The 248,918-nt window shown below is 37.9% G+C and overlaps 4 protein-coding genes across 8 annotated transcripts; 2 read left to right on the top strand and 2 right to left on the bottom strand.

Moving 5' to 3' along the window:
• The first annotated feature begins 6,766 nt into the window (after nt 1–6,766).
• Nucleotides 6,767–24,113, top strand: LOC132322505 (long-chain fatty acid transport protein 6-like). The gene is made up of 10 exons (XM_059836997.1): nt 6,767–7,256; nt 8,239–8,451; nt 9,243–9,401; nt 11,040–11,164; nt 14,557–14,751; nt 16,107–16,179; nt 18,541–18,739; nt 19,085–19,182; nt 21,007–21,137; nt 23,393–24,113. Exons 1-10 carry the CDS (start codon nt 6,779–6,781, stop codon nt 23,567–23,569), a joined length of 1,848 nt encoding a protein of 615 aa, XP_059692980.1. The 5' UTR covers nt 6,767–6,778; the 3' UTR covers nt 23,570–24,113.
• A 9,134-nt stretch (nt 24,114–33,247) lies between these two features.
• On the bottom strand, nt 33,248–39,928 carry RFK (riboflavin kinase). Its single transcript, XM_059873666.1, has 4 exons — nt 39,661–39,928; nt 37,882–38,033; nt 36,338–36,440; nt 33,248–35,856 (listed from the first exon to the last, which is right to left on the bottom strand). Exons 1-4 carry the CDS (start codon nt 39,740–39,742, stop codon nt 35,726–35,728), a joined length of 468 nt encoding a protein of 155 aa, XP_059729649.1. The 5' UTR covers nt 39,743–39,928; the 3' UTR covers nt 33,248–35,725.
• Nucleotides 39,929–58,166: 18,238 nt separating this feature from the next.
• Nucleotides 58,167–68,096, top strand: GCNT1 (glucosaminyl (N-acetyl) transferase 1). Of its 4 annotated transcripts, none has more exons than XM_059873379.1 (3): nt 58,167–58,304; nt 65,245–65,377; nt 65,769–68,096. In XM_059873379.1, exon 3 carries the CDS (start codon nt 65,904–65,906, stop codon nt 67,182–67,184), a length of 1,281 nt encoding a protein of 426 aa, XP_059729362.1. In that variant the 5' UTR covers nt 58,167–58,304; nt 65,245–65,377; nt 65,769–65,903; the 3' UTR covers nt 67,185–68,096. The 4 variants fall into 4 exon arrangements, with proteins under 4 accessions (XP_059729362.1, XP_059729361.1, XP_059729360.1 ...); XM_059873378.1 differs by having other exon boundaries at nt 58,233–58,372; XM_059873377.1 differs by lacking the exon at nt 58,167–58,304 and adding an exon at nt 58,538–58,686.
• Nucleotides 68,097–95,414: 27,318 nt separating this feature from the next.
• PRUNE2 (prune homolog 2 with BCH domain) lies at nt 95,415–225,606 on the bottom strand. 2 transcript variants are annotated; one of them, XM_059873953.1, is made up of 19 exons: nt 225,501–225,606; nt 198,222–198,326; nt 197,562–197,764; nt 196,135–196,298; nt 189,878–190,030; nt 187,253–187,347; nt 150,024–150,182; nt 142,496–148,991; nt 140,787–141,582; nt 119,789–119,868; nt 118,683–118,883; nt 114,266–114,442; nt 109,979–110,081; nt 106,438–106,569; nt 106,197–106,283; nt 104,534–104,632; nt 102,704–102,739; nt 100,593–100,640; nt 95,415–98,414 (listed from the first exon to the last, which is right to left on the bottom strand). In XM_059873953.1, the coding sequence occupies exons 1-19, from the start codon at nt 225,534–225,536 to the stop codon at nt 98,393–98,395; spliced, it is 9,192 nt and encodes a 3,063-aa protein (XP_059729936.1). In that variant the 5' UTR covers nt 225,537–225,606; the 3' UTR covers nt 95,415–98,392. The 2 variants fall into 2 exon arrangements, with proteins under 2 accessions (XP_059729936.1, XP_059729937.1); XM_059873954.1 differs by lacking the exons at nt 100,593–100,640; nt 102,704–102,739.
• Between the last annotated feature and the right edge of the window lie 23,312 nt (nt 225,607–248,918).

The raw sequence follows: 248,918 nt of genomic DNA, 5'->3' as shown, positions 1-248,918 counted from the left end.
GCTTGGGTCCTCAGATAGAGAAGCAATAATTTTGTCTACCTACTCTGTGAAGAGAGCTGACTATCCCCTAATATGAAGCCTAGACTTACACACTAAAGCAGAACAGAATCTGAAAAATATAAAAGCTCAAACCTGAGGCATCATAGCAGCAACCAGATCCCTCCTACACAGAATTATAACTTCTCCCTTCATTCTTCCCAGAGCCATACTCTGCCAGGCCGGGAGCCCAATACATTCAGCAAGGGGGCAGCACAAAGTCCTGCCCCTGAGGACAGACCTCTCCAGGCAGGTTCAGCTATCCAGCAGGACACCCAGCTTTGCATACAAAGCCCTGGATGTCGTGCCAGGCACCAAGCAGATCATAAGCCAGCAATGTGCCCCTGTTACTGATGGTGTTCTGGACGGCTTTAGGAGTTTTGCCAGCAGGACGAAGATGCTGATCCTTTGCACTGTGTTTGGTTCTGAGCTCCCCAGTACAAGAGAGCTGTGCTTGCTGGACAGAGTCCAGCAAAGTGCCATCAGGGGACTGAGGCATCTCTCCTTAGAGGATAGGCTGAGCAACCTGGGATGGTTGAGCCTGGAGAATAGAAGGCTTGGAGAGGATCTGATCAATCTGCAAAAAGGCCTGAACCTAAAAGGTCCTAAAAAGGATGCTGCAAAGAAGATGGAGCCAGGGTCTTTCCAGCAGTGTCTTGGGACAGGAGAAAGAATATTGAAGAGCAGATTGGACATGATTCTTAGTAAGTGTCTCTAGCTGTCTCTGCTGTACCAGAAAACAAGATGACATCCAGACATCCCTTCCAAGCTCAACCTTTGAAATTCTGTGAAAGAATTTAAGTTATGTAAAGAACCTAGTCTAATAATTTCATTTTGGAGAGATTAAATAGGAAAGTAAGGAAGGTAGTACAATTCTGCTTTACTTATGCTTGTTAGTCATCTGGAGGACACATACTAGAATGTATGATACAAGTCCAGTTTCTGCTACTAGGCAAATGACTGAAATCTAGGACTGCTAGGAAAGACTCATAGCCACTATGCTATGGAATAAAGGCTTTCTTTCTCTTCTGCTGATTCTTTTTCAGCTGAAACTCTTTTGTCTTCTTGACCTTACTTTTTACTTCCCAATGTTGTCCTTGTTTTCAATTATAAAAACCACCACCTTTAAAATAATTTCTTCACAAGGAAATGAAAATAGTAACAAAATCACAAAACACTGTTTCTATTATGAGAAAGAAGCCAAATCTTCCCTTTGCTTGACCCTTCCTCCCAGCTATTTTCTTCATGTTCTTCCTCTCTAACAGATGAGTCATGTTTTCAGGCTATCTGCTCCATAGTAATCTTCTTCCCCTTACAGTGTCTTTAATCTTTTTCTTCAGTTGGATGATAGTCCAATCTTTCCATAAAATGCCAGGGTACTGCATGACCAGCTCAAAATTATGTCCTCCAAATGGAGTAAACAAAATAAAATACGTATGTAGTATGCAAATGAAACTAAACCCATAACCTTATCGAATGCATTCTAATCTAATTAAATAATGTGAGCTATTATGCATTTAAAAAAAAGAGAGAGAAAAAGTAATGGCCTATAGATTTTCTCATAACTGAATGCCATAATTATGCTTCATACTTATGTCAGTACTCATACATATATAAAAGATATGTCTTATAAAAATTTTAAAATACACAAACAGGAATCAGGCAATCCACATGTATTCAACAACCTTTTTAAAAGCTGTTTAGCTTGTACTTTTGAGATTCAAAAATTAGGAGGTTGGTCCACATGATTTAAACTGGTAGTTAACAGTGTGCATGTTTTCATTAATGTAACCTTCCCTACTTCCTCAACCAAGTGCACTGCCAGTGACATATAATATAGAGTCCTTTTCCAGCATTTAAATTGTATCATAAGAATGGAAATAGATTTTTGTATATTTGTATGACTAAACTTAAAAAATGTGTTAATCATAAAAGGCTTTTCTTCCTGTAGCACAGACTACGTGACAATGTCAGGTAAGTGTTACAGATGTGTTAGCTGTGTACTGTATATACTGTATTTAGGAGCATCTGGAAACATCACTAAGTTGCTTCTATTGCACTGAAACAGTAATTTCAACAGATTAGTCCTTTCCCTTTGTACAACCCTATGTCTTGCTGCTTATCATCCTTTAACCAGCAGTACATAATTGACATCTTCATCCTTCAACAATTAACTCTCAATACAGACAGCAAATACACTTTGTTCCAAAATGCAGTGTCCAGTTCCCTTTCACTCACTTCAAGACAGCTCATGCTTCAAGGCAGCTGCAAAGCAAGGAGCTACAGAGCTGGGGCCCTGTGATATCCAGGGGTCAGAAAGGAGTCTGTACCTGTATGTCTAGGCACGCAGTCACCAGTAACACATCCAAGGTGTGGAGCTTCAAGAGAACATCTGCTCTGACAAAACAAAAGTTTTCAGACAGCCCATGCAACCTTCCTGCAAGGGATACATGGGGGCAGAAATGATCTAATTGCATACAGGACATTAACCAGCATACACAGAAAAAAAAGGTTGGTAAGCAAATGCTTTCCTTTATCATTCAGATGCTGGAAAAAGAACTGGATATAAAATCAGCTGAATTATAATGTCAGCCTTTCTTTTATAGATAATTTCTTATTTTACATAAAACAACGTTCACTGCATGCATCAGAAGTCAATTTAGAGATATCTTTTTGTTTGTTTGCATTAAAATTTTCTGAAGCTCTGCTTCAATCAGAGAAACATCTCAGACTATTCCTACTAATTATATGGTGAGCTTCAAAACTCAGATTTTGCTGCATATTGGTTAAATTTCTTTTAGGAAAGGTAGCATGTTGTTTCACTGAAAAAGCTGATGGATTACTTGCAAGATAGAATTCTTACCATAATTTTTGGTAAATATTTGGGCTTCCTATATTTAGAAACCTTCCCTGTTTGCCATTTTTCATGTGGTTGCCAGAAAATAATGAAAAATAGTCCATTGTGTATTTTGATACCACTGACTACTTCCTTTTGAATTTTATTTCATTTTCTAAAGAGATATTTAAGAATACTTAAAAGATACTTTAAAATATCAGTTCTCATTTAAAGGAAATGTTCTTAATCCTTGAGCTTGCAGAGGAACAGGAAAAGAAAAAAAAAAGGACAACAAACCAGAGAGAGTAAGTAAACAAAACCCTGCTTTTCCCTGCTTTCTGACTTTATGGAACAAAAAAGCCATGACAAAGCAAGTCTAGTGAATTTGGTGACCAAGTAAGTAATTAATTAAACTGAGACTTCCTGCTTGCAAATTTCAAAGCAGAGGTTATGTGACAATTGCTCAAAACACTAAGTCTTTTAAAATATTATTTCCACCCGACAAAGCTCATATGAAAGAAAGTTTGTAAGCACTTTTAAGGTCATTGTAACATTAACTATGAGGGCAGTTATAGAAAGTCTTTGTTTCTCAGGTATTTCAGAGACATCTCAGATGGCTTAGAGAGCTAGGACATGAAGGCATAGAGGCCAACACATAGGGCTGTTTACATTCCCCTGGGACTGGAGAACGTGTCTGGATAGTCTTGCTGGATCTTTAAACGACTGAATGATTTTTGTGCTACTGCTCTCTCCAGTACATGCCTTGTCTCCCAGAGTTACCCTTCTTGTGCAAGCAGAGCTGCAGACATGTTGTAGCCTGTGTCTCAGGTGGCAGCTCTATTGTCCTGTTTTCCTTTACTCCAACAGAATAATGCCAAATCAGAACCAGGCAAAGAAAAAGGGAGTTCCAGCTGAGAAGAGCTAGCAGTCAGTTTTCATTGGAATAATGCTTCTTTGGCGTAGAATGCTCTCAACAGATTAACAGATTAAGACTAAGAACTGGAAATAAACTGCACATTAATTAAAATCAGGCTAAAGGAATTACTCGGTTATTTTAAGACAATTGTTCAAATGTACTTTCCAAGACTTCAGAGTAAATTTACCAAAGAAAACATGAGAAAACATCCTGGAGCATCCGAGGCTGGATGGAGCTCTGAGCAACCTGGTCCAGTGCGAGATGGTCCATGGCAGGGAGGCCAGAATTAGGTCATGTGTAAGGTCCCTTCCAACCCAAACCTTCTATGATTCTATAATTCTTTATGGACTTACTGGACTAAGTTTATTTCTGATCATGCTGAGATAAAAATCTCGATACACGTGCAAAAAAAATTTCACTTCAGGGAAACTTGGTGAAAATAATGCAAACAAGAGACAACACAATCAGATTTCATATTTTGACAGACAGCCTCTAAAAAAACCCAAACTGAACAAAACAACCAAACCATGCCAGAACTTGACAGTAACTTAGTATCTGATATTGTGAGAAGGATACAAAGGATTTGGTTGGACTGCAAATTAGGCATGTGTTTAATACCTCCTTGGAAACAACTGGTTGCATTTGCAGCAAAATCAAGACCTATCACAGTGTGTGAATTTTTTCCAAAGTGTTTTGAACTTGTCTAAATTTGAGAAAACATTTCATTGTTTTGAGCGGCCCCTTCATTTGGAGTGTAATTTTATTTCCTGTGCATGTACTTTTGAGAATGCTTCGGAGAAACCTTACAAGCAAGAATCAAATGCAAGCTAGATTGCATTGCCAGAATACTGCAGTCAAAAGCAAGCATCAGGCTTTTCTTTCGGGGCGTTCAGCAGGTGACAACAGTATGATTTCTGCCCTGCAGCTGGGTGAAGGACTGTAATCTCTCTCAGAGAGATGCATTGTCTTTCACAATAGTCACCTCTTTCACAACAGTCATCCTAAAATTCACTCTTTCTCTATATGTTGTATATTTTCCCTTTAATGTTCTTTTTTTTTTCTGCTCCATAAACAGTATTTGCTCACACAGTTCTAAAACAAGAATTTATGGGCCTTTCCAACCACATTCAAGTGTGGAAAGGGTGAACGAAAACTAATCCTGACACAGCTTTGAGGGCTGATTTTTTTCCCTGTAGACTGCTTATTTTTCCCTCTATTTCTTTTTTTACTTTGAGTTCTTACTTGTACACAATGGCTATTTTTGGCAATAGAAGTAATATAAGAATGTTAAAAGAAAACTAGGGTTGAAACCTAGTCTAACATCATCATCCCTTTTATTTATTTTCTCTTAAGATTATGTGTTTATCAGTTCAGTTTATGAAGTCAGCCAATTTAACTTTGCCTGGAGCTAAATTTACTGGTTGATTCATTTCAGTGAGTCTTGCATGTGGCAAAGAAAGCTGAGCAAAGGTTTCCAAGTCATAGGCAAGGCATGACATTCAGGAGGTCTTCGGTTTGTGCCCTTGGCCATCAAACAACAAGGTTCTGAGAAAGGCAGAAAGGCAGTAAAGGAGCCATGTGAGCTAAAACAGAGGGTCTTTGAAGGGCACATCTATTGTAAGTCTAAACTCTCAGCTTCAATTGTTTCTTAACATAGAAAGATAAGGCATTTGGCCAGATGGGTAATACAGTGTAATCAAGAAGAATTTACAGATTTCAAGGTAACTAAGAATGTCTCTTTACAAATTGAAGACTTCAGAAGCTGATGGGTTTAGAATTTTTTGTTTAGAACATTAAAGAATTGTGCCTCTCATGCTTTAACTCCATTTGAATGTTTATGTGCAATTAATGCCATGATGCTTTTTTAAGCATTTTTAAGCTGCTTTTACCAATACATTTCATATGCTTTATGGTACATACAAGATCTTAGTTTCTGCAAGAATTCCCCTGAATTTTACAAGTATATTCATTAAATATTGTTTAAAATGTAAACAGGCTTGAAGAATATAACAAAAGTACAGCTTTTCAGTAAGATATTTTAAACTACAGAGTGGAGGTCACCCCATTTAGAAAAGTCTCTCAGTCTGCTGAAGTGTTCCTGAATCCTAGATTCTCACATAAGACATTTCAAATGTTTGTAGTAATCGTGGCTGAAACTTTAAAAAGGAGACTGGTCAATGCCATTTATTTTACGCTCTAAGGATCTTGCATGATCTTCACAAGTTCTCTGCTATGACTGTTTGAAAATATGACAATTAATTTTTGCCTGAAATACTTCACAGAAGCTAATAATTGTTATGCTATAAAGGTTGTTTTCCAAACCTCTGTTTGTGTTTGTGCACAATTTTGTTTGACACTGCAGGATGGTATTGTAAATAATGTAAATAATATGAATATTGTTATTATTAAAGTTATTATTCACTGTTTATTGCAAATGCCAGAAAATCCTATGGTGAAAACTGGATACTTCAGAAGATGCAGAAGTTTCACAGTATGGTGCCTGCAATTTGTGTATGTTCAGTCTGTAGATCAGACTGTTCAAACTTTTGGTCTCAAGTGGTCTCAAATTCAATCAGACCAGAAAATACAACTCAGGCACCCAAGAACAACTTTTGGTGCATCTTACAGGTGCATGGTACATAACATACTTTCACATTATACATATGATAGTATATGCCTGGCCTGTTTATTTTCACCTTTTTTTAGGATTTGCCGTGGGACAGTAAAAAATCTAGACATAGTTTTGGTTACAAGTTAAAAATCCTGCACAATTCTTTATTTACTCTTAACTCCCTTCTTCTTTTTTGCACTCTTGTGGGTCTTTTTATTCTAGTAAATGCCAATATTTTTAACAGTTCTCAAATTAACTGCTGCAATTGTAATTAGCTTGTTAACTACCAGTCTATGTCTTAAAACTCAGTGTTAATTGCAATAATGTATGCGTTTTATATGTCTGAGATCACTAAATCTATTATTGCCCTGCTTCAAGCATGCTGTGCACGTGGATTTCAACAGTTGCTGGAGGAATAGTGGTGCTATGTGTCTCCCTGAAGATCTTTCTTCCCTATTTCTGGGCAGACCTGGTCTATTTCTTGAGATGGAAGAGGTCAAAGGCAAGGGTAAAAAAGTGGGCAAAAAATGGAATTCTCTCCATAACTGACCTTTTCAGGCAGACAGTGGAAAAAAATCCCCACAAGCCATTCCTTATCTATGAAGGGACAGTGTACACTTATCAGGATGTGGACAGGAGGAGCAACAGGGTAGCACAGGCCTTCCTGCACTATGGGAATCTGGAAGAAGGTGACACAGTGGCCCTGCTGATGGGTAATGGACCTGACTTCATCCATGTCTGGTTCGGGCTAGCCAAGCTGGGCTTCATCGTGGCCTTTCTCAACACCAATATCCGCTCGAGATCTCTCCTGCACTGCATTAACACATGCGCAGCAAAAGCACTGGTCATAGGAGAAGGTAAGCTCTGTGTTGTGTTTCACTTACTGCTCACTTTCCACTGTTTCCTGCTTTTATCAAACATAGAAAATCAGAGCCCTTCAGAGCTGCAAGCTCTCTATATAAACACACTTAAAAGAAGGGAAGAAAAGGAGGGGAAAAATAAGGAAAGAGATAGTGTGGTCTAAAAATGAGAGAAAAGAGATAATGTTTAAATTTCAAGAGTACAAGCACAAAATAAGCCCCATGCAAGTAATTAGTGGAATAAAAAGCTTAAATCTGAAACCCTCCAATTACTGGACAAGGTACCAGGAGCAATAATCATGCATCAGCAAGAAAACAGCCTTGGGAGATACTTTAGCATAATTTCATTTCCATTTATATTTATTCGTTTATGTGGCTTATATAAAACTTCACTGACTACAGGAAGACACAGATTCCCTTTGTAGTTGTGATTTCCTTCAGCTCAAAATACCCACGTAAAAATTTATGTTACTTTATAACTACTTTAAGTAGCAATCCCAAGGTAGCCTTGCTTGAAGCAAAGGTTACAGCACAACGAGCTGCAGTTTTGTCCCTGTTCACGGCATATTATGCAATACTAGGCAATTTATTTAACTTTCTACTCCTGTTTTCCCATCTTTTATACAGGTTGGCAGTACTACCAGAATTCCATATGAATCTGTGAGGGTTTGTTATTTGGCATATGCACCAAGTTTCCAAACAAATGTGATTTAATTAAATCCTACATACTAGCATCACCAACTAAGTTCATGGTGTTTTATCAATTACAACTAAAGCCACATGAGAAATATAGGGAGATTAAACATCATGATGATTTTTTCACTGTCCACTATGCAGATTAGCCCTCCTAAGGCTGTGGTAGGTTTATACAGTTGTATGGTGTATCATTTCAGTGCTAGTAATCAGCTCTGCAGTTGTATTTATTTTAATAACTACCATGGGGGTTTTGTTTGTTTGTTTGTTCATTTTAACTTGACAGATTGTTTAGGATCAATAGAGGAAGAACTTATTTTGAATCTCTTGGAAAATAATGTTGCTGTCTGGCTGATGAGCACCAGCTCTCCTTTCCAGCATGTTCACACCCTACCAGACAAACTAGACAAGGTGCCTGATAATCCTGTTCCATCTCATCTTAGAGCTGCCACTGACACAAGAAACACAGCTCTGCATATCTTCACATCCGGAAGTACAGGTGAGGATGTGTACTAACAAAGTACAGCTGCACCTCTGACAATTAAGGCAGTATAAATTAAGAAAAAAGACACAAAAAGAAGAACTTGAATTTCTAAATCAAGACAGGGAGGATTCATTTATTTAGAAGCACAGTACATTTTAAAATGGCTTTGCCATAGGTTAGCAAGAGTGTAATTTCAGTTGCTGAACTTTTACACAGATACTCCATGGTTGAAATTAATTTCTTGAATATAAAGCAAATAAAGTCAGTCTCTAAGAGTTGCTCAGAAAGGGAGAACAGTAGAACCTCTGCTTTTGATTCTGAAATAGCAGTTATTTTTAGAGGGGGAGACTGGGGAAATCCATCCACTAGTCAATCCAAACAACTTCGTAGAAGTCATTTCCATTGGAAGTAGAAGCTGAGTGACACAGTGACATTCCAGAAGTTTTCCCATTCTCACTTTCTTGCAAGGGAAACCAGTCTGTAGATTTGGACTGCCCACACCTGTGATGGGCATGGACTTTGTCCCCCAGATGAAACAGACATGACAGGGGGGTTGGGACTACATTATCTCACACTATCATTATCCCTTCCAACCCTAAGCATAATTCTATGATTGAATAGCTTTACAGGCAGAAAGAGTGAAGGAGCTGAGAGACTAAGAAAATATACTCATAGAACAGTGAAGCATAGGATGAAGACTCAGAAGGAGAGAATTCTCTCTGTACATTCCCAACGTAATTCTACTTGGAGCAAAATTATTAATGCATGCAGTACATTTATAGTTATTTGTTCTTTCCCTTTGACAGGTTTCCCAAAAGCTGCTATCATCACTCACCGCAGAACTCTGGCTGCCTCCTTAGCATTTACTCAGTGTGGTGCGGTCTCTCAGGATATTATATATGTCACTCTTCCCTTGTACCACATCAGTGCTTCTCTTCTTGGCATCTGTGGATGCATTCAGTTAGGTAATATTTACCTTCTAGTGAAGTTTCATTAACTTGGCAAGGCTATAACATGTTAGTATTATGTGAATAACTGCTTGGTAACTCCAATATGTTTACCAAAAACATTTTGTAATTTTATCATTTTTGTCACCTCCCCCATTTGCGGGCAATATCTAAGGTATGTGCATAGTTTTTGAAGCTTAGAACAGACACTAATAGTTGTATAAATCCAGCATAAAATGGCTTGAGGTCTGTGTATTGTTAGCACCACTGCGTAGGTTAACATGAAATCATATTTCTAACCTATGCCAAAAGTCTGTAAAGGCATTCACACAGGCTTGATTTTTATTGTCAGAAGGTATAAATGCCTTGTGGAAGCCCAACCTTGAGAATATGATTGACTAAATGTGTTGCAGAGCTTTTTCGGTCTCTTATTTGAATAAGACCTACAGAGTTAGATTCATCATATTAAAGTGAAAAACAGGAAGAAGGACAAAATCTCCTCTTCTAAGTTTGGTAATGGGAGTAATTTGTAGAGAGCTAGCAACCAGATATTTCCCAGGTACGTCCCTCTTTTCTGTTGTTAGAGTCTTGACTAGATGCTGGGTTTTGGCATGCTAAGTATGTAACTGGAGTGTTTTAAAAGATATTTCCGTGTTTTGCTTATTCAGGAACAAGGCAGGCAGGCATGCTGGCTTACAGTAACTGCTGGCAAGACTGCTTCTGCCTAACAAAAACATAAAGGGGATGGGAAAATGAGTGTATGAAGAGGTTTGAGGCTATGAATTTTCTTGGAACAGAAAATGTAGGGTAACATCTTAGGTGTTTAGATAGAGACCTGGGAGTCTGGGAGACCTGGGAGTCAGCTTTGAGGAGGGTGAGGCTGAAGATCTCTGAAAGATTTCAAGATCAGGGAGGAACAGGCAAGACAAGAAAAGTGGACTAGAAGGGATTAAAAATTTGGAAGGCCCTGGGAAACCTCACGGAGGACAAACAGGACTTGGGCAAAAAAAGGAATTTTTGAAAGGATAGAATCAGGGAAATTTGTAAATTCTTGACTGACAATACTTAGGAAGGGATGAAGTGGCAGATATGAGACGTGTAGAATGAAGTGGCTTTTGGAATGGAAAGCTCTAAAAGAACATCAGGGTCACAGAAAAAAACACAGGGTCACAGTGTTGATTCTCAGTTGTCAAGGAACAGAAAAAGAGGAATGAAATAGAAACAACAAAGACAGCCCATTTCCTTTCCACCACTTGTCACACAAATAGAGAAGCTGTGAGCTATCATTTCCCCCATTCCAAGATCTTCTTTTTTCGGAGTTAAACTAGTTCACGATCTTGACAGAAACAAAATGTTTAGGCTGTGACCTATTACTAGTAATGGGAGATCATTAAAAGCTTTGCTTCTTTTGCTTCTGTTACTCTAAGTTTTTAGTTACTACTCAGAAAAATAAGCAAGGCTTAATTGTGCAATTTTCATTTAACAGACAGGTCCTATTGGAAATAGCTTACAATTTATTTCATTAGCTCAATTTATCACTAACTGAATTAAGAGAATGACAACTTTTTGTTGTTGTTGTTGTTACAATATTGGTAGAAGACAAGAGGTTTATTTTAAAGGTTGTTTTGAAATGCCTTATCTGTTTTCATCACATAGGAGCGACCTGTGTTTTGAAGAAGAAATTTTCTGCGAGACAGTTTTGGAATGACTGTAGGAAATACAATGTTACCGTGTTTTTATACATAGGAGAACTCTGCCGCTATCTCTGCAATCAGCCCTGTGTAAGTTCTGTTTGCAAACGCAGCTTTAAGATATAGCAAATCTGAAAGTCAGATGGATTCACTTATTTCTGAATAGTATAGCATTTTCAATGTTTGATAGCCCTTTACAGTGAATACAGAATTTAGGTCTTGTGTTCCTTGTTATTACCCATAGCTTACACAATCAAGTTTACACAAGCAAATGAAGTGGTGACAAAGGAACAAACCTGGCAGGATAGGACACTTTCACCCTGACACTCACAGAAGTGCCTCTGCAAAGCCAAGCTTTTTGACCAGCAAGTTGCAGGTCAGCCGGGAAAATGTATAAGCTGTAAAAGCTTCAGTGTACACAATCACCAAACAAGAGTCTGAACCAGATTGAATGATTAAACAATTTCAGTGATCTGTTCCAGAGTAATTGTTTATCAAGAGAGGCCTATTATGTTCAGCATTTAATGGATGATAGTTAATTTTTAACTTTTAAATTTATGAATGAGTTTTTATTAGTTTAAATCTTTTTCTTAGAGGTCTTCCCAAGGCACATTATCTCCCATGCCTGTATATATGATGATGGAGATATCAGTATGAAGCTAAAGTACTAACAGTGTGGTGCAAAATCTTGGTGCCCCCTGAGATAACAGTCCTAAAGATCATGACAACTAAATCACGATCAGATTTGAAACAAAGTAAAGTGTCACCAAACAGTGACAAGTAAGTGTGAAAATACTTACTAAGTTGCAACTCTCATTCCTCAATGACAACTTGGTCAATTTTTTGGAAAAGCTTGGTTAATTTTTTTAATTTTATGCTCGGGAGTTAGGATATTACTGAACGGAGATGACAAGAAGTATTCCTACCTACCTCAGAAAGCCTCATGTACAAGCAGACAGTTCAAATGATCTCAAAGGTATCGGTCAGAGATTGATGCAAGGACTAGGAACAAGGAAATATCTGAAAGAATTCTCCAGCTGCTTTGAACAGAATCTTCTTAATGGGTGGTCTGGATGTAGGAGAGGAATCAAAGACAAAAAGTGCTAAAGGGTACAAGACAGGATAGCTGTTGGCCAGAACTCAAGCCTGTACAAACAAGCCTGAAACAGGACTCAAGGCTGGCCAACAGCTACTACTGTATCAGTAGTCCATGGATCAAGAATCCACAAAGGAATAATTAGCTAGGCCAAACAAGTTGTATGAAGGTTTCTCCTGCAGGAAAAAGCAACGAGAACTATCTTTTCTTGACTCAATAACAAAAATTGAACAGAGAAGAAATAGATAATTAACTGGCAGCTGGTAAGAGGGAAAAACAGAGATGGCCTGGGTGAGTTGAGGAAGGTGAGGTTGCTAGCAGGAGTCGATCAGGTACATCAGGAGCTCTGTCAACTTACGTCTTACTGGATCTTACTTACATGACCCTACTAGACTATGACCTCACATAACATATAACCAGATGTTATATCTGTACATAACATGTAACCTCTACTGTACCACGCAGGTTCATCTACACTGAAAGAAACCCATGCAGGGTAATAGGTCTGGTGTGGTTCAGGACTAGGACTGAACATGAGGAACCTGTTCGAGTATGCTCTACATCATACACAGGGTGTCTGTCCTTCCCTCCTTTCACTGAGCATGCCAGGTCTCACAATTTGAGAAAGAATGTGGATTTGGAAACTAGGATTTGGGCACTTGGGGATTTCTTCATGTGGCCAGAAACTCTGTGACTAATTACATCTGCTGCAAGATAACCAGCCTCACGTACCTATCAGAAGTAAATATTAAGCCCATAGAATGTAACAAAATACTGAGAAAGTATGTCAAAGAATGTTTTTAAAGGGAACCTTATAACTTTTAAATAAAGACATTTAAGATTCAAGGTAGTTCAGGGAAATGCTGCAAATTGCTGAACCAGGACTGAACTAAGGTAAGAATAACAGTTTCTCCTATTGCTTGTAATCTCTCAAACTCTTGAGTTTTACTTCAAGTCTTACAGTATCACAAAATACCTTGGGGGAAAAAAATCAAAACCCGTCATTTCATCCTGAAGACAAAGTTTTGAAGAAGGGACAAGATTACACATGAAAGAAGTCTCCCAGTCAGCCTCTCAGCTGGTTTAAAATTGAGTTGGATTGTATACATGTGATCAAAACATTTATTCCTTCAGAGTTACCATTAAAATTGCAAAAGAAAACACATCTGATTAGGCAGAAGCAGTGAATATCAAACTCTGGTTTGACTCTGTTTAACAGTGAGGTTTATTCTGGATTACTGTTCATCCTGTCATGGCAAATAATTAATCTGCCATAAAATGCAGGTCTGGATCAAATGAAGTTGTCTGCTAATAAATACATAGTTCACAAAACAATTTTATGTGAACGTTTCTGAAAGTCAAAAGTTTGAAACTCTGCTAAAATATTTCAGTGCAATTACAAGGCAAAGTTCTGTCTTTAAATCACCTCAATATTTTTTAGAAATCAAACATAATTTTACAGTTTTAAAGATTAGAATAACACTGCAACAAAACCAACAAAGCATTTATTTGATTGGAAGGAACCATTCCTGTTGACCTGAAATAAGTTTATTTTCTGCTGACATTTAGCCATAACAGTAACTTAATTACTCAATCCCAACTACACCTCCAAAGAAGTGAGGTCTTCTGAGAGTCTTGACCATAGTCCTATAAACGGGGGGGCTGAGCAGTCTGCTCCTATGCAGAAAGCACTTGTGTAAGTAAACTTTTGAATAGTTTACCACAATAATTGCATCACTAACATATAACAAAAGCACATTAGCAACTATGTTTTGACTGCAGATTTTATTACAATCTTTTGATGAATCTGGATTTAAGATTAAAGTTGAACCTAATAATGCAAGGTATTTTAAATAGCTTTGAGTTATTCTGCTGCTTTTTCAGGTTCCATAAGGAACATGGCAGATGTGCAAAATTTTCTGTCAAGTATCATAACAAAAAGAACCAGTCTTTGTGTATCACAAGTGTTTTCTAAGGCACAATTTTGTTGATACAAGGAAACTTCTCTTTTTGGTGGGAAAGGAACTTCTATTCTATGGGAAATGGCACTTCCTTAAAACCTATTTATTTACAGCTAAAATCTTTTAAACTTTGTAATATACTTCCTCTTTATAGAGTTCATAAGTGAAAATTCAAAGAATTACCGAAATAAAGTTTTTACCCTGCAAAAACCCCTCAACCTCAGATCAAGATTTCTTATGCTTTTCTGTTTTATTTTAAAAAACAACAACAGCAAAAAAACCTCTTTCTGTGAAGTATTTTAGTCAAGGTGGCAGTTCACAAATGAAAATTGATCTGTTGGAAACATTCTGTTCAGTTCAGTCAATTTTAGGTATTTAGATCCTCTTTTCCCAGCTACAGAAAGTTTCTTATTGTCTGTTCACAGAAAGAAGAGGACAGAGTTCATGAAGTGCGCATTGCCCTTGGAAATGGTATTAGACCTTCTGTATGGAAAGAATTTCTGATGAGGTTTGGCCCAGTTAAAATATTTGAATTCTATGGGTCCACAGAAGGAAGTCTTGGTTTCCTGAACTACACTAATAAAATAGGAGCTGTGGGCCGTGCTGGCATCTTCTCAAAGGTAAGAGTTATAAAATCAACCAACCAATTAACCATACAACAATTAAAAAAAAAAAAAAATGAAAAGGCATGGGAAAGGCGGAAATCATAAAGAACAGGAAGGAAGAAAATGCTTCCTTCTTTCCAGGTACAATAATAATTGGTTCATGAAAACATAAGTCTTATTCATAGCCACTTCCTTGACTCTATTCTCTGTACATATATTTTGAGGCCACAGTAAATATACACAATGAATACGTAGGAGCTTAGGTACCCAACTTTCCCCCCAGAATATATTAAAAAAACTCCAAACTGACTGTGTAGAAGTGACTACCCACAGGACTGGGTAATGATTTTTATTAAAGTTTACTTACCATACTGAAAACCCACATACAACAAATGATGAGGCCAGAAACTAGTTTTGATTTGAGTTTTGGTATGAATCAAGAGATAGATATTCCAAAGAAAACTTACGCAAATTTGTTCTTTTGCTGCATTAAAACTAGTGTCACACTTTCTCTAAAATAAGATTAGAAAAACAAAAAATTCTAAATTCTCAGCAAATAAAGGAGAAAAATATTAATCTCAAAATATCTAAGCTGTACATTTACATGTACAACCACTGTTGGAACTCTCCATGTTTCTACCATAAAAACACCCTGACAGTCTCAAATGCTTTTCCAATTTGTACAGTTTCTGTGAATCATGTATATTATACTACCATGAAATACTATTCAAACAATACTAAAGATTCAGATCAGTTAAGATCAAGACGACATTAATGACTTCCTAACGATTTCTATTTATATCTGAGATGCCAAAAATGCCTTGACATGATGATGACATCTCTGCAAGACTTTCAATCTTCCAGCAATCTTAACCACATGGATGGAGGATTGAAGCAGGGAAGTCTAATTAAGTCATTAAGTTGAAAGTTTCCATTTGCACCTGTCGGGTGTGATTTTTTAGATGCCTGTAAATTTATTTTAGATTTTTTTTTTTTGACAGAGAATCATCTTGATTTGCATTCCAGAGATATTAGAAATGGATGGCAGTTTTAAAGTAAATCTGACAATTTGATCAAATGCACTTTATCCTTGATATAAATTATTTGAATCTGACCTTACTCTTAGAAAATGGGCTTCTTTTTATCAATAAAGGAGATGAACACTTACCTGTATATGTTGCTTATCATGATATAAACACTTTCTGACACTTGCCACTTAGAATACTGCCAGTTTATTTCAGGCTGTCCCAAGTCTCCAAAAGTCAGTAGGGACTATTCATTGATTCAAAGCAATTTTATCAAAGCTAGAAAACTAGTAAGAAAGAGGTGGTTTTAAGTATGCATATGTGCTTTTTTATTTTTCTTTTTAGTTTCTACATTCTTTTGAGTTGTTGAAATATGATGTCTGTAAACAAGAACTTATAAAAGATGAAAATGGAAGGGGTAAGAAAGCACCCATAGGTAAGGAAAAATATTAGTCATCTATTAACTAACAGATAGCTCAATTTAGATGGTGATATTTCTGTGAGCAATAGATTTTTGACATATGCCTAGAACTTGAAAATACAAAAAATAGGAAAATTGATCCAAATAGAGATCTGCTGCTAATATATGCAATAATATATCCAAATATTTGTAAATTAGTCCAAAAGAAAAAATTACAATCATATAAGAACATTAATAATATTTGGGACCCATAATATTTTTATTCTCACTTGAGGAGAACTTGTTTCTATTCCTGGAAAAATCAGATTTTTTAATGTTTTTTATTTTTTAAAGAAAAAAAAGATGCAGTAATTCCCAGGTATGTTGTGCTCTGAGGCCAGATGTTTAAAGATGCTTTCTAAGTTTCAGATTTAAAATTCTGATGAAGAACAGAAAAATTTCAAATTGTGGATCATGTTTTTATAATTAGTGATGAGACCAGATTTATCATTCTAGAGTTGCACAGACTTTCCAAACTCCTACTTAAAATGGAATACTCTGCCTCAAAGAATTGAAGCTCTCAGACTAAAAATAAGGTAGCCTCCTAGCTGAGAATATCCTTGAGAAAAATCCTGAAAACTGAGTCTCAAAAAAGAGCACTGCATTTGTCAAAGCCACATCAAATATTCATGTGCCTGTGTACACACGCAGGAATCCATCTGTGTCAAAGTTATCAATTCTGGGGAAAAGGTCTTTAACATCACTAGTTTTAGTATGTATATTTAATTATCATAGAGATAAAAATCCTGAAGGTAGAAGAGAGGCTTGTACAGATGACCTAAATGATAACAGGTTCTGATAATATCAGATCTCAATGACACACAGCAGTACTGGACATTAAATCAACAATTATTATTGCTTATCTTTGAAAATATAACATAAAACTTAAAATTATGTTGCATATTATGTATTATATAATATTATATAATGTTATATCATATCATATAATACCATATAATTTATTTTATTTTATTTTATTTTATTTTATTTTATTTTATTTTATTTTATTTTAGTAGTACTGGAAAAAAAGTAGCAATCCTCTATTTTTTCTGATGAGATATTATTTGCTGACAATATCCAAATCAAGGAAAGTATTTATTTTTTTTCTTGAAAAGAGCTTGCTTCTTCACTACATCACATTAGAAACTGCACAAACAATTATTGGGTTCTCAGTGAAATTGATAAAATTCCCAGTTTGATGACACAACTAGAAAAATTTTGCAGGTTATTACACATATTTTTTAGACAACTCTGAATCTGTCACTTGATGCAATGTGAGATAGTAATGACCATAAATTCACAAACAGGACTATGGGATCCTCCTGTAAAACTGACTTGAGGTTAGAGCAAGTCCTTTTTTAAATTCAATATTTTTGTTAGGTTGTTCTTTTGTTATAAATTATGCATTGTATTTGCAGCAATGCCAGCTCCTCTTCTAAAAGGTAGTATGAGTTTTTATTCCATTTGCCATATTGAGTGTTCAAAAAAATGAAGAGGATTAAATTTAGGGTGCAGAAATACAGCTACAAAGAAAATTATTTGTTTGAAAATATCTCCTTACATCTGCTGAAGGAGTAAAATAAAAATTTTTCAAAGATGGAATTATCTTTTAACCTCAGGAGCACATTGAGAACAAAGCCAGTACTTCTCACAGATAAAGAATAGTAAAAGAAACAAGTTTAAAGGCCATTCTGAATCAGTTCTAGTGCAGTCAATAGAAATTTTGTCCTTCTTACAAAGAGGACTTAGGCTGCAAGAAGGAGTGGTGCTCAGTAGGGATATGCTTCAGATCCCAGAGACCCCCTGATGATCAGGGGTGCCCATTGCAAATTACTACTTGTTTTGTCACACCACCACACCAGTGCTAAGGCAGTAGCATCCCTATCCTCTGGAAAACCTCAAAGCCTTCAAAAATAGAAACAATACATGTAGAGGCAATATGTATAGTACCCTTAGGTACTATACATATTGCCTCTACATGTATTGTTTGACCACTATCACCCTTTTCAAATGACATAAAGATAAAGGATACATAAAGATAAATCATCTTTTCAATTGGTAAGTGCTTTTACCAGGTAAGTGATGTACCACACACTCCAAAAATCTCTTCCCTGTGGTCCAGATTATTGGAAAAGAAGGAAGCAAAATTATGTTCCCTTTTCCACTCACCCATTTCTTCTGTTCAGTAAAGAACTACGGTATTGTAGCAATAAGACACATAAAACCAATGTGGCTTTCCAAAGGATTTTTAATATGATAATTTACGCTCTTAATAGCTCACTCTATATATGTTTATTTCCCCCTTTTCATGACCTGCAGGTAAACCTGGTCTTCTAGTTTTTCAAGTTACTGAGGATGGCCCATTTTCTGGATATGCTGGAAACAAAGAAGCCTCAGAGAAGAAACTGCTGCGTAATGTGTTTGTGGAGGGAGATGTGTATCTTGACACAGGGGACCTCCTAGTGATGGATGAGGATGGGTTCCTCTACTTCACTGACCGCGTGGGAGACACTTTCAGGTATAGCACAAAGTTAAGAGTAAATCCAGGGAGCTTGGAAGAAATCACACAAACGCAGGCCTGGATGACACAGATCAGACTCAGACATGAGGAATGTCAACTTTGTTTAAACAAAACCACCAAGGATAGGAATCGAGTCCTACAAAGTTCACTCCAACATATTGGAATTTTTCGAATTTGGTAATTCTTGTATCACTGGGATCTCAAATAAGATGGCACTGAACCAGAAAATGATTCTTCAGTTAAGAATGTAGCCCACATTAAAAGCAGTCCTCTGTCACATATAGAATAAAACATGTATAAGCTAACATATTCATATATTAATATAAGAAATATTTTCCACAGGTGGAAAGGAGAAAATGTTGCCACTTTAGAAGTTGCAGAGATCATTGGTATGATGGATTTTGTCCAAGAAGTTAACGTTTATGGTGTAAGCGTAAAAAGTAAGACATTCCCTATATTTTAAGAACATAAAATGAAGATAGTAATTTCTTACTGTAACTTTTCTGTTCTTGCAACTGCATGCACAAGTACATGTAAGTATATAAGTGGTTTCAGCTTGGCATTTCAGGCTTTTGAAATTTCAGTGTTTTGAAATTTCAGTTTCAGCAAAATGCTGCATTTAATAAACATGACATGCTGAAATTTTGTAATGAAAGGAAGAAAAATTTGGATAAATTAAAAATTGTAACACAGAAGTGAGAAATATGAAGTGAGAAATATGAAGTGAGAAATATGAAGTGAGAAATACAAAGTTATGAACTACACAAGACTTCTCTTATGCTAAAGGCTTTCATGGTAAGATAAAGTCTATTAAATGATAATGTCTGAAACCGCTATCTTATGAGTACTGTCCAAGAACAAATATATTTTTTCATAATTGGAATGTTCTCAATCATATAAGATGCTTCAGAAAAATATACAATATCATGCTGAAAAGCTGTAGGAAACCAAATTACAAAATTTAAAAATTTCTCAACAGATGCAGCCATTGAAGAAACAGTTTGAGGAGGACAAACTTTTTGTGGTGCTGAGTAACTGTTCATCATTTCCTTTGGAGTCAAATAAAGTCTAGTATTAAAAGAAACTAGTCACATGAAGAAGAAGCTGTCAAGAGACAGCAGTGAGAGATGGGAAACACAATGGGTTCAAGGAAAAAGTATACATAAAAATAAAATTAAAAGGCCATCATCTGAATGGTTGATCAGCAGGTGGCAGTCATGCAGTGCATGCAAATAAAACTGTAGTCTAATATTCAAAGCATTTCTCATTATCATCTACAGCTGGAGCTCCTCGAAAGGGTTATTGCCACCTCAGGCAGTAAATAGCACATAAAAAATGCCTCATGATTCACATCAATTGTTGGTTGTAGTGTCAATAACATCTAGATAGCATGGTCTTTCGTATTTCTATATTGACCTGAGTCTCAAATATTGCCATAACAAACTTCACAGCATATCACCAGTTCAGTAACAGCAGATTCATTTTCAGGAAAAGGAGAACCCATATTTTTTCTTTCCAGTGCCTTTTGGCAGACCTCAAGGTTGCTCTTTTTTTCTGAACAGAATTAACTATGGCAGCTGATTTCTTCCAACACAGATATTTTCTCCACTTAAATTTTTTTCTTGTGTTTCAATAAATAGAATGCAGGAACTATGTCTGGTACATATTTTTGAAAAGGGTTTTGTTTCAGTTTGCATGTCAAACATAGTTTGGTGGCTGTAATTTACTAGGAATCACATTTTTTTGTCACAAATTTTTCTGTGGGACAGAGTGCAAAGCACTCAGCACTGCCTTTACAGTGTACAATAGGCATTTAACTTGATATAGAATAAGTACAGTCTCATACATCTATTACATTAGTCTTTATGTGGGTGCATTCAGGTTTTTTTTTTTAATTGATACTCCCTCAGATTTAATTAGGCCATTATGTTGCCAGTGTTCAGGTAGGAATAAAACCTAGCAGGCAGTTCCAGCTACAGAGAATTCCCAATAAAAAGACATCAGTGACATTTTTAAATTGAATAAACCCACTGAAAGTAACTTCTAAAGTTCTCCAATACCATGTATAAATAAAATAAGTAAATAAAATATAATATACCTTATAAATAAAATATCATATACTTTATACTCAGTGATGTCTGAGAAAACAGGATGGATATTTCACAATATCAATTTATTTTTTCTGAATATTACTAAATCCCCCCAAATGTTATAAAACATTCACATATACTCTTACTTGTCATACTATTTTTCAATTTTTTTAGATTATGAAGGAAGAACAGGGATGGCAGCTATTGTGCTTAAAGGTTACCACAACTTTAATGGAGAAAGGCTTTATAAGCATGTTGAGGACTTCCTTCCAAGTTATGCCCAACCACGCTTTGTGAGAATCATGGTAAGACAACCAGGTGTCTGCCACTTGTATTTATCTTCTGTCTGACTTGAAAATTGGTCACTTCAATCATGTAATGCAGAATGCATTTGAGTAACAGTTTAAATAGTTGAAAACAAAAGGAAATAGTAGCCTAAATTACTATTCCAATGATTGTTATTATGATGAATTTTAGCAAATATATGATAAATTAAACTTCAATTTTGTTTCATGGATCCATCTGTACCTAAGAATCCTGGTTGGGATTAATAACTTTGCTGTTGGATTTTGCTTCAAAGTTCTTTAACCAGTATCTTTTTCTAGTCAATAGAAGACTAAGCAAACGCATGTGTAGCCTTACTCATAAGAGTGTCTTCTTATAACAGGGTGACATGATCCATTTCAAACCTTTTCCTGTTGTGGCTGTTCTTGAAGTGATTATTACCCACTGTTACTGACAAGGCACCAAAGAAATACCAGGTTATTTACAACAGATAGTAAAAGTTTTATGGAGATTTCCTAATGTGAGAATTAAAATGCACTCACATGGTTTAAAGTACAAAAGCAGAACTGGGATTCAATTCTTTTTTAACGTCCACTTTAAAAGTACAAGGATTATACCCCTTGTGAACACCCCACAGGCTGATCTGCAACCAGGCAGGAGAGTATGAACTGCAAAAGGTAGGAAAAGACTCCACATTACATCTTCTGAAAGGTTGGGGCTCAGAGTTTGCTACTGTTAGGGATGCTGAGAGGCATTTGGCAGTTTTACTTTTCCTTAAATATTGATACATTGTCAAAAAGGTACAAATTGAAGAATTTAGAGGTTGAGAAAACCTTTTATTTCCACTAACAGATTCCTGCACTAAGTAAATGTACCTTCACATGCAGCAAGCACAGGTTGCACTATCTATGGTGCTTCAGGACATTAGCGGTGTCTTGCAGGAAAAGCTTTTGGAACAGATCTGTCTTTACAGTTCCACTAGACTGAGAAAATCTATACAGAGCTCTAAGGTTTATATATGTGGAACTAATTAAACTGATTTGCATTTATTTGTTCTCTGACTAAATCCTTTTTTGGGTAACTGAGGAGGAGCCAAATAAACAAAGTTACTAGCAGTACTAATTAACTAATATTTACACATGTGCAAGTTTTTATTAAAGGAAATAAATTCAATTTTATTTTTAAAAAATCAAAATGAGAAAAAATTGTTGTGGCTTTATAAAATGTCTTAGGGAAGTATAACAGGATGAATGCCAAACTCACAATTTTCTGTTCGGAAGAAAATTTATTCCCTCCTCTAGGTCCTGAGAAAGAGGTCACCCTAATCAAGACTGACAAAGAAATACTTGAAATTCTCAAGCAATATTGGATTAAAACCAAAATCATTCTTGAAAAATTTTCAGCAGTCAGTATGTAGTTTTTTTCCAATATGACTTGCAATTATAGTTGACTGGTTTTGTGCAAATCAGATAGATGGATTTTCTGTTCTCAGTATCTCCTACTTCATTCTGAAGAGATAACACAGACATGGGGACAAGGATGCAAAAAACCAGGGAACTCCAGGGCTCTGTTATGTCTTCCACCTGAGCTTTTTTAACTTCCTTCCAACAAGAACTAAAAAGTGGATATTTTCAGCTTGGGAACTAAAACAAAATTTTCCCTACACTGAAAACACCATATAAGTAATAACAATGATTGGGAACAGTCTGCTTTAAACTTTTCTCTTAATGTAAACAACACCCGAAAGGCAATTTATTTTTATACCACTTCTGCTCAAATACACCAACCATTGTGTGCAGAACAACTCGTTCATGAATTGGCATTTTTAGAATTGCTGTATAGAAAGTCCTCATACAGGCAAATAAGACAAGAAGGCACTTAACATTGTTGGGTTTAATGTTTTAAATTAAGTTTAGCAGTAGGAAATCAGAAGAGAGCCAATACCAAAAAATCAGGCAGCTCTTTTGCAGAGTGTCACCAAGTGTTCCATACTCTACTGATTTTGTGGTGGACTGCCCTAAGGAAAGTTAAAAGAAAATGCGTATGTTGAAACAGAAACTTGTCATCTTGTGTGTTGCTTTAGTAGGAAAATGAATAAGAAATAAAATATTCATTTAGATTTAGATTTCACTGTACTTGTGATTCTGATAATTGTTTAACTGATGAAATTCTACAGTAAATTGTATGATCTATTTTATTCAGTATGTACATCATAATTTCACTGATATAGACTGAAATGGAATATTGCACCTTACTTGAATTATTTCTTTTGTAGGATGTTATGCAAACTACTGCAACTTTCAAGCATCAGAAAATGCATCTGGCAAATGAAGGATTTAATCCGGAAATTATATCTGAACCTCTGTATTTCATGTATGAACCTGCATGTTCCTATATCCCTATGACAAGAGAGATATATCAGAAGGTGGTTTCTGGTGAAATACGTTTATAAAGCATAGAAATAAAATTACTCTATAATAAAGAAAATTTCATATATACTCCTGAAACCATTTCAGCAGGTGCCACTATGCAGTATTTGTTTTAAAAATTCAAGATATTAAAACTAATCTTATGGTATTAAAATCTGTCACTTCCAAAGATACAGACACAATAGTTATGTGCATTGTGTAGGCTGCACTGCATCTGCTCATATTATTTCCTCATACATGGGCTTACATATGCAAATTTTTATTTTACATTTCTCACTGATTCAAATTATTTTTGTCTGAGCCACCATTATCTTAACCTAGCTGAATATTTTACACACCTTCATTTTATTCTGACTCTGCTTTTAAAATTAATAAATAATTAGATCAATAATGTCCTAGGCTTTAATAAAGTGAGCCACCAGAAACTTAAGCAAAATACTGCTCAAGCACTGCATGTAAACCTTTGTTCAATGTTTGATAATTATACAATGTAATATTTAATTGCAGTATTTTATGTCATGCTCAACCTCAGACTTTTATGGAAAATAAACTTTCCGTGGTGAAATATACTTGTAGAATTTAGTGTATATTATTTTCCACAATTTACACCAGAACACAGATTATTTGCAAAAATTCATGCCTGATGGTACATTATCTCTTCTTTTAGTTACAAGTTGTCATATTCCTGAAGCTGAGTTCTCATGAAAATGGGACAAAATTTACTATCGTTTTTGCTGGAAGTGAGCACCTAGAAACTCATAAATGGAGCTAGAAAGTTTCAAAGGCAGAATCAGATCAGAGAATATAACAGCATACCTGCTGGATGTACTTTCCTTGAGTATACATATCTGGTTTCATTTAAAAATCAAACAAGTCTCCACTTATGTGAGTGAAAACCTCCCTAAGGTACAATTCCCTGAATTCATGTGACCTTTTGCCTGGATTAATAAAATAAATTATGCACTATAAAGCTAATGCTCATCCCAATTAGAGCCTTACAGACTTGCACGATTTCCCCAAGCATAAGACTTATTTTCTCTTGGTTTTCAGTATGTGCTCTTCCTACCACTGCTAACTCTGCTACTTCTGCCATAATGCAGAGACACAAGGTAACTGACCCAAACACCTTCGGGGCATTGTACAGCACAGGACACAAGCAGCCCCACACCACAAGAGCCATCATCTAAAGGAACAATTTAACTAAGAAAGAAACTCTGCTACGATGACAAAGGTCCAAACCCCTTGGTGATACCATGTATCTCTCTGCCATTCCACATCAGGAGAAGTGGGAGTGATAGAAGCAGATGCAGCTTGAGGTCTGGGAGGCAGTAAGGGTGTGCAGAACGGGACAGATGGCATCCAGCATAACAGATACACCCAGGGCACACCAACATCTCCTCTGAGACATAAGGTTTCTGAGCTTGGAGCGACGAAGCAGAACTGCAAATAAAAATCTTTACTTTCAAGAATTGTCCATTTGTGGACTAAGAGTACTGAACATATATAGGTTTGAGGAAGGCCCAAGGAATTTCAATGGTTTGAATACAGTATGGGACTTTATAGCATGCAATAAAAATCTCCTTTGACTGAGGCAATAAACTTGTTATGTCCTGCCCAGTTTCTGGGAATACTATTATCAAGAAAGGAAGGGATTGGTTATTCATGACTGAATATGGTGGTTTCTCCAACTTCTTCTACTGTGGTCTTCTAACACATTAGACAAGAGTGCTCACCTAGTACTCTTCTTATAAGCTGACATGTTATTTTCAGAATGTTAGTAATTTTCAAAACATGACATAATATTGAGACAGCTCTGAATTGGCTACTATAAATAAAATACTTGTATTTTTCCTACCATCTAAAGGTTTATATAACTACACATACCTATAACACTTAAACATGTAGAACATTAAACTTTATGAGGACTGTCCCTATATAACTGCTGTTACCAAAACACATTTACAACATTTACAAAGCTCCAAAAGACTCAGAAAAAAAGTGAAATTTTCTCCCTTTATGTGTTTTAAGGAGATGTACAACAAACCACTGTTTTAACTACCTGTTATTTCTTCTTTTCTCCTTCACCCTTTTACTCTCTACATTAATTCCTTCCTAACATTCATTCTTCAGAAAAGATTAAAATAGAGCACAAGACAACAATCACATTTACCAGGATCTAAGCAGGAGATGGCTGAGAAATGGGTCTCTTACACCACAAAATTACTGTGGTTTCAAGATCCAGAAGAAATACCCCACGCATGTGCAGGAAAGGGTGACTACCTATAACTCTTAATCATCTAAATCCTTTTCTCCCCGACTTGTTGTTATAAGTTGCTTTTTGGGCTTCCAGTGGAGTAGTTTCCTCTCTTCATTTCCACAGAGCAGAAGAAGGGGATGTGAGAAGAAAACTAAGAAAGTGAACAAGTATTTTCGCTACAGAATTTTAAAAAATTAAATAAACTCCTTTATTTAATATTTTAGACTATAACCCAGTTATGCCAGTTAATAATGTGGTCTTCCATACAGAAGACACAATTGGAGAAATCAATGTGAGGGAAGAAAAAGAGCAGCAGCATTGAAGGACATCTGTCTTTAATGCTGATCATGTACTCACAAGGCTCTCCAAGTTTACAACTCAATCCTATGAGTGGCTATTCCTCTCTGTAAGAGCAAACTTTTTAATGTTAAAATCCTGGATCAAATGTTGCACAAAGCAGAATGCAGATTATGCCTGCTAGTCTCCTAATGTTACTCTATTTTGAGCCAAGACACAGAAGTAAGTTTTTATATTTGACATCTATTAAAAAATAAATTGATATACTATTCCCTGCATACTATAATAAGAAGTATAATGTTATATATTTACTGTATGCTGTGTAACACAAAATTAAATAAATAGCTGATACTTCAAAATATATGATTTAAAAAAAAAAAAAAACGCAAACCACCAACAATCTCTTACATCTAAAATGCTTTATTTAAGACAAGTCCTTAATTTTCCCTCAAAAATTTGAAGTATTTAACTTCTCTGGTGCTTATGCTACTAAAAAAGCATTGTAGTTCCCTAAGGTATATTAGTCAGGTTCAGAGTTAATGCAAATATACATTACACATAATATTGTATTATCTGGATAATAAAAGGATTAATGTCTCAAACCCCCTTAAACTGAGGGGGGCTTGGGCTTTTTTTTACATTAACAAAGCATTTCAGTATTTGGTGCATGTTTCTTTGCCACAGTGAGATGTCATAGGGAAATTTTTCAGTTTTATCTAATCACATTTTTTAAAAAAAACTTAACTCTAACCAGAAGAGCTACAGACTGAACTTTTTAAACAGAGACTTACAGGCTCCTCAAGTAAAGCATGGAAGTAGACATTAGAGCAGAAAAAAGTACAACAAAACAGTTCAACAACAAGACATGAGTAAGCATTTGTCTTTACATAAGACTTGTTTTTATGCAAGGACCAGGTGCAGGAGGTGCAGAAAAGATGAAGTCTCCAAACTGGCAGTCTTCCCATGAAGGCAAGAAACTCTGTTATTAATTAATTAGTTCTCCTCCAGCATTTTTGCAACAATCTGTCATACTTTCCTGAGTAAAATTTTAACTGACATGTTAAAGATCTTTATATGACTAAAACCAGTCATTTGCGGTTTTCATTTAGAAGTGGTTCAAAGGCCAAGGATAAACATTTTACCTTTTTATGACTGATTTTCTTTGCAACTTTGTGAGGCTGTTTGGGCGGAACCTCTAGTTATATTACTAGAAGTAACACCCTGGACAGGTTTCAGTAGGAAAATCTTGTGTATCACAACTGCTCATTCTACGAAGCTTTATACATTAAAAAAATGTTTTAAATAAAAGGAAGTGTAATCCACTCCTTTTGCTGGCAAGAGAAGTGTACAAATTGAGGCATTTAAAAATTTTTATCTGATTGTAACATTATAGGCTGTCACTTGTGAAGCATATTAAGACCACCTGCTTGTGTACATTCCCCTCTGCAGGTGGCTGGCAACCATTACAGAAAACAAAAAAAGCTGTTAAAGGAGCAAATATTAAAGACAGGGAGCCTGTACTTTACCTTTAAAAAAATCTTTGGTTTTACTTGCAAGACTTTGGATGTTCTTGAAATTGTATTCTTCAGCAATAGTTAATCTATTCTCAATATAACAAGATAAGAAGTCTATTTTATTGCTATTTATTTTCTTTATATTACAACCGTTACCTTATCAGGACCAAGGTTAATTTTAACTGTAATTCAGCTATGCTTTTGGTTTAGTTCTTCACACTCATAACGAGGGTAAATTTTTAAAACTACACTGAAATTAAATGAAACGTAAGCCAGGGTAAAGTAGATGAATGCAAAGAAGAAAAATGAGAACTACTATATATTACATAGATTTTAGAAATCTCTGACAACAGAATGGAGGATGTCCAACTGCAGGTAGACAACAGAAAGAGATGGGTCTTTACTTCAGCTAAGGTTTTGGAGTAAAGTGAAACACATTCCTTAAAACTATATGGCTGTCCAATATACCATCAACTACTCAACAGTTTTTCAGAGCATGCCAAATGATCAGTGTCTAAAATGGGAAAAAAACTTTAGGATTTACAAAGCAGTGGGGATAGAAGAATGGAAAATGTGAGTACTGCTCAACTCAACAAAGTTAAGATCAAACATCTCGCTTTCTTAGACTATTCCTTATATTCTTAGAGATGACACCAAGTAGGATACTCTGTAAAGATTTGTTCAATAATAATAATGAAAAAATATGAAGCTAGAAAATTGTCTCTCAAAGTCTGGAGAAAGTGAATTTTTGCATCTCATGAGAGTGATAAGAGGTCATCAGCAAGTTGCTTTGACAGTTATGTGTATAAGCAAGGTAAAATGTTTGTGTGCTAGCACAGCTAGGTACATGTAGAGGCTTGAGAGAGGCTTGGACTACACTCTACCCCCAGGGACATTGAGACAGACTGGGCTGCTGCACGTTTTAATCTGTCATGTAGAAAAATGGATCTTCAGCAAGAAAGAAGAATGTCAGTGAGAGAAAGAAGTCAGCTAAACTCTTAGGACCTTGCCAGTGCACGAAGCCTTTCAAGACATCCACATCCTTCCACTGAAAACAGCTAAGGAAAGCAGAACAAAATTATCATTCTCCCCAAGAAGGATGAAACTTACAGGAAAATGGAAAAGGCATTTTAAAAAGCCTTTGTGTTTCTTATTCTTCACTCTGCTAGTAGAGTAGCTAGTGGTTGTACTAATCCATACCTAAATATTTAACTAATAAATAGATACAACAAAGAGGCTAGTCGAAGCTTTCTTCAAGAAATCATGGAGCACTGGAGTGGCCTCTGCAGCCCCTGGCAGCTGGAGATGAGGCACACCTCTCCACCTGCACTTGGCTGAAGTTCAGAGGGCAGAATGAGTTAGTGGGACAGACCATACTGAATAGTACAGACTTTTTGTTTCCCTAGGGTAGTCTGTGATAATTTTGCTAACACTCTGACTATAAAGATGCACTAATCTTGTATTTGCACTATCTCTGAAAAGGGAGACCTTGAAGCTGGTCAAGATACTGTGCATCTGTAGCCATTATTTTTCCTCCCCTGACTGGCTGGTATGGTCAGCTGAAAAGGATTTCAACACTTCAGAAAGGAGAAATAGAAAAAAAAAAAGGTGTAAGATTGAGGATGAGGTGTTGGGCTCCCATGTGCTGGATACTTGCCTTAACTGCAGCCCTTTCTAACAATCCTGATTTCTACCTCTCAGAAAAATTTGCCAGCAGCTCTTCAATCAGACATCCTCACCAACATCCAAGAAAATACGCTGCACCTGGACCCAGTGATTTAGATGACTGTTTCCTATCTCAGGGACCTGAATTACTGCTTTTCCTTCCTGCCCCACTACATCCTCCTGCTCAAGCTAGCGTCTTCTGGCTCATCTTGCTCTGCTATGTCTGCATTGAGGTGACTCCACGGCAGGTGACTCCAGAGTGGTGCAGTCCAGCTCCTGGATGCTCTTGTTGCTCACTAAAACTGACTTCAAGTTTTGAGCATCACAATCTGCTCTTCTTTTGCCTTTGACATCACCCTGAGAGGCAGACACCTGGTTTGCTTGCCCTTAAAGGTCCCCCCTTTTAACCACAGTTAGCTGTGGCTGCCAGGAGAAACCGGAGCTGACAAGAGCAAATAAGAAAGCTGGGCAATCAGCTTAGAGGAGAGAATGGCCAACAGTTTTTCACACTAAATGTCTATGTCAATTTATTTCCTTGAACAAAGTCAAAAAGTCAATGAAGCACATCAAATAGAAGCATTAAATGTGTTAAGTATAGCTTACTGACCAAGAGATTTATATCTGTCCATTGCTCACTCTTCCTTTCAGACCCTCAATTATGCAGCACTGGCTGTGACAGCTGACATTTTGCTGGTGTCGGCACTTCAGCCTGGGTTTCATGTCTCACATTTGCCATGACAGTTTGCATATTTCTTCTGTTATGTGCATTATATAACCCTGCCAGGACTTTGCAAATTCTCTGGGATCCCTCTTCAGAGCAGATGATAGAATGATGATAACATGGAAAAAGAAAAAAGGCAAAAGTCCATCACAAACCTTGCAGTTCATGAAGAGCTGTTTCATAAATTTCAAAACACCAACAAAATCTACTTTTTAGGTACACAGAGTTTCAAGATGAGGCTCAGCATTCAATTTTTTTTCAATTCTGACCTTCTCCTGCTAGAGATCTCACATGTGATTCTTTGTGAAAACAAACAAAAGAGCTCAATGCATATTTAAAGGGAAGTTAGATGATATTTTTTTGTGTTGTGATATTGTCTTTTTTTCTAGGAAAGAGAGCATTTGGGTGTGTACCTTGTGCATACAGATAAAGTTTACTGGGTGAAATGTGCAACTCGGGCTGTTTTGCAGAATACAAAGTCCAAGAGACACGAGGATAACAGGTGACCATTTGGAGGTATTTTCTCCTGTGATCCGTACACTGAACTTTTAACTATTGAACACAATGCGAACAATGGAGAATTTCCTGTAGGGATAGGTTGTCTTTTGATATTTCTCTTGTGTCCAGCTAACATGCCACTGTGCAGTGAAGAAGGCTGCTGCCCACCCTGCTGTGGTGACTTCAAACTGGCAGACAGCCCAGGTTGCTTTGATTATAGCAAAAATCCCAAGGTATGACCTGGCTGAAGAGCAGTACCAGCATTTAAGGGCTTTATGACTGGCTGTGCTGACATTTAAAAATGAAAAGCAGAAAAAAGCCAAAGTGTGAGGCTGAGCTGAAGGCACACAACATAATGCCTCTGCACCATCACCGGAACAGGCCAGGCTTACTGGAAGCTGATTCAAAACATGTCATCTTTCCTCCTACATTTTTAAACACATCCGTGCTTTTATAAAACACTTGACTAGAAAGTACCTATTTCAATGGATAGCTATCTGTATCATCATGCCAAAACTACCTCATTGGCTTTGAAACACCTATAGCATCTTGCACACAGATTTGTGGAGTGAAAAAAATGAATAAACCAAATGGATACAACTGGGAAAAGCAGGCTCAGGCCACACAACCACTCTTCAATTTTTTTCTAAACTCAAAAATGTTTGAGAGTTTTGTGTTTCTAGCCTAAGGTTAGAAGTGAGTTGTACTTGTGTCCCTGTTAGCTTCTCTGCCTCTGACTATTCTTAACCTAATAAAAAACTGCATAGTTGCCCTACCATCCCCCTTTTCTTTAGTCTTATATAACCACAGCTATGAGAATACCACTGTAGTATCAGAAGGGTAAGACAGTATCTCCAAAACATTAAAAATGGCACTCTAACCTACACTTTGTTTTAAATGACTTACCAGGTCATTTAAAACAAAGGCTCCTCCTACTCAACTTCACATAATTTCAGTTTTTAAAACTGCTGTTGTAAGATGACTGTGTACTATAATCCATTCTACCACCAGAGAGGAAAACCCAAATCACTTACTTCCTTACCAGCTGATTTGGCTTTCCTTTTACTTGGAACCACGGATCTGGAGAATAAAGCAAGGCAAAGCCACAGCTGTTAATGGAGGAGGGTATATGAGACTGCAAATCAATCCGAAGCCTTTCGTTCCCACATTAGCAACTACTACAAGAACATGAAGTGATTGAGACTGGAGATGAAGACATAGCATATATGGAATAGGATGGCCACAGTTCAGTTGCGTATTTCAAAATGGACTTCTGGGGGGCAAGGAAGATGTGTGTGAATAGGATGGAAATCAAGAGTTTTAGAGAAATTCTTACTACTTTATGGATTTTCTATGGTGTCTTTCTTACAGAATTACTGCACTGTATTTAACACTTTCCTAGCACACTGAGCTCGAGACTTTGGACAACAAAGATCATGACAAAGGCATGGTTCCTAAAATACGACAAGGGCAGTTTTTCTAAAGCCTTAACTGACTATTTTGCAGGCTTTCAGATGCACACTGCTTTAGGAAACTGTATTTCTGTCCACTCTTTAGAGAGCAAATCCTTTGCCGATATGCATGTGAATGCATTGTAACTACTACAACCATCCACTCACAGAGTGCCCTTGCACTTTTACCAAGAACCATGCCAATCACTACCAAAACACAGAGATAAACAAGAACTAAATAATGCCACTGGATGGGTGCCAATAGTTTACTATGATGGAATCATAGTTAGAAAGCAATTCATAATACACTAGCTCTTGTACCCAGACTTGTAGGTATCATCTGGTGCATCTGTGTTCCCCAAAGCTGATGGTTTTTGTCATAATCTTGTAGTATGTTTCCCAATGGAACTGCATTTATGACACGAGTTCTTCCACCAACTACCTCCACAGTATTCCTCATTTGTTTAAAAAATATCAGAAATATTCTATGTAACATCACCACCTAATTAATCTAATTCCAGTGGTTTAAATAGTGTTTAAACACAAACAGAGAGTTTGAATTTATTGCAAAGTGAAATATAGTCCAGAAGTACACTGGCAAAAAGGACTACTTCCGTCTTCTTTAGGATCTTCTTGGGCTACTGGGAACTGAAAAAGCAGAGAGCATTTACAACAGAAAATCTTCCACTTATCTTTTAAAGTGGTTCACTTTCAAACAATGCCAAGGGGAATAAATAGCACTCAGCAGGCAATCTACCTTAAAGGGACACAACAAAGCACTTTTTTAGCATTGCTGGATACATAATACTACAGAAGAAGATGCTCTTTATACCCCCTTGCTATGAAGAACAAAGTCTTCACACAGAAGTGCACAGAAGTGCTGTTATTTATTGTCAGTATGGTCCGATTGCTACCATGATAAACTGAGCCTTAAAACAGCTCCTTGACTGATAATAAACAGTTCTAGAGCTGTTAATCACTTAAGACTTATCTTTACAAATTAATTAATTTTGAGAAGGGCTAATTTTTAAGCCATAATTCTTGAGTGGATTTTTTTTTTTGGTGTTAGATACTCCTAAAGACCTCATGATCACCCTGTAACTTTGACATTGTTCTGTGGATTACATCATTGCACCTTCAGCAACAAAGGGGAATACAAAATCATGTGATTTTGTAGTTCAAAATCATGTGATCAGAAGTTCAAAATAAGGCAGTCACCCCCATAAAGCCTTGCCTAAAACTAAAACAACTAACATTGCTAGGAGTGGCAAAGGAAAGGAAATCCAAGACAAGAAGGATAACTTTGTCAATTACAATTTCTTTAGTAATAGTACAGTGCAACAACATCAACCAAAATACAGCTACTTGTACATAAGACAAAAATAAATTTTATACTGTGACAGAAATTATGTATTGAGCTTAAAGAGTGATATATAACATTTTCTCTTAAATAATATGGTCAGGTACACTCAGCCAAACGGATGTACTAATACACTCTCTTTGAAGACAAACACATAAAGACCAGTTTCTTAGTTCAGTGTATCCATATATCATACCTCAGCTAGGATTTGAGAGCAAGCTAAGTCTTTCAAGTTTTCCCTTTGTTACTGTTCTTTATGCATAGCACAGCAGTTCTACAATCAAATGGAGAGTTGAATTTTTGATAGTGGCATGTATTAGCAGATACAGAAAAGTCTTATTCAGAACAGGCTAAGGCACCATAGTTTCCACAACAGACCCAAGACATCACTGGCAAAATTCAATTTTAAAGGCAGCTATGAGAGTTTAGCTACAGTACCATGATGAACAACAATCTCATGTTGACAACATTTTCTGTTGACTAGAGTGGCTTCTGTTTATTCTCTACGAGGAGTAGTAAAAGATATGATTTTAATGTTACTACAATCTGAAGAATGCATTAATTCTTAGTAAAGAAAATTTCTCCTTTTATCTCTCCTTTTTAAAATTCCAATCATCGATCTTGCAAGACTATTCTTTTACAGACTTTTTAAAAATACAGTTTCCAACACATTATATAGTAAAAAGCCCACTAAATTATTTCTCTTTTCCTTTAAAAGAAAATATATTGTCCCATGTCCCTCTTTCCCAAATGTGTTGTATCTGCCTCTTCTATCAACACCACTGATGAACAATTCATTTAAGGAAAATCAAGTTTTCTCCTGAAGTCCTAAAGAGCAAACATGAACCCTTGATTTCCTCAAGACCTCTTTCCTCAAAATAGCCCATGATACTGGCTAGAATTTAAAGCAGTATGAAGTGAAACTATCATCTTGACAGCACCTGCCACAAAGACCGAAACAGCTACCTTGCTAAAACTCTTTTAAATTATAGAGTGAAAAGTAGGATTAGAATAGGACAAGGAGGAAATTCATCAAACTTCACTACAGAAATTGTGCGTTCCATATTGAACATCATAGCTCAGACAGAGAATCACAGCTGAGACATATTTAAGGAAGTACTTTTTCAAAGTACTATTTTTCAAATTACCATCAACTCTCACCATACTCCTTCCACTACTCTATCACAGAATAGTTAGGGTTGTAAAGGGCCTTCAGAGATCATCTAGTCCAACTCTCACTTGTATCCCCATATTTCAGAGTAGGACTGTCTGCAACTAGTTTTAAAAAATAACCAATATTCTTTATAGTGTTGATACATTATGTAATAAATCCCCAAAGGTTTTCATTCGTGTATTTATCTACTTAATCTGGCAAAACCTTGGCTCTTACCTGCACTTGGTGCAGAGTGTTGATGAGATTTTTGTGTGCCTTACAATAAGGCAACCTTGAAGTCAGACATTTTATTGCCAGTGCAGTATAACTTGAATAACCTCAAGATTTTCCTATCAAAAATACCAGCAGCACATAAAATGCAAATCTGTGTCTCACTACCTATTTTCCTTTAAGGTGCAATAAGCAGAAGTCTTGTTATATTGTTTCTGCATCTTTTCTGCCTGAACCTTAAAGTTTATCAGCTTTCACACTTTTACTCATTTTTTTGAAATTAAGTGAAACACCTCTTCAGAATTAAACTACACAATCATGTAGTTATCATATGTTCAGTCAAGTGTGAAGAAATATAGTTCAGATTCTAGCAACACAATGAGCAACAGCAATTTCTTCCATTTCAAATAAACTTAAAATAAATAATTTCAATTAAAGTAACAGCTTCAACCATAACAGCTGTGTAGCGTCTAAAAAAGCAAGAACTATAGGGAATTAATCTTGCTATTGCTATCTAATCAAATCTAACCACAGGAATTTTCTGAGTCAATCAACACCAACATTTTCTAAGCTAAAACTCAGATCTAAGAATGACATAGAAAATGGGTTAAGAAGATTATGTTAAGAACAGACATTCCTCATTAAATGAGCTAACCACATCTCACGATTACAATTAACTTCGGTCAAGTTCTAAATGTGCTCAGATCTCCAAAGACCTGTGGTCATGTTCTAAATGTGCTCAGATCTCCAAAGACCTGGTAACATCAGGATACCTTGTACATTGTTTATCTATAACCAGGTTGTACAGCCTCCTAGCTCTTTTGTATGACTGCGCTAGTGATGACTTAACCAAAGAAAACTGAAGTCGTCTTGTATGGTTGGTTCTGATCTCAGTCACTTAACACACATATGACACAAAAGTATCTACGAGTGCAGTGCAAATACAAAAGCTCCATGACAGGGGAAAAAATAAGATAAAAAAGACATTTAATAATTAAAAAAAAAAAAAGAAAAAGGGCTGTTTGGTTTTTCTCAGCGATTGTTTCCTATTTTGCCTTCTGGCAGATGAAAAAAGTTATCTTCTTTGAGTTTAAGATGTTCTGGTAGATCTAGCTGTCTTTTTGCTTCTTCAATGTCTTCCTGAATTGCTGAAATGAGTGCATCTGAAAAAGGTAAGAATAGGGATATTTTAAAATTGTTTTGTATTCTGAACACAATAACAAGTGTAAATAAGGCACCACAAAATAGCAAACAACAATCACAGAAGTAGAATGTAACTATGAGGTCTGAAAGGCAGAATTCTCTGCTTTTAAAATGTTTTTTCTAACATGCTAAATACCTGTTACCAGCACTATCCTCTTTGTTTGCCAAAAGACACATTAGCAGCTCTGTTTCAATACTAACAAAACTGCATTTTAAGAAGAGTTTAGTACACTTGACTTTTACGACAAGCCCATGATTTTAATGTTACTCCTCAGAGAAGCGAAAGAAAAGAGCAGGTTTTTAAATTACAAAAACATTTTACTGACATTTAAAGGTTAACCGATAAAACATCTCAGGATGGAAGGAGGTAGAGTGAAGACACAGAACTTGCATGAGTAAGGCAAAAAAGAAACTAGTCTGAGGGAGACCTTCAATACTGACCTAAGGAATCAAAGTTTTTTTCCGGTCGAATGTATCCAGTTATGACTATACTAAGAATTTCTCCATAAAAGTCTTCTTTGAAGGTGTGGATAATGTGTGTTTCCTAAAGGAAGAGAAGTAAGTGGATAACTACTATGAACTTTAGAGTATATTTCTTTCTCTGTAAGCATGAAGGCCTAATATCCAATATTCAAATTCTCCTTAACAGACAAAAAATAAAAGGGACATGTATATACATAGTAGCATGTATAATCCAAAATTACAAGGCCAGGGCTATAGTTTGTATTAGGAAGCAGAACTGCATTCTGCATGGAATTAAAAAAATTACTTCCTAAAGACTAAAAAGTGTTTAAAGAGAAAAGGAATGAAAAAAAACCCAACAAAACCAAAAAGCCCCCAAACCAAACAAAAAGACCCAACAAACCAATTAAAAAAACGCCAAAACCCACACCTCCAGACATCAGGAGAAGTGCTTCAAAACTTCTCAGAGTTAAGATTTCCAAGGCAGGAAATGTTAGTGCTTCATCAAAAAGTGAATACATTAAAATAACTATGAAGATTTTGATAGAAGTAGTTGCTTTGAGGAGAGCTTTTACAACTATCTCCTAAGGGAACTGAATGATAAAATTAAAGAGCAAGTCCAGACTAAGACACAGACCTGACACTCAAAACTTTTTTATGCATATCTTGATCTCCAAAACAGGCCAACCCATCTACCAGCAGAGCTATCATTTGGGAAGCTTTTAACTACTTGCTCAGAAAAGCTGTCTGCAAAAAAATTTCAAAGTATAGATTTGCCGAAGACAAACACTTAGTAGTAGAGATTCATGAACAAATAAAATTGTTTTCAACAAATAAAAGAGAGCTTTGCAAGACTCAGGAGAAGCATCAGCACCTGTCAGCAAAAAACCCCACAGCTGTCAGCAAAAACCCCACAGCTGTCAGCAAAACACCCCTCCCCCCACCTGTCAGCAAAAAACCCCACAGCTCAGGATTTTAACTTCTCCATCCTTACATCCTTATATGCCTTCACGTATTTATTTGGTACATTAAGCTTCAGCATCTTATGTATCCATTTCATTATTTAAGAGAAGAGTTAATTAAAAGTTCATTACAAATTAAGTTGCCCCAACATCTCCTATATTAAATGCAGATACATTGCAGAGAACAATAGATTATTACTATGTTCCAGCTTATGCTAGATCCCATAACCAGGAAATTCAACGCATTTACCACTTTCATGCTTAATTTGCTATCAGGAAGTCAAGCAACCATCATTGCAAGTACTATTATATTTTAATTTTGGAAGTAGTTAAGAAATGGTGGAACAGAAGAAAGTAAAACTTTATTCAACTTCCTCTGCATACTCTCTGGTTACAGAGAGTACATTTTTTTCAGAATATAAATATTAAATAGATAACAAATGCATTTCTAATGGCACACAAATTCCTAGACACCATTCATCAATCAAATTCTGCGTATCTTGTTAAAATTCATCCAGTCTTTTATTACAATAAAAATCCCACAAAAAGCAAAATTCTTACCACTGATTTCTTAATATTCTTATAGAAGGGATTCCATCCTATGCTCAAAACCATTTTATGCACATCTCCATTTCCAACACAGGCCCATCCATAGTATATACCAGTAGGGATATCAGATGGAAAGCTTTCAACTACTTGCTCAGAAAAGTTAGCTGTAAAAATTTTACAAAGCGTGAGTGAATCTGTGTAAATCAAGTATACAACACGATCTTCAAATACTTAAAAGCCAAACTCTGCCTACATACTATTTACAAACATAACACTGGTGATGATAGGAATAATGAAACATACCACCAGCAAAGTATAAAACAGCTTCATAAAATTCAGTTACTGTGGCAATACCAGAGTTATTACATCTCCTACACACACACAATGTATTGTTTAGTTTTCTTTCTCTTCTGCAGTAACAATTAATAAATACGTCACACATACAGCCAGAACACATTTCATTCTTAACACAATTACCACAAATTTACCATGAGGAAAAATGAGAGGGGAAAAGTCAACTTTCTTCTACACTATAAAGCAGCATCTCCAAATTATTTATTAGTAAACTATTTACTGATGAAATAAACTATGTAGAAGAAAAGGTAATCATTGTTTAGTCATCTGTCAGTTTTGCACAAGTTCACTTTCAGAGGCACCTGTGGACTTGAGATTTCCTTTGAAAACTACGTAGTTACAATAAAATAAAATTTCCTTTTGACCGAATTGAATCTTCTCTCAAAATTACTATCCTACCTCTATTTCCAAGCTGAATTGATCTCTTTACACAAGACTGATACTAAACTGATTTGACAAGATACTAAACCGATTTGAAAGAATGGATGGTTACCAAATTTTTATCAAAGCTCACAGATAGTTACAGCTTCCTTTCCCTGTTCTCTAATACCAACACATTATTTGTAAACAACCAAGAGAAAAACGTGAAATATTCTCAGAAACAGATGTCAGAAACCCAGCACTACAAGAGTGGTCTTATAAAGTTTTATCTCTGTTAGATGTAGTGCAATATGACTACTGACTTCAGTGTCTGCTTGAGAACAGTCAAAATTCTCTTGCAGTATTCATCTGCCTGCTTTTAGACTTCTGAAGCAGAGATGGGCAATAAGAAAATATATTCTCTGTCGGCCAAGCCCACCTGCTCTGTTTCAAACTCTGCTTTACTCCGCTTAAACCTTCTTCCTTGCAGTGATTCCCAAAGCCTACTCCCTTTCCTATTACTATGGGAGATTTATGCGAAGGGATATTTTCCCAGGCTGCTACACCACTGCATCGAGAATGTGACACCACTCATCTACATCCTGTACATCATGACGATCACTAGATGAGAAAAGAAACAAACATCAAGATTCAGGAAAACCTCTTTACAGACTGGGTTGCAGGGAATAACACAAGGGAAGGCGCAAGACTCTAAGCACTGCAGGAGAGGAGGAAAAAAAGGCGTCAGCAAAACACTAAACACTATTAGGTAACAAGGCAGGACCGTTTTTGGAAACCACAAATCCTAGCAAAAGCGCAGCTGTTCAGGGCAGCTGGGCGGCCACCGAGGTCAGGCGAGCTTAGTCACAGAGCTGCCGCACCGCTGCCCGGCAGGAGCACGGCACGGCTCCGCGCGGGGGGCGCGACAGACACCGGCTGCAGAAGCCCCGGCCCAGCATGTCGCCGGCGGGAGCGCTCCCGGGACTCGGCGCGGACCCTCAGCCCCACGGCTGGGCCCAGCCCCGGAGACACCGCGCCGTGTTGTTCCGGGAAGATGTGCCCTCCGCGCCCGCTCACCGGTTGGGATGCCCAGCTCCTTCGAGCCCCTGCCGAAGCCCTTCACCACCTCCCCGCGGCAGAAGTATGGCAGCTGCCTCATGGCCCTGCGCGGCCGCAGAGGCACCGGCGCCCCGTGCCCGTCGCGCCGCTGCTCCGCTCACCACCGCCTCCCGCACGGGGCGCTACCAACGACAGGGGAGAAACCGCTCGAGCCTGCGAGCCACACAGCGCTCCCGCGGCTCCTGCCCACCCTCCAGAGTGGACGTGCCCGCGCCGCATGCCCAGTGTGCCCTCCCTGGCCGGGGACGGCCGTCCCGGCCGCTGCGGGGCGGAGCTGCACGGCGATCTGGCCGCGGCGCGGCGGGCGGTGCCTGCTGAGGGCTGTGAGCGCTGCCGTGCGCAGCGGGGTGCTGTCACTCATCAGGGCTGCCGCCGTGCCCTTTGCTCCTGCCTGCGGGTTTCGTCACACGCGGCTCTGCGGGGGCTGCTGCGTCTGGCCCGTCCTGCAGTTTCTTCGATGGAAAGTTCAGTGACAGCAGCGACTGCTGTGCTCCAGTTACCACATCCCGACCCTCTTACCCGAAAGGCTGCAGCTTGCACGCCGCGCCCACGCGTGTAGATAGGGATTGTTGCTCCCCATCTAGGTAGCCCTAGGTTTGCCTTTTCGCTCAGAAAAGACAAAACGCTTCAGTGCACAGCAGACATTCAGGAAAGCCACGAGAACAGGTCTTTTTGTGACATGCTCTAGCCAGCTGCAGTTCCTTGCTTAAAACAAAAACAATAATCCAAACAACCAAGCCCCAACAGCAAACTAAACTAAAACCAAACCAAAAACCCAAAGCATTTTTACCCAGCCTCTGCTTTTACCAACGTGCCCACATCTCCCCTGCTGCCATTACCCCTGATAGTGCAGGGGTCTCCTTTGGAAAAAAAGCACCAGGAGAGCAGTGCTCCTTCTGTGTTCGCTCAAAGGAAAATGAAGGGCTGGTTACATGAGCATTTCTCTTCCTTCATTTCCTGTCTCTTCATGTTGATAAAGCTTATTAATGTAATTAGATGATTAGCGCTCTTTTTTCTATTGCCCTGCCTGATCCAACTTCAATAAATTTGAGATGGCGTGAGCTCAAAATAGTATTATGTGAAAGACATCCATAATCTTGGTAAGTTACAGAACAGCCAGCCCACCAGCAGACAGTCTCTGTATCAGTAATACTATAGGCCATTTGAGTTCTGGAGTCTCATTCAGCACTGCTGTACTGCACATAAGCATATTTGTGTTTAAACACATAATTGTTATCCAGAAACACCATCCAGAAAATCCCCTGAGGTGAATTGGCACTTTCTTTTTTTCCCCTCCTTCTAGAACAGTTTCTAATTTCAGCAATTTGATATGAGCCATAAAAATATTTCAGGACTTACCTCTAATTTGGTTTGTTATTTTTTTAATGTGGAAAAGCAATGTGAACATCTATGGCTTGTGCTTGTATTTAACTGTGTTCCAAGTAAATAACTTTTTAAAATTGGAATTGTTTGGAGAAGCGGACTTATATATCACATTATGAAGCACTGACTGTTCATGGAAGCTGTGGGCACAAGCGGTTTTAGATAAGAAGGCAAAAAAAATTCTAAGTGATTTTGCCTCAAAGTTATCCTCTTCTTTCCTACTTTAACGTCTCTTAATTCTCTGTCATTCTTTTCATAATAACATTTAAATTCATTACTTCAGCTTGAGTAGCTTTGACTATCTTAGGGAATGACCATATGTGTAGCTGAAGCTTGCAACAGAGTGGTGATGGTATATATGTAAGAAAAAAAAAAGTGGAAGGTATCCTAAGTATGCTACTAGCAGGTCAATTCTGTTCTGCTGTCTCTGAGTGGGAAGAGAATTATGCTACAAAGGGTGTTTAAGGGTTTTGTAATGGTAATGTCTTGGATATGAAGTCTAAATCTTGTCGGTGCCTAGTGGCTTAACTAATGACAGACCATTATCATTTGACAGTGTGGCATCACAGCCATTAGCACTGCTAGTTTATTTTAACTGAGAAGCAAGAAACGAAAACAAAACCCCTCTGTTTTCTGGAATCAGTTTCCTCGCGATATTTGTATTCAAGGACATACATATTGGTGTTGTTCCCCGTCGTCCCCACGCCTTTTTTTTTTTTTTTTTTTTTTTTTTTTTTTTTTTTTTTTTTTTTTTTTTAAAACGAGTCCATCTTTTCAGAACTTGCTGTTCTTGTGAAATCCGCACGATGGCACGCAGGGACTTCTTTTTCAGACTGTAGGTTTGGGCAAAAGGTTTACAATCTCAATAACTGAGAAGACCTTGAAAATTACTAAACCAAGGAAGTATTTGTTTAAGGACCATGTGGTTAAGTAATTTCACAAAAGTCTTGCTGACGACTTCTATCTCATTGTCTCAAACAGTTGTAACATGAATAATTTTTATCAGTAATTATGATGGGCCGCTATGATCATATTAGCCATCCTTCATCCTTCATTAGCCATATGTCCTCATTTTTCTTTTGTTATTAAGTATACTAGTTCATATTGGAGGGGGGTGGACCTTAAGTAGAATTTAATTACTTCTACTGACGTGTCTATTAACTCTACTAAAATTTAGTAGAGTTAATAGACATGTTTCTTCCAAAAACATCATCAAATTTTAGTGATGAACATGTCTTTAAGCATTGTCAGTCAAATGAAGAACTATTTGAGAGTTTCTACCTCCAGTGAGAAAACTCAGGTGCTATTTCAGGCAGCTAGGGAAGAACTTCTGTTCCCTAATTATGCTACTTTAGCTACAGTAATTGTCAGTGAAAAGTATTTTTCTTTTTTTCTAGAGCCACAGAAACCAGAATAAAGAAAAGAGAGCATGTGTTATGTCACTTGTATAGGGCCCATGTCAGGTTACCTAACTGAACATAAGCTTTGAGGACTCATCGTACTAACCAACATTTAATGCAGAGTGGAACAGACTCTGTTCATCTTGTTTTGCAGTAAAACAAAAGATTTGTATCACATGACAAGCCTGTGCCAGAGTCCCTGTCTCTTACCACTATGCTGCAAAAGCCTGCATTCCTATGCAAAGCTTAAGGTGAGAGCAGGAATATCATGTTTCCTTCATGTGGTGTGGAAAAACAGCAGAACCGTATCTGCTGGATACTGGAATATTTTTGGGCTGTCCCAACCAAACTGGAAATTCTGGTTACACCAGGCTCAGTGAAATATTCAGGAGCTGACTCAGAAAAGAGTGACATGTAGTAAAACTAGTAGCATTTTAGCCAGTTCCTTGGAAGTTTCCATTCCCAGCATGACAAAACACTCATTGATTCAGGAGTTCAATTCAAGGACGCTCTGGCACTCCTTACTTTTAGTATGCTGAAACCAGGTGATGAAATCACAGATATGTACAAAATACTCTTGCTAGAATGTCTAATAAGTACCTGCTTTGAAAGGAATTTTTCTGTATTTTAGTCTGGAATAGAAAACCACAGCAGTTATTCTTTTACTTAAAAAAAAAAAAAAACAACTTTATTTTTAGTAGTCTGAAGTTTTGTTCTAGTTGAATAGACTACTTTCTTCTAGGAAAAATACCTGCACATTAGTATGATGGTACTGAGACTGTGTTAGATTACTGTGAAGCAACAGGTACTTTGAATGTCTGTTTAATAAGGCATAGCTGATATTATCTGCTCACCATCTGATAATTACATAAAATTCTAAAAACTACCATTTGTATTTTAGTAAACTGTGTGTGAAAGACAAAACTGATGCATTTCAGATATTACAGAAATATTACATGAAAGTGTAGAACTTGATGCTTTTTGAAAGTTTATGTCAATTCTCAATAATTCCTCCAGCTTTTGAATCCCTGTTTCTCTTTCTGGTGTAGTTTCTCCACACCAAATCCTCAGTTATCTCCTTGAAAAATATAAAGCGTTGCTTTCAGCTAGCATCCCATTTTCTCTACACATCATTGTTTTGTGCCCTGTGAACATGCTTCATGTTCAGTGCTCTAAAAAAAGCTTTTAAATGCATTTTAAGTCCTTCCCCCTTTGTCCATTTTCCTAAAATGGTTTAATAGGTGTCTCAGATTAAATATCTGTAATTAACTGATTAGGTTGGATTATATGATGTATTGTCACACCTTTTTTTTTGCAGCCACAGTTGACCCAGATCAAAATGTTTGTGACCAGTCTGTCCCTTATTATAAAAGCAACCTTCAGGTAATTGGTAAAATATTTAGGAGAATCTTACCTATAGAGACTTTGGCAGCACAAAGAAAGTAAATACAGGGCAAGGCAGCTCAGGCAGCTCACTACCTTGAAGATAACAAAATTAGATTCTTGTATGTTTGACAGATTCTGGTCCAAAGTATCTTGCATTTCTCAAACAATGAATACAAATTGCTCTCAGAAGCCTCACAATGGAATGTAGAAGAACAAGACTGGGAATCTAGGTGAGAGGTTAGGTGATGTTTACTGTATTGTCATGAGGTTTGCCCACGAATAGATGTTAGGTAACTTGGAGGTCAGTGTCAAGCTACTTCTGCAGAAATGGTGTGCAAGAAATGTAGGAAATGGCATGTAAGAAATGTGTTACAGGAAGTAACTGAGAAAGATGAGATCTATTAAGAAAGTAATAAACAATGGGACAAGCAATGGATTTTTCAGCTCAATAAATTTAATACCATGAATAGCTTAATTAGAGATTTTGGTGAATCTGCATAATATCTGCTTCTCATGAGTTGTAAAGCAAACAAAAATTAGATACCAAAATATCTTCTGACCTAGAATACGACTTGGCTCTTATTTTCTGCTTTTCATGGGGAAGAATAGAAGACAATGGTGCTAAAGGTTTACAGAAAAAGGCAATCACTCAGATGAAAAAGCCTGTTAGAAGGGCATAAGCTCAAATGGGAATGAGTATGGAGATAAAAGGAGCAGATATTTTATGTTCATGAAGCTTCTTAAGTTTGGGAACACTTTACAAAAGAAAGTAAATCAGTTTGTCAAATCAGTTTGTCTTTACTGCAGGAATTAGTTTCACCATAACATAAAGAATAAAAAGATTGAACCAGTGACCACTGAATTGATTCATGGAAATGCCATGAAGAACAGTACCCTCTCAAAACCACAGGAGATGTATTGCCTCAGTGGTAGATTTGCTTTTTTTATGTCCAGGAATACCGTGCTTAGGCACTGACCTCTGTTGTCTTTACAGAAGACATTTTGTTAGTTTTCAGCCTATGAGGGATAAAAGTATTTCACCTATGCAGTAACATCAGAAAGAGCAGAAAATGAAAATTCTTGTTGTAGTGACTGACATTGCAGGGGGGATGTAATGAAGGAAGTAGCTACAATGTTTTTCCTTGCATGCTAATTGTCATTTTTATGATCATTTACTTTCCTTCTCTGGGCTTGCTGTTCCAACCTGTATCACAGAGTAAGCAACAGGTGAGCAAACAAGAAAGATTCTGATGAAAATTTCTCATTGCTAAAAGGAACCTTAGTAGTTTGTAATACTCCTGCTGTCACCAATACATGAGCATGTTCCAGGCACACCTGCATTTGTGACAGCACTGCCATCCGTAGAAGGCAACCACTCCTGCAATAGCAATCTTCTTAATATTGCTTATTGAAAAAATAGCCCTAATCATCACTCATGTCTGCCACTACAAAGAAATCCTTCTCTCTTCAAATGTGCCATTTGCGTGCAAACTCATGTTTTCTAAACACAGGAAGTATTTGCACAAGAGAAAACGGAATAGTTTGCACAATAGAAACAGAAAAATGTTAGCCATAATTTTCTTGATTTTTGGGCTCCATCCCATTTGCCATGCACACAATCCCAGTAATCCTGCAAGCAGCCTGTGCAAGACACAACAGTGCTGAGGACAGAAGAGTAAGGCTGCATCAGTCTCCCAAAAATTGCCTCAGTATGGGCAGAGTGCCGTCACTTGTCCTTGCTAGTAAGCCTAGCTGGGTGCTGCTCTCTACTCATTTTTCTAATCACACCAAAGCTATGAATACAAAAGGCATGCACAAAGAAGAATCCCAGAAGTAATACACGGCTTGCTCTGAATAACAGAGCGAGTATGTTGCTAAATGAATTATTTTGTGGAAATATAATGCTGTGTGCTGCTTCTTCAATTTTCCCAGTTCAGCTGCATCCAAACGCAATGAAAATTACTTATTTTTCTCATTGGGCATTACAATTAAAATCATTCTTTCCCCCCACCCCGCCCCTAAAAAAAAAAAACACACACCAAAAAATGTACCAACAAAAAGCTTCCCATCCAAACAAAAAAACCCTAAAAAAACCCCAAAGCTCAGATGTTCTTGTTTTAAGACATCTCCTATTCCACTTGCTTTCTCAAGGGTATCCTAAGCTGCAGAGGTTCAAACAAGTTATCTAAATCAGTACTAGCTTCATGCGGAGATGTTCTAACCAGTTTTTCCACATTATTAATATCCCTGCCTTCTGCACATGGATCGCTCATTTTGCCCCACACTGTTTACCTTGGCAAAGAAATAGCAGTGAGAACCCTTAATTTATGCTACAAAACAGGTTGAGCAGAAAATTCAGTAGAGCCTGCTTTACATAACAGAAGTAATGACCCTCAAAACTAAGGTTTTTCATAGCTATCATCAATGTATTAGACACATTTAATAAAAAGATCAGTATAATCCTTCATTGCCTAAAAAATAAACCAGAGAGTCATGCATGCTGTCAACCCTATACTTGTACATGTCCTTGGCAACCAGAATGTACGAGCATGGAACAGATACTTTGAGATATTGCAAAACATTTACTAGTGAGTGAGAAAGGACACCATATCCTGGGTTGGTTTGAATGATCTTCTACTTCCTTCCTTGACAGAGAAGAAATAGTATTTTCTCACATCAGACAAGTGACTTCAACTATCATTAACTGTCTCTGTAGATAAGTAAGGAAGTGGAACAAAAGTACTCAAAATGTTTTATCTGATGCCAAGAACATTTAAAAAAACCAACACCAACTGAGCAAACTAACACCCTCTTCTTTTAAGGAGAAATCAAGCCATGGAAGAGAATCTGTATAATTATCTGTTTTGATCCACACATTTGTTTTTATGCCAAATATTTAATAAATGTTTATAGCCCATAGTAAGCCTATAAATAGAATAGGTTTCTGAATCTGTTGCCTTGTGAAAGAACATAGAATCATAAAATGTCTTGGGTTGAAAAGGACCTTTAAAATCCTCTAGTTCCAGCCTCCAACATGGGAGGGGACACTTTCCACTTGACCAGATTATTCAGAGCCCCATCCAATGTGGCATTAAATACTTACAGAAATGAAGCATTCAGAGCTTCTCTGGGCAACCTGTTTCAGCACCTCAGCAGCCTCACAGTAAAGAATTACTTCCTTATATCTAATATATATCAACAGTTTAAAGCCATCACTCCCCATCCTGTCACTAAATATTCCCGTTAAGTCACTCTCACCCTTTTTTATAAGTCTGCTTTAGGAATTGAAAGGCTGTTCTTAGGTCTCTCCAGAGTCTTTTCTTCTCCAGCCTGATTGACACCACCTCTCCCAGCCTGTCATTCACAGGAGAGGTGGTGCAGCCCTTTGATCATCTAAGTAGCCCCCCTTGCATTTGCTACAAAACGTCCTTATGTTGGGGACCCCAGAGCTAGATAAAGCACTCCAAGTGGGGTCTCATAAGAGCAGAGGTGGGGGGGCAGAATCCCCTGCCTTGCCCTGCTGGCCATGCTGCTTTTGTTGCAGCCCAGGATACAGTTGGCTTTCTGGGCTGCAAGCACATGTGGCTATGTCACTTTAAGTTTCTTGTCAGCCAACACACCCGATTTCTTCTCTGGGCTGCTGTCAATCCATTCTCCTCCCAGCCTGTATTTCTGTTTAGGATTGCCCTGATCCAAGTGCAGGACATAGTTCTTGGCCTTGTTAAACTTCATAAGGTTTGCACGGGCCCACCTCTCAAGCCTATCAAAGTCCCTCTGGATGGCATCCCTGCCTGCCATTGTGTTGATAACGCCACATAGCTTGGTGTTGTCAGCAGACTTGCTGACTTAATACCAAATGACCCAGAAGTTTGATACATTTTGAAAAATCTTTGAGAAGCTGTGAAATAACACGCAGCATCAGCAAATGCAGTTACACTTTTTCTAGTCTTCCAGTCCACCACTCTCCCCTGTTTCTGACGCCTCACTCTCCACATCACTCCTGAATCTTTACTGAAATCAAAAAAGATTGCATTGACTGACATAAGGACACTTAAAGATCAAGCTAATTCTGATTTCAGATACATAATCAGTATATTAGTTTAAATAATCAGTAGATTTTTTAAAAAATCAACTGAACAATAATTGTGTGAGTAAAAATAAATTACAGGAGTACCTCCCTTTGTACTTCACTACTTCACTTTTTCACTTTTCACTTTTTTCGTTTTAATGAAACCACATCAGTTTTGCTCCTCTGGGCTATTTGTCCATGTACATGTTTCCCAGGGATATGGATTTTCCAGTTTCAAACTGGTAAAAAAAACCTAAGTGATTGTTATTCATAAATTCCAAAGTTGAGGTAATTATTTCCTGTGCATTATTTGGTATTATATATCGTGATTTTTATTTAATCAACTTTTGATCCTGAACCAATTTCTGAAGAATTATGACTAATACAGAAAAGATCCTATAACATGTACTTGCTTTATTACCAAATCCTTAGTATGTTCAGCATGAACCATCTACTACTTCAATTTAGACTCTTCACAATTAGAACGTGCAATGCAATATTTTGCCGTGGGAGGAATGAGGATTTCTTAAAATCTTTTTTTCTTTGAACATAGCTCTTGCCATGGGTGTATACAAAAGGAGTAATAGGATGAATGATACATGCTTGTGTCTTTATTTTTGTGAGAGCACCAAACCAGTTTCCCAGAACAGTCTATCAATACACTACTTCATACAGAAACCAGCAGCAGTATGCCAAAGAAACAGAACTGTCAACATTGGATCTAGTTTTGAGATTTAAATTAATATTTCTATATTTTTTGTTCAGACCATAAATTGTCTTGATCATATTTTGAAATATTATTCAGGAAGTGGCTGCAAGAAGCAAAAGCTGCAAAAGACTTGGACACTAATGTCAATGACTGCAGCAATGCAGTCTCTACATCTCTGCAGAACATTTAATCAGTAAATCTAAAAGCACTTTCTGAAGAAATAACTTCCCTCTCTATTTAATTCAGAAACTACAGATACAAGAAAATCCATACATCAAGTCCTCTTTTGTCTTGGTTTGCATTAGAAACACATTTTTGCTATTTTTTTCAAAAGTTTCATTCTTTTGAGGTTTAACGATAACTGAACTGCTACTGAGGACTAAGTACAGCGTTGATAACAAGAAATTAAACACTTTCTTTCTGAAAAGGTTCTTACCTTAACTCATCTTCAAGAGATAAATACTTATTGCTTTATTTTTTTGTTATTTTCTTTTTTAAAATATTTACTTATACCACAAAACACCACCACTTATGCTTATCAGAGCACTACAGGATAAGGCTTAGAAATAAAAGGATCGATGGAAAAACCCAGAGAGATCCATCAGGAATTTTGTCCCTCAGGAAGGTTTACTAAAGCTGCCAGAAAAAAACCCCAAAATGCGAGAAGTCTGCTTTTTTTCCACACTGGCTTGCATGGCGCTGTGTTTTGGATTTGTGCTGGAAACAGTGTGGGCAGCTCAGGAGTGTTTTCATGAACAGCACTTACACAGTGTCAAGGTCTTTTCTGCTCCTCACCCCGCAGCAATTCAGCTGGGCAGGCACAAAGAATTGAAAGGGACACATCTGAGAGAGCTAACTCCAGCTGACCCAAGGGATGCCACAGCTCATATGGCATCATACTAAGGATATAAACCTAAGAGAAGAAGAATAAAGGGGCCAACGTTTGGAGAGATGGCATTTGATTTTCTGAAGACACTCTTATGAGTGACAGGGCCCTGCTTTCCTGGGAATGGCTGAACACCTGCCTGCCCATGGGAAGAGGGGAGCAAATTCTTGGTTTTGCTTTGCTTATCTGCAAAGTTTTTGCATTACCTATTAAACTGTCTTTATCTCAACCCATGTGTTTTCTCACTTGTACCCTTCTGATCTTCTCCCCTGTCATGCTGTAAGGAAGTAAGTGAGCAGTTAGATGGAGTTTTGTTCCAAGCTGGGGTTAAACTACAACATGAGGAAACTTGTTTTGTCATGAATATTGAAATTACATTACTAATTGATATATAAATGGAACTACATGTTCATCAGACTGTACTAAGGAAAAGTACTAAGTATTCTTGACTTAGAAAGTATGAAACTGTTAGAAGGTATCATGTGTGAAGGAGAAATTTAGGAAAATCTTACAAGAGACCTCAATTTTATAGGCAGTTTGAATATCTTAGGGAAGTTTTTGTTCAGCATCTGTCTGTGACAGACATGAGACAGGCAAACCTGAATAAAATATTTACATAAGACACAGATTTAAACTTAAGAAAACAAAAAAGAAAAGGAGTGGAGAATGTAAAATGACTAGTCTGTAATTAGGACCCCACATGTACCCTCCAGGGCAAAACAATAACCAAACCACTAACTCCTGGGAACATAAAGAAACAAGGCAGATTTGGAAACTGCAGTCTGGAAATTCAACAAGGACAAGTTTGGAAAGGGCCCTGTGAAAGACTGTATAAAGGTACAATAAAATACACATCCATCCTTTTGACAAAATTTCTCCATTTCCAAGAATTTACACCATCTTCAAAAGCCTGTGGACAACAATGAAATTCCTAATAAAAATGAAATTAGGCTCTTATGCTGCAGTACACCACTCTAGGAACTACTCAACAAGCAGCTGCATCCAGTTGTATGAATAAACTCATTATAATTTATGGTAATGTGCAGTTTATATGATTGTGTGATGAACTTACAGTTAAGTCCCAAAAAGGAAAAAACTGAATCACATACCAGGGAACAATTCTTATTATAGATTCAAGTTACTAAATATATAAGTGAAAGGCAGTCTTGTGTTGCAGGAATTATGCAGCTGCCACCAAGTTCATGTTAGGAATTTTGCAGATGCCACCTCAACAGGGCTCAGCCCTAGGTTCCTACCTGAAAGAGACAGGCCACCAATCTGCTGAGTAAATTACTTGTTTCTTTATCTGACATACAGAGGAGCTTGAGCTGTGTGGTCCAAGGAGGGATCCCCATTCCAGACCACACACCCCAGCTATACTTTGGTTGCTGGGCTGACATTGTCTGAAAAATTACCATGTTCCCTTAGAAATGTTTCCTTGGTTCCTAGCTTCATTCTGATTGCATCTGCCACTTTCATCTAGTTTGGTGGTTGCATCATTAGCTTTATCAAAATGTTTGCTCTCAGAGAGTTCTTGCAGCCTAAGGCCTCAAGTACTTTAGCTTCAAGTGCTATGCAAGGCCTTTAATCCTAACAATTCTCAACACCTGAAAAACACAGTTTGTTATTTCCTTAGGGAATGGAGCACCTAGTCCAGGGATGGAAAATATCAGACTATGAATTTTATCTACAATTGACATGATACAAAAGAATTGCCATGGGAGTACTGGAAAATTCATGTGTTCAGATTTCATCCTTCCATGCAGTCTCTCAAGAATCACATATATAGTACTTTTATGAACATGTTATATGGAGACTGACTGTCCAGAGGGTCAGAGAAGGCCATTCTGTTTCCTACACAACAAGTTTTAGTAAAAAAAAATCTTTAAAATTGAAATCTTGAAAAATTTTCAACTGATGCCAGTAGAGCAACCCTGCTAAAAAAAGGAACCCACAACAATAGATAAGACACAGTGAAAGTCTAACTGAAAAAAAAAAAAATCCAGAAATAACAAAAATACTGCATTTTTTCCAGAATTTACAAATAACATTTAAAGGAACTTTAGGTTTATGGTCCTAAGCTAACATTTATGTTTGGATATGCTAGAAAAAAGTGTTGATACAGAATTCCTTTTTTCTTCTGTCTACAAGTAGCAATACCAGACAATATAGCATGAAATCACATTAACCATAGATCTTAGACCAACAGTGAAGCAGCTGTGCCCCTGCAGCCCATGGATACCCATGGTGGAGCAAATACTCACCTACTGCCCATTGAGAATCCCACACCAGAGCATGTGGATGCCTGAGGGAGGCTGTGACCCTATGGATGGAAAGAAGCCCACACTGGAGCAGGTTGGCAGGACTTGGGACTCCACAGGCGACCCACAAAGGAGCAGTCTGTTCCTGAAGGACTGGGCTCTGTGGAAGGGACCTGTGCTGGGGCAGTTTGTAAAGAACTGCAGAGCATGGAAGAACTCACAGTGGAGAAGTTTATGGAGGACTGTCTCCCATGGCAGGGACCCCACACTGGAGCAGGGACAGACTGTGAGGAATCCCCCTCCTGAGGAGGAAGGAATGGCAGAAACAACACATGAACTGACCACAGCCTCCATTCTTTGTCCCCTGTCTCACTTGAGAGAGAAGATAGAGAAAATCAGGAGTGAATCTGATCATGGGAAGAAGGTAAGCGAAAAGGTGTTTTTTAGATTTTATTTCTCATTAACATGACATTACTCTGATTTGATCAGTAATAAACTTATTCCTCAAGTCGGGTGTGTTTTGCCTGTGACAGTAATTACTGAGTGATGTCTCCCTGCCCTTCTTCAAACCACAAGCTTTTTGTTATATTTTTTTCTCTCCGCTGTCCAGCTAAGGTAAGGGAGTGATGGAGCAGCTTTGGTGGGCACCTGGCATCCAGCCAAGATCAACCCACCATGCAGCTGTAACAACAGCTTTGATGCCTTGAGAGGCTGAACCTGGAACAGAGACTAGACAGACTTAAAGGAATAAAGTAGGTACTCATTAGGAGGCCTCAATGGATACACCTTGGACAGTACAAGAGCCTGACCAGGGCTACACCCAAGATGGACCCAGAATGGTCACAGAAATGGATGACTGGTCACTAGGTCTCACACCTTTTTTTTTGGCCCATTTGCATATTATAGTTAATTGTCCAATTACAGCTTCAGGTTATTAAGTTCCATCCTTCTTGTTCCTATCTTCAGTGCTCTGTTGTTTACAGAGGCCTTTTGGGCCTGAAAATTTTAATGGTTGTCTTTGGTCTCAAGCTGGAAAGGGATTGTTTTGTCTACCCACCTTGTGAAGAGGACTTACTAACACTTAATATGAAACTCAGAGCTACACACCTAGGCAGCACAGAAATTGAAAAATTTGAAAGCTAAAACCCAAGGCATTCGCTTCAATAAAGCAAAGAAGGAAAAATTAAACAAACTTCTCTGGGAAAGCTGACTTGTGAAACCCTCTATAGACAATGAAAGGAAAGGCTCGAGCAGACCACTGTGGATACACCGTCTGCAGTCCTTTCAGAAGTCTGCAGTTGGACCCCCTGTAAGCAATTGTGAGACCAAGCTCTGAAATTTATTAAATGTTTCAAAAGTCTAGAGAACGAGTGAAACCAATTCAAACATTAGTTCAGAATTCCTGACATACACATAGATATGTGTATGTCAGGAATTCTGAACTAATGTTTCTATACATACACACAGATCTGCATATATGTATGTACTTATTTATGGTTATATACATAATATCAGTACTGATTTATAATTACTTTGGGAGAGGGGACTTTCTAAGGCAAATTATAATTTTCATAAATAAAATTTGAAATTTTATTTCAAAGAGGGTTGAAGTTTTTCTCATTTTTTAGTGTCTTAGGAGGATCTTGACTGATTCTCCTTCTGCTCAAAATACTGTCTTTGTCAGGCAATACCAGACTGAGCTTTCACCACTCTTGCCAAAGCAGTCAGCAGGAAGAGATGTTCATTCCCCCAAACGACATGGTAGCATCAGGCTTGCTTCTCACCTTTTCAGTGAAATCAGCAAGTGATACTTCTTAACTGGATCAGAGTAACAAAAAATAATCTAAGTGGTTAAATTTGGTTTATTTGGCAAAATTGGTGGGATGAGGTGGGAAGCCTATGCGAGAACAGTTCAGGGGACACCACGTATGGGGCACAGCTTGTTCCAGACAGATCCAAGATGGACCCACTGCTGTCAGTGACACTGGTGGCACCTCTGTGATAATGTATTTCAAAAAGTGTAACAACCACTTTACAGTAGCTGAGAGAGATAAGAGTGAGAAAAATATGGAAAAAATAGCCCTATGGACACCAATGCCAGCAATGAATGAGGGGAGGGGAGGTGCTTCAGATGCTGGAGCAGAAGTTCCTCTGCAGGCCCTGGAGAAAAACATAATGGAGCAGGTTGTCCCCCTGCACCCCATGGATGACCACAGTTGAACAGATAACCACATGCAGCCCATGGAAGATCTCATAAGGAGCAGCTGGATGAGTGTTTTGAAGAAAGCTGTAGGCAGTAGAAAGCTCATTCAGGAGGAGGCTCCTGGCAGGAGGAGCTACCTGGGGCGGGAACCCCTGCTGGAGCAGTCTGTCCCTGAAGGTCAGCAGTGCATTGAAAGGACCCACACTAGAGCAGTTTGCGAAGGGTAAAACAGCACCAGGATGGAGGACTGGCAGAAAGGAGCAGTTACAGGCCAATGACATTGACAATCATCACTCTTCATGCCCCTGCAGCACTCAGGAGGGAAGAAGTAGGAAGAGTCAGAAATGAAGGTGTGAAGTTGAACTTGAGAAAAAGCCAGAGTGATTAATGGGAAGGTGTTTTTAGTTTTGTCCTTTTGTTTTCCTCTCACCATTGCACTCTATTTTTAATTGACAGTAAATTACTCTTTCCCAAGTTGAGTCTGTTTTGACCATGATGGTAACAGGTGAGTAATCTCTCTGGCTTTATTCCAATACATGAGCTTTTCCATCTTGTTTTCTCATGCTATTCTGTGAAGGAAGAAAAGTAAGAGAGCTGGGTAGGCATCTGGCAGCAAGCCAAGGTCAAACCCACCACAGTGGTAGGACAAGAGGCCCCTATTTTACCCAGTGTATGTTTTACAGTAATTTTGGCAACTCAGGGTTGCAATCCACTCCATATTATTTTTGATTCTATAATTAGTACTAACTGCCAGCTAGTGTCTTGGAAGAAATTTGTCCTAGCATGTCCTTGACCATGCAGTACTGACATAGTCTATTCATGTTAAACTTATTTTAAACTTACCTGAAAAATTTGCCTCTCAAACAGTATCAAAATTCTGTGTAAGCACACAAGTAAAGTGAAATAGTACTTTCAATATGTATTACACATAGTCTGAGGAAGAAAACATGACCTTCCCTAATGAATTTTAGGCATGAGCCACTCTTGTCCCTACAAATTAATACTGACCCACATCAGTAGACATTTTGTTCCAAAGAGAAGCACACTACAATGTGCTTTAGACATGCTTTTCTTTATTTTCAAAAATGGGTTGACTGTCTTCCTTCTGTCAGACAATATTTTGTGTTTAAATGGTTTTGGCAGCTGCAATCATCTTCTTTGGACCTTTTACTTCAGCACATGGTATTTGCATTTTTTGCACACTCCACCCCCACCCCCAATTTATGTGGAGGCTCAGCCTTCAAGAGTTCATCTGCAAATTGAGGATTACTTTTTTCCCCTACTAAGGTACAGAGCAAGCAGAATTGGGAATCTAGGACAAGAATATTAAGTCTCATAAACTTTACAACAAAGGTAAATGTTGCTAGGGACGTTTATTGAGAAGATAATAAAAACTTCTGGATTGGAGCAACTCTTTCCTTAGAGAAGGCTAATGCAGTAAGATCACAGTCTCTTTATGAAGAAACCTTCAAGCCCTAGCAGGATTCAAAACTGAGGTTAGGATCCTCTGTCTGTCTGAGGATAGATATTAGGACTTTGCATCTTTCTAATGTTAGGTATGAATTATGAGAAAAAATCGGTATTTGGGTTATACTTACATGACAGAAAAATTAAGACAAGTAATTTTTTACAAAGGTTAGTAGGGAAGGTCTTACTACAAAATGCTAGACCACTGTCTGACTTTTCAGAAAAAGAAAACTTTACTTCCTTAAAGCTAGTAAAATTACAAGAATTGGCAATAAATATGAGGTTTAAAAAATTCCCTACCACTTAAACTTTTTACATTGCATAAGAAATCTAAGATACTTAGAAACATTTTGTATACTTTATGTTTTCCAAGAAAAAGCCTAAAATCCTGGAAGCAGCTGTCAAATTACATATGAGATACTAATATCAAATTAGAAAGCATATCTGTGAGACAGCTGTCCTCCCTATTCAAAATACACTTAAGCTGTATTCTCCTGAACCATAACTGTGTAAGTTTAGCCATGCACAGCAAACTATTTTTAAAACTTTCTCAATGTTGTTTGCATGTACTTGTTCTCACTGGGTTGTTAGTCTTACCTCATCAATCAAATATTCATGTACAAACTGATTTCATCCAAACCAATCAAAATTCACAGCAAAATCACTGATGTATTTTAAATTTCCCATATTTGTAACTTGATTTTTGTTCACTTTTGTCTTTATTTTGCCTCTAAGTTCCACTTTTTCTATTATTTTATCTGTCAGTAATTCCAAAATTGTGAACAACATAGCTTTTTTCTTTTGTTTTACAGCTGTCATACAGTCACATCTGTCACTGGCCTGTCACATGGCAGAAAGTGCAACTTGTGGACCCTGTCTTCTTCATTTTCCAGACTCAAGGTTAGAAGAGTAAAAACCAGGCACAAACTCATTTAATCTATTTTTTTTTCAGGAACAGCTAACAAAAACTATCCAAGAACAGAAACGTAAGGGAAACACAGTCCTTGAAATGTCACAAAGCTGCACTAAAAACATGATGGGTCTCTGCCAGCATGGTCGGCCAAGGATCACAACCTCTGTAATTATATCAGTGTATAGAGAACTCCGTTTTTACTTGTGCCAAAAACAGAATAACAGACTTCTTAACTTCAATACTTACCTGAAATAACTACACACAGTAATGACTTTATTGCCTTTTTTTTTTTCTCTCCACAGGAAGCACTTGTTAGACAGTACTTTGTTAGTGCACCAATATATAGCAACTCTCATTGGTGCCTTTGCATCACACATCTTTGCATCTGTAGCTTTTTAAGTAATTAGGGCAGGGTGGATGGCAAACAGTGAGAGCAAACATCTGCCCCTAAAGCATACCCAGTTCATTCTCTTAAGAATACTGGTGTTCAGCTCTACTGCTTCCACTGCGATTGCAATACTGTGATCTTAAGCAGGAGGGTTTAGCAAGAGAACAAATACTTAAATTTATTTATGATTTATTTTTCTCATTTACGTGGAAGACAAACAAGACACAGTCCCTGTCTATAATCACAAATTATGAGTAATTATAAAGCATTACTATTCATGGGGAAAGCTAATAGGAAATCTTACCCACTCCCCCAGATTTCTGTCTCCTGCTATAAACTTCTCTTACTGGATTTACAGATAAAAGGCCTTTTTGGCATGGTGCTCCATGAACAATCAGAAGTGAACAAGAAGTTCAGGCCTATAAATAACAGACACACTAGAAAACCAGCTTTACCTCCCACATGTGTCAGGAAAAGGGGAAAAAGAAAGGGGAAAAAGGGAAAACTGCCAAGCTGGCTTGCAGTTACACATTAATTCTTTACCCAGCATACATTTATATATATATATATACATACACACATTGAACATTATCTTGACAACATGATGATGAAAATTTGAGATCTTGCAGTCCATTCCTAAAATAAGCTGTCTGATCCATGTGGATGGATCTGATGTGTGGACACAATTCCCTCGTCTGCTGGTAGTGTGTTACCATAAGAGCCTTGAAAGCTAATCTCATTTTCTTGTTAGCTTCCAGTCTCTTTATCAGTGCAGATGCGAGACGTCTCGATACAATCTCACGACTGCAATGAGAATTGGCCAGGAGACAATTCCATTAAGTGTGCCTCCAGCTGCCAAATCAAGCTGCACGCTAGACAATGCTGATGTGCAAGGATTTTTGGGGAATTCTGTAAGCACTGTTCAAGCTGCTGCAGGCTGCAGTACTTGGGGTTTTTAAATGAGGCACACTCTCTCTTTGAACTCCCTATTTCCTTGAAATTTAATTTTCTGTTTTCTTTCAAAGTACTTTGCTAAAATAATAAGGGGCTTTCCCCTAAGCTCCACCTTCATCTTTCACAGCTCTTCAAACCCTGAGGACTATGTTTATCATCCGACAGATATCTGAAGTGACAAAGCGGACAAGAAATCTCAGTCTTCACACTCTGCCTGGACACGTCTTACTCTTCACCGCGCAAACTTCGTGCAGCGCTTCCCAGCCATGTCTGCTCCCCTTCCACCCCACCCTCCCTTCCGTCTCTCCACGCTCCCTCACGGAGCTCTTCCAAGCCCACATGCAGCAGCAGGCGAGTCCCGGGCTGCGCGGTGCCGCCTCAGGAGCCCCGGCCCTGCCGGCTCCCGGCTCACCAAGGCGCAGCTGCTACCGCCACCCCGAGCCCGCCCAGCGCCTTCGCCCCCGGGGCACCCGGCCCCCGGCCCCGGTGGCTGCGCGGTCGTTTGGGGCTGGGAACCACGAGACAGCCCTTCGATCCCATGGGCCGCAGAGGAGTTGGTCCTGCGTGGGTTCCAACGTTACCGGTACTGCAGGAAGCGTTAAAGAAACCAACAAAAAGGACAAGCGCCGCCGAGGGCTCCGTGTGGCTGAGGTCGGGGCCGGGCGGAGAGGCAGGGGCGGGACGCTGGGCGCGGCCGCGGAGGGCCGGGTCGGCAGGACCCGCGCGTGGGCGCCGGGAGGGGCGCGGGGCCGGAGCCGGTGTCCGGCTCGGGGCCGCGCCCGCCGGGGAGGTGGCCGGGCTCCGTGCCTGCCCCTGGGCTGCTCCGCACCTGGCGCTGTGGGCGTACCGGGAGCGGCCCCGAAGGGGGTGGCCGCGCGGGCTGGTCTGGAGCATCGCTATTCCCGGGCGCCGTACCCTGCGGAGCCTCGCAGTGTTACTCCGGGAGCCGCCGTATCGTCGGGCAGGTGCTGCACTGGAGGGCAGGGAGACGCATCTGTTGTGCCTCTGCCCTTCCCCCCCCCCCCTTCCTTCCTTCTTTTTTCCCCCACCTCTTTTTTCTTTCCTTACCTCTTCCCCTCTCTCCCCCTCCTTCCCCTCTTTCCTCTCCTCTCACTCCCCCCGCCCCCACTTCCCCTTTCTCCTCTCCTTTTTGGTTCCACTTATGTCCTTTTTCTTTTCTTTCCTCTGTTCTTCTTACTTCCCTGTTCCCCTTCTTCCCCTGCTTTTTTTCTTTTTTCCTGTCACACCTTCTTTTTTCTTCGTTTGCTGTGTTTCCCCGCTTTCTGTCTGTCTGCCCTGGGACCCTCCGTTCGCCTTTTCCGCGGCAGGGCATGCAGGGAATCCCGGGCAGGCTGTTGGCTTGGTGGGGAATCTGCTGGGGTCTAGGGTTCATGATGCTCCTGAGGTGTTGCAGTATTTTGTGGTGCTTTTTCTCTTCTCTCTCTCTCTCTCTCTCTCCTTTTAACTCAGTGTAACTGGTAAAACCCTGAAAAAGGTTCTTTTTGGTCGGAATAAAAAAAATAAAAAAAGCTGTTTAGAAGGTTGTAAATAGATTTTTGTGGCCCAGGTTGGGTGAGAGGACTGAGAAAGAGGGCTGACAGGAGGCTCAGTTATGCTCTGGCGCTTTGCCTTCTTTCAGCTTTACTCAGAAAAGTGGACTTCTTTGTGGGAAAAAGGAGGTGTGGCAGCAGGAGGTAATTGCCATTTTGGAGTCTGCTATTTTAAATTTAATTTTTAATGGAATATGAAGTATTTGACCTCAGAGCTGGCAAGAATGAGAGTCAGAAATGGCAATAAGAGGAGAGGGGACAAATCTAGTTTTTCTGTCTTTCAGCTTGATACTCTTTGTGAAAAATAGTGCAGTATTTGTAGCTCAAGTTGGAGGTCACTTAGATTGCTTTTGAAAGTAGGTGTATACAAAAGAAAATATTTTCTCTCCTCAGTGATTAGCTATTCTGCCTATAGTGTATACCAGTTACCAGCATAATGCCTTTCCTACAAAATCTGAATTATGTGGAGTAATACTCCCTTCCTGAGGCCAAACGAGCCAAAAATTGCTAAAAAACCTGGTGAATACCTTTGCCAAGTCTGCCTTTATTTCTAACATAAACCAAATGCAAGGCAAACATACAAGCTAAAGATTTACAGTCTATTTGCTGAAAATACTATGTTTACTGAGCAAAATCCTGCTCTCCAATTTTGTTTCCACATTAGAAAACCCACTGCTTGTTTTATTAAAAGAGTTAATTTCGTTTTTTTAAAAAATCCCTCTTAGTTTTGCTTTGGATTTCAACATAATTCAAAAGTTCTCCCTTTACACTGGTTCATAAGCTCCTGAAAGTGGAAAACAGATATCAACATAGAATTCTGTCTTAGAAAAGGTGAAAAAATTTAGTGCCACAGAAATGTATCCTACCCAGTAGTACAAGTGAAGCAACTTTCAGTGTTAGGTTTACTTCCTAGCTCCAGAGACACCACTTTTTGCAATGTGCAGCGTTGTTATACATAGGATAATTGTGGTGCTGTTAGAGGAGCTTAATAAAACAAACAGAAACCTCATCTTGGAAAACTGTGATAGAGCATCTCGGGAAGTTCACTGATGATTCTTTAGCTCACTGATGTACTATAAGTGTAGGTATGGCTTTAAAATGCTGGCTTCTCCTTATGGCTAAAGAAAAACCTCAGAATATTTTCTATGTTGTGCTTGAAGAGGGATCCAAGTACTCAAAAATTTGACAGCTTCTAACTTCCGCCTTCCTTCAGGTTTTATAGATAACCTTTCCTGTCAGTGTATCCCGTTATGAAATACAGCAGTGTCACAAGGCAGCGATGAGCAAAACTTTTTATGTGGGCATGGGGAGTGCAGCAACTGCTCTTTCTGGTGATTATAGGTCCTAGTTTAGAATAATGTGAAGAAAATAGGTGCCTGTTTTACCTTGAAGCAGCCAAAGTGTACAAATTACCTTGAGGAACAACAGGCAGTTCTACCGCAGGTTAAATTGGCCAACATCAGTTGAATGATTTCATTATTTTTTGTTTTGTGATTTGTACTGTCAGTGTTAGTAACCTTAAGGTAAAACCTGTCTTTTTGCCCATATTAAGAGTCACAGGCTTCTTGAGGTAGGAACTGGTCCCTGAATGACTTTGCCATAACATCTTTACTCTCCTTAGCTGAAATTCCTTACTGTTAGCTCTGTCTGTGGGGCCTCTAAGGACAGACAGCATTGGAAATAGTAATAAGGCTTTGAACTGTTCTGCAGAAGGTTTACGTGATACAGTAGTATAGGAGAGTACTAGAAAGGCTAGTAAAACTGACTGCTTTTTCAATTTACTATCTACACAGAGTGTATGTTCATGTGAGTGTTACTCATTTTTTGAAACAGAAATGTTTTAGAGAGTAAGATTCCTAACAATTAAATATAATATCTTCAAATAACCTGGAGGTTTGAATTTATTTTCATCTTTTTTTTTTTAGCTCTGAAAAAACAGTTGTCTACTTTAGCTACTCTCAGTATGAATTTCTATGTAGTGGTGGATGTAGCAGTACTAGTCACTTGTGGAGTTTTCTTTAAAGCCATCTTCCAAGTTGACAAAGGACTATAAATGTGTTAGGGTTTTCTCTGTAAAAAGGGAGTGTATTTTCCCTTTTTTATTGTTTTCTTGAGCAACTCTGAGGGAAAAGCATCTACTCCTACAGAGTGTTGTAGGAGTTGCAGACAACTGTGCCCACATGAAACCCTGCTGCATATGATTTCAGAATTAAGGGTCCCATAAAGGCTTATAGTAAGCCAGCTACGTGGCTTATGGCCAGTTCTTGTTTTCGCTAAGACCCAAGACTCAATACTTCCTAACAGAACAAATATGAGTTCTTTGATTCATTGACAGGCCTATCTACTTTCAAGATTATGCTGCTTGGTGTTATGGAAAGCTGAGTAAAATGACTTCTGTGTCTAGCAGACCTTTGCAGATGACACTGCAGTCCACGCAGTTGCAGTCTCTCTTTGTGTTTATGCATGTTTGTGTTTATACAAGCTGCTTACTGCTTTGAAAATCAGTTCCTCATCAGAATGAATGCTCTGCATAACTGAATCTGAATGGAAACATGGTAATTGTAACTACAGGATGTGTGTGCTTTGAAGCATCCTGGATATGCCTTTGTAAAATGTTAGGACTTCCTAGAAAATCCATCTTTGTGGCTCCACTGGCTGGAGAGCTCCACAGAGGCCCTCTGGTTGAATCTGTTGCTGCACTTCTCCTGGCCCAATGTGTGGGTGCCAGAGATGGGAGTGGGGTTGCTCCTTGCACCAGCAGCACATCATCGTGCTGGAGCAGAGGTTGTGCTGTGCCGATGGCCAGAGGCTGCCGTCCTGCAATAGCGGTGCCCTGCTGGCTGTGCACCCTCACAAGCATCCTCATTGTAGGACCAGCAGCTCCAGTCCAGCCTGTCTGCACCAAACCTCCATGCCAGCTCTTGTCTCCCTCCAAGCTGTGGTATGCTATTGTAAAAGTGTTCTGTTTGGTGGGGGTTTTTTCCTTTGTTTTGGAGATTTTTGGTAGTTTCTGTTTTGAAGACAGGTTTCTTATGGAATATTGTGTTTTCTAGAAATCAAGCTGAAATTACCTTGGTTTTGTTTAGTCATACCATATCGTTTGTAGACAGCAATAAAGAATAATTTTGGCAGGAAAGAGGGAAGTGGGCTGCTAACTCAGCCTTTGTACCAACTCCCTCAGCTACCAGCAACGGCTGTAAGTTTCCCCTTTTAATGATGACTGCTTCAAAAATACCGATTTTGACTTGAGGAGAAAGTAGTAAAAAAAGGAAGTGGGTCACATATGTAAATTCTGCAACTGAACCTCAGTTGAGAGCAAAATGAAGGCTGCCAAATAGAGCATTTCCTCCATAGCCTTGCAAACCTTCCTCCACCTCTCCCATAGTGGAAAGTGCTGCCTCTGACAAGGTAATTCTCTAGTGTGCCCACGAAGGCTGTGCAGAGCTAAAGCTTTAGTGATGTTAAAAGCTTAACTGAATGCAGTCTGAAACTATATTAATGAGTGTTCTAGGCTCAGTAAGTGTATGAGATATATTATTAGATGAAAGACAACAAATCTTACCCTGTAAAGATCAGCTTTTGTGAATGGGATATGATCTAATTTTAGGTCTTTGAAATTGTGAGCATAAACAAATAGTAACTTACTATTAAAATTGGTCTGAGGAAGAAGCATGCCAGTGAGAGAAATTTACAGTTAAAAAAATTCCACATAAAGATAAGAGCCATGTTAATGTGTAAATGTTTGCATATCTCTCATTTTGGTATAATAAAAATGCTGGGTCTGATTATTCTGAGCTCTGAACCATAGAGAAATTGCACCCAGCTGGGTCTTTCTGAATGGGATTCTTTATCCTACACTTAACTAAGTTTTATTCTAAAGTGGGAGCAGGAAGGACTTCTTAGCAAGCCTTATTCTTTGAAAATTTTAGAAGGTGAAAACTGGCATGGTCACTTTCAATTAAGACCGTCTTCTTCCATTGGAACAGTGATGGGTTGGTAATCTTCTTGAGTGTGTGTTATTTCTCAATGCTAGTGCTCCTATATAAACTAAGAATAGGATAAAATAATAGTGCCAACAGCCTAAATAAAGGATTCCAATGTCTATCAGCTGAAGTATCACAAATAGAACTATTTGAAGTACACTTTAAGTTCTAGAAAAGTCTTAATCTTTAAGTTTGTAGGCAGAATACAGTAATTGAAGGTTAAGCAGTATCACAGGCTTCATCCTATGAAACTATATACCCAATGGACACTATCATATATTTAGTCTCCTTCCTCTGTTAATTTATTATGCAATGAATATTATTTTTGGAGGATTAGATTTACTAGTGAAAACAAGCAGGGCATCAAGTACAAAAGTTTGTGCTAAGTTACAAAGTATGTTAAAACATGTTCTAAATTATGTTGTTAGGTTCAATGTCACATTGCAAATTGAAAGAGAAATCTGGAATTTTCCTTTTAATTTTTTTTTTTAATTCAAAGTGCAAGACCTCATTGTTAAAATTTCCCTCTGTGTGCAACCTGCTGTAATTGCATGCTAGCTCACTGGGCTACTTTCCTTAAGTTTTAAGTTTTAAATTTTCTTCCACTTCACTGTACATGAAAAATACTCCATGAACAAATGTCTGCCTTCCTTAAAATAAATTAGAAATGCAGGATAAAATACTTACAGTTGTAATTCTGAAAACTAAGTACACCTCAGTGTAAATAAAACATTTATATGATGCTGTTAGTGACAAATTTGTGTCTAGTTTGTGGTCTCTGCCTGCTGTTGGCTTGAAACACAAAATATTTGACTATAGTACTTCCTGATTCTCATATCTGTGATAGACACTTATGCAGTGTTCCACACCTTCCTCCCCTGCTTCCCCCAGTCAATCTGCAGTGACATGGGCAAAGTGGTGGACCAATGTGTAGTGCGTCCTGGGCAGCATTACTAATGAAAAAATCTGTAATGCCATGCCTCGGTTTCTTAAATGCACCTGTTCTGAGATCTGCAAGTGGCAGCTTAAGAGCCACAGTTTAGGAATTAAAACTTAAAATGGTACTGGGGTAGCTTAAAGAAAATAGGGGGGAAAAGGAAATTCTTAACGCTGGACAGCCTATGGCAAAACAGAGCAGTGGACACAATACACACTTATTTTTCTTAAACAGAGTTTCTTACCAGTTTTTCTGAGTAGCTGTTATTCTTAGAGCTATTCAAAAAGTCATTCCGAGGCACTATCTTTTTTCTTGAAAGTAGTAAAAGTGTAAGAAGCCTTGTATCTCTCAAGTATTTTATATTTCATAAACTTACAGATTCACATTTTGGAAGACATTATCTGTAAACTGTGTGGGCTTTTGCAGTTAGAGGCTGGTTTGAAATCTAAACCTGCTCTAAATTATTTGGCATAGAATTTTTGATTAGAAGTGGCATCTGAGTAGCAATATAAGTTATTTAAGGATATCCTGTTCTTGATCAATTTGTCTGCATGAGATAGTACTTTAAAAAAAAAGAAAAAAAAGACATACAGTTCTGTGATACAGTTCTAGAGTGCAGTTTTCTCAACAGCTACAGCTGCAGCTGCTGCACAGCTGTAGTGATTCTGTTCACAGAGTACTGAAACAGGAAAAAAGATGCTTAAAGAGTAACAGAACCAACAAACAAAAATTATCTAATGCTTGTACAGTAAAGTAGAAAATAAAATTGGCTAGAAATCTTGTTGCAATCCAGCATTGCAGCATACCTCCACATAAAAGTAATTGCTGAATATTAAAAACAATTGTGTTTAAATGATGGTAATGCAATATTGCTGTGCACTTAGATTAGTGCACTTGCAGTGACTCGATACAAATCAGCTTGATATACAGGTCGTAAGTATTGCCTCTTACCTTATAAACCTATTTCAGCAATTCAGTAACAGTTTTTCTCACAACTCTGAAAACTGAGGGTGCCCTGCTGTAGTAACTTGTTTCCCTCATCCTTCTCATCAGCTCTTCCCTGGTGGTATTTCAAAGCTTAGATGAAGGATGTTGAAGAGACTGTCTCAAATAAAGATCTTGAAAGGCTGCAGGGACTTCTTTGCTATTGAGAGCTAAAGCATGACTGCCATCCAGGAAGTGAGTGGTAAGTCTTTATGATAAAGAAATCTATGTCAGCCCTAAAATGAGCATTAAACATTCTTGTCAAGCTCTGAAGCATTGAATTAACAAGAAATACTTGCTTCTCAATAGTATATCTGACTTCAACTTTGTTTTAAATGCAGCTGAATTAGCTCTATTTTCTTACTGACCTTTGGTTTCTAGTGTTAGTACTGTGGAAGTTTAATGAAAATGGTATGCTTCTCCCTGTGTTTTTCTATAAAAAATTTATTTGTTAATTTTTAATTTTCAACAGAATATTTTTGGCTGAACTATTCATCTTTTTCTATCACTAAATAAAAATAAATTTATTAATCACTAATTTTTAAAGAAACCTTTTAGTCTAAGAATGACTATCATATTCCATTTTGTTTTAGGATTTTTCCTTCCATTTCCCTGAAAACGTTGCCAAATTCCTGAAAAACAGAATTTTTTTCTGAGGTTGTTGAAGCTCATATGAACAGAGAAGAGGACATTTTCTTTTAGCCCTGCAAAGCTATCTGGTTTTTGAAATGCTGAAGAGGAAATTACGGTTTTGCTACAACTCACGCTTCAGGCTTTTCTTGGGTCTAACTCTCATTCTAGTAATAATTTCGGTTTTGAAAGTTAACCAGAAAGAAGACTTCCTAAATCGGAAACATCTGGAGCTAACAAAAGAAGATCCTGTTAGCAATGTTAACTGCACCAAGATTATTGAGGGGGATATAGAAGAAATACAAAAGGTACAGCTTGAGGCATTATCAGTGTCATTTAAGAAACGCCCCAGACTAACAACAGACGATTATATTAACATGACTGCAGACTGTGCCTCCTTCACCAAGACTAGGAAATACATTATGGAACCTCTCAGTAATGAAGAAGCAGAATTTCCAATTGCTTACTCAATAGTGGTTTATCACAAAATTGAGATGCTTGATAGACTTCTAAGGTCAATCTATGCTCCACAGAATTTTTACTGCATTCATGTAGACAAAAAGTCTCCAGAATCCTTTTTTGCTGCTGTGAAGGGAATAGTCTCATGTTTTGATAATGTCTTTATTTCCAGCCAGTTAGAGAGTGTGGTATATGCTTCATGGAGCAGAGTGCAGGCAGACATTAACTGCATGAAAGATCTCCACAGGAGAAGTTCAACCTGGAAATACCTAATAAACCTATGTGGTATGGACTTTCCTATAAAGACCAACAAGGAAATAGTAGAGAAATTAAAAGCCCTTAAGGGTGAAAACAGCTTGGAAACAGAAAAAATGCCTGTTTATAAAGAAGTAAGGTGGAAGAAGCACCATGAGATTATTGACGGTAAAATAAAGAACACAGGCATAGACAAACAACTACCACCTCTCAGTACTCCAGTTTTTTCTGGCAGTGCCTATTTTGTAGTTAGCAGGAGCTTTGTAGAATATGTACTAGAAAACAGCAAAATACTTAAGTTCATTGAGTGGGCGAAAGATACTTACAGCCCAGATGAGTACCTGTGGGCAACAATTCAGAGAATCCCTGAAGTCCCAGGTGCGTTTTCTTCCAGTGACAAGTACGACGTTTCTGACATGAATGCCCTGGCCAGGTTTGTCAAATGGCAGTACTTTGAAGGTGATGTGTCCAAAGGTGCACCCTACCCACCGTGCAGTGGAGTTCACATTCGCTCTGTCTGTGTTTTTGGAGCAGGAGACTTGAACTGGATGCTACGAAACCACCACTTATTTGCTAATAAGTTTGACACTGATGTCGACCCTTTTGCAGTGAAATGCTTGGAAGAGTATTTGCGACACAAAGCTCTGTATCTGCCAAAGAACTGAAATGTGTGCTCCTGTTAGGAAACATAAGTACAGATATTCTACTGCAATGTACTTTATCGTGTTACAGCAGTCATGATGATGCTGATAATGGGTATAATGACTCTCACCATGTTGGTGTGGTGCTGCTCCTGCCCTGCCCCGTATATGGACGAGAGGGAGAAAACATGTCTTGAGTATGCCTTGTGCACACTGAAGTTTGGAGCCTTAGGTACAACATCAGACAGCAGGAAAGCCAACTGTTTGGAATATGTATTATCTAGAAGGTATAATTAATGGACTTTCTTTGGCTAAACTGTTCTAAGGCATAGAAAATGCATGTTGTTCATAGTTATTCTCAATTTTTTTTTTCCCCATGAATGTAATGATAACTGGAAAGAGAAAGATGAAGGGGTGGGGTACAAAGCAGCTGGACTGCACTTCATACTGAATACTAAAAGGTCTCAGGAATATAACATTAGAAGTTATCTAAAAGCTATGCAAAAGGGGATATGCAAAGCCAGCTGTTACCATTTTACTTAGATCTGTTTGCTGCAGTTCTGTTACATGTAATTCTTAATCCTCCTGAAAATTTTGTCTTCAGCATGGAGTATTAAAGAATTCAAATCTTTTGTATTCTTAAAGCACCCTGATATTGTGATATAAAGTTAATACACTAGTTTGTAATTACATCTTCTCAGGGAAACTTCAGTTTTGTGCCTAATGAGATTTAGAATTGTATCTTTACATTTCTTACTGTATGGGGAGTTTTGCTTTTGTATCCAAAATCGATGAAGTTTCTCAAAAGAAAGAACTGCAGCAGCTTCTAAATATTACTGATGGAACTGCTGGTTTCTGCTTTCTGTCACACTCAGCTTGCATTCCAGATTATTTTAATACTAAGTCCAGAAAAAATAAAATTATTTTTTTAAAGGATATTGTCTCTTCCTACAATTGAAGTCCTCTCTGAAAATATCACAAATAATTCGTAATGATGAAGGCCGAAGATATTTTTGCTATAGTTTTCCATACATGACTGAAGATAAGCCCTACCTTACCTCCATATGGTCATTTGTTCATGTGTCTGTGCTTGTTTAGGTTTGACTTGTTCATCTGAATTTCAATTCCAGTAATTTAGCTGCTGCAGTGTGGCACAGAAGCTTGGTGATAAAAGAAGAGGACTGTGAGGGATAATATTATTTCCTTCTGTATCAATTCAGGTTTGTCATGCATAGTTACTGCCAGCTGTCTCAGTCCTGATATGGCAGTGGAATTCATTACAAGTATTAGCAAATGGCAAAACAGACTAAATTTTTTTATTTGTGACCTGTTGCTGTAATTGCAGCATGTGTTTCTTACAAAGGCAGTTTGTTCTGAAGCTTTTCTTACTTAGACATTAACATAAGGGACTGCTTGCTGTTGATCATGGAAACAGCTAGGGAGGCAAGCAGTTTAATCTGAAATGGAGCCTGTTTTTGCCAACCTCTGCCTTCAGAACCACCTGAACGTTGTTCAGGGAGTCGTCAGAGACTTTCATAATAACAGGTAATTAAAGCCTGTGAGCAAGGCAGTTGAGGGAAGTACCCCATCTGCCCCAGCCTCTGACTTTTCTACAAGAATGCTCTTGCCAACAGTTGTGCTTTACCACCTTTGCATAAGCTACAACAAACTTCACTGCATATAGTACTGGGAATTTTTAGGAAGTCTTTTTTAGCAGAAAGCAGTTTTTAAGAATTTAAATTCTTAAATTAATTTAAAAAGCATCTAAAAACAATGTACATCAGTATCTTTTATGATACCGGAACTGCTGACTCAGTTGCTTGAAATCTACTTGTCAGTCAGAGCATCTTTACCTTACCTCTTTCAGCCTGCTTTGTAGTCATTTGTGTAACACCCTGTCTGTATTTCTGTTGTTAATAGTACTACTGCTATAGGTGGCGAAGATGCTGCTTGATTAGATGCTTCAAATATTACTGTTTAAATGGAGTCAAGAGAAAATCTTCTGTACAGAGGGAAGAGAGCATAGCTGTTTAGGATACATTTGCCATAAGATAAGGAAGAATTTCTTCTGGGAAAAGTGAGCTACAAAAAAAAACCCCTCTATAACTGACAAGAGAACAGTCACCCTGCTCTGGTAGAATTTAAATGCCCAAGTCACATACCCAGCTTACACCAGCCTTCACACCATGATCCTATCATCCTGTGGGCAGCTAGGAGGGAAACTGGTTTGCATTCTGCCTACTGAATAACCCTTTTTTTTTTCTTTTATTTCTTTCTTTCAATTTTTTTTCTGTGATTTAAAGCTGGTTCAGTTTCTCAGTTCAGCTCACCACCATTGCTGGGAAGCAGTGAGTAGCCACTGAAATTGTTGCTGAAGTACCATGTATGCTACTCAAAGCCCTCTAATATCATTTAATTTTCCATAGCAGAGCTTTCTAAAAGAGCTCAGTGCATTGAAGACACTACATAAGGATTTTGAGTGGCATTAATAATAATAATAAGTATTTACTTGGTTTACTGATGATAACTTTGGTAACAAAGTATCCTGTAACATTAAGGTTCACCTGCTGAAAGCCTTTAGGATCAAAGGGTGATTTGATCCCAGAAACATAATACTTTAGCTTTTATCTCTTGCCTGCCTGAGGTTTGGTTTGACAAGGGAGCATGTGTTTGGCTCTTGCTCCTTCCTATTGAGCACAAGAAAAAATGACAGAAAACCTACAGCACTGCAGTTATAATCAAGGACCAGTCAGATCACCATTACTTGGTGCATTTTCAAGCGGTCTGACAATTAAAAATTGACCTAGGTCATAACATGAATGCAATACAAGATAAAAATGAAAGAAGAGGTCACCTGCTTCAACATACATATACTATGCTGAGCAGGAGGATTTAATCCCTCCAGATTCAGCAATGTTGCCAGTTCTGAATTGCTGCAGCAGTCATTAAAAGTAATAAACACGATTTAATATAACTTCTGCCGCAATACTTCACTTTTTAAATTTCTGTCTTCTTTTTTTGAAAATGATAGTGATGGTTTTCTTTCAGTCATAGAATAACTAGAAGAGCTAATATGGTAGGGAGTACCTCTTCAGTCAACTTAAATAAGGAAAATTTTGTAATGTAAAATGGTTTCCAAATTCCAGCTAGCAATACCATTCATTGTTAGCTTAATGTTTCAGTAATCTAGGTAAGTTTCCACAGTTTTCAAGTTATCTTCTTTTCAGTTGATCATTTAAGTGCATTTTAATGCCCTAGACTATAGTGTGATAAATTAACAGTAATCTGCTTTTGACAGACAACAGCCTTCCAGGTGCCTTAACAGACATGAAAAGCAATAACCTTTAGATTAGGGTTTTTTATTTGAAATCAAGCCAGCAGACTTTTTACAGATACACCTACTCAGTTTCTAAAAATCCAAATAATCTGATCTTTTAAGTTATTTCAAGAAAATACTATATCTTTTTGGAGTATGTATTCTAATTCTTCTGTTTTATAGCTGAAATGAGTTGGTTTTGCATACATTCTTGGCATACAGATACTAGTTTGGATATTTTTTCTTCTTGGCTCCCCCTTCCTCCCTCCCCCCCCTCTTTTTTTCTTTTCACCTGTTTTTTTACCCCCTTCCATTTTCTGGATGTGACAGTTCTTCCTACAGATGTCTGTGCTTGCATCACTGTCTGCCTTATTTGCTGTGTCTTATGTACAGCATCTTCAAAGTGGGAAATTCTCTGCTCAGTGTCCTCATTTAAATACTGTGCCTCTCAAACTGAGCTTTGCTGTTGGAGTCTTAAACATGGTTGCATTCTTCTAGGATCTGCCAGTAGTATTTGTTTTAGTTTGTCTGTTTTATGTATCTATAATAGAGCTTGACAAGAAGAAGTTAAGAACACAACCAAATCCTTGAACTAAAACAGTATATTTAAAAATACATTGTTTTCTTCAAAAAACATGAAGTTTTTGAAGTTGCTTAAGGAAATTACTAAGTTGTGTAAAAGATGAAAAAAATTCTGCTGAGGACATGTCAGGATGAGCCTTGGGCAGATGCCATCTTTTAAAATCCATATCACCTACTCCAAGACAGGATGCTAGAACTTTTCTCACAGATGCAAGTCCTTTGGACTTGGAAAAGTAGCCTTCTGGGAGATCTAGTCACATATAACTAACAGTGTTTTATTCTGTACCATGAAAACATATTAATCTTGCATATCTTAATTTTTTTTTAATTTTTCAGGGATATCCCCTTAATTCTCTCATTTAAACAAGTAATATTTCAGAAATCTTTTAGCAGAAAACAATTACAAAAGTCTTCAGTATCTTTGATGAAGGTAATTTGTCTACAATCAAAACCCTTTATCTCTTTTCCTTTCAGACAACTTGCCTTTGGTACACATGGGGGTAGGGAGCAGAAGTATTCATAAGGCTTCAAAAGAGCAGAAATATTCAAAAGGCTTTACTGACTGGTGTGTGATAGGAAAAGTGAAAACTGTGGCTTAGCATCAACAGTTATGACTGAGTCTTCAGTATATTTTGGAAAGAGCTGTGTGAATTGCATTGGTGATGCTGGAAATAGAGATTCCCCAGTGTTGATGTGAAATCGTGTTAGTATGGAAAATGTACTGGAAGAGTGCACATGACAGGTCTGCTGTCATGGTAATGCTCATAATCTCATTTAACAACAGACTGTTGTTAATTAAACGTGTTGCTTTCACTAGGCAGTTAAATTACCCCTTTGAACCACTAGATTACTAGGATGATTTTGTAATACCTCATCTACAATCAGGAGCTGAAATGCTGTTGACCTTAATTTTGAGTTAGTCCAAGCCACCCTTTAAGCCTTTTTACAAGTTCTGCAGAAATAGCAAACCTGTTCTTAACAACATACCAAGCAGTGATGTTACCCTCATGGCATGTCTTTGCTGGGCATGCAGAACAAGGAGGTGCTCTTAAGAGTTAAAGTATGAAAAGCCTTGTAAGCCTTGCATCCTGGCACCTTCAATTCCTGTTGCTACAGGGGCTTTGCTTTTACACCAGAGCAAACCCAGGTGAACCTAAACTGTGACAGTGAGACCAAAAGCGTTTATTCTTTCTGCTGTGCCTATGGGCACTGTAGCACTGAGCAACTGCTGCCTGTGAGATACATAAATCCTCAGCGACGAGACAGCAATGTGAGAGCAATGAAAAAATAAATATCCAGACTATACAATTAATTTATATCTTCTTCAAGCATTTCTAATAGAAGGCAAAATACAAGTACTGCACATATTCTTCCCTCCCTCTTCCTTCCTCTCCACTAAATTCAAATAGCTGCTATGCCAGGAAACCCTGCAAACAAAATATTTCACTGAGATAATGTCCCTGCTCCCTAGGGCAACGGACCTTTGGAGAGCTCTTGTTCTCTTCAAATGACCAAAATCAGAAGGGCCAAAGAGAAACTTCACTTTGTTTTCACAGCAATTACTCAAAGCATTTTCCTTTACTGGTTTTTAAACATTTCTGCCTGCTTGTGTAACTAAGGGCACAGAGAAGGAGTTCTGTTCCTCCAGTCTCAGTATCTCCAGTCTCATGGGCTTTCTCCTTCCTTAAAACACAAGACTTCTCCCACCTTTGCCTCCTTCAGAGTTTCCTACCTTCTTTTCTCCTCCTGCCATGATCTGTGAAGAGAGGACACGTGAAAGAAACACTAAGAGACCTTCTAAACATTGCTTCAGCTGGCCAAGGTACAAAGTGAAGTTTCAGGGAAACTAGTTTCAGATTAATTAGATCTAGCATGTGAGGGGTGACTCTGTTTCTCAACTAATTAGCTATTTTTAGCTTAATTTTTTAGTAAATTTGGCATCTCAAACCCTCTTAGAATAAGTGCTTTTGCATGTCTGCCTTTTATTTGGCAAACTACATTCTGCTAGAGTTTTATTTTTGAAGTCACATTGCTTTTACCTATTAATGTATCCAATATGCAGTCAATATATAGAGAACTTGACCTTTGAAGGTTGAATTTTTACTAGTAGCCTGAAGAATCTTCAGAAAATTCTATATCTGCCAGACTGGCAGTGCAGCCATGTAATTCATGTACTTCAGTTAATTTGGATGAAACTATGAGAACACAAACCTATTTCCATCAACTGAGCATCTTTCTAGCATTAAAATAGTCACACATAGCAATTTTTTAAATGTGGGAAATCCTCCACAAGGCTACTTTCACAATCCTAAGATGAATAACTTAGGATAATAAGACTGGAACAGTCTTTCAAAAAGTTGGAAGTATGCTAAGAGCAGAAAACACTGAAAAGAAAGTGACAGTCAGAGCGGAACAGAATGACAGTCAAAATATCAGAACACTTTACATAGCTCTTTCCAAGATGCTACAGTCACCAGTTGCTTTACAGCCAGTGGAGGTTAAAAAGCAAATTTGAACCAGCTGCTTGAGGGAGGGCAGTGATTTAGTGACAGATGATGAGGTACTTGGTGACTTTCAAGTGAGCTGTCAACCTACCCAGTTGGTCTGCAACCAAGGGTGCTGAGGATGCTGTCTGCTATCCTCAAAAGGCTGTTCTTCAGCTCTGATGAATCACAGAGACTGGAGAAGGCCCCAAATGGCCAAGGTAAAACAGATGTCAAGTGGAACAATCTAAAGAACTACAGGCTGATTGTCTCATTTTCAGCCCCTGGGGAAAGCATCTCTGAAGCAAAAACCCTTAGGCAAGTACAAGCACACCAGGCAGAAGATGGAGACTGACTAAATGATGCCTGATCTGATGATCATCTATGACAAAATGATGGGCTTTGTGGATGAGGCAAGCTCAGTAGATGATGCTGCCCTCGTTGTACTCGAGTAAGACTTCAGCAGACACTGTGAGGAAAGGCAGAAAGCTGGACTGAGGCAGCTTTGAGGTGTCCCCTCTGTCTACAGGGAGGTTACCGGGGGCTAGGATTTTTACAATAGTTGCCACAAGTAGAAACAGGAGTTTTCAGCTAGAGAAAGCAGGCCTCAAGAATTTCCATGGCAGGGTAATTAACACCGGGACAAGCTCCCTGGAGAGGCTGTACCATCTCTGTACTTCATGGACTTCAAACCCCAGTGAGACAAAGCCCTGAGCAACCATGTCTGACCCCACAGCTAAGCCTGTTTGTTGAGTTTGGAGACCTGCTGCACTCCACATGATTCCATGTAACTGTTTTCCTATATTCTTCCAGTAGTTATAGAGTTACAAAACCACTCTAGAAGAGTGAGAGCCGAAGAAAACTATTTCCAGAGTCAGATAACCTATTACTTATGAACCAAATGTTTTAAATAATATGTAATACCAGAGGTTTGCAGTAACTCATTTTTCCATGTTGCACATATCCACTTTGTCACCCCCCAAGTATCAGTCCCCACTAAGTCCCAGCAAATTGGTTTTCACCTGTTGTCTTATTTTTAACTCAGTATTCCTTTCACAAGAATACTGCCATATCTGTCTGGGGTTAAATTTGGTCAAATGATTGCTTACATGAATGACAGTTTCACTCAGAGAGGCCCAGGGTGCTTGCTACATGTAATGTGATGGTATCTCCCCATTACTGGCAGTCACATTTCAGAGGCTCACATAGATTGCCCAGCTGAAGCAGGGTTTTTTTTGAACAATGAAAACACATAGCACTTTCTGGTTCTGTTGTAACCACCATCTGGCTTTGCTCACACCACCAAATGAAGTCATGAACTAATCCATTTGTGGGATACAACAATGGGATGATAGGAAAAATTTCCTCACTCTTTCTTGGAGTGCAGTTAGAAGGAAAATGAGTCTGCACTTGTACAAATCTCACTTGGACATGAAGAGGAATCTGCACAAGCAAGTCAATCTTCTATATATGTCTCTAAGAAGGTATTTGGCTTTTGGCTACTTAAATATTGTTAGTAGCTAAAATGATGAAGTTGTTACTTCATCAAAGTAGCTGTGATAATGAACTGTAGGAAAGCAATTCTGTTTTGTGTAATTATTTTCTTGTGTACTCCATCTTGCTCCAGAAGGTTTGTATGTCTGGACTTGCACTTTTATAAACAACTGTAAGAAAGGCTAGATACTTGTTTGATTGTTGTATCTCTTTGGACAGAAGCTGATGCGTAAAATAGTTCAGCCTGAGAAACCACATTATAGAGACCTCTGATGGGAATTTACTATCTGATATATAGTCTAACAATCTCAAGGAAAATCTTGTCTTAAACTCTGTACATCAGAATACATCAGCGGTGGTATTATTATTTATATAAAGGCATTAGGGTTACAGTAGTATAAATGGCTTTTGGCAGAAGGCAGTATTTGGTTAATGTTTGTTAAGTGCTACTCTCTTTACTGCTGGGTAAAAAAAAAAAAGAAAAAAAGTTCTACCAAAATTATTTCCGTTTCTGCTGAGTGCTCTGTGTCATTTGTTGGCAAAGGACAACGGAAGGAAAAATATCAGCAACAAAAAGTGACCATGAAATGGTTTTTTAACATTAACAGCATTGGCTCAAATTTTCTTTCCCATATTTGGTGCTGCCAAAATGGTAGGAAAGGACTATGATACAATTCATACTTCATGCTGTTAGCCTAGGCCAATTCTTAAAAAGAAATGAAAGTACCTAATGTGGTACACTGAATAGTTACGTTCAAAATTACATCCATACCCCACCACACCTTGAGTTAGAGGCGTCATGTTTACATCACCATCTTATCTTTGATTTCTGATCCTTCACATGTGCATTTACACATCTCCCATCTGGCTCAGCCCATACTGCACAGCCCAGCAACTGATTAGTTTTAAAGTTTGCACAAAGACATATGCTGTAAGCACACTCAGGAGGCTTTCCTTTTCTTCCCCTCCCTGTGTGAGAACAGCACACACATTCATTTTTTGAAAGAATGCGAAATACATGTCGCTGTCTACACAAGAATTTGATCTCCAGTTCTCTGAAGAAGTCAGCAGTTCTGTAATTCCAAGTGGGTTAAAGACAAATCCTTTTCCATACTCTCTGCTGCCTTGGCCAGCCCCATGCGGTTGGTAATCTCCTGTCCTGCCTGTTCATGAGGTTTACATAGGTTTGTGTGTAATCTCAGATAGGGAATCAGGCACATAATGCCAACATCCCTTTGGGAAAACATTTTAAATGCAGCCCACTGTGTACATCTTCACTGATGTTTGCAGATCTTTGCAGATACTGCATTCTATTTACATTTTGTAACTGCTCAGGAGGAAGTGTCACTGTGCTCCTCTGATACCACATTCCTTTTATCTTTCTCTGAGGTTGTGGTACCATCCAATCAATACCAGAGGCCCACTGCTAAGCTGGAAGGGTGGCTCAGAGTGATGGCAAGTCTCAAGGACTGACATCTGAAGAATGCCAGGCAGGAGAAGTCAGGAAAACACAACAAAGCAATGCAAGTTACAGGAACCTGGACCCTGGATAGTTTCAGAAAGGAAAGTTTATCAGCCTCGAAAGGCTGAAGCAAATAAACCTCAGCTGGAGAAAAAAACCAGCTTTCAATACCCTCCCTTTTAAACATCTCTAGTTACCAGACAGAAGATCCTCTATCTTTATTTTTAAAATGGCAAAATAAAAATGGTAGAATAAATTTTCAGACTTGATGTTAAATTAAAATCTGCAAAAAAAGGATTAGGCTGTTGGATAAAACACTCTCAAATAACACTGAAGTATATGTCAAGAGGCCCTTGGCATTTTTCCTCACAGTATTTATTCCAATGCTGCAGTTCAATGTGTAAATCCTGGTTCAGAGCTACTCAGTCCGTATTATTACATTATTTCTGCCATAAGGGAGTCCAGCTGCTGGGCAGATTTGGGACTCTGCTGCCATCCAGTTCTACAGTGTATTTTATGAAGGTTCACACGGTACATTTTGTTTTGTTAGACAGAGAACATCAGCAGAGGCTTGCAAAACATAGTGACATCTAGGGAAATTGAAATTATCTACCTTAACTTAGAGACCAAAAATGTCTTAAAAATAAGCTTTGAAAAGCAGAACTAGTGATGAGACTCTGCTTAGCAGAGCAGCACTTGCTGCACTTGCTTTTTTCCACATAGGGAGACGGTAAGAAGGGACAGAGGATTCAGTGTTGGATATGAAGTAGTGAAGTGGCTAGGGAAGCCCATGAAAACCTTGGAAACACAAAAGTATAGAAAATAAAATGGCACAGATCCGTTCACTTTTTCTGGAGTCCTGGCAGCAGACCCACTGAGTGGACACATAGTGAGGGGAAAAAGAAGGAAAAAAAATCCTCAGTATGACTTTTTGCTGGAGTTAAATATTAACTTGTCCAGAGGAAGTAAAAGGCAGCAAAATAGCACACGGTTATTGATTTCAGCGTAACTTTATCCAAGCACCCTACTGTGGTTAGTGTAAAGTAAACAAATGGGAAGACAGACCACTTCCTCCAAAGAAACTACATCAAAAAAATCACAGGGCACTACACTAAAAGGCAAGGGACACAAAGAGTATATTTTGTTATACTGAGAAAAACAAGATAAGAAAATAATGTATAATAAAATCATAAATAGACTGGAACTAGAAAAATAGGAAAAAACCCAACAATCCCAAACCAGGAAAACAGGAAGGCTGACAAAAGGAGGAACAGAAAAAAATAGTAAGAAGCAAGAATAGTAAAATGGCAGGATGTGGTAGAAGACACTGTTCCAATGAAATTTTGACATTTTAAGAAGTTGTCTATTCTGTCTGTACCCATCCTGTCCACCACAGCAGTGGTGAAGCATTATAAATGACTTGATATTGTACTTGTGAGAAACTGCAAATTTTGACTGGAACACCACTGCTCATTTATGAGCAGTGATTCACACCACAGCTCTGCTGGGTGGGTGCTGCATGCCAGGCTGGTGGTCAGAGCCACTCTGTGCCATGTCACAGTGTGCCACACACCTTCCTCCACCACAGCCTTTGTGTGGTGCTGGAGGGGCCTGTGGGCAGCTCCCACTCAGCACTGTTGGTAGAGACCTGCCTTTAAACAGGGCACAAGAAATTCTGTGGAGAATTTAATTTCTTTTTTGACCGTAGAAATGATGAATAGAGTTGCTTTCTTGTTAGGAAATCCTGCAACAGCTTGAATGACTGTCAGGAGTGACTTGCTTGCTCTCCGTGTCATGAATAGGGTCTGTGGAGTGTCTTGCTAAGAAATACCATTTTGAATGATACCTTACAAGATCTCTGAGTGTTTTTTTCTTATGGGGATGGCAACAGACCTGCACCTCCAAGGCAAAACCAGAAGCTCTAAATGAAAATCACTCTAAGGAACTAAAATCAGCACTTAGTTAAAAAACTAAAATATAATAAAGCTAAAATCTTTCCACTAACCTCCCCAAAACAACTAACATCATCTCCTCTCACCTGCAAAGTAGTATGCATGCATTCAGTATAAATGACATCAGGCAGTGTAAAAAGATTTGGCAGTAAACTGAAATAAAATCTTTTTTACAGGCACCAGGGGCTTCTCCTCCCTGGAAATTTAAACTTCTAGCTTGCCTAAAATGGAACAACTGTTTGGGAAAATCTTTCCTTGTGGAAAATTAGTTCAATGTAAAAATGCCTTTGTACTTTTTAGAATCTAATTCTGAAACAAGCCCATCCACACTGACTTCTACTAAACAAACAAGTCTGAGATAGCTTCACAAACAGATTAATGCAGATCAGGATGCTCATCTCCATCTGACAGTTGAAAGAACAGGAAGTTAAGCATCACACATCAATCATCTTAAACAATGACATATCTCTTGCACAAAGTCCTATCCCAGTGTTTTCTCACAAATCAGGCATTATCTTGTTTAACCCATAACAGGAAGTCCTCTGGTATTTTTGTAGCACTCACTTGGTCTGATCTTTGGGCCTAAAAGTAAAATAAATTGAATTTTTGGTTTTACTACTACCAGACAGCTAAGAACGCTTTTTTTCATTTGGGAGAACATGTCCTGTTTACTACAGCGATTTATGAGATGCTGTAACCCAGACATTTCTGTCATGAGACACACAGTCACTATAACTAGCATTAGAAGAGATTCCAGATAGAATAGATTTACATGCAGTAAATGGAGATCAAACTACATTCTGTGTTTATACTGCAAGAAAACAATTTTATCCTCTGTAACCTCAGCACAAGGGTGATTTCAAGATGTCACTCCAAGAAGGTTAATGAGTACAATAATATATAATATTACAATAAGATATATAATATAAGAGTACAAACCAGCCCCAGCAAAGACTTGAATCAGTGCAAGAGATCTCAAAATTCCTTCCTATTGCATATAGATATGGAAATGCACGGTCATAGCAAAGCAGGACTGACAGAGACCAGGGCAACACTGCCCTAACCTTCCTGCTACTGCCAGCTCTGCAGATTCAGCCTCCAGCTTTGGGTGAGGCGACTGCTTCCCAGTACAATGCTCTCCTGGGGCTGCACACAAGTTTGATGGTGGCCAGTCAGGCACAGGGGGCACTGGAGAAACACAGAGCGGCCTTGTCCCCGGGGCCAGCCAGAGGGGAGAGTGAACAAGGATGAGGCAGGAGTGCCCCAGGCTGGGGAACGATGTGCTTTGTATTTTTTCTGCATTTTATTCTGAGTTACTCTTGGTGTGATGGTTAAGGTTGATTTCAGCTATCTCCACTCAAAAATGCACATACCTTGTTAGATTTAAAAATCAGAGAGTTCTAGATATCTTAACAACTAGTTTAAGTGTTAAAATACTTTTTGTTCAACAGAAAAGGAAAAGGTTGAGAGTAGAAATGGGTTACAGCCATCTAGTTGTGGCAAGCCAAACAACCAAACATATTTTAATTCGTGTATCACAGTGCTTTTCTCTGCTAGGCTGCAAATCTTTAACAGTAGCATTGCCACAAGGATTGCAGAGTTGTCCATTCTTGTAACCACAAGTAAAGATATGTTAAAACCCACTGAACATTTCTTTGGGGAGGGTGACTGACTGACTGACTTCAACAGAGCCAAATAAGATCTGTCTTATATACCAGAAAATTTTCAAACAGAAGTCTTTTAGCTAACAGGAACCAGGTGCCCTCATCTGACTATTCTTTCACCACTGAAATTTTCTCAAGTTCCTCCATTTTATCTTTATCCTAATTCTTCCAGCATCATGTAGCCTCACATGCAGATATCTGCACTTTTTGCAATGTCAGATTTTTATAAAACTTAAAAATTAGGCATTTAAAAATATAATAGTACATTATTTTCACCACATTCTTTAAAAAATTAATATAGTCTTATGCCTTCATTCAGCATAGACCTGCACAGCAATGTTTAGTTAGACACAAACCTGTGCAAACACATACACAAATTAAAGAACAGGCACAATGCCTTGGCAACAAAGAGAGGTTTCATGCACTGTATAATGCATAATTTTACAAATGCCAGAGAGGGTCACGCTATTGGTTAAGAAATCCTCAAAAGAACAAAATAAAAGGAAGAAGATAAAATCTTTCCCTAACGCCCACTGCACTGTTTATTATTTCACATGCAACATTTGATTTCACACACAAACAAGACTGACAGAAGAGTGCTGTGTGCCCAAGTTTCCCCCCCACACTTTCCAGGGAAGAGGACATATGAATTTAATGCTCAAAGCCTGAAAAGGACATTTGTAGGTGAATATGTGTTCACAGAGCAGACATTCAAGCTTGCATATTAAGGAAGCCAAGCTGTGAAGCAAAAGAAAGTCTCCTTTAGCCCTATCCATAGGAATTTACTTGTCTCACCTGTATCTGGATCCTCACTCAAGCAACAGATAAGTATTGAGCAGCTCAAAATCAGGTATTTTTGGGTAGCAACTGAGTAGCAGGTAGTATTTTTGAGGCCAGGTTGTAGGAACAAACGGATGGCAGTTAAGGGATCATCCAACAACAAGGTATCTGAATCTTGCTTTACCTATGTACATCATTTAGTGGCTCTAATTCAAGGCTAAACTGACAGTCCTCAGAGGAAATACAATCCCAAACCCACAAACATGCCAAGCCCTTTTCACCAATCTTACTTTGAATCAGTATCTTCTAGTTCAAACATGTTTTCCTTTCACATTTCTTCAGTCATCTGTTTACCGGCCTTGTTCTGGACACAGGAAAAAGCTGTCTGGAACAAACTGGTCTCGGATACCATCTCATTTGTCACCTCATTTGGACTGCTGAGGCCACCTGTAGTGTATTTGTGGCTTCAAAAGTCATATTAGTTGGCTGTAGCATGACGCACAAGAGGACTTCAGGCTAGCCTAGATACCACAGGTTATTTTAGCTCCACTTACTTTAACTGGTCTTAAGCTTTGCATCTTCCTTTGTCTTTACATTCTAGCAGCCTCAGAGAACACTATGTAGCTTAATTTCATTCTTCATATTGTTGAACATTTGTTTATTTCCAGCTCCCTTTCTCTCCCCATCTGGTAATAAATAATGGGAAGTCCTGTCAGCAGTTGCAATACCTTTGGGAAGTTCGATGCCTATAATTTGTGTCATGTATATTACCCACTTGTAATTTGTTACGATGACTGATGACTCATTCAAAGACCTTCTAGGCTCAACTACTTGCACTCCAGCACTCTAACACTCACAGCAACAGGCTGAACAGAATAGGGATTCATCCTATCTCCTGTGCAGGTACATAAAATAATCCCAACTCTATTTATAAATCCAGGGTAAAGAAATATACCTGCAGATGTTTTCCACAGGGAATAAGATCAATAACTTGACTAACTCCATCTGGGTAGCAGTACTTTGAATTCATCAGGCTTTGTGACATTCATAAACTGAAAGAATTACTGTGCTGGTTTTGGCTGGGGTAGAGTTAATTTTCTTCCCAGCAGCCGATATGGCACTGTTTTGGATTTGTGCTGAACATGAGGTTGATAAAACAGAGGTGTTTTTGTTATTGCTGAGAAGGGCTTACACACAGCCAAGGCCTTTTCTGCTTTTTGTGCTCCAAGCTGGGGAAGGAAGCTGAGGAAGCTGGGGGTGTATGGCAGGCTGGGAGGAGACACAGCCAGGACAGGTGACCCAAACTGACCAAAGGGACATCGCAGATGATATGGCATCATGTTCAGAATATAAAGTGGGGGAAGGAAGGTGGAACTGGGGGATGTTGAGACTGAGGGTGTTGGTCCTCCAAGTCACATCTTCTAGGGATGGCTGAATACCTGCCTGCCCATGGGTGGGGCTGAATTAATTGTTTTGCCTTTACCTGTGTGTGTGACTTTAAACTCTTTTTATCTCAATACATGAGTTCTCTAGCTTTTACTCCTCTGATTCTCTCCCCAGTCCTGCTGGTGGGGGAATGAGCAAGTGGCTGTGTGGAGCTTGGCTGTTGACTGGGGTTAAACCATCACAATTACTCACACAGCAAAAGAAAAAACAAAATAAAACAAAACACAAAAAAAACCCCCACAAAAAACCCCAAGAGAAGACAGAACTTAACATGGCAGAAAATAAGTAATAATATTAAAGAATTAAGTAAATTTAAAAAAAATTCAAGGGCAACCACGAAAAAAGGTCATGTACTGGTAGGATAAGAAGTTGTGGCTTTAAACTGAAAGAGGATAGATACAGTTCAGGTATTAGGAAAAAACTCATCACTATGAGGGTGGTGAGGCACAGGAGCAAGTTGCCCAGAGAAGCTGTGGATGTCCCACCCCTGAAAGTGTTCAAGGCAAGGTTGGAAACACTGAGCAACCTGGTGAAGTGTCCCTGTGGGTAGGAAGTAGATGATCTTTAAGGTCTCTTATAACCCAAACCATTCTGTGATTCTATGATATGTCAACAAATCTGAGGTAAATAATTCTTGCTTTGTTCTTAGTTTTTCCATGACCTTGCATCTGGAATATCACCATCAGTAGACAGTAGACACCATCAGTTTCTTTATTTTATGAAAAAAGTCTTGATAAAGGAGTGGTCAAAAAGAGCTTTAAATTGCAAAATGTTGTTCACTTCCCATCAAGTTTTCCATGAAGCATCTGATTTATATATAGCACTTTACAGATTTGTCCCAGATCTGCCTCTATTGATATCAATCCCATGTTATTTTTCTTTTCATTGTGGTTTCACTGTAAATGGAATCTCCCTCTATAGCAGTACTTCTGTTGTACTTCCTGATGTCCATACAACGCTGGTTTCCCAGAAAAGGACCCTGTCCTGCATTTAACTTCGTTAATGAAAGCTGAGAAAAAACTGCTTTTCTTGGCTGAACATTTGGTTATCAGTTCAGTCCAGAAATCATTAGGCATGTTTGTTTAAGGCTCATAGGAGAGTACAGGTCAGAAAAAAAATTAATTTAAATTTTAAAAATGTTTAAAGTTTAGGCTAATTTTCATGACAGGGTTATGAAAAAGAAAGAAGAACTGTTTGGTAAGTTACAAACCAAGAGTTATCAGGAAATTCCAGATCCACAGATGTTCCACGAGTGCCGGAAGGGCCATTCTATTTTCTTTAACACCCTTTTAGCTTTAAAAGGGATGTAGTGGCTTTTTACATTTATTAACCAACATTTATGTTTCACTTTTTAAGCTGTGGGGAAATGCTAAAGAAATGTGTATACCTTCTTAAATATTTTATTGATCTAATTTTTTAGAGCACTCTATCTTTCTAAGGTAATTTTTTTCAGATATATATTTCTATGAACAATGAATTTATTTTAATGATAAACTTTATCTCAGTGCTAGCCATATGTAATAGATCATTTCACTCCTTCACTGTAACTTCACTGTAACTTCACTGGCTTCAGTCAGTGTTTCTGAATGCTGCTAAACATGCTGACTGCAGAAAAAAAAACAATAGACTATTTAGATTTTAGGTGTTAAATTTTAAGGCACTGTAAGTTATTTTATTGTCCTCATTACAAGCCAGTTCCTTTTCTGTACACAAAAACAAAGACAACTCCCACCCCAAATGTTCACTCAATAGTAGCACTTCAGCCACAACCCATCAAACTGGTGATAATCTTGGAAGTCTTTTCCAAGTGAAAGGATTCTGCGATCTGTGAAATGACCCCTGATTATCTAACCCTCTCCAGCTGTCCAGAAAGCTGCAGGGCCATGGCACAAACCTGCTTGCTCTGAGGTTCATCCCAGCACTTCTACTGCCACTGCCTCCACAGCTGCTGCCATTGCCACATCTCTTCCCTCTCCATTCTCAACACAACACCAGGCAAGGGCAGTAGCACTGGTGATGCCCACAACAAGAAGGAAATCATGGACAGCAGCAGAGCTGAGGATTGGAGCAGCAGCAGGATGCCCAGAGAGGAACGAAACTGAATGTAAATGTGAAATAAAATGCTATTTAAGTAAGCTTATAATCAGAACTTGCAAGCTGCGTATGGGCTTTAAAATTAATTGTGCATAACATAATATACTACAGTAGTGGTTTTAAATACACTTGTTTATAGCAAATGGCAACTATTTCTGTCACAGCTTTAGTAAACAAGAGGCAGTCATGGTGCCCTTCAAGAAGGGGAATGTGTCATGAACCATCCCAGTTCTCGTTTGCTCACTGACACACTGGGCTTTCTGAAGTTTTTGTACCCAAATGTGAAACTCTTCTTTCCTAGATTTTAAAAAAATTCGACCTGTGTTTCTGCAGAAGCTTTCCTGGATACTGGATTTTAATTCTAAGTTTAAGCCATAGGCTGCCCATTATTTTGTCAGGTCTATTCTCAATGAACTGTAACGGTCTGGAGGAAAAATACATGTTTATTATTCACTATTTCCCCTGTAAGGGATTAGTCATGGCAAAGATGGGTAGCAATTGTATCCTTTTTAATCATTTTGGCATTCCACCTGTCTATACTTACACACAGCGCCCTGTCATGCTAGGCTGTTCAGGGCACAGCATCACAAACATCTGCCACATGCTGTGATTGTGAACCCTTCAAGGAAAGGGTACTGTTTGGATGTGAGAAATAACACCCAACTTTCTGCTCTGGTTTTGGTCTTGGAATACAAGTTCTCCATGTCCAATCCCCACAGGATGAAAAAGAACCACTGACTTTAAAGCAAGTGGCCTGAATTAGCATGGGCAGCCCTCAAGAAATGCTTATCACATTGAGTGAATTCTCATTGTTTTTTGTCTGTTTTCATGGAGTAGATCAGTTTTTGCAACTCTCTTTTTAAATATGTTTAACATTTGTAAATACCTTGGCTCTCCCTAGTCTGAGACTCTAGCCCAGACAGCTCACTTCATCCATCCAAAGGGAATTCACTGATGTAAAGGGCGTCTCAACTAACTATGACATGATCCTAAAGTCACTTCTGTTCACTTCAATCTGGAAACGAGGATTCAAAGCAAAGCAATTATACAGGCCTGACTAAAATGACACAGACTTTCCTCCCGTCTAAATGAATGTGAACAAGAGTAAAACTGGAGAAAAATAACAGTTCTGTTGAAAAGCCCTGAGCACATGCCCATGGAAACTTTTAAGAGGCTAATAAATAAGACCATCTGAGTGAAAGAGGCTTTTATTCTCAGCTTGAGACTGCAGTGGGTGAAACTGATACCTAGCCAAATTAGTATCAGGCACTCTCAACAGAACTGAACTCTCTCATTTAGTAGTAGTTACTACTGTTCTGAAGTAAAAGCCTTAGCTAGTGTGTGATTAATACTGTATATTGACTTGGTGAGAGCACCAAATGAATGAAAAAGGACTTAAAAGGTAATTGTATCTGCCAGCTTGAAGAACTACTTTCCCCATTTGATGAACAGAACAGCAAAGAGAAGACAGGAAGTCTCTGAAGAGAAAGTCAGCTAACGTGTGGAAAAATGTATGCATACCAAGAATGTCTGGAGGCAGGTACTGAGATAAGTAAGCAAGCTGAGATTGCCTTTATGCTAGTGAGCAGCAGCAGTCAGTGGGCTCACCCTCCTGCCACAACCTCCAAGACAATAAACTCACCTTTTAAAATACTGCTGACTTTTAAAAACAAATTCAGAGTACATCACAATGCAAGGATATTGGCATTTTGCCAACATGTGACATCTTCTCTGCATGTCCCATCTTAAACTGGTTAGTACTTAGAAAAGAAATCATCTATGAATGTCAAGAAACAATCCAGAATGGATTATTTAATTCTATTTTCACACTACTGATGTCACCCCATTTACAGCAAAGAACAAAAATCCACATGTAACTTTTTAAAAATTATACACTAAAATCCATGCAGAGACATTTAACCTTTGAAAGATGATAGCTGACCACTCCATCATGACTGAAGTTATGTCCAGTTTGGCTAGAAATTAAATTTAATTAGTTATTTGGTCAAAGTCACAAAAACAAAAGAAGCAGAACTCTAGATTTAGTAAATTTAATACATGAAGCAAACTTTGTCCTAGCATTCATAGAAAGAGCTTCTGGTCACTAATATAAGTTCACAATTTAGGAAATGGGAGAGGTTAGCAGGTTGTTTTCAGCTGCACACAGTTGCACTGACTCATTCTGAAGAGTTTTTGTCAAGATGAGTATACCCATACTAACTTGTACTACTTACCAGGTACCTACCACCTACCAGTACTAGAAATGCTAGCAAAACACTTTAGAGCATGTTAGCTTTTCTATTAACAGTAATAACAGATGGCTCCTCCTGTCTTTGAAATAGAGGATTATTAATAAAAAGAATGACTAAATTGTTAGGGGACTGCAGTAGGACTAGATGAACACATTAAAATAACAATATGATTCACCTTTGAGCTAAAAGAGTCTGAGTTCACTGTTCCAGTTAAGCAATCTCTTCTTAAAAAATGTCAAAGTCTTCAGATTAGTAGGCAATTTGAAATACACTGTGTTTGTTTATCCAGACTACATTTAATCTGGTGCTAAACAAAGTGCTGAGTTACCTAATTCACCTTTGCTCATTGGAAGTGTAAGCAATGGAACATGGTGGTATGCTGGTGATCATCAAAGGCAGGTATGGCTGCTTATAAGTGCAGTAAAGCATATTGCTGACAAAAATTACAAGCTCTTTTATTCCATGACTTTACTTTTTACTTGAACTTTCTCTCCCACATTGTTAAAATGCTACCTTAAGGAAAAGAGGAAGAGGAATCCATCCTCCAGTCTGAGACGAAGGCAAGGGGAAATTTTGTAAAATTTTCACACAGTCACATTTTTAAGGTTTTGGCTTAAGCTGTGCTATCCCATTTGTTATGCCACTAGAATAGCTACAGACCTACTTATCACACAAAGATTTTTTTAAGAATAATAAGAATAATAATTTTATAAGAATAATACACCTAATGCTTATCAAACACTGAGGCCTTCACAGGCTGAAAACTGCTAGTGGGTTTGTATTTCCACAAACGTTCCTCTCCCCAGAAGAGAAGTAAAAAAATAAACATTAAAGGACACTTAATAGAAAGGGTAAGGAAGTAAAAGTGAAGGTAATACACAGAATAACTGGAAAACTATGTAGTCAGTATCAAGAGGTAAGACTTCTGAAACTGAAAAGTCTCACTGGGGAAGGGCAGAAAAACCTGCAACCAGACTTTTCCTGGGGGATTTATATATCTGCAGAAATTGAGCCAAACAGTTTGAATTCAACATTGTTGCCAGTAGCTACCACAGATTTGTTACTTATTGCAATTTCCCTAGCTCATAATGACCTGCTTGTCCCAGGTAGAAATACACTTCAGCAAAACTTCAAACTTACAGGAGCTCAGTTACTTTTATTAAAGCTATTTCCTGAGTTAAATTCAATTTTATAAATACTGGGTAATGTGAAATGAAGGTGTATAAGAAAGCATCATATATAAGTCTTGCAATAATATTTTTACTAGGTAGCAGACTATTTGTATCATCCAGACCAGTTCAGAACTAGTTCCTATCAAGTAGCAGTTTTCTCCCTAAGGAGCATTGCAATAATAGCTAAAACAGTCTTTCCCATGTTTCACTGCAGTTAGGATAGAGATTGCATTGTTAATAGAACAGCCAGAGAATGTAGGTGTGTAAGTGTACTGGCCCTGGGCTGTTATTCTGCTTATGCAAATAGTTACAACCTATTGCACACAGTCTCAGAAATGCAAGAACAGGAAGAAGTCTAATCCAGGAGGCCAGAGAGCTTGAGGGGGAGGGGTGAGCTGTGGGACAGCAGCAGCAGGACAGCAGGACAGCCACAGGCAGGAGTGAACCTGGCAGCTGGCAAAGAGCTGCTCAGATAAAGAGCTCACTCTAAACAACAGCCTCTCTGCAGGCTGTCTTGGGAAGCAGAAATTGCCCAAGCCTGGCGTACGTGAACTGATGGTGAGGGAAAGGCATTTGCTGCCATAACCTGAGAGCAGAGTAAATTAGGCTTCTGTCTTTCTGAGCCACTGCAGGGTCTTGAGGGAGAATTCCTAGGAACAGGGAAAAACACATTCCTTTAAATATGTATTTACTTTTAAACCATGATCTGGCTCTACAGGAAGAAGCCACCAAAAAACAGACACGGTCAGGTTTCCACTTTTCTTGTTAATATACTCAGAAAAATATCATCTTCTCAACCTGGATCTCGAAATGACTAATTTTTATTTTTGATTTCCCACCTGCAACCAGTTTCTAAATCAATCTGGCTGCTAATGACCGCAGCAGTTGATGACCACTACATTCAAAAACTTGTGTTTCCCAAGCAGAGGCACTGAACAGGCACCCTGTAACACCCGCCTGTTCAAAAATGATGTGCAGTCAAAGCTTGTTCAACTTCTTGGATAAAGCTTACTAAATATTAAAAAAAAAACCAGTGGAGACCCACAGAATTTCCAAGTTATCCATATAAATATTCATAGTAATATTGATGTTTCAAAAATCTGAAGTTTTGTAAATACATTAAAATGTTTTTAGGTTTGCCCCTTTTTTTAATGAAGCAATTAGACTTGTTTGCTCTCTTCTCCTGTTTCATCAGGTGTTGTCAGGGACACTTGTGTTGACTTCCTTGTGTTTCTTTAATCAAGACAGAATGTCCAGGCACCCAGCAAGCTCAGTAATTTACAAAAACAAAATCCTAGGTGAAAGCAGCACAACATAACTCGAGATTTTCTCTCACAAATGTTGCCTTAAGTTTTAGCCTTCATATTCTTCAGATTCTGTGCTGCCTAGGGCTGTAGCTCTTGCACATCTCTATGAGTCTTCACCAATAACTCTGAAAGGCTGTCACTCATCTGCTCCTCCATGCACGCTATGCCACGAGGGGATTAGTGGAAGGAGAAATCAAGCTGGTAAAACCAGGTGCCAGTATATGGGGAGGTTCCTTACAGCCTCCAGGACAAAGGACACCTAGCACAGGGAAAGCTCTGAGCACTTGCAGAAGCTACATGGCTTCCATGCTTCTTCTCCCAGGGGGAAAAGAGAAAAGGTGCTGAAGTGATATGGACTTCAGATCTGGATGCATGGAAGTGAAAAGAAACCAAAACAGGCAGACCCTCCAAAGGTATTTCTTCCCCATGAATTTAAAAAATCTTCCTACAGTTCACACTAAGAATGAAGGGGAAAAAAAAGGCAAATAGCAGGCAGATGGAGAATTATCACTGAAATAAAGTTAAAACTAAAAGAACCACAGACTCTGCATTTTTGCAGTGTACCTGAAGAAATTCACAATTTATTCTGCTGGGCACAAAAATGGCTGTATCCCTGGGACAGCAAACCTAACATCCAGCACACCATAAGGCAGCAGAGCAACAGATACAAATCTTTCAAAGCTTGAATGCAACATAAATACTTGAATGCAGTATAATCTTTCTCAACTCCGGCTTTGCTCATAAATTTATGCAGCTATACACATGCACATATATTTATTAATATGTGTATACTATAACACATCATAGCACACCTGTCTACCTAGGTGAGTTGTCACCACTCTGTTTCACAATCTTTGAGCTTCAGGTCACTAAAGATTTTGAGAAACCTTCTTGTGCTTCCTCAAGATTCCCACTGCACCACATATCTACTTCAAGAGAAGGCACTTTAAAAACGCGCTGTTTGAATCAGAAACATGGAAAAACTAAGCTGTTCATCCATAGTAATTATTCATTTGAAGTTGTCATAAAGTTAGGAAGCTTATAAATGGAAGAAGTGCTGGTGAATCGCAACAGGCAAGTTAAAACACCTAATATGGATTATTTTTAATAGTAGTAGTATTATTATTTTTACTAGTATATTAGTAGTAGTAGTAGTAGTAGTAGTAGTAATAATAATGATAATGATGATAATAAAGGTAAGAACAACTTAGTAGGCTAAGCAAACCAGAGAGGAAAAAAATCCAGAGTAAGCTATTGCGAATGAAAAGAGTGTCTCTTCTGGGTTCTATTCAGCATTCACAAAAAAAAGCCCACCTTTTTCCTAGGCTGTTCCTACTCACAGGAGAGGAAAACGGAGAACCAGCTTTGCAAAAAGTGCAGCAGCTGAAATCACAGTTGAAAATGAGAAAGATGTCTAGGCAGCATCAGAAGAGTAATTCTGAGGGGACTTTACCCCATTACCCCTCTTTGTCCCTCTCTGATTTGGCACAAGAGAGTGCTTTTCCCCCAGCACCCCACCACCACCACTGCCCCCAGGCACCTGCTAGATCGGGCAAGTAAATCAACAAAATTGGTGACAATATCGTTTCTGTGGGTTTACATCACTAGCCTGAAGCATTTTTACTCCCTTCATACTCTGGCAATTGAGAAAGTGCTCCACAGCAGGTACTGAACCTGTCTGACAAGCCTCCCACGAACTGAAAACCTCAGAACACCAACAGCATCTAGTGATCAGTGTCTAGCTGATCACTGCTCTGTTTATGGCACAACATTGTAAGCTAAACATGCCTGAATTCAGATTCAGCAGGCCAAAATTATGGTTATTAAGAGCAGCTTGGTTTTGAGCTGGTGTACCGGTTTTGGCTGGGATACAAGTTCACTTCATAGTAGTTTGTATGGTTCTGTTTTGGATTGGTGGCCAAAATGATGCTGATGGCAAATAAATCACAGAACCATAGAATGGTCTGAGTTGGAAGGGAATTTAAAGACCACCTAGTTCCAACCCACATGCCACGGATAGGCACACCTTCCACTAGAGCAGGGTGCTCAAACCCCCATCCAGTCTGGCCTTAACCAGAGGTGGGGCATCCACAACTTCTGTTCCAGTGCCTCACCAACCTCCCAGTAATGTTTTTAGTCACTGCTAAGCAGGCTTACACAGAGTCAAGCCACCTTCTGCTCCTCCACCCACCCCACTCACAACTGGGAGCGCACAAGGAGTCAGGAGGGGACACAGTTGGGACTGCTGAACCCAACTGATATCACAACCTGATATCAGGTAAAGGAATATCACAACCTGACCATAGGGCAACGTGCTCAGCATACAGAGCTGGGGAGAAAAAGAAGGAAGGGGTGTGTTCATACTTTTTCTCTCCATCTAATGAGAGCTGTCAACGAGAGACACTTTTCACAGTTATTGTGTGTCACAGCCTACAAGCGGAACAGAGATTCCAAGTCTCCAATTACTGAAAACTAAACAAAATTTTATTTTAAAGAAAATTTTTCCAAGGAAAATTGATTCCAGAGAAAACAGCAGCAGCCAGTACCTATGAATCTTTCCTCCTGGGAGTACAGTGACCACCTGGATAGTGTAACCTTATTGGTGGACCATGTTCTGGGTTCATCTGTCCAGTAAGTATGATCGTATCAGTGATGGAACTCCACCAAAACCAACTCTTCTACTTAAAGAGTATCAGACCAACTTTAGTGGATCAGCAAGGTCTCACTAATTTTGCTGCTTGATCTCAAAACCTGCAGTGTTCAATTCACTTCTTTCTCCATACTGATTTTCTTTCCTGCTCCAGTGGCAATGCAGTAGGAAGTGAGCCAGCAGATAACTTGAGGTCTTTTATTGCTGTATAAACCTATGCCATCATATACCACTGTGACACCCTTGGGAGATGGCAGCCTCTTATCTGAGCACTGTTACTGATCTATCAAGTAATAGAAGAATTCTCTCCTGAGGTGATAAGCTTTCTTTTTTTATTATTTCACATTGCATTTCTGGTCTCCATTTTTCCTCTTTGGCATAGTTCATCTTCTATTCTGTCATTTCTCTCCTGCAGCTATTTTCCACTATGAAACACCATGTTCCATATTCCCCTCTATTGCATCTTGCGCTTTCCTTTCTATATTTAATTTGTTTCCTAATTCACACTTATGACGTCTTCTGACTCATGCTTAATCTGTGCAAGTCACTAAGAAATGTGCAAAATTTAATTTTCTAAATTTGTGCAACATTTCCCATTTCTTCAGCTTTCTCGCCTGTGCTGTCTACACTGTCTGAGTGGGATTTATTCTAAACTGAATGAACACCAGATTAAGCCACTTATCTCCAGGTATTCCACTATTTCTTTAAATAAGGGGGGAAAATAACATTTGGAACAGAGCTCACTTGTGTTTCTTTTAAGCAACGGCTCCAGGCAAACAGATCTGCTCTGCTTCAGAAGCTCTCCCCAAGGACAATCAGAATTTGGAAGGAGACTGGAGCCTCAAGCAGAAAGATGTCTGTAGCCCTACCCTGCCCCAGTCATCTCCCTGACCTGTCCTTCCCTCCCCAGGTTTTACTTTCTCTGACTGATGATTTTAGCTGTGTTCCTTATTCTTACTTTTTACATCATAAAGGCCAAATTTCACATTAATATTCTGTGTGTTCTTTCGGCTGACTGTTTAAGACAACGTTACTCATACTTCAAAGGGATGAAGACAGATGAAATTTTATAGTCTTGATGGCTTAACATAGGTCTGTGCTAGAAAGCCAGCATTTCATTTTGGGAGTCACTCTCTCATGGAGAGAGTCTACTTTACATACCAGGCCTCAGGGAGCAGAATGGGAAGTACTCTGTGGATTATTTTCTTACAATTGCTGAAGGCTGCTTTGCTTGCTGCCTACTGAAATACATAGCAGAGATAAGAAGATAAAGTTTCGACATGGCATATTTGAATTCTCTTTTAACTCCTTATATTTTAGCAGTGAGTTTGGACTTACAAGCATCTAAACAGACAATACTGAGAAGTGAAATAAAGGAATAAATTTGATTCCTTTGAACTGTGGCTTGAAATGCTTAGAGTCTATCAGTTTTTCTGATAGACGAGACACTGTGTCAGAAACATTGCACTTTTTTTTTCTGCAGCAGCCCCCCCCTCCCCCCCCAAGGTCACAGCTGGTCAACTCAAACACAACAGTATTTGGAGTCAGTAAACTCCTAAGACTGTTCATAGGTCACTATTGTAGTGTTAAGACAGGGACATGGGTCTACTGGTATGACCCTCAAAGCATTTGAAAATAATTCAGAAACAGTGCTGTGCTGCATTTAAACCACTTGTTCATAATACATGATATTGGCTTGAAATGACATTTCTTCTGTCTTTACAATCCAAATATGATACTATAGTGGTGACAGTACAGTGCATTTTCACACTTAACATAATTCTGGTTTCAAGACCAAAATCTTCATGCTTTGAAGCCCACAAAGACCTTGCTAATAATGCTAACAAAGATGAACATACTAGCACACAAAATTGATTTCATTCTAATAATAATAGCATTAATTTAATTAAAAATAAAACAAGAAATTTTGCCTTTTGATTCCTGTTTTATATAAAAAACCAAGACACTGGATTTTCCAAAATGGAAAAAAAAAAAAAAAAAAGGAGATTGCAAGGGTACTTGTAAAATCAGTCATGTGTGGTTTTCTTTAAAACTAATAATTGCTGCAGAATCAACCAGCACAGATACATCAGAAAGCCTACAGCAGTCTGCACTTTTAAATGTACTACCATCTACCAAAAGTCTCGAGAGAGGTTCTGCCTTATTTCCACAAAGAAAAATTTCTTACATTTAAGAGGGTTATCGCAAATGTAGGAAAACAACCAGGAATAAAAAAAAAATGTGGCAAGCTTAGGCTGCAGTTCCTTTCAGATTCTCAAATTTAGCAGGGCAGAGCACAGCCCCGTCAATTCTACTGCTTGGGCTGAATGGACAAACCAGTCACTAAGACTGCTGACAGAATTCACAGTGTGAGCAGTAAGCGATCACTTCTTCTGAAATGGGTGAATGTTTCTAGGAAAAATAAGTGTAAGAACCAAGCACATAATTTTTGAAGAGACTTCAGTACCTTTGCCAAGCAATTATTACAGAACTGTAAATCATGACAGTGCAAACAGAAACAGCTGACATTTTAACTTCACAGTGCCATTCTCTGGTCTTCTGCTGAGCACAGGAGATAACTGCCTGCATGGCAGCTGCATTTTGCAATGGGAACAGCATGCCAGAGGGGTTCCATGACTGGAGGAAAGGGACAGTTAATGAGAAATTAAACTGCTGATCTCCTGACGCTTGCTCAATTGGCTTCATCTGTGCCAGGCAATACAGGGACATCCCTCTTGTTACTATAAAGAAATAAATTTGGCTGCACAGCCAACACAATCTGACCTGTCAGTTATTCCCACTAATAGGAAATTGAGAGTCACTTCTTACACTTAAACTGATAATTTGGTAAACATCTGATAAATCTCCAAACCTATCAGAAGTCAAGAAACCTATTTTCAACAAGTATGAAAGGTTTGTTTAATCCAACTTCTTTGACTCTGAAAAGGTGTAGGAGCACTCACAGAGCTGCTTTCAGGTGGCAATTAAGAAGCCACAGCTCATCCCCTTTAATCTTGTATGTGGTGCCTACTGGACAATGATCATGATAGCTCCAAAAATCAGCCAGGTTCACTTAGTGACAGTACAAATTGGCCCCTTTGACACAGATGTAGAGTGGCAACCAGTGTACCAGGCAGGTGAGAGGACTCCACGCCCACCAGCAGCTCTGACCCCTCCCTTCAGTGAAGTCTGTCAGGTTGTTAACCTGCTCAGGGTGGTTTCACAGTCAATCTCCTTCTGCCCCATAGCTTTTGACTTTCTGACATATAAGATGGTCTGTCTGTGGATTTGATTTTATATTATAGCACAGACACAAATTAGAAAGAAATTTAAAGAGCTCCTTCTCCTTTCTTTCAGAAACAATATTGCTAGTATCAACAAAGCCAGGATCCAGGATTTTAATACATGGAGATGGGGAATAATACCATGAGACACAAAATGGACTCCGTTTCAGTTTTTGGAAGGACAGACAGGGAATGCAAAATAAAACAAAATATTTCTATACTATAAAAAGAAGTCATCTAAACCAATAAAGTGTTTCCAGGCACCCAGGGAATGAAAACCCCTGCAATTTGAAGCTGAAAGGAAGTATGTCCAGTGGTGGGTTGCAATTCTTTATTTCTGATTCATAAGTATATATATTCATACAATGCTATTAGATATCCTTGTATTGCTTAATCTATAATTTAAGTCAGCATAGGTATTTTAACAAAAAAATTTGCAACTACTAATTTATATTTCATTTGAGCACTCTGATACACAGTAGAAAAAATCCATATATAAAAGCTTGTATCTGTGCAATTATACGTACTATATTTCTCTTTCAACAAACTACTGATTTAGTAATATTGATATGTTATTGTTAGTATAACATAGAATTGCCTTATCATAACATTAAAAAACTTTTCAAAATATATTAATAAGCCAAGATAACCACACTTTGATCCTGCAATCATTTTTTAACTATCACATCAATGCCCCATTTTGTTTTAATGTGCCATCTAGCTTAAACAAATTCCTTTCATCTCAGGCTGCCACCATTATTCTGCCCATAATAATAATATTAATTTGTAACTTTGCTGCTTGGTAACTTCACACAAACCAAGTAGAATTTAATTCAACTCTGAGCTGATGTCCACCATTAAAATCACAAATCTCTTATACCCCACATAAGTCCCAAAGAGTGAATGAAGATTTGTGCTGAACCTCTGCTTTGTGGTGAACTTCTCTTCTAGTGGAAACTTGCCTCATCTATTGCATTACACAGGTCATGTGGCTTTTCTTAAGAGGCTTCAACTACAGGTCTACAAATGATGCAACTTCATGCTACTAAATGCTTTTAATAGTTTAGATCTTAATGAAGCTTAATTAGCATCTGGAAGTCAATACAAATATTAATCTGTGCATAAAACATTATCCCCAATATACTAAGTGACAGCACTTTTATAAGGCAGACACAAGCCAGGATTCAAATATCTGAGAAAAGGTGGACACTACCAGACTCTAGTTTAGGACAAGGTTACAGAGCAGCAACAATGGTCAGTAAGATTAGGCCCTTCCTTTGTGAAAATTTACAGGAACTGACAGAAAAATGTGATACAGCAGACTAGCAAGTAGGACAGGGATACCAGCACTGAGCAGAGGGCACATATTTTGGTTTTCATGGCCAATAAGAAAGCACTCTTCTGCCCTTCTGACAATTTTCTCAGTCTTCATTACAGTGGCTGAACAACTATGCTCACAATGACAGACACTTGCTTCACTGCTTGCAGACTACCTTGCAAATACAAGACAGAAACTGACAGAGTTGGAAATGTGCAAAAAAAAAAAAAAAAAATCAAACTTTTAAATGAAGGACAGAATAGAACTTTCAGTTTAGATCCTGCTGAAAAAATGAAGGCTCATGCTCTACAGCCTCTGCTTAAACTTTATGCCCCAAGAAATACTTTGCTTGTTTGCTCTTTCATCAATAACTCTGAACTGAAAGCAGGACTAGACCACACTAATAAGGCGCAACTTACCTTGAATTGTTTTGTCTGAGGATTTCTTTACAAAGTAAAGAATCCACAGATGTAATTCTAGGGCATACAAGAATCTTGTGAAAAAAGAATAATATTTCACAGAGTAGGTAATAATAAGACTTCCATTCAGACTTCCCAAAAGGCAGGCGAGTCAGCAGGTTTGGAAAGTGCCTGTGTGTATTCACCAGGGTAAGAGAAAACATTGGTAATTTTCCTGACTCTCATCTTTTTAAAGCAGACAAACAGGAATCACTAGATAATTAATTTGCACACTCCTGTAAAAGCATTATCTGAGAAACTGAAGCTTGTATTTCCCAGTAAGGAGTAGGACTTACTGTAGTATCTTTTGTGCAAATAAATAGGACCCCAGCAAACAAAAGATGCTTAGGGTTTTTCCCTTTTTATGTTTTTACTGGTGTTTTTACTGGTGTTGTCTGTGACACAGACAACAAATACTATTTTAAGACTTTTTTTTTTATCTAATAGAAACACTTGGGGCAAGATTTTAACAAATATTCCTAACAAATGATTATGATTCCCAGCTTTCAGCTCCCAGTAGGAAAGAATATTTGATTAATATTCAGAGAATTAACAGCCTTTACAATTGGAGACAGGATGTCACTTGAAGACTCGTAACTTTAAAAAAAGTGTTCTGGAAGAAACAGACTCAGAAAGCAGCAATAAATTAATGCTCCAAGAATTTTAGAATATATGAAAGTAATTTACAGGATTAGCTGATTCTATGAAATTATGCCTAAAATAAATATACTAAACCAAATTATTAAAATAAAATAATTTCTGTTACTCATTCATCTTCTGGGAAGTCTAATGAGACTAATTATTATTTTTTAGTATATCACACTTTTCTCTGATCAAACACAAAAGTAATTTAAGGAAGATGGCAAGAATTTTCAGACCTGAAGAAATACAAATTCATAAAAGCATGAATACTTTGAGTGGGAAGGGCCCTTAGGAATCATCTAGCTCCAGCCCCTTTGCCTTGAGCAGGGGCTTGCACCCTTCACTACGACAGGCTACCCAAAGCCTGATCTAACAAAGCCTGTCAAATTCAAGAAAGTCCTGCATAATTTCTGAAGTTATTTTTGAACAGTAAAATTGCTGCTGCTCTGTGACACAAGCAAACTAACACTTATTGTAACAATAACTATTGCGTTCAGCTATGCATAAACATTAATATGCTGAAGACAAAAATTAAAAAATCCCCATCCTCATTGACCTATTCATGAGGCACAGTGTTGGTAAGATGGTATCCTTTTTAACAGAAATGGCACACACAGAGAAACCAATGCTAGATGATATAGCTTTCCTAATGAAAACTGTTTCTGAAAACAACAAAAATAACCAGGACCCAAAATTCTGCTATTTCCATGGCCATAGGACAAACCCTTTTGGTCTTCTTGAACTGCTGAATGACAGGGGAAACTTATAAACCAAATACAATTGATCAAATCACTTATTGTACAGCGTGGTTGTGATTGTCTGGGGGACGAAAATCCATGTGAACCCTCTTCTTCAAATGCCTGGCAGTGATGCTTCTTATTTCAAGGTCATGTCGATGCTATTTATAAAAGAAAAAAATACAAAGAACAACAAAAATTTAATGAGTGCTCTGAAAACACAGAGCTAAACCCTGAGCTCCCACAAAATGTTGAGTATCCTTATCTCTCATTTACTTAAATGCAGTAGTGTGAAATAACTGACATCCTATGTACATCTATGAAAGTACACATCTTAGTAATTAACTGAAAATAACAACTACTTTTTCAGCAATTCCAATCTGAAGTGTATCAAGTGTGGGTAGATCCACTGGTAGAATGACATAACAGTGTGGCAGGAATGGGTACACCTAAAAATGTTCCTAAGCATACAGTTTTGCTACTTAGTGCAAAGCACATGTCATCAAAACTTTAGAAGTATTCTTTAGAGTAAGAAGTTGTCTTCATAAATGTTGCCTCAATTCACAGTCTTTCTTAAAGAATACATAATTTAAAATTCCCTCAATATTTATGAACTGTTACACAATGGTTCTTCCACTATGAATTATTTCCCAATATTTCTTTTAAAGTCATGAAGAAGTGCAAGGAGTTGAACAAAATAGAACACAAGGGAGCATGACAATAGACAAAAGCCTTTGGAACAAAACGAAAGAGACAACAGAAGCAAACTAAGTGCTGGGCAGACTCCAGAGGTGTTTCAGCAGAAAGCATACAGAAAAAAAGTCTGTGTAAAACAGCTGTTCTTAGAGTGAAGGGATTTACATAGGATGCTATTTCCTGAAGAAATTACACAAGAAATAAGGAATATGATCACAGGAAAACTATTGCCACTTCTGAAGACAGATTCGTCTTTATGCAGAGAAAATAAATGCCATGAATTAACATTAATTTGGCCTTAACTATATTTATTTAACATAAATGTAAATTCTCTTCTCATATTGCTTTTTGCTGCCCAGCTTATTGTTTGAGAAAAACAGGAAAGCTGTTCAAGCCACAAAAGGTCAAAATCATACACAAACAGTCTTTAACATGTCATTTTTTGTTCTTCTGTCATCTTTTGTTCTTACTTTGAAAAACAGTTCTCATATTGACTCATTATAGAATAAAACAGTGGCTGAGAAAAAAAGAGATGAGGCATAACATCAGTTCAAGAATCAGGAATTTAGCTTATGGTTCTAACCTGTGCATAAGGTATGACAGAGTGATAGTTTACTAGAGCCCTGTTTTTTTTTTTAAGTGAAAACCAAAGCTTCAACTTATTTATGCAACTTTTTGCTACATACACTTCTAATCATTTGCCTGTTTATTAATACTCATGTAATTGGTGGAATCTTTAGCTGAGGATTCAGGTTCACTATATAGTATTTCCTGTACAGTGGGAGACAGTGTATTTCTGCATTTCTACAGACCATCAGATGGGCAGGGAGAGCAGAGGCCCCAATCCTTCTGCCCTGGTCACACTGGCCAGGACACACACTCCACTGCAGGGCTGCAGGGCTGGCTCTCCTGACACGCTGTTCCAGCAAGGAAGTGTCAGCGCTCCTGCCACACACTCCACCTACAAACACTCCCACTGATCAACAGGAAGAGCAGCACTGCAGGGTCCTCCATTTGGACACTACAGTTATGGTATCAGACAGAGCAATGGCACACCAAGGGACTGACATGTTCCCACTTCCAAGGGAACAAGTCCATCTTTGAAAGGAAAAGATGCAACGTTGCTTGAGATTAATCAGGAAAATAACTATGAAACAAGCTGAGAAGCAGAAAAGCAAAGAGAAGGCACATTTAAAGAGTATGGCCCAGAAATCAAAGTAAAAGATAAGACTTTTTAATCTCTGAATGAGAACAGCAAGTTTAAAATTTAGGATAACGCATGGAACCATCTTCACTGTGATCACGCTCCACTTTTTCTATCTGTTTTTAGTATCATTTAATCAGATATTCTAAGGCCAACAATTATATCTCTCTGTGCTTGGAAATGGTTAAGGACACTTCAAACACATTCCCAATGCAACACAAATATAACAAATTTTCAGTATATAACACATATATAAAGTATATAAAATACAACAAAGCTTCAGTGCTTCATCTGTTTGTACCACGTTGTTCCTGAATATTACCATAAAAGTATTTAGGTCTCAAAAAAACTTTAAGGAGTCTACCCAGCCTCAGATCCTAGCAGTATGGTTGCAAAGTAATGTTAAAATGTAATGACAGCATAAGGCACAAATTCTTACTCCTGCTCCACTGAAGCCATTTCTGGATCATTTGAGAGGCAGCTAGTTCTGGATACAAGGAAAAAGATGAGTAAACATTTTTTCTGTGTTGATTTCTTTCTCTTTTAAAATATACCAACAAATCTGGGGATGTAATAACTAACTGTAGTGAGTATCTTCAATAGCACAAACACACAAATGTTTTTTTTAGGAATGTAGGGATCCACAACACACATTAGTTTGAATAACAATTTTTTAAGCTATTTCTTTAAGCAGGGGAAGGGAAATGCACTACAGTGATCTCATACATCCAACAGTAACAATAATCAGTGATGCCTCATATGAATATTTCATTCCCCTTTCACTTGCTACACTGCTGCCTCTACTATTTTAAATGGAGTACCAAGAAAGCAGGTTTTTCAACAGAGTTCTCTGTGTCACATGCATTTGTTTATATGACAACATTTCATATACAATGCATTTGAAAATGTTTGAACAGGAGGGATAGAAGTTGCATTTCAAGGGTGGCCAGGCCTCTTAGTTTAACAAAATAGTCAGGTGGTATCAGATAACTACTTATGTGAATGTATTGCTTCTGAGGCAGTGTTAACTCCTAGAATCAAACAGCAGTGGCCAGTTTTTTAGGTATTTCTCTGTAGTTGTTTTAAAAATTAACCTCAGAAGAACTGAAGGAAAATGTGTGCTGCAAAAGAAGGAACTTTTGGAAAAATACAGCAAAGAAGAAGCTGTAAGTTGAAAATCCTGAAGTGCATAAGCAAAAGGAAAATGACTGGAAAGAAACTTCAAAACTCAAAATCTTTAGTTACAAAAACTGCAAGGGAGAATGTTATACTAGAACCAACAGACACAGACTCCTCCTCAGGAATTTGTGTACAAAACTCACAGGAGGAAAGTCCACTGTACACTTTCTAAAGCTCTGCTCAGTGAGTCATGGACTGTGCACTTCTTAAGGATTTCTTTGGTACTCCACACCATACTTCCACATCATGTTCAAGCCAAAGCACAAAGTTATAATTTTAAATTATCTGATCACCATGTGCCCCTGGTTTATTAAGTAACCATAGGCAATACAGTATTATATCAAGTATTAATTCCCCAGCCTATCCAGCTAACATTAGAAAGACAGAAGAATTTACATACCTATCTTAACTGAAATAGCTAACCCTGATTTAGTGAACTGTAAAAAAAAAAGTTATAGAAAGAACTACCTCTTAAAAATTGTATAAATCATCCAACATAAGAGGATAAGAGTAGAAAATGTTTAATGATCCATTTTAATGGAGTATGTGATATCAGTCATTTCCATGACTATAGAAACAATCATCAAAAAACAGCAAAAAAAATTTTTATAGTGTAAGGGTATGATTATTTATTACTGAGATTCAGCAGTACAAAAGCAAGTGAGAGGGGAAGTCAATTCTCAAATGGGGCAACTTACACAGTAACTGAAACTACAAGCTACCTGTTGTACCAAACACAATGTACTACTGCATTCAAGCTATTCCTGTGAAACAACATAATGCCAGGATTCAGCTGAAAGCTATCTTACTTAGCTGTTTCTGAAGCTTCCCTCAGCTCTTCATCCAGTCTGCATGAGTAAAAGTTATTGATATAAAGAAACAGAGAAGCAAGCAGAGCATAAGAGTGAAGCAGAGCAATAGCAGAGCAAAGAACAAATACAGTACATGCTTTTTTAATAGGCACCCAGTATGATTTAGGGCTAACCCTAAAACTCTTCAGTTCAGTATGATTCTATTTATCCCTGTGCTCAACCCACCTTAAATTTATAAGTCCTTATTTAGCTCACTTGGAGGCAGAGACAGAGAAGCAGCAGGGGTCTGAGGCATGCCCAGTGGACAGAGCTGAAAGCATTCAGTTGCTCTATCAGGTAATGTTAAACTAGCTGCAGCCTGGGCCAAGTCAAGGGCATTTACAGTTCAGTGAGTTTTATTTGCAGGGAGGCTGATCTCAACAGCTTGAAGGGGAAAGAAAGATGCCATGTCATTGCAAGTCCTCTCTCATTCAGCTGTTGAGGTCGCCTGCAGGTGAAAGGCTGTCACACAGATTCACTCTATTATGAGCAGCAGCATGGGCTAGAAAGCAAATTTTACCTCATTCTTCTCTTAATACACTTATCTTCATCATACCTTACAAGATAAGAATGGATGAAGGAAGAGAAAAGATGTACAAGTTCATATACAACAATCATATTGTATAGTGCTTCACTGAAAACCACATAACCCAAATTCTGGCATAACACTATGTACTTTCTAAAGGTGGGATTTTTCTTGCCCATAGGAGATATGCTATGGCACATGTTCTTGGCAATTGAGCAATATGAAGACAAAAGATGAGTTGCATTTTTCTATGGGAATCTCTCCAAATTTGAAGCAGAAGGGAAGCTATGAACTGAACACTGCTCTTCTCTCTGTGGTATGGGAATAGCCACTCACAGGTACCACCTGAATGCACACAGCCACTAAATCTTCTTATTACAACATCTTGAAATGCTTATCACCAATGGGTACAACTGTCATCTTTCCAGGTCTGTCTTTTTCAGCAAAATCACGATCTCTCATCTGGCTGCTGGTGACATGAAGTAGGCATTACCCTAAAACTCCCTAAGTACGAAAGTTTCTTTGGTACTACTGCTGTGATCATTTCACCTTTGGTCTTCACCTTTGGATGAATGGACTTTTTGAACATTCTTAAGTTTACAGGGAAGAAAACAGTCTGCAATGCAGATGTGTGTACTGCCACAGTGTAACAGTAAAACACAGGTAAGGTTTCTATCAAAGGTAAGGTTTGTATCACAGGAAACCATAAGAAACTAAAATGTTTACAGGAATCAAAAGAAAATTTGTTAGGGATGTTAGAACATTATGGACAACTCTTTGTCAGCTGACCCACACATTCTTATCATCACTCCACCTCTAAAGAAGTTACAGCAGCAGATGAACCTGAGTGAAAGTCTCTGTGACCCCTGATTTTGCAACAGTAATTTACTGTTTTCTCAACTGCTATTGCCAGACCTGAGCTTCCCACTTGCTCCCTGGAATTGCATCACCAGCCTGGCAAAGGAAACTGCTTTACAACTACTGCAAAACAGGTGTGAAAACTCCTGCCTGGGTTGAGGAGATCTATGACAACTTCAAAAGCTGTCACTGACTAGTCATAATGAAAATACAATCATACTTGCACATCTACTCTTTAAACTACTTTCTAGAATAGGCTATTCAAAAGGGACATTTGCTAAAGAGAACAATTAAAAAAAAATTCCTGAACAGAACATCTTTTTAATAATGTCTACATGAAAACCATGATTTTTTTCAGTTATGCTTTCAGTCTTGGTATACCACTTCTTTTTGTTGTTTTCAGGTCTGAAAAGAAGTCAGTTGAGGTGAGCACTGCCAATCAACTTCCTGCAATTTTTAACAGATATTTTCCTCTGGAAATGCCTGCATTTAAAAAACCTCTTCACATAAGCAGCAAGAACTAAGAAACTGTCTTTCAGCAGTTGTGAATTTAACCACAAGAACTGACAAGGCAAGGACCAGTAAACCTATAGATTTCACTGGTCTTCTATTGATTAGGCTGTTTTTTAATTAACGTTTCTGCTAAAAGCCCTGGATGACTGAAACTTGAAAACACTTCCACTTAAATAGAGGTAAAAGTTATGAAAAAATACAGCACAGATGATGGGAAAGGCCAAACAATTTTCCCACCCACCTAGAAGTAAATAGTTATTGTGTTTTGAGTTTCCCTTACACAGTGGTCTTCTGCCACTGAGTCTGACAGTGAAATGTTTGAGGAACAACATATAATCATTTTTAAAAACATCAGGAAAGTGCTTTCTGTTTTTCTTACAGTCTTTAACACTATTATCAGTTTGTGGAAATAGTTTCCATTGAAACAAGTACATGCTACTGTACATCACTTACTTGACAATACTGTCTGGTATATGCACATATTCCATTGGAATCATCTCACGAAGCTCTGCCAATGTGTTGACGTACTGTATCTTACTGCTGAACTTAGAGCTGAAACACAGGAAAAAAGGTATTAACTGACTTTGTCCCCCAATCTTTTACGACATGTGAAAACCAAATGAAGAAATGTATTAAATAATTAAGCATTTGGATATTCATATTTCAAATACAGACTGAGAGACTGGACTGTTAATGATTAATGACTCAAACAATCCACCTGCCACAGCTAAATAAGGCTGGTAAGAGGCAAGTCCTGTGAGGTGTGATAATACTTGTTATCATGCCAGTCCTCTCTTACATAATGGCTCAGGTGTGAAAACTTCCCTGTGGGGAAGAACCAGGACTTTCACACAGAGCCTGAAGGCATTCATCCCTGACATAACTGGTGGAAGATTCAGCTTCACTGATGTAAGAGGCAGCTCTAACATATTAAAGATGGTACCTTAAAGTCTACCTGGCTGAGGTGGTCTCTAGTGTGTCTTGTTCCACACTGCTAATCTGCTTTGCCAAACTATCTAGAGTGAATATTTTCTCCTGTTTCACAATGAAAAACCCCTAATCACTGCTGCTTAATATGGCTACTTTGGATAAATGACTAATGAATTGAAACAGACATGACTTTTAAAACAGACCAAACTCTCATTTCTGGGAGCAAATAGGATGGCAACAGAAATATCTCAGGTATGAAATGCAACTCACCAAATCCTCTTAACTACTGTTGATAATTCCAAATATTGTTTTGCTTCTACTCTGGTATTCTGAATAGTAACTTTCAGCTTGGTCTTTAAGATACCACAGGTAGGAAGGAGCTCCGCTATGACATTCTGCCTGCTGCACTTTGGTAGCAATGGGACATGTGCTTCCCCAACCCCATCACTCTATCAGGACAGAGCACCCTGGGACTGTGATCTCCACAGAGATCTCCAGTGTCTTCACCTGCAGACTGTGAGCAGAACTCCCCAAGATCTGTCATGACACAAGTCATTCTCTGTGTGGCTTTTGTAGATGAAGCTTTCTTCTCTTGCCTGAAGCAACTCTTTTTTATACCTGCCAATCTGCTCTCCCTGACTGCATACTTGCCTATCTTAGGCAGTAAATGTGAGGTCTTTGAAGATGTTAACTTTTTTTTTTTTAATTGTTTTATTAATCAAACCATTATTTTTGACAGCATTAAACATTTTTTGAATCCAAATGCATTCAAACACCTCACTGTGCAGGTATGCGCTATGAGGAGCAATGATATTTTAAAAACCCAGAACCCATAGCCTAATCTTGTTCCATAGCCAGGATTTTTAAAGTAAGGTGATTATAATTACATGCAGTCCCTTTTTCTATATGCCTTTTATCTGGATTCTGAACAAAGACTATTTTAAGGAACTGAATTCTCTGGACATACAGGTATAGAAAACCATGCCTATGACTTCCCCAACTACATACTCATATGAATCACTTTTTTTCGACTATTCACCTTTGGAAAGTGAAATTCAACTTCCAAAATCCCAATATGAGCTGTAAAATGGGCACTATTCAGTGAAAGATTAACAGCCATGTTTGATGATTTTGGGTGCTTATGTATTCTCAAGGACACAGAAAATCACAGGCATTTACTACATACCTTATAAAAGGTCGTGTTACAGCCAGAATTGTCCTGATAAACCACGATGGATGAACAATTATAAATGACTTCAAATTCTTCCGTAATCTAAGTAACAAAAGCAACAGTTTCTTAGAAAAACAGAAAAACCACAAAAGATAAAGAAAGATCATAAACAGTAAACCCTGGCATACAGAAGAGTTACAGAAATGGACACTATTTAAAATAATGGCTGTGGATCAGACAGGAAAACACTACTTACCGTCGATCAATCATCTGATAACATTTTTTCATCCAACCCAGTCCAGGCATCCTTCTTCTTGGTGTTGCTCCATTCAAGTAGACAATCATATAGTCTTCAGCTACCATCAGCTCTAAGGTACTGATTACATATCTGATAAAAGTACAGATGTCAGTGAGCATATACTGTACACTATCTGATTGATCCCAAACTAAATCAGGCTATTAGGAATAAATGAAGGCAGATTGAACACGTTATGACAAGACAGGCTTTTCTTTTCCTTTAAACAAGAGCAAACATTTAGCACTGATCACCATGGTACCTGTAGATACACAGCTAGAAAACCACAGTCTTAACTGTGTCTTCAAAAATATGTGGCTTCCTTACAATAACAGAGTTTTGTAGTGAGTTTTCAAGTATCATTGGTGAATTTGCTTTTTCTTAAAAAGTAATGACATCAGGAGATTTTGCAAGGGAGAACATCCTGTGAAGTCCTAGGAACTTCTGAAATTAACTCTTGAGAAACTTCTGTTCACTATGACAATCACCAATTTTGTTCAATTCAATAATAAAAGGTGTCAGAAGATACTTGTTTATACTTGTATATGCGATCCTTACGGTCCTGCTATTGAGTCTGTGACTGCAAAATACAAATCCTTTGACACTCAAGCCCAAGAAAACCTGTCCATCAACCTGACATCTGATGGAACAGAGCACTCCATGACATCACTTCATTTTGTGAGCAAAACACTCCCAGCACCCATTATCAGACAGTGCTCTTGGAGCCAAATGCATTCTACCTAGTGAGCACACTAGTCATTCACATAACAAGATGGTTTTAAATTCTTGTTTGGGACTATCTATGCAGATGATCCACTAAAGGTAGTTCTCCATTTGGGAGCTGGTCATCACAGGAATGTTCAAATTGTTCTCTCTATTATCCAGCCTCAAGGCATGCCTATGTAAAAACTAGACCGTAAAACCACAAGTCACACCTTAAAAACCTGAATGCCTGAGTGCACTCACTACAAAAGGCAGCTCTATCCCTAAGCATAATGGCCCCTTTCAGAGTTGGATGGGAATGCCGGCACAATCTAATCTGACCCTTAAATTCCTTAGGATGCAATGTCTTTAGAAGAATTAATTGTAGGAAATCTAGTTCTCACTAGAGAGTGGTATTTTACCTGGGCATAAAGCAGGCAACATTAACCAGACCAGTCCCATGCATTTGGTAAACCCCATCCAAATCACTACCCCCTCAATGCATTCCACCCCTCTTTCTTACCTTGCAGTTGTGCACTCCCTGCTTTTGTCCCACATTTGTGAAGGCTTACGTCTTACAGTGATATAGGAAAGCAATGGATTGCATGGACATTCCGATGCATAAAGCTTCATTTAATAGCTACTTCAACAAAGCCACTATCGGACAGGTTATAAGATTAGCCCTTCCCACACGGCAGAACATCTAGTGCTTTAAAGGCACTTAACACTGAAACATACACGTTTGTAAGTACAAGTGTGTAAGTATGTATTAAAATACAATAAGACTTTCAGTTATGGAACATGACAGTCTAAAAATGCCAAGAGAGCAAGAGCTCCCTTGCAAATTATACTTATCTAATAATTTTTTATAATTTTATAATAATGGCAATTTCTTCATTATTGAAAAGATGGACAGAAATTTACTCATTGACTAGAACAACTGAATCACTCAGAAAGCAAAGTGATGGTTTTGTTTTCAAAGGGTAGTTTTTCAAATTGAGATTATTTTTAAAAATTTAATCTGTGGACTGGCTTTAATCTGACTTCCAGGCAGCCACAAATTGAGCAGTAGATTTTTTAAATGTGGTTCTGCATTACCTACAAAAACTGCTGTAGAAGCTGTTCAAGCATTTTCACTCAAATTCAACCCTTCAAAGATAATGTTACAGAAATAGTCAATGTAAAAAACAGGAAGAAGATAACTGGAAATGTGAAAGGAATTCAGATGGGAAAGGAGCTATTGAGGACAGCTGTTAATCAGAAGCTAGAGGTAGCTTATATGCTACCAGAAACATGCTGTATAAAAAAAGAGATTGAGTGGTTTGCAGGTCTCTCCAGATCCCTATATAATTCAACAGTAAAGAATTACCAAATATTTAAAGATATCAGTTACTGTATATTAACAAACTGTTGTACTCTATTTCCATGCACACCTAGAATGGAAAGAAAGAGTTGAACTTAATTATTTTTCTTGTTTTCTTGGAGAGACCCAATGGCTACAAGCCTTAAAATAAGCTGCAAGTTCACAGCCAACATGAACTCACATTTATATTACTACTCCAGAAAAAGTGACTTACAAAATTGACTTTGGCAATATACTTAAGTGGAAAAGGCTCTTAAGGCTTTCTCTTCAAAGTTAATTCATCACCAGTTCTATCTGAACAAGGGTCTTGGGTGAAGACAAAGAACAACTATTGAATGTCAGTCATGGTTACAGTCACCTTTGTTCCTTACTTATCAAGTTAAAACCACTGAAATAATTCCTTCTTCTCTTCTAAATCACTGGGCATTGTGTGCATCAGTTACTGTAGATGACATTGAGTTCTTAGAGGCTTAACCAGGCAAATGACACCAGTTGTTCTGACCAGAAACTAAAACACTGAGTCTTGATTTTCACACACAGAGACAATGTTAAAGGCACTGGCTGCCAACAAGTGCATCTTCACAGGCTGGAATATTAAGGAGACCTGGGTCTGTGCTCTCAGTGGCTTGTAAGCTGCAAATGGCAAAGGCCAGGTCTCCTGCTGGCTTTAGATATTACTTACTGTATTTTAGCACAGAAAACATTGGAATGATTGATTTTTTAACAGCGGTAAGTGGACGTAGCTAAAGGCACTTCAGGAGAGAGTTGCCTTCAAAATTTTGGGCTATTGAAACAATTGCTATTAAGAATAATTTCCCTGTGATAGATTTGGGGTTAGGTGGCCAAATTTGTGTCCTGCCCAACTGGCCCCTGCCACTTCTAGCTGAATCAGAAGCAGTTGGAGTCAGGAAGCATATTTAGAGATGCTTGTGTCAGCAATTGCCATTTATCCTGTTTTTAAAAAACAAGTGTCAAAAAAAGGCCCAGTAACTCCCAAACCAAAGACAGCATACATTGAAAATATGTTCAGGGATTATCATAATAATAAATTTTATCATAATAATAAATAATAAATAATGAACAGTGAAAAACAGTCTCAGCCTCTGGTGATTGTTCTCAGCAAGACCTGGAAATCATTAGTGAAATAGTGTAAAGACTGTAGCCCCAACAAGGTGAAGATATCACACTCCTTGGCTTTTAGAGAGATACTAATAGTCAGATTTGGTCCTGACAAAGACACCTTAATTTGGGAAGGTGAGTAGGTAAAGGATACCAAAATAACACTCCACTGAGCAGTTTATCTAAAACTGCTATTTTCCTTGTCACTCCCCTTCTAATGGCCAAAATAACCTCTTAAGGTAAGACAGGTTACCTCTCATTGCATAATTCTGAGTACTAACTCAAAAGACTTTGTCACATTGCTCACATATCACTCACAGGAAGAGATTTTCCATGACATAGTTGTAATCAGTTCGACTGCTGTCTGGCAAGAAGCATGCTGCAAACACAATGATTGCATTCAGGCCATCACCATAGTATCCTGTGGAAAAAAAAACGAAAAAGCATTTTTATCTTTGTCAAAGGCTTTTAACAGGATAAATTTTTTTTTAATCCTGTAATAAAGCTACTATGTCTACTGCTGAAGCAATCTAGAATGCTTCATACTGAAAGTTTGAAAAAAAATGAACTATTATAAGGTGATAAAGAAGTCGGATAGTCAGCTAAGCTGAATCCTCAAAAACCACACATAGCAAACTACCAGCAAACTTTTTATAGTGACCAGCAAGAAAACCTTCTAAGGCTCCTACTTCTGGTTCATTGCTGCTCTATGGCAATCATGTACTGAATGTTCACCTCAGACTGAGAAATAAGGGGCTAAAGAAAATATCCTACATTTGTTGTCCTGCATAGTTTGAATTAAGTTTGCAATCCATTCTCAGTTGGCCTGTGCAGCTCCAATGGCTCTAGAACATTACAATTATGACAGCACTCCACTATCCCTTAAAAGCTCCTGGGGATCAGTTAAATCCTTTGCTGCAAGTTTTGTATAAATTACTTTTTAACCTTCAATACTCCAGTTGTTCAATACTGGCATTCTCTGGGCTGCATCACTGCCTAATGATAGCTATTAATCTTCAAAGCTGTAGCACTACCACTCCAGGGCCCAACACAGTAGCTTATTATCAAAAGAATATGTTTCTTTTTCAGGGTGGATCAATGTTGGTAATCTTCACCACAATCCTTTGCAGCTGCCATGGATTTTCTGTATTTATCATAAATAATAAATAAAAAACATTCCTGCATTTCAGTTGAAAGTTTTGCTTAAGGGATACATGCAATAAAGAGGGAATTTATAAAGATGCCGAAGGAATGGCTGTAGGTAGACAGCACTAGGGATGCAGAGACAGAAGACAGATATACTTAGAGAACACTCAAAAACCTTCTGAGTCTAGAAAAAACAGACACTAAGGGAGAGATCATAATATTTGTGAAGGAAACTTCAATTTCCCTCATGAAGATGTTTTTATGACAAAAATTAAAGGCCAATACTAGCAACAATAACAACCTGTGCAAAAGGAGATTCTAAGACTTTTACTCTAGAGAGCAATATCCAAACCTATCTAAAGTGCTTACAGAACTCGAGTCCTGTTTTCAGCACTTGTTATTATTCAGCTAGATTATTTGGAACTGTGCTGGTTTCAGCTGGCAGAGAGTTTGTTTTCTTCACAGTGGCAAATACGGGGCTGAATTTTTGATTAGCACTGAAATCACAGGGCTGATAATATAGAGATGTTTTTGTTATTGCTGTGTAGTAACACCAGAGCACCAAGGCCTTTTCTGCTTTTCATACTGCCCCCCACCACTCAGAGAGCAGGCTGAGGATCCACAAGAACTTGGAAGGGGAAGGGGACACTGCCAAGACAGCTGACCCCAAATGACCACAAGGATATTCCAGACCATATGGCTTCATGCTCAGGAGAGGAATAAGGAGGAAGTAGGGGGGGACATTTGGAGTGATGGCCTTTATCTTCCCAAGTGTTTTATGTGATGAGGACCTGCTCTCCTGGAGATGGCTGAATACCTGCCTGTCTTTGAGAAGTAGTGAATTAATTTCTTGTTTTGCTTTGCTTGTGTGCACAGGTTTTGTTTTATGTATTAAATTGTCCTTATCTCAACCCAAGACTTTACTCATTCTTACTCTTCTGATTCACCATGTGGGAGTGAGTAACTGACTGTGTGGGGTTTGGCTGCCAGCTGAGTTTCAACAACAACAGGAAAAAGCAATATTTCTCTCCCCCTCACGTTCACAAATAGGGAGGACATTTCCTTCTTTCCTTCCATAAATTTAATAAAATTTTAAAAGGCTTTATAATAAAGCAATCTGTCCAGCTGGCAGGCACAGGAATTTGGCAGTAAGAGCACATTATGGCAGGTGCATCCACTAAATTACACAGCACAGTTTGCAGTTCATGGAAAGCAAAACAATTATGTGCAGATGCTAACTAACAACACACAGAAGAAAAATCCACAGATAAATCAAAGCCACTTTTTCTCACACATGCTTGAAGAGAAGGAATGTTCACCCTAGGGACAAGTGTATTTAATTCATCACTAAAAGCCAATAAAAGCCATTTACCCAAAATCTCAGCTAGCCTAAGTAAAGAAAAAATCTCTAAAAAAATTCTCCATCAGGATATATTGAGGACAATCTCAAACCTAGGCTGCCAAATCTACTCTCCCCCTTCCTACTTTCTAGCTACCCCCAAGATTCTGTGTTTGCTGTTATCTGTCATTTGGTAGGGAGGAATGTTCAGTAGATCTCTGAATCATCAAGAAATGCTTGACTTGACTTTCTATTGACTAATTTTAGTCAGAAACTATTATTATTCTTGAGATTAAAGAAAAGACTCCTGGCCCTCTAACACCACTGAAGTACTGCCAAAGGGAACTTCATATGGAATGGGCCTTGCTGCCATAATGTAGAAACTGTTTGAGTTGTCCAAAGTTTTCCACATTAGATGCAACAATATGATTTTGTTTCCTTGTCTTCAATCTGCCAGTCCTTAAATGCAGAATTTAATTCAGTCCTTAATTTATTTTGATTTGCCTAGATATCAGGAAAAATTTCCAGTTTAGCCAGCAGCAGGCTGAAATTTATTGTTAGATCTTACACTGTTTGTTTTACAATGACTAATGCTATTGACTAATAGCAAAACAGCCTTCCAAAAGTAAAAAAACCTAAATGCTCTTTATCTTACATTTGAGTGATCTAACACAACATCAGACATGTAAAATTTGAATTCATATTATTTCATACTGTGAGAGTTGAGCTGAATTACCTAGTCTCCATTAAACACTGATTTTTCACAAAAGCTGATATAAACATAAACTTCAACATCTAGTAGAAAATATACAAGTTTTTACTGCAAATGCATATTGACTACAGTACACACACAAAAAAATAAACGAACAACAGTAGCAAGGCCCAAAAATATTTTGTGTTTGTTTCCTAAATTAAGTCACCTGGGTATGTTTGCTAAATTGTGTCTGAGGTGTCATCACATTCATAAATCTTTGATGGTAGTGTTGTAGTAGAAAAATACATGGAGCCCTAAACATCTTTATTAATTCTGGTTAAACCTTCTCTACACTGGCCACCACGAATACCTGTAGGCTAGCATTTACCTGCTTTTAATGTAAAAATTAACCATCGTTTATTTATGCAATTTTACCAGACAGAGGCTCAACACTGAAAACATTTCAACTTCAATATCTTAGTATCTTTAACTGATGCTGCAGATCAACAAGACTGTGAAAAAAGCAACCTCATATAAACTCATAAATCTTACCTCTGAGATGCTAGGCTGCCTGTCTCAGTTTTTGCAGGAATAAATCAACTCATCTTAACCTAATACCTTGCTTAACAGATAGCAAAGAGTGTCCCCCAAAAACATAGAATCCAAAGATAATCCAAATTTGAGATGCCAAGGAAAAGGCACTTAGAGTAATACTCATCCATTTGAATTAATTTATACGGAAGTGTACTAGTAACACTAAAACTATAATTCTCTGAGGAGTTCTCTGAGGAAGATGGGAAACAGATAAGCAAATGAGAAAATATAGCAAGCACACGGGGCCATTTTCCTACTTTAAATGTTTTCTTTGATATGTTATTTGATAGTTATTAACAAATTATGTAAAAAGTCCCATGAACCAGTTCCTGGTGAAATGTTGCTGACAACTATAAATGGCAGAAAAACAGCGTAAGGTGAGTAGCATATGAATGGAAGCCCCAGAGAAAGGATCTTTTCTCTTTTGCCACGCTACTTGTTTAGATCTGTGCAATCACATACATCATTCGCATTCGACATACTTCTTCACACAAAAGGTTTTGTCAAAACTCAATAAATTATGTTTTCAAAATTTTATTTTGCTGTAGGTCAAAAGCTTTTTTCCTTGTCTCAGACAGTTTTATCCGGCAATGACCAGATTGTTCCTGACACATATATGTCAGCATGCTGCTTCCAAAATAGCTTTGAATTTTAAATTCTTATTAGTCATTGCTCCATTGAATTTAAAGCCTGGTTGACTTCAGCCAAAGCTGAAAAATAAATTTTCTCTCCCCTTGTCAATATGATAATGGAACAAAAATAAAAATAAATCATGATCAATAAAGCATGATTTTTTTACATCAATTTAAAAAATGCTTATAGCTGCTCCTACCTCCATGTGAAATGACCTTTTTGTATGGTTCAATGACTTTCATATCAATTCTCTGTTCTTGTTCTCCAATAACCACCGTTCTCCATAACCTGTTGTCCTCTCGCTCCTCTTCAGCAGAGTACTCAGGGATTGATTCAGACTCCTCCTGGGAAGCATCCTTAGCAGCAGTCTGCACTTCTGAAAATGAGAACTGTATGTATTACCTCTTCCTGTTAAAGCTCTAAATATTTTTGCTGTTACATACATTTGAGATGGATAACTGAAATTGACTGCATTTTTACTGTATTGGTATAAATAAGAGCAGAATGACACATATTTGAAGTAAACTGTTCTTTCTAAAACATTATTCTGTCTCCGCAGTCATAAGAACAGAATTTGAATTGCAAGTCAGTGAGGTAACAGTAAAAAAAGACAGAGTGAGATACATAATGACATACAAAAGAGCAGGTAAAAACCTGCAGGCATTCTATTTGAAAATACTAATGAGATATATGAGAATTAAGAATAAACTCAAAGGAGCAATTTTAATCGACAAGAACCAAAAAACACAATGTTTCATAGGTGCCCTCAAATCCTTCTATGTGTTGGGTTATGTACGGATGTGCCTCTCTGATTAAGGCTTCTTCTTGAACTACTAAAACAAATTGAAGTATATGATCCTCAAAACACTCTAGTTTATCATAAGAATTACAAAAGCTATCTATGAAATCAGGAATATGATATTATACTGTGTGTATACCACATATATCTACACAGAAGCTACAGGCACATATACATACATGTACTATTACTTGGTAAAACTGAATTCTCCAAAAAATCCTACCAATAATTTCACCAGATCTGTTATAAACACCAAGTTTCTCTAAGCCCACAAAAAAAGCTTCTAAAAAAGAGAGGTTGAGCACATATTTATTGCTACAATAGGACTAAAAAAGTCTGAATTTCTACCGCTGCCTGTCTTGTTTTTTCTGTCCCTGATACAAAATATTATTACAGAATTACACTGGCAGAAGGTGCCCCCCTCTGAGGTAGATTCTCTCATCTGCAATGAAATCTGAGTCTATAAGCAGTTCTCTACTTTACTTAGTTCCTGCCTGATGAAATCCTGAAAGAAAGGAGGAATATTTCACCTCTCTCCTCAGTGGCCAATGAATTAAAAACATACTCAAATAAAATTGTATTAATGGTGGAAACAGGGATGGAAAATCAAGAAATATATACGTGCAAATACAGTGTAACTATGTAAGCCTTTTTTTCCTTAAGAACTCCAATTGAGTTTGAGGAGATCTAAGGTTGGAAAAAAGGACAGTCTGACAAAAAGTGGGGTTTTTCAAGTATAGTATTTCAAATTCGTTTAGCAGCTGTTGCTCAGCAGATTATATACTGAGGAACTGAAGAACATGTTCATGCCTTTCTCAGGGCACAATGCTCATGATGTTTAACAATAGCATTCAGCTTTGAAATTCCATATATTCTGTGACACTGGGAATAAGCTTACAAAACTTATAATCCCACAGCCTCCAAACCCAGGTATCTTAATGCAGTTTGCATGTTGTCAGTTTTGCAAAGGTACTGTTGGAAGTAGTGTGAAAATAACATGCATACAGTCAAGTTATGCAAACTTTGACAGGCCATTGCAGGGCAGCCCATTCCTGTATCCTGTATCCTTATACAGGGGCTCCAGAGGACACTATTATGCAACTCAGGTACATTTAGAATAGACAGATGAGATTATCAACACAGCCTACGAAGACTGTCTGCTCAGCTGACTCCTTGTGAAGTACAAAGAACATGACTGAGGCAGAGAAGTCCAGCTGGCAGGACAAACTTTAATAAAATAGGCTGGGCTATGTATGTGGCTGACCAATGTTGAAATTGTATCTAGGGTTTGATTTTTTTGTTTGTTTGGGTTTTTTTGTTTGGGTTTTTTTGGGGTCAGTTTTTTGTTGTTGTTGGGATTTTTTTTGTTAGGTGAAACTTAAGACAATACAAAATTACTAAAACCTTGATAAAACTGACAATGTTAAAATTGGATACATGAATTATTTTTTAATAGAAATGGTACTAGACTGCCTCTTCCTGCTGAAGTAGCTCTCCTTTACTGCCTGGAGTGTTGATTTTGCAGAAAAAGATGCACCAGTGTGAAATTCAGACAGGAAATAAATATCTGCAGAAAAAATAATAACCATTATTACTTTATAAACATGGTGATTGGAGAGAAGGCCTTCACTGATACTCACATATGATTTTCAGAAATGAAATTTTTATGTCATCTAAATCAATAAATCATAAAAAGCTCATTTCAGAAACTAGCATGGCTTGTAAAGGGAATGTTGGAATGTATGGTATTAGTGACTAGAAAGCCCCACCCCATGAAATTGATGACCAACCAATCTCTGAGTAAGTCAGGTGCTAGTTCAAGACAAGTACTTTAGTATTTCTGCTCACATCTTTCATGCATATTGCAGTTGTGATAATTGCTCTTCACCACTCATTTGACAAAATGGGTCTTAGTACTAACTTACAGTACAGAAACATTTTTCAGTGATAAGGTGAACTCCTGAACCATGGTAACAGCCTTGCTTCTCTCAGTTGTCTTTTGTAGTTCAAAGGGACCTTCAGCAGTCTGATCATGACAAAAGTCACTGCTCTTTCTGGTCTCAGCAGCTATGTTTTTCTCAGTATTTACTTTTCTGGGTTTGGCAGCAGTTAGAAACATTGAACTGTGGGAAATTGCTGGTAACATCATGGTGAATGCACACCAGCTAATAGTAGAGCACAGGAGTACAAAGATAACAAAGGCTGTTTACCATGCAAATAAGCCATTCTGCACTGGTTCTTATGACTATAATCTTAGCTATCAGATTAACATTACACATAGCCAACTTCTTTTATTGCATGCTTATTTTGATTAAATGTTGGGTTTGGTTTTTTTCTTTTTTTTTGGTCTTTTCTATTCTTTTCATAGCTCATCTCAGTGGAAGATATTTTTAGTTTTAGCTATCTAAAATAAAACTACACAACCGTATAAATGTCACCAAAACCAGAGGGACCCTGAGCTCTTCACTTAAGAGTTTGGGGAAATTGGTCTGACTTTAAGAACTGAACAAATCATCACATTTAGAAAGCAGAAAAAAAACAACAAACCAACACTGGGAGGAAATGCCATCAATACAATTGCTACCAAAATCACTGGAGTTAAATTTAATTACTTGAGGTTTTAAAGGAAACATCTGTTCTACTGCAGACAAGAGACTTTTTCTCTCACATGGTGGTGACAACAGCCAAAGCACGTGAGCCTGTGTGTGTGTGTTAGTTTTAACCTTCACTAAATAATCTTCTTACTATCAAGCAACTCATCACCACACTCTGCATCTGCCCATAAGGAAGTCAGCCTCCTCATGAGAAGTAACATTAGGATGCTAAAGCATGATTGAGTGCACAATAATGCCTCTTTGGCAATACCACTTCAAATAATGCAACTGTTCTTGTATGCTCCAGCAACCTCACTAGCATTAGTGAAAGTAAATGCATGGGAAAATTCTGTTTGAACTGATCAATTTTTAAAGTTTCTTTCTGCTCTCGGCTGTAAAATGTTCACACCTGTTTTCCCCTCAGATAGCCTGTGATCTGTTTGTATTTACATCAGCAATTACAATTCTTACATGTTTATGTTTTATAAGGTACTAGTAAGGAACAGGAAATGCCCTATTTTGAACATCATGAAAATAAGTAAACTGAGTAAAACTTCTACATCATATTTTTCCAAGAGAAAATCATTAATATGTGAAGAAAGAGTGAAGTTTCCATTGCACACTTCAGGGTGCTTCTATATTGCACAGCTAGCCCTGCTGAGAAAGGACATTAAAATTAGCGGAACAAGGAATTCTGTTCTTCCATCACCTGAGCTACTTTATTATGCCATCCATATACCTTCCATATCTCAGCTTTCCAATCATGGGAATCAAGAGCGGACCTTTCTTCCTAACAGAAGACCTCTCAGTACATTGTGTCTACCTTACTTATATACTGCAAGATCTTTGGTGCAGCCAACATATTTTGCACAAAGTTATACTCCTAAATATGACCAACATAACTATAACCTAGAGCTGGCCAGAGATGCAAGAAGCTGCAGTTAGCTACAGCTAGCTACAGCAACAGTCAGCTGCTCTCTCCTTCTTGAACAATTGTTTTCAGACAAGTCCTATGGTACTGGACAAAGACAGGACTTTGAATTTCGTTCTCCCTAGGTAGCTCTTACTTTATTAATTCAGCTGAACTATTTCTTTCTGCACTCTGAATAAACAGAAGGATAATACTTTACACAGGAGGAATAAAAGTTAAAAAAATAGCAGACACTAAGAATGCCTGGATGCCTAGCACTGATGAACCCTACATTTACAACCTGGAATATTACCTTGTCCAGTGTATTCAAAAGAGTCAGCTTCATCAGGAGTGTCAAGGTCATCTACATTAATGTCAATTTCATCGGGTGTATCCAAATTATCATCAGACAATATAGAGCCTTCACTCTGGTCCAATGAGAGATTGATGTTTGGAGCAGTGAGCTTTATCCTTCTGGGCTGGGAACCATTAAGATCAAGAGAATTCGGAGGTTCTGAATAAAAGAAAAAAAAACAAAAAAGAGAAAAGGAACTGTATCTACTCCACATGCAATTAATCTCCCAGGCACTTGAAAACTACCTTTAAACACACTAGGACAGATCAATTCTAGTAACACCATGACATTTAAGACCATCTAACACAAAACACAAATATTAGCACTAATGTTTAATGAAACGAAACAAAAATCTACAGGAGCAGCAAATGTAGTTCAGAGCTCTTAAATTATGTTAAATCCAAATTAACTTTTTTGCAATCATCAGAAAATGATTAAATATTTTAAATAAATAAAAATGATTAAATATTTGACAGTTTAAAGGGCAAATACAAATCCTTTGAGTTATGAATCAAGACACTGCTGAGTTCTGGGAAAATCTGTATGAGTTAAAAGCCATTGTAAATATTTATTTTCTTATGCATTCAGAGCTGATTTACAAATACTTATATCTTTAGCTTTAACTATATAATAACTTACTCAATACAGTAACAAATATAAAAATCTGAGTCTCTTAATCAGTCTTAAATAGAAGTAGTATTCAACAAGATGAGAGCTAGATACACCTCTGCTCCTTGCCTCCGCCCTGTATGGCACATCTCAAGTTGTTCTGTCTAACTCAGTTCACTTAGACAGAGGTCAATTATAAAATAAACAATACATTAAAAACTATTAAAACTTTACAAGGACCAAACAAGTGGTAACAATGCCCAAGAGAAAATGTCACACTGTAATTACAATTTCTCAAGTGAAGAAAAAAATTGACTTAATAAAGCAAACTCAATGCTTTTTTCTTTTTAACACTGAACTGATTCTTTATCAGCACAGAAATATCATTCTCACTGCATAATTAAATGCCACAGGAGTAAGATACAATTAAGAAAATGAGCAAGAGCTTCTCTCACCAGGTCTCATCTCTGTAGAAATGGGGCTTAGTACACCCTCAGCTAAGGGGATGTCCATTCCCACATCCTCTTGTACTAACCTGAAAGGTAAATACAAAGTAAGATCTTAAAGAGATGCACAGCTCATGATCTTATACAGAACTGAAATTTCCTCCAACATAGCCAATTCAGAAGTCTGATTACAAAACTGATGCTGCAAACAGCAATATTTCTCATTTTACACAAATGAAGTTGGTCTTCGGTTATCAAGCAAATGGGAGACATCATTGCAAGGAGCTGCAGCTACTCTTTGTAAAACAGTATATTCATGACTGTATACACTGTTACTGTAAAAATGAGTAGGTTTCCCCTTTTTTGGTATCATGTGTATCTTACAGCAATTCTGATCCAAACCAGTAGTACTGATGCAGGTAATCTGTCACAATGAAAAAGTTCAGAAAGTAAAAATGTGAGAACCAAAACTACATAACAGATTTTCAAAGACTAAATTGTTGCAAATATCTTACCTAGATCCCATTTTTAGGAAGATACTAAGAAATTATGTTTAACATACATACATACATGCATACATACCTACCTACACACATACATACATACATACGTGAGACAAGGAAAAGGCACTAAGTGGTGAAAATAGCAACAAAGATAGTTAAATGTTTAAATCAAGTTGACTTGAACCACTTTAATGCCTACTTGTTATTTAAACATTTTACTAAATACTTGCTAGAAGAACAGTTCAACCGCAAATAGGAAACAACATCCTAAATTTTCAGGACTCTTTTAGCAGCTACCAAACTATCTGCAAATGTATGACTTCAAGAGAGCTTTATTTACTTTATCATAATACTTGTAGCATTTTATTCTGCACTACTGTTCCAAAATCTGTTTTCTTTTTTTTTTCTCACAAAAGCTGAAGAACAGACCCTTCTCTGAACTTTGACCAACAGAACTGTGATGAGATCAAAGCTGGTAGTTTTCTCTGCAACAGCATCAGCTAGCTATGTTCTGAACGATTCAAGTGATTCAGCTGAACAGATCTGAATGGGTGTGGCTTATTGCTCGTGCAGTTTCTTCCTGCCCTCACCTTCCCAATGAGGAGGACTTCCCTCATTATTTGATTGTGTCCAGACAAGACCCTTCGGTCAATAACTGTATCAAAGCAGGAGTATAGTTGCTGTAATTTCTAGTCATTTCATATAAATTATATATAAATGTGCATGCTTAGGGCTGGCAAAGACTTCACTGTGCCTAAAGTTGAAAAAGATCTTTACCTCAAGACGCATGAGATCAAATTCCCAGTACAGACCAGCAAACTAGTGAACTCCCAATTTTCCATGAGACCATAGAGAACACAGTTTAAAGCTATGGTCAAACACATTTGTGCTGCTCAGCTTACAACCAAGACTTCTCCCTCAATAAAACTTTATTCAACTAATTTTGATTTTATCCCCACATACTATATGTCTTTCATAAACACAGAGATGAACAGCTTAACGATTTTTACAAAACATATCAGTTCTGGAATATGTTTAATTACTGTCAAAGAAGGCTTGAAACACTTCCTTTTAGGATACACAAGAAGAATAGTGAAGAAATGTGATCAAAGTATCCTGTTCATGAATAAAAGGAAGGCACAAATTGCTTGTAAGGTACCAGTTCTTTTTCCCCCCTACTCTGTACAAGTATCTGTATTCAGAAGTACTGAACACCACCACAGCGTATACAGATAATGCAAATAAATAGTTAGAGTATTTGGCTTTTTTTTCCTTTTTTTTTTTTTTTGTTTTTTTTTGTTTTTATACAATCCATAGTAAAATATATGTAATGAAGTCTGATACACTCATCTGAACTAACTAGAGAGAAATCCTAATTAAAAAGAAGTGCTGTAAGGCAAATAACTGTAGTGGAAAGGGTGGGGGGAGAATATGAATATTTCTAACCCATTTTAAATTCAGATTTGGATTTTATGTGGTGCTTTTTTAACCTTTTAAAAAATAAAACCATGAAGAGTTCTTCGATTAGCTCAGGATTAGTCAGATGATGACTTATGGGTACTCAAGGGTTTATATTTTGGTTGGAAATAACAGAATTTTGGTACTGTCATTCAAACAATTAATTTGTGATATTTCTTACTGCTTTATCAGACCAAATGGGAATTCCTTACCTGCCCAGCCTTTGGAAATTACTGGAGGAAATTATTTGAAAGGAAATATTCAAAGCTGTGTGAAGACTAAGGTAGAGCAGGACAGTGAAATTTCAGGCTTTCTGTATTAAAAAGAAACACTTTTCTCTGTATAAAACAAAAAAATTGCTTAAGAATGAAGATCATATTTTCTTCTGTATGAAAAGAGCATGACTGAGTTTTATATACTCTATGCCTACAGAAACAGTGACAATTATAACCTGAAAGAAAGCAATTTCCCACAAGTAATTAATTCACAAATTTAGAGCTGTGTAACATTTTTGCAATGCCCAGAACAGAATTATCCTAAATCATGATGTTTCTAGGATAACCTCAAGACTGCTTTTCTCCCTTTGGCATCTTCTTTTTACTTTTTTTTTCAACACATATGTACTTGAGTTGGTATTGTTGCTTTCTCTAGGGCCTCTTACACTTTCACAACAAAATTTTGAAGTATTTTTCTGCTTTCAATGGGACTGCTGCAGCTGAGTTAAACGAGAATTTTTTACCATATTTGTGAAGAACAGTACATTTCTAAGTATTAAAAGCTGCATGTGAAATGCTTGTTTGAATTTCTTGTAAAATTCAGCTACAAGCAGTATACTCAAAAAATATCCCTACTGGATTACAGTCAAACAGCATCAGAATTTGTTGGAGAATTTCTAACTTTATTTTGTTGACACAGTGTTTTTAATGTCAAAAATCTGTACTGTTCATATTGGGTTATTAAATTTGGAAAGTAAGACTCTGGTCCTACAAGAGCTGGGTCAAAGCAGGAATTTAAAAAGGTCCAGTTGCCAAAAGCATTGCTGATGCAAGGTTCTCCATTTTATCTTCAATCACATAAAATGCTACTGCCTTTCAGAAGCTTTTTAGCAGAGATTAGGTCCTGGGTTTTCATTTTCCTTTTTTTTTTTTTTTTTAATTGTGTCAGGTTCTTATGTACTGTCAAAACCAGTCAACAGGCTTTTTGGAGAAGAGAAAGTCTGCCTTGGGATCTAGTCTTATTTTTCCAAATACTTTTGCTTTACCCACAGACATTAAAGATTCCTTGCCAGACACACACATCTTAGGTTCAGTGAAAGTTCTTCATTTTCATATGCCACAGTCAATATTTCACTCATAAATTAATGGGCAATACAGGCATATTTAAAACCATATTTAAATGTCTGTGATATTGTGCCCCAACATATGGCTTCAGAATTGCTGTCACTAAGAGAATGAGGAGGATATGGGTGAAGATTGCTTTCTACAGACACGGCTTCACATTTTCTGATGGATTTTGAGAGGAACTCATGGGTTTATGCTGAGCAGCCCAGCACCTTGCAGAGTAATTTTTGGGTGTGCAGAAGCTCTCAACAGATCTCAGCAGGAACCCTAGCAATGTAAGTCAGACTCCAGAAACTTTAAAATAAGCAACTACCTCCTCTTCCTTTCCCACAGACTATTTCACATGCTTTTAAAATTCTGGCTTATAAAATTGCCATAAGGGTGCAGCTTGTAACATGGATGATGTGGACAAAAATATTAAAGAAAGATATTTTTTGATCCCCTTTTTATGAATGCTTCTATTGAAGAAATAAATTAAGTTACTTTAGAAAACCCATTCTAATCAGGTATGATTTACTGGATTGATAAAAAAAGGATCTTGGAACAGAGGTCAAAGTCAATTAAGGTTTTTTGTGTCATAAATGACTTCTTTTATGTTGTACACAGACCAGTCATTTAAGGATCAGCTGCACTGGGAATCAAGTTACTGATTATTTGCTCTGATATTCAGGTCTATGATTTTGTTCAGAAGCAGCTGAACCCCCCTCGTTTCTCAAAGGCAGATCAGAGAGAGATACCAAATTCATTTGAAAGGAGAAGCAGGAGGCTGAAATACTTCCCTTGCTCTTTTTTTTGGTTCAGACATTCTTACAGCTCAATAAATTAATGAGCTTTAAATAATTCTTAATGTCCTCTCAAATCAGTATTTCTCAAAATTAAAGTTATCCTTCCTGACTTGTCTAGGTACAGCAGCATTCTGCTATTTTGGAAAGAGCAGCTTTGAATATTCACAGCAATATGTCATAATCCCTATGGGCTGTGTTGCCTCACCCTTGTGTCATCTGTGATCTATCACCAGTTTCCCAAGTTGCTCTGCAGCTATTATTATCAAGAAGTTAATTTCTTTAGTCTAAAACAAGATACATTTCTAATGCAATGCTCTGAATAAATACCTACAACGTGCAAAAGAGATTAACATTAATCCAGTTGTGACTGTCACCATAATTTATTCACCAGCTGGACTTCAAAATATAAACATTTTCTCATTTTCTTTACTCATCACTCCAAGTGTTTCGTGTGCAGTGGACCCCACCACTGCCAGGCACTTTTCCTAGATAAGCAAATCATGCTTCCTCCATGCTGTTCCCTTTACATAGAGATATAATTTTATTCTTAGATTTTCACAAGATATTAAAAGTTTTTTTATAAAGTTTCAAAACATGATGAGTCAAAGAAATGACATGGATGAAATCACCTTGGGGCATGTTAATATATACTTGGTTTGGATACCAAATGTGAAGAGGGGAGATGAAGTGCAGTGGAAAAGTTATTCAGAGGCTAGACATTTAGGCTTTTTTCATCTTCTCAAATTCCCTACATTATGCAGGTATACCCTGGTTTTGGATGAAGTAAGAGTCCTGCTGATAGCCCAGCTTCTCACTAATTTTGCAGAAAAATTGAGCTGCATTGAAGAATAATGCAGGAAGTGAAATATTAGGTACAAAAGCAAGTAGGGGAACTTAAACTCGTTGAGTTACTTTTGCAGCACACAAGCAGCACAAAGTTCTTCTCCTTTGAACCCATCCCATCCCCACCCTGCAACACCACCCTTATGCAAGTACTGAGCCCAGGAAAACAGAAAGGAGAGCTTGAGGGACTGGATATGAGACTATTTTCCTTGGAAGGCATGAAAAAGCCCTTGGCATTTATCCAGTAATGCCTGTCTACTGAGTCTCAGCACAGCTCTGTCTGAAAGTGCCTTAGCATTATGGAGGGTTAAGTTTTTGCCAGAGCATGCAGTATCTTCTGTAAACCCATCTCTGATCTGCTTGATGGGTCTCACATTATTTTGATCACCACAACTGGAAGATGTCTAACTTCTTTCAGACAAAACAAGAATTCCTTCCTACTTGGAAGCAATTAAAAGCGTTAGAAGAACCTAAAACAATTGTTCAAACACTCCACAAACTGCAATTTATATCAAGGATGTGTTTACACAAGATGTTTTCTTAATTGATCCATTCCTCTTCAGTATGCAATTAAAGAAATGCATATACATTTAGAGCCAAAATATGCTACCAAATACATGATTTATGAGGGGTGTTTTGCTATCACCCATCACTGTAGCTACCTGTCATGGTTTAAGCTGAGCTGGCAACTAAGCATCTCACAGACACTCATTCATTTTTCCCCACCCCAGTGGGATGGGGTGGAGAACACAAAGTTAGACTTGGGGGTTCAGTGAGGAACAATACAATTGCTCAGCACTCACCCAGCCACGACAAACTCCATCCCCGAGCCACGATCAGTCCCCCCTTTGCTGGGTAGCTCCCCAGATCACACACCAGGCACGATGCTCTATGATCAGCCTGGGTCAGCAGTTCCAGCTATGCTTCCTCGCGGCTTCCTGTGCACCTGCTTGCTTGCAGGGCATGAGACACCAAAACTGTCCTTGACTTAGGGTAAGCATTACTTAGCAGCAACTAAAACATCAGTGTGTTATCTACATTATTCTCATACTGAATCCAAAACACAGCACTGTACCAGATGTGAAAAAATGAACTCTCTGCCAGTCAAAACCAGGACACTACTCCAACATTCATCTCACCTCATATAAAAGAACAGCAAAACCCTTTTTGTTAGCACAGTTAAACACTTCACACATTATTTCATTTTTAAATAAGAAACGGTTTTGCTGTTTCACATTTATATCCAATCAGCACATCTTTTGTGTTCTTTCATAGACTTCACACTTGTGGCTCGTAATTTCTGGGCCATTTCTGTTCAGAAAAGATATTACAGGTTTATAGACCATCACTACAACAGCATTTTTAAAAAGAAAGCAAATGTCTACTTCCTACTTTTACTACTTGGAGTGCTCAGAGAAGAAAGTCAGTCTGACCATCATCTTCCAGTTGTAGATTAACTCCATAAACTGTTATAACTGAGATGTGTTATTTCCAAGATCTTAAATGCTACTCGACTAACAACAAATCCTAATATAATCTACATGTATTTGAGTTTTGATGCTTGTCATTCCAGGTTACACAGGTAACAAAGTTCTGCAGTCAGAGAAATGTTGGACATACTTCAGTATCAACTGTGTCTACTACCAAAAGGAGATGCTTTAGGAAATACAGTGCTAATATATGAATTTCAGAAATAACAACTGACAAAATAATGGGCTTTAGTGTGAAGAAACTTTGATGAAAATACACAGGAAGAAATAGAGAAAGAAAGCAAGAATATTAGTCCCCAGAAGCCCAAAGGAATTGAGCACTAAGAGATAAAGAAACCCATCAGCATATGTACCCACTAAACCCAAAATTACTTCCTCTAACTAGTACCCTGCTACAAAACGTCCAGACAATAAACAAGAATTTATGCAGATACCTATTTGGAGATAAAAGAGACTGCAGTGTGTTTTTTTAGGTTCAGCAGAATTAATGATCCCTAAACTGTAGAAGAGTATGCAACAAATCAAAGTGACATACACTGTGCAAGATTTAGTCAGTATCAGTCAGAGATTATGCTTCAGCTCTATACACATACCAAGAAAATGAGCGTATTGGAAGGAATCCACTCCAGGATATCTGAGACTATAAAAAAGTAATTACTTTTACTCACAGCTGCATAAAATAATTATACTGTATACAGGTGACTTGTAAAAATGGATTAATTTTATAACCTCCTAAGACCTGAATTTAGCAACCATATGCTAGAAATTAGCGGTGTTTCTATTGCTATTTATTTTGTAGCTCTTAATCACAAATTAGTTTAGGAAAAATCTATAGATTGAGCACTATAATTTATGCATAGCATGAGACTTTTACTCCCACATCTGTATGAAAAGGAAAAGAAAATAAAAAAGCTGTGGTGGTTTGTTTGAGCTGAAAGGTTTATTAATCAACATCTGTGCAAATGCTAACTCATCATTGTCATACTGCTTACTGCCTAGTAGATTACATGCTTATAATCCTATTTTACAGAAATATATGTCTTTTTTGAAAGCCACAGAATAAGGCATTGCTAAATATTAGCAAAAATCATAAGTTCCTTGGTTTTTATACTTCAGTTTTCATGTGCTAACATTTTGCTCCATTTTCAGCGTGGGAGTTGAATGAAAAAGCTAGGCATAACAATAAGAGGCAATATTCTTTCTGTAGAAAACTCCTTATACAGCCACAAGATTTGAAAACATGTTAAAGTTCTCACTTAGAGCTACTGAATACATTTTTAATCATTCTTTATTAAAACATGTCCTAGTCTCCAATCAAATTAATTGTTTAGTGTCTGTTTATCTACCCATCTTTTTCCTTGTTCATCTTTTTTAACTTATACTGTAAGCCTCATTTTATTCCAAGAAGCCTGTCAAAGTGGTAGGCTTTCCTGGCTCCTTGCATCAGCTTAAGACTGCTAAAAAAAAAAAGTTGTGATTCTTAAGCATATGCTGCTGCTTTCACTGCTGCTAGGCAGGCACATGCTGTCTGTCCTGACCCTTTGCCAGCTCCCTCCCTGTGTCACAGCACAAGAGAAACAGGAAAAGCCATGGAGGGATGCTGAGAGCCATGAAGGGACAAATCAAAGTAACAGGGATAATAGATTTCACTAGGCTATTTCATTAACTTTATGAAGATGCCCATGGATTAGGAAGGCCTATGGAACAGATCCAGGGATCCAGCCTTCTTCAATTATATGTGACTTCCAGACACATGAAATAAAAATGCATCTTAATATAAAATGAGGGAAATTGGAAATTCCAAACCCAGATATCTTGCCGAAATGGGGACTTAGAAATGCAAGCCAGACTGATGCTGCCAGCAGCAGATCCCAGAGTCTCCAAAACCACATAACTTCACAGCATGAACATGGACAATTATGTAGGTGGTGCTTTTGGAAAGCATCCAAATAACCACACTGTCTCCAACTATACCTCTTACAGAGAAATGCAGAACCTGCTAGGTTCCTAGTATTACCATTTTAATAATATTCTCTTAAGACAATATTCTGTGTGCAACAGCAGAGAGTAACAAATCCTAAGGCAGAAGTAACATATCACTTTAACACCTATTTCTTTGCTTAGCATTGCACTTGTATACCACCACACAGTTTTGCCCTCAGAGCGGGGTTGTTCTCTGTTAGGTGCCTAGATCAATGCTCCTCAATCTTTACTGAAACAATGGAAAATCACCAGAATTAACAACACAAAGTTGGGGAGTTTATGTGGAGTTTATGGGTGCTCCTCCATCAACATTGAGAGATCACAAGGTCAGGAAGTATGCTGTGTAGGTTCAAAGCAGTATTAGCAATTAGAAAGCATATTTCTGATCTCTTAATAGATGTTGTTAGTATTCTACAGATAATATTTCACATATCTGGATGATCTGTTAATCAAAACCACTCTTGAAGAAACACTACAAATGCAACATGGTAATACCAGCAGAGAAAATAGAAATTAAATCAATCTGATTCAAAAGATCTGTAAGTATAACCTGAGAATACATTTTCTTTTTAAATTATATTTTTAAAATTTATTAGGATGCCAGGAATGAGATTCTTGCCTTCCACTCTCATTGAGTGATTAATTATTCCCTGAGAAAACTCACTTTTAGAACTCAGTTTTAGTTTTCCTAACTTTTAAACCAGTTTCTCTTCCAGAATGTGTGGCTCACTGTGACATTTTCCTGCCATACTGTGCTGTCAGGACCAACCATCAGAATACCTGCAGCTCCAAATGATGTAACTGGCATATCAAAAGCACTTGAAAAAGCAGGGTGCACCTTCTAGCCAGTGCAGCCATCTGCACTTTCAGGAAGTATGATAATGATTTGAGAGTACTTAACAGGGAAGAGGCTGCAGGATAAGAAGCCAAAAAATCTTTAGAAAGTTGTAAATTTTATACCCCACTGGACTTGTCTCTTCTCCACTGGACTGTGGAAAATCCCCTCCAACTATAACAATCTACACTGTATCAAGCACATTTGTTTCCAAATGAGAATATGCTAAAATGCCTCACACTGCTCTTAACCATTATCCATAACCATTAGTTCTGAAACTGAGCTAGTACCTGAACCTCAGTGGCTATTTCTCTTTACCACTTGGTTTTTCTGTAATATTGGCAATTTCTTGCATTGCTCACTGGACTTGTTTCTCTGCACGTCTGGATGATGACATGTACAGCACTGATGACACTTATTACCATCCTAAACTAGGCTGGAACAAAATGCTTCAACAAAGCATCTTACAACAGGTGAAGTATGTCTTGCTCACATGGCAAAATGTGATGATGACTTTTAGAGCTGCTAATTACAAGAATTCCCTTAACATCAAGATGTACAGATTTTTTTTTCATCCATCCATTAAAGCATTAGTACTTTTCTAATACTCTTCTGGTTTCAAGCTCAGATTTTGGACAATGTGTTGATAGATAGGAAAAGATACGTGGCAACGTTTTTTTAAATTATTGTTCAACTTCTATCTTTTTCTCCCCTCATACTGCTTTTCTCTGGTCCCATTTATCATCTCATTCTCTATTCTCAAAATATTTCTATTTCCTCAATACCTTAAATATTGTGAAATTCTTTGTCTTCTTTTCTCACATCTGTGTCACTGTACTGCCGAACATCTATCTTTCCATCTTTTCCACATTATTGTATCAATGATTTCACAACTTACAGTGTTGTGAAGTGTTATTATAATTTAGATTCCTAGCTGACCTACTACAAACTTAGGAAAAACCAACAGCTACATTTTCCCTGTCTTGGCTATGGATGACCTAAAGAAAAGGCTCTGAAAAGGTGTTAATGTCAAACTTAAGTGCCCCTTAAAGCTGCAGTTGGTGGTGATGCAATTAACAGCAGGGGAATTTAAGTGACATTGCAGAATATGGAGTGGGAATTTTCGCCAGAAAATTTAAATGGAAATATCCTGTTGGGTGTCTATTTGTGACTGAAATGAACTCCTATTCATACAGGGAAATTATCAGCTTGGGAAAACTAAGTAAGTCCCAAACATGAGCCAGGGAAGACTCCTAATCAGGGCACACAGGCTTTACAGAAGCAGTAAAACTGGAAAACATGCAAGCCTGCTCTGGCAAGAGGTTTTAGGAACAGGAAAGATTGTTAGACCCTGTAGCTGGCAGGCCTAAAAGGCATGTTCAAAGAAAGATGGGAGATGCAGAAAGCCACCAGTTATCTTCAGAAGCTGAACTCTGTCACTGAGTTGTCACTGAGTTGGAAGCGCCACAAGAAGCAGTAGGAAGATAAAAACCAGCCCAAGTGTGGGAAAGAGGAGCAATGTCAGCCATAGCAAGAATGCTGTGAAAGAGTCAGAGTGACAGGAAATGCCAGACTGAGTAAGAAATACTCAGAAGGAGAGAAAATGGGGCTCCTCCTTCCTCCACATGGCACTTACATATTACAGCTAGGGAAATATATGGGCAAGGTTAGCTATATGCTCTACTTTCAACAAGCAGGCAATGGTGTATTCTGCTGGGCTATTGCCCAGCAGACAGCTCTTTAGAGTCTGCTGCCAGTGTGTAGGACACAATCAGGTTTCATCTGTTAGCCTAGAATAAAAAAGTCCCATCTGCTGCTGTCATAGGTTTTTCACAGGTGCAAGGCTGTAGATAAGACCACAAACTACCAGATACACTAAGAACTAAGTTAATTCTTAAAATCCTGTAAACAGCAAAACCACTTCCCTCAATGTCCAAAGGAAAAACAAAGTAGATAAACTATTAAATGCGTCAAGCAACTGGAATGGCACTCCCACTTTCCCCTGCCTCAGTATTATTTGTTGTTGCAGTAGCACTGTCATTTTCTGGGTATTTATACAGGACATGATAGGAGTGTCTCCAATCCTGAAGACATTACAGTGATTAAAAAAAAAGCCTTATCAATACTCACAGGTGCTTTCAAAAACATATTCTCATCTACACGTTGTCTCTTATTAAGTCTGCAAGCTGCAACTTTTGCCCAAACAAAGACGGGGGCTTTAAGATGGTTTTTTTTCATCTGCCTTTTCCTACAGATATATTACAAGCTGTAAATAACACTGTTCTCCTATTATTGCTGAATTCTATGCAGAGATGCCACAAAACTGCAACAGACTGCCTGTAGCAGGATTGAAGTTTTTTAAGTAGTGAATGTATGCAAAAACGAGATTTGTCTCTAACTACATGAATTTTCTACTATCCAGATTTATGCAAAGCCAAATAAAAAAACAGACTAATCATAGCCAAGAAAGAAAAGGCTATTTTGGATCTTTGTACATCCCTACCCCACATAAGATATTGGTGAAGAGCGTTGCTGAGAGTGAAAGAATAAACATGGCAGCCCTGGAAGAAAGAAATGTTTGGCAGGGTAAGGAATGGTGTGCACTGTTCCCTGCTCTGACCTCCACAGTTATTTTAATGCCTCCTGATAGCGCTGCTAGAGCTGTGTGCATCCTCCCTTTCTCAAAACAGCTTTGCTTTCCAAGCAAATATACATAAATCGAGAAATTACATCTCTGCCTGCCCATCCTTCCCTTCCCCAGCCCCCTTAGAAGCATTCTGGCTGCAGAAAGAAACAAGCCGGCATACATTTCCTTTCAATGTTGCTTTAAGTGGTCAATATTTTTACACTCTATATATTTCAATGCCTCCTGCATATCACTATCATCACTATCATTTATGTGCTTACCATACTTGGAACTGAAGAATATTTTCATTCCTTCATCACAGAGAGAAAAGCAAGTAACCGAATGAGCTGAATCAAGCTCCTATAATTAAATTTAAAAAAATACTGCCTGCACAAACCAACTTTTGCAGTAATTGAATCTCTTACCACTGAGATTACTGCTGCATCCTTCATCAGTTAACCTTCAAAAATTTTAGGAGGACATTGAAAAAAAATTCAAAAATCATATGCTTCAGTTGACAGGGAAAAAAACCCCGAAACTATAATGCCAAGTAGCCTACAATGAGAGCTGTCAGAAACAGTGGAGCTACCAGTAATTAAGCACTTTTAAAAGCAAGATATATGCTGGCAATGCCCTTTCATCCCTTTTTGCCCATTGTATCCTCAGAGCTAGGCAAAAAAAGCTGAAAATAATCCAGCACATTAGGTGACTGTGCAGAGAAGTTTTGTTTCCTAATTATAAATACCATGCCTGTGCTCAGACAAAAGAAATCCTTCCGAACTGATGTAAGCTCCTCTCATAAAGAGCTGCAACAGAATTAAAATACAGCTGCCCTGTTTTCAGTAATGAGGTCCGGAGCGCTTTGCATCATGCTGACTAGCATTTATCCTTTTTCTGTCTAAAGTAACTGCAACAAAGAGCCGTTAATCAGAAAATCTCCTGCACATCTGCTGCTCGGAGCCAAGAGACGCTTACCTTCTGAAGACTTGAAAAGGCCTCTCTACTGCAAAAATAGTAAAGATGCTTCACTGGTGCACTTCAGCATCCCTCGTTCCCTAGCAGTTTACTAGGAATACAGATCCTCCACCATTTTCTTGTCACGTGAGCAGTGGTACTGCTAAATAAGGGTGATCACCTGCCTTCACACAGCCGGCTGTGTGAACCAGCAGCTACTGGGCTTTGGTTACAGGCGCACTTCAACAAATGCAGAGCTGTGCTTCGGCCGTGAAAATTACAATTCTTTTTCACGTTCCCTGTGGAGCTTCATCTTAGCATCATCAAACTTTGATGCAGCGAGCAGCGTGTGGCAGCAAAAAGCTCCCTGCTGCTTCATTTCACTGCCTGAGGAAAGCTTATGCTGTGATTGCATGACAAAAGTTCCTATGGATATAACTTATCTCAGCCCTCATTTCTGTCTGCATTGATGGCTATAGAGTACATGCACACTCAGACACGGTTTGCATAATTTTTTTCAGTTTGCAATTTAGCAATGGGAATGCAGGAGCAAATTTAAACAAAAAAACCAAAACACCAACAACCACCAGTTCAGAAGGAATAGTAGATTCTGAAAACACAAACTATGTGCAGCAGGAAGCAATGCCCACAGCCTGTGGTCCCAACTGTGCTTCTTAGGGAAAGAAAGGATACTTCTTCTCAGGCAGTGCAGTCTCACAGTCTCCTTTTATAAAAGTCTATTGCGAGTAGCGTCCCTGAAAAATCCAGGTTCCTTTCCAAATGCAAAACAGCTTCCAATCCTAATCCCCACAGCAAGGCAATAGACCCTAGGACAGCCTAACCCTCATCTGGCTTCTCTCTTCATATTGCACAGATCCTCCTGGAATATAATGAGAACTGGAGAAGCTTTCACGTCAGACTGCTTAGCCAGAAACAGTTAAAAACAAACAAAAGCCTAACCTCATTTTCTCTTTTCAGTACAGCTCCATGCACGGCTACAGCACAGTGTAAATTACAATTCAGTGACTCCCACCTTGTTCTTCATGGTATTAGTCATCCTACAGAGCAAGTGGTCATTATCTGCAACACATGTCCTGGTAAGTCAGTCCCAGATGCTATTTTAAAGGAAAACAGATAAATATGAAGCATTTCAAGAAATTTAAAAATCATCACTGATATGAAAATACACCTCCAAAGAGGACAGTGCCGCAGACCCGTCGTCTTTGATGTTTCTGTCACCTAGCTGTACATAAAATTTCCAGTGATGGTGATGTTTCTAGCACTTTTTCAACTGGCCAAGATTTATTTCATTTAAAATCAAAAGTCCATAAACCCAGTAAGCATGCACCCAGAAGTCTGCAATTCCCAGACTTCCTGTATCCAGGAAATAAAGATATGAAGCATTCATGTACAATCGAAGTCATTAGTAGCAAGATTACAGAAGCTGTGAATTCAGTAGTGTGGCAGAAAACAAGGTCTTAATTCTCCACGTGCAGACTACCATGGAATATTTTTGAGATTTTAGGATGCCATTGAGGAAGCTTCCCTCTCCGACCATCCACGAGCCATTCTGGCAGTCACACTCAGAGCACCTGAGCTGGGACTCCCCACTGATGCGGTCAGACCAGGTTTCCTTACCGGTGCAACCCCACTCTTCCCATAGCAGAGTCTCAACCCTTAAAGCAACCTAATCATGGTGCAACAACAAAAGAATAGCTTGAGCTGGGTGCCTCAGCACAGGAAACTCTGCGCTTTTATGCCCTCACAGTCTGTGCGTGCAAAATTCTGGGGGTCGTCCAGCAGAGCCATCAGCCCCTGCTGTGTCTTTCAGTGTCCAGTCACTTGCTGGCACAACATTTCCCCATGCCCTTCCCCATGCAAAAGCCAGAACCAGTTCATGGACTCCTTAACAGATGCTCTGCTGGGACCCCTTACCTCTCTGAGGCTCACTGCCAAACTCAGGTCTGTGTGAACAGGGTTAAAGTTTCAAAGCTTGTTAACACTTTAGGCTGCAACCTCTTGTCAATGATCACATTGATTGGAATATATAAGTAATTAGGTCAGAAAACAGTGGTGTTTTTAATAGCGAGGAATTTTTTCATTTAACTGCTAAACCATACTAAGAAAGTCCAGGTCTTCTTGCTTTAAGAAAGTGGCTCTATCAGGCCAATCTCACAATTTAATTAAAATTTCAGTGCAATTAGTAAATAATAGTAAGTTGTGGGGCTTTTTCCATTTTGAAGTTGTTTTTCAGTCAGTGAAGTGCTGTTCTTTTCTTCTTAAAAGATTTTTCTAAAGGTCTTGATATTTGCTGTGTAAATATTAAAGCTGTTTTTTACAAAAAATGAGATCATCAGGACCTTCCTACAGCAACCTTCTCAGTTGTTACTCCTTTACTTACATTTGGTTTTAACCTTTAAAGCATGGTCTTTGTGTTAAGTCAAATGTCATGCTTTGTGCTGCAAAGTGGGAGACCTAAGTTCAATTCCTATTTCAAGTCCATAATTTTGTAGTTCAGCAGGAGCTGGAAACAACTGAACCAGCATGCCTGGTCCACAGAGTGTCTGGAACTGCTTTCCAGTGGATCTGGCCAATTAATAAACAATTCTGACAGAAGTGAAAGATGGCAGCCCCACAGGTCTCCAAGGAAAAAAAGGAAACAGGTATCCAAAGGGAAGTAAATGTTACTTTATTTTTCTTACAATAGATTTTCAAGCCTTTAAGCATCTTATATATAGCATCCCTGCTTTACCCATTAAAGAAAAACGCAAACCTGGGATCTCTAACTCACTGCCTTATTCTAGCTTTGGGATGACAGAAGAGACATTTTTGAGAAAATATGTGGTGAAACCTTTGGTCACTTGAATCAATGTGAATTTCTTCCTGGGTTCCAGTCTGTCAGTATTTAATTTCAGTACTGGGCATTGATATTGACTCAAATAATTAATGGCGTTGAGATTTATTTGTATTTGGCTAAGTCACAGAGACAGCAGAGTCATCTCAGAATTCTTATTAATCTTGTAACAGTCACATATTTTTCTTTAATTAAATTAGATTATCTTTATTCACTGGCAAGCACAGGGGAACGTGATGAAAGCAGGCTTTCCTAATAATAAAACACTGGATTGCTTCCTCTACTGGGCAATTTTAATAGCCAGCAGTATAGTAGTGGTCAAAGAGGTATATTTCAGACAGAGGCAGTAGAAGAACTATCTTTTCCAAAACATCATTATGCATGTGAGCAGAAAATAATTATTCCTGTTACTTTGAGAAAAAGCTATCAGAAAGACAAACAAAGTTTTCTTTTGAAGTCTTGTTCTAGCAGGCTAAATACATTGTGGCAGTTCTTCAAAGGAAGTTGTCTTCTGCTCAGTTTTGCCTCCAGTTTTCTAAGCTATTCCCCAAACCTTCCAAATATCTCTGTTCTTATTTCTACTGTTCTCACTGCTTCTTGTTCCTCAAGTCAATACATCATTTAACAGTATTTTGTTCAGCTCTTTCTAACTCCTTCTAATAAGGAAAAGGTAAAAGGAAGAATGATATACACAGCCACTGGTATACACAGCCACTAAAATACTCTGACAAATATGCTGGGTAAAAACTGGCATAGCCATCTGCTGTGTTCTCCTTCTGCCTCCTGACCAATTCATCACCACCAGCCTTCATATAGCTCTGTAAGACAAGACACCTTCTATCAAGAACAAAATTACCTCCCATTTTTATAAATTTTACTGCTGGCACACCTCCAGTCAGCAGCAGCAAAGTACGTAATCCTGCCCACCTAACATGCTGTATAAAAAGCTGCTTTTTTTCAGAAAGACTGACCTTAGTAATGAGCTATCAAATCTTTTTGTACTCTTTTTAGGAGTCCAAAGAACCTCTAAGGTTTGTTACTTTTGGTGTTTGTGTATTTCTGAGACAAGCTGATGTCTTTTCTCCAGGGTTTTAATACTAATAAATATCCTTATTCTTCACTCCCTGCTGAAGCTTTTCCTTGCAGAAACAGAACAGGAGAGGATGGAAGAACTTCACCCCTAGCTAAAGACTTCCTTAAAACACCTTTTAGAGTTGTTATGTGTGACATTGGGATGAAGGGCAGTGATTAGCAAACATCAAGATTTTAAGGCACTTCTTCATTCTAGTTTTTGTTAAAATTTAATTAAAATTTCAAAACCTTAATTCCCTCTTTGTTGGAATACCAGGCTCTTTCTTTCTCCAAGGTCAGGGCGAATAAAACTCAGGAGAGATTGTTTTTGAAGTCTCACTCTGAAGTTTATTATCCTTATCTATTACAAACTCACGAGATGTGAGCTCTCTCTAACAAGTTGAGAGAGCGAGCTAAAATAGTTTCTATTTGAGGCTATTTAAGTCCCAGTTATCCAACAAACAGTTCACATCTACATTATTTATGCTTCTAATCCAATTATTATCACCCAAAACCCGCAACGCGGACATCTTTCACCCAATCAGAGAAACCCACCCAGATTTGTGAAGAAGAAGGAAAAAGGTGCAATAAAGACAACTAACCCACACCCAAAATTCTATCTTGTCTCCCATATATCACCATATCCTAAAATCCCAAATCCAAGTTTTTTCACCCAGTGAGATCACACAATACTATCCAAACTACACACACACAGTTTCTGTGCTATCACTCAATTTTTGAAGCCTTTTCCAAGGTCTCTGGTCAAACAAGGTGTTTACTCGGCACCCTTAAATCCAGAAAGCTCAAAGTTTTCAGCCATCAGAGTTCCAACATCTCTTCTGTGTAACAGGCAATTTTATCAGAAGAAGTGGCAGACATCTGCTGGATGAAAGCTGGAAACAATGCGAACTGCATCCTTCTTGGACCCTTACTCCACTACAAAAGGAACCTACTTCAGCACAGTACAAGTAGGAACTTTTTCTTTTTTTTTCCTAAACAGGGATATAAATATGGATATAAAAGGGATTACAAGACAGTTACTAATGAGTGCCTTCATAAACTAATTCAGCTGTTCATTGGTTGGGTTTGAGTTTGAATACAAATGATAAATTTATTTTTCTAAGATGCTGGAACCACAGAATTTGGATTGGAAGGGACCTCAAAGATCACCTGGTTCCAACCCACTTGACTGGGGAAGGGACATGTACCACTACATCAGGTTGCTCAGTGCCCCATCCAGCCTGGCTCTGCACACTTCCAAGGATGGAGCATTCACAGCTATTCCGGGCAACCTGTTCCAGTGCCTCATCACCCTCACACTAAAGAGTTTCTTTACATCTTACTTTGATGTAGATCTTTGGAAGACTCAAAGCCTGATGACTAGCACCATCAGTTACCTTCTGGAAATTGTATTGCAACAATCAGAAAAGTCTTAGTTTCTTCTCTCATGTGATGACACCAGTTTTTCTTCCCTAACCTCCCGTAGGCTGGCAGCTCTGCTGCATCACATTATTTTAAACTTCACTGGCCACGAAGAGCAGGTAATTTCAGACTAAAAAGGTCAAAAGCTGCATACTGAGTTATGTTTTAAGAAGGAACTTCTGTTTTTAAAACTGTAAATTAAATACATTAAGAAAGCATTTCTAATTACACACTTCTACCATGTCAGCTGCTAATTTTTCAGCTGTTTATGCAAGAGCTTTCTTTAAATGGGCATATCATCTAGAAGAAAATTATTCCTGTATGTGTTTCATCATAGTATTTTTTTTGTGTGTGTTTGATTTGGTTTCAAAGGAATCAAGGCCTCTGTGATCATGCTGTGGGCATGCACAGGGATGCATATGTCTCTTCTCCTAGGAAGTCTGAAGTCTTTACCTAACTGACCAAAGATATAAGCTTACTACAAGTTTACTGAATAACTACCAAGCAGAGTGGAAACTGAGGGGAAAACCACACCACAAAAGCAATCTCTACTACATACAAAATCTTCATAGAAGAGGATTAATTACTTTTAATAAAATTAATGCTGGAAGAATCTTCCATTAAAGTTTACAACTTACCAAGAAAAAATCTAACAAGAAAACTTCAACCCAAAGCAAAATAGATTTTACAGGTTCCATGCTCCCACAATTAATTGTTAATGTGGAAGCTGAGTAAGTTCCTTACTTTGCTTCTTTGGGCATCAGTATTAGAAGTGTAAAGGACAGAAAAAGCCAATGCTATTGACTAAAAAGACATTTAATATTAAACAACTTCTAAGTAAGATAAGAGAAAAGACTAAACTAGAAACTATAGAGAAACTATATTCTATACCAAGAATTATTTTATCTTTTTCTTGCAGGATGCACCACATTCCATCATGCATATAAATTTTTACTGAAAACACATGAACATTAACATGGTCCAGTTTTGGATTTTACTCTAAGTTTTGGATTTTTACTCTAATACACTAATTTCTAAGAATAATGAATGTACTGCATGCAAAATTCCAGTGTGAACTGTTGTTGAGTAATATTTCAGGATTTGCAAAAGTTCCTAAACAACAGCAGAGCTCTTCTCAAAACGGATATAGCAATTTATAGCAGTAAGATGTTAACACATCCCTGTTAATCTACGGCATAACAATGTTTTTTCTAGTACCAGTCTAAGTTCAAAAATCAGATTTTCTTCCTGAGGTGTCTAACTAAGAGTCTTACTGCATCAAAGTTATCTCAAGTTGAAAATGTGCTGGTTTACTTACAAATCATTCTAAATCAGATACCTAGAGTTTTCTTTTCCTCTCTACATCATGGGAATGTAAGTATGACAAGCCAAATCCCTAGGATGCTTCCTGCATGTAATTAATCAGTGTGACTTAGACTGGGGCAGCATCTGCCTGGTTTTAATTTAAAATGCTTTATGGGAGACAGAGGAAATGACAGACAATTTCTTCATGTCAGATTTGCAAGCCTGCAACTAGCCAGCATCTCTAAACAACTCTTCCTGTTTCCTGTCCCAGTCATTACTAGCTGTGAGCAGAACTGGTAGGCATTCCATGCTTCTAAGATTTTTGCATGGTTTATCAAAAAAGCATTGTTACTAATTGAAATTAGTTGTTTTTAAGGAACTCCCAGTGAAACCCTGCAGAGGTAACACCAGAGAATGGCTTCCAGGGCTAACAAAGCACCTCCAAGTCAAAGGAAACCTAGCTTTCCTAGATTTGCAGATTCTAAGCCACCCTTCCACACAACATGGATGCAAAACGGCTGCTTGGAAATTTTGCTTGTTTGGCTTCTCCCAGATTTCTCTTGAGTAGGAAATTTCAAAATTTCTACTTTTCGTTCTGGAATGGAATTTAGAAGCTGAGAGGATTGGGTGCAACAGAAATGCTGTGGCAGCCCACAATAATTTGGCTAGTTTCGAGGTCAAGCACTCGATAGTTGGTTTACTTCAGGCTGTACAGGTCTGATGAGTACTCATCTTCTGCTAAAACTTCTGAGGGTTTTCCTCTTCCTTGATGGCAGCCTGCCTTTTGCAAAGGAAGAGAGGTCAACAACAGAAGCACCCTTTCCAATACAGTACAGTAAATGGAGTCAGGAGTGCCACCCCTCACTCCATCTGATGACACAGCAGAGAGCCACTTGGCAGGAGGAATGCTGCCAGCACAGAGACTGCATGTCCACCCAAAACCAGGTAAACATGTACTCACTCAATCTGCTTCAATCGCCACTTCAATTCCAACAGTCATAAATGCTCCTCTGCTCTGACTAAAGCTTGAAAATAATCACAAAGACCACAACTTTCTTTCATGCTTTACTTTCCTCTACAAGCAGCATGTTTTTCTGACTCTGGGCCTTGACTTCCTCCTCTCTTCCTTCTCAGCAGTTTTGCACTGGGCAGATATAGCACTTCACTTCGATCTCTCCATAATCTCATCATATACTGGCAACATCATCAGTACCTGGCTTGGGCCTGTATGCCCTGGCCATATCTGTTTCAGATTTAAAGTAGGTCATACAATCAGCGGGACTTCACAGAAGTAAGATAGATTTAGTCCTGCAAGAAAGTAACCTTCAAATCAATTGCAAAACAACCCTAATTTGGCTCATATCAAGCAACGAAGAACCAACAATCTGTTTACAGAATGGAAGTAATACATTGATAAGTAAATAAGTACTTTGCATACTTCAGACTTGAAAGTCTGTTCATAATGGCACACGCCTCAATAGCATAAGTAACAAATGAACAGAAAACTTTTGAAAGAAAATAGGTTGATTTTTACTTACCGTGATTTTTGATTCAATTCTCTGTCACTATTGAGAAGAACTGTTTCCTCCTTCATTTCTTGTTCTGTTGCTACATTATTCCCAAGCCTCTGCTGAGAATTTGCTTCCCACGTACTATCACCACCAACTACCTGCAACTCTGATGTTCCTGCAGTGCCCGAACTCACATTCTCAGCAGCCAGGCCATCTGAAGGAGAACAGCTTTCATGTTCAAAAGATTTCTGAAGGGGAGTTTCTACCTGAAATTCTGTCCAAGTGTCAATCAATTCCTGTGCTACAATAGGTGGCAGCTCTTCACCAGAATGTTCGGACCCTGATCTTGGCATCTCTGTCTTGGCAGAAACTTCTTCAGGTGATATGTCACTTATTTCATTTTGTCCCAATATAATCCAGCCCTCGTCTTGCCCACAGCTTTCCTGTGATTTCCTTTCACCATTCAGCTTCTGAGGCACAGCAGAAGAATTTTTCTCTTCTAAGTGAACAGCGTCTCCAGTCCCACAAACAAAATGATCTTTGCTTTCATTTGAAATGGGTATTGCCTGAAAGGCACCCAAGGACCCTGGTGAAAAGCCCTCATGGGATTCTTGAAAAGCAAAATTAATTTTGCTTCTTTCAAGGGTATCATTTGTTACAGGTGTATTTTCTTCCTCAGTAACAAGGATGTAATCCATCTCCAGTGAAGCTGGGAGCACCTGCAGCCTCACATCTTCTTTACTGTCTGTACTTTCTAGTTCAGGGCTCTTATGGGAATTTGTCAGCTTTTCCTCCCTACCAAGTAGGAAGTCAGTGCCAGCTTCTAAAAGAACAAGCAAATAAAAACTCTTTTTAATTTCTGAATTACTGATTTAGTCACCATAGTATGTTTTAATCAGTACTGTGAGATAAAGCTCTTTTCAATTTGCTTTGCTCTGTTAATGTGTACTTGAATTTTATAACATCATCACCATCATCATTATTGTTAAAGGTTATACATTAACACGGCAATCATTCCCAAGGCACAAACAATTCAGTATCCCATAGGCTAGGCCCCGTACAAACAACAGAAATTATATTACTACTTCACTGTTTAAAAGCTTTAGATCTGTCTGTGATGCCTTAAGTTTTAGCTTTCATATTTTTCAGATTCTATACTGCATTAGTGTATAACTCTGAACTTCATATAAAGTGTTAGCAAGTTCTCCTCACAGTTTAGTCAGACAAAACAATCCTTTTCCAGCCCGAGAACCAAGGACACCATTGCAGCCTCAGGCCCAAAAAGTGTCAACAACAGCAAATTGAGGAGAGCAGTCAGGGAGAACGGGACTTCATAACCTGAAGCTGTAATTGGACAATTCATCCTAATATGTAAATGGACCAAAACTTATAAAAGTGTGAAAACTCATGACCAGCTGCCCATTTGGGTCCATCTTGGGTCCATCCCGGGTGTAGCCCTGGTCAGGCTCTTGTGCTGCCCAAGATGTATCCTTTGAAGACCTTTTAATAAATATCTACATTATTCCTTTAACTCTGTCTAAACTCTGTTCCAGGTAGCCTCTCAAGGCATCATCTGAAAGAGCCACACTAGAGTTCTTTCCACAATAAACGATCTGTATATCAGGGAGACACACCAACTCCACACTTCACTCAAAGCCTCCTCCTCACAGGCTTCATAGAAATACTTCCTCCTTTCTCTGTCCTATGTATTTGCCCTGGAAAGCAGATTTTCTTACCATCACACGATCTTCTATCTCCACCTGGTGGTGAGTCGGGATCGGCTGTTTCTGTTTCAGATTTTCCTGTTAAGAAATCCGAATCTGGGGGAGTTACTTCAGACGTGGAGAGCGAGGGTACTGAGGTGAAATTTTCCTCAAGACGCTCTGTGGAGGTCTCAGACACCTTATCTTCGGTCATTAGGATGCCCTCTGCACCTTCCAGAGGAGCTGGCAGCGGCAATGGTTTTTCCAAAGAAACACTGTCATAAAATGGCTGCTGTAACAAGAGCTCACCGTTTGCATTCTCTCTGCTGCCAGAGGGTTCAGCATCAAAAGATGCAGAGGATAGTGGAGTGCACACTGTTGGTGATTGGTCATTGGGTATTTCCTTAAACACAGGAACATTATTTTCAATTACAGCCTCATATTCTTTTGCTATGTCATCAAATAGTTGATTATTTGAATCAGACTCATCACCTTCATTACCACCAGGTAGAAAGGATTTGGGAAAGAGTGTCCGTTCATCTTCTGCTGCCTCACTGCCTAGCAACGCCAGTATGTTCATTCCACCACATGTGTCTGCCAGGACATTAGTCACTGAGGTGTCCCTGATACTATGTTCTATCCCTGTGTCAAAGTCATCCACACATTCTTCTGACCTATCTAGCCCAACACCAGGTATTGCTGTATGGTCAGTTTCAGAATATTTTACAGCTTCACCCAAGGCACTAATTTCTTTTAAGCTTCGTTCTTCCCTATCAGGCTGACTGAAATCCATGGGAAGCAAATGCATTTGAGAGGTCGTTATTTGAGCTCTATCAGTTGGTGCTCCTTGGTGGCTTGCATTAGTGAAACTTCCATGCAACATGTCTTTCACATCTAAGGATGTCACTTCTGTAACTTCACTGGCAATTTCAGTTGACTCAACAGGGTCAAAAACCAGCTTATTTTCTAGACTGTATTCTTCTGGAATTGGAAATTCAGGAAGCTCCTGAGAATTAGAAGAGATAAGCTGATAGAATTCACTGGTCTTTACTGGTTCATAGTCCTGTGGGCTACCATTTTCAGAGTGCATCTCATTCTGCATTACTAACTGACACTTTGAATCAAAATCTGCCTCTTTATTCACATTTGATCTTGTATGAATTGGCTGACTGTCTTTGTCTTCAGGCTCCACTGCAATCTGAGAAGATGGGATTGAGGCATGCTTAGCTCCATATTCCTGGCACACATCAGGACTACTTGATGACTCTGAACCATTGTCTTGGTCACAGTGACTTAAAATATCAGGATTTTCACCATCTGATTTCAAAGTGACAGTCTGCTCAGCATTAATCCACAGGTCAGGTTCCACTGAAAACTGCTGATTACTTCCTTGCGTGTTATCCTGTAAAATATCCGGGATAAGTGAAGTTTGGGGAACTAATATATTCCACTCTGGACTTGACTTTTCTGCCATTTCAAAAGATAAGTCTTCTACAGTGAAAGCACCTGGCATGGAGTTGTGCACTTCCACTCCTTCACAGGTGTCGTCCTGCTGTCTTTGAGGAGTGACTTTTGCATTTCCCTCATTGTCTTCTGGTAGATCCAGTACAGTGACTGCTTCAACTGCTGTATTTGGTATAGCTTGTTCGTCATCTGAAAAAGAGTTTTGTGGAGTCAGTTGATTTCCCTCATCTGTAGAAAACAACTGCTCTATCAACTCTCTTTCTTCTTTTTCCAGTGTGAAAGAATCAAACTGATTGAACTGTGAAGTGTCTTCATTAATCTGACCATCAGGACTATTGATAGAATGTACTAGTCTTTCATTTTCTTTTTCATCAGAGTACAGGGGGGCAGGTGGACTTCCATCATTACCTGTATCTGTGAAATGTGCTTCTCTTAGTTCTTCATCTTGTGAAGGGGAGCCAGAGGAGTACTCCTTACTATTTCCTAGCTGATTTGTTACAGAGTGACTTGAACCAGAATACTGATCTTCCAATTGCTTTTCTTCACAAGGCTGGAAACTCCACCATTCTGAACTGTTATCTAGAAAATCAGATGTTCCTGTTGTGGATTTTGGATTAGTTCTTGAATCAGCTTCCAGTGACATACTCCACCTATCTACAGCTTTTGAAGAATGCTCTTCTTTATCACCAGCAGCAGAAGGTGATGCAGGATCTTCATTCATTTGATTCAAATATGAGTCTTCCCCACTATCTGGTTTTTCATTGAAAATAGTCACCTGAGTTATTTCATCAAGTGTTTCACAGTGGCCTGTAGTAGATTGAGTAGTCTTATGATCAGTAAATGCAATAGTCCCATCCTCCTGCAATACCTTTTCAGCTTCAATTGTTTCAGAATTTTCACTGAAGGTGCTTATGAGGATGTCCTCTCCCACTTTGGTTTTTGCACCTAAACTCTCTTCATTTGCTTCAGGACTTGTTGCATTGGACTGATCATAATCCTCTTCATTTTCAGCTGCTTTGTGCTGCTTGTTTTCACACACTGAATCTTCATGAATCACTTCTGGACATGCCTCTGAATTCTCTGAATCCTCATTTATGTCAGGACTTGACAAAGAAGATACAGTATCATCATCTACATGGGCATTCCAAAAATCTAAGCTTTTAGGAACTTTGTTCTCTTCGCCACTTGTTTCAAATCCTTCTTCAGATTCATTCCCAAATTCCTGCTTTTTAAAGGAATCTGCAAGATTTTTATTATTTTTCATCTCCCACGCATCCCTGCTTCTTTCATGATGACTAGCTACTGGAAGGTCTCCCCACACATTCACAGATGTATCACTTAAGTCAGGACTTGTTCCACTTGAGTGTGTATAATAATTTATTGAATTACTCCACATATTATCTTCTTCCAAATAGCTTTTGATCTGTATATCTTTTGAAAGGCTGCTTGTGGTATTTGCTATTTCAAGGACTTCGCTTGCCTCAGGACTTGTTCCAGGAGACTGCAAATCTTCACGTGGTTGTGAATCCCAAGCAGTTTGAGGAAAATTGTCATTAGGCACTGCAAATGGCTCTCCACAAAGATTAGTAGCAGGTTCTACATTTTCAGAGTTTTCATTTCTCCCAGAAGCTATTTCAAGTGAAAATGAATTTTCCACCACAGACATATGTGTAATATCAGGAACACTAACAAAACCAGAAAGATTTTTCTTAAACTCATCTGTGAAAGGATTTTCATTGGTCTTCATCAGTTCTAAGCTATTTTTAAAAGATAGTAAATCAGAGTTACAAATGTCTGGATGGTTAGAAGTCACTTCATGTAAGCATTCTTGCCCTTCTCCCAGAGGTTCTTGTGGTTTATCCATCAAAGGAATTGATATGGCTTGGCCACAACCATTCCTTTCAGAGTCATTCCAGACACCTGAGCTTCCAGGTATTTTAGAAGAAATATTTTCAGGATTATCACTACCCTTATCAGAACTTTCAGAAATATTTTCCATCTTGGGACTTGTTGCATCCTCTGTCACAGCAGCCTCTCTTCCAGCTCCCTCCGAAAGCAGCTGTGACATTTCACTATAATTGTAATTTTTTGGTAAGGAGTCATCAAAAAATTCATAATCTCTGCCTCCTTCAGTAATACTTGAACATTTTAAACTGTTCTGCAACATGTCTTTTCTCTCTTCCTGACTAACTGGATTGCTTTGATTGGAAAATGACACATTCTCTGTGATTAATACTTCCAAACTAACACAATTTCTCAGTTTTTCTGGGGAGGTGGGAACTTCAGTTGTTGGCTCATTTTCTTCCAAATCTGTTTTACCTGAAGATTCACTGCCCTCTTGCACCGGTTTATTACAAATGTCATTAATTATCTGCTGCCCACTTGTCATATGTGTTCTCTTACATTCTTCTCCTTCCTCAGAGATGGCAGTGGCATTATCCCAGCCTTCCTCACACTCCTGCTCCCTCTGTGAACCCCACGAGTCCAGCTGGTGCACTGAATCCTGAATACCCAGCTCTTCTTCAATACCAACAGTGTTTTGTGCTGCATTCTTACTAAGTATCTCACTCCCTAAGTCACATATTTTCAGATCCAAACCATTCTCATTTTCTGAAGTTGGCGTAGAGATGTTCGTGCCTTCTACAGGAACGCTGCCCACTGCTTCTGCCTCGTCAGCTGCTCTCTGTCTAGTATTTAATTCATTCTGTGATGGTGATAAGTCATTCATTGTTTGATTATATGCCAGTATTACTCTTCTGCTTTCAGATACAGGAAAGTTATTTTCACTGCTACATGTTTCAGTTGAAAAACATTGATCAGCTGTTTGTTCTGAATTAAGGCAAGGTTTAGCAGAGGCAGAAAGAACTGGAATTTCAGAATTTCTTTTTCGTAACTGGGTGATGTTATTTAGGGGAGTGTTCCAGATATCTGTATTTCTAGTATTTGACAAAGGCACATTGTTAGGAGATAATGGTTCCTCACTTGATTTCTCAAGTACTTTTGACTCAGACAAGTTTGTGTTCATTAATTTACCATTAACTGTTCCTTCATCAAAATCCGTGTCCTCATTTTCTCTTTCATCTTCCACATATGTAGGTGATATATATGAATCAGATGTTGAATAATTGGTGTCTGGTGGAGAAACAACTAAATCTTCCGCTATATTTGAGGAATTAAGATCCGAGTTTTTATATAAGAAGGTATCCTCCCATGGCACCACTACTTCTGTTACTTCTTTTCTGATGTTTTTATCATACATACTCCAGGCATCTATATTTTCAAATTGTTTTGGTCTATGTTTAGGATCACCAAACAAAGTTTCTTTCCCTGTGTTCAGCTTGGAATTATTTTGCATATTGTTGAAAACAAAAGTTCTGTTCTCAGATTTTCCATGGTCTTCTATTGAATAGTACCTTCCTTTATCCCATTCTTCTGGATTTTCAATTTCATTGTCCACTGTGATTTCTGAAGAATCTGATAAAGCAGATTTTGGTAAGGCCCATTCCTCAGGAATATTCACAGATTTTAACTCTCCATCTAGTTTGGGCATGTTCCATACGTTTTCTGAGGGTTTACCAGCATTTCCTTCATCTAACTCGGTCCAGATTTTGTAAGAGTCTCCAGCTAGCTGGCTACCTTTTCCTTCACCACTACACCATGCATCTGACATCATAGGTGTGGGCTGGCTGACCTTCCACAGGTCTGTAAAGCTCTCCACTTCTTGCTTTGTCTCATCTAAAGAAGCCGTTTGCAAACATGAATGTTCACTGTTTTTCTCTTGATTTTCACGGTTCCAATTATCTTCTTTAAACTGATTGTCCCACAGACCTGCTTTCATATATTCCATTTGCTTCGGCTGTTTTTGGAGGAACACAGAATCTGAGGCTCTTCTATCAGTATGTTCTCGTAGCAAAGGACTTTCTTTAGAATCTTTCCATAAGACAGGACTCTGAAATACAGATTCCTGTTCACTTGAACTCCATGCATCAGCATTTCTGGAATCTAGGTCAAAGCCATCCCACCAGCTCCCATATCTAACACGAGACGGAGAGTAATTTGTGCCATCTATTTCATTAATTTTTTTTATGACATCTTGTGAGAAAATTAAAGGCTGCCCATTATCTAATGGTGAAGTATCTACAAGACTATTCATAGGAGTTGGTGGAATTCTTGAATCAGCAGATTTCAATGCTTCTGGGGAAGAAGAATCACCTTCAACTAAATCAATCAAACTTGAAGTTTTCTCACACATTTCTCCCGGATTCTCACCAAATTCTGCTAGACTGTCTTCCTCAATTTTTGTTGTAAGTAAGTCAGTTGAATACTTTCCTGAATCATTTTCTAATAGGTTTGTCTCATCAAGTTTTTTCTTCAGAGTGAGCTGATGCCCTTCTGATGAATCACTATTGAGAAAATAGTCATCTGCCAGGGAACAATGAACAGAACGAGAAGATGACTCAGAGGGAGCTGTAACCATGGGTGCTAGATCAAAATTGAAAAGATCAAAGTTATCGCTATTGCTTCCTGACTGAGACTTTTGCTCTTCAGCTATTGCTCCTTCAGGAATAGGGCTGTAGGAATCAAAGCCGGGCAGAAGACTGTGATGTGAAGCAGCACCTTCTGCAACAGGGCTATCATCACTAAGAAAAACAGAACTCTCCTTGGAAGACCGGCTGCTTCTAATTGTAGCCAAGCCACTGTCTGGACTCACAAGGTCTACATTAACATCAATGTGGGCTTGCATAGACCCGTTTAGATCTTGAGGATTTTCTATAAAATTGGCAGAACTGGGCTGTGGTTCTACATCAGAACCATATAACTCCATAATACCAGAAGATCCTTGTGAAAGTGGAGCACTTCCAGCAACAGCTTCAGTAGAAGAAGTTCTACTGTTTGATACCATTTCTGGTTGCCTTCTATTTATAACTTCCTTAATTAGAAGAAAAATTTGATCACAGGTCACCGAAGAATTTTCTTGATGATAAATGAGAATTTGGTCACATTCACATTCTAGAGGATCCAGCTCCAAACAAGGATTCTGACATTCTTCTAATTCACAGCAGATCTGTTGAAAAATGGGGTATTTCAGAAGTCACTGCAGTCACAGACATAAGGCATGTAATGACTACTTCATCATGTAATACAGCCATACCTGTCTCTTCCTATTAACCTACTGTTTGGCCATTTCACTGTAGCATCCTTATCATGGTCCCCAAATAGATGAGGTATTACAAAAGAGGATCAAGACAAAAGATTTGTTATATGATTGGTCAGAAATTATACTGGTCATTATACAGAAATTATATTGGTCAGAATTATCAGACTTTTCATTTCACATCTTGCTAGAAAATCCAAATAAAATGTTTGGTTGTTTCCTTAAGAAATCTGAGTAAAATTTATGAAATCTGAGTAAAATTAATTAATTTAGGAATGTATTTCTAGAATGAGGTAATTATATTAATAAAATAAATAAATGCATTTATATTGGCCTTGAAAACCATGAAGTCACTTAGCCTTCCAAAAATCAGAAGTTTTCAAGACTGAGAAAAAGGTTCAAAAAGTTGCCACTGAGATAGTCTCTTCCATCTGGGGAGAAATATAGTTTTAAAAAATGGAAAGCACCTAGTCTGGAAAAATGTACACAATAATAATAATTTGTTTTGGTTTCAGAGCTTAAATTCTTTAGGAATAACATATATATATATATATATATATATATGAGTTCTGGTCATTGCCACTTAAAAGGTGTTTGCTTATCACTCATTGCCACAGACACATCTGCATAACTCACAGTACAAACCCAGGTCAAAACTGGGGAAAAAAACATTTTAACTGAATTGAAAATTCTTGCCTCTTTCATTATTTCTCATAACCTTCTTCTACTAGCTTGGTCTGAAGCAATAATAAATAGTATAATCTTTCATTCTCTTACCATATAAATAATGCAGCCATTTCAAATAGCTGCTCAATTGCTGGTTCACTGTTGCTACATTTTGACCTTACTTTATTAATCAACAACTTGATTAATAGACTACTTAAAAAAAAGCTCAACATTTTTTTCCAGGAAAAACATCTGATTCTTTTTCCAGGTACTTACTTGATTGCCTAGCTCTACGTTTTCCGAGTATACTGCTATTTGTTGTTTTGTTTGCTTCTCATCTGTCAAACAGTTGGCCAAAATGACAAGTACATCAAACCCATATTTATCTATGAATGCTTTCAGATCACCAATGAGACTCCTGTGTAGTATGCAGTCCTGAAAAACATCAGAAAATTAAAAGAAATGCCAGCAACTTTTCTGGTTCTTTTCATCCAAATATGTTTTAAAATAGCTATTAATGTTAAAAAGCATCAGCAGGTCTAACAAGCAAGAAAATTCCATTTCACTTGTCAAAACAACAACCATTTACCTAATAAAAATAAAGAACCAGTCCCATAGCACAGTAATAGAAGAACACTAGAATACTAAATGCAGATTTTGCCTTCTTAATCTGCTGGTGAAACATAATTCTTACTTGTTCCTACTACCTGCTTTTGTAACATTGATTAAATGCATTCCAAGCTCTAGTGTATACCCATGATACAGAAACTGGGCAAAGGGAATAGGAGACTTGCATGGATGAGCATGGAACTTCCAGATAAACTCAAACTTAAGAAAGAAATATATGCAACGTGGAAGAAGGGACAGGCCATACAGGACTCTAGGAACACCGAATTGCACGGATACAATGAGGAAAGCCAAGACCCTATTGCAACTGAGTCTGGCAAGGGACGTCAAGGACAGCAAGAAGGGCTTCTACAATTTTATCAGCAGCAAAAGAAAGATTAGGCAAAATGCAGGGCCACTGCAGAATCAGATGGGTGTTCTGGTGATGGAAGACACAGAGAAGTTCAAATTACTGAATGCCTTCTTTGCTTTTCTTTACTGTTGAGACCAGCCCTCCTGAGTCCCAGACCCCAGCGGTAAGAGAGGAAGGCTGGAGAAAGGCAGGCTTCCCCTTGGCTGTCGAGGGTTGGGTTAGAGATCAGCTAGGCATAACACCTTAAATCATGGGATCCACCCCACAGGTGCTCAGAGAGCCAGCAGATGTTGTTGATCTGCTGCTTTCCATCACCTTTGAAAAATCATGGAGAATGGGAGAATTGCCTGATGATTCAAGGAAGGCCAATGTCACTCCTGTCTTCAAAAATGGCAAGGAGACCTGGGAAACTACCAGCCAGCCAGCCTCACCTCAGTTCCTGGAAAAGTGATGGAACAGATCATTCTGGAGATCATCAAAAAGCATATAGAAGACAAGGTGATCAGGCACACAGGAGTAGTAAGAATGGATTCACTGAAGGCAAATCAGATTGGACCAATGTGATAGACTTCTATGATGGCATAGCAAGATGGTCAACGAGGGGGGAGCAGTGGATGTTGCCTACCTCAGCTTCAGCAAGGCTTCTGATGCTGTCTGCCATAACATCCTTATAGGTCAGCTCAGGAAATGTGGGTTAGAGGAATGAATAGTGAGACCTGGCTGCAGGCAGAGCTCAGAGGGTCATGATCAGTGCAGCAGAGTCCAGCAGGAGGCCTGCAGACAGGGGTATTCCTAAAGGATCAGTACTGGGACAATCTTATTTATCAGAGGCCTGGAGGAAGGGATCAAATGCACCCTCAGCAAGTTTGCTGGTGACTCCAAACTGGGGGCAGTGGCTGATCCACCTGAAAGCTCTGCTGCCATTCAATGGGACCTTGATCAGCTGGAGGGTTGGGCAGAGAGAAACCTGGTGAGGCTCAACAAGGGCAAGTGCCAGGTCCTACACCTGGGGAGGAACAGCCCCAAGTGCCAGCACAGGCTGGGGCTGACCTCCTACAGAGCAGCTCTGTGGAAAAGGACCTGGGACTCCTGGTGGATCACAAGGTGTCTGTGAGCCATCAGTGCCCCCGTGGCCAGGAGGGCCAATGTCATCCTGGGGTGCATTGGCAGGAGTGTGGCCAGCAGGTCGAGGGAGGTGATCCTCCCCCTCTACTCAGCCCCAGTGAGGCCCTCCTGGAGTGCTGTGTCCAGCTCTGGGCTCCTCAGCACAAGGGAGACAAGGAGCTACTGGAGAGGGTCCAGAGGAGGGCCCCAAGGATGATCAGGGGTCTGGAGCTTCTCTCTCATGAAGAGAGACTCTGGGAGCTGGGACTGTTTGGTCTGGAGAAGAGAAGACTGAGAGGGGATCTCATCCATACATAGAAATATCTCAAAAGGAGTGTCAGGAGGATGCTGCCAGACTCTTTTCAGTGGTGCCAAGAAACAAGACAAGGAGCAATGGCCATAAACTGAAATACAGGAAGATTCACCTCAACAATAGGAAGAATTTCTTTACACTGAGGGTGGCAGAGCACTGGAACAGCTGCCTGGGGAGGCTGTGGAGTCTCCCTCTCCAGAGACTTTTAAATCCCCCCTGCACATGTTCCTGTGTCACCTGCTCTCAGTGACCCTACTTTGGCAGGGGGCTTGGACTGGGTGGTCTCCAGAGGTCCTTTCCAACCCTAGCAATTCTGTGATTCTGTAATACTGGTCTATTGCTATTTCTTGAATAAACAATGGGTTTTTGTCAGAAAAAGAAATACTTTATGAAATTTGTCATGCCAAAATTTATCTAAAAAAATAAATGATACAAAAATAGTACTGAGTAACAAAATCCACAAGCTAATTTAATTTGCAGCCCTTATACGTATCCATGATGATGTTACCCTATGGTAACACTCAACTACCACAGATTGATCCTAGAGATCCCCTTGTTCCTGCTCTCTGAATTGTGCAAATCTCAAAAAAAAAAAAAATACACACACACACAAGTAAGAACTGAGGCAAAGTATTTTTATACTCCTTGTATCAAAAAAGTTGTCTTCTTTCACACACACCCCACACTAAATACACAGGAGGTAAATTTTATGTTTCCTACTCTCATTAATGCTTGGACTAGCCCAGTTATGCAGAACTTGAAACATAAACCACACATCCACCTTTCTCAACTGGGAACATAATGCACAAAGTATAAATGTCTTTTTTCAGCCCTCACTTCTGATAATTACTAGTCAACAAAGACACAGAAATTTAGTTTTCTCCTTTACGTTTCTGCTGCTTGTATTAAAATAATTTTTTGTCATCTTCTAGCCAAGACTTCTTTTGATGCTGCCAAGCTACACTGGCCTTGAATAAACAGCAGTTCATCATGAACACAGCACAACTGTATGTACAGACTGGCATGTTATTCCCCTGCATCGGTCTCCTACCTAATAAATGACTGTTTTGGTTACAAATATATAAACACTATTTATTAATCTACTCAAATGTGTCCACAAAATGCATCACCCTCCCTCTAAGTTAAACTTTAAAAAAATAAAATCTTGTTTGTCAAATGCTTTGGAAGTAGATTCCTTTCTGCAAGTAGAGATGAAGTTTTCCCTTTGATGTTTGCATAGCACCTAAAAATGAGGTTTATGTGAAATTCACTCAGATTAATGCACAGTCAGCTGCCAGTTTATTGGTGGACACTCATATGTGAAATCTGAAGAGAGGCTTATGGTGAGGAATTATTCTGAAAAAGCTTTGAATATGCAAATCAGTAAAATCTTCTGAAGACACAAGAACTGGGTAGACTAGAAACAGTTCCAAAATGTCCTTGAGTATGGAGAAGTCCCTTCAGTTGTTCCCATTCCTAACTGCAATTGGAACAATTAAAATCTATTCAAATAAAAAATCTGAAATATAGCAGCCTCAAAACCATCTGAAAATTCCTGATAAGTCACCTGAACAACTTAAAGTTTATTCTTTTAAACTAGTACCAGCAACAAAATTCAGATACTCCCTTCACAGGCATTCAAACATTCAAGTAAATGACAGGTGCAAACAAGTCTTAAAAACTACCAAATAATATGTACTGAAAGACATGATAGATATATGGGCTCTCCCATGAATTTGATAACCTAAATTAACAAGCAGAACGTACTACAAATGCTTACAGAAAATGAAAAATTTGCTTCAGAAATGAAAAAATGCAAGTAATTTCAACAGTTAAGCTAGTACATCCCAAATTAATTACATGCATTTAAAATATGCTGTTGATGAATTAGTATAGCAGAAGATATACTGACACAGCTAAACAATTACAAAGGTCAGTTAACTGGTCATTTTTATACACTCCTTTTCTTTTACTAACAAGTGCTGGCTTGAGTATTAAGTAATATTTACACAGTATACAGCAGATAAACAGTGTATGCAAACATTATTAGTTGCTATAAGGGCCTCTAAGTAACTTATAAACAAGAAAATGACTTGTTAGCTACTTGAAATACATATACTTGAAATAAATAGAATCTAGTAGGACCTATATTTTGCGTAGTTAACAGCGGTATAACTACTGAAGTAATTTAGCGTCATAACATGCAAAAAAATTGTACTTTTGTCTAATGCATATAAATAGTTTCTGCTGTAACACAGCAATATAATGAACATTGTAAAATTTACAAATATTTTTTGTATCAGTTAGGCGAGCAGAATGAGAAAGTCGAAGAAATCCAAAGACTTTTGACGGAGTTTTGAACATGACCTGTTTAGTAATTATATATTTTTTTGTTGAGAAATACTATTTTATGTAAGTCCTATTTTGCTGGGAAATTTCTTTCTCAGAAACTCTATTTTCTTTCTTGATTCTCAAGAATTTCTTTTTAAGTTTAACAGATAATGTAACTAAAAACACGGATGATCCTTTTAAAGAGGCAAAATATCAAAGAAATATCTGAACAGAATCTCTAACTTCTCTGTCTCTTGCAACACTGATTCATGAAATCAACAGCCAATTACCCAAGTGATCACTGCAAGTGTACATTACACACATTTCTGACTCTTCTAAGCTAACTGTGTCAATATTAACCTGACCAAATTAAGAACAAACTGTCTCTTTTGTTCTTCACACTTCTCACATGGGGAGCACAATATGGCTTTTGTCAGAGGTGCTCCATCATTTTGGCTCAAGGAAACTGTCAGTACAGTTTGGGATTCGTTATTCATGGGCAGATACCCTGATGGGTCTAATGAAGCCTTTCTGCTGACAACTCATTTGCTAAAAATACCCAACCATCACAAAATATAAATGAGGAATATCGTATCCCATTACAATTTTCACAACTGATGCAATTATCACAATACAGAAATCATACATACTGCATTCTCTTAATATTTCATGGTTGGTACTTCTGCATTCCAGTTTATTTCTATGTGATCACTGATAAAACTTTATGACATACTTAAATTGCAATATAATAGGGTAAACACCAAAGAAACAGCACACATGCAGAGCTAACAGGCTGTGTGCCATTTGTTGTAAATCCAGCTAATTACTAGAAGGCCCTTCCTTTATTAAAAAAAAACAAATTAAAAAGAAAGGCAAAAGAGTGTAAAAAAATACTCAATTTTTTATAAAAACTTTTCAGGTAAAGGTCAGTAAAAATTTAAAGAACAGTGTAAAGTGTATGATGTTTACCAGACTCCAGAAACACAAACAAACGTATTTTTTGTTTTATCCCTTTTTTTCTTCTTTCAACACCACTGGTAAAAATGCTCTATTAGAAATCCCTACCTTCTCTACATTTTTCTATTGTGCATTTCGATGTACCAAATACAGCTCTTCTGCACTGATATTTATCACTCTTCTAGAAAGAACAAAAATAGCAGCAAAATCTGCTTTCCTTACGTCAACAGTTTCCAAAGACAAAAAAGGTATTAGGTCCTAAAATAAAGAGTAAAAGAATGGGCATCTTTGAACCTTGTTATCTTGCTCTATGACTACCCCAGTCACACATTTAACTTTAGGCATTCCAAACTTATGCTGAAATGAATTTGAACTGGAAATACTATGGCATTGTGGAAAGCTCATATTGAATAATGCAGTGAGTTCTTGCTGAGCACTCACACCTCTTAGTACTGATGATGGCTGTGTTTTTACAGTCTATTTCATTAAATGCAGAGTAACTAAAATAAAAAAAAAAGAAAAAAGAAAGCAAAGAAAAAATAGAGATTCCCCTTTAATTAAAAAAAAATATTTATGCTTTGTTCAATTAAAGCATGTTTAGATATGTTCATAATATGTCTTTTCTACAGCATGGGTGCATTTCATCTTAGTGTCCTAGCAATGATCCATTCTTTATGAATTCAAATTGAAGCTAAACAGGTTTTACTTGCATTTGATACAGGTACAAATTCTGTATATTCAAATTCAGGCTTGTCCGTTTTAACCTCTGTTTAAGTAGAACTTATAAAGATTCACATGGTTTTTTTGTATTTAGCACAGCACATGATTTCTGGGCAAGGCTGTGAAGTCTCAATTCATTCATAAAACCTGAGGTAGAAAAATTTTGCTCAGGTGTACTGCCAAACTGCAGTTTCATTATTCCCCATTTACAGAACCAGCTGAGACAGCTCTGAATTTAGTAGCTGGGGTACAGCATCTTCATGTGTCTTAGAAGACATGATATACAGGTAACATAAGGATATTATCATGGCCCATTTGGCTTATAACATTCTTCCTAGAGTTGGAATACCTACCTTCAGTGTCTATTACTGCCACCCACCTAAGGAAGATAATTTCTTATCCATAGGCAAGGCAGCCCCCCATGAGTGCTGAGGTGTACAACTAACTCTGAAATACAACAGTGAAAAATTCTCCCCAGTGTCAGTGGGATTTGTGTACTCAAAATATGGAGCAGTTCAGAAGGGCTGGAGATGAAGCCCTGTTAAGGCACTGCCACTACTGCACAACATAAACATTGAGTGCATAGCCTAAAGACATTAACAGACCATAGGTAAAGGTCTGCACGCTCCCGTGTATCTAATAACGATATTAGATTGCTGGGACGTCAATATCTAGAAGAAAAAAAGTTTTGCAGCAGTACAGGAGTCAGAGACTATCAAAGTACATCATGCAGTCTGGTATAGAGATGAAAGTACTCATTTATTTCCATCTCTAAGGGAAGAAATTCAAAGTGCTTGTAATTTGTCTCGTTGTTAGTGGATGTTTTCTGTAATAGGAAAACCGTGACTGATAAAGATAAAGCTTCCAGTTTTGAGCATTTCTGGTAGTTAAAGGGTAAATAGTTTTGAGTGGCTAAAAATGCAAAATAAATTAAAATATACAGAAGTAATTTTCAAGTTTAAAGGCTTAAATGACACCTCCCTTTTTAATCTGTCTTTAAAACTCTGCCTCTGTAAAATAAGTGAAGGGACCAAATAGAAAACTTGCAATCATAGAAGTACGACTTTTGCTCCGAGTAGAGAAGTACAGAAAAATGTAGTATGTTGAAATGCACTCCCTCCAGATAATTTTAAAGGCTGAGGTAAATATGAACTTCCTTTTTTTTTGGCAAAAGTACACGGAGAGGAAAGTTTTCTATTTTGAAATCACAAGTATACAAAGCCTAAAAGTAAAGGCAACTGCTTATGCACCATACTTATAAGCAAAGATCGCCCACAGAAAATTTGCATGAAATATGTAAAAAATTAAAATAAATATCTCCACACTGAAGTACAGCATCGTTTATACAATCTAATAATTATCTGCCTCAAAAATTTAGATAAGAAAAAGATGCATTATTTTTTACTAATCAATAGGCTATGTGGACTTAGCCTACAATACACTTTTTTATTCTCCTTTATATTACTCTGTTTTCTGATTCTAGGTTAAGAACTTGCATCTGATTTTTCCATTGCTTGTAAATCAATTAAAAAACACCAAAAAAGACACAACCTATCACTTCAGTTACAAGGTTCATTTAGTCACATACAATATTTGATTTCACTGTTGACTGATTAGCAAGTGGTAACAAGCAAAAGGCTGAATAGACAGAGTGATGAATTAAAACATAAGAAACATCACAACTATACATATACTGACCAGGAGCAGTCTCTTTTAGCCAGCTAAGTCTCAGGTGTAAGGTTATACATAATAATTCATACCTTACAAAATAATCCCCATGCAAACATGATAATGCAAAAACACATTTCTGGCTGTCAAGAAAATTTCTGGCGAAATTAATCAACCATTCATCCATTCAGGCTCTTTGCATATCCTTTTGTCAAAGAGGGAATACTAAGAGATTTCTTTCCTCTTTCACGCACTCATTGCAATGGTTTGTAAAATCCATCAAGCCTGAGTTGATTTATTGAACTGTCTCTTAGCTCAGCAGTGTAACTACAGCAAATGAACTGGTAACTTCTTAAAAAACAGCAGTGATTCAACAATATCTGGTTTATTTGATTCCTTCTAACTTCAGATTAGCAATTTCTTAAAGGCACTGACTTGCATTATTTAGTAGTTCTATCTGCAACTTTATAAGAGCACATTTTGTTTGTACTGCCCCAAAATTTTCAATATTACATTTTGACATTTGACAAAGGCATTTTTGATTTATAACTGATGTAATACTCTACCTAAATCTTCAAATCTTCATGCCAGCTAGTATGCTTCTACTGCTACTCAACAGAGCTTTCAAATTTAAATACAATACTGCTGTGTACTATTATGTGAGCCATCTCCCTCATTAGGCTATGAATACTGAAAACTAATTACCCCCACCTATTTCTTTAATTACACAGACAACTTTGCATGCATATTCCACTGTTTCTGTATTTATCTATTCCCATCACTAGTAATGAGAATTGTTATAAAAAGTAGTTAAGGCACAAAAGACAGAGATATTCCAAGCCATTTGAAGCACATGGATTTTATTGCTACGCATCGTCCATTGAACCCCATGAAGCACATTTATCACTCAACAGCTTTGCATTTTTCTTCATAAAGATATATGACCTTTGCCTATTAGATTTCATTAGCAGGGCACCATACAAGGCTCGTCTGCAGATGACAGGATAGAAAGCTAAACAACCTCGCCTGAAGGATTTGTGAGAACAAGCCCATCTTCAATCTTTGTCCCTGGGAGGCACTTCTAACACCTGCCAACCACAGCACTATCATCAGAAAAACATTTAGAGATTTATCTTCAGGCTGGTGATTATAAGAGATAATTTGTTTGGAGTATGGATAAAGTTGGTCTAGCATAAACAAACTACAAGCTCAAATTATACGACGAACCTCATTAACTATTGATTTAACCACTGCAAATCCATGAACAAATGTTGTATCAAAATGTTAATTCTTCATGAAAATATAATAAAAAACCAAAAATGCCAAGGCAGGATGGCAGGCTATTTTTAGTGCATTTTAAATGTTTGCAGTTTAAACTGGAAATGGAGACTTGCTTTTTTTGTAACATGGACAAGACTATACTATTGTGATTTTCTCTTAACATGGAGTTTTGTCTGGCAAGAAGTGCTAGTTTTTTCAGTTACTGCCACTATAGAGGGATGAAACAGTGTTTTCTCTCCTGCTCTTAGGAACACTCCTTTTGTTTCGAGGCAGCAAGACTAGATGTACCATAAAAAACGCTTTCAATAGCAAGAAGCTAGAATATATTCTTTGATACCTTCTATATTACAGATATCACACATATCCCATGTTCCATAACAGGAAAGAACTTTCTCCTAATCTGTGAAAATTACTTACACTCAAGCTAAAAATAAACTGTCAGTCTTAAGCCAACAGTATATTTAGAAATAATACAGCTGCATTACTCCTGAGGTCTATTTTTGAGGGGGAAAGGTGGGGGTTTTTTCCTTCTTTTCTAATACAGTGGCATTCAGGCCTGTCCCCTATCTGGTAATAGAGAGAAAAAATGTGCCAGACTTCCTGTTGTAATCCAAAGAGAAGAGCCACAAAATATTTCCACCTGATGTTGGTGGAATATGGCCTAGGAGAATTCCATTGCACCAGCTCTGACAGCAACACAATTTCTTAATACCCCTATCCTGAGAGCTCATTTGTGCATAGAAGGTAGAAGGAAACCCACAGATAGCTCCTACACTCCAGCAGTCTAAACAAATCATACAGTGTGACTTGCACTTAATAACAAAATATCAATGCTTTTAACACTATTATTACTGCAGAAAGAGCAAAAATCTTCTGGAAGGAACTCAAAAACTTTCAGGTAAAACATTCAAAAGGAGAAGAAATTGTGAAAATATTTTCAGGGGATTACACTATCTCTCATTACTAATCGCTTCTGGATGGGAATGGTATTGACTGTGAAATTATTAGTTTATCAATTTAAAAAAAAAAAAGGCAAAATGACAAAATCTGCTGGGGAAGACAATGTTCCTCACACAGCAACATAGCCATTCAAAGTTACATGGCAATTTTAGTTTTTCCTTTTACTTTTTACCTGTTTTTTTTCCCTGACAACTCACAATGTCACTTCTGGAATAAACCATAGTTATTTAATTATTAAAGCCATTTCACTCCATATATATATATATAGATATATATACACACACACAAGAAAATGATGTTGCAAGACAATTGACAGAAGATTTTTAAAAATCAGCTGATAATACATCTAAAGAGCCACTTCTGCAGGATTCAGTTATATCACTTCTAATACATTCTAAGTTGTTAGTATGTAATTTTTGGATTGTTTCATCAAATTTCAGTAGTTGGTGAAGCTTTTTCTTTCATCTAGCTACATCTGCCTTCTAAAGCAGCTGTTTGATTCTTCACAGTCTTTTGACTGCAAATAATTTTTCCCAAAAAATTTACTTCTTCCACTCATGCTCTTGACTCCAAAATACAATTTTCTCCTACAGGTTTTCTTCCTCCAGTTCTGAAAACTCCAGACTTACATAATTTTTACTTTTGCTATTACTTGTCATGAACACTCTCATTCCCACTTTCAACTTCTCATTCTCCTTCCTATCATCCCGAATCTCTCTACATGCAAAATACAGTTTCACACTGAGGCACAATGCTCTCTAATTACACGTCAGTCTTTTTTATACTTTTATCCTGTGGTTCACAACAAATGTTCCCTTTCTGCACCACAGATCCACGTTTTTAAAAAACTATATTCTAAACAGGTTCTCTTCATATGGGAAAATTCAAACCGTAATTATCACCTTTAGCTGTTCAATTTGCAAGCCTGAACAAAAAGGCCTATTCAGAATTCCACAAACTAAAAGTTAATGGAAATCCTCTGACTGACTTCACAGGATCTAGCACATGCCACTAATCTACACGTAAGAATTCTCCCAATCATATCCATGATGATATTCATGGTATTGCATAGCCACTCAAGTTTAGCAAAAGCCCTTCCTGGAAGTAAAAGTTCTCTGCTAAATATTTTAGTATTTTAGAAATGCATTTTCAATTATTTTGATTAAATCACTTTTGCACTGTATGCTAAATCACTGGCACTTTGGTTGACCACCCATAGTGCCTTGTAAATATGGAACAACTGTCTGGAATACAACTGAAGACAAAAGAGAATTAATTTTCTATTTATTCAATTTATCTCTCTGCTGTGGGAAGCTGAACACCTTCCTCCAAAATACATGAACAAACAAGGATCAATGTACTACCAATGCAACTGACTTTGGCCTCATCTGCAGTGAGACAAAACTAGGAACTAGAAATTGAACAGAGATGGTCAAGCGCTGTACACCAAAATTTTCCACCTAAAAAAATTCCCAGACAAATAAGAGTAGCAATTCAGTTTCTTGTAATTCATTTAAGCTTCCTATGGATTCTTCTAATAAGCACTTACCGTTATGCAAACAAAATGCCTTTAGCAACTCGTTTGTTAAACAGTCAGCTCTTTCAGAAGAGAGAACAGTCATTACCAACACAAGCAAAACAGGATAAAACAAAGTTTCTTGCAGATGCCTGCCAGGGGACTCACACTTGTTTACACCAGGCTGAGGTTAGCTGTGGCACCCTCGTCTCTGTTTTACTAACTAAGTAAAACTAGTAACTAAGAGAGCAGCTTTACTGAGATGGTTCTATTTCCTGAGAACCAAATACAAGCTTTCTGTAAGGCTGCTTTTGGACCTACAGGACCGAGTTCTCCAACATACATGCTTTCTTCAGGTTGTATCCTTCAGAAAGTTGTTCTTTGCCATCTCACTAGACAAACAGAAGTGAAAAATGAGATGCAAAGCAAAACTGTACCCTAAAATCTATTTGAAGTCAACCACTCTGAGACACAAGACTATTTTGGTGATACTGGCATGTAAATGCAGTTAAACAATCACCCAAAAGAACTGGAATACGTTTCATATTATTCTAGTTTTACTTGATACTAACACAAAATATTCAATGTTTAACAGAATTTATGACTAGGAGTTTGTCAAAAAATAAAGTTTTTTGCTGATAACACAGGGATTTTGTTGGGGTCAGTAAACAAAAATGTGCTTTAAGATTTACTATTACAGGAAAAGTGGCATGCAAAATAATTTTTTTCCAATATGTTCAGCAGCCAGGTCAATTAATTTCCATAATCTTCAACTGTATCAGTACCGCCCCTGTGGCACAACACAAGTCTCAAATGGGCTTTACCAACTTACTGACAATTAAACCATGTGCACTAGTGACTCCAGCTAGCACAACTGGCTCTGCTCACACCATTACAGCTTTCTTCCATTAACTTAAATCTTGAGCCAAGTCTAAACATGTACTTGCTCTCTGCATCATGACTGCAGTCATTCATTGTGACTGAAGCAACTTTCTAACGCACTAAGAAATAGGTACTTCTCAGCAATAATGTATTATCAGAACCATTTAGTAGATGCTAAGTAATAAAGAAAAGGCTCTTCTAACAACACTAAAAGAGTGCATCATTTAATAGTGTATCTACTACATTAATATAGTTTTAGTCCCTTGCAACTGTGTTAAGAATAAACAGCAGTAACACAGACTCACAGCTCCTAAAGTAAATATACCTGTATCATAAACCTTAAAAAAGAGATAACTTAAAATATCCAAATTGCAAGACACGATGGTCCAGACCTAAAAGAACATAAAAGGCACTGACTTAACCTCTCCTTACAGTGAACCACAAGCCCTGATGTTCCTACCTCAGACTAAAGGAACTGACCATAGTCCTGCTGTATTCTTCAGCAGAACAACAATTTTACACGTAATGTGTGTGGTTTACCTTCACCACTCTACATCCACCAGGAAGAAGAGGGAGAGTAATGAGAGGAAATAGTACAAGACATGGAATTCTTTGCCAGACTTTTTAGCAAACAGCTGCTCACAGGTATCAGGGAAGACAGAGAGGATATGATAAAGAAATTGAGAAGAGAAATAACTCTGGCTCATGAGTTCATACCAGAAAAATACTTGTAGAGAATTCCCTGTTAGGTAGGGTTCATTGAGTAAAACATTGAAAAATACAAGGCAGAGGAAGAAACAGGAAACTAAATATGTACAATAGCAAATATTATGTAATCAGAGTATGAGCATTACCAATAAAAGGAGCAGTGAAGTCTTGATTAAAAGACATTTAAATCTGATTTAATCTTTCTTTTTTACCCACCAGATGGTGCCCTTGCAGCATCCATAAACAAGCTAAGTCAATCTGCCTCTGTCTACAGACACAGACAGATCATTCCATGGTTCTCATACCTGGATCTGAAGGGACAGTTTAGCTGTATCACTGACACCTGAACTGTTCTTAGAAGAGGAGACTTTTCAGATAGTTCTTGGCATACGTATTTTTCAAAATCTCATTAGAAGTCTGACTAATTTTAGTAGCAGCATGATTTACAGGCCATACCTACCCCTATGGCAGCTGGTATCCGCTGCGGTGTATGATCTGTGAGCAGGAGAATGACAGTTTGGCATCAATTAGGAGAGCACACAAACTCTTAGAAAGCACTGGAGATTTATTTTGTTGCCTGAAACATGTTTTCTAACCTGGAAATACTTCATCTCTGCAGAGCTGTGTATTTCTCCCACAGTGATGGAGAAAGCTTTGCATCTGTTCAGGTTAATGTGCTCCTGTTTCTCTGCTGACATTTAAATTCAAGGATACACAGCATTCTTCAAAGCTTGATTGGCACACAGAAGTAAATCATGTATTCAGTGTTAATCTCCTAGTCTATTACTACTGTCTTTCGTAATCTACATATATTTTACAAAATTCTTTAGTAAGAAAGGCTGTCAGAGCAAATGATGCATCAAATTCAAACAGGCCATCAAGATTGCTAATGGATTTTAATAGCAGCTATTACAACATAATGGTATTTTCCCAACAGCTGTTTGTTTATAAAATTTTCAGTTTACAAGACCTTTATGTCCAATCCCAGGAGACATCCGTCAATTCATTTATAATCATTTGGTTCAACCTACATGTAAATGCTGTCTTATTTGTGCTGGGTGTGATTGTGTATGTGGAGAAGACATGAGCAACTATCACAGCAATGATAACGCTGGAGAACTTTACAAACTAAACTAATTAGTGTGTGTCTTTTGACTTTAGCAGCAAATTAAAGTGCTTTACTTGTTTCTTTCTTCCCACTCCTGAACAGCTCATTGCAACTAAGGAAGAGCTGCCTGGATTACAGCCTATTTTATGTCCCAAACTGACATATTTGTTTAGTTCCATGTAGCTACAGCTGTTAAAGATTTTTATAGCATATAACTGGGCACAACTGGAGCAACTGGTCAGCAGACAATGGCTCAATGTGGCCTGCAGAAGTGGTAGAGAAGCATTAGATGAAAAGTATCTCACAGGCTTATGAAGTTTGATCTGATCTAGAAAACCTATTGGACACAAAACCCTTAAAAGCAGGACTAAGATTTTTTCCCAGGTTTGTGATGATTTGGTTTAGTTTGGTTGTTTGGGGGCATTTTTTCATTGATTGGTTGGGGCATTTTTGTGTATGAGCAAGTATTTTTTGATATTTATTAGACACAAAGTCAGGAAGAAATAGGAAACTCGGACCCTATGTTTTTTCTACTGAGTCAAATTCAGAGCTGAACTGTGTGAAGTGAGTGGGATTTTTAAAAATTGATATTCAGATGATAACTCGAAATGGGAGCTAATTATGAACTGAGGAAAGAAAAATTGATAAATTTATTGAATGAGAGCTTTTGATGTTGCGCACTTAGAGATGGTTGGTTGTCCAGCTCTCTTCCTGATTCTCAAGCTGCCTATGTAATATAAATTTCTGAGTAACAGTTAATACTGAAGTCTGGATAAACGCCTTTTGGTATATGTACTAATGGGTAAGATTTTTCTAGAAACATCCAGACCTAAAAAATTTTGCTTCCATGGTGTTAGCAAATACCCAACTAACAACAAGCAACTGAGAATTTTTAAGGATATAGGACAAGACAGAAAGACCACACACTTCACCTTAAAAAATGCCCTCTTTAAACAGCAGATGGCTCTAATTTTCCACAAAAGAAGGCTATGACTAAAATTTTCAGCCAGGACTCTCATTTCCATCATACAGAACAGGGGAGCTGTTATGAAATAAGCAGGTTTTAGATAAAAAAGCTGTTACATGGGTGCTATTTGTGAGCAGTGTTAGGTAGCCACCTTACAAACCAGCAGTCTTCATCCATAAAACAAGTACTGCCCTAGGTAATTTGCTAATAATAAATGTCTGTAGATTTAGATTCTACCTCTGTGCCTGCTAATCTCTGTAGCCTGATATGCACTTAAACATCTTGAGCAGTAAGGAAAATTACTAAAAGAAGAATACGTTGGGTTTTTTTTTTCTTGGAATGCCTTGACATTTATGGTGCTTTACATGGAGATGCACCACCTTTTCCTCCTAGTCATTACTATTCTCTTTACTCCAATTTTACATATCTATTCTGCGCAGCAGAGTTATTAGCAGTAATTTTCATGATAGAAGAGGAATTAAAAAGTAAAAAAAAAAAAAAAAAGAAAAAAAAGAAAAAAAAGAAAAAAAGTCTGCCAAGAGAGTTATTGTCAGATCTATGGACATGGAGTTGACATGAGGAAAGCAACTAGAAAACACAATCTAAACATGATCAACTGAAAAAAAAGTACTTTCTACCTCTAAATCAATACAGTAGAAGAGCTGGGCTTAATAGAAAACCAGAAAACCACCAATGAGATTAGACTGAAACTCATATTCATAAATCAGCTGGCCAGAACTGTAGGGGACAATAAAAGCAGTTTTTTCAAATACACTAATGGCAATATGTAGCATAAAAATAACATTGTCCCATTACAGGATAAGGATGGTTATCTCACAAACAGGTAAATGGAGAAGGCAGAGATGTTTAATGCATTCCTGTCTTCAACACTCATGACTGACCAAGGGGGTCTCAGTGTCCTGAGCTGAAGTATCATGACTGCAAGGACAACCAATTCCCAATGGATCCTGGAACCTGCTGCTCCAGGTGGACCCCTACAAATCCATGTGATGGTGGGATTCATCCAATACTTCTGAAAGAGCTGCTGTCATTGCAAAGCCTCTCTCAATTACTTCTGATCAATGAGTTTTGGGAACCCAGACAAGTTCCAGCTGACTGGAAGCTGATTTTCAAGAAGACCAAGAAGGAAGACCCTGGAAAATACAGGCCTGTCAGTCTCACTTCAGTGACAGGTAGTTATGGAGAAGATTATTCTGGGGGTATTGAAAAACACCTGAAGGACAGCACAGTCTTTGGTCAAAGCCAGCATGGCTTCAAGAGAGAAGCTGCTTTATCAAACTTGATATCCTTTCATAACAAGGTAACCCTCCCAGTTGATCAAGGGAAGCCAGTCGATGTGATCTTCTTGGATTTCAGTAAATCTTCCAACACTGTCTCTCACAGAATCCATCTGGACAAAATGTGCAGCCCACAGCTGGATAAACACACCATGGGATGGGTGAGCAGCTGGGTCACAGGTCAGCCACAGAGGGTTACAGTGAGTGGGGTGACATCAGACTGGGAACCTGTCATTAGTGGGGTTGCACAGGGCCCCATGCTTGGCCCTCTGCTCTTTAACATCTTCACAGATTACGTGGAAGCAGGACTGGAAGGTATACTCAGCAAGTTCCCAGAAAACAAAAAACTGTGAGGAACTGATGACTCTCTCAAAAGGCAGGGAGACCCTGCAGAGAGGCCTTGACAAATCAGGGGTCTGAGCAATCACCAACCACATGAAATTGAACAAGAGAAAGTGCTGGATTCTGCATCTGGGATGGTGCAACCCTGGAGGGATGGTGCAACCCTGGGGAATGAAATGCTGTAAGCAGTGCCGTGGAAAGGGACCTGGGGGTCCAGGTCAGTGGCAAGTAGAAGATGGGTCAGCAGTGCCCTGGCAGCCAGGAGGGCCAGCCCTGTCCTGGGGGGCATCAGGCACAGCATGGCCAGCTGGGCAAGGGAGGGGATTGTCCTGCTCTGCCCCGAACTGGGGCAGCCTCACCTCGAGTGCTGGGGGCTGGTTTGGGTGCCACAATATTTAAAAGGATATAAAGCTGTTGGAGAGCATCCAAAGGAGGGTAATAAGGATTATTCCCTGAGGGGAAGCCATATGAGGAGTGGCTGAGGTCACTTGGTTTGTTCAACCTGGAAGAGACTGAAGGGAGCCCTCAATGCAGTTACAACTTCCTCATGAGGAGGAGGGGCAGGCACTGAGCTCTTCTCTGTGGTGACTAGCGGGACCCAAGGGAGTTGTGTCAGTTTACACTGGATATTAGGAAAGGTTCTTGACCCAGAGGGTGGCTGGGCACTAGAACAGCTCCCCAGGGCAGTGGTCACAGCACCAGCCAGAGAGAGTTCAAGACACATCAGGATAATGCTCTCAGGCACATGGTGTGACTCTTGGGGATGTCCTGTGTAGGGCCAGCAGTTGGACCCAATGATCCATGCGGGCACCTTCCAACTCCACATATTCTGTGATAAAAACAGACACATCATCTAAAGCCTCACTCTGATTATTCATAACTCACGAGCATCATACTTGAAAGAGACTATTTTTTGATGGGAATGTTACTTGTTGAGAACAAGCAGTGATACTTTGGAGAGGTCTGTGCAGAAAAACTTAAGGAAAAAATACTGATTCAAATTGGTATTTTCGCTGCTTGTATGTGGACTCTCCTACATCACACAATGACCACATGCTTATGAATATGATACTGAAAATCTCTGATTGGCTTTCATTGAGAAATATACAAATATTTGGAAGAAATATTAGTTACCTGCTGGTTTTGGAACTCTGAGAAAGTATTTGGAATTGAGCTTCTGTGATCACAGCATTATGTAATTTCACTGGATGCCATAAAAATTAACATTGTCTTAACTTATCTGAAAAGCGCATGGTGTGTGTGCAGGTGCCTTCATCTTAGTATGCCATAAGCTTCCCAACGTCTTAATTTTTCTTTGTATCATCTATGATTTTTCCATAAGATTTGTTCAAGTACCTTGCAATAAATGAGACATATTCTGAGATATCATCCAAGTGGTCTCTGCATTAGGAAGTTAGCAAAGACTATTGAGTCTTCTAGCCTATTTGTCTTGGGTTGGCATGACACCACTGTGACTGGTGAATTTTCCACTTTTAGTCAAAAGCAAATGTCAAGCGCAGCAAAAAATATGACAAAGGAAGCTTAAGAAATCTAGAATAAGGGTGTGATGGGGGATGAAAGACCAGACCTCTTCACAAAGCTTTCTTTCAAAATTCTAATAGGTTTTCAAACTGAGAAAGCACGGTAATTAAAGAAAACAACTAAAAGTTAATAAAGGTAACATTCAGAATTGAGGTCTCTACTTTTGTTTATTGATAGAGCTGCTCATGGAAGTAAATTTGTTTTTAAAAGATCTAATGTATATCTATTTTTTATTGCATATGCACTGAATATTTTATATATACCCTATATAAACTCTATATATACTGAATAATTCATATTTCCAAAGTGTCCATATGCATATATGTATTTTTCACGATAGTATATTTGTACATAAACACAGTCACACACTACTGCTTAGGCACTTCAATTCAAGTTGACCCAGTACTGCCAGTAGTATTCAGGGAATACTGTAACTATTCAGGGAATTAAGACTTTACAAACACCGTAATTCAGAACACTGCTTAGTCATATAATAAACTGTGGGTCAGCAAGTTTATTTATATTACAGCTGTTACAATGAAATATTCAAAAAGTAAAGATAAGCAACAGAACACAAACTCATTTGTGGTAATTTTTAGTTTTAGAAGTCTACCCAAAGGAAAATCTGTAATATATTCTAGAGTATATTGCCTCAAACTCACCTAACTGATATCACTGTTATGGAAAAGCACAGCAGTAACCACAGAAATGAAATTTATGTAAACAGTTAAAGACATTCAAAGTTGGGTAATTAGATATAAATACAACTTCTGAATTATTAAATACTTTCTGCATAGTGTTTTCCTCACAAATTTATAGTAAGTAAGTAGCTACACTCTCAGTCCTGGCACAGCTCTGCTAAACACAGTATGTGCATTTGTCTTTATAACAAGTATTCTGGTTGATGTGCTTCACCAAGTGTTACGTTCACATAATTCTGGTTTTAGGTACAGCCATGCTCTGACACAACCACAGCAGAAACCAAGTAGTGCCTGCAACAGAAACTGTTTTGCAACCTGTTTTTTGATTATATAATACTCAGCCATCTCAATTATTCCAAGAAGATAGAAGACTTTTTTTTTTAGTTACATGCTTCTCATACAATCTCAAAGGTATCCTGCATTCTCCAACCCATGTACCATGCTAACCTAAGGAAATGTCAGTTGAAAAATAAAACAAAGATATTCTAAAGAGAAATTGAAGATATAAAGCATCAGAGAGATGACTACTCAGAAGCAATTTTCAGCTCTCCAGTATGTGTAACACATCAGCTTACTCTCTGAATAGTTTTCTGTACAATAAATGAAGGGAAGGGAGGGGGAACCAATACTCTTTAAAGTTTTCCTTGTGTGTTCTTTGTACTTTCACTGTTGAGCAGAATAGTATCCAAATGTATCATACTATATACATCTAGGAATGCTATCTCTTCCATACAAAATACATAATATTAACTTATTCTTCTGTACAGTGCATTATATTTCCTTGTACTACTGAACAAATACTACATTTCTTGCTGACACTGATGAGTGAAATAAGAATTACGTGGATCAGATATTCATAGATGACAACATTTAGAGAATACTGATTTTTTTGGAAGCTAAATTCATAAACCGTTATGTGATCTGTCAAGATTCATAATGATCCATTAGAAAAACATTCCAAAGAACTAGCATGAAAAATTGCATATTACATGATACTCCTCCATAGCTTATATGTAAAATGTTTTGCCTCAATAGCAATAAGTTGTTTATTCCCTAGTCGGAAATATTTGTTAAGTAAAATGCAACACAGAATTTCTGACAATGCCAAACGGATGCATGGCTGGAGCAAAAAACATAATGCACTACTTGCTATGGCCATGATAAACTGGGAGCCTTTAAAAGGAACAGACAACTTCCATATTTTTTACCACAAAGCAAATATATATCCTGTGGCCAGCAACAAATAAGCTAACACATATTTCTTTGCCTTGGATTTCTGCTAAATCCTCCCCAGTTATTTTTACTGATCAAATTATGCACTATTTATTTAATTATTAGAAACTACTTCTCTAAGCCGTTCATAGAACTGTCTAATGAGTTGGAGGTAATCTACCTCTGCTTTCATCAAGTGATTAAATTTAGCTACTTAATTTTATTGGTACTAAGCTTTATTTTAAGAGGGATATCAGCACAGGTAACTAATAATTCTGATAACACTCAACCCTCATCTTCAAGGAACTTAAAATGCTGAGTAAACATTGTTTATATTCATCTCTCAAACACGCCTTTGTCCTGTGTTCTCACCAAAACTGCCATCTTTTATGTATCAGTGGAATTTACAATATCTCATAACTGCCTGTCCACCTACTAGGTCAGATTCTGATTTCAACTGTATCTCAGAAGATGAGAAAAAATGGCTTTAAATGAGATAATGTAAGTCACTGGAGACAATTTAGATTGGAGCAATACCAATACCAATGAACTGAAGAGATACCAATCTATCTAACCAAACATCTTTTCGGATAGAAGGAGTTTCCATGTGTTTCATGTTCCTACATTTTTTATTCTATATTATTTGAATAACTGTTAGTATTGATTTACTTCACATAAATTAATGGAGAAAATGCTTTCTAGAGCACGATATTTCACCAGAGAATGCAAAACAATGTCTAGAATCCTAATAAATACCGTTATGTCTGAAATGAGTTATCTCAGTAGTGACTTGGGCTCAGATTTATTGTACAGTTCATCAACTTCTCAGCATGCTGGATAATGAATGTTTCATTTACATTGCTAATTGCCAAGCCACGGTTCCTTCAACCTTTAACCCTTACGCTTTATCACATTATCACCATATGTCAATATAATTGCATTCAACATTCCAAACAAGTAACTTTTTCATGAGGTCAAGAGATTCTCTTTTTTAAAGCTTTACCAGTGGGATATCTTTAAAACTACCAAGAAAACCAGTAGTATATAGACAGCGGGAAGCTAAAGCAATTTTTTCTTCTGAAAAACCGCTTACATCTTCTGACCCAAAATAAGTTCTTTTCTGTTAAAATCACCATTTGCCCACTGCAACTGAGTCATGCACAGTTCTGTGAAGAGTTTCACCTTTACTGTCTGTAATTTCAGAACACTATTAACTAAGTCCTAATATGAAATATCTTCTGTATCTGCCTGTACTTTTTTTTTTCAATCTGTGGAATTATACAGTTATTTCCACATCTTGATCTTCATTCTGCGTTGTCCCAAAAATTAAAGCATTTTACTGTAGGTACCATTCAAGATGCTGCCTTAGGCTATGCCTGCATTGCCACTCATTTCTTACATTTATACTTTCCCTCAACAGAAAATTGGGCTGTATCTCACCTCCAGAATATGTTACCTCACTCTGCACCTGCAAATTCCTTTCTTTCTGTAGACTTTCACCACAAATACTTTTTTCATCCCTGAAACCTGCATTGTCAACTGCAAAGTTTAAGCTAAATCATACACAAAATAAGCTGTTCTGGAAAAGGATTTTACTACTGCATGTAACTGGATCAGTTTTACAGCTTGTAAATGGTCAAACTTAAGAGGGAAATGTGCTTCTGGTTAGTAACAGTTACATCAGCAGAGACTTTTCTGGCCTTTCTCTCTTTCTTTGGAACAAGAAACTTTGATAAGGCACCTTCTTAGAACAATCCTGAAAAACAGAAAGTTAAAAATTTATTCCTCAGTATTTGAGTCAGAAATCCAGATGCACTCTCACAGACAGAATTGAGCACACTGCATTAGAATAATGAGGATGGGTAATGAAGATGAAAGACGGTGAGCCTAATTCATCTTTCATGTAGCAAAACCTTCACATTACATGGCAGATAGCTCATATGTCTCAGATATATCTGGTGCATATGCATATCTATACATACAGGCATAAATGTATGTACAGGTTTGTGTCACACTTTTACATGGCATGCAGCCATATAAAATCAGCAGCTCCACCTCTAAGAAAAATACTGTGGCATAATCTTGAAGCCCACAAGCTGGTGGAAGTTTCAAGCTGGTTTATATCACACTTATACTATTTTATGTCTTTATGTTCTGTACCATAGCAGCTAACTCCCCTCTACTGCCATAATTTCATATTTCCTCTCTGACTCTTGGAATATCCTTTCTGACCAAACACCAAATCCATGAAGGCTCCTTTCTGTCAGTTACTTTCATCTCAGACTTCTTCTGCAGGAACCTTGCTTGATTCTATGCCAAGAGCATGGCAAAATAATAACTCTACTTGAAAATTTTGAAGTATAACAGAGTTGCAGGCATGAGCACTCAGTATATCATGAGGTGCATATACCCTTCCCTTGCAACTTGCATCTATGAAAAAAAAAGTTTTAGCATACACTGCTGTTAACATAACCTTTTTCCCAAACTGTACATAATCCCTTTTTAAACCATCTGCAGTACCCACCCAATAAACATCCACTTATTAGTGTTCAACTGATCATGTTCCTGGATGTCACAGAAAAGGACTGCTTCTGCTAGCATGGACAAGACATAACCTTTTGATTTACCTATACATAAAACATGAGAAAAGCCTGGCATCAGAACTATAAACCCCCTTTGAAGTAGATTAAGACCAGAAATGTATGTTTTCTTCAAAGTGTTTCAATCCATTAAATGTATATAAAAACATTTTATAAAATCAAATTCCATGTTACCACTGAGAAATGAATATTCCCTCATGCACACCAGCTGAGACACAACATAAGTATGTCACTCCTAAATATGAGAAACTTTCAGCAGTATATGCCAAACAGTGTGTTCCTAGGAGATTTAAGCATGTGGTTATTCATTTCCAGCTGCTTCTGTGGAGTCAAACTTGGTTCTTATGTTATCAGGTAACATTATTATCACATTTTGTGAAGGACAGTGACATCAAGCACAGGTAATCACTGACAGTGCAGAGGGCCACTTGAAAGCACGCTTGTTTTCTTAGTCTTTAATGTGGATTAAAAAAATACAGCCAAATTCTAGGTAACTTTAAATGTGTTCAGAATGTGAGCTTATGATGACTGAGTATACAGTACACGAAGGATCACTCATCACTTAATTTACTTTAACCTCGCAACTACTTCCAGCTGACACATGGAACTAAATTAACATTGTTCTAAAATAGTTTACGGCATAAAATCCAGTTCCTGAACAGTCTGAATACCAGTGGCTCCAGACTTCAGCTGATACTTGTAGAAATTTAAATGCATCAGTAATGAAACTACTACCTCTAGGGTTCTGTTCAGCTGGGCATCTTTAAAACTTTACTTTAACAGTTACACTGATAGTACCCCAAGCCCACAGTAAGAGAGGCTGAGGCTTGGCTTCTGAGTAAATATTATTTATACTACAAAACAAAATTCCATTACCTCAGAGGATCTGTGTAAGTGTAACTGACTGAAACACTATAAACAATTAAGCTAATGATACACATGATATACATGAAGGAAGAATTCATAATAGATGATAAAACAACCAATGCTTTCTATTTATTTAGGTATCAGTATTTATAGATTAGTTTGCGGAGAAGACCAACAAGAGTCAGCACACCAGAGCAGTACAAAATACCCAAAAACAAACAGAAAAACAAACCTTGTCATTCCAATTAACTCCTATCCATAAGATGGAACAAGGGGAAATCAAACATAACTGCACACACTAATATACAAGCCAAATACGCAACCTGGATCACACCAGCAATCTGTGGTGACTGTGCTCAGACAAACGTTTAGCAGCATCCAGCGAAATAATTTTGCATTTATTTGACCTAAATACTTCCAGATGGTGTAAACTAACTATTTTATCTTGAAGACATGGAAAATATGTTGCCTATAGGGAATGGTACCATGATTGCTCAATGTTCAATGCACCTTCTTCTAGATCAGAATCATGAACATAATCTGAATTACCATAGAAACAAGAATGGCCCGGGTTGGAATGGACCTTAAAGATCATCCAGCTCCAAGCTATCTGCCATGGGCAGGAACACATTTCACTAGACCAGGTTGCTCAGAGCCCCATCCAAACTGGCCTTGAACACTTCCAGAGATGCAACATCCATGACTTCTCTGGGCAACCTGTTCCAGTGCCTGGTCACCTTCAAAGGAAAGAATTTCTTCATAGTATCTAATCTAAATCTACTCTCTTTTAGCTTGAAACCATTTCCCCTTGTCCTACCACTACATGCTCTTGTAAATAGTCTTACTCCATCTTTTTTGTAAGCTCTCTTAGGTTCTGGAAGTTCTCTTAGGCTGGAACTGGGTCACCCCAAAGCTTTCTCTTCTCCAGGATGAACAATCCCAGTTATCTCAGCCTTTCCTCACAGGAGACATGCACCATCCCTCTAAACAATTTGGTAACCCTCCTCTGGACTCTCTCCATCAGTTCCATGTCCTTCCTGTGCGGGGACCCCAGAGCTGGATGCAGCCCTGCAGGTGGGGTCTCAGCAGAGCAGAGCAGAGGGGCAGAATCCCCTCCCTGCTGCCCACACTGCTTTGGATGCAGCCCAGGACACATCTGGCTTTCTGGGCTGGGAGTGCCCATGGCTGGGTCATGTCCAGCCTCTCATCCCCCAGCACTCCCAATTCTCCCTTCTCAATGGAATCTGTATCTGGAATGGAATGTGCAGGTCTCTTGCTGAAACAGGCAGCATCCAGGCAGATGCTTTCCAGGCTTTCAGAAAAGAAAGCATATGCATCACCAAGGTCTAATGTATAACAGTAGGACAGAGGGCAGGACGCAAAACACTGCTTTTAAAGGTATCTCCTTTTGTAGCTTTAATGTTTGCAATCACAATATGAAGTGCATAACGGCAGCCATTTCTATTATTCGGAAAAATGCATCCATTTATGCTACTGAGTTTCTTTTGCTCAGATATGCCTGCTCCAAAACGTAAAACAGATATTTTGGGGGTATTTTTTAACAAAGCAATTGCAGACCCACCTGTGGGGAAAAACTCTTTCTTTGGGCTGGAAGCACTGATTGAAGAGCTGTCACTTGGGTTGCTGATACATACAAGGCCTAGGGTGGACCAAGCTCTAAAGAGTCCTTGAAGGACAGTAATTGCAGTGAAGTCCCTAGAGAAGAAGGGAACCCACAGAGAGAAAGAAAGCATGTACACAATACTAAGAGAAAGCCCCAGGAGCTCATTGGAGATTGAAGGTTTTCAAAATATTGATGCTATGGATTTCCATAGCTGTGATTGAGAAAAAAACTTCCCATTATTTATTTTTGATTTATTTTATACCTCCTTCTGTGTCTGATCCTAGCAGTGGCCCAGAAGAGGAACATATTCATTTAGTTGGTGATCCTCTTGCAGAGGCCCAGGGAAAAGCTAAAGCACCCCACACCAAAGCAACAAAAGTGATGTTTTCCAGCAACTGCCCTTCATGGAGAAAGCACAGCCCTGGGGCAGCTGGCAGCATGCCATACCACAGTGAGGAAGGTATAATTTACACACTGCCATGCAAGCTCCGGGAAATCAGTCTCGTGGCAAGAAAAGTGCAGCATTTCAGTATTCACAAACTCCCAGGAGAGCGGGAAATACACACATACTCAACTAAGTGCCACAACTATATGGACTGAACCTGAATAAGCTGATTTCAGTTTAAAAAAAATGGAATGACAGGAGAATATGAATATTTTCATTGCCTTTTTTCTGTTCACTCACTGTGTGTTTACCATAAATTAGACCTGCTGAGAGTGTAATGCTGAGCAACCCATATGGCAAATACTCAACTGAGAGATGTGAAAGGAAAATCACTTTTTTATATCTGAGTTATATCTAGCCTGTTTATTTAGAAAGTCTTCTTTATTAGCAAATGTTCAGAAACAACCCAGATTACTAGAAAGGATAAGGTAACATACCTTTTAGAGCAAAACCAATATATTTTCAGAAGAATATTATTCAATATGAGATGAAACAGGAAAAAAATTACACTTAAATCAGTGTTCAGTTAAGATTTTTGGTTCTAAAATACAGTTACAGAGGTTCTTGGTTGTACAGCTGCCATTTATTCAAACTCATCCTCAGATCCTTCTTCCAGTAAAACAATCTAGAACTAGTCTAAGACTGTGGTATTCTACCTACTGTAGAGCTGACCTAACACTTCCCGTTTAAGGTATGAAATTAATCTATTTCAACTTTTTTCCTTACTAGACTGTGACAAACACTGGCAAGGAAACAAGCAGGCACAGAGGGCTGTCATCCATGAAACCTAAAAAACAACCAAGTGGAATTCAGGCACAGATTGCCAACCAGATCTCTCTGGCAATCTTGCAGCAGGGAAAATAATGAAGAATGGAAGGTAGGTGATTCATTGTTCAATCATTCCTTGGGGACCTTGCTCACTCTTACCTTTCTTCCTGTAAGTCTAGGTCTTCCCTTCCCTTCTCCCCCCTGACCCCGATAAAGGATGGAGAGAGAATCAAGTTTCATAAAATTTCTCTGATAATGTGACTAAGGCAACAACAGCAGCAAGACAGGAAGGATAATAAGCAGCCAAGTGACAATATATCTACCAGTGACATTTATCCTCCTGTAGAAAAGTGCCATAACTGGTAACAGATACCAACTGATCCATTTTGTTCATAAAGGTAGCATCCAGAGAAGGAGAGATTTTTTCCAAGGGTTTTAGTTGTTCATGCAAAGGAGGAAGAAAAATTGTCTAGAAATGAAAATTGATAATTTATCAGGTTCTCTGCTTCGTTTTACTACCAACTCTATAATCCTGTTTGACCTGAGCCACAGAACAAAGCAGCCCATATTCAGACACATTAATTTTTTCTCACGGAACTGAGAGAACTCATCCTCCTGAAGTGTGAAAAGGTTGTATAATTCCTCATAGTTTTAATGCAAAAACTGTGATTTTTTCATATTTGGGGAAGATAAAATAAACAGCTGCTACTGTTGTGCTCTGGCATAAACTTGGTGGCCTCAATAGGTTTTTCCTCAACAGCCTAAGGGCTGTATTTATATTCTGTTTAGAAGTAAGAATTCTGGAAGGCAGACACCCAATAGGCATAAGAAATTCAGACACACTGGGAACTACATGATCACAGCTGAGTAAAGTACCCTGCTCTGCTTGTGTCTTTCTTTTTTTTTTTTTTTTTTTTAGTCTAAACAGAAACGAAAACTATCTGGCTTTGTACAAAAACCCAAAAATTATGAAATTATGTTACCATGAGAAATTAAAATCTCTCCATCCCTGAATTTTCAATCAAAGGTTGATTTTTTTTTTTTTAATTAACAAAACAGCACAAATAAGTAGAAAGTTACAAAACTCAAAATACTGAGATTTATTCTACTAAAAAAGTAATTAAGAAAAAAAAAAACCAGCCAGGAAAACAAGAAATGTAGACCTCACTAAGCTTTCTCTTTCTTTTTGTAATTAATAAATTCAATCTGTACTAAGCAACTTTGCTTAAAGATATTGTTTCATTACAGAAATGCGGCAATTTCAGGAAAAAAAGTGGTATGTTCATGCACAGAATTTCTTATGGAGAAAATAATAAACGTCTTTATCATGAAAGCAATGCAAGATTACTCTGAAGGAATTTTCAGTTACATTTTATCAAGTCTATATGGAAAAAAAAATTGAAAAAAAGTAAGATGTTGCAGTATTCACAACATACACAGGAGTTCTGAATGTTGGTTTTTCTGGCTCAAAGAGCCTGCAGCTTAGACTTAATATGTATTCATTTAAATACACAAAGTATTTAATGTACCCAAACAATGCCGCTGTGGAGTTGCAGAAGAAATTACATTTTTTGGGGAATACCATTCTTGCAGCAGCTTTATGATGAAAACTACATTTGGGTGGAGACACATAGAAGCTGTGAATAATTCTGAATATAGAAGTGGTGATCCTTCTGAGAAAATGTTATATGTCTCCAAGAAAGAAAGGAAATTTGCAGTCTTTGGTAGAATTATTATTCTTAGCTAATTTGAAAATATGAAAATTCAAATAAGGACTGAAGGCTTTTAACTTGAATTATTTTGTAATTTTTAAAAATCTCTGTATTATAAAAAAAATTTATAAAAATTATAAGCGTTAAACAAAACACTTGACTTCAAGTCCTGAGAGCGTACTCAGTTACAGAGTCAAAAAAAGGATCTTTCCCATCATCATCTAAACAGAGAACACATGTGCATCATAAAAATCTTTCAGAGCACTTGATCTGCCTAATTCAAAATTCAAAAATGTTCCTACATCCTAAAATACCCAATAGTTTCAGGTCTGGGCTTCTAATATGTAGTAGAAGGTATAAAATTCAGTGGGGCATTACAAAAACATAGGCTACTGTAATGTTTACAAGTATTAAGCATTCCTTTACATTAGAGTTCAGAAGATGTTTTAGGGCGTGCTTTGGCAAATGGAAAAAAAGTAGTATTTCATGACACATCAGACAAACTTCATGGAATTTCTGCATCAAAATATCACTATTCTAAATAAACATTACATTATTTTAAAAGTGGAGGGATTTTAAGATTTTTAAGTTAAAAGCAGAAAAGCAGTTACCAAGAAGAATCTTTGTTTAGAAATACACTGTATCTCTCTCTGCATCTTGTCCACAGAATTGCTGGCTTCTGTAGTACTGGAACACAAACACTAGCAAATTCAAAATGTCTTTTTACTTACAGCTAGAGTTATACTGTAATATTGGATCAACAGTTCAATATTTTAATTGATTTGTTTCCCACACAATAGCAAAGAAAAAACAAAACCTAAATAGCAGAAAATATAATTTCTGTAATATTCCAGTTGTCATCCCTAACCATTATCAGTTCTTATATTCCTATGCATTACAGCCAGATTTTAAAATGTTAAATGTTCACGCTAGGTTTTACACTGAATTTTTTTTTAAAGTGCATTAAATTTCATAGAAACAACTCTTTATGCTGAACGTTTCTCAAAACAGCACCTCCCGCTGTCAATGTCTATGCCCCATAAGCAGCTAAGCTGAGTGCTACTGACAAGAACTAGAAGAGTATACAAATGATAAATTAGTCAGCTTTGTATAAGTCAGAAATACAGGCCAATAATGACACGGTAGATTATAGCATTTTACTTAGCTGAAAGATAATGCATATTTTACACTGTATTTCATACAGAAAATATCTTAATTTATTTAAACACATTTCATAGAATATACAAAAGGAAACAGTTTATCTTTTTGAACAATGTACTTGTGAGCACAAGCACAGACCAAATTGGAGCAGATGTCACACAAATTATAACCGATGACATCTATCCAATTTATTAACATAGTGAAATACAACTGAAATCCTAAAAACATACCACTGCGCACCTTGCAGTGATTCCACTGTTTACCCTACACATTTTTTAAGCGATACTGCAAGTACAAAAAATTCTGATGCTTCTGGCTTACTATCTGTTATGACAGTACTATAGAATAAAATAATCAAATACACCTTGCAAAAACGACAATTGAATAAATCAGTACATGCTGATTTGAGAAGATTCATAAATATAATGGTCTTAGCCAGTTTTACAAGCTCACATTTTTCTCAAATCTCAAGAAGCCATAATAACACCCTACATGACTTCCTGCAGAAGCATCTCAGTGACTGGGGGAACTTTAGCTCGTATCACCCCCACATCACCTTCTGAAAGGAATATGAAAACTATAAGCAATCCTACTAATCACTGTAATACATGTCATTTTTGCTGCCGTTTGATTTCACATACTTAATTAGGAAGCACTCTTTTGAATCACAAAATGACAGGTAGAAGAAATCTGAAGGATGACATAGTCCAAACTTTTTGGACAAAAGCACTCTTGACAAGGTGGTCCAACACCCTGCCCAGATGAACCCTAAAGTGCTTAATGTAGAGGAATTCACCACTTCTCTGGAGATTATTCCAATTACTGATTGTTATAACTGTGAAAAATTTTCCTCTTGTGTCTAATCAGAATCTCCTCAGAAGTAACTTGTATACATTATCCTTCATTTTCTCCATGTGACTCCTTGTAAAAACAGTCTCTGTCTTTTTTGTAGCTACTCTTTAAATAACAGAACCAGCTGTTAAAGTCTCACCTAAGCATTCTTTCCAAACATGTCAGGCTTCTCAGCCCTTTGATCATCTCTGTGGCCCTTCTCTCCACCCTCCCCAGCCTGTCCATATCTTTTTGGTATAGCACAGACCAAACCAGACAACAGTATTCCAGGTGTGGCCTGACAAACACTGACAAGAATGGGATAATCTCTGCTTTCAACCCCAGCTAATGCTCCTGTTGATGCAGCCCAAGGCCTCACTGGGCTCCCTTCCTCCAGCAGCACACTCCTCACTCATATTGAGCTTTTTGCTCCCTGGGATTCTCTGGTCCCTTTCCACAGAACTGCTCCTCAGCTTTGTGCTCCCAGCCTGTGCTGCCCTCCTGGGTTTTTTTTCCCAGGTGTAAGACCTTTCACCTGCCCTTGCTCAACTTCAAAAGGTTCTTCTTTGCCCACTCTTCCAGCCTACACAGGTATTCCTCCAGCGTGGCTCTCCCTTTCAAAGTGCTCACTTGACCCCTGAGTGTTTTTAAGTGCTCTGGATGGCCACATATGAAGACACGAAACAGCACTGGGCCCAACACCAATCCCTGGGGGACCCCACTTGTGCCAGTTCCCAGCTGGAAAAGGAGCCATTTACCCCCACTCTGGGTGCTGCCTGTGGGTCAGTTCCCCACCCACTGCACGGGCAACTTGTTCAGACTATTACACAACAACTGGACAGGAAGTTGTGGGAAACCATAGAGAAAGCCTTGGAGAAACACAGGCAAACATCACCCACAGCTTTCCCCCATAAACCAAGCAGGTTACTTTGCCCTGGAAGGCAATCAGATTTGTCAGGACATAATTTGGCCTCAGTGAACCTGCGCTGGCATTTCCCATTCATCTGGTTCATCTGACTTGTGATAAATTCTCCCAGAAGGGTTTGTGTCATAACTTTTCTAGGGTATAATAATTTCTTGGGTTCTCTTTTTTTCTCACCCCACCTCTTGTAGATGGGGGTGACATTAGCCTTCTTCCAGTCTTCTGGGATCTCCTGATCTCCACAATTTCTCTAGGACTATGGAGAACAGCCTCACAATGACCCCAGCCAGCTCTCCAATACTCTTGGGTGGATATTGTAAGATCCTATCAATTTGCAGGAGCCAAGTCCCTGTAATAGCCTACACAGCAATTTTTCCTTCACTGACAGCAGGTCTTGTTTGCATCAACACAGGTTTTTGCTTCCAGCATCTGGAGTCCAGCTGTGCTGGTGGCAACAGAGGTCAAGGAAGTGCTGAGAACGTCTGCCTTCTCGATGCTGTTGGTGACTAATTCACCTCTCCCATTAAACACTGGGCCAGCAGTGTCCTCCTGTTTCTGCTTGTTGTTTATATACTCAAAGACCCCTTTCTTGTAGTTTTTGACATCTCTTGCCAATTTCAATTCAAGCTGAGCCTTTGCTTTTTTATCTTATGCCCTGGCCATGTTCTTGTGGTTCTTAATACATTGATTTATAACTCCCTTTCCATCTCTGCTGTGCTTCTCTATTGGTCCTGAACAGACTGAGAAGCTCACAGTTAAACCAAGAGGGTCTTATGTTCCACCTACTTCCCTCCCCTTTGAAGGGGATGAACTGGTTTTGTGTTTTCATGAGAGCTATCTTCAAAAACTCACAGCAGTCGCTAGCTCCTTTATTTGCCATGGAAGCTTCCCTTTCAATTGAGCTCTGTGCAAGCTGAAGCTTGCTCTTCTAAAACCTAAAACCTCTGCCTTAATGCTAGCCTTCAGTGTGCACAACCAGACCCCAAACTCCACAATCTTGCTTGGAGATGGCTCTTTTAACCTTGACCCAGAGGCATTTGATAGGGCTTCTATGGTCACTGTAACTGACTTCTGTACATTTGAGGTTCTCCTTAATTTAAACTGCCAGTCCCCCTCCTCTTCTTCCCTGACTCTCTTTGGAAAACAGCCTATAGCCATCCATCATATTCCTCCAGCCATGGGAGTTGTCCTATCATGTTTCAGTTACTCCTGTGATACCCTAACTTTCAGACTGGGTGTCGAGTTCCTAGTGTTTATTCTCCTGGCTCTGCACATTTTTATAAATGCACATGAAGTGCCAGGTCTCATTCTTATCTTGGGAACAGTTGTCACTGCTCTGATTGGCCTGGCTCATTTCCCAGTTGGCTGCAATGCCAACCACTCAAAACCACCACTTAAACAGTTCGCCCCACCAGACTTCTTTCATATCTTTAGAGAAAAGTCACTACAGAGAACTCAGCTTGCCTGACCTCTCCACACCTTGGATTGTACTCATTGCAGCTGGAGTACTTTGGATGACCGGAGGCATCAACTGGACAGCTAATGTCATCCAGAAGACAGCAGTCTGATGTTTAAGCATGAGTATGGTATTTATGTTAATGCACGTGCAGCTGCATTACTCAGATATATGAGGTTATGACTTTAGCCTCTTAATACTTCTGAAAAAGCAAGTGAAAGTATGTTCAAGCTTTCTGTACTATATATGTTATAAATTTTCCTAAGGCAATATCACACACTGACATTTTAAGACCTTAATTAAGGTTGATTTATTTACAAATGGTATGTTTTCAACTCTCAGAAATGATGTATTTAATGTTTTATTTTTAAACACAATTAAAAAATAATATATAAATATATACATACTGCAAATGTAATACAGATAACAAATTCATTTAAGCCCATTTATGCACATTAGTGACACACCATGTGGCAGAAAGACTAGGACTACAAGAAGACCCCGTGGCGATTTATTTTATATTAAATCCCTAATGGCCTCTTCTCATCTTTACAAAAATATGCACAGAAGTCCAGACTATGCAGCCATTGAAATGAATGGTTATTTATTTGCTAAACGAGAACCCTATGTTTAATGTTCCTTAGACATAAGGTAGTCTGCAAAAGTCGCATTCCTACAGCTCTATACATCATTTATTTTACATACCCTAACTTCTCACAACAGGCATCAGAAAAATACTTTTGAACCGCATTGCTATTGTAAGTTGCTGAAAATTTTGTTTCCAATTCCATTACTGGAAGATTAAATGTTAACATGTTTACTTGGGGTTTGCTTCTTGTTTTGTCTTTTGCATTAAAAACAAATTCATGGACCAATCTGCCATTTAAAATACGTTTATATTTATACCAAGAGAAAAAAGTTCCCAAACACACAATATATATACATAATCATTATAGACAGACAAATCTTCAAAGACATACGTTGTAATCTCATTTTTTTGGGTGTAATGGTTTACCTAGCACTTGTTTGACATGGTTCAGCTACGACAGAGGTCCTTGATTTGCTTTACAGAAGTATTAAAAACATCATTTTTCAAAACACAGAAATAAAATTGTCCAAATCATGAAACAGTGGCATTTTTTACTAATACTGCAAAATAGCTTTAAAATCAAAAATCTATACTACAAAATAGTTTTAAAATTAAAATCTATCTCCACGATAAGACTATTTTTTCATAGGAAGATGATAAACCATGCAGCCAAACACTTCTACAATTCTTAAATTTCTGTTGCTGGAACTCCCACTATAAGTTCCTCTGAGGCATAAAGCCACAAAGGGGGAAGTTGTTACAAGAGATAGAACTTCCTATTGGTACTATCCCAAACTCATTTGGATTATGGAGGCTACCTAAGGACAGTCAAGCTTCCCGCAGCAGCATGAACATGCAGGTCACTTTCTTGAAGAAACAACACTGGTGACAAAAGCCTCCACTGTAGTTCTGACATGTTCTCTAAGCTTTTACAAGTGGCATACAACCCCTACTACCTGGAAACTGTCTTTATGAAGTATGCGGATGCCATGGCCAGAGGCATGAACCTCAACAGACCTTCAGAACACCCCTTGTCTGCCACAGTCAGTAGGAGACAATCATAGAACTTGTTTTCAACTGACTGATCTGCTTCTTCAGGTGGTAATTGATTTCCTATAATCATAAGTTCTGTGAGCAGTTAGAATGAATTTTCATGACAGAACACATAAAATACTTAGTCCAACAAGCATATTATTAATCTGTGTTATAATGAGCCATTTCAGCTGAACTGAACATTCATGAAACCTGGCTTGTTCTCCCAGTGCACTACACTTTAAAAAGCAGAGAAAAGAGTTCGCTTTACAACAGAAGTATTCATTTTTTGGGAATAATATTACTTTCCCAGAAAGCCGCATTGAGAAGACATTTCTCATTTCCAAGAGAATTCCAGCAGAGAAGCAGCAAAAGATACTCTAAGGGTATAACAAATGTAACAGAAATTAACTGTAACACATGCATTGAATTTTGCGACAGTATCTTATGAGTAAGCATTATTATGACTCGGAGAAACTTTCCAGCAAAGGCTACAAAAATAACTGTGATATGGGCAGCATCACTTTTATTTTGCCCTTCTCTTCAAAAATAAAGTCGTTATGTATGTAAAATTCAAGCAGCATACACTCTGACAGCTAGTCACTGGTGACACAGGTCTGATTTCAACTTACAGCTTTAATGCCACCAAAATCCAGGAGGGCCAGATCCAAAGGTGGTTATCTCAACAAATGCAAAGCTGCACGTGGACTCTTAGAGAAACCTAAACACATTCACACAAAATGACCGCCCTATAGAAAGCACTTCAATGGAAGATACTTTTGCATATTTGTTGATTATTAAGGGAAAAAAAAGTGACCTTTTGATACTTCTGAAAAAGCAAAAACACAAACACAAACACTAGAGATTCAACACCTGTTGTAAAGCCTGTTCTTAATGTTTCCTTAGTATTTAATCAGGTAACATCTGTGGAGCACTTTAAGGATGAATAACAAACTACCACTATCATTGCTGAGAAAATTGTGAATTCAATTAAAGACTCTGTATTCTGAGTTCATAATAGAATTCTAAACTGAACAGAAAGGTCTGGATGGTTTTGTCATTTATTTTCTTAAATGTAGTGTGCTTCTGACACTGGGTGAAGTGACTACATGTGATCCCTATCGCTAATAAAACTGAGTAAAAAAAACATCTTTTGCTGGCTAAGCACCAAAAATTAGGGTGTTTTCATTTCAACAAAGAGCAGTAACGTAGCAAATGCAAAACACATCTCCATCCCAAAAACTTTACAAACATTATACCTAGGGGAAAAAAAGCAGTTACACCCCTGAAAACTTAGTCCTTTATGGCACAAACTGTGCACAGCACAACAATAGAGCAAAAAGCAAAGGAAGGTACCTGTGACTTCCAGAAAGAAATCCCATCAGAAATACAAGTAATAAAATTACTTAACAGACTGGGAAAAAAAATCATCTAACATCAGTAAAATCTGTTCAGTTTATTCTTACAGGCAAATTAATCTCCTCTTCCCTCCTAGCTATGTAAGAAAAACAACTATGAAACATTTACTGCTTGACCACCAGATCTTCATGCTTCTTTGCCCAGGTAAGTCAGCATCCCATGTTACATTTCACTGAAAAAAGGTTGAAAATTTGACTACTTCGAGAACTAGGAACACCTACTCTTGACAAAGTCAAATTGTGAGATCCAGACAAAAAGAAGACACGTTCTGAGTTACAATTGATTTGAGCATATAGAGTTGCAAAGACGAGGTCAGAACAGATTTACGTGGAGTTTCAACCTGTGGAGCACAAGGTCTGTACTCTACATAGTTATCCAACATGATTTAATGTAAAATAAACAAAAAGAAAATGTAATGCTAAAGTTAGCTCCTAGTTCTGTACACCATTAACTGAAACTGAGTAAAAGAGAAAGATTTAAAACAAAAGAAGATGAGGATTTTATTAAGAACTTTATAAAATCCTATTTTCTTTTCTGGGGATTTATCTTACAACACTCTTTCCCCACATCCTTTCCGCCCAGCCTCAGCCTAATTTTTAGGATCAAATTATGGTTCATAAAGCAGTGCTGTTTTGGTGGTAAAGACTGCTTAATATTGGAACAACTAATTGAAAAGTAACAGATTCAACTTCATTTCTTGAAGCTTTGCTACGTAATTTGCTTTCTATGTTTTAGAATGCAAGCAGAAATCTATGGGTATTATCAGCTGGATTGCAACCAAATCTTGTTCAACCACAGAAGCACCTTTTTTTTTTAAAGTGTATCACAAGACATATATTATAAGAAATCTTTTAGGACATACAAGGCAAGAACCATTTAATTTTTTTTTTAGCAGCATTTGATGTAAAAAAAAAAAGTTTTGATTTAGTGCAAAAGTAGATGAATATCTCTTCTACATTTCAAATACTTCTGTATGTGTGACTTTCATGTAAATTAAGTGACTAAAAATTATAAATATATACTATATAAAGCTGGTTTTGCTATTGATATTTTCTTCAGATCACTTAGGTTTTATTACTAATCAATATGCCAGTATGCAAACTTCAATCAGAAATAACACTATCATGTCATATTTGTTCAGTGATCTAAGCACTCATATTTTTAAAATAATATTTTTACATAATATGAAGCAACATGTGACTCTCTTCAGATCGAAGTAGAAAGCTCACACCTTAAATTCACCCAAAGGATCCAACTTGTTTATGCCATTGTTTTTAACACATCAAAACAATCTAAAGGAAGGGAATAATTATAACATCACAATAATGGAAGTTAACAAATTGCTACTTTTTCTCTCGAAGTTAATTAAATCACTGAAAATTCTGCTCATACGGGGAAAAATATTAGGAAAATAACTTGTTCACATTCTGTTTAAAAGAGCTATGTCCATATGCATTAAGGGTGTTAAACATGTTTTAAGTTCCTCTTACCTCCAGCGTCATGTACACAGTGCTAATTGCTACTTTGATTTCTCCATCTGAAATCTCCTTGAGATCCTTGAGCATAACCTCCTCAATGCTCACACCTGTTTAAGAAAATAAACAAATTTCCATATATACAATTATCTACAGCTGACAGATGCACAAGCATAAATTAAAAACACAGCTCAGGCCCTAATGCTGAACCTTCTTTCTGTATTTCAGGACATCATATGAGAAAATTAAAGAAAACATTAATATTTCAATGTTTAATGTTTCTAGAGTGATTTTTTTTTTTTTTAAGAAGGGAAGAGATTTAAGGGAGGATACACACTAACAGTAAGTATGAAGAATACAGTCTATTGCAACCCCTGTGTTCCTGTGTAAACACTGAAGTTTTTAAGTGAAAGTAATTCCAGCTGATGATAAATGTACAGCTAGGCAATTTCTATGGCCTAATATGAAATCACAAATATAAAATTACTTCTGAAATAATGAATATATTGAAAAGCACCTGTGGACTACCTGTGGACTAAAATTCAAAAGCAAGAAACTTAAGATATTCTGTAAACACAGTCATTCAACTTTTCTGACCTTCTTCACAAATTGGTAACACCAATGCGTTTTTCTTATGCCCTTCAAATCATTAATGAACTAAGTATATGTTTACGTACCATAGAAACATTATCATCAGAAACAACGGTGTTAAACAGGTATTGCAACCAGACATATTGGTATGTTTAAGCCCAATGTATTGAAAATCCAAGTAACTAAGCTTCCCTCATTGGACATGCTAAATGAGCATCATGTTTGCCTAACATGCTGCAAGGATTCTCAAAAAAAATACATACTATGTAGAGGACCATAACTGCATCACATGATTGCAACACAGCCACAATAGTCAAAGAATGCTGCAAGCCACCTATCTCAGTGCAGGGCAACAACTAAAACATCCACCAGCCTTTAAGGCATAGCAGTTTAAGATCCACCATGTGTTTGTACAAATTATTTTCAAGATGGAAACAAATACCAATCTGAGTCAAAGAAATCAATCCTTTCATTACTGTTCCTGTACAGAGTCCAGCTACTGCAGTCAGACAAGATGAACATTTACACATCTGTCATTTAAAAAATATTGAATATAACCTATAAATTTTCTGGGGGCTGCAACCTATTGTGCTTTAAATAACAAATTAATTCAGGCTAACAAATCATGATTTCTACCAGAAACTGCGAAATATTTTGGCTGCATTGTCCAATATTGCCTCAAATAATGAGTGTATTAGGTAAAATACTCAGTAGAGGTTACATCCTACAAGGGGCTCCTGAAACTCAGCAGCACCCTACTAAAAAAATGTCACATGCAATGTATTTATATGAATATACAGTAAATATGTGCCTTGTAATACATAGAAAACAGGAGTTATAAGCCAAAAAAAAAAAAAAAGGAGAGTGAATGACAGTGCCCCCCCCATGCCTCATGTGACATATATAAATTACTGGCAACCAGTACCATGCAGACTACACCCACCACGTATACTTGTCCAAGTTTCACATTTGCTATTACAGAAAACTTCATGACAAACAGTACTACACCGTTTTCCCTGGCAACTGGCAGAACTAAGAACTGACTTCCATAAAAGCTACTTTCACCACCACTTTCTAATCTAGACTGCAGTCCATTCCTGATCTGTACTGATTACTTAAGTAGAGGAACTTTAGAGAATTCATGTGAAACTTTATAGACCTGAACTAAATTACCCTGTAATCTCACTCAAAGAAAAGGCAAAAGAAGCAGCACCTCAAATTTTGTCCTTATCTATCAGACAAGGCAGCTGTCTCAGGCTGATGGTCTGAATTTCAATGACTACTTTTGGCATATGGGCAGATAGAGAACAAATAAAGACCCTGAGTCTGCACTGACCCCATGCTTACCTGCTGTATCTAACAGAGAAATACCCCTAGGAATTTGATACTCACTCTTTGTTAAGAACTTCTCAGCAAATGCCAGTAAAAATTGTAAGAGTTATTGCAATAATTTTCTTCAAGCTTTCACAGATTTCTTCAAAAGCCTGCGACTAAATTTTGGGTTCAAACATTGCCACTTCAGATCACTGAATATTTCTACTCTGTATTTCTATCAAAGAAAGGAAAAGACTTGCAGCTTTCCTGCTGCTTCCTTAATCTGAGTCTGATGTCAAACTGACTTCACCTGTACACAGCCCTTAGTATGTCTAGGTCATACCACAAAATCTACTTCCACACAACATAGGCAATTGCAATACAATTTCTGCCCATGGGCTGACACATTTTTTGCGTCCACATGAATCAACATAAATTCTCGATAAACATACACTTGTCAAAGCAACATGTAAAATAAATTGTTAACTTTATCTGTAAAAACAATACAAGATTGTATTGTGCTAAGTAGTATGAGCTAAGTAGTTCCTCAAAAGAAATCACAATTCCATGATTTAGAATGTAAGGAGCTTAATTTAAAATTAATATACAACACTTAACTGTCAATGAAGATAGCATGCTACAACTATTTTCACCACACACAATAAAACAGTATTCTGATACAATTACACAAATAAATTTGTAACAGGTCTGAAAAATGGAAGGAAGTTGCACTACCTTGGGTGTTAAACTGAGTCTCCTGGAGAGCAGAGATAATTTCGTCTCGTGGAGGAAGATCTGGAAACTTTTCCTCCAAAACTGACAGTACTTTCTCCTGGTGCTCTGTCATTCTGTCAGCTTCCAAAGACATGCACTTGAAAAGAATGCTCCCTGAAACATTGAAAGACAAAAAAATCAATGTCTCTTGTAGATATCCAAGAGGTACAACAGAAACAAGAAGTTTTACTGTATTGCTTCTTGGAGGTTCCTTCTTAGAGGTTGTTTCCACTGAGAATTCACTGAGAGTTTCACATGGAAACATCTTCCTCACATGATGCTCCTAAATCAGAACTGGCTGCCTCTTCAGTGCCTCTGCTACAGCTAACTGGCTGGTGCCAGTGCTGCCACGGTGTGCAGCATGCTTCTGTACACTAACACAGCGGTGCAGCACAGCCAGCAGCACAGCCTATATCCTCCTCTCTCCAGGCATTAGACCAAGTGCTGCTGTGTTCTGAAACACAAATCCACACTGCCAACTTTTCTTCTAGCCATGTGTCATTGAACTACTCCAATGGAGTTCATAAGGAGGACAAAAGGAAGAGATGCTTTACTGTCAGGATGGTGAGCCACCAGAACAGGCTGCCCAGAGAATCTGGGGATGCCCCATGTCTGGAAGTGTTCAAGGTCAGGATGGACCAGGCTCTGAGCAGCCTGGACTAGAGAAAGGTATCCCCATTCATGGCAGTGGTGTTTGAACTGAATGATAGTAAAGTCATTGGTCATTGTGGTGTAACTAACTCTGGATAATTCTTCTCAATGGACACACAAAAAACCACCAATTCAGACAATCAAAATTTTAAAATTTAAGAGAAATATCACCCAGTAAATAACTTCATAGTGACTGGAACTGTCTTATTAGACAGAAGTGAGTGTCATGTATTTTCAGACAACTGTGTGCTGCACACATCACCCCTTTTATTTCCTGGAGACTGGGATTCCATTTATCAATATAACCAAAGACAGTGGTTGCTTCCAATCACCCACAGTAAACTCAGGATAATAAAATCTTATACTTCAGCCTTGAAATAATTTATTACTCTACCATACACAAGAATTTCAAACAAGTGTACGACTTCATTGCATCATGCTGGGTCAATGAGCAGTGAAGTACAGTAAGTGAGTAAGACAGTTACTGCAAAACAAGGTGTGTAGGCTTCAGTGCAGAGCAAAAAAGTGTAAATGAAAAATCTTGACACTGCCACCCTCAATCTCACCAGATGAGCTAGAATCCAAACATCTACTATATATTCATTTTCCTTTTTTCCTATAATATCATCCTATGAAATAACAAGTAGCATTTCTTCAAAATTCACAAACCACTCGCAACAAATAATAATTGTGCCATGCTAAGTAAACACGCCCTTATAAAACAAATCCTGTGTGGATTAAACAATAAATAATGCTTAACAAGCCAAAAGCTGCTCCCCATCAGACACTGATTTCTGGAATTAAATACAAATAAATACATGAAGTTCTATTCTGTGTTTCTATTACAGATATTGTAACTGCCAATGTTCTTTTAATTCACAGCAGCTCTTTATGTCAGTCTTTCAGTTACTTTAAGACAATGCTCCTGATCAGTTTGACAGTATTAAAAAAAAATAAATACAGACTGCATGAAAATCACACATACTGATCCAGATTGATATTTCTAAAACTAGACACACAACATAACAAGCCTTCAGGTAAGTAACTGATATATAAAGTATCCAGATACCTATGCCCATTATCAAGGCCTGGGTTTCAGTCCCTTTAACTGGAAGAAAGTTTCCTACCAGCAGCAGCCACAATAATTCATCTAAAAATATCCCTTTGTTGATCAACTCCATAGTAGATAATAGTGCTTGTGCTACATATATACTCTTGAGATACATTCTAAAGCTTCCACTTTTCTAGGAAACAGTGGTGACCAGAATGACTGAGACACCCCACAACACGCTTTCAGTCAGCTGCATCTGGATAAATGGCAGCTCAGGGACCAGGATGCATAAAGTGTTTTAGCAAAAGCAATTTTCTGCTTTTTTTTCTTCCTCCAGAAACAGAGAGGGAAATTGCTCATGCACACACAAAGGAAATGGAGACTCCAGCAAAAGTGCTGGATCTACAACGTGCGCTCAAATTCATCACCCCTACTGGAGCAAGGCTACAGCATACCCTGTAAAGCCCCCCAGCAATATAAGGATGAATTAGGCAGTCTGTCCATCTGCACAGAACCTCAGATATACAATGTATGAAACTTCTACCACAGCTGTGTGTGCTTCAGGGAATGAATACCTGGGTAAGACCAAGAAGACAAAACCCTAATGCAAACAATACAGGCAAATACAGAAGAACAAGAGGTGTGAGTTGTACTTCCACCCACACTCACCAGTTTGGAAGTCAACATGACGTAACCTTCATTCACAATAGGCAGACACCTTAGAAAGGTTTCTAAAAGGCTCTCACTAGTCACACCAAAACTGTAGTGCTTGCAACTGGTAACTTTTCTACTAGGATGAAAGCCAGAAAAGGATCATTCTCAATTTACTAGGGTGTCTGCAAGCCCCAAGATCACCATTTACTTGTCCTTTAATGGTACGATCAGTCTTCAAAACTCTCCTCATCACCAGGGGAGAAAGGCACATCTCTTCTCCCAGGGATCCTCAGCATTCCTGTCATTCCTGTGAGGGTTAAGATCCCAGGTAGTTAAGAAAGAGTTCACTTAAGTTACTTTTGCTTGACCAAAGGTCAGTAGTCCATTTAGTCACGTGCTGTCTTATAAATACCTGCTGTAACAGCAATACCCACTCTCAGAAATCTCCTGCCGATTTTACTGAGCGTTGGTGCAACTCCCCTAGGGTTTCTGAAAGCATAATGGTGGCTGCTGTCTGCTTACAAGCAGAGAAAAAAGTATATAATAGGCAATACAAGATTCAATATTATTTCTCGTGTACATCACACTTTACTACATTTTTTTTCTGAAGAGGTCACTAGAAAATAGGCTAAGGCTCTTAAAAATGTGCATTTTATTATTTTTTTGCAAAGCAGTTTGGAAGCGAAGCATTAGTTTTGCCAAAAGCAATTGCTGTGCATTAATATTAAACATGATCTAATGAAGGCAGAAGTCGTTTTGGGAAAACATTAAGAACAGCACAAGCATCTCCTGAATTATAAGTTTACGGCTGAGAGAAACAGTACAATGAAAATATAGGCATTTCTCCTGTCAAGGCTTTTTTCCATAACCTGTAAAAATAAAGGACATGAAAAAGGGGAACAGTCCCTTATGGAAAGTATACTTCAACACTCCTCACACACCATACCACGCCCCCACCCTCCCCAACCCCCCCAAAAAAAAAACCTGCAAACCAAAATAAAATTGTAAATATATCCAATTAAGCAATATTTACAGTGATTAACAGGAAATGCAATGAAGCTGGAATAAAACATAACTGGGGAAAAGAGAGGAAAAGCACTGCCTCCAAAAAACTTGCTTCTATATATTAAAAAGAAGTGTCAGTCCAAGTAAGTGCAGTGTTTGGTGCAGGTCAAAATGATCCTTTCTTCCAGGTATATATATTTAGGATGCATCAATGCAGGAGCATGTGAACCACCTGATCAGTGTACAAGACAGAACAAAAAAAAAATACTGGCCTAATTCCCAAAGTCCTTAAAAGGGCATTTCTTAACATTTGTCTGGGTGGCTAGAATAACTAACTAATCTTCTCTACTGAAAGTCAGACTGCCCCAACAGGCATGAAAAGACCTCAACTATGCAGCTCATCACTAGCAAAAGATTCACATTAAAATAATGCTGACGCTTTTGGTGGAAATCTGTCTATATTTACATGTTGTGGTTTGCACCTTGTGGCATCCTTCAAGGCCTTATACAAATAAACATAAGGAGGCATTTTTGAGAGTGCATTGACCCAAGATACCTGACAGTGAGTGCCTGGAATAACATCCTTGCCAGCTGGCTGCAACAGAGAATGTAATGATTCAGCAGTTTAATGGATCTTGAGTTTGGCAACAGTCCCCTTATAAACATCTCTTGGGAAATAAAATAATACAGGCCCAGGACTCTGGCAGGTTCTGTAATTGTTTGCTTCTGGCACAAATCCAGGGACAGCACAAGCTCCAACTTAAGGCAAATATGGCTGTACAACACTGATTCTCCAAGCAGGCTCTACTCAAAAGCCCAAGGGTAGAATTAGTTTGTTATAATGTCTGATAAGGAGATAAAGATACCAGAAAAGCATTCACCTAAAAAAAAAAAATTAAACTTTAAATATAAAAATGCCTAAATTAGTAATGCTCAGTTTCACAGGAAATGTCTTTTCTCTTGATTTGTTTTGGTTTTTTGCTTTTTTAAACATAGACAAGCAGGTAACGTTTGCTCAAAGGTGAAATTAATATACATAAACATCTGCCTTTCTATTGGAATTTTAAAACTGCTAACAGACTTTAGGAAAAAAGAAGTTTCAAAAACAGTCAACAAATTAAGTTGTCTTGGTCAGCACATGATATTTATTAAAACATGACATTTTCTTTTATCTTAAGTCTCCTAGCAAAATACTCACTGGAAAGTCAGAAAATGAAAGAAGACCTCCCAGGTCAGAGACTCAGATAAGAGCAGTTTTATGAAAATAAAATCCCAACTCTTGGCACTCTAACTTTTACTTTGGCTTTCTGTTCTGAACTTCATCTGAAATTTAGGCAAACCATACACACATTTAAACTGGAAGTAACATAACAAAATGTGAAAAACACAATAGAACCTTTTTGCAGCCTCTAAACCTGTCCCTGCGCTGCTGGAAAAAGTAGAAAAGCACCAAGTCTCAAGTGTTTTGTTCCCTAGGCTTTGCCAGTCACTTCTCATACCATGTAAAAGGGACTTTTCACCCACTAAGTTCCTCAGATTTGCTCTACCAAATGTAATTACTCGTTGATTAAAAAAAATTAGAATTAGATACTATATTTCCCAAAACTGTAAGTGCTATCTCTAATGCAAGCACTAATAAAAGCACTTTATTTTAATCTGGATACATATTAGAGGCACAAAACATGCTGACACATCCACATACAGTACTTGAACATCTTCTTGAACATTATTCAGACCTCTCCCTCTGACTCCTCACCAACAAACAAGTATCCCAATATTCCCCCAAAACCCTTTTTTTGTTCTGCCTCCAAAACCAATTCTTATGCTTGGTCATTTGCTTTGATTCCTGGAGAGCTACTCAACAGAAATTTGGAGCTTACAAAAACATTTCATGGCAGGTTAACTAAAGCTTGTTAGCATGGATAGATACTGTAAGGGCAGGCTAAATGCTGTGCTACTGTTAATGCTTATTCTGTGGAGTATTTTAAAAAATTTATCTTTTTGATTTCTTATAACATGTTTATTAGTTATCACAGTGATGAGTACAATAATTTGCCAAGATTCTCATTGCTTCTAAAGTCTAAAAGTAAACAACTTTTCATAATCCTCATTAAACATGCCCGCATTAATCTCTTAAAAGGACATTTGGCAGTTTCACATCATTAAAACTTAAAATCTATAAAATTTGTTGAAAATTATTAAAACAGTAAGTAACTTAAAAGCAGTGACTGTTCTTTTCAACATCAGTTTTATTTCCAACTGGAAAGTTCTGTGCAGCAAATAAACCAAGAAAATTAATATAAATTATGAACTTCCAAGACAGAGAAGAAAATATTTCTGATTGTTGAAGCCTACCCCTACTTTGTACTCTGCTGGCCATGCACTACAAAAGAAAAGGAGAACACAATGTAGATTTGGTAACACTGTTTTTAAACAGCAAAAGTTTTGCATCATGCCATTAAAATATTATTCCATAAAAAAGTACAACCATTGGGAGGGAGAAGCTTTAACTTGTAAATATTAGATTCCAATCCATATTGTTGTCCACAATGCCCCTGGAATCAACGAACTGCACAGCTTTTCCAGCTACCCAGCTGGTATGTCGACAGCTTCATTTAATATTCTTGTCTAGTGATACAGCAAAGACCTCTCATGCCTATTTTTAAATGCACATTTTTAATATTCAATATAATGTTACTCTTTAACAAACTCTTTACTCCCTGCTTCTTTTATGAAGCTTCCTGTGGTCTTTAAAGGGATTGTTAACCAAAGAATGGATCACACTCTTTCTGCATGAGCAAATTCAGAAACACTCCATTAAACCTTTCAGTATTTAATATAAAGAGTAATCTCTCACCTCTGAGGAGATAAGCCAGTTGCTGAGTGATTAACTCTGGTGCCTTCTGAAGAATCTCTTTTACGACTAAAGAGGAAGAACATGCTTGTAACTCCAGGCTCCTGTCACATTGCTCATCTGGATTGATGACTTTGACAACAGCTGATTCCAAACTTTTATCCTCACTATCAAGCAAATTCAGAAGTTATACATATATTTATCTTCATAGCTACATAGAAAACTCAGTAAGAAAGTGCAGCATATTTTTTTAAAATTCTGGACTACAATGGCATTGTTATAGCTACCTGAAATCTGCTATAAAGCCAAAGGATGTCACAGAGGTCCTAAATCGGTGATTCTTAAATTAAGTGTACAGAGTTCTTTAACTGCTTGTTACATCACTAAGTACAGCATCTATTAAAAACTACTGAAAAAAAAGTATTTCTACATGCGCTGAAAACAGTCTTCCTTACATAGAGGAGATTTAGGATTTTCCCAACTGAATATTTTGAAAACTTAATTTTTTTTTTTTTTTTTTTTTGCATTTAGATACTTTATGTTGCTGTTTACAACAGCAGTAACCAAGCCAAACTAATTTTAATAATAAAATACTTATTGTAATTCTTTGGAAAGAAGAAACACAGGAAGTGACAGTAATAAACAAAAACCAGATCTTACAGATAATTTTTGCTCTGAGGAGGGAATGATGCTGACAGCACTTAACACATCAACAGCCATGAGATTAACACATTTTTATTTTTCTTCAGATTTTCCCTACTTTTAGTCTAATCTATAAACTTCTCAGAGTACAATGGGGCTGTAGGATGCTACTGGTCTTAAATGAAGTTCTAAGGATAGCTGGAAGTAAACAACATCCTTCACTCTGGGGAAGACAGGCAGACCATTAAGAGCCAAGAGGCTCTTCATGAAAGATTCACAAAGATCTTGTAAATGGTCCCTCTTAAGGATGGGTATCGGCTGTGATCTTCCAGACATCAACTCTGAGCCTTTTGAAAGGCTGTAGTTGGTAAAGACCACTATAATCCATCGGCCATCTTAACAGCACATATCCTAGTGTGTGGGCACCTGCAAGTCAATGTAAGATTCTCAAAGAAAAGTTAACTAAGAAGCAGGAAAAAACCACTCTGATCTCTTATCTACTGGCCACAGGAATTCTTCCAGACCATTTAACTAAATTAAAATATCTAATCTAAGACCTTGTGTGAAAACACAAGGTTTTTAAAAGTGGAAGTTCGATTAAAAGCGATGCAACGACGACCGTTCACCTTGTTACACTTATTCAACATAAAGAGAGACAAAACACATTTTAGTTTCCTTTTTTTGAGTCGGTGTTAAAATCGCAATATCAATATTAATACAGAAGGAACATAATTTTTGAAACAGCTCAAACTCACATAAGCCACCTCAGTGTACATAAAACACAATACCTTGTCAGCATGTTGCTGTTTACAAGCGTTAGAGACAATTTCCCTTCAGCATTCAGCTGATGCAAATTGATTTCATCTCGGAAGATATGGAATGACTCTGGGATTTTCAGCTCGTCCAAAATAAATCTTGTCTCGGTGAAGTAGCTGAAGTCTTTTCTTGGTATGTTCAACACAGGTAAGCAGAGAACATCAGGAGGACTGACCTGTAACATCGGTGCGCATTTGTGAGAACTGGACCTGTCTTTCATCAGGATGGTATTTTAACAGAGTAAGCAATTAGAAACAGCCTAGATTGTCTGTTTCAGGTTTTCTCCCCTTCACTTAGTTAAAAGAAGAAAAAAAAAAGAGGTATTTCACACTTTTTTCACTTTACCTGTCACTGTTTGCCTTGTACAGAGTACCTTGGAAACCAGGAGAGGAAAAGGATAAGGAATGAAACACAGGACTGATTTTTTCATGTTATTCAATAAGCCACCTAATAACCACTCATTCATTTTTGTATGTAAAGAAATGTTGATTATTTATCTTTTAAAAACTCACTTTCGAAAATAACAAAATCCTTGTCCAGGAAAAATATTTTTATAATTGACTTAACAATACAATGTCTGTAACAACCTGCAAAAAGTTAATTAAGACCACTCAGTCCAATTTTTACATTACCTTGTCTAGAAAGTAGGCATAGGCCAGGGTAGAAATAAGTGAATCCAAATCACAGGGTTTATTCCCAAGAACAACATGGACTTTTTCCAGGCGTTTGCTCCTGTTCTGTAACATAGTAGAAGACAACTGCCATGAGTGTGTAGTATATGATAGAGATAATTCATGCTTTGTAACTGTATAAAAATTATAAACCATGCCTCTGACGCCCATGGCCAGAAGCAGGGCTTTCCTTTCTATTCACAAGATTTCCCGGACTCGCCCAGATAAAATCATGGCTATTAACAAATGAATGAGTCCTTCCCGGGCGATCATCGACCATCTCCCAGGACAGAATGTCCAGAACATTCATCAAACAACACCTGGGAGAGATTACAGCAGGAACGACGTCCTGGCTACAACTGAAAAGAAGACCATTTTGAGGAGCCCAGACAGCCATCCGAACCTATGGACTGACTTTTGTACAGGACTGAATCTGTAGAGTCCCCGTTATACATATGTAGGAACTTACAGAAATCTTAGGTCATTTCTGCCCCAGGCAGAATAAACTGTATATAAGCTGGCTACCTGGAGCAGTTGGTGTGGCACTCTGGGGAGACGCTGACACTACGTCGGTCGACCCAAGTTCACCCAGCGACAAAGTGCGGGGTTGACGCTGTCTTGGCTGTGGCGGTTTTATAATATTCTATTTTTTTTGGTTGTCAATCTAATAAATTTATAAGATTTTTTATAAATCTGGCTGCTGATTTGATCGTTTACAACAAGTGGAAATGATGAGAAAAAGTCAAATGAGAAAAGTTCAAAGGACAAGTTAAATATTAGGCTTTGTACTCAGGTGTAGCGTTTTTCACTGCTGGCTGAAGGAATGGACTTCCGGTCCACAGGAAGGACATTCCTTGGCTTCAGACCTCCTAAGAAAGCCAAAAACTAAATTTCACAAGACACCATAGTTTAGAATCCAATGAGGTTTGACAGAAGTCCCTTTCACAGCAAAGTAACAGATAAGCAGCAACTTCAGGTATACATGGAAAAGCTTTTCAAAACATCTCACAAATCCATTTAGAAAACCAGTCCAAAAGAGTGTAGAAATACACAAAACAAAATACACAGCAAATAATATGTAGCAAGTTGTAATTTTAATTTTTTTCCTTTTTTTCCTCACTTAGCAGAAATCAGTAAATAGACAAAGTAATCTTTCACCCTGAATCTTCAGAAGCTGAACACAGCTGTAATACTATGAGTTTTGAATTGTTTTCACTTAATAAAATTAAGAGCCTTCCAAACAAGAGGAAAAGAGAAGACAAACCTACAGTATGAAAGCAAAGTACTGAAGGGAAGGATCTACCTTCTTCATAATTACACACACAAAATATAAGATCAAGTTTTTCTCTTGTGCACATCATTACTGTGAAGCTAGCTGCATGGTAACATTACAGTTTATTTACTTTCAATGCTTCTTAATTGGTGAAACATATGTGACTGATGCTAAGAGACATTTCAGAAACAAACACATGAAAGTATTTTTATTGTGGGCATGTACTTTCTGCTACTTTTAACTGGAATTCTGGGTACCAGAATTTTAATCTTTCAACAGAAGCATAGTGTAATTATTACACTACCCTTAATAATTATAAATGTGTAATTCTTCTTAAGCTAACCTTTTTTCTCTATGTCTAGTCTTAGATCTACCTGAACATAAGGAATAAACTTAGGTTCTCTTTCCCTTAATGGAATACAGCCATCAAAATAAATTTGGGTAATAAATCCAGGAGACAGTCTCCATTCCCTATATTCCCTCTATTCCCAGGAAAAACAGCTTACTGAAGAATACAATGACTGGAACGGATGTGTTAATTTATGCTCTAAGTCTTCACTAGCAAGAAACTGTCTCCATTAACTCCTTCCAATCTAATTTTTGTAACATGTTCTTCTGCAGCATGCATTTCTGCTTGTTTTGCTACAATAAAGAACAAAAATAAAGCTCATGAGCTCATCCTTTTTTTAGTACCCTCTCAGTAAAGAATTTCTTCCCAAAACCTAATCTTAACCTGCCCTTTTCCAGTTTAAGGCCATTCACACTTGTCCTATCACTACGCATCCTTGTCAGAAAATCCCTCTCCAGCTTTCCTATATTTCCCCTTTAGGTAGCGGAATGCTGCTCTAAGGTCTTACTGCAGTCACCTCCACTCTGAACATTCCCAGCTCTCTGAGCCTGTCTTCCTAGGAGAGCTGCTCCAGCCCTGTGATTGACTTAACAGATCTCCAGCGGACTCCATCAGTTCCATGTCCTTCCTGCGCTGGCACCCCAGAGCTGGATGCAGCCCTGCAGGTGGGGTCTCAGCATAGCAGAGCAGAGGGGCAGAATTCCCTCCCTGGCCCTGCTGCCCACCCTGCTTTGGATGCAGCCCAGGACACATCTGGCTGTCTGGGATGTAGACACACATTGCCAGGTTATAATGTTTTCTCCACGAACACCCACAAGTCTTTCTCCTGAGGGCTGCTCTCAGTCCCTCTCCCCCCAGTTTGTGTTTGTGCTCGGCATTGCCCTGGCCCAGGTGCAGCACCTTGCATCTGGCCTTGTGGTTCATGAGGTTCACCCAGGCCATCTCTCAAGCCTGTCAAGGTCTCTCTGTGATAGTGACAGAGACTAGCAATACTTTTCTCCCCACCTTTCCTGCTTTTCTCTTCACTGAGCTGAATTTGTTTCTCTTCTCCTTCCCCTCTTGTAGATCCAAGATACACTATTTCACCAATATTTCATTTCCCCATGCGCAGCTAAGTGAATGGCTTTTTAGAATCTCACTATTACTTAGTAATAATAACCCTCCAAATACTCTCCATTATACCTTGTCCATAAATGCAACCCTGAAGTATGCCATCCAAGCATACTGCTTATCTTACATGACTGAGACTGCTTCCTCTTTCACCATCTCAGATACAACTAGTTTGCTTAGTCTATTGCACGCCAATCACCCATCTTCAGGAAAAGCAGGCAGGTGGATGTAAGGCTTCCTCTCACAGGTCTTTCCAAGCAAAAGCCTGGGCAGAGAAGACCACAATCCAGAAGACAAAGATCCATAAACCCAGTAAGGCTTAGCTACAATAGGACTAAAATTTGATTACCTCCTGCAGTTATCACAGCTAAACCTGACAGGAAACATGAACTGTCAATATCTCTAAGAATTAAAAAAATGTGGAGGTTAATGATGAAGCTAGAACTCTTAAATCGAACTAAATAGGAGATCAGTGATTTCACAGTTATGAGTTTTTGTTTAGCTAGACTAAAGGTAAATTGTAAAATGAACAAACACAGGATGACTGGGATAAAATGAATTAAAGAAATTATGTGTCATTTTCAGATGGCATCAGTCAGGATAACTCAATTTAGATCAGACTTGCATAGATTAACATTCACTTACTGCGCTCAGGAAATAGATTTATAAACATTAGGCTACTTCTGTAAGAGATCTGAATCTCAGACATTATGAAGAAGGTCTCATATCTGTCCAGTTCTGCTGTCTCTTAATACATAAAAGCATTAGTATGACAACTGCATCTTTATGTAACTGCAGTAAAAATACCATTTACTTGTTCCCATCTGCATCAAACAGCCGATACATTCAAACATACTGCAATATTGCCAGTTGGGTTTGTAAATATTTTGATCAGGACATGTTAACTACAGAGATTGATCAAACTACAATATTCCAGTCAAAAATTACATTGTCTCTATTTTTTTTCTTCTGTTAATAGAGAAGCTGAGGTGACCTCGAAGGCAATAAACACTGAAGACTCATCCTAGTATAAACGGGAATGCCTACAAAATGTTCAATGTAGCATTTTGTAGCAAAAAAACCTTTTTCTCTTTCCTTCATACATATTCACCCCCACCACGTACACACTGCACAAATACACACTCAGCAGCCACACACAGCCTTGCTTTCTGAGTCACTATTTGCTTTTTGCCTCAAATTTCACTAGTTCTGTCCTTCAACTGTAATGAAATCACTGCATTTTACTGCATGGAATGGGACAGCACTTGTCAAGCACAGCAATTCTTTGAAGAAGAAACAATCTGGCTTAACACAAGCAAATTAAAAACTAAGAAGCTGCAGAAACAATAATATACAGTGTCAGATACAGCACTGAAAACTTTTTGAGCCTTGTGGCTGAAGCACCAGCCAGGGAGTACAAGCTTCACAGACACAGCTTTCCTGGAGGTGCACAGGGAAAAATCCTAACTTTTTGGACAAAGGCCAGGAGAAGAAAAAATCTGTCTTTAAATATTTAAAGTAATCAAATCACATAAAAGAGGATTTCTGTACCTGAAATTCTACCTTCAAACCAGAGGTACAATTTATTAAATAGTCATTTTGGAGTGCAACTTGCATTTACCTTATAGTAACAGGCAGTATTACGCTTCCAGCAGCCTGAGGGCTTTTAACATGATTATACATCTCTGTTGTCAAAGAAATGGTTTTAAGCCAAAGCAAAGTTAATTTAACATTTCATGCAAAGTTCCAGTTAGTTAAATACTTCATAAGTCTTTTCACAAGAAAGCTTTGGTCTGGAAAAAATAGATTGTCTCTTATTCTAAAAAGAGATATAAGAGAGAATCCTTGTTTTCTCCCATTTTTGAGGTCAGTCAAAAAAATTATTGCATTTCTCTGCCCCTGTAGTATCCCATTTATCATGTAGAGTATATGACAGATAGTAATCTAAAGCACTAGCTGTTGAATACCTGGTTACATAAGGATTCTTCCGTAAGGAACACAAGTGTAGCCACAAAAATTTCAAGTGTGACATGTTTAAATCATTATCTATTGAATATCCATTGTACAGTCTTGCTTTACTTACAAATATGAAAAAAAAAAAAAAAAACTATTACAGCAAACAGAACAAAATCTAAAACAAAAGGGGAATTTTCTAATTCCACACCATCTACATTTGTGTCGGAGACACAGCCTTACCAGTAAGATAAACAAAGATGGAAGGATCAAAAACTTAACACCATCCTCAGAAACTGCTGGATAGGCATAAAACTTTATCTGGTATTTTGCTTTGAATGGGATATGGTAAGACAAGACTATGATTAGTCCATAACAAAGACTAGGAGAACTTCTTCACACCTTAGCTATTGACATATAGCACTTGTACACATGATTTATACAGTTCTACTTGCACTCTGATGATGAGTGCACTTCCCACAGCAGGTTGAACTCAGCCTTATGATTACATCTGCTCTTCTGAAATTAGTATTTTGAAAGCTATTTTTAAGAGTCAACTTCTTGATAAAAGGAGGAATTTTATTCATTTTTTATTTTAAAATGTTGCTTCCCAAATTCACAATGTTCCATAGAAATGTGACATTCCCTCAAAATTAATAATGGAAATGAGGCAGGGTAGCTATCTGACATGCCAGCCAAGCAAGGAAGTCTTATCTTTAGATTGTTTCCACCGGACAGAAACTCTCTTTTCCAGTCATTTCTAATCAAGAACTGGCAGGGTCAGTTATTACTAATGAGAATGCAGTTCAGTATTTCTCCATTACCAACAGGCTCTGACTCAGAATTCTGCAGGCAGACAAACTTAAAGCTATTCAAGAAAGAACTGTGAGGAAGCACAAACATTTATCTCTTTTCCACTTTTAGTTAATTTTATAGCCTGTAACTGTAGGCAAGTCTGCTCTGCTTGTTTTTGAAATACCTCCTCTCTAGCTTATTACATACATTCATTCACATAGCAAAAATCCAGAAATTAACAATGATTTCTATATCAGGTTTTCACTTGAAAAAGAATATGTGGAGTAATCAAATAATGCATAAATTCTATTAAAATATATAAAAAAGAACTACAGAACTCAGAACATCAATCAAAATCTTGTTGGCTACTTTTAAAATTAGATTTATTCCACCAATTGGTTTGGCATTGATTTTTCACCACATTTTATAAGCTTTACATGTTCACACTCACCTGCTTCTACAAAATTTTGCACTCAGGATCAACGTTTGAGACACCACTTCTACTAGATCATGGAGTGTATGAATCTGGAATACCCAATAGTATGTGGTTTTCAAACTAAATCATACATGGGGTACAGATGCATGCCCACCTGCACACACATTTTCAAAATGTGACTTTGACATCATATGTTTTGATTCGCTGCTATATCAAGACAAAAAATGCTTTAAGTCATTAAACAAGTTTTGTCTTAGAGAATTAGAGAAACCTAAGTTTTTATGATATAAGATAAACAAAATGATAAAGCAAAGTCTTATTTTAATGGCCTTAGGCTCAGTAACAATATCACATCACTCCTCCTGCAAAGACAAAACAGTATATGGTCTCCTATGGCTGAAAAATGAAAATGTTCCCAGCACAATGATTATTTAAGCTTGACTTAGCAGTATTTCAACAAACTGTCAATGGAATTCTCTATGATAGAAGTTACTAAAATAAAAATCAAATCCTCCTTTCATTTATGCTGCATTAATTCACTTGTTTAAATTAACCTGTCTTACACAGAATTAGTGCTCTCACCTAACAGCTGAGTATACAGTACACAGAAATTCAACTTAGAAATTCAGCACACAGAAACTCAGCAAAAGAGCAAGTTATATTACTATTCCAGGTCATCTTTAGTGCTTAAAGTCAGTCACAGCAAATCTTTGAATTTTCATCTCAAGCTACATAACTCCTCTTCCCACTTCCTCCCTACTTGCCTCCTTACTTATGCATAAATGAGACTGGGATGCCTAATCTATTTTACAGGACTTGATTGTATTTATCTCCCTTAGGAATTGTTTGGCTTACTATAGGACCAAACTGTTCTTTGAAATTATTAGGCACAAGTTACTTAAAAGCAAGGAGTACACTTACCTGAGGAGCAGAGTGCCCCGCGGGTGGTGATCAGAAGGTGACAGGTAGCAATAAACCCCTACCTCATACAGTGCAGAGGCTAAATAAGTAATACAGAGCAAAGAAAGTGTATTCAAGAAAAAAAGGTGGGTTTGTTCTGATGAAGGCAGGGGAATGCAATCCAAACAATATAGTTAATTTACCTGCCTCTTACAGACTTAACATGTGACCTTGGATTGTTCAAGTTTAGCTGCTTCTTTAAAATTAAAGAAGCAACTCTGCAACTGAGAATGAATTTACCAAGAGTCAGGCAGCACTTTAACACTGCATTTTACAGAAGCCTTTGGAGTCAAGCTTCATCTTATATTAAGTCAGTGTAACCCTTAAGTGATGGGCACCAAGCTGAACATGAAACCATAGCCTGAAGTAAGCCAACAACTTAGTAGAAGTATCATTAGTGAGCAAGAAAATCATAGCTGGAAGAGATGATCAGACCAAAGTCACTTCCACTTTTGCCTTTTTTGTTTTTTATCATACCATAATTCTAAAATGTCTTTGGTTTTTTACCCATTCTCTGGTAAGAATGATTCTGGAAATATGCCAAATTTTGTTTTAGCTTTTTTTTGGTGTGTGTCATTTTTTAAGTTCAGCATTATATCAGTTGTTCTTTCTTATTCCACACTGAAAAACAGACACCTATTCCTCTGTAGCAGCCAGTACTGCTCTGCTCTGCCTGCTCTATACATGACTCCACAAAAACTCTTTTATTATCATTGGCAGCTTTCTTCATGAGGGAATTCTATGATTGCACTATGTTTTACTCCTGTTGTCCTTCTGAAAGATAAATATTTTGTTGATTTGAAGAAAAAGCTGAGCACAGAATAAAAGTTGTAATACTGTGCTTGTCAATAAAATGACAGTGCACTCAATAAAACCTGACTTTTTAAAAAACTGGTTTTTTTATTTGCAATATTATGAGAATAGAAACATATGCTTCATGATGAGAATGCACTTTTCATTCATACAGTAATTAGTTATGTCTACACTGTTTAGATCTCTGAATTGTCCTCACTACAACACTAATATCAGAGCCACACACATACCACAAATGAGAAACAGAAACGCATAATTACATTCCTGTATTACTTCTAACATGCATATGATTTTAGTGTAGGGCTAGCCACTAATAAAATTATGTTGCTTTAATGCCTAATGCTCCTTTAAACACAGATGACACAACAGCAATAGAAATTTTTAAGTATTTATTTAGTGAATTCATCTGGGTTCACACTAGGGAAAGAGACTGTATGTTAGCTCTTGAACACATAGGCAAAGGATGTAATACATACATCAGAAATATCCACATATGGAGTGAACCTCTTTCTCTGATCATCTGGGCTGTGTCAAAGTGCCCTGTCTGCTCATGAAATCCAAAGTCATTAATACAATGACCCACAGAACACTTCTTGGAGCAGTCTGAAACCACCTTGATCAATTTGCCTTAGCAAAGAATCCAGTTCAGATGTTCTCCACCATGACACACCTCCCCTTCAGCATAACCAAAGAGGAATAATCTATGTCAACACTATTGAACTAAGAGGCTCACATGGGGTTTTTTCAGTCACTCATGATCCCTTCCTTTTGCACTGGCCATCTTTTTGCAAAGCAGTATCATGCAAAAACGTGCTAAGCCAGACATATGTGATTAAGGAGCTGATCCCTCACTCATTTCATTTCATCATCTTAGACCACTGCACTTCTTCAGAAGTCAATAAGCCCAGACATATCAGGTATCTTGCCTGTGCTGTTCCTACAGACATTCCTCTTGTGATGGCTAGTAGACTTCACAGAGCTTTCAGACTTGCTCTCAGGTGACAAAGTATGTTTTAGCATAAATATTATCCAAAACCTTTTCTGAATCAGACTTCCCCATCTATCCCTAAAGCATTATGAAGACATTCAAACATATTTCCTTGATACCATTTGGCTCACTGCAGATTTTTGCTGTGTTTTAAGTACACTATTGACTGCATTAAATAACCTCATAATCACATTTAAAGGCTTAGTGATATAGTGCCACCAATATACTAAAATATATGATAAATGCAGTCAGCATTTTCCATACCATATGTTTGTAAATGTTATTCTGCAGGGAACCAATTAAAACTATAGAAAATTTGGAACACAGACATATGGAACAAAACAAAGCAACTTATCTTGTCACCATGGTGCTTGCTCAGTACATCGATTAGGGAATGGTGATATTATAGGACAAACAAATGTCACTTTAATTAAAGTATGCTGAAAGGCAATATACAATAGCAATCTAAAACATTCGTTTTTGCTGTGCTGATGTTAGTTTTCTTTCTAATTAGATAAAGCAGGTAAAATACAAAAAAAAACCCCACAAATATTCCTATTTTAAGTAATGCAACACTAGTCCTAATTCCATTTAAAAACTTCCTCTTTTAATATTCAATGAGAAAAAGGTAGGAAACTGAAATGGAATGTTTGGGTTTCAGGAAAAACCTTTAAAATGCTGCTGAAGATATATGATTTTTCAAGGAAAAAAAGTTTAGGCAGGGACTTATAAGTTTTTCTCTGAAAATTCTGTGCATCAGGAAAAACAGTTAATCTAATCCTTGCAACTGTCTATCCCAATTGACAATGCAAAAACAGTGAAAGGGTTGGAAGAAATAACAGTCACTTTAAAGCAAAAAGCTATCGGGAGGTAGAGTCATGATTACTTCATTTCCAAGGCAAGGGGGGAAAGTTCAGAGGAAATATGCTCAAACTTGCATTTCCCATTCCTTCTTCCACTTCAGAGTTCAGCACCGCAGTAGATAAATCCCATGAGGCACCACAGGACTTGTAAGAAAGATTACAAAAAAAATTAAGAACCTTGAGGTCACATATTCTGGGTAAGACTCCTATCTTACTACTCTTGTATTGTGTCACCTTAAACTGACACACATATGATGACACTGCAAACAGTATTTATGATGAAGATTATTATTTTCACTCTGAAACACACCTCCATTTCACAGTACTTAGTCTGACTAAGAATATATAGGGAACTGAGACATGTTTTTAATTTAATACACTAGAACAAGCAGTAGAGAGGGGGGGAAAAAAAAAGGAATTAAGTTAATTCTGCAGTCATCAAGTGATGTTCCAGCACAGCCAAGATCTCTCAAGAGCCACAATACAATAAACACATCTTCCTCATACAGAATTACAGGCAGATTGTCACTAACTACAAAAAATCCCCACCTTGAATGGAAGGAAAACTGCAGTAAGAGTAAATAGGATACTGATTGCAAAAACTCTTATCTATCACAGTAGTTCAATTTCATCTCCTAAGAGATATGTTATAGAGAGCTGAACCATAGAATCAGAGAGCATATAGAAATAGAAATTATCTTTATGGTAAGCATATCAACTTCTGCTTTAGAAGTATGGAAAATCTTAGAAAAAAAAAATTTAAACTGTAGTTACAAGGTAAACTAAACCACTGTTTGTACTATAAAGCTATAAAACTTTTTTTAAGGATATCACATTATTTCAGTTAATAAAAATTGATAATGAACAGAATATAAGAGCTACAAACACAACTTGAAGGTTTTTTTAATTTAAGATTTGGCTCAGTTTCATTAATTTACATTAAGGTTTTCACAATGTATTAATTAAAATGTATTAAGCAGAAGGAAACAGGAGATATAAATTGACAAATTCACATATGAGGAGACATTAATGACTGATTAAGACATCATTCTCAATGATTTTTGCTGAATCCTCTTACTTTACACCAAAACGGGTAATTCATCATCCTTGGCAAATCTGCTGCCCTAGCTAATTCAAAAGACAATAAATATTTTTAAAAAATATATGGTTAAAACAAAGTAAATTACATTAATATCTCAACTTTCACCTTTCAATATCTCCTAGTTTTGCATTGAAGACACTACCATGTATTTTTAATCCATGAAAATCACTGATATCGATGCTCTCCCCCACAGAGGGACTTGTGAGATTTTCTTCAACAGTCAAGGTCTTGGTTTTCAATCAAAGAGGACACTGTCAGGAAAAGAAACCTCCATGGATTTCTATACCTAGATACTTAAGAACAAATGATCCAAAGGTAAGGAATGGTATGTAAGCTAGCAAAGAATAGTTTTCTTCTCAGGCTTGGCTTACTTCCAATAAACCACAGAGCTCAAACTTGCTTAAACTCTGATTCCAAATGTAAAAAAATCCAAGGTACAACATCCTTTCTAGGTCTCAAGTCTCTGAGAGTGGGGGTAAAAAACCTTCTACCAACTAAAACAAAAACCCAAAACAAACAAACCACCCACCCCCTCACCATCCCCCACCCCCCCGCAAAAAATACCCAAAAAAACATATCAAACCCCAAAAAACCAAACCCAAAAACCCAAAAACATACCCCACAAACACGAACCAAAACAAAGCAATGAACCAAAAAACCTACAACCAAAACCAAAAACCCTATGTCCATAAAAGGGACATATACAAGCCAAAATACTTATGCACACAGCTGCTCACAGCATCCAGGTGCTGATTTTCCTACTGGTAAACTCTGAGGACACTGGTAGGGCACCTAAAATTATAACCTCACCTCAGCAACTAGAAACACAACTTACTCCAAATGACGGACATGCATTTTGTGCCAGTAAGACAATTCCTGTATTTCCAGTCATAAGAATGCTACAACGTGTGAACTAAAATTTCTCTATATCCTGTGTTCTCTATTAATGTGTTCAAGATGTTAAAGGGATTCACTGCCCTTGGAGATGCTGACAAGCACCCAGATAAACACTCGTCAGAACAGGAGCAGTGGTAACATTAGAAACTGGCGATGATTTCATGGCTTTGCCGTGTAAGGTCACTCTCTGCTCCCAGTCTGGTATTTTTTTAGCTTATTATTTCTACTTAGTTAATTGCATACATCTCAGCATATCAGAGGATGATTACACAGTATTTTTTGTAATGTAAATATTTTTCACTGAAAGGACAAATGGAATAACCACACGTAGCTTCCTTTCCCTTATATGGGAAGCATATACTGGCCTTGTACTGCTGTTGAAAGGGTATCTGTTCACCATTAATGGAATTAGGAAAGTCTGTTAAAAATAAACAAAGCGTAATTCTTTCCTTTCTTTCACCAGCTAAGTAAAACAATGATTTTTCTTAGCATCAGCCGAAGAGGATTTGGTACAATAGCAACCTAATTACATTCAGTAATATTCGAACATTTAATCCCCATTTGTTGACAGCGTTCATATATATGAACACCAACATATATATTGCCACTTCTGAATTAAAAATGCATGTAACAGCATAAAAAAACATACTGACTAAAAGAGATTTGAGATACTCTACTACAAGATTACAAGATATTAGTAAGCTGTTTAAATTTAGAGAAACCCACAGAGGGTTGGTGATTTGAGTCATCTATTACACACAGCAATATATGAGAAGCAAATATTGAGAATGACGTCTACTTATAAAAACGGATTGCTATGTCTGTCTGAGGAGAACCACACTCACTGAAACCCCATGAATTTTACATTCCAGTGATTTAGAGGCCAGTCTTACAAATATATTGTAATGATGTCCATTAATTTGGGGAACTAGGATGTTAACAATTATGGCAGCTAGTATCACAGTTAGCACCAAAATAAAAGTTTAAATTTTATTTATTTTTTACTTCAAACCAGCCTGTCAATATCAATATATACGCATGCTTTAATGACATGTATGACTAAAAGCATTACTTAAATTACCTGTTTTATTATGAAAGGTATGCTATGAAGCATTTGTGTTGTGTAATATGCTTAACATAACACCAGCAAAAAAATCTGCTATTCTTACTCTGCTGACAGTTAGTTTGTGAAGTCAATGTGGTACAAAGCAATATTTAACAATAAGACAAAACTACAAATGTTATTTTAAAATGTACAGTGTACAAGGAAATTTCATAACATAGTTAAATGAAACCTACACCTAACTGCTCCTCATAAGGGAATTCTCTTTTCAGCATAAAATGCTGAATTTTAATGCTTCAGTATGGAAACAATATTCAGAGAATGCAGAACAAAATATTTAAATTACAAGAATTTTTAACAAATATATAACACCTCAGAAAAATAACTGCTATCAGTTTTGGATACATTGGAATACTCAGCAAACAGCAGGACACAGAAGACAGATACCACCTCTGTATAAGTAATTCCTTCATCCATCTGATGATGGATGATACTAAGAGAGTACCCAAAAATTAAACCAGCAGAGTCTCCGTATAAACCTTCTGAAATACAAGGAAAAGGGGAGAAAGGAAAAGGGGAAAAAGTATTACGTGCTGTATGACAGACTACCCTGTCAAAAACAGAAACAATATTGTGGCTCAGCATGGCCACAGAAACATGAAACACGCCTTCAACAGAACATAGCTTCAGAAACAACAGAAAAAACTTTTCTTCCCACAGATCATTCAGCAAGGGAAGGTAGGAGAACCAAAGGTGAGAGAAAGGGGAAACATCTCTTTATGACTGGAGACACCCTATTTTCAACTGACATTTGATTGCCTCGATTTACATTGCTCTCTGGCCTCCCAGCACAACTATCTAACTTATGCAGGTGTTTGTGTAAGAGTTAACAAGGAAGAAGACCCAGCTACTAAAGCTCAGTGAGTATGAGCTATTTTAAACTTTATGTACATTGATTTATATTAATTCAATTCCCTCAGAAACATTTGCAATTATGTAAAGTTGGAACACTCTCTAACAATAGTAACCAAAATATACAGACAAAGATTGGAAGTGTAGTAAAAATAAGTTTCCGTGATTCAGCTTAAGTTTTATAGTTTATTTAGAGTTTTGACAGAATCAGAAACTAAATACGACACTTGCATTCAATAAATTTTACCATTCTACTTTCACTTTTATCTTTTTTGGGGTTTTATTAGTTGCTATGGAGTATTTGTTGGGGGGGCGGGGAGAAGGTGTACAGGGATATTTCTGCTGGAGTTTTTTGTTTTGGTAGGAGGTTTCTTTGGTTGGTTGTTTTTTGTTTGGGTGGGAGGGGGGGGAGGGAGTTTGTGTCTCTGTATATTCAGTGCATATTCAGTCCCCAGCTTAGACTGTGTCTTACTCACCTATCATGTCAAATAAGGTTCTATAAATTCCAGCCATCTATTCTTAACTTAAATGTGTCACACGATATTCTTGTTCAAAACAGTAATCAGTGTTAACGAACAGGAGAGAATGGGGTTTTAAGTACCCAAGCATTGCTGTAAAGATGCAGAAAGTGCAAGCAAATTCCCTTGCCCTGTCTGTTATCTCTTTCTACAGACCTCTGCTTATTTTTATTACAGAAGTGGTTTCCAACTCTCAGTGCAGACAACATGCTCTTCTATCATTCTATCACATTCCAAACTAGTTCACACCAAATACCACAAAAATTAGTTACTTTCTAAACATTCAGCAATGTGTAAAGGAGTCCTCCAAAGAAATGCTGTGGAGATTTACTCTTCCAAAGAAAAACAAAAAGGACATCTGAGCAAGGAAGCATGCCATTTCTGAGCTTCTCTGGACTGCCACAGATGAATAGTCTATCATGAGGGCTAAATATTCTAACGTGAAGATAAACAGTCTTACAGCTGCAGTAGCCATCACCTACTGCAGCTGCGAATTCTGCCCAGACCTCTGAGGGATGGAACTTATCCTGTCCTTCCGCCAAAAAATTACAAGCCAGGTGATTGAAAGTCCTTCCTCAAGAATCTGTGATGCTCTGAATCTGTTAATTACATACTTATTAATATTCAGGCTTGAAAATATATGCAAGAGTATATCAAACTATGACCACAAAGAAACCAGATCTATTTTAGATTTTGTAGAAGAGCCTGAAAAAAATTGTTTACTACACTGCTTTTTGTTTCAATGGAAGAAATAAAAGCTCTTCATATTTCACAGAATCATAACATCCTTGAATATCTCAAGTTGGAAGGTATTCATTGGACCATCAAGTCCAACTCCCTGATTCTTGCAGGGCTACCCAACACAAAACTAAATTACTAAGAGCATCACCCAGACTCTCCTTGAATTCTGAGAGGCTTTGATGCCATGAACACTTCCATGAGAAGCCTGTGCTAGTGACTGAGCAACCTCTCTTTAAGCAAAGAACCTTTCTAATGTGCAGTCTAAACATCCCCCGGCACAGGTTCACTCCTTTTCCTTTTCCTTTTTCCTATCACCACTCACAAGGAGAGATCAGCAGCTCCCCTGCCACCACCCCGTCTTGCCTCAGCCTTCTCTTCCCTCAAGCCAACCAAACCTAGTGACCTCAGATATTCCTTTGAAGTCTTGCCCTCGAGGCCCTCAAATTTCTCCTTCAAATCAAAGCAAAAATAGAGTATCAACAGTACTTTATTTCTTGAACAGTGTTTGTCAGAAAATCAAAAGCTATAGCATGCCATATGGGCATAAGGAAAGCCTAGCTTCCTCCTTCCTTAGTGGTGCAAATTTACTGAAGAAGTCAGTCAGTTTCTAATACATATCAAAAGATTCCAACTTGACCAGTCTTATTCACTAAGGTCTCTACTCCCATCACCTTAGGAATTTTCCTGTGTAACTCAACAATGCCTAGAAACAGATTCCCTAGGGTCTGTGCTTCTCTCTGTGTGTCCAAGTGACAGAGAATGTGAGTGCAAAGTGACCTACATGAAAATGGTAATTTAATAGTGGACTAAGGTAAAACTGCTAAGGCTGACATGCCAGGTTGCCAACTGCACTCAGTGTTTGCAGCCCCTTTCCGTCTTCCTCAGTCTCGCCTTCTTTGACTATCATATATAGTCTCTTCCTAAAGAATCATTGCAGTCACTTTGGAAACATTAAAATCCAAACCTATGCTTTAAAGTGAGCACCACATTCTCACAAAGCAATAGATCTGTAACTGAGATTTTCATGCATCTGAGAGATATGCTTATACCTTACAATGCCTGGAATTCAATTATCCTCTGAGTTTTTAAATTGGACAGAATACATCAGATTACTACTCCAGCTGTAGCTCCTGATATTTTACTGTGACTCAAACAATTATATGAAACATAGATGTACAACCACTCCTGATTTATGGAAGCAGAGAGCAGATTCTGCTCCAACAGACTGCTGTTAATTCAGCATCAGTAATTACTATCTGGTTGGAAGAAAAGCAGCTAAATTCTAATCACTGCTTAATAGGACAACTAACTAGGTCGCTTTTGCCACAACATCATCAAGTGGCACTGATTTGGAGTCTAAAAATTTGAAATATGCAAAGACTTCAATTCTAACTAGTTTAAAAGGTAAGTAAGCTCTCAGTAAAAAATGGAGGACACATGCAAACAAGCAGAGGTAGAACTATGTAGAATGTCATTTCACCTCCTGTTTAGCATCTTTGTTTATTTTTCAGTGCAGCAAAATGCAGAAGCAGGTAGGATGATCTCGTTTTTTAGCAGAAGACAGCATGTTGTAAGGTAGAACTTAAAGTGGCAGTTCAGAAACAACCACATCCCAAAAGCTTAATTTATCCTAAAATATAAGATGTATGACAAAATGCATCTGTAGCTCACTCGTTGTCACAGAAGGAAAAGACAAACTACACTATCGCCAGCACTGATGAAGAACCACAAAGTACTTACACTGCAGCGTTCCGAAATCATTGAAATATACTGAGAGTCTATACTAATTTCACACACACTGTACACTCCTCTACTCTTAACAGCAACATGGCAGTATCATAGCTCTGCCTGTTGAGTATTGTAGTGCTTAGAAAAGACAATGAGAAGAAAGAAAAAAATAGGGGAAAGGAAAAACAAAATAAAAATATAAGTAAGTTATACTTACTTATACAGCCTCCTTGAAAACTATGAAGTTGAGGAGAAAAGGACACAAGAAGGTAAGGTCACCTGCTTATTGCTGTCGACATTACAAGAGAGCATTTTTGTCTTTAGTGTTCTATTTTTGCATACCAACGCCACTCTCTTCAGTTTTACCCAGTATAAATGTAAACAAGACTCCAGCATTTTTAGTCAAGCAGAGTTCAGTCTTCACACTTATCTAAATTTAAACAAAAGTCTTTCTTTAGATCAGTTCATTTTCTCTTTCAACTGTAACTTTTGTTTTACTTAGAATATATAAACAGATGATCTTTTCAGGCCATGAGATTACAACTGGTTTAATTATCACATGGGGAAAGGGGGGGAAATTGATGGCTACTTTAATTGGTTTTTCCTATGAAGCTTCAAGACCTTGACATTGAGACAGGCTCATACCATACTACAACTATTGTACAAACTTAGTAAAATAAATCAAGTAAAATACCTCTGACTCAGCCTCAGAAACTCCTCTTCCACTGCACAAACGGTGACAGTAAAAACTGTGCAATGATCTTTAAGATGTTAACAAATATTTCATTAATTTTCACATGTGATTTAAACAGGATATAAGCAAGTGTCTCTGGAAATCAAGGACTAGAATTCCAGTCTAGACCACTCCCTTATCCCTGGAACGAAGACTTTAGTGCAGAGTGATAGTACTTCAATCAATGAAACCTTTTTATTCTAGTCCTAGGACTGTCAGTGCTGAAGTTCTAGTGTACATAAAATTTTCAAGGAAGGGAAGGCATCCTCACAGTAGCATGGAACTGCCTTTATATAAGTTTATGCAGTTTGCCTTTTAGAATATGCAGAAAGCAAAGAATCATACAGAAACATCCCATATCTCTTCCTTTCATGCAAAAAAAAAAAAAAAAAGTTATGTTAAAAAGTAGCCAAGTTCCAAAATTTGAAAGCTGTTTGCAGCAACTGCACAGTTTATCTATCACCAGCCTCTACAGTTCCCATTTGTCATAGAGACAAATGCACAGATTTCCTTGAGGGTGGTAAAGAAGTAGTACATCATCTCTTTACCACAGACAATGAATGCCCCAGTGATACCATTCAGTCTCCAAACCCCTCACAGACTGAGTAATTAATTTTGAATTTTGAAAACATCTGTAATTCAGGTAAACTTGAATTGCAGTATTTTTGCTAGTCAAAAAATTCCCACACACCCTATTTCAACTAAATCAAGAGAAAGAACAGTCAAGTCCATCTTTGCAAAAATAGAAAATTTTGTTTGTTTTCTGAGCTACAATTATTTAAATTGCTTGGGTTATTGCCATTCTTATGTTAGCTAATTTTTTTTTTTAATTCAAAAAGAAAATCAAAGAAGCACAGAACCAAATCCAAGCCCAGAAAGAGACTGGAAGTGAAATGGGGAGTCAAACAGTATCCAGTCTTTTAACATTATATGGCTATTTACTTAATTAAACACGTTAAAGAGACATGCAGGAACCCTGCAGACTAACCTTTCCAAGATTTCATATAGTCCTAAACACCCTCTTAACAGACACAATACCCAAGATATCACAAAAAGCCATTTGTTTTCCTAAGTAATGAGACTGCTAAGGATGAAGTCTCAAAGAGATCAGACAGTTTTCTGTAAGAAAACTAAGTAAACATATATGAAACTTAAGTGGACTGCATTAAGGCATCATCAAACCTAGTAGCTTAGTTTTCCAGCAGGTTAAACCACCACGGTACCCCTTATGACTCAGCTGCAACACAGGCAGCCCTGCAAATGACTTTGAATGCTGAAACATTTTCTAAGTCAAAGAAAGGCTGCTTAGTCAACTGGTTATTTGCCAACTGTCTATATTTAGGACTGTCCCTGCAAGTGTTCAAAAGTTTACCATTTATCACTGCTTCAGAAAAAGACAAATATATTCAAAGCAGAATTCCAGAGGAATTCTGCTTTTCATCAAAGGGAAGTTTTCCTCTTTCTACCCATCCCACTGACTACAGATCAGCATACAAGGTTCACCAAGCAGAATATGCCTGTCTCTGTAGCCCTCCAGATTTTAAGTCTCCACATATATCCAGGATTTATAAGAACATGACAGTAGCTAAAAAAAATTCAGAGTTCTCTTCTTCCCTACCAACTCCTCTTTGATTAGGATTTTGTAATCAGTACTGTACAAGGGCAAAGAAGTGTTTATTGAGAATGATAATTTGTATGCTGTGTAGCACAATGTAGCACAATGAGATTAACCATTAAGGAAAAGGCTGCTACAGCATGATGGTGTCTCACAGGCAAGGGCTGGTTTAGCAGCTAAATTGGTTAGTTAGCATCAGGGGCTGCACACGGCGCCACTTCCACACACAAGACTAAATCAAAAACCAAAACTGTGCCAATTACAAACAGACATGAACACAATTACTGCTATCAAAATACAGTAAGATCAAAACTTCCTAAGTAGTACAAAACAGGTAAGTCATAAAGTAGAACAAAACAGAACAAAACAACACTGCAAAATCAAACTGTAGTCTAGACAGAATTTGTCATAAGGAGGCTTAAGTTTAATAAATTACAGCTAGAAGGAAATGTACAGAAGCAGGTTATGACTGTGCAAGATGGAACTGGGCCAGTGCATTAGATCTATTAGGCTGATTACACATCATTCAGTTACTGTCAAATGATTCATTAAACAAGGAAGGAGAACTATCTGACGTCCTCCAGATGTCATCATTTTCTGAAATCTTCCCAGTCTTTTCACTGTCAATCCTCTGTCCTTACTTTGCCACCATCTATTTGGATCTTGTTAGAACAAGTGATACCATATCTTTTGTTAAGGACCTGTCCAACTGTTTTTGGGAACAGACTCCCTTCTTTGAAGTCATTATGTTACAAAGCCATTTAAATCCTAAGACTAATCTCCCTCAGGACTCCAGGCTGGCAAACAGGAGTTCCATGTTGCTCCAGTCCTGCCCTTTCCAAACTAAAATCTCACACCTATGCACACCTTCCCAGCACGAACACAATCATACAGTACACCCGAGCATGGTTAAAGCTGAGGTTTTACTCTCTCTCCTTTTACTATACCTCTCACTCAGAGGACCATAAATCACAGATATATATATAAGGAACTCATCAAAGTATCCTACCTATAACTCCAGCCTGTAATCCTGGCATCATGCTCAGTTTAGACACTACTTACCTACTGCAAAGTCCTGCAGGCCTGTCTAGCTCATTAATCTTTCCTGCCTACCCTCAGAGCTAGCACTCAGGCTATCATGATGTGATGGTTTAATAACATAAACATTATTTGGTTTCAGCAGAAGCAACCTACCAGCTTCCACAGCCATGCTGTGGAAAGCCTTCCCCTCCTAGCCAGTGACTCCGACTCTGCCTATACAGACCTCCCTCTTCCCACGCTCCTTGCTCCATCATGTTCAAGATAATGCCTCAACAACATCTTGAAACCTTTTCAAATCTTTTTCTGCTTCATCTACCATTTCCTATTCAATAATGAAACACTAAGTTTTATCTCCTGACAGTCTATAGCAGAGGAACAGAAAGAGCAGTCAGATTCCATTTTTCTGTGATGCTGTCCTTATGCTTGAAGACATGTTTCCAAACCACAGCAACTTTCTGGTTTTTTCTAACTCCTACACAAAACTGTCATTCGCAAAAATGCTAACAAATAGGTGAGGAAACATAAACCCAACTATTACCACCATACTACTACTTTGGATTTATCCGCTCGATCTAGTATGTCCAACAGACCCCTAAGATAGGAACCGAACCGATTTTTTAATTAAGTATTTACATGTAATCTAGCACAGCAGAACCACGGCTACACTTTAATAGTTGTGTGATACCCTAGTAAAAACCCTACTACACTGCACTGAAATGCCTTTGGAATTTATTTGTGCGTAGAACAAAATATAAAGTAAGTCAGCTACATATGCAGTGATTCAAGACCCCAAAAGCTAACCGGGACAGAATTTGACCTAATCATTGCCAATATGGTGTGCTTCACTTATCACTGCACCAGAGATGGAAGAAAAACACGGTATGTAGGTAAGTGTTTAAGAATGCTATTTCTATCATCCCAAACCATGAAAATCCATGGGGGAAAAGCATTTGTAATTCTCAATTTCTGCCACATGTTTGTAGTCTGTCTTACTTTAGTAGGAACCGTAAAAGGCTATTAAATTACCCAATATATTTTCCTTACAATCAGATGTTGCTTTTTAAAGCAGTTTTACATATGTTCATCCAATTCAGGTTTTATTTTCTTCCTCCAGGAAACTGTCTTCCTTGCTAATAGACCTAATTTTCTGGAAATATTCTCTTTATTTAGCTTCTGATGACTGTTTAGCAATTACATATTTATTCCCATATACCTGAATGAACGATTCCTTCCTTTCTTTGCATTGCTTCTAGCAACCTCATAGATCCAGACTGCTCTCATGTCTCAGTGCAGCAGTAATTTAATCAAGTTTTATGATTAGTTCTTTTTTTTTTCCCTTGGACATGAATTCTTTAAATAATTTTCTTATGATTCCCGAATTCTTTTCCAGTTAAGAAATATTTCTGATTATGTGGTGCCCATAAAAGAAGGGAGTATTCCACTTGAAACTGTAGCATAACAAAAACCAGCCCTTCAGCATTACTGTAACTGCTCATAACTTTGCTTTGTTTAAAAATTTACGTCAGATTTGTATTCATGCAATGTTTACTCTTTTTTCCTTATTACTAAACACTGACTCCCTAGCTGCTGCTGCATGATTTCTTCTGACAGATTTAAGTAATAAAATGTTAATCAGCCATAATACTCTGATTCTGCAACCATTTTAGGTGTATGCACAACTTCTATATCTGAGTTTTCCGATGGAAGTCAATATCATTACTCTTCCTCTTTAATTCTTACATAGCATAAGTGCCTTGCTAAGTGGAGTCAAGTCCCTTGTGTGCTGCTGGATGAATGCAAAGAAGACACATGAGAGGGTAAGACTTGATTCCCTGTCGAAATGTTTAAAAGCTTTTTTACTCCTCAGCTTGGAGATGTTCAGCAGTTTCTGGGAAAATAACTTCTGCTTCACTTCTGTAGTGTCTCTCACTTCCTATAAAGCCAAAATTATTCCAACTAAAGCAAAGACTATTTTCAAAGTAACCACTGCCTATCATTGATAAAAAAACTCCAAATAGGAAAATAAGAGGCACTATGAATAAGCATGTAAGTGACTCAGCTTGTTTTTAAACTGCGGTCACATAAATCTACTCAAGTCATGCCATCATCACTAACTGTTCTTTGAACTTCCGTGCCTCAGAAGCAAGCACAACATTCATTTTTCATATCTATCAAAGCAGTGCCTTAAAAGCCTTTTTAAAGGCATTCTCAAGGGCATCTCCCTGGTCAAGGGTCCTGCCCTCAGTTATATTTTCCTCAGACTGGAAAATGCCCAGTCACACAGTCCAGCATTTATTTGGGCACACCTGTCTGGAGTCATAATACCCCATTTGTCCAATGTGTACACTGCCAGGTGTAACGTTGGTCTAGCATTCTGGTCTCTTTTCTTGTACCAGCAAGGGATTAAAAGAACTTCAATTTTTAGAGGGTTTGGGTTTTTTTCACCCCAAATACTGTTAACTGCTGAAGATGACATAGCATTTAGAAAGATTATTTCCCCAGCTAATTTGCTATTCTCTGCAGCAGGAGGACCATCTTTCAATTACTAGTTTGAAGTACTTTGCTGCAGTATGTGGTTATCTCAGTATCATCAGCACATTAAGCCTTTTTGGGACTCATCCTGTTCTTGACTTCCCTGAAGCCAGCATACAAAGCATTAAGTTCTCCATTAGGCACAGACCTCAAGCCAGGGAAAAAGCACTCTCTGGCAATCCTTGTTTCAGCATCTCTCAGAGGCAATTCTGTAAATTTGTTTTAAAAATTCTTACAGCTTCTTTCTTGACATATTCCCTTGATTTAGCTTCTCACAGTCATTCCACTTCACTGTAACAGTCGGAAGCATATAAGATTACTTGAAAAATACCTAATTTAAGTACCTTCCTCAGTACACAGTATTCTCTGTCAGAGAATTACTGAGGAAGTACTCTCTGAATGTTTCGTTCTCTATTTAATTGACTTTAATGTCTTGATAACTGCTCTGATAATCAGTCTGAAGCTACACCACCGAAACCTTAAGCTTTTGATTTGTTTTCTTTAATAAATCACACAAAATTTTATACTGACTGATCAGTAACTCTTCTCCAGCTGGACAGTTTGCCTGTACCTGAAAGAGTCTAATCCCAAGAGATTAATAACATAATACAGTGGGGAAAAGACAGTGTTAGTAAAGAATGACATTTTTTGTACAAAAATGTTTTAAGTTAAGTGAAGTTCTTAAATAGCTCAGTAAGTGTGCAGAGAAGAACAAGCAAGTATTGTATTTGGATCTTCCAAAATATTACTCAAAAATTTCCTACAGGCCAATAAAGAAACAAAATCACCCAAGAAAAAAAGGGGTGTCAACCTTTCATGACATACTACAGGATTAAAAATTCAGGGAAAAAAGGACAGGAACACATGGTCAGTTTTTCAATGAAGAATAATCATGAAGGATTCTCCAAAAGAGTATGTGCTTAGATATGTGCTGTCTCTCAAATCCATAAATAATAAATAATATCACTTCTAGTAGGAAAGGCAGGCAAATAATGAGTGGGAAAAGCTGCAGACAATACCAGATTATGTAGGAGAGTCAAATCTGTAACTGGCTACAAGAACTGAAGAAAGGACTCATGACACTGAGGGACTAGGGAACAAAACAGTAAATGGAACTGAGGGCTAGGAAGTGCAGAGTAGGGAAACCGTGAGAAAACAACCTGTCTTCAGTTTTAACTGTACTGAGGCACTGTACACTGTCAGACGAGCTTTAAAAAAAGTACTAGTAAGCAGCAAAAACATCATGAATTCACGTTACATGATACTCTGAAAGCATCAGAAAAACGCCTTCTGACAGCAAAACAGAATAACTAGGATAGCAAGAACCCTTAAGGAAATGGGGAAAAAAAAAGAGGAGACAACTGTACAACTGTCAGTCTTTTATGCTGTTATGACTCAAACCTGACAGGCGGTTCTGGGCTCTCAGCTTTCAAATGGTTAAAAAAAATCTTCAGAGAAAGGGCACAAGGATTAGCAGAGTGACAGACTGATGCTCATGTATAAAGAGGCAACAGAAAACTTTAGCTTAAAAATGTCTGAAAGAAGACAAGGAGGATATGGTACTACTTAATTATTAAGGCCAGAGAGAAAGTGAAATAAAATATTCACTCAGGTAGAAGCATCATAGACCGCACATCAAAATTGTCAGGCAATTTAAAACAAACAAAGAGGGATATTGTCGCTGTCAAACAAAGCACATGATAAAACTGTAAAACTCACTGTCTCAGGGATTTTGTTGAAGTCAAAGCATAAAAAAAAACCCCAAGCACATGACACAGCCAAATGTATGGAAGATGGTTCTAGCTGTGGCTAACATGTTAGTTCATGTTCATTCTATACATTTTGATCTCAGCTTTCAGCACCTGATCAGCCTGTGTATTCTACTGTTTATAATCTCCCACTAGACAAGATAGAATGGTTTAGAAGGATCTTTGATCTCATCTAGCCTCACCTACTGTCACTTTATTACCAGACTTACATAAAAATGGAGAAAAACCTGCAGAACAGAACCATAAATGTGAAAAAATGTCAGTATGGCATTTCTTATATCCCGTCATCTATTGTCTTCAGAACTCTTGCCTCCTTGGTTGTACATAGATTATACGTAACAACTTCAAAGACTGGTACTGAAAATTACTGAGGGTGTTTTACAAGCTATGAAAGCAAAATCCATTGTTTTTTGAGAAGGAATAGTCTAGCTGAAGCTTTATTATTAATAGGTAATACACAGAGAATTTTCCTCTCCAACAATCGATGAAGGTACACAATACAAAAACTTAGAAAACAAAAAACAAGCATGCCCTTTGTGCAGCACAGTCTGAGGCTATAATTTCCTCAGTGCAGATAAATAGCCTTGATTAATGCTGTGGCTGGATCCAGACCCAAATGAATGACAAAGCACTTCCTGTAATAGGTTCCCTTGCATGGTCTAGAGCAACTTTTCTTCTGGGGAAAATTTTCCTTTACTCATGGCGAGTAGCAACCAGGTAGTCAGTGCACTGTAACCTGTTTAAGCTAACAAGAACACCTGTGGTGTGAAATGCCAGCACTGTGACACTGGTATCACCAGGCCTCTCAGATACAACTGTAGTCCTTTTAGCATCTTCCACTGATACGGCTGCAGTAGCACAACACACAGCAACTCCTTCCTCCTTCGTCATTCACCCATTCCCCTGCACAGTTTTACCTTACACCAGTGTTAAAACAAAGACTGCTCATTGCTTGGCCTCAACTCAGCCTTTAGCTACCAGCTGAGAACAATTCCCCACAAAAGGCCTGACCAAGCTGAAAGGAAAACACATCATCAGCCTCTCATGCTGCAGAATGCAAATCTTGAATTTCTCTGGGTTACTCTTTTCAGGCCACTGTAGTACAGAGTAAACTGGCAAATTGAAGACAACCTGTAAGATTTATGGATCTGTTCTGAACTGAACACACCAGTGCTCTGATGCTCCATCCCCAGCCATTACCAGGTGACATGGCCACACATTGAGTCAGAAGACACTCTCCTGCCACAAAGCCACTCCTGTAGAGGAGGCCTCCTCCAAAACATGTCTTTTCTTCCCACGATTCAGAAGGCACAAAGAGGATTCTTTTTTTTTGAAAACACACATTACAGGAATATAAAGGTGCTCCAGTGGTGCGTTCAGTTGATGTGCTCCTCCCTTGATTTAAATGAAAGAAATAATTTCATCTATTCTCCATGGGCCTTTTTTGATTCTGATTTTCTAGACAACTTCTTTCTGATCATCAAAAGCTATTCAGAAAGATTAGTGCAATATTTGATTTTAGAGGTAAATAAATTGTTTTTACGGCTTGCTACTTACTAAGGGGAAGCATTATCGCTGCACAATTGGTGTCTACCAAGTAAGACTACCTATGATGTTCTTGAGCAGAAAGTTCATCAAAACCACCATCTCCACTTCAAATTTTGTAATACATGAAATTCTAATGAGAAAAATATATTAAGAATTTATAACTGGATTGTGCAGTATCTTTTAAGAGGGCTACCAAAACTACAACTGCCTATATGAAAACATAAGAAAATATTTTTAAAACTCCTAACAATACATTCTAAAACAACTTCTGTTGGCATGTGACCAGAATTACACACTTCATGTTTATTTACCCTTACTATTTGCCAACACAGTTAAATATTAAGGAAGCCACCAAGGGATTCGTTTTCTCATCTCTTTCTCCACTCCTCTAAAAAATTAGCTGATTCTCTGGTTTCCAACAATGCATGCCAAGAATAGATAGTATAAGAAAAAAAAAGATAGTATCTTTTACAAAACATTTTAGATACAGAACCACGTCTGTCAAAGAAAGAGCATCTTGGGCTTACGATTGCTCCCCCTCCAGAGATTCTTTACAGATCTGTGAAACTGAGAAGGCCCTACATGTACCACATACCCAAACACACAGGATAGAACAAGCAGCCCTGGGATAAACCCAATCCTACTCTGACAACTGAACACATTTCTTAGAGCTGGATAGCTAGTGGGCATGCAGGCTACAGATAAAAGGTAAAAAGTCAGTAAAAACGAGTTTTGCAGAGAAAATCAAAATAGAAAACGAGTTGGCCTAAGTCTTAAAAACATTTTAAGACTCCTTTTGGCAGTCCACATAAGGGGGTAGAGCCCAACTGTCTGGGGTAGATTAACAGTCACAGTAAACAAAATAAATACTCGGCACTTTCAGCACAGCCCTACCAACAAGGCGTTTGAGAACGGCATCAGTTTACCTCTGTGATTCCTACCACGGCATTAACGACCGACAACTGAGACACAATTATGATGCTGAACCTTGGTAATCTTTCCATAATGTGCAGTTATTTAATATCTTGCTCACCCAAACTTATCCCCTACTGCTTGTGCCGTTTACACCATAGAAATAATACTTCTTCAGCGACTTCGGGTATTATTCCCCTCCCTTCCCTTTGAGATGCAACTTGATGCATCTCAAAGTCCCAAGAAATGTGCAAATAATCCTCAAACGGCAAGCTGACACCTCCCTCAATGCCTGTCAGATACGGGCTCGTGGGCTCGTAAAGCACAGCATTATTCAGCAGGAATTAGAGGGCAGCAAGGTGCGAGAAGAAAACGCACCCCCAAAACACGCCGCAACCCCAGCGGCTGCGAAGGTCACCAGCCCCATCCTCTGTCCGCCGCCCGCCCGGGAGGACCATAACACTGCCCCGAGAAGTTTCGGAGAGCGCCCGCGGGCGCCGCACCCGGGGCTGCGGGGGCGAGGCCGATGGCTGCAGTCCCCGGCAAGTCGGGCGAAGTCCCGCGCCCGCCGGCCCCCGCCGTGACTCACCAGCCGGGACTGGGCGCGCTGCAGGAACTCCTCCATGGCTCCGGCCGGGCGCAGGGCAGGGCAGGAGCGCGGCCGGGCTGCCCGCTCGGCGCTGCCCCGCTCGGCGCCCCGGCTGCCCCGCGCCCCGCTGCGCTGCGGAGCGCCCGCCCCGCCCCGCCCTGGCCGCCGCGGGCGCTGACGTCAGCCCGTGCCGCAAGGGCCGGCGCGGAGCCCCGCGGAGCGCACGCGGCGCGGCGGGACCCGGCCGTGCTCCCTGCGCCGCGCCGGGCGCCAGGCCCCGGGAAGCGGCGGCTTGCTCTCTGACAAGAATTCCTGACCCAAGGACAGGGCGCGCCGAGACCCGCCCGACGCAGGGGCTCCCAGCAACAGGCACCAGCCGGTGGCTGCTGCGGCTTGCTTGGGCGGTGGTGTCTCAGTTCCCACTTCACGGTTAGTAAGACTCATCAGTGGAAGGCTCGAGGGTATTGGGGTCAGAGGCAGTGACCGTTCCGCGGTCCCCTTCCCATGGTGTTAAAGGTCTGGAGAAAACCAAGCAGTGGGTTCAAATTGCAAGAGAGCAGGTTAGATTAGATGTTAGGAAAAAACCTCTGCTGAGGGTTGTGAGGCACCGCCCAGGGAAGTTGCGGATGCCCGATCACTGGAGGAGTTCAAGAGCAGTTTGGATGGAGCTCTGCAGAGCCTGGTTTAGTGTAAGGTGTCCCTCTCCACTTCAGGGGAGTTGGAACTAGATGTCCTTTAAGGTCCCTTCCAACTCAAGCCATTCTGTGATTCTATGTGTTTCACAGTCAAGCCTCTGTGAACTCTGCCCTGTACCTCAAACCTAGGATTTTTTCTAAATATTTTGCCCACAGTCACATTTTATATACATATTCAATTGAACAGCTCACAGAGGAGCCTTCTAGGCTAGAAACCACTTCGTAGAGAAATAAAGAGAAACGCCAAAGAGCTGGAATCCACTACTATAGAAGTCAATGGGAGGTCATGCAATGAGTGCAGAGTAGACCACAAAATAAACTATAGGGTTTGCAGCATCTCCAGTGCTCTCACACCACTAGTATTCCCCACAGTGTGGGTTTTTTCCCCACTCCAAATAACTAACCTGAACAGTGCAGTTTTATTATTCCAATCAAGTTGTGCCTCACTGAGGAGTGAGTGATGACTAATTGTTCATAAATTCAGTGCTATGAGATCTGGGATTTTTCTCTCGTGTATTTTTTGCAGCTCATTGAAGATATTACTGTAAGAGCTAAAAGCTCTTGCTTCCTTATTAACAAACTTTTTCTTATAATTGTAATTTACTCTCATTTGATTTGTTAATTCTTCCATGATATTTTGCAGATCCTGTTACTGTGTTTCCTGCCATAATCAATCTGCTCTGCCTAGTCATATGTTCCAGTTGGAAATTGTTCTGGGGAACAGAAAGAATACAGTCATCTGTATCATAACCCTCTAAAACTGGATGGTAAATCTTCATTAAAACACTTGAGTAGACAAATTATATGAAGCAAAGTACTCTAAATGACAGTGTTCTACAGGAAAAAGATAATTCTGTTTCATTTACTGGAACATTTCTTCTTCTGAAATGCATTTGTCTGTTTGCCCACTAATTTATTTCAGAACTCTATCTGAATTTGGGTTTTCTGGTTGTTCTGCAGAAAAGTAGGTCTCCTGAAAAATTACAGGTTTTGCACAACATATTGTCATACTTGTAACTTGAAATTGAAGTATTACAATACAGATATTGCTGTGCAACTTAGGATGCGGAGATGAGGTTGACTAGGAACGTATGAAAACAATATGCCCTGCATAAAGAAAAGGAGTAAAGTATATCTCTCACTTCAGTAAAGTCTGTGAAGTCTGTGAAACAAAAGATCCGCCTTGCTACGTAACCTAAACTAAAGTTTGGGAAATTGATGCTTAAAAAGGTTATTTTTTGGTGCATGTGTATTAAAAAAATAATTTTTTAAACGCGCCAGAACAGCAAATAATTGAATGAAAAAGCTGAATTTCCTGCTGAACAGGCAGGAAAGTTTTGTTCTTACGCCTCATACCAAAACGCACATTCTTATACACTGTAAATAAAATGTGATGACTAATTGCTTCTTTGTACATCCCCTGAACAGATCTGTGTGTGTAAATATACCTCTGCATTGTAATATCCAAGTGGTCCTTCACTGAATCTAGAAGAACCTGCGGATACTTCGTGATCCCCATGCTGGATTTCCAGAGATGGCCTCAGTACAGCTGCACTGAAAACAAAAGAGTGTGCGCCTGAGCTCCCTGAAAACATTAGGACTAGATAGCTTTTGAAACTGCTTTTTTGAGTAACTTTTTTGCCTCCATAATTATTGTATGAGTTACATATTGAATAATTAATTATTCATATCCTATTGTGCAAAACCATGGACAGAGTACCAATCTTTGTACCTGTTTAATATTTAATAGAAATTCCTAAGCCTTATTCTCCTCTTTTCTACCCCACTTCTAGCCACTAATTTACTTCCACTTTACTGAAGGGTAAATTAGAGATGAATCAGGACCCAGATTATTTTTTTATCCTCATTCCTAAAGTAGCTGAAACCACTTCACAGTCATCCAGAGGCTCTTCCTAAGGTGTGTTCTTCATTTGATGTGTGCAACTCATCTCCTTACTAAATCTGTGGGAACCATGTATGTGTCCCAAAGTGAGAATTTTCTCAATATCTCATTCGTAGTATCAAATTATTGAAAAATAGACTTGCTGAGCAATGCTGGGGTTTGACTTGTTCGCAAGCACATTTGTGGTATGTCTTGTCACACTGAAGGGATTTAGGCTGTGAATTGAGAGTTCTGCTTTGTATGTCTTTGTTGTTTTGAAAATGGAAATACAAATAATGTCATGGTTCTTCAGAGAGTATGGTTTGGAAGCAAATGCTTCTCTGTTCACGTGGCAAATTTCATTTTTTAATACAGCCATCATTCAGTTATATGTAAATATATGATTACTTGGCTATGTCTTTTTACTCTGTCCTAAAAACCTCTGTAACTCTAGTAATGATGAACAATGTCTTACACTCCATGTTCTTCTAAAACTCCTCCCATTTTCAATGTGGTCATCCAGGGAAAAGTAATTTGTATGATACACAAACTATCCTAGTAAAACCTTATATCCTCATACATATTGTGTGCTACCAAATAATACCGGCTTTGGTGATATTCCATAGTTTCTGTGGTTCATATCCATTTTATTTATTCTCCAGGCATTATGCAGTTCAGATCGTTCTATTCTATATAATGGAGAAGTAAAACCACTGATTACACGTCTCAGAGCAACTCAGAACGAAACTCTGTAACTCAGTTTAGCAGTTTTAAGTATATTAAGGAAAAAGAAGAGCTGTCATGATACAGCAATCTAGCTGTCTAGCATTTCTATCAAAATGTATTTGTATGATAAACACTTCAATAATGTATTAACAATCATTTTCATACTAAATAAGGCTGAGGTTCCCATTGCAAGGCTTTGTATATTACCACAGTAAGAATAAATAGCTCCTGCCCATGGATTGAGAATGTAACATAATCATTTTAATAATAGCACAAAAGAAGTTCACAGCTCTCAGCTATTGTGAGAGGATATTATTTTAAAGTTTGAAAAGAAAAAGGTGATTTAACAAATTACTGAAAGACTGGTTCTCTAGACAGCCCCCCAAAGAAACAAAACAGAACAAATCTGTGTGTAGCAGCAGTAGGCTGACAGTCATTTACATTGGCACTCAAGCCATTTTACTTTTAGAGTCACTCTGATTTCCAGGTACATCTATGAAAGTTACTGGTTTTTTTCTTGAAGGGTTTTACCAATATGTCATGTCCTTAGAATCACCAATTATCCAGTCTTCGGTATCAAGTGTCTTCACTTCCTGTGTTTAGTATTTCCACAGTTTTTTATGTTTCAGTTGCCCCAATCCCAGAATCGTAGAATAATTTTGTTTGAAAAAGACCCCTTACATCATCAAGTCCACCCATTAATCCAGCACCAGTGTGCACCACTAAACTGTGTCCCTAAATGCCACATCGACACGTCTTTTCTCCAGATTAAACAACCTCAGCCACTCCTCACTGGGCTTGTGCTCCAGACTTTTCACCTTCTCTGGATGCTCTCCAGCCCCTCAGTGTCTGTCCCGTAGTGAGTGAGTGGCCCAGCACTGGATACAGAATTTGAGGTGAGACCTCACACGAGTACAGGGGCTGTCATTTGCTCCCTTTGCTAGTCCTGCTGGCCACACTGTTGCTGATACAGGCCAGGATGTCATTGGCCTTTTTGGTTACCTGGGCACAGCTGGGTCATGTTCAGCTGCTGTCAACTAACAGCCTCTGGTCCTTTTCTGCTGGGCAGCTTTCCAGGCACTCTGCCCCCAGCCTGTAGCACTCTTGCATGGTGTTCTGGTGACCCAAGGGCAGGATTCGGCACTTTGCCTTTTTGAGCCTCATACCACTGGCCCTGACCCATCAATCCAGTCTGCCCAGATCCCTCTGTACAGCCTTCCTACCCTCAGCAGATCACTCCCACCCAGCTTGTGTCATCTGCAATCTGGCTGAGGAGGCACTCGGTCAAACCTTCACCGAGATCATTGACAGAGATATTAAATGGAACTGGCCCCACTACTGAGCCCTGGGGAACACTACTTGTGACTGGTTGCCTGTCACCATATAAAGATAGAAAAAATAAATCATTTCAAATATCAGAAGACTCTTCTCAAAACATGAAGACTGTCCATCAACAGTGCATAAAACCTCTATGCTGTGAATACCTCCTATCTTTCTTTCGTGAAAGTGACCATGAAAATGGAGGTAAGGAACTCACTGTCCCTTTTGTACTTCTGGTTTGCCCAGTGTAAACAAAGTAGTATTAAGAAACTTTGCTCTCCAAGGGATTACTTTTATTCAATTATTTCATTTATGAAAATAAATTTCAAGGAAAAATAAATTTCCAGGTAAATTCAAAGTAAAACTTTATAACATGCCCTATTTCTTTTGTGGAATATTAGTTGTGGAAAAATGAAATTGCCTCTACTTTTTTTGAGGGGCAAAGGAAGAGAAAGAAGCCATGCCTGGCTAGGAGATGACTCTTAAAAGTCTGATACAGAGACCTGTTGAGGTTTTCAAAGACCAATTGTGTGAATAGCACACAATTATTGTGTTACAATAATTGTCTGTTCTGTTTCTCCTTGCAAAACTGAATAAGATACCAGAGTGTGTATTTTTGAGCCAAGGCTAGCTGCTAATTCAAAGCTAAAAAGCAATATTGTATCAATATCAAATGTACCTGGGGATATCCCAAACAATGGATGATTGAATGGCTTTCTGTGTGGGAAAGAACAGGCTGAAGGTGGACAATAGAATTGCCAGTTTAGTCCACTCCCAAACTACAGTTTGTACCAAATAAGCATGAAATTAAGTGTGAGAAGCCAGAATCCAGATTCATTTCCCATCAGCACTATGTGCATGGAAACTGAATTCCCAGGTTGTTCATCAAATTTCAAGACAGCTGTATTCTAAGACAGGTTATTATAGAAGTTAACCTTCTGTGCTGCTGCCTCTTTCTTACACCATGTATGCTGATAATTTAGGCAAATTCCATGGGCCATGTGAATACATCCCCAACTGTACAAATGATCAGTCTACTAAATGACAGATTATGTTATGTCATTTGCACAGCCTCAATACAGGCTACTTGTGTGAAGCTAATCCCAGGTCAAGTAAGTAATTCTGGTAGATGAGCTCAGTTTAGGCTATTATCAAATCTCCTGTCCACTTACCTATTGGAAGTGAATTGAAGGAAATTTATTCCTATTATGCTGCCGTATACTAGTAGTATTTAAACTAGGCAGAAAGCATGTTTCCAAGGGTAATCTCTGTCAAAATAGGGGGTAAGGGCTTAAGATACTTCACTTAAATCATTAACACCATTTGTTTCCCATGTACATGGGTCAAAGTCCTCAGAAGTTTTAGGCTGCAGTGAGCACAAGGCATTTTCCAGTTCACAATAAGAAAGTCAGAGTAAACAGTACATAAAACTTCTGCCATTTAGATTGCCATTAATCAACTGCATATAGCATGTGTGTTATTTTTTCATTTGGAGATGTTTAGAAGTTGCCAGTTAACCGGAATATGCCACTGCTTATCATAGACCAGCTAGAAGTAATTTTTAAGGCAGAAATTACTTAATTAGTAGAATACCATATAATCACTTTTAGACAGATCTTCTCATTCCACAGACAAGTAACATAGCTAACTACAGTTACATTACTAAAAAAATTAACCATGTTATTAGATTGAATATAGTTCTTACCTTGACCTTTGAAATTCATACATACTCAGCAAATTCATAAGACCTTTGCTTTGCAGACAATGCTGAATGTTTAGCAGATAAACTGATAAGAAAATTAAGGCTTGTGAGTGGTCAGTTTCTTTATCCTGCCCACAACAGGGGATTGGAACATGATGATCTTTAAGGCTCCTTCCAATACAGGCCATTCTTTGATTCTACAATACTATGAAGGTCCCAAATACAAGTTAAAGTATTCTATATGATTAATAAAAGATAATAAAGGATATTTATGGATATTACCTCCAACTGTTGGGGTTTTTTTTCTTTAAAAGAAAAGCAGTTCTTTTAATGACACACAAATGCAACAGTAGAATTACAAAACTGATAGTGATCTGAAGGCGGAAGTGAGAGGAATTCATGTGTAGGTAATGTTGGTTTGGACAAAAAAACAGGCTATGGCAGAAGAGCATAGAACTCAGAACACACAGTTTTTCCTTCAAGTCTGAGTTGCAGTTGCTGATTCTGTATACCTATCATAGTTTTGGCCAGGACCCAGAGGTTTCTCTGTACCATCCCATGCCTTTGCTTGCTCAGTCAGTAGATCATGAGACTCTTAAACCCAGGGTTGTGTGTTGGAGCCCCACATTAGGCAGCAAGGTCATGGTTTAAAACAGTGCTCCTTAATTCAGTGCCCACACCCGAGACTGTCCAAAACCACATGCCATTCTCACTCCCTCTTTCCTTCCCCCTTCCCACTATGGCAGGATGGTTGAGACTTGGAGGCACAAATGGTGAATATCACAGCTTGATATAAGAACAATATACTGAAAATGAGATAAGAAACAGCAACAATATTAATGACAAAAATTTATTACTTTTTCATGGAAACCAACGAAAACTACAGTTTTGGAGTATTTTCTGTTATTTGTGGTTTATGTTTTTATGGATGATTTTACTATTAGTAAACCAGTGGGATTAATACCAAGGACTTGCATTTATTTTCTGCTTCAATAATAGTATGTCTTGTATTTGAGGGTTTGGCTTTTCAACTCTTACAATTAATACTGTAAAGGCAACAGGCTTGGCCATTAATGGTCATCAGTGTCACTGCTAAGAAAAGATTCATGTTGGTCTTATTTATTAAGGGAATAAAAATGTGCTATTATGTTCCTAATTACTTTATTCAAACTCCCCTACTTACCCACAGTACGAGTACAGTGCAGACAGCTGTTGTAGAAGCTTCCCTATGCAGCTCTGGAAATGAGGTTTTCTTTCAACTAAGGACACTCTATTCTCATAGAGAAAAGAGTAGAATAATGTGATCTTTGTACTGTAAGGTAAACACTGGTGTTGGATACGTGAAGTTGTATTAAGAATAAGAGCTGCTGAAGCAGAGAAGTGTCTAAGAACTGTGGTAGATCATAAAATGTTCTTGTCAAGCTTCTCCTCCTGGGCAAGTATATAATTACAAAAAATAAAATATTAAAAGCAGTCAAACAAGCAAAGAAAACTTTGTCACTTTTAATGTATATTTCCCACAAGAAAAAAGAGATTTTAGAATATGAAAGAGTGTTTTATTCATTTCTTTCCTTTAGAAGATAAAGAACACTAGTATCAGAATCTACAACAGATTTGATGTCAAAAAGACATCCCTGGAGAGATGAAATAAAAGGCTTGCTTTACTCTTAGGCAGCATGGTGGCAGAAAAACACGAACTGTAGAACTGTCATAAAGATAATCACAAAAAATATCAGGAAACAAATATGAATGTATGCATATTATTTTAGGAGCATGTATTTAGAATATTTTTTAAAGTCTTTACATTAATTCAGTGTCCATTGATGGTGTGCTTTTTGCTGAAGTATGAGCAATGTGTTTATTATTGATTTCAAGCATTGTTAAGCAGAGACCACTAATGCAGCTAAAAAGATCACATTCTGCTCTCCTCATATGAAACCCACCTTTTGTTTTTAGGAAATACAATTGAATATGCTTTTTCCAAACCAATTCCAGAAAAAAAGGCTGTTTAAAGACAGCATTAAGGTCTTGAGAAACAATCTGTTTTATTGTTTGTTTCAAAAGATTAATGATTATCCAAAAACCCTTTAAAAATATAAAACATTGTTTAGGCCTTTTCCCAAGGGGAGTTTATAGCTGTGAACTGACATACGGTCAGTGATATTTTCAGAGGGATAGAATACATTTTGTTAGCAATGTTGGTCTATGCTTTTATCTGAGTTCTCCTCTGGATTATCTCTCTGTAGGATGTTTATTTGCTTCAGGAAAGAGGAAGACAATCCAGGATGCTCTTATGACACAGCATCTCCCAGTCTAAGCTATAAATTCAGATACAGTGAAATATACTGGTTACTGAAAATACAGAGTAGTATTTGTATTCTCTATTCAGAAACAGAGGATAAGGAAGCAAAGCCAAATTAGTTAATCAATACAAAGTCTCTGGTGGGATAAGATTGCCTTAATTTTTTTGTGGAAGGAATGAGAGGTTAAGGAGATTATGAAGGAGTAAAACAGTACTTAGGATCCTCTAAACCCTCACTTGTAGTGTATATAGTAAAAATAGAGCAAAAGTCCAGATTAGAAATTGTTCCCTTCTCATCTCCTAACTGTATATAAACAGTGACTTCATAGTCACCAGATAGTTGCAATCATAAGATTAACATGCAAGACAGTTAAATATATACCTCAAAAGGTTTTCTGAATGCTGAGTTCGGTCTATTTACTTACTCATTGGGCAATTCCATTCACTTTAGCAGGAACAATTTTTGTAATAAATGTTTACAGCCTGGAGAAAATTGTAACATGAATGTAAATCGAATTCTTTAAAAATGGCAATAATTACAGTAGCCTGTGGAGCCAACACAGAGCCTAAAAAGAATCTTGGTGGCAAATTGCACTGCTGTAGAATAAATAACTACTAAGAGTGACGTGTATGGAAGGAATAGACTAATCAGTGTATGAGGATTAATTTTTCAGAACAAATTAATCTTTGAATTAAGAAGCATAATCAGAATAAACACATATACTTTTATCATGACCCTCTGAATATGATAGTATTTATGCTTCTGCATAGATATCCCTTTTACTCTAAGAAGGGAAAATTATGTTTTACATTACATTTCTTTTCTCCATTGAATGAGTGAGAGTTTTGTTCTATCACCTGAAAGTGAAATAACTCACCAAGACAAAATGACTGTGCTTTCTCAGCAATGATTTTTCTTTTTCTTTTCTTTTTTTTTTTTTTTTTTTTAATAAAAGATGAATGACTGCATCTCCTACAGTCATGAAAATGTTCTCCACCCAAATTACTGTGGGCAAGATTTCCTCCTTCTTACCTATCTTCATTTTCTTTTCAACCCTAAAAATTGTCTAATCCACAAATACTGCATTTCTGGAGAGCAATGAGGAAGAGAATACAGGACTAACCAAATGCTCATTTTCAGCAGAGCTCAAAGACCCTGTAGTGCTTTTTGACAGCCACGTTCCTGTTTTTTGAATTAAACTTAAAAGTTGGTATTGGATACTGTATCTTCCTCGTAGCATCTCAAAATTTAGTTATACATGCTGATTTCTTTTGTTAACATTATTCTATCTTCTCATGTGTATGGGTTCATATGTGCATGACACTATGAAGAGAGTCCTAGAAATTGTCTCCTTTATATTTATAGTTATTATAGCTCCTGATTCCTTTGGGTTCCTTTCCCTTGGCAGTTCATTGCTCATCTAATTGTACCTTACAATAGTCAATTCCTGAAGAGCTCATATTTATCCAGAACATGTGCAATTGTTGAACCGTGTCATTACAGGCAGAAAAATGGGATTTTTTTTCACAGCCCAAAGCTTCTGTAACCAGAATCAGAGAAAGGTAATTCTTGGAAGACAGCACACAGGCATTCTTATGCCTCTCATGGTTTACAGTCCAGAAGCTTCCTGTAGGAAAGTAACTGTTTGTAACCCGAGTAAAAGTAAACTAAGTCAAACTGATCATTTTATGAGGGCAAAACTTCTTTGAAGCTCCTCAACTTTGAATTAATCTCAGCAACTGTGTTTTCTGAGGACCATTTACTGAATTAGTATTATTTGCTTCAAATAGGACAGAGTATAGAAGAAAGAATACACTATTGATTTTTATAGCAAGTCTCAAGATACCCAGGAATTATTTGTTTGGCGGGAAACTGAGCTATCCACTTTTCCAGATAGATTGTACTTCTACTTCTCCTCTAGCTCTCCTTCAGATGGGTAAGATGAAGGATAAGAGGCTAAGGGATCTGTCTATATAGAATTGTTTTCTACCTTGGAGAGCCAATTAAACATAAACTGCCTTGGGCTTTTAAGTGTCATCAGAATGCCAAAGCTAATGTCTCATTTCATATCTTAATTTATTTCTTTATTATTCAACAAAAATATTTTAGTTTACATAGAGCGGGTGTTATTTCTGTAAATGGTAGCTGTTTGGAAATTATTCTGATTTAACTGACAATAACCAATTTTAACACTTGGTGATTTGTCCTTCTTGCTAGTATCAGAGATAACAGTAGTCACCAAAAAAAGAAAAATTATCTGGCAGGTGTTACCCTTTATTCCCTTACCTGCACTGAGCTTTGACAAAAAGTTATCTCATTTCCTTCCATTTACTTTAATACTTGAGAACCAATATTGTCTCAAACCCTTTGTAACTCAGATCTCACAAGCACACAAACACTAACATTCTTTTAAGTCCATTGAATACATGTGTTTGATCAAGCACATCTTTTTATGTTATTTGAACAAGGGCCTCAATTCCAAGTATTGTTTACTGAAGTTGCCCTTCCCCTTTATTTAAAAATATTCATCAGATCTGGGAAATTATGTCAAAACATCCAGTTAATGTGTTTTACTCTTCTTTTTGATATAATAAAATAACAGTAGTAGCAGCAATAATTATCACTTTCACCATATAAAAATTGTACCATAATTATCTAAGTCTGGCATGTCATTTGACTGTACTTCTCCTTCCTTTCAAATACAAGAAAAACATCAGTGTTGGTGTTTTCGAATGATCCATGTTATATTAATCTTTCTGTCTCAAGATTTCCAAAAGTAGTAGTAACAATGCCTACATGATGGAAGTCCATGTAAAATTCATGAGGAGCGTATTTGTCTCAGAAATGTGACGGGATAGCAATGAAATAATTTTTCAGTGGATGAATTAGGACTAGTAGACTGAAGGACTCACTGTCTCTTTGGCTGAAGGACATGCTGCTTGTCTTTATATTGCCACTCTAGTGGCACACAGCATCGTAGACCTCAGAGATATACAAGCAGTTTCATGGGATTCCACTCTGGCCACCAGTGGATTAATTAGCAAAAGTGATGAAAGGTAATTTCTGCTTCAAGGCTCAAAAGAAGGGCTGAGATTTTGATTGAAAGATTAAAATAAATGTCCTCCATATTAACTTCAACTTTCAGAATGAATTAGCATTGACTTCTTTCTTGAAAGTCTCCTGTAGTAACCTGTGATAGAAGACAAAATGATTCCTCTGTTTGACTCCCAGCAACTATTGGAAACAAATCATGATATAAACATGAATAACTAGAGTAAAACTAGTTAAAATGGAAACTCTAAGGTATTTAAGTAAATTCAGTTGAAAGAATATGAGAAAACCAGTCAGCTCATGTGTATTTATAGACAGAAAATTACGGTATTCATCTGAATGCCATTCTTTACACTCCAGTTCTATGTCTCAGTGATCACACTAATAACACGTTGGAATTGCATCTGTGGTTTACAGTAATGGGACCTTTACCACTGATTTCTGCTAGAATCTCTTGCAGCTTATGCTGGGTTTTGGTAGGGATTTTGGTAGCAAGGAGGTTGGGTGTCTTCTATGAGAGAAGCCAGAAGCTTCCTCCATGTCTGACAGAGCCAGTTCCAACTGGCTGAAAGGACCAAGTCCATAAGCAATGGTAATGGTGCCTCTGGGATAACCCTTGCATAAGGGGGGGGGGGGGGTGTGAAAAATGTGCTGAAAAAAAAATATAAAAAAGGAGTCAAAAGAGATGACTGAGACTATGTCAGAGAAACAGCCCTTCAGACACTGAGGTGAGGGGAGAAAGAGGGGGAAGAGTCATCCAGGCACCTCTGCTCTCTTGCTCAGAAGCAGAGATCCGTGGTGCAGCCCCTGGTGAGGCAGCTGTGTCCCTGCAGCCCATGGAGGTCCATGGGGATGCAGAGATCCACCCACAGCCCTTGGAAGAACCCACTGTGGAGCAGGTTAATGCTGGAAGCAGGCTGTGACTGCTGAGTCACATTATGGATCCATGCTGGAGCAGTCCGTTCCTAAAAAGGACTGCATCCTGTGGAGGGGTCCCACTCTGGAGCAGGGGAAGAACATGAGGAGAAAGAAGGAGCAAAACCAGTATGTGATGAACTGACCAAAACCCCCATTCCCTGTCCACCTGAGCCACTTCAGGGAAGAAGTGGAAAATTTGGGAGTGAAGTTGATCCTGAGGAGAAGGGAGGTGTGGAGGGAAGCTGTTTTAACATTTGGATTTCTCCCTACTGTACTCTGATTTGATTGGCAATAAATTAAATTAATTTCTCTTAATAGAGTCAGTTTTGGTGAATAGTCTCTTCCTGTTCTTATTGTGACCCACAGTCCTTTGATTTTATTTTCTCTCCCCCTGCCTGGCTGAGGAAGGTGAGGGATAGAGCATCCGTGGTCAACATTTGGTGCCCAGCATCGATAAAATAGGAAATTACCAGCCCAAACTGTTTAAACCACATTGATGGTTCTACAGTCATGTTTATTCATCTGTACTTAATTCTATCTGTATTTCAATAGCACAACCTGAGAGGAGGAAAAGAAATAAAAATTCTTTCTAGTTATCTCATGGACACACACAAAAAGAAAAGGGAAGAATACAACCCACTAAGGTCTTGCAAACGTTACAAAATTTTTACAACCAGAGCCTAGTCTGTCAATTCCTTAGTGTTTAAATCTAACCAAATTATGATTTGAAAACATGAAAAATCTCTCCTCTGCACATGTCGAGATCTCATTTCAATAAATACTGTGTATTTTCAATATATATGCAAGTGTTGTTCATACATAATGAATATCAGTTTGGAGAGGTGCAGACACTGATTGCTTTAAGCAGAAAAGAACAGCAGAAAACTCTGCTCTGAGGTCTATAGCTCTTATGTGGCAGATACATAGACAGAAATATAGCAGGTACAATAGGAATTTTTGAAGGTCTTGTAAAGCATCAGTGTAGTTCAGTGAGCCAGCCAAAAAAAGCTGTGCTCTAATAGGAAAAAAAGAGCAGTTTGTTCTCAGGGCTGTTTCATGCAGGATGTTCAGGAAAGGAAACAATCTAGCATCATTCTACTAACCTGATTCATGTTCTTAATGTCCCATTGCCTTTAAAATGTTGACAGCCTGAAAGGTGAAGGGGTGTTTGGAAATGATGTTAGGAAAGGAGGATAGTATGTGTGTATACTTGAGACAAAGGGGAAAAGTTCAAAGCTAAGATTAGATAAAGCCTAGTCCAGAAGACTTTCAGAATTCCAAAAGGTGCTGGAATTAAAAATGGTTATAAACCACAGCAACCATCTTTTCAGACTAGGAAATATGTAGTCTTACGCTCCTAGCAAGCTAAACACCAGTGAATGTAACAGTTGCTTTTTTTACTGGAATTCAGTCATGGCACAGATCTTTCCCAACTCAGTGGTAAAATATATATCTATATAAACAAACTAATACCAGGAATTCCTTCTTTTCTTAATATATTCTATATACTATGGGTTTATGTGAGAAAGAGAACTGTTCTTACACATTACTACCTTTGTGTTTGCCTCCAGCTGCTACAGAACTCCAGCTCTGAAAAGACACAGTCCTGGAATGATGCCATGTGCACACATTGTCGAGCAGTCCAAACAGGTGTGCTTTGCCCAGAAATTACCATATCAAGTTTTGTCATAAACTTCATGTTCAACTTATTAAACATCTAGCTCTTCCACAAGTACTCAGACTCAAAGATAGAGACTGAGCTAGAGGCAGGGCATTTCCATGTAAATTGTGCCAAATTTAAGAAATTCCTGCTTTTCTACATCCTGCCATTTAACATGAATAGCTTTCTAGAGGTAGAGCTTCATAGTACTTTGCCAAGTGGAGAAGAGGTCTGTATCTTGAAAATAGTCTTACAATACAAAACAATCAGACAAATGGGCCTGCAGGTACCAACAACAGGAATCAGCAGCAATAACATCTTAATGAAGTATTTACCTATAAAAATACACTTGCACTTGCAAATAGCTAACAAAACAGACAGCTGCACAGTTTGCTGTTCTGGTTTTTTATAACATTTATTTCCTTAATGTTAGAGGTAAGTTGTATCACTTACAAGCTGGAACACTAATTTCTTCCAGCTTTTTAAAATCTGTTATATCCTTCAAACATTTCCCAAAATTAAGATGTTTTTTAAAATCCCAAGCTTCCTGTTTCTTCAAAACATCTGGGAACCGCAGTTTTGCTTTATAATGCTGTCGTTTTCTCTCACTGCAACTGCTGAACTCTTTGCAGTCCTCTTACATTTGCACAGAGACAAAGACAGATATTACTTTGTTAATTGCCACATTAAAAATTTATGGTGCACAAGGATGTTTAATATTTAAATACTATGTTTAATGTTTTCTGTTGACATTTTTTCCCAAAAAAAAGAAACAAGTATCATAGAGAATGCTGTCCTTTTCCAGACAATTAGAGATCTTATTTTGAGTTAGCATTCAGGATAGATAACATTACTCCATCATCAGTAAATATTATTTATAAGTTGATCACACTACATTTTGATTCCTAAGGCAACCAGCCTTGACACACTACAGTACTGTAAATCTATCTGGTTTTTTTACTTTTTCATTTTTTCTGAGGACAGCTGCTGACATATAAAAAGGATTACCAATCAACTACCTGAAGGGAGCCTATATTACCTGAATTGAGCCGACAAGAATTCTGGAGAAGGACTCTTTACAAGAGCATGCAGTGATTGGACAAGGGGCAATGGCTTCAAAATGAAACACAGCAGATTAGGTTAGATTAGATTAGATATTAAGAAAAACTTATTTACTGGGATGGTAGTGAGGCATTGGGACAGGCTGCCCAGAAAAGTTGTGGATGCCCCATCCCTGAAAGTGTTCAAGGCCAGATTGGATGGAGCTCTGATCAACCTGGTATAGAGAAAGTTGTCCCTGCTCGTGGCAATTGGGTTGGAAGGAGATGAATTTTAAGGTCCCTTTCAACCCAAGCCATTCTATGATTCTATGTTCTGCGCCATTAACATTAGACTTGAACCTATTTTATCAGGGAATTTTCCATTTCCTAGTTAATCTGCTAAATACTTTCCACACAAAGCTTGGAGTCTACAAAGCACTAAATTCACTGGTGAGGCAGATAAATGCAAAGTCAAGATTTCAATCTTCCTGCTTCAAAGGAAAAAAGCAGAATGTCACAATTTAAACTGAGAAAGACCAGTGTTTAAAGCAGAACATGAAGAACCTGAGACACTTGCATTAAATATTCTCCTCATCCCAGGCTACTTCTCTGTTTTCAGGAAAATCAGCTGCAGCCCACTGACTTTCATGGACCAATTTAAGGTCATGTTCTCCTATCTGCACACAAATCAAAAAACACAGGTACAAAAAAAAAAAAAAATCATGTTACATTACTGCTCAGCTTCCTAGGGACCCATACAAGAGCTAAGAAAACAAAACTGTTTCATTCAAATATAAACCGCCAAGGTGAAGCAAAGAGATATTAGAACAGGCCAAGACCCATAAATGTTGAATTCTTTTGTCTAATTCACCTGTGTCTCACCCAGTCTGGCAACTGGTCTAAGGAACTTTCCATGCTCCTCAGCATTTTTTCTCTTACTTGGGTTAATGTTTTAGGATGAAGTTTATCAACCCATATTCTGTTCTTCACAGAAAGGGTGACTGGGCATTGGAATGGGCTGCCCAGGGAGTTGGTAGAGTCACCATCCCTGCAGGTGTTTAAGAAAAGTCTGGATGTGGCATTTAGTGCCGTGGTCTAATCAAAAAGGTGGTGTTTTCTCATAGGTTGGACTTGATGATCTCAAATGTCTTTTCCAATCTAATTCATTCTGTGATTCTTTATTATTCCAGAGGATGAGTCAGATGGCCCAACTGACAGCTCTTTACTTTTCAAAGAGGTCCTGCTTTCTGTTGGGTGACCAGTCTTGCTTTGTACTCCCATCACCTTTCTTAGCACCACAAATTTTTACTGGGGCTTTTCACTGAACCGTTTGGAAGCATAATTCCCCTTCTTCATGGTTAAATTTAAAAAAAAAAAATAAAAGAAAAGAAAAAGAAAGGGATAAAAAAGATTTTATTTGTGGCTTTATTGACTTTTTCTCACAGAAAGCCTTTTTTCATTTCAAATCTGTGAACCTTCTGCAAAAATGACAGTTTTGAGCTGGGAATAACTATTGTTGCCATCACTCTTTTGTGACCTTAAATGTTCTTCTCTTATGTTGTCTTTGCCAAGCCATTAATATGAAAGAAAATCATTGGGCAGATATTCCAGCTAAACGGTAGAAGTTCCATCCTCAGAACAATCTTCAGAATTCCACAGCTGAAGAAAGCTGTGATACTTACTTTTCAAGATTATTTTATTATTTTACACTTAATTAGCACCTAGGCATGCCCAAATTTGCTCGTTCCCTACTCACAGTCATCCTTGGAAATAAAGATTGCTTTGCAGAGTTAGATCCCTGCATCTGATAATTTAAGCAAGCAGAAGCTATTTATTTAAAATCAAAATAGCCAGGACATATAATGCCAAACAGTAGTCCAGGGACTTGGAAAGGTATTTTATTTGCAGACACTATCTTAAGTAACTATTTGAACATTTATAGTACCAGAAGAACTATTAGGCAGCTGAAAAGGCACTACATGCTGCACTCTCCCCTTTCCAGAAAACAAAAGCTTTTTTCTTATTCATAACTGATTGCTATTTTTTACTAATAAACACTAATGTGTTGTGTTTGATTTTAGTTAGTTTTGGTTTTTTAAAGCAAAAAATTTCATCTGTAAAACTTCTTTTATAAAGGTGAAGAAAAATCCTGAAATAGAGACCAAAAATTTTGTTCTAAAAAGGGTCTGGCAGGAGTGCTATACAGAAACAAAGCAGTTGGTTTGCTTCTGAAGCAAAATTTGGGCAAAAGTAAAACAATAACTCACCAGAGTTCAAATGAACTCATATGTCATAAGCAGAGTAGCATATATCAGATCACACTCTGTTGTTTGTCTCTTTGGGCTTCTTCTTATATTTACCAATTATTATTTCTCCCATGGAGTTTCTTTTTAACACACAGTGAGGTTATACGCTGTTGATAATCAGGCAACATTAGAGAAAAATTATAAAATAGCAGATGTGAATCACTAGGCAAATGCCCTGGGAAGGAGTTTTATTTTATCATATTCAGTTGCAACATCATGATTCTAACTGCAATAGGCAGCCCCAAATTTAATATGTAATTTTAATATCTGCCATCGGATATTTTTGTTTTCCTCATGTTACTAAAGTGCATATAGATTGAAACATTTCTTGGTGTATGCTGTTTCATACCTCACCTGTGGCTCTGCTCTGTCCAGTGACACAGAAGGTGCTAGGCTGACAAGAACAGCCAGCCACCATCTGAAATGGAGTCTGGAATATAGTGGATCTGTCTTTGCCTAGCATCCACATTTAATGGTCATTTACTCACCTTGGCTTCACTTCATATTAAAAAGAAGAAAGGAATTTCAATCTCATAACAGAGGAACACTTAATAAACTACTCTAAAAGCCCCCCATGTGCAGCCAGCATTTGGGTCTGGGGGAAGCAGAATTCAACAGCACCAGAAGGGTCATCCATGGTCTCCTCACACACTTGCTCTGCAGGCACAGCATGCATCCTGCTGTTTGGTGTGGGGCTCCGGCTGGACAGGCTCCAGACAACTGAGTGGGGAAGTTTCAGATGTTGAATGGGAGGGGTCTATCCCTCAATGCTCATTTTCCCCAGAAGAGGTAGCATTTTCCAAGAAGAAGAGGAACACACCACACTAAATTTAATTTCAAACAAGGCTGGCTTAAATGTGTCAAAACTCATTAAAAAATATATGCTATTTGGAATTTTAATAAGGTCCTCAACAACTCCAATTGAATATGCTCCCATAGTATCTATCAGGTTGGTGTACATACATAGGTGCATTATAAACAGTTCGCTGTAAGTACTATTAAAAATGCTTTTATTAGGATAATTGACTGATCATACCTAAGAATTAACTTGGGTTTAGAGAGAACCCAAGATTTGTGAAAAATGCTGCAGTGTAAATTTGAATGAAAGGTACGTAAACTTTCATTTCTCCAGAAACACTCTATGAAATAATGAAAAACATATACAATTTTAGTAGCTCAATTACTCAACCCTAAGCAATATATTGCACATTTGATGTAAGAATTTACCCTTTTATCCTATGTCCAGTATCTCCATGAGTGTGAATGGCCTGTATTTAAAGACAAAAAGGACTCAAGGACACCAACTTCCGGAATAAAGTACTGGTCTCTTGAAGGAACTAGTGCTGTCTCCTAAAGAAAGAATGCCCTCTACTGCTTGGTTAGAGATCTGCTCCACAGCAAATGGAACTCAAAATCATGTTTAATATGGACTGAAAACTTTGGAAAATACATATAACAAAAAATACTACTGTAATTGTTGTTGTTGTTGCTGCTGTTGTTAACAACAACAACAATAATAAATTCTATCTCTGAAATATTAGGTGTGTTATGCTTATATAAAACCAAATGTTCTTTAAAAGCATTTCTATCTGCTCTACTGTTCATTTTTCATTACTTACCTGCAGAGTGTAGCCCAAACATCTTACCCTAAACAAATATATATTTGTTGGAATATGTGGAATATTTTCTCCCTAATATTCAAATGAATAAATTTAAATATAGCTAATTTAGTTTCAGTTACCGTTTTCACATGCATTTTCCTTAAACTTTATCTATTTGTTGCCAGTCCTCAAACCTAATACACCTCACCTTACTAATGTATACAGTCTCCTTCAAAGACACGTATATATCGTTTGTCCACAGTGCTTTGCTTTTGGAAACCAACCAGCTGAAAGTCTTACACCTCTAAAACCTTCACAGCATGCAATTTTGAGGCATGCTACCACACAGAAGTGCTTTAAAGAATCATCAAGAAGCAGCAGAGACGTACATGCTGATTTGTTTTCCCTCAGCAGAGGAGAGGTTGATGCTACTCTAGAAATTTACCTCAGATCTGATTCTGTTTAATGTCAAATTTGCTCCTAAGGAAACACTGTATTTTCTTAAAGCAATAGAAAATTTTCTGAAGTGGGCTGTAAAAAGTCACTAACTAGGATCTACAGCAGCATATATTAATGTTTTTCCTGCCATTTTTCCTCTCATTTACTTGGCTGTCCAAGTAAGAAAAGAGAAAGTCTAGGGATGTGCACAGTAGACTCATATTTGTTTCTCCAGTAAGAGTTCTTTTGATTGTATAACACCAAAAATACAAACTCAAAGAAAGTTTAGTTCACGGCTGTTTAAAAGAACATAAATTATGAATATCTGGAAGACATGATGCTTTCTGTTTCCTTCTTGACAGTACTTAACATTCTTGCCCATTCTCATAGCATGAGCTCCTTGGCAGAGTGGGAATTCAAAAAGTTAATGCCAAAAGACTGAGGGATTGCACCCCCAGCAAACACATCTGAAGCTATAGCTTTGTCTTACCTGGCCTGAGATGTGGAAAAACAAACAAATTCATGACCTTGAAGTAATTTTTTTCCTGCCAGATATGAATTTGAATTTTCCTTTATTCCCAATATCACACTTGTAGTATCTGGAAAAAGTCATGTCTGGAGGGTAGACCCTGTTTTCTTATATGGAGAAACATAAAGGTGTAAGACCAGGCTATTAGGTCAGGTAGTTCTACATTTACTGAGAGAAAGTTACAGTGTATACTGTAAGACAAAACATGAGAAAAAGAATTTCAAATCAGATATGACATGAGCCAGTATTCTCCAAACACTTTCAGATCTTAAACAATGAGGCCACAATTTCTAAGAAAATAAAATATAAGTTTCTACTATTCAAAAATAAAACAGAAACTTTTATTTACTTAAAGAAAGAATGACAGGCATGTATAACACATACAGAACTTGATTCAGTTTCATGTAAGAAAACAGAAAAATTCAGTTTTATGCCAAACATATTGAAAACATCCATAAAGAACAACTTTTTTTGAGACATCTCAGCCTCCCTATTAGAAAATAACTTTATTTTGAGAAGGAACTGCCAACTAAAAAAACCTTGATCGATGTTTGGACCAAAGTTGTGTATATAAAAGCACCAACACTCTATTCCAGACTAATTCAACATCATACTTAATTTTCAACAAGCAACGGCAGATGTAGCTACCATCATGGTTATTCATGGACATTCATACATATTTTCTGCAATTATTCTTATGTTCTAGCCATGAACTGACCTGAAGTTTCAAGGACACACTTCCCCAAGCCTGCATAACAGTAACAACCACAGTGAGAATGACTATAGCAAGTGTGTACAAAGGTTTTTTATTGTTTTTCAGCTTTTTCTATTACACACACACATGCATAACTTGGAGGGATAGATGTCTGAGATAGCTTTCACAGTAATAATAGTGTATCTGCCAAAATTTGCACATTTCCAGATTAGCAAACACCTCAAAATATTACCAATCTAAGAATTTTACCTTTCCATGAGGATAAACTGAGTGCTCAATTTCCAGCAGTAATAAACAAAAAATCTCATGAATATACTGTCCAAATAGACAACATTACCTCCCAAATAGAATACATTATCAAACACCTTTTGCTTCCAAAAAATATATACAAGCTCCATGTGCATTTGCCCACAAAAACTATCCATTGCATGCAAGCATATATGTATGCGTATACATACACACCTATCTATTTATGTGTAGATGGATGGATGATTTTTCCATATTAAGAATCAAGGATTTAGCAGTATGCTAATGTAGCACCGAAATGAAAAACAATATAGCAATGACAGCAGTACTATTTTTCATTGCTGCCAGAACTAAACCTAAAGGAAAAATGATTGCTATCTGTTTCCTCTGCTGTGTGTATCAAGAATATCAGCTGTTCCAGAAAGGACTGAAACTCAAAAAGAATCAGGCTTGTTTAAGAAGCAAGATTCTTCTCTATTCACACAAAATAGTGATATTAAAAGCATTTTTTCCTTGAATTAGAAAAAAATTATTTTAGAATATTTTTATTATTTTATTTTTAATTTAAAGTTTCTTTTTAAGCACATCCTCCAGGACAAATAAATTTCTACATTTGCACAGCAGTAATGATAAGCTAGTTTCTTTTAAAGCTGTCTTGAAGCAAACAACAAAAAGTATTAGGAGTGATTTAGAGTAATTAAATGTAAACTAATATATTTCATAAATGTGGAGGATCCCTAATATAGAAAAAGAGAAATTATTTTTCTGAAATCTTTCAGATATGAAAGCATGTTTATTGAATTCTTTTCTAGCAGAACTACAGTGAAAAAAAAATAGGACAAGACTGGCAGGAAAATTATTCAGCAGCATTATTCAGCAGCATTATTAAAGTCACATAAAAAGATACTGTATGCTTGTAGATTTTGCTGTCTTAGCTTAGAGAATGGCACATAACAAACATCTCGAAATACCTGAAGGCCATAAACTCCAAAATTCAAGTAATTACCTAGTATTGCAAAGACAGGATAATTAAAAATAGTGGGATAATTGTAGACGAAGTGGGAAAAGCTTCTTGACCATGAAATTTGTACAAAACCGAAACAGCTTCCTTAACAGGGAGATCTGTTGCTCAGGTAATTTGAGTTAGAATGCAGAGCACACATGAAAAAGCCCTACAGGGAATGCTCTGCATTGCTCTGGCAAGAAACCTAGTATGTCTTTCAGCTACAATTTGTATGATTTCTTGGGTTTGGATATAAAACACATGGGAACACAAGTCAAGAGTTCATGTAACTATTGTTTTTGATTGAGCTGAGTACCATATGGTGCGATACAGGCAAGCTGATGAACTGATATAAAGTTAATTTTAAGTTATGGAGATGCGAGACACGTTCCTGTCAATATTTTGGCCAAAAAATGCCACCTCAATGTTTAGAATAACTAGATATAAAATAAGTTTAGATAAAATACACTGGCAGCATTAAGGATTCTTCAAAACATTCTTTACATATTAATCATTCCAAAACCTTCTTCATGTTTCCATCACTGTCAGAGCTAGCATTCAAACTATCTGTCAGGAGCTTTGTCGAGGCAAGGTGGAAAAAACCAAGTGAGGCTTCCTACCTAGAGGTTGCATCCATGTTTTTTGCATTAAAATACTGATTGTGCTGTGTTTTTAACCAAAATAAGCCTTCTAGGTCTTCAAGGCATCTCTACAGACTCAGCTATGACACTGCCACTTGTGGCCTACTTCTTATTTCAGTGCATTTTCTAAAGTAAGAAGATAAAGTCGGACATTTTTAGTTCTGTATTTCTCAGCCGTCCTTTTTCCATTATTAATAAAAACAGGATACACAACTACAAAAACCTGGCAACAACTGAGTGACCTAAATGAGTGACTTAAGGCAGGCCAAGTTGTCCTTCCTTTCTGATCCTGTCTTCCTCATCAATTATTTGTGGAAAAATCAAAGGCATATGAACAAGACAGACTTAGGTACATATTGCTGAGTGAATAGAATAGAATAGGATAGAATAGAATAGAATAGAATAGAATAGAATAGAATAGAATAGAATATTAAACAGAGCAAAAAATATGCATGCAGAATTTTTCAGTCTTCTACAACAACCATGCAATGTAGTGCTTAACACCAAAAAAAAAACCAACAACACAATATCAACATGCACAAATTTAATATTTTCTGGTGATCAGCAAAGATCCCATCCTGAAAGAGGGCAATTTTTCCAAACACAAAATGTTACAAAATTTTCATCTTCTTGCTTCATTTT

Source organism: Haemorhous mexicanus, chromosome Z (assembly GCF_027477595.1).
Source record: "Haemorhous mexicanus isolate bHaeMex1 chromosome Z, bHaeMex1.pri, whole genome shotgun sequence".
Classification (NCBI taxonomy): domain Eukaryota; kingdom Metazoa; phylum Chordata; class Aves; order Passeriformes; family Fringillidae; genus Haemorhous; species Haemorhous mexicanus.
Note: the sequence above shows the minus strand (reverse complement) of the source record. Positions and strands in the feature narration are given on the sequence as shown.

What these genes read in the sequence shown, in the direction of transcription:
- LOC132322505 (XM_059836997.1), top strand. Translation starts at nt 6,779, where the DNA reads ATGCTGTGCACGTGGATTTCAACAGTTGCTGGAGGAATAGTGGTGCTA. An exon ending in ATCTCTGCAATCAGCCCTGT is followed by an intron (nt 11,165 to 14,556) that starts GTAAGTTCTGTT and finishes GTCTGTTCACAG; the next exon opens with AAAGAAGAGGACAGAGTTCA. An exon ending in GTGCTGGCATCTTCTCAAAG is followed by an intron (nt 14,752 to 16,106) that starts GTAAGAGTTATA and finishes TTTTCTTTTTAG; the next exon opens with TTTCTACATTCTTTTGAGTT.
- RFK (XM_059873666.1), bottom strand. Translation starts at nt 39,742, where the DNA reads ATGAGGCAGCTGCCATACTTCTGCCGCGGGGAGGTGGTGAAGGGCTTC. An exon ending in GGAGCTGGGCATCCCAACCG is followed by an intron (nt 38,034 to 39,660) that starts GTGAGCGGGCGC and finishes AAATTTTTACAG; the next exon opens with CTAACTTTTCTGAGCAAGTA. An exon ending in AAAAAACTTTGATTCCTTAG is followed by an intron (nt 35,857 to 36,337) that starts GTCAGTATTGAA and finishes TACCTTTTTCAG; the next exon opens with ATGCACTCATTTCAGCAATT.
- GCNT1 (XM_059873379.1), top strand. Translation starts at nt 65,904, where the DNA reads ATGCTGAAGAGGAAATTACGGTTTTGCTACAACTCACGCTTCAGGCTT.
- PRUNE2 (XM_059873953.1), bottom strand. Translation starts at nt 225,536, where the DNA reads ATGGAGGAGTTCCTGCAGCGCGCCCAGTCCCGGCTG. An exon ending in GACTCAGTTTAACACCCAAG is followed by an intron (nt 187,348 to 189,877) that starts GTAGTGCAACTT and finishes TTTCTTAAACAG; the next exon opens with GTGTGAGCATTGAGGAGGTT. An exon ending in GTAACACGACCTTTTATAAG is followed by an intron (nt 104,633 to 106,196) that starts GTATGTAGTAAA and finishes CCTGTGTTTCAG; the next exon opens with CTCTAAGTTCAGCAGTAAGA.